The 288,358-nt window shown below is 44.2% G+C and overlaps 2 protein-coding genes and 1 long non-coding RNA gene across 7 annotated transcripts; 1 reads left to right on the forward strand and 2 right to left on the reverse strand.

Annotated features, from left to right (window-relative positions):
- Positions 1 to 47,463: 47,463 nt before the first annotated feature.
- Positions 47,464 to 51,230, reverse strand: NKX3-2 (NK3 homeobox 2). The gene is made up of 2 exons (XM_047799317.1): positions 50,638 to 51,230; positions 47,464 to 49,180 (listed from the first exon to the last, which is right to left on the reverse strand). Exons 1-2 carry the CDS (start codon positions 51,101 to 51,103, stop codon positions 48,636 to 48,638), a joined length of 1,011 nt encoding a protein of 336 aa, XP_047655273.1. The 5' UTR covers positions 51,104 to 51,230; the 3' UTR covers positions 47,464 to 48,635.
- A 14,373-nt stretch (positions 51,231 to 65,603) lies between these two features.
- BOD1L1 (biorientation of chromosomes in cell division 1 like 1) lies at positions 65,604 to 122,837 on the reverse strand. Of its 5 annotated transcripts, XR_007137408.1 has the most exons (27): positions 122,470 to 122,831; positions 116,449 to 116,573; positions 110,499 to 110,689; positions 109,427 to 110,041; positions 108,418 to 108,567; positions 105,624 to 105,790; positions 104,145 to 104,253; positions 103,371 to 103,509; positions 102,054 to 102,126; positions 93,423 to 99,378; positions 91,276 to 91,343; positions 90,094 to 90,178; positions 87,523 to 87,566; positions 86,063 to 86,120; positions 84,353 to 84,417; positions 83,684 to 83,756; positions 82,396 to 82,481; positions 80,244 to 80,328; positions 79,805 to 79,878; positions 78,410 to 78,485; positions 78,297 to 78,331; positions 76,566 to 76,611; positions 74,459 to 74,508; positions 74,277 to 74,361; positions 73,711 to 73,864; positions 70,241 to 70,606; positions 66,753 to 66,876 (listed from the first exon to the last, which is right to left on the reverse strand). XR_007137408.1 is itself a non-coding variant. In XM_047798046.1 (26 exons), exons 1-26 carry the CDS (start codon positions 122,710 to 122,712, stop codon positions 66,759 to 66,761), a joined length of 8,970 nt encoding a protein of 2,989 aa, XP_047654002.1. In that variant the 5' UTR covers positions 122,713 to 122,837; the 3' UTR covers positions 65,604 to 66,758. The 5 variants fall into 5 exon arrangements, 4 of the variants coding, with proteins under 4 accessions (XP_047654002.1, XP_047654003.1, XP_047654005.1 ...); XM_047798046.1 differs by lacking the exon at positions 70,241 to 70,606 and having other exon boundaries at positions 65,604 to 66,876; positions 122,470 to 122,837; XM_047798047.1 differs by lacking the exon at positions 70,241 to 70,606 and having other exon boundaries at positions 65,604 to 66,876; positions 91,276 to 91,340.
- A 1,612-nt stretch (positions 122,838 to 124,449) lies between these two features.
- On the forward strand, positions 124,450 to 229,960 carry LOC125138256 (uncharacterized). The gene is made up of 5 exons (XR_007137612.1): positions 124,450 to 124,906; positions 156,220 to 156,772; positions 157,504 to 157,624; positions 173,572 to 173,709; positions 229,674 to 229,960. It is a non-coding gene; the product is annotated as an uncharacterized LOC125138256 (long non-coding RNA).
- The last annotated feature ends 58,398 nt before the right edge of the window (positions 229,961 to 288,358 follow it).

The raw sequence follows: 288,358 nt of genomic DNA on the forward strand, positions 1-288,358 counted from the left end.
CCAGAAGCACTAATTAGAAAAGATATATGCACCCTTATGTTCATCACAACATTAGTTATAATAGTCAAGATGTGGAAACAAACCAAGTGTCCATCACTGGATTAACCAATTAAATGTGAGATATGAATATATCATCACACATGGAATATTAGTCATAAAAAAGCATGAAACCTCTCCATTTGTGACAACATGGATAGACCTTGAGGGTATTATGCTAAGTGAAATAAGTCAGATGAAGAAAAATACTGTATGATTTCACTCATATATGAAATAAAAGAAACAAAAAAAATAAGTGAACAAACTAAATAAAAACAAACATGTAGATACAGAGAACAGAATGGCGATTGCTAAATGGGAAGGGTTGAGGTGGGGGAAGTGAAATGGGTAAAGGGGATCAATAGTATGGTGAGGGATGGAAACTAAATTTTTGGTGGTGAGCACGATACAGTGTGTACAGAAGAGGAAGAGGTCAGAGGCTGCCATGACATTAAAGCTTGAAGAGGAAGGCCTGAGGAGGTGAGATCCAGACTTTTGCTTCACTGCTACTGTTCTTCAGAAATGCAGAGGAAGGATCCAAGAAACTAAGGGTCAAACAGACAGACATGGAGAACAGATTCATGGCTGCCAAGGGGGAGGGAGAGGCAGTGGGATGAACTGGGAGTTTGGGATTAGTAGATCCAAACTATGACATTGAGAATGGATGGGCAATGAGGTCCTACTGTGCAGCACAGGGAACTATATCCAATCACTTGGAATGGAACATGATGGAAGACAGTATGAGAAAAAGTAATAAGTGTGTGTGTGTGTGTGTGTGTGTGTGAGAGAGAGAGAGAGAGAGACTGGGTCACTGTGCTATGTGGAAAAAACTGGTACAACATTGTAAAGTAGCTATACTTTAATAAAAAAAAATACAAAACAAACACACAAAGAGTCAAAAGTCTGAGGAGGGAGATCCACTACCTGCTACTGGCTATGCTTTTGAAAATGAGTAGAGGTGTCCTGTAGAGCTGGAACTCATTTCTGAGGAGAGAAAACTGTCCCACTGTTTCTGGTGCCTCTAAGTGAGCACAGTGAGGCTGGTTACAGGAGTGTGGAAAGAAGCTGGAAACTGGAAATAACCATCACTGTTACCAGCTTCTGCTGCTGAGGTGACATGCCATTGTTGGAAGACCATTGATGGGATAGTATCACATGAACAGGAAAGAAAACCCCTTCTGCCTCTTCCTACCTTCCAAACTCCCTCTAGGGCTGCTTGCCATTGGCAGAAACTAAAAGGAAGCAAGCTAGAGAAAGAGCAATGGAGTTTGCAGAGTCCTCATCAGACAATACAGAAGGTGGATTTGGAGCTTAAAGACAAAACGTTTTCAACCAACACAACACCAACTGTTGAGGAGGATGTGGATTGACGGGAGCCCGCACGTTTCTTATGGATAGTGCCTGGAACCATTTTAGAAAACAATTTGTCATTATTTTGTAAAGTTAAAGATCTACATCCCTTGTGAACCAGCAGTTCTATCCTGGATATATGCTCTGAAAAATCCCATACATAAATACACCAGGAGTGACCGTCCTGGCTCAGTTGTTAACGAACCTGCCGAGTATCCATGAGGACGCAGGTTCGATGCCTGGACTTGCTCAGTGGGTTAAGGATCTGGCATTGCCTTGAGCTGTGGTGTAGGTCATAGACACGGCTGGGATCCTGTGTTGCTGTGGCTGTGGTGTAGGCCAGAGGCTATAGCGCCCATTCAAACTATAGCCTGGTAACTTCTGTATGCCATGGGTGCGGCCCTAAAAAGACAAAAAAAAAGACCCAAAAAATTTATTTAAATAATAAATACACCAAGAGAAATGTGCAAGAATTTTTATAAGCTCATTTCATTTGAGAAATAATCCAGAGTTCTTTCAATAGAGAAATAAATAGATTTTGGAATATTTACATACGGAGATATTACGTAGCAGGGGAAAATGAACTACAGCTATCTGGATTAAACTTAGAAACATAATATGGAGTAAAAAAAGCTAATCCCAAAAGATTACATACAACAGAGTACCATATTTATAAAGCTCTAAAATGAGAGCTCAAAACTAAACATATGTACATCTGTTTATGAACATATAAGAGGAAAATCATCCAAAAAGATAATAATAAACATAAAATTCCAGTTAGTAGTAACCTCAAGATGGGAATAAGAAGGTGGATGAGACAGGAGAGGAACAGTCACAGCAGGGATTAGATCGTCAGTGTATGAACTGTGTCTCCCTCCCCCAAATTCATTTGTTGAAGAGCTTAGCCCCAACGTGAATATATTTAGAGATAGGCCTTTTAAGAGGCAATTAGGAGTTCCCATCATGGCTCAGTGGTAACATATCTGACTAGTATCCATCAGGATGCAAGTTCCATCCCTGATCGCATTCAGTGGGTTAAGCATAGTGCCCTGAGCTATGGTGTAAGTCGCAGATACGGCTCAGATCCCATGTTGTTGTGGCTGTGGTGTAGGCTAGCAGCTGCCACTCTGATTCAGTCCCTAGCCTGGGAACTTCTATATGCCTCAGGGTGTGGCCCTAAAACGACAAAAAAAAATTCAAACTTTAAAATTAAAAAAAAACTGAGAATGTCTTAATGAAAAAAAAAAAAAGAGGTGCTTAAGTTAAATGGAATCATAAGGGTGGACTCCTAATCCCACAGAATTGGTGGCCTTACAAGAAGAAGAGAGATCTCACATTATATCCACACGTACGGAGGAAAGGCCATGTGTAAACACAGCAGGAAGGCAGCCATCTGCAAGCCAGGAAGAGAGCCCTCACCGGAAACTGACCCTGCTGAAACTTGATTTAGAACTTCTAGCCTCCAAAATGGTGAGAGATGGGATTTTCCATCGTGGCACAGCAGAAATGAATCCAACTAGGAACCATGAGGTTGCGGGTTCGATCCCTGGCCTTGCTCAGTCAGTAGCTGCTCAGATCTGACGTTGTTTTGGCTGTAGTGTAGGCCAGCAGCTACAGCTCTGATTTGATCCCTTGCCTGGGAGCCTCCATATGCCAGGGTGCAGCCCTAAAAAAAGACAAAATGGTGAGAGAATAAATTTCTATTATTTAAGCCACTCAGTCCACAGTATTTTGTTATAGCAGCCAGCCCAAGCTGACTAAAACAGATTTGGGACACAATAACATCTACAGCAATATCCAAAAGAAAAACAAGTGGTAACTGCCTAACTTTTAGGTATTAGAAAGAGAGGAGAACTTCTAGATTTTTAAAATATCATTAAACTAGCATGATGAAAATTATGTGGAATAGGCACTGGAATAAATTCCTTCAACAGAGAAGTTTAGAAAGTTTCCAATACATCAGAAGTTAAATGGATAGTAGGGGGTGGTATTTCCAACCAGTGCGGAAAACATGACATTACTCGTGGTATTAATTTCTAAGAGTGAGGAGCTCCCACTGTGGCTCGGCAGGTTAAGAACCCAACTAGTATCCATGAGGATGTGAGTTCAATCCTTGGTCTTGCTCAGTGGGTTAAAGATCCAGCATTGCCACAAGCTGCAGCATAGGTCGCAGATGCAGCTCATATCTGGTATTGCCGTAGCTGTGGTGTAGGATGGCAGCTGCAGCTGCGATTTGACCCCTAGCTTGGGAACTTCCATATGCCACAGGTGTGGCCCTAAAAAGAGAAAAAAAAAATTTTTTTAAGTGAAAGTCTACCTTATTCCTTACTCTAAAGTGAATTCCAGAAAGACAAAGACAAATACCATATGATATCACTTATAACTGGAATCAAATATACAGCACAAATGAACATTTCCACAGAAAAGAAAATCGTGGACTTGGAGAATAGACTTGCGGCTGCCCGGGGGGGGAGGGAGGGAGTGGGAGGGATTGGGAGCTTGGGGTTATCGGATACAACTTGGAATGGATTTACAATGAGATCCTGCTGAGTAGCATTGAGAAGAACTATGTCTTGATACTTATATTGCAACAGAACAAAGGGTGGAAAAAAAATGTATACATTTTTTTGTATACATTAGTCCCCATGCTGTATAGTGGGAAAAAAATAAATAAAAAATAAAGTGAATTCCACGTGAAATTAAAGCATATTTTTATGAGGCTATAACAGACAAGAAAAAAATAGTAAATATTTGTAACCTGGCGTGGAAATACAAGCATGGCCTGAAATTCAGTCAAAAAATTAAATATTTATAATTTGCATATATAAAATTTTAACCATTCATGTGGCAAAAAAGTGAATGAATTAGGATCCTATAAGTGTGCATAAAAGATAGATTAGATACTCACTGAGGAAAAAGACTAGAAAAGCTATACATAATAGTTTAATCTCTTTGAAATTATCAGAGAATTGCCAAATTATGGCATGAATAATTATGAGAAAGGAAGCCCCAAGAGTAGAACTCCCCAGTGGAAGAAGGTATCTTCAATATACGTAATTTCAAAGGGACTTGTATCTCAACATGAAAAGGTCCACCTAGTTCAATCAGAAGCAGACACAAAGAGCCCAACAGAATATTGGACATGACACTTGGATAGACAGTTCACAAAATAGCTAAAACATTAAACATTTCTTAACTTCATTAATAATCAGGTAAGTGCAAAGGAAAACCACAATGAGCTACCACTACACCCTCACCAGAATGGCTATAAAATTGGGAAGACTAACACTCCCCAGTGTTAGAGATGTGGAGCCATTAAATGGTCTGTGCACTGCTGGTTGGAGGATAAATTTCGGTAGTCACTTCAGGAGCCTGTTTAGCATCATCTACGAAGGCAGGATATACGTGCCCTAGAGTCCAGTAATTTCATTTCTTAGTATCTATCCAACTAAGATGCATCCAAAGACAGGCACGAGAATGGTGATAGCAGCACCATTCATAGTACCCCTCAACTGGCACATATCCAAGGGTCCATCAACAAGTGAACTGTGGTATATTCACGTAATGGGACATCATGCCGCAAAGAAAATGAATAAATTGCTACATGTTACAATATGGAAGAATCTCACCAATACAATATGGAATGAAAGAATCCAAACATCAATGACTACTTTCTCTATGATTCCATTTAAATAAAGTTGAAAAAAAAAACCCCACAAACCTGTGGTGTGGGAAAGCAAAATAATGGTTACCTCTGGGGAAGAGGAAGTGGGTAATGATGATCAGGGCGCAAAACAAGTTTCGGAGTTCTAGTATTGCTCTATTTTTTTTAACTTGGTTGTGGTCACGTGGCTTTGTTCACTTTCTTATACTTCATTAAAGTATATTCTTAAAATTAGTGCAATGTTCTGTATGTTATTCTTCAAATTATAAATATACATATATATGGTTGACAGTAAATGCATGGTAAAATTAAATCTAGCAGAATATAAGTCAAGTTACTTATAGCCGTTAATAGTAGCAAGATTATAGAGAACTATTCCTTTCCATGTTATATATTTCTGTATTTTTATAAATTTTTTTACAATGAGCATGATGGGTGATAATAAAAAAATGAAAAAAATATACCAATAACAATAAAGATGAAATAGTTACCTACAGTCCTTTGACAGTGTGCAGATGAGAACTTTATTGTGTGATAAGAGGATTCCACTAATAGAGAAAACCTGTTAGTTTCATCATCATCTAAGAATCTTTGTTTGAAAAGAAAAAAAAAAAACTGTATTTGTAACAGAACCCTGGGCTGGTGTGTGCGCTGCAGTTTCCCAGCTGTCCACAGTTCTGCCTCATTGCTTGGGGATGTGCTTCACTGATTCCTAAAGCATAGCTCCAGACAAAACCAAAAATTTGTAAAGTAGGAGAATTCTCAAATCACCTCCACAGCTGTGAAAACCAGACCTATCACAACTTCCCAGGGAGTCTGGCATGGTTAAATAAGATAATACATGTGGAAATGTTTTGAAAAATAGAAGGTATAGGATAAATGCAAAGTATTACTTGCAATTTGCTTGCGGGAGCTTCTGGACGTGACTCTCCCTGACCATCACGAGCTAGCATAGAGAACTCAGTGATTCTAAGGAAACTCTGTATTTCCAGATTTCATGGACTGGCAGTGGTACAAATGTTCTCCAAAGCATAATATTCCTTTATTTTGATCCCTTCTGAACCCTTGTTTTACCTTTGTGTGTGTGTGTGTGTGTGTGTGTCTTTTCAGGGCCACACCAGAGGTATAGGGAGGTTCCCAGGCTAGGGGTCTAATTGGAGCTGTAGCCGCCGGCCTACACCACAGCAACACAGGATCTGAGCCGGGTCTGTGACCTACACCACAGTTCACCACAAAGCCAGATCCTTAACCCACTGAGCAAGGCCAGGGATCAAACCTGCAACCTCATGGATCCTAGTCGGATTCGTTTCCGCTGTACCATGAAGGGAACTCCTGAACCATTGTTTTAGACAGCTCTTCTCTATAGTGTCACTGCTTAACCTGTGATGGCTCTTAGCTGGATCATCTGGGTTTCCAGTTTATTAATTTTTCTTTTTTTTGTCTTTTTAGGGCCGCACCTGTGGCATATGGGGATTCCCAGGCTAGGGGTCTGATCGGAGCTGTAGCCACCGGCCTACACCACAGCCACAGCAACACCAGATTCAAGCTGCGTCTATGACCTACACCACAGCTCACGGTAACGCCAGATCCTTAACCCACTGAGCAAGGCCACGGATCGAACCTGCATCCTCAAGGATACTAGTCGGATTCTTTATTGCTGAGCCACAACCGGAATGTCTCCAGCTTATCTATGTTTTTGAAATTAGATTTAAGACATTCAAACAAGTAAGACAGTACTATAAAGTATTAGCTTAAACTTAAAAGCAAGTTCTTTGGGACACTAGTCCCATGAATTGCCATTCACATAAAGTTTGGAAACAGCTATAGCTACCCCACTTTTGGAAAATGACAATGCACTTAAAAGCATAACATCCTCTGGGAAATACTCTGATAAACTATCCCTTTGGAATTTTTAACTCCAAATTTCCTGCACTTATTTGACTAAAGTAATATTTTACTGATATCGTATAGAACTAATGTTGCATAAAATATTATTTCGGAAACCCTACCTTAAAACAGAAAAACTCAAGGAGAAAAAGAAATCTTAAAAGCAGTTAAGAAACTGATTTTCAATGCTTAAATCTTCATTATACCAGTTCATATGGAAAAGACATCAATTTCTCCTTATATATATGTGGGGAGTTCAACCTATTGATATACAAATGTTTTTTTTGTTTTGTTTTGGTTTGTTTGTTTGTTTGTTTGTTTTTGTCTTTTTGCTATTTCTTGGGCCGCTCCCGCAGCATATGGAGGTTCCCGGGCTAGGGGTCCAATCGGAGCTGTAGCCACCAGCCTATGCCAGAGCCACAGCAACGCAGGATCCAAGCCGCGTCTGCAACCTACACCACAGCTCACGGCAACGCCGGATCATTAACCCACTGAGCAAGGGCAGGGACTGAACCCGCAACCTCATGGTTCCTAGTCGGATTCGTTAACCACTGCGCCACGACGGGAACTCCTATACAAATGTTTTGATTCAAAATGCTTTTAAAGTTTCCTCAGTGTCTTTGTCATTGTAACTAGAATCAATTAGTATCATAAGAATATTAAGAGTGGAGTTCCCATTGTGGCGCAGCAGAAATGAATCCGACTAGGAACCATGAGGTTGCGGGTTCAATCCCTGGCCTCGCTCATTGGGTTAAGGATCCGGTGTTGCCGTGAGCTGTGGTGTAGGTCGCAGACATGGCTCAGATCTGGCGTTGCTGTGGCTGTGGTGTAGGCCTGCAGCTGTAGCTCAGATTCGACCCCTAGCCTGGGAACCTCCCTATGCCAAGGGTGCGGCTCTAAAAGACAGAAAGCCAAAAAAAAAAAAAAAAGAATATTAAGAGCTACTCAAACATAGTGGTTAAAGCACTGGTCTAGATTCAAATAGATCTGATTTTCATTTGTAGTCATGTTTATGACCTTGAACAAGTAATTTATATTCTATGAATTTCCTTTTCCTCATTCTAGATTACAGTAATATACTTTCTTTGTAGGCTTTTTATGAAGCTTAATAGTATATGTATGAATACAACGCTTAGTACAACACCAAATCTATATTAAAGCCTGTTATTAAAGTGTCTCATTTTGATATGCAATAAGCACATTAGCATATAAGTATTCAAATCAATTTTGCCTATAAAGCAAAGTCACCATGGCAAGCTACTCAGTTAAGCCAGTGATGCTGGTTTTTTTTTTTTCTTTCTTGGCTATCTCACGGCATATTCATTTTCTGGGCCAGGGATCAGATCTGAGCCACGGTTGTAAACTACACAGCAGTTGCTGCTGCAGCAACAGATCCTCTAACCCACTGTGCTTGGGTGGGGGCTGGGGGATCAAACCTGCATCCTTGTCACTGCAGAGATGCCGCTGATCCCATTATGCCACAGAAGGAACTCCCCAGTGATGCTATTTTTAAAATATCTTTTTTGGAAGGTGAATAAACAGAGAAAGTATTCTTTCTGACTATATATGGATAACTAAAGTTTGGTGTAATATGAGAGAAATTTTTCCTAAAAAATAATTTAATCAAATAGAAACATTTGATATAGGCCCTACATGTACAAAGCCATGGATTAATACTGCATGCTGTGTGATGAGTAATGTTGAAAACTTGAGGTTTCCTGGAGAAGAATCGGTTCTACTTTAAGACTGCAATATAGAAATCCTGCCTAAGTCTAGCCTGCCTTAAAAATTTCAGACTTGCCAATCTCCCAGTCACATGAACCATTTCTATAAAGTCAATCTCTGTCTCTCTCTCTCTACACACACACACACACACACACACACACACACACACTTTAATGGTTCTGTTTCTATGCAGAACCCTCATTTATACACATTGCAAGGAATACAAAGTGGAATTATGACTGCACTGGATTAGCATTTATGCTACTTTTTCATATAAAAGAACTCCTCTGGAGTTCGGCATGGCGCAGTGGTTAACAAATCCAACTAGGAACCATGAGGTTTCGGGTTCAATCCTGGCCTTGCTCAGTGGGTTGAGGATCTGGCGTTGCCGTGAGCTGTGGTGTAGGTTGCAGACATGACTTGGATCCTACGTTGCTGTGGTTCTGGCATAAGCTAGAGGCTATGACTCCGATTAGACCCCTAGCCTGGGAATCTCCATATGCCCACAGGAGCAGCCCTAGAAAAGGCAAAAACACACACACAAAAAATTAAAAATTAAAATTTAAAAATTTTAAAAATAAAAATAAACATATAAAAGGACTCCTCTTGGAGTTCCCTATTGCGGCTCAGTGGTAAAGAGCCAACTAATATGCATGAGGGCATGGGTTCGACCCCTGACTTTGTTCAGAGGCTTAAGGATCTGGAGTTGCTGTGGCTGTGGTGTAGCCTGGTAGCTAAAGCTCAGATTCAACCCCTAGCCTGGGAACTTCCATATGCCATTGGTGCAGCCCTAAAAATGCAAAAAAAAAAAAAAGTATTCCTCTTTTTTTCGAGCGCTCATTATGAATCAGACATTTTATGAGGAACTTGAATACACATTAACTAATTTCATCCTCATAAGGATCCAACAAACTAAAATGCAGTAGATTTTAAATTATTGTAAATTGTAGTTTATAACTTGCTTTATAGAAGGTACGACCCTAAAAAGTTGGGGGGGTAGAAATATAGAAACAACAAAGCTGGAAGTAAGGAAATGTGGAAATGAAAAAAATTAATTTGGTAAAAAATTACTCTGAAAATCCATTGTCATTTACTCAGGAAACATTCTGAGTTATTTGGGGCTGAGCCTAAGCTTTTTCCAAAGAAAGTTTGATTCCAGTATAGTGGAATAAAGCACACCTTTCCCTAATTACTCCACATTCTATTACCCTGTGGCATAAACATAAACATTATTTAAGGATATATACTGGAAAACATATGGAATAAAGTGAGTCACAAAACATGAGTTTAATTTCAGCTTTACTTATTACTAGCTTGGAAGCCTTAGGTGAGTCTCTTAGCCTCAGTTTTAATACCCATAAAATAGAAATAAGAGTTAACACCTCACAAGAGTACATTTAAGATGAAGATCAAATTAAATGCCAATAATTTGGGCATTCCTATCATGACTCAGCAGTAACAAACTCAACTAGTATGCATGAGGATACAGGTTCAATCCCTGGCCTTGTTCAGTGGGTTAAGGATGGGTGTTGCTGTGAGCTGTGGTGTAGGTCACAGACAAGGCTCAGATCCCATGTTGCTGTGGTATAGGCTGGCAGCTATAGCTCGGATTTGACTCCTAGCCTGGGAACTTCCACGTGACATGGGTGCGGCCCTAAAAAAAACAGAAAGAAAGAAAAATTGCCAATAATTTAAAGAACTCTGTAGACTGTACAAGGAGGTGCAACTACTTGTTTTTGTTAATTTTAGCTTCTAGCTATTATATCTTCATTTGTCCTACAATTCACTTAATACAGAAGAGATAGACTTGAAAAGAGGCTACATTTCTGCTTCCAGCAGTTTTGCAAACTAAAGTCTTGCCAACATAAAACTAAAGACTTTCAAAAAATTATACTGTTGCTTTTCAAAAGGAATTTTAAGAAATGAAAATTACAGTCACTAAAATGAAAAACTTAGTGAATGGATTAAATAGCACAATTGAAACAGCTTAGTAACCGGAAGAGTTTTATATATATATAATGAAATTACCCAGAATGTAATACAGATATATCAGGAGGTTGTTTTTTTTTTAATGAAAGAGGGATTAAGAAACATGGAAAATAGGATAAGAGGTCGTGACCCAATCAGAGTTGGAGAAAGAGGAGAGAGAAAATGTAGAAGAAGCAATATTCTACAAGATCAAGCCTGAGGGTTTTCCAAAATTAATAAAAGTCATTAGAATGCAGATACAGAAAACATAATACACTAAGTGGAATGCTCGAATGTGACACTTAGACATACAGTAATAATACTTCACAACCTGACAAAGACCAAAAAAATTTTTCATGTGATATTTTATATACTAATCACAGGCTCAAATGAGTTTATTTTCTCGTAATCAGGAAAGTACACAGTAAAAATGTGTTACGATGGTACATGTATCTGCTGCTTTTAAGGCGTTTGGACTTTTTCTTGTGTTTTGTTTCCTTCCTCTCTCCCTTTCCACATCAGTCCAATTCATTCCTTGCTGGAACTCAGACCCCAGAGCATTTTTGCCAACTATTTATGTTCTTTCCTGATTTAGGTAAAGTAAATCCCATACCTTCTCAGTGGGGTTAAGGTCAAGACTCAGAGGGGAGCCACTCCTTCCTAATTAGTTCCCCAGACTCCCTCTTTTTTTCCCCCCTTTTAAATGGCCACAACACTTGAGAACAATGTTTGGAGTCATAATGCTCCTGATAAATGAATCCCTGATCAAGCAGCTGGTTTCCAGAAGGGACTCCTTGCTGGGCTACAGTTATGTTGAAGCCGAACTCCAGTAGTTCAGGTCAAGCTGAAGTGCTTGAAGGGACCATCCCTGGCTCCCAGTTCTATGATGTACTACACTGAGCAAAGGACTCCACCTTCTCCTCTCCAAAGCCCTCATCCAAAATATCAATTTTCTTAGTCAATGAGAAAAATACTGATGAGAGTTCATGTGCAAGTCCTCCACTGGTGACACTAGGTGAGGAAGATTCATGCTCTCAGAGCGTAATGGCAACTTAATACCCTCCTAGAAGTCTTGAAAATCATTTTCTATTTATAAAGTGCTTTTAATGTCAGAGCTACTGAATAGTCATCCATTCATAGTGACATCATATTATCTGTCTGAGATTCTGCAGGTTTAAGTCATTCTAAAGGGAGATATTTGTAATAAAGTTTTATTTATTTGTTTGTTTTGCTTTTTAAGGCCACTCGTGTGACACATGGAAGTTCCCAGCCTAAGGGTTAAATCAGAGCTGCTGCTGCAGTGCAGGATGGAAGCCATGTCTGTGACTTATACAACAGCTCATGGCAACGCCAGATCCTTAACCCACTGAGCAAGGCCAGGGATCGAACCTGCATCCTAATGGATACTAATCGGGTTTGATACTGCTAAGCCACGACAGGAGCTTCAGTTATGTTTTAGACTAAGAAAAATAACTTACAGAAAACTACAAGACTATTGCATCTTAAATACTGTAACCAGTGGCACTTTAAAACATACACACAGGGAGTTCCTGTCATGGCTCAAAGGGTTAGAACCTGACTACTATCCATGAAGATGTGGGTTCGATTTTTAGCCTCACTCAGTGGGTTAAAGGATACAGCATTGCCATGTAGGTTGCAGACACGGCTTGGACCTGACATTGCTGTGGCTGCAGTGTAGGCTGGCAGCTGCAGCTCTGGCCCCAAGGCGAGGAACTTCCATATGCAGCAGATGTGGCCCTAAAAATAAAATAAAATAAATAAAATAAAATAAAACACACAAGTGCATGTGGAATTTTAAAAAGGGTAAAAATAGAATTCATTAAGGTTGCTGCATACAAAATTATCATACAAAAAATGACACTTCTGAACACCAGGTAAATCGGCTAGAAAGTATGAAGAAAAAAAGACACTACTCACAAACAAACAAAAACTGTAAGGTAATGAGACACAAAAGATGTTCAGTATTTTTGTTGAGAAAACCATAATACATCATTGAAGAATTAAATAAAGGTATATATGTATATTATACTCGTAGATGAAATACAGTATTTTAAAGCTATTATAGTAAAATAGCCCCAAATCTACACAAATACTACCCAATTTCAATTAATTTTCAAACAGGCTTTAATTTAGTACTTGACTGAGATGATCCTAAATTTCCAAGTAATTTGAAAAAGAAGAACAAGGCATGCAGGTACTGAGGAGGTAAAAGCAGTACTGGAATAGAATGGAGAGTCCAGAAATGACTCACACATTCATGAAAACGTGGTTTTTCAGATCAGCGAGGAAAGGATGAACTATTCAGTAAATGGAACTTGGGCTACTAGATATTCATTTGTTAAAAAAATAAATTTTCTATCTTAATTATAAATAAAAATAGTCTACAGTTTATAAAAATCAGTATGTTTAATATTTTAGATGAAAATGTAGAACATACGACTTGGAATAGGAAATGAGGCCTTAAAGAATGAAGACAAAATTACAAAAAATGTAATACTCCCCTTAAGATTAAAAAAAAAAAAAAGGCTTTAGTTCAATTAAAAAAAAAAACTGTAAACAAAGTTAAAAGGCAAAGTATGAAGGAAAACATGAAACTGATAAAAATCTAAACTACAAATTTAGCTTATATAACTGATAAAATCCAACCTATGAATTTAACTAAACAAGAAACTCCAATCTTAGTGTTCCTGGGCACATGGAAGAAACAAAAACAAATCATTCCTGGAGAAAGCCACTTTACCCTATGCTATAAAGCATCCCCACAATTAATTTTCCATGAAAAGTGGGCAGTTTACAAAAATACAAGGAAATAAGCCCCTGGAAATGACAATCAGCTGAATTATCAGTCAGCCCAAACAGACTTGAAAATGCTAATAAAATGGAATTATTAATACAGATTATGAAGAAAATATGCTTAATATATTTAAAGAAATAAAAGATGGGCCTTAAAACTTGAATATTTCATAGGGAAAAGAAATGTATTACAAATAACACAGCAGGCATAAAAAAATCAAGTAGTATTTTTAATATAAAAATTAAAATAATTGAGATTAAAAACACAAGTATATTTGACACAGGCAAGAAAAGAATTTGTGAATTAGAAAATAGTCCAAGTGAGAGTATCCAGAATGCAATACAGCAAGAAAAAATATGAAGGAATTCCAGTTGTGGCTCAGCAGGTTAAGAACTCGACTAGTATCCATGAGGATGCAGGTTTGATCCCTGGCCTCAGTCAGTTAAGGATTCAGCATTGCTGCAAGCTGTGTCATAGGTCAAAGACGCGGCTCAGATCCTGTGTTGTGACTGTGGTGTAGGCCTGCAGCCGAAGCTCAGATTCAACCCCTAGCCCAGAAACTTCCATATGTCACAGGTGCAGCCCTAAAAACGAAAGAGATAAAGAAAGAAAAAAAGGTGAAAAATGAACTAAACATCGAGAAATATATTGGATAAAGTGAAAAGGTTTATCAGTTATCTAATTTGAGTTCCAGAACGCAACGAAAGAGAAAATAATACAGGCACAATATTTGTGGTGATCAGGTGTAAGAGTTTTAAAAAAAAAATTCATGAAAGACATTCATTCACTGATTGAAGAATTGCAACAAATTTCAAAGAAGTTAACTAAAAATAAATCCACACTCAGAGAACCCTTGTAGAAATGCAGAAATTTAAGGACAAAGAGAGTGTCTTAAAATTAGGTTTTCATTAAAAAAGGGGCATATTAACCCCTGACTTCTCAACAGCTATAGCTGAAGACAAAAAGACTAGTAAATGGGTTCTTCAATGTTCTACAAGAAAATAACTGCCAATGCTAGACTTCTGGACTTTTTTCCTTCTTTTTTTTTTTTTTTCCTACTAGATTTCTATATACAGAAAAAAATATTTACAAGGAAGGAGATAAATTAAGCTAACAAAATGATTTATCACCACTAGACCCCTTCTAAAGAAAATTTCAATGGATGTACTTTAGATAGGAAAAATGTTTCCATATGAACAAATATGTAAAAAGAGCAAAGAAGGTGATAAATATGTGGCTAAAGAAAGGAACGCTGAGTATATAAACTAATAATGATACTACTATCCTATAATGCTTTTAAAAAATAGAATTAAAATACATGACAATAGAAAATAAGTCCAAGAAGGAAAGGCATAAATGGAGCAAAACTGTCTAAAATCATGGTGAAGTAGAGCTTATGTGAGGAATGCAAGGTTGGTTTGACACATAAAATTAAATAATGTAATATAATGCATTTAAAGATTAAGGGATAAAAATTATGACCATCTCAGTAGACAGAGGAAAAGATAATTCAATAGAATCCCACATCCTTTCATTTTTAAAAATCATTGTAACAAACTAGAAATAGAAAGGAACTCCCTGATTTTGATAAAGAAAGATACAGAAAGCCAATAGCAAATATTATACTTTGTGTTAAATAATTCAAAGTTTCCATTTGAGCTTGGGAATAAATATCACTAATTTTATTTATTAAGGTACTGGCAATCCTAGCTAGTACCATAACTTAAGAAAAAGAAGTAATTATAACGATCAGAAATGAGGAAACAACACTGTCATTATCTGGCATTGACGTAATTGTGTTAAAAATGAAAACCCAAAAGAATCACAGAGAAGTTGTTTGTTCCAAGAGACCATCTGGATTCCTTCTTGTCTGACTCCCTCCACTCCAAAGCCAGCAACCAAGAAGCTCCCTTGCATTGACTCTCTCTTGCCTTGAATTTCTTGCTTTAGGAAAAACCCTTTTAAAAGTTTGCCTGATTAAGTCAGGTCTACCAGAATAACCTCCTGCTCTTTAAGTTACCTGTGCCACATGACCTAACACAGTCATGGGAGTGACACTCTCAGCATAGCACACACAGGGTGTACCCATCAGGGCATAAGGACCTTGAGGGCCATCTTAGAATTCTTCCTACCATACTATCTTTCCTCAATTATTTGGAACGAAGCTAGACTATTGAGTTTTTGACTTCCTATTTATCTATTTGTGCTTGTTGATGGTCTAGACCCTTTGCTAGGTGATGCACATTAACTTATGCAATTTCTTAACAACGCTGTGAAGTAGGTACTATTATAATCTTCATTTTATAGACAAAAATAACCTTCATTGTATAGACATGATGTGAATTTTAGAGTTATGATATAATTTTTCTAGTGTTACTTAGATATAAATAGTAGACCACAGATTCCAAACCCAGTCCACTTTCAGAGCCCTTTTTTTTTTTTTTTTGTCTTTTTAGGACCACACCCATGGCATATGGAAGTTCCCAGGCTAGGGGTCGAATCGGAGCTGAAGCTACCAGCCTACACCACAGCCACAGCAACACGGGATCCAAGCCTCATCTGCAACCTACTGAACAGCTCATGGAAACTCTGGATCCCTGAACCACTGAGTGAGCCCAGGGATCGAACCCAAATCCTCATGGATACTAGTTGGTTCTTTTCCACTGTGCCACAGTGGAAACTCCCAGAGTCCTTTTTAACAGTTTTGCTAAACTGTCTCTTTTTGCTAATGTTCATATTTGTAGCCTAGCAGGAAATCATTCCTCTTATCCTCTAACTGGCCATGCCAACTGGAGTTATGGGTTTTTTCCCATAACAGACATTTATTTTTCTTTCCCTTTCTTCCACTGTCAAAAGTTTTCTTTCATACATTTATCCTCGAGTTTGTGGACTTCCCCAAACATCTTTCCTGCTGGCTATTACATCTGAATAACTGTATCTTTTGAACACAGACTTCCAAACTTCAGTGACAAAATGCAATCACTTTTCATGGAAACTTTATGTTGTTTATATTTTTAGATAAGAATCTCAAGATATAAAATATAAAATTTTAATGTTTAGTTTACTTTTGAGTATCCCACTAAATTCCTCTTACAACATATTAATGAGTTGGGACCATCCATCCCAATTACTGCCACAGTGTAACAAAGCACCACGAATGAGTGGCAGAAAACAACTATCGTTTTATTATGATTGGGATTCTGATGGTCAGGAATTTGGCCAGAGCACAGCAGGAATGGCTTGTCTGTATTTTGCAATGTCTGGGGCTACAGCCGGGAAGACTCAGATGACTGGGAATGACACACATGCCTTGGGTCTGAAGCATTCTTCATTTAATGTCTGGATCTTGTGCTAGGAGGACTTGAAAACTTGGCTCAGCTGGGACTGTCAATGGGAGTATCTACATGTGGCCTCTCAATGTATCTTGGGCTTCCAACAGGATAGTGGCTGTGTTCCCAGGGAAAGCATCCTGAGAAGGTGTGACCAGAAAGCATGCATTCCCAGGACCTGGGCAGAAGCTACAAATTTTTTTATGAGAAAGCCTCAGAAGTCCTGTGATGACAGTTCTTACAGCAAGTCACCAGGACTAGCTGGATTCCAGGGGAGAGGGAGTACACACCATCTCTCAACGGTAGAGGAGTAAAGAACACTGCAGAGGGGAACCTAGGATGGGAGATGTTGCGGCAGCCCTCTTTCTCAAGACATGACCTATAATAACCCCAATTTGAAAAACATGTGTCCACTGAATAAGTAAACCTGTATTTATCCACAATCTGCCTTGGGTTGAATTGTCTCCTTCCAAAAAGATGTTTTGGAGTCCTAACCCCCTATGAATGTGATCTTCTTTGGAAATAGGATCTTTGCAGATGTGATTGGGGAAGATGAAGTCACTGTCCTGAGCCTTTAATCCCGCAGAACTGGTGTCCGTATAAGAAGAGGAAAGAACCACAGACAGGAACACATGTGGAGACCTAGAGACATACAGAGGGAAGAAGGCCATGCAGAGATGGAGGTGGAGATTGCAGTGATGCAGCCGCAAGCCAAGGGATGCCTGGAGCCACCAAAAGCTGGAGGGGCGAGGAAGATTGTCCTTTGGAGACTTTAGAGGGAGTCATGACCCCGGGGACACTTTGATTTTGGATTTTTCACTTTCAGAGTCATGAGAGAACTTTCTGTTCTCTTAAACCACTCAATCTGTGGACCTTGTTCCTGCAGCCCTAGGAAACCAAGACACTATCCCTCCATTTTTTATACACACGTTATATATACCACGCTACATTTTGCCTTTTTCATTTACAAGTGCTTGTATTTGATCACATTTAAATGTAAAATTGGCTTTACTTCTTCCTAACATTTTCTTCATCTGAAGACATAAAGATTGTTGTCAATGCACATCCTGAACAGTTTTACCTGAGAAACACTGGCTATTCCTTTCCATTCCCAGTTCTTTTCTCTACTGATCGCTGCTGGGGATAAATACCTATTCGTCAAATGGCTTTCCCTTGGCATTTTTATTCTTCTCACTCTAATCATGATTAGTCATATTTGTATGACTGAAAGTAACAAAACCAGAGTTCCTATCCTGGCGCAGTGGAAATGAATCCCACTAGGAACCATGAGGTTGCGGGCTCAATCCCTGGCCTCGCTCAGTGGGTTAAGGATCCGGCATTGCCGTGAGCTGTGCTGTAGGTCGCAGACGCAGCTCGGATCTGGTGTTGCTGTGGCAATGGTGTAGGCCGTCAGCAACAGCTCTGATTAGTCCCCTAGCCTGTGAACCTCCATGTGCTGCTGGTGTGGCCCTGCAAAGACAAAAGACAAAAAAAAGAAAAAAGAAAAAAAGAAAGTAACAAAACCAAGCTGCATTCCTGTCCTGCTGTGGAGAAGTCTTCATTATTCACCTACTTTCTATCACTTCAGCTGAGTGGATTCTCTATGTTCTCTTCTGCAAAGGGCTATTGTTCAAAATCCAACTTCTAACACCAATGTTCTTAGTTAAGACTTTTTCTTTTCTTTTCTCTCTCTCTTTTTTTTTTAGGGCCACATCCATGGCGGATGGAGTTTGCCAGGCTAGGGGTCAGCTTGGAGCTGCAGCTACCAGTGTAGGCCACCGCCACAGCAACTCCGGATCTGAGCTGCATCTGAGACCCACAGCTAATGGTAATGCCAGGTCCTTAACCCACTGAGCAAGGCCAGGAATGGAACCCTGGTCCTCATGGACACTAGTCAGGTTTGTTAACCACTGAGCCATGACGGGGACTTTTAATTGAGATACAATTGATATATAACATTATCATAGTTTCAGGTGTACAACACGGTGATTTGAAAATCGTATATATTATGAAACAGTCACCAAAATAAGTCTAGTTTACATCCATCACCATAAAGAGTTATAATTTTGGGGAGTTTCCATTGCGACACAGTGGAAACGAATCTGACTATTATCCATGAGGATGCGGATTCCATCCCTGCCTTCGGCCACTGGGTCAGGGATCTGGCGTTGCCGTGAGCTGTGGCGTAGGTTGCAGACATGGCTTGGATCCCACATCGCTGTGGCTGTGGCATAGGCTGGCAGGTACAGCTGTGATTTGACCCCTAGCCTGGGAACTTCCATAAGCCATGGGTGTGGCCCTAAAAAGCAAAAAAAAAAAAAGAAAAAAAAAGTTACAATTTTTTTCTTGTGATGAGAACTTTTAAGATTTACTGTCTTAGCAACTTGCAAAAATACAGTATTAACCATAGTCACCATGCTGTAGATTTCATCTCCAGGATTTACTTATCACTCTAAGTGTGTACCTTTGGGCCCCCTTTACGATTTCATCCACCCACCCACCAGCTTTGGCAACCACCATCTGTATGAGCACCCTTCTTTTGGATTTCTTTCTTTCTTTCTTTCTTTTTTTTTTTGGATTCTACATTTAAGGGAGATCGTACAGTATTTGTCTCACTCAGCATAATTCCTTCAAGGTCCATCCGTGGTGTCACAAGTGGCAAGATTTCCTTCTTTATCATGACTGAATAATATTTCATTATATATCTATGGAATGGAATACTATTATATGTTATAATATCATGTATTAAATATGTATTTTACAATATTGTGATATTGTTTAATTATAATATAAAATAAGTATAAAGTATATAATTAATAAATGATACTATATATCTCACATTATATTTTTTATCCACTCATCCTTTTATAGATGCTTAGGTTGGGTCCATGTCTTGGCTGTGTTAAGTAATGCTGCGATGAACATGAGGGTGTATATCTCTTTTCAATTTAGTGTTTTTGTTTTCTTTGGATAAATCCCCAGGCATGGAAAACTCTTTTGATTAAAGTAGTAGACTGTAACTTGAACTAGGCTTAGTAATTTGTTACTGGGATACAGGAATGTCCTATAAGACCAAAGGACAAGATTGGAACTAAGCTGCACAGAGGGCTTTAAGCAAGATCTCGAAATCCATAAGGGAGAGAGAAAATCTAACTCTTGTATTTATTTCTCCCTTTGCATATGATTTATTCCACTCTATTTGGTCTGGTATTCTCTGCTTTCTTGCCCCATCCTGAAAGACAGCCATGCCTCGGCCCTCAGGCTTGTACTTCTAATTGCATCCAAAGATGAATTCTCTGTCTCTGAATCCAGTTGTGCCTTACTGGAGAGAATGTGGTTCAGCTGGGTTGGGTTTGGCGGTCCATTCCAGATCTAACCAGCTGGAGCAGGGGGACAGGGCCACAGACAGGGTTGCATAAGTTCACAGGGAACAACATGACAGATCTCACTTTAGACTTTCTTGTCCTTCAAAAGTTATGTTTCAGTCTCCTTTCGACCTAGGTTTCCACTTTTGTCGCTTTCTCCTAGGCAGCATCCAGCTACCCTGGCTTCTTTTTCCTTCTTCCTGATTTCCCTTCGAACTCTATCTAGATTTCTCCTTCCTTACCCTCTATGCTCTTGGTGCCAGCCTACATCTGCATATTGGGCTTGAGTGCCGGGGAAAGTTGGGAATGGCAGCATTACAGGAATCATTGTATTTCTATCCCTAAAAACTCCAGGGAACAAAATTTCTCCATCCTAATTCATTTATTTATTGATACTTATCCTCTCTCATCTCAGAAATGATTGTAAGCAGCTCTTCTCATCTCGTCATCTTCCCCTCCGTTCCTTCTTCCATTTCAGCACCTTTCCTTCTAGTACTGATTGCATGCAATGAGCCTGTAAAAATCCGTGAGCCTGTTGACAATTCTGAATGAGATCATCTCAGAATTAAATCCCCATTACTTTTTTTTTTTTTTTTGGTTTTTAGGGCCGCACCTGTGGCATATGGAGGTCCCCAGGCTAGGGGTCGAATTGAAGCTGCTGGCTTACCGCCACAGCCACAGCAACATTATATCTGAGCCGTGTCTGTGACCTACACCACAGCTCACCACAACACCGGATCTTGAACCCACTGAGTGAGGCCAGGGATTGAACCTGTGTCCTCGTGGGTGCTAGTCAGATTCTTTTCCATTGAGCCATGACAAGAACTCCAGCCCTGATAGGAACTCCTGAATCCCCATTTCTGAATCATTTCTTGTTCTGCCTCTGAGCTTCCAAGTTCACATTTGGGGAAGATATAGATGAAGCCACATGGAAACAGATTTTGAACCAGATACGTGCATGCAGAAGGTGCATTTGCGAGTGCCCTGGTGGGATACTTCTCTAATGAAGTCCAGATGGGACAGACTGAGAAGGCGACCTGAATGCAGTTGCACCTGAGGCCTCAGGTCTTTCTCCAAAGTGTTCTGGAGCTGGGTTGGCTCTTCAGAGCTGCCTCAAATTGAAACAAGGGAGCCGGAGTTCCCGTCGTGGCGCAGTGGTTAATGAATCCGACTAGGAACCATGAGGTTGCGGGTTCGGTCCCTGCCTTTGCTCAGTGGGTTAATGATCCGGTGTTACCGTGAGCTGTGGTGTAGGTTGCAGACATGACTCAGATCCCGCCTTGCTGTGGCTGTGGCGAAGGCTGGTGGCTACAGCTCCAATTCGACCCCTAGCCTGGGAACCTCCATATGCCCCAGGTGCAACCCTAAAAAGACCAAAAAAAAAAAAAAGGGAGAGAGAGAGAATTGCAGCACAGTTCATAGGTATTTACTCTAGAGCAATAATGCCCCATGTGGATAAAGACAGGCAGAGGACTTGATTATAATAACGAAATATTCAACATTTGGAGGGCGTTTCATAGCATGGATTTACAAGCCCCAATTTAAAAGTACAAGGTATACCTGCATGTACTAACATGGAAAGGTCCTTAAATAATATTAGAAGGTGAAAGAAAGCATATTGTATAAGAGGCATGGTGTGATTCCATTTATGGTTTGAAATAAATCACACAGAATAAAATTATGGACTAAAATACATTTGTGTTTGGAAGGAACAGACGAAAGTAATATTAATATTTACCACTGAGAAGGCTCTAGGATTGAGGGGGAGCAGGATAAGGGAAGAGAGAGAGAGTATATTCTTTTACTTTATATAATTTATGTGTTTTAATAGTTACATATTATGTATGTAATTTAAAAGAAAAAGAAAAAAAAACATGAAGTAGACTAAAATCAATTGACTAAATGTGAGCACCAAAATTCCAACCCTGAAATTCCATGATTTTAAGGCCACTCCTCTATTTTTATTACAACTTCCTTCTTTAGACGGCTATCTACCCACCAAAATGTTGCTAATTCTAGCAAGAGAGGGAGTTGACCTTGGCAGCAAATCCAACCACAAGTGAGAAAAGTTGAGGGAGTTCCCATCGTGGCACAGCATAAACGAATCCAAGTAGGAACCATGAGGTTTCAGGTTCGATCCCTGGCCTCGCTCAGTGGGTTACGTATCCGGCGTTGCCGTGAGCTGTGGTGTAGGTCGCAGACGTGGCTCAGATCTGGTGTTCCTGTGGCTGTGGTGTAGGCAGGCAGCTGCAGCTCTGATTCAACTCCTAGCCTGGAAATCTCCATATGCTGCAAGTGCAGTCCTAAAAAGCAAAAAAAAGAAAAAAAAAAGAAAAGAAAGTGAGAAAAGGTGAGAAACCACAAATAGAAATATTCTCAGAAGTGACTGCCTCTCAAATTTAAACATATTAGCTAAGGAAATCTTAAGAACTATTTGACTGATATGTCCTCCATACTTTTTTTTTTTTTTTGGTCTTTTTAGGGCTGCACCTGGGGCATATAAAAGTTCCCAGGCTAGGGGTCAAATTGGAGCTGCAGCTGCCAGCCTACACAACAGCCACAGCAACGCCAGATCCAGCTGTGTCTGCAGCCTATACCAGAAGACCTCACAGCCACGCCAGATCCTTAACCTACCGAGCGAGGCCAGGGATCAAACCTGCATCCTTATGGATACTAGTTGGGTTCTTAACCCATTAAGCCACAACAGGAACTCCATGTTCTCTATACTTAAGCCTAGTTTTGAATCAGTAAATAAAGCAAAAGCAAGAGCTATTAAAATGAAAACAGCTTTAAAGACATGTTAGCTGATCCACATAGGTCTTTGAGAAAGGACTTTGACTTTTAATATGGAAGGGACATTTAGCCCCCCAAAATGTGCCTACTATCATGGTAATCATAATTTTTTAACATGCGTAAATTACGATGAAGCATTCTTGATGTCTACCATTTAAAAACTAAGCTGTTGAAACTCTGAAGTTACCATAACTGCTTTACACCATGCCTTAAACTACCCCCAAAGTAAAATCTTTTAAAGAAAGCTTCTATGCGACAGCAAATAATATTTATACTTTATAAATGCTAAAACCCTCTAATGCTTATACACGCGCAGTGTTGAAATTCACCTTTAACTACTTGATAATGTACAGAACATTACAATACGCTTCAGAAATTCAGCCCAAGAAAGGATGATTGTCTCCTCTCTTTCTGCCAGAATAGAAATGTTAAGGGGGAAGGTTTCTTAAAGTGAAGAAAAGGGTCAGACCCAATTAAAACTGCAAAGGAAACTTCGAAAGGACGTATGCCATTAGCCCAAACTGGAATGTGGCCAAAATGCAGGGTAATACTTCAGCTCTTACAAAAAGTGCCAGGGGGATATTTAACAACCACAGGTGGCCAAACGCTCTCTCCTTAGTCTCATCAGAAAAGTCATTTATAGCAACAATAGTCACCAAGGTGAAGTAGTATCACTTGCCAAACTGCATATTCAATTACTATGTTTAAACACTGATATTTAGCAGGTATCCACTGAGACGGCTTCTCTTTAGGACAATAAATAGAGAAATGAAATGCTCCTGATATTAAGTAAGATTAGAACACAGGGAACAATTGTTATTTAAATCTATCATGGGGCTTTTCTTAAATGAAACACCAATTATCATTTTATCATTTTGTCCAATAAACTGAGCCTTGAAATATGCATTTTTTAAATTTTCCTTCTATGTCTTAGAAATCTTTAGGAAATCTTAACCAGGGTTCTATTCCCCATAATATGTTCTCACTATAGGCTTTTTTACATGACTTCAATCCAGTTTATAGTTTCCGTTATCTTCATGGGAAGGAACTTGACCAGTTTTTAAAAAGCATCAATTCATATCACTTTCTTATTTTTCTTAATTTATTTTTCTTTTTATCTCTGTAATCTATTTCTTTTTTTGTTATTTTTTTTTTGTTTAGTGATTTTTATTGTTTTCCATTATATCTGGTTTATAGTGTTCTGTCAATTTTCTACTATACAGCAAGGCGACCCAGTCACACATATACCTTCCTTTTTCTCACATTATCATGCTCTATCATAAGTGACTAGATATAGTTCCCAGTGTATTTTTTTTTTAATAAATCTCTCTCTCCCTCCCCACCCCCCACCCCCCACACCACCTCTTCCTCCTTGGGTTGTAAGAGAAACATTTTGTGCACTGTGAGATAAAGGCAATGGAAAATGCAGGCAGGCCTGTGAAGTGACATAACACATCCATTCTTGATTCCTGCAAAGGATATTTTGTGAGCAAACGCACACAGTGAAACCTTAAAAAGGTTCCAGTTTAACATGTTGAATGCTTGAGAGCTCTGCTTTTACCTGCTGTGATTTAAAAGGCAAGAGGCCTCATTTTGAGCCACTAAAATTCAAAGTGACAGAAACCTACAAATTTTTATTGCTGTGCATTTAATAAAATTTACATTTACAAGCTGTCAGTCTGAAATGTTGAATACCTGGTGTTTTGCACTGAGACGAGCAGACTTGGTTGTGTTGGGGGTTCATTACTACCTACTTACACGTTTCTTAAATAGTCAGAATAATCCTTCAATCTATGACTTTTGATATCTCGTACTTCAACACTGCACAAAAACACCATTGAGTGAGCAGTAAGGTCAACAAAAGGAATTTATTGTGCTCCCATAAAGCAAGGTGTAATTAAGAGCCCCCTTTCTGCTTGTTTTAATGTGCTAATACGAGAACATTAGAACCAAGGAACAGCCAATTGCTAGGTGTCTGCAGCAGCTGCCTAGGTTTTTGGTAATTTACTTACTCAATTATGTCGACTCTCTTAAATCCACAACACTGGTGGGTGGTGAGGTAGAGGGATAATAAAAAAACATAGAGTAGGAAACGCCTTTAATGCATGTTTTATGTGCATCTTGGGTAACATTTTTTGTTTGTTTGTTTGCTCTTGAGAACAAAAATTAAAGATTGTAACTTCAGGAAACTCAGCACAGGAATAAATGTGCATGGGTTTAAAACACCTCTAAAAATTATGAGATGGTTAATAATCCTATGATTATGTGGTCTGCTCTGAAAAAAAAAAAGAGAGAATATTAAACCAAATGTTTGAGTCAGTATTATAAAAACAGATTATCTAATGGCTTCCAAGGGAGAAATATGAGAAAGGCCATTCATAAAGTTCCTTAATAGTAATAAATTATACACACTTCCTTACTCTCCACGTAAAAAGGGAAACTCAGAGAGAGAAAGACAACACTTGAATAAAATCTCTTCAAATGTGCTTGCTGTCAATATTCTTTTCAAATGAGCACCAGAAAAATGCTCGTTACACTTGTAAAAATATCTTTTTCTTAATATTCAAAGAAGCTTTGAAAGCCAACTTCATTCAGCATCTTAATTTTTAGAATGCATTTGTTCTGTAGCCAAGTCAAAATATGAACTGGGGGGGAAAGGCCCAAGGTGGGAAATTCATCATTATTCAAATATGAAAAATTATATTATCAAACAAAATGCAAATTACTGCCTAACTTTGAACATTTAATCACCTATTTTCTCTTTCATTTAACTTATCTTTATAATTGTGGCATTCATATAAAAGTGTATATTGTAACATGTGGATATAAAAGGAGACTTGGAGAAGAAAGAAGTTAGGTAATTTTCTTCAAATGACAAAATTTATGTAGCATTCATCATCCATTTTCTTTCCAATTTAAGTCCCACAAAATGTCTTTGATAAATCAAATGATCTCCATTTTACAGCTCAAAAATTGCAAAACTGCAAAAGAATTTATAAATATCAACCTACCAGTTTTGATTGCAAATGAGTTATCCTAAACCTTCCTCCTTGGAAACTGTCATTCTCTCTTAAACAAGGGCACGTAATTGAAAAATAAGAGAGAACAAAAAATACTTTATTTTTGTAATTACCTTTTAGTCATTGTATTTGAAATCATTTTTATCTTTTGCCCCTAAGAGAAAATTTTTTCATTTTGGTCTCAAGGAAATTGAAGACATAAAATATTATACCCTATTAAGTCCTATGCAATATTATATTCAGTAATCTAGGTACCTTTCTAAGTTTTCAAAAGCAATTTATGGCTCAGTTTTCTTTTAAGTTGCCAGAAGTGAACTAAACACTTTGAAAGAGAGCCTATGAAATTTTGTCTTTAAAATGAAAAGTGAAACCTGAAAACGGCTGAGAGGCTACAAAGTGACTGAAGGATGTGTACAAGTCATCTTTTCTCCTTTTTATTCTCCTAATAATGAAGTCACTCTCCTATAGGGACCCTAATGCATTATCACAGTGCAAAGACCAGCCTGAATTCTGCATGTTCCTGACATCCAAATCAAGCTGATGCCGCACTAATCAGTCCATTCTGAAAGAGCACAGCATGCTCAGGAAATGCAGACAAAAATAATATTTAAAGCAGAGTAAAATAATTTCATCTCTCGAAAACACTGACAATAAGATAATTTTGTGGTAAGCACAGAGGTGACATATCTAAGATAACACATGCCAATGACTCATCTACCACCATTCAGAATTTTAAAAGAGTATATTTTGCCTTTATTCATCAGCTCAGAGCGAGCTCAGGCTGAACGTAAATACTGACCACTCACAATTTCTTAGACACTGAGTTTCAACGTCTGTTTAAATGAGAGGCTTATTAGTGTAACGGATGCATTGACTGTATCAGGTCTGTATTAATTGAACAGTTGCCTTCAAATAACCGAACTCTAAGTAACTAAAATAAGACCAGTATTAATATAATTGTATTGACTAACCTCCCACTACACCCTCCTGCCTGGCATAAGTTTTGGAATTACAAGTCAGACAGGGCTGAGCAGCAATCTTCAAGAAAATTGCTTTAAATTGGCCTTCATTAGCACTCAGCACTGAAAAACAATTCCAAGTGCATGCCTTATGGAAGGGAAGCCAGTAGCAATAGCTCCCTATTAAAAAGGCAGCACATTAACCTGCTCAAGCAGCATTCACCACATCCTATAAATACTATTAAATAAAGAATCTTCGACCACAAAATAATTCTGCTATTTCTAAGTCTTGAGAAGACCCTATTAAGACCAAATTTAGAATTCCAAACTTCAGTGGCATACATGTTCATTCTAGTTCACTTTTTTGTTCAATTTTAGAGACTTGGAGATTGTAAATGAACTTTTAATTTTCTTTCCATAATGTTGCTCCTGAGTGATTAAAAAAAAAAATCAGTACTGCACAGTAACAAAGAATAAAGAAACTAAAACTTTCATAGAAAACTCAAGCTTATGTAGATACTGACACCAAGGAGAAAATATATTTCAGAGTGAAGAAAAAAATTCTTCTGTTTCATAACTTTGCTTTGAAGAGCATGCTCTTTCTTGACATCTGCATAGTAAAAGGGAGTTTAATTTCCTTGGTCAACTATCCTTTCTGAAAATCCTGCATTGGCAGACTTGGAAATGGAAGGAATTTTTCCTGGGGATTAATTCGCAGCTCTTCTCAACACTCAAAACGCTGAATATCTTCAGTACACAAGCCAGGGAATTTGGCCCTTGGAGTTAACACTTTTTAGCAGACAAATGTTAAAGAAAAATGTTTTCAACAGAGAGAAGCCACATGAAATCTATCAGACATAGCAAAATTGTCTGATATGAAAATTGATATACATATTAACTTACCCCCCCCCCATTCAGCTCCCTCTGGTTTATGGCTTGAAGAAGTTCCAGCATTTCATCCTTTATATTGGCATCTCTGTTTCTGAACCTTACCACTGGTTTTGTTCCAAAACATAACATTTCAAAACAGAACAGTAAAGTAAAACATTTTAGGCCTAGCAAATAAGACCACCTTCTTCTGGAAAGCCAGGTAATTTTTCTCAAAGTCTAAGTTCATAGCCAATTCTACCATTTCAACTTGAACCATTTAATTTAGTAAACATTTTTTTTTAATGCAAGTTCCTGTGAATTCAAGACTGTTCAGTGAAACATGGTTATTCACGTCAATGGAGGGACGCAGCTCAGAGTAGTGACTAAAATTTGGATCCTACAGTCAATTGATCCCAGTTCCACCATTTATCATCTTTATGACTATAAAGAAGTTCCTTGTACTCTCTAAGGCTCAATCTTCTCATCTGCGAAGTGGGGATAATATAGGTTTTCATAAGGAGGAAATGGAATAATTTTACAAGACATTTCTCAGGGTGCCTAACACATGTGAAGCCCTCATATGGGTAGCTGTTATCGCCATGTTTAATTTGATCTTTAAAAAAAAAAAATTAAATGGAACAGTTTTAGGCCAAAATGAAAAGTCACATGTTTTAAAACTTTATCTGTATCCAGTTCAGACTTCAATCATTCATCATAAACTGTCTACACCAGGAGATAGAATGGGAAAACCCAGAGCATTTATAAAACACTTTCTCACACACACACACACACACACAAATGCCATATTTCCCCCTCCAGAATACCTGGCTCTCTGTTCCCATAAGTAGGACATAAAAATGATAAATGACATTTTTCACTTTTCTTCAAAGTCTTTTGCCCCTTAAAAACAACTGCGGTATTTTCCTTCTTGTGACAACAGCATGTAAACTGCATTGTAAATAATTTCAAGACATCTTGAAGCTGACTTTAAACTTCCTTTACATAGATGATGGTCAAGTAGAATTCTCTGTCGATTAGGATTCTAAAAGTCCTGCTCTTTATTCTAATTCCAGATTCAAACAAGCTACATTTTTGCTAGGTTCTTATTTTAAAAAGCAAAAAAGAAGAAGAAAATATATATAAATGGAAGGTAGGGGTACTACTGTTTTTACCCCAGTTGTCTGGAATACATAGGCAATGGTTTTCAATAGAGATAATACAAATTAATTTCATTCATTACAACACTTATCAGAACCCAAGATTATTTCTATGCCAATCTACCTGTGCTTTACTGAGTAACCCATTTCCAGGAACATAATTTTTCAAATTTACCATTGAGAATAAAGGACTATAGAAATCCGAGGTGAAAGCCACAAGCAGCTCCTTGTGTGGGCGGAAAGGGTGAGAATTATTTCAAACTCACTTGCACTAAGAAAGAAAACTGGATACTCTTATGGGAGGAAGGCAGCTTGAATTTAGCTTTCTTATTTATCAGGTAAAGTTGGAAGGACAGCCCAGGTAAACCAATGGCAGAAAGAACACCTCCGACATAGTGATGGACTTGCCACGTGCTCTCTGAGAAGACAACTGGTGGAAGAAAGGCACCCAGATCCAGTTTCATTAGAAGTCAAGGGCTTCCTTCAGTCCTGGGGCATGCCAACGGTGGGATGCAGTTAATGCAGGCACACAGATTTGGCCAGTTTACTAACGGCCATTTATGCCATTTTCTGCTTGTCTCCCTCCACCTTTGAAGGTGGGACTCTAGAAGTCAATGTGAGTTCAGGGTGTGTGAGCATGTGCAAAGCAAGCCCATACAGCCCAACCAGGCCCATAAAAGCCAGGAAATGAACAAGTTCAAGTTCTCATAGCGTGTTAATGTGCCCACAAATGTACCTACTTTATACATTTAACAGCTCGTGTAGTAATGAAAAACGCCATGTAGAACATATAGGTGCATGCGCAACGTGGGGTAATTAATATGCTTGTGTGTGCGCCTTAATTGTTTCATTCCCTGTATTTTTGGTTAATGTAACATTCTGCAAACTTTTATATAGTTTATATTTTATATGGAATGCCACGTAAAAGAAACCAAGGGGGAATGATGAAGAAGGGAAAATTCTAATGGTATTCTTGCTGAATGTGATTAGCTCGATAGTCGTCCTTTTTTATATTCTATAAACTGCCAATATATTGACCCCAAACTTTCAGTTTTAGCATGGTCACTCAGCAAGCTGATAGCTGGCTTTCAAAGGAAAATGGAGAGTTCCAAATCTGTCTGTCGGAATTAACATTTTACATTTTCAGTCATTTCTCAGCCAAAACCATCTTTGTAAAAGAGCCAGATATCAAGTTTGACATTTGGAAGTCCAAACATGTTTGAGTTTGTCCATTTGAAAACTGAGGAAGCCTGGGATAAAGGGCTGAATTTTTAAGTTTTCACTATTACTATTGAGGTCTGGGTTTGGGTTGTTTTTCTAGGAGAACCCAAAGGCCACTGAAGATGTTTTTCCATCAATTTTTCATAAGCATTTAAGCTTAAGGGGGGGGGGGGGGCAAGTGGAAAGGTGGGAGGACATGGTTTTCTTTGGGGGAAGGAAATTAGAAGTCACCGCAAATAATTCACCTGGATAGGTAAAAGCGAGCAAACACTGTTTGCTTGTAAATCCCTGACAACTTCATTGCCTTCTACGCAAGGGAAGGGCAGAGCCTCTCGCTTCATTTCAGACAGGCAAGGAAAGGGCTTGGAGAAGGGAACTGGGGAGGGGTACGTTCCAGGTGTGGGCTCAACTCAACTCGCGCCCGCGGCCTCCGCAGGTGGCTCTCCTTGGCAGCAAGGCCGGGCGCAAACCCGCCTGCTCGGAAAGCCTGACGTGACCCCCGCCGAGGCAGGCAGGAGGCGACGCCTCTCTTCTCCGCGAGTCGCTCCTGTTCCTCGGGGCAAACCGCCGCCGGAACCAAGTTAGGGAGAACCCGACCCCCGCTCCCCTGCGGCTTGACCGCCTCCCACCCACTCTCGGAGCTGACTGAGGCTTGGCCGCTGGATGGGGTCTGCAAAAGCGATCGCCGAGGACCTCAGAGCCCCAGCGAAGCCGCCGCGATGTCCCCCAGACCCGCACGGCGTGCGCCACGAGACTCGACCGCTCGAAGTCCGCCTGGAGGCGGAGAGGGATCTGGGAAACCCGCGCGCGCAAGAAGGCGCATCGGCGCTGGACGAAGCGGCTCAAATACAGAGATCTGGTCCCGGGCCTGACTCTCCACTGCTAAACTGTCACTTTCTCCAGGGCAGGTCTTTGACCTTCCCTGCGTCCCCAGTGCCCCTAGCACAGTGAGTGCCAGGACAAGTTGATCGAGTCAAGGCCAGACTCCTTTCCCCTCCCCTTTCCGGCCCCGCAGCGCTTGGAGTTTCCCTGTGAGGTCCCTGAACTACGCGCGCCAGTACCACCCAAGGGATAAAAATGCAGATCCTCAGCCCCAACCTCACTCCCTGAAACCAAGCACACGCTCCACTGAATTTTTAAGCATACTGAAGTTGGAGGCTGGTTGGGCCTTGACATCCACCGCAGCTTTTCAGTTTGGAAGCGCCTATGTTCCTCCTCACCTTCCCAACGAGGGAGACATCGTCAGCCTTGTCTTCAAGCAGGACTTGCAGCACTAAGAGGGTTGCTGGTACCCAAAGCCCCACGCCGGGAGCGGCCCTGCGCGCCTGGGGCCCTTCCAGAATCAGCGCAGAATCAGCGCAGAATCAGGCAGGGCTCTGCGCGGCTAGGATTTGGGAGATTCACCTGTTTGACTCCTTCGTCCTTGAACCGACGCCCCCTCCACATCCGCCCTCCCCAACCCCCCCGCCTTGACTGCAAGCCACAGCAATGGGAAGGAGCACCCAACTTAGAGGGCAGAGGCCAGTACAGCCAGCTTCACCTGCGGAGACTCTTACAGGGGGAGAAGGGGCACCAGCCAAGCTGGTGACCTCCTCAAGGTCTGGGTCACCCCTCAACTCTACCCATCTGAATCATGCGGAACCTGTGGCCCCTACTCCATCCCATCCCACCTGAGCGGGGGCTTCGTCCCCTGCCCAGTTCTACTCCACTCATGCCTGGCCTGAGCCACTCATCCACCCACCGCTGTAATCCTTTCTGATCGCTGTGCTAGGTGAAGGGAGGGCACGATGGGACCCCTGCCGCTACTGGCTACTGGGCACCCCACCCCCTTAAGCGTGACGGGACTAGCTCAGGGTTTGGAGGCTCAGGGCTGGGGAAACTGTGAGTTAGATGTAAGTACTGGGGTAGCCTTCTGATGGCAGTGCTCATTAAATAAAACTAAATCAACATCTTCTGTCCCCCAGGCCCAGAGACGTAATTCACAAACCCTCACACTCTCTTTGGGATGAAAGACCTGGTGTTGAAGGCAAGGTAGTGGCCCTTTTACCATCCCAGAGTCCACCTGGAACGCAGAGGAGAGGACCATGCCAAAGCGACCTCTGCCCCCTTCCTGGCCAGAGTTGACCCTGCAACTCTGACCATTTGCACCGTCATTGGTAACAAGATGGTAACAATGCCTCCTCTTTCCACAAATATTCAAAGAAATCTATCCGATGTCAGGCACCGGTCTGGCCCCCCAGGAACGAAGCAAAAAGCATAGAGGTATGGTTAGGGACATGAGCTCTCAAGGTTTAAATTGGGGTACCATTGCTTGGTTAACTGACCACAGAGAAATTCAGTTCTGTGTGCCCCAGTCCTCCTCACTGTACAGTGGGGATAACATCCCCCATGAGCTATCCTCATAGAAGGGATGTGACAACTGTTTTAATGGGCAGAGATGGCTTGTCATGGTGGTCGGCCCGTATGGAAAGCTCAACAAACCTTGAGCCATCACTCTTACCATCCTGTTTCAGAGTGCAGCATGATGTCCACCCATCTTGCCAACAACCTTTCTGTAAGGATCAGAGAGAAGGGATGCAGACTAAAGAATGCATGAAGAAGCCCACAAGCTGGGCACTTGGCCAAATGCCAAGAATGGTGGCCCTTGCCTCCAGGACCAGAAAGCCGAAAGCACAGAGATCCTGCTTACTCTTCAGGCCTCAAGAGTCCTAGGCAATTCAGCAGCACCGGGGGCACTCCAGCACAGACAGAGAGCGCCCGAGAAAACTGCAGGTGCAACCACCACACTGGTGTCCCCAGCCTTCCCCAGCAACTGGCACTGGGCACTGGGGAGCCAGGGAGCAAGTGCCATGGGACTGAGGCCGCACCGCTTCCTTCCAAAGTGAACCCCAATGATAGCTTCCTATCTGAGGGAGATTCCAGTGGGAAAGCTCTCTCAGCCTCAAGATGTCCGTCGGAGAAATGGACAGAAGTAGCACCGTGAAAAGCCCACAGGCCCTTCAAAGCCTCTTTCAGGAAGGCTTAAAACTGCACTTGTGTGCCTTCCTGTGAATATATCCCAGAAGGTCTTGCTTAGACCATTTTATTTCAGGCATTTATGATCTGACTTAATAATAGGGGTTCCCATTTTTCCAGTACTACGTGCTAGGCACATTGCCAAGCATTTTACATGCTCTAATTCTGAATCTACAAAATAGGTGCTGAAGCCTGTGGGCCTTTTAGTACTTTGCAGGCATATTGTAAGTGGTTCATAAGATCTTGTAAGTTAATCAGGATTTCTGATCAAGAGTCTTTTCCAGACGAGTTTGTGAACTCCAGCTGAATTCTGCCCCTCTGCTGGCATTTTATGAAGGACTAAGCAACAAGTGCCCTGCTTGCTTAGACTTTAAGCTACCCTTTCTGCTCCACCCGCAGACCTGAGGAATCAACACCAGAGCATTAGGATAGCATTTTGTTTTCTTTGAATGGGCTGAGCAGCAAAGGGCAGCAGAGGCAGCAGTTTCTCTTCCAATGGATGATTAGCACACATCCAGTCTATGTCAAAAGCCTGCTTATTCTGCCAGAACAACTTGAAGGCAATTTTCCAAAGCCCCCAGACCCCAGAATCCCTCCTGTTAAGAAATTCTGGAGTTGCTGCTGCTAAGTGGGGAAATTGTTATCCTTCCTGCAGAGGTGACAGCTGGCTCAAAAAGAGTGTGACAGGGGTAGGGCCATCCAACAATGAGTGGTCACGTCAGTCTTGAATTCAGATCATCCCTAAAGTCCTTGGCCCTGAGGGATCTCACCCAGTTACCAGAGCATTAACCAATTATGTCATCTCCCTGTATACTGTGTCTGTAAGGGGGGGGGGGGGTTATAAACCAACAGGGAAAAAGAGCTAACAATATGGAACACTTACTGAGCATCACACAATGAGGCAAATGTTTTACATCTACCTTTTAAAGCTCATTTTACAAAAAAGAAATCAAGGCACAAACAGATTAAGTATCTATTAGTTTTGGGTCACTGGCTGTTAAGTAGCAGAGCTGAAATTGGCATGAGAGACCACCATCTAAACCACCATTCCAGGCAATGCTTAAAGCATCACTTTGCAAATCTCTTTAGGCTCCATAGTTCTGTGGTGGCTTCTATATTTGTTGGTTTAAACCAGGCAAAGACCTGAGATTCCTTCCCACATGATTCCTAGTGTCTTTGAACAGCTAACATGTATTGGTTGCTTACCATATGCCAGCCACCAGTAATCCAGCCCTTATTATATACCAGGCACTATTCTAAGCCATTTACGAGTTAATGCTTATTTAATGCTCAGCAAAACCCTACAAAGTAGGTTCTATTGTCACTCCCAGTTTACAGTTGAGCATACTGAGTCAATGCTGTACAAAGAGTAAAATGTTTGACTCTCGGGTACTCTGGCCTGTAACTGACTCTGCACTGGATTTGAAAATGGAAGATCCCTTTGCTCAGAGGCCTCTGCACTACTATCTACAATCTCTTTTCTCCCCATTTAGAAGGCTGTCCTCTCTGATGGGGTTTCTCTGCTGAGCTAAAGCTTCAAGCTTCTTGAGGAAGAGCCACTCCCTTCAGGCTTGAAGTCTCCGTGTTGGTGAAGCGAGCAGGATAGGCAACTCTTGTGGGTTTGAGCCTTGTGTTTGAGCCTTGAGTCAGTTTGTGTCTAGAGCCTGAAAGACAGTGTGGGGGTGGGGTTCTCGACAGCCTCTGGAGAGCCCCCATTGGTAAACTAATCCTCCGGCTATTTGTATACCCTTCTGATTACAAAGGACTCTCACCCTCCATTGAAGAAGGTTGCGGGGGAATCCTTTGTTCTTTTAGGAAACCCTGAGTCTTAACGGATGTGACCCACTTTGGCTTCAAGCCAGCCAAGGACCTGAGTCAGGCTCCTAGTTTATCCGGATAGCTAATTGTCTTCGGTCTCCCTCGTGGAAGCCTCCAAATTAATTGTATCTGAAAACCGTATTCCCAAGACATTGCTTTTTAAACAACAAAGGTGGACTTTGAGGGCGGGGTGGGGTGGGTGTTACAAAGAAGCCAGCTGCTTCGTCATTCACACCCCACGCCCTCCATGGGGCATATCCGAAGACGCTGAGTTGGACACAGCAATTGAGGATGCGTCGTGAGATCACTGGGGACCGTGAGGCAGAAGCCCGGGACAGGCAGCGAGGAGCCTAGTGGCTCGGGAGGGCCGGCGCTTGGATGAGGATGGGACACGGTGGAGGCGGAGACTCGCTCGCAGCTTTCAGACCTTGGCGTGTGATTTCTCTTCCCCAGCTCTCAGTTCTCAGGGTGGAAGCCTGTTCCTCTTGACCCGGCCGGGTCATCGCTGCTTCTGCGCAAAGAGGAGCGTGCTTAGATACAAGCGGCGTCTACAAACGCACATGGTTCCTGGCAGAGGAGACTTCGCAGAGAGAGCCCTGGACTCCCCTGGGACCTTCCTCTCCGCACTCAGACCACCCTCGCTCAGGCGCCCAGGCGAACAGCAGATAACCTTCAGGGATTCACTGCACCTTCTAGGGAAGTTCGCAGCTTCCTTTTGCACCGCAGCGCTCTCCTCCCACCCCCACCCCACCACCGTGGGATTGGCACTGGGGCTTCTCAGGATTGAGCAGGACGGAGCTCCAGCGAAGGTTCCAGTGCCTAGACACGAGGCCTCTACTAACCTCGAAACCATTTTCGGAGATGGGCATTTTCACCCTCGTGTTACAGAGGCTGAATCTGAGGTTCTGTGACATAGTCCCAAGACAGGATTAGCTAATTCTGAGCAGACGCTCCTCCCGCCCCAGGGACCTTTGTGCTTCCTGAGAACAAAGTGTGTTGGTCATTATTAGGCTCTCTCTTGAGCACTGGTCAAGAGAGACAATCCCTCAGCCAAGGTTTAACCTCTTCACTTTATCCTCAGAGCCTCGCTCAGATCTTGCGCAGGAGTGGGAGTTGCGGAAGGCGTGCAGAGGAAGTGACTCCTGAAGCAGACTGGAGAACGTTAGCCAAAAGTGGGGTTCACTGAGACTCCGGGTCTCTAAAGTGAGCCAGCCCTGGGCATGGACACGGGCATCTTGGTTTCCACTTTCTGCCCAGTGGCCTCGATTTCCTCACACCTATGAACCGCATCACCCAGGACAGAAGTTAAGAGCAGGGTCGCTAGGCCCGACCCCATCTCTACCAGCACTGTAATCTTGGGCAATTTACTAAAACTCTCCGTGACTGAACTCTTCCCTATGCACGAGCTCTTAGCAATTCTCTCTAGAAAACACTGTCTCACTGGTGGTTTTGAGGCTTGATTGAATAAAGGAACAAGCCTGGTCTCCCTTGCCAGAGCTGAGGGACACTCACTGCTGGAGAATTCCAGGAACGGCTCTGAGAAAAAGTTACCCTCTCCTGGCCAGCCCAGAGATCCTGGATGAGCTGCACTCCCCTCTCTGGCCTTCTGCGTCCGCACCTGTACAGTGGGTCTCTGAAAATGCATCAGTCTCTGAAGCCCCTTCCAAGTGCCGATTTTTGTGGTGGTGGCTGGATCTGTCACGTGGAAGGGCGAGCCGGAAGGCCGAGGAGACGGCGAGGACCGGCCCATCCCTTGGGCCGCTCCAGCTCCACCCCTTTGGGTGCGGCTGAGGGGGCGGGTAGACGCACCGCAAAGGCAAGATCTCTGCCACGGCCCGGGAGGGAGACCGGGAGGCCCAGGGTTCCCACTGCCACATATGGTCTGTGGATTTAGGTGTCAAAAACCGGAGAATTAGAAATGGTAATTTTCCGTCATTATGGCTGAAACGCGATCTGTCACAACAACTGGAACATGTCTCCGCGCTAGCGAAAATAATGTTCGTGATTAGGAATCATTACGCACGTCAAGCCGAGTCCATTAAGTTGTAGGGAGAAATTAGCCTTGACGGGCGGAATCAAACTACAAATATACAGGCCTCGCCTTCAGGAGGCCGAACAGCGGGCCCCCTGGAAGAAGCAGGCCAGTGCAGAGGTGTTTTCTTAATAGGAAACTGCCCAGAGAATTATTAGCCCTTTCCCCCTCCCCATGGGATTCCTCCTCCTCTCCCCACCGGCCAAGACCCCGCCCGGGAGTGGGAGTGGGGCGCAGAGGTGTGCAGGCAGTAGCTGGAAGCTTTGAAGTCCTATAGGCCCCCTGGGCGAGTTCCCTGCTCAACGCTTGCAAGCTGTGTGACCCTGCCCTAGTCACTTGACCCTCCTGAACTTTGCTCCCTCATCTGTAAAGGAGATATAATCCCACCCACTTTATGGGATTCCCCCGAGGAATAAATGAGATCAAATATGGTCAGAGGAGAGCAGTAGAGGCCCTTTGGACCTGCGACACCCCATTTCCCTTCCAGGAGCTCCCCTTCTCTGCTGCCGGGGACCCTGGTGATGGAGATGCAGCCTGTATTGGGAGGGGTTGGAGATGGGGGTTGAGTAAACAGAACTGAGAAGCTCTTGCCAATCCGGCCCTCAGAAAGGAAACCAAAATCTGAAAAATGGGGAGCGGTAAACCCACAGAAAGTGATGTCAGTAGACCTGTTACATAATACAATACCTAGAAAAGGCATGCTGAGGCCCTCCAGCTTGCCACCCCCGGTCTGCACCAGCCCCCAGCCCACAAGTATCCATGATGTCTCCAGGAACCACAGTGTTAGCAAGGAGAAGTACATAGTAAATGAAACCTAGACTAAGAAGCCTTCCTCGGCAGGCTGTGTTTCAGAGTGCCCCCACCACCACCATGACAACGAGGCAATTTACCAACCCCTGATACTTCCATAATAAAGAGGAGTTTGGGGGAAATTCTCCTCCTTTGCACATGGAAAAGATGGGGAAAGCCCAGGGTGGGTCTAGGAAGGCTGCTTCCTGCTCAGCCTGGTACGCTTATCACCGCTGAGAATCTGCTGTGTGCCAGCACCAACTCCAAGGGCATCGCCCACATTTTCTCCTCTATCTCCCAGCAAATTCATGTCTCTATTGTTCCGATGGGGAAACTGAGGGCTAGAGGTTAGGGAGCTCTTCCAAAGGCCATGAAGCTGGGAAGAAGCAGAAGCCCCGGAGCCAAGGCTAGCCCTGCCCCCACAGCCTTAACACTGCACTGCCATTTGGACCTTCACAGTCAAGACCAACCAACCCGCCTCTCATCTGCTTCTCTTTCCTCCTTTGCTACCAGTGCTCCAATACCGCCTCTCCGATTCGTAGTGAAAATGAAATGAGCTAAGGAACGTCAGCCATTTAGCTCCGTGCCTGACAGAGCTTACTCTCTCCGGGCCTCATTTTCCTCCTCCGTAAATGGGATCCTCATCGCCGCGGCTCTGCGGTGGGGAACAGAACGGAAATGTGGCCAGCGCTGAGTAGCTTGGAGCCAGACAGTCTAGTTCGAACCCCAGCTCCGCCAGCAAGAGCCGCAGCTTTGGGTCGATCCCCAATGTCGGTAACAGTAATCAAGCAGCCGGAAGGAATAAATAAAATAATTCACATAAAGCGCTCAAGGAAACAGATTAAGCTCTAATTAAAGCGCCGGTTACCAGGATGGTGATTGGCCCGCGCAGGCTTGGAAGTCTGCTGTTGAAGAAGAGGAAAAAGAGGTTGCCCCCGGCTTCTCCCGAAAATTCTCGGCGTTTCCAGCGGCTCTGGCTCTAGGGGTCCCGACCTCAAGCATCGATTCACGAGGGCGCCTAGATCCTGGGGCTGCGCCTCCCAGATCTTCCCGCAGGCCGCCGGGGGCTGGAGCGATAGTTTAAAAGAGCTGCCAGCCTGGTCTCCACCCCCACGCACTCTCAGAGCAGGAAGGTCCCGGAGAGGGACTGAAAAGAAGGGCCAGAGATTTGCCCCAATAGAGACCCTCTGATGGATTCAGAGAGGCAGCGCCTCGGCGGGCCGTGGAGATCGGGCGCGCGCACAGTAAGCGCTCCAGCGAATATTTGACATTCCACTGACCTTCATCAACTAACCTCTCAAATAATACCCTGCGCGAACCCACAGCCTGTTTTATTTTCCTTTTGGTACTTCTACCCTGTCTCCCACTAGACGGTAAACTCCACCAGGGCTGGGGGAGGAGGGGGCTTTCTCCTCTGTATTCCTGCACAGAGTAGGCACCTAACAAATACTGCTGAATATTTCAACAAGTGAAAAAACGAAGGCAGAGAGAAGGAAAAAGTCAGACAGACGCTCCCCAACAAAGATTTTTCTCTTAACTAACCCCCACTAAACCTCTATTTAGGATAACCCTTGGAGCTTTCTTTTGATGTCCTCTGGCCTAGCACCTGTGCAAGGTAGGACCCCACCTTGGCCTTCCTATGAATCCAGTGACTGTCTTCCCTGGCTGCTTTGGGGATGCATTCTCTGTAGGACTGAACCCCCGAAGGTGGGAAGACAGGGCACCAGCCTTCCACCAATTTGAGTACCAGCATGACATGGAAAACAATTATTGGAAGTCAAATAAATAATGCACATCTTAGGAAATAATTATTTTAAAGACTTTTTTCTGCAGAAGGAATCCACTGGAAAGTAGATTAATGTATTTCTTTTCTAAACCTTAAAAGTCTATGTATTGCATTTATTTTAAAACCATTACGGCAGTTGCAAAGGATGCACAGAATTTGCTGCCTCAAAAGTTTCCAGTGGGAGTTGACCATTCTCAATCATTTGGTGGTTTTTATAATCTCCCAACACTCCCTGTCCACCCCTTACCATATATATATATATGTGTGTGTGTGTGTGTGTGTGTATAAAAATGGTAAATGTCCTTGTTTAACTTTGCAAAGCTTATTACTATTTAGGTTATTAGCATTTCGTTGTCCTACTGCCCAGGAAGCGAGTTCTTAGATGACACTATCTTTGTCTGGGATGGAGTCGGGGGGGTTATAATTATCCATAATTTCAGGTGTGCAGCTTGAGTTAGATCTTCATAAGGGTCTGGTTCCAAATCTGCCCTCTGTTCCTATAGGGTTTTTCAGGAGGAAGCTCTTACTGCCTTCCTTCCTGGAGAATCAAAAAGATCCGCAGGCTGGAATGCCTGGATTGGGCCTTTGCAGCTGAGTGCTCCTGGACTCACCTTCTCCCACTCCTGTGCCTTCTCTTGGAATCAGAACTATCTGCCTTGGGATTCAACAGAAGTGGCTCGGAGAATCGGTTCTTGAAACAGAAGGCGCAATACAGTAGGAATCTAAGAACTTTTGAGCACTTGCTATGTGCCAGGTCCTGAGCTTCGAGTGCCAAGAACTAGGGCGGTCGCTGGAAAGGCGCTATTCCAACTAGGGGCCGCTGCGCTCCAGGGCCTGAACCCGGACTCATCCATAAGCGTCAGGTGAAGCCTCTATCGAGGGCCAAGGGCTCAGTCAGTCGGGCCACTGGATCTACTCCCCATACCTCTCCAAGTGTATCTCTACCTCCCCGCCCGCGGCCTCTGCGCCCTGCGGGTCGGCTGGGCCTCTCCGAGCACAGTGTCGGCCCAATTTCGAAACTGGACCATTCCCCACAACCCAGAGAAACCAGAAACGGAACGCTTACTCGGGGGCTATGGTTTTTTACCTCTTAGCTGGTCAGGTTTTATGCGCATATTAATACCATCATATCTGAGGTTGGGACCCTTTGTGGAGTTTGCTCCCAGCTAAGTGGGCTGGCTCCCGGAAGGATCTTAGAGCCCGAGGCGGGATAACTTAAACCCAAGGCGCACGCACCTGGCTCTCGAGCTCGGCCTTGCCCCAGGGCCCGCGCCCAGCTGGCCCGGAGAAAAGAATTTGGCGGAGTTCGGGAAAGCTCCGCAGGCCCTCTTGTCTTCCGCTAGCTTCCAGCGCGCGCCCGTGGCCGCGCACTTAGAGCCCGAGGTGCGGGACGGGCGCGGCGGGAACAGACAAGGACATAGCTGAGGATCTTGGCCCTTATTCATCAGTATTGAACGTCAGACAGGCTCGGCGCTAGGCGCTTAGGGCCACCGCGGGCGCAAGCCCTCCCACCCCCACCCCGGCCCCCTCTTCCCAGGGTTCGCTAGGCCAGGCCAGAGGACCGCGGAGCATCACACCGAGCCCAGTATCACTTACCACTCCGGCAAGTCATACGGAGAGCAACGCCGAGACGGACTCGGAAAGGATTTTTAATAGAAATTTGGGGGGAGGGGTGCCTCGGGGAAGGCCTGCGGTGTGTAAGTTGGGACCTGAAATACACTGAGCGCTTCGCAGGGCGAGGTCATCCCTTGAGCCCGATTTTTCTCTCACCTGCCCTGTGTCCACGATCATCTCTTCTCTACTGTTTCTCACCACATTGTCTGTGTGTGTCTCTAGCTTCGTTTCCCACAATCCCAGGGGTGGCCTCCTTAAGGAAGGAGGGATTCCCCGAAGTCAGTCACCCAGGTGGCTCCCCTACACCGAGTCCAGGCTGTGCAGGACCAAGACCGGATGCTGGCCAGCCCCAGGACACCTGCACAGGAAGGAATGTCAGTTCCGTCAGCACCCTTTACAAAAAGACAGCAAAAATGTGATAAAGCAGGACAAAGCCTCGGACTCTCCGGGCCTTCGCAGCTGTGGGGACAATTCGGGGTCACATCTAGGATCACTTAACCTCCCTCGCGACCTCTGACCCCAGGCAGCCCTGTATCCTCTGATGGCCGCCATCTTGCTAAGGGTGTGGACCAGCCGGGGGATGCCTAGGTCCAGAGTTGGCACTTTGGGCACGGCCTGGCCACCCCCACCTCTCCAGGCCCCCTGCGCAGGAGCTCGCGTGCAGGGTGTGCTTGCCCGTGCGTAAAAATCCCAGCCGCGCAACTCGGTCATGCCACCGAGGGAGGCCTCGGAGCCGCACAAGGGAAGCCATTCAAAAATGTTAATAAGCTTATTAAAACAAGCAGCTTTACTGGCTCTTGTTTTACAGCGTGCTGCCCACCCTTGCTTTCTGGTGGACTAAAGGAGAGAAAACACTTGTGGCATTAATTTTTTTTTTTCTTTTCTTAACGCACTGCGTTTTCCATCCAAGGATGGAGTCTCTCTGGAGTCTCTGCGGAGCCACAGAAGCAGAATAGCCTCAGGTCTCCTCCCTCCCAAGCTCGGTGGGTGGGGAGAAGTCCTCGAAGAGAAAAAACGGGACTTTTCAAATCAGCTGACCACCCAGGCCGGGAAAGCAGATAAAGGAGCCCAGAGATAATGACCTCAGGGAGGCCTCCTTTTAAAATACTCACGAAGGGCATGACATTATTTAAAGTAAAAAAAAAAAAAGAGAGAGAAAAGTTTTGTCCTTCCCCTCTAAAAGGGATGTGTAGACCTCCCCCCCCCCTGCCCAACACTACCCAGAAGCCTTAAAAAGCATCTCACAACTTTTTTTTTTTCCTTTCTTTCTTCTGGTTTATTTGCTTTTTTAAAATAAAGATTCTGAGAAGTTAATTGCCTAAAATTCAAATGAGTAGCAGAGCTGTCTCTGGCCTGTGGCCTCCAAATCCCAAGCAGAATCACTTTATGAATCTATGGCGCCATTGAGCCCGATTCCACCCCTTTCCCCCCCTCGAGTGTGCAGGCTAGAGGGAGAAGCTCTCACCTTGTGCAGCCCAGATTTCCAGGACCGGGATTTCCCTAAGAGCCGGGTGCACGTCCGATTCCCAGGAAGCGCTGCCTGGAGGCCTGATTCTGGCGCAGAGAGGGCACAGGCCGATATGGAAAGGACTGACCAAGAAGCTCCGAGGCCTGAGCAACCCCTATGCTGAATCCTCACGCCGGAAGCTAAAGTTGCTTTGAACAAACAGCACGGAGGGATGCAGGGGCTCGCTGGAGACAGTGAGGCCTGAGCAGAGACCACTCGCTCTTGGCTAGTGGAGAACTAACCGCAGGGCTGCGGGCCGCACCCAGAATGGGCGGCGGGTGGGGGGCGGAGGACAGAGAAAACCTTTGCGCTCATAGGAGGCAGAGTGGAGGAGAGCGCGGGCCTTGCGCAGGGGAGTGTATCACGCACACTCACGCAAGCATAGAGGGACCGGGTGAGCCCAGGAGCGAGCTTACCTCGCCAGAGGCTCAGGGGTGAGGCCCACACTCCCCGCAGCTACGGAATATTCCCTTTGAACTTGACATTTCAACAGGAACAGAGAGGTGCTGTTCACCGGTGCCACGGTTCCGGGTCAGCTCCTGGTCCAGCCGAAGCTACGTTCCTGCTTTTCCCTCAAAGCAAAAAACTGCCAACAGTTAACAACAGCGTTTCGGGAGAGGTGCGGGGCTGCAGGGCCGTTTGCTTAGATTTCACATTCATGAACTGCCCTAAATTTGGACTTTTTGATGCTTCCCTCATAGGAGGCACAGCCTCAGATGCCCCAACAGGTTTGAAAGAAATTCAAATGTTTAACTTAACCTGGACCCCACACCAGACCACCCCTGTTTGTAGGGCCTTGGAAAGCAATAATTTTTTTTAATTTAATAAGTGGTTTAATGATTTGAACAACCCAGTTTATCTTGAATAACGTCTATGTGTGGTTACAGAAAAAAAACTTAATTTATTACATGATGTAACCATTTACAATATAACACACACTTTGCAACCCTGTTTTGGCATTTCTTCATTTAAAAAACATATTTATCAGGAGACTCAAAAACTGGAAGAGGCCCAGTGTCTCTGCCTCTCTGAGGGCCCCTTCACTGAACACACCACAGAGCACTTGGAAACCTCTGAAGGATGCAGGAGTTCAAGGAAGATTGTTTCAGATCAGGCGACTCAGAACTTCCCAGAAGGTCATCATCATCAGAATAATAACAATAGCCCCAATCCTAAATCCATTCCGGCTGCACAGTGCTTAATAGTTTTCGAAGCACACCCACTTATTTGTAATCCAACCACCTTAAAGCCAAACCTGAGGGATGCTAGCTCTGGAACTGAAGGACAATTCACCCTGACATTTCAAATTCTCAAATATACTTCTGAGCTTTGAATGATTTTGACTTGGCCTCTTAATGGTCTGTGACTTCGGACAAGTCACCTCGCTTTTTTGAGTCTCTTTCCCCACCTGCAAACTGGAGGTCATGTCTACCTGGCTAGGGCTGGACAGGATGCAGAAAGCACTTTTTCACTCATGATGCCCCAGACAAAGGAATGAAGTTATAGTTATTATTATCATTGGTGGTGGTGGTTTGTATTGTTTGGCTGTTCCTGGGCCTCTGTGTGTGCTTCCTTTGAGGCTCAAGGCGTGGACTTCACCTCTTCACCAGCAGCCTGGCTTCTAACAGCAGCACCCAACACTGCCATCCAGCCTGCCCTCAGGGCTTTCAAGCATTTGCTGTGTCCAGCAGGCCCCACACAGCTCACTGTGGTTGTCCAGGAAGACTGTTAGCAAGGGGAGGTTGGTGGCCTGCAAGACCTTGCAGCCCCCTCAAAAGTGCCCTGAGCCCCAGCACGGGTCTCCCTAGATCCCCTCCTCATCCTTTCAGCACAGGAGCTGCCCAACCAGTGTTGTGGTTTCAGGAAATATGTGATTCTCCCCACTGCTCAGGCTCCAAAGGCAGCTTTCTATGAGGCAGACATCTTTCTGTGAAGCAAGTTTTACTCCCCGGATTGAGGGAGGCTGAATTCTGTCTTTTTCCCAGTGATGAAACATTAGCAGGGTATTGGCCTGGCTGGACCGAGCTGCGGTGGCTGGTTGGGGACCACACCCCCACCCCAGGGATGTCTGCAGGCATTGGATAAGGTCCTGCCTCTGTAGGATGCTCCCTGTGGCTCTGTCACGCTCTGCCAGTTTCAGGCTTCTTCCAATGCCACCCCTCCACCCACTCTCTTGGGGTCTTAGACAAGGCTACCACTAAACTGCCTCTTAAAGGCACAGAGATGTCACGTTCAAGCTCACCTCTGACCTTCGTGAATGAAGTCAGATTCGCTGGCACTCTCTTTCTTTTGCTAGAGTGGAGGAGTGGGATTCGTTATGGCCAGAAGTCATTTATTTTCTGAAATGGAATCTATCCCCAAACTCCTCCTGCTTGGCCCAGATCTTTCCAGAAACTCTCCTGGATTCTGTAAGCCCCTCATATCAAGTCTCTTTGAGTGAGATGCAACTTAGGATCACCATGGTCAACAGGTCCAGGAGTTAGAGTCACATGCGCGCGCACACACACACACACACACACACACACACACACACACACACCAACTGGTAGCCAAACATCCCAAATTTACCACTCAGAGCAAGATTTGTAGGCTGAGCTTGATTCCTTGGGACTGATTTCAGCACTGGTCACAGCGTGTTCTACCCCTTTCCTGGCCATTGCTCCCATCTAAGTGAGTAAGTTGGACTCAGTGATCTTTAAGGCCAGCTCTGAGGTTCACAAAGTCCTGAAAGGGGTTGAGAAGGATAAAGCCAAAAGTCTACCAGACTCAGGTGACAGTTGCTCCTGGCGACCAGGCCCTGAGAAAGTGGAGAGGGCTCAGTGTGGCCCAGGGTGGCAGGGAGTGGGTGAAGAAACATCCCTCTGGACGGGAAGAAGGGCCGGCAGAAAGCACGACAGACTCTGTGATCTTTAAAGAAAGGGCCGGGTGGAAGTAGAGAAGGAAAAGGAAATGAAGAAACTAATAACGAAAATTTCCAACAGGAGCCAAGTCTGCCGCCTGAGGCCCAGGTAATGACATCTATGTTGGGTCGTGAAATGCGGTGGGAAATCCTCGGAGAACAGGCCGGACCCCGAGTCTGCTTCCAGCTCCTGAAATCAGATCTAAAGGCGTGCTCGCGCCAACCCCAGCCGCTGGGCAGCTCAGAGTGAAACTGCAACAATCCGGGTCAAACTGAATTCGTTTGAGTCATTTTTCCCTGGTGCCTTGAACCTGCCTAGCAGAACTGGTCCAGGCACGGAGCCGGGGAGCGGGTGAGGAAGGGAAGGGGCGCTGCCCGGCCTCCGGAAGAAACTCCCCAGTCCTCTCGATTCCAAATCCTCAAGGATGGAGAACAAACTACTGTCTCAGGACGCAGCCACAATCAATTGACATTTTCAGAAGGGGAAAAAACCCAACCCTTCCCCCCGAGAAAAACCCCTCATTAGTGGCGATTTCTGGAGAGAAGAGAGGAGATTCTAGCACTGTCGGAAATGTTCCAGTTTTCTATAAGGGAAATGCATTAGTGATTAATGATGAAATTAGGATGGAATTTTTAAACACGTCAAAAAAGAAACAAAAATGATTTCAGGAACCCTTTGGAAGGTAGTTGGACTGGGATGCCAGGGTGTGCGTGGCCTGAGGGCGTTTGTTTTCGCCTTAGCGTCTCACTTCACTGTTTCCAGAAGCGGGAATCTTTTTTTTTTTTTTTTTTTTTCTGGGTAAAGCGTTTGTTGCTATTCTCCACTCCTCGCGGGGCCTGAGGGGTTGCAGGAGCCCGGCTAAAGCCTTGGAGGTGGCGAAGCCCCAGGGTATGAGTCTGGGAAAGATCGCCAGCGGAGGAGGAGGGCGAAGCGGCCTATTCGCTACGGGTGAAATTGAAAGTAGCAGGGCCTGGGCTTCAGTGTTTTCCCGGCTCAGGCCGAGGACTGGAAGCCTCGGCTCCTGCAAAGTGGCATTAACTTCCTTGCTTGCCATGGACCCGGCGTTAGGGGCGTGTAGCGGCTAGCGCCTCGCTCCGGTGAATCCTTGGCATCTTGAGAGTCATTCTGGGGAACGCCGGCGGGGCACGTTCCTCTCTAAAATGGGGTAATAAGTAACCATCGCCTTGCCCATCCTCTGCTCCCACCTTGGGCTTCCGCGGGGATCAAATGACGACATGCATTGAGGGAGTGAACGAATAGAAGCGCTTTGGGACAAGGAGGAGTGTCATCCCCCCCACCGCCCCAGGGATCAAAGTGCTGCTGACTCTCCCCAGGAGACACTGTGTTAGCTCCTCATTTGCCCCTAATCGTTTCAGAATTCCAGAGAGAGTTTTTGCGAGCCTATTCTGGAAACGAAATAATGACAGGATCGCTCAGAGAAAACGCTCAGAAGATCGAAAGCAGAGGATGCCAGCAGGTGGAGGAGTGAACAGGTTAGGGTAAGCGATGGAACTGGCAGCGGGTTCAGCCATGTCTCCTTCCTTCCTGGACTCTGACGCCCGTGCCCACGGAGGAAAAAGGGGGGCGCGATCCTAGATATTTGCTCTGGAATTCAGTGGGATTCCTCTGTGACTCCTGCAAAGTCCCGGAAATAGAGATTCCCCGAGCTGCACGGGTTTACATCCTTCCTGGGCGTGAGCAGCTGGGCTGCTTCCGGGAGGAGCCAGGCATTCTGTCGGAGACTGAAAAGAAGCAGAGGAAATGAACCCCAGATATTCCCACGTTACCGGTTCCCCCAAAGCCGGAGGGAGAGAGGCTGAGAGAAAACACGGCTTCCAGGAGGGCATGTTAAACTACACGTTTATAAATTAAAGGGGAAAAAAATACAACGAATAGAGCTTCCAAATTTCACAAATCTTTTTAAAGGTAATACTCTAGTTGAGTGCACAGTGCCTTTAAGGAGGCAAAAAGCGGGGACGTTGACACGAGGTTGACAGGATCACCTGTCTTAGGGGCAGGGACAGGGATGGGAGAATCCTGGGTCAGGACACAGGAGTCGCGCGGAGGGTGGACGGTTAAGACAGGATCCGGCGGCCAACTGCAGAGGACGCCGCCGAGGAAAGGCTGATCAAGGATATTCACATTGAATACAAAAATAGCCGTCATTTGAATACAAACAACTGAAAAGTGCTACAAGTTTTAACCTCCTTAAAAAAAGTAAAAAGAAATAAAGGAAAGTTCTGCGAAGGGCTCCTGGGTGTGCTCTCTCCTGGTTTTGGGGGCTCCCAGGAGCTACCCGAGTTGGTCGCAGCCCTGGACCTCCGAGAGGGAAGATGCTGGGGGCCCTCGCCCTGCCCTGTGCTCAGAGGCTCCCTTCCATACATTCAGCGCCCAATCCGGAGCCCCCACCCGAGTCTGACACCGGGGGAGGGGTGGGGCGGAGGGTATGCAAACCTGCAAATCTAACCCTTCACGGTTCAATGAACCCCTGGCCTGGGGCTCCTAGGGACTGCCAGGGTTCCGCACCGCTTTGTTAACAAATGCAACTTTCAAAAATAATAGATATGTAGATACACATAGATTGGTAGCATGGATACCATGAACTAGTGTGGCCTAGCGCACGAAGCTCCCGGCAGGCCTGAAATTCTGGGATTCAGGCTTATGTGGTCTCCAGGAGTTCTCTCTGCTCTGGGGAAACGCCACCCCCGGCAGACACAATCCAAATCCAGCATTGTGGTGGTAATAAATAACGTCCAAAGGCTTCCGGGAAGGTGAGGGGTGGGGGGAACAGGGCCCCTAGATGCCACTGCTCAAGTTAGAAAAAGGCGCCCCCCTCTGGGTAGACCCGGTCCCGCGGCCAGAGCGCGCATCCTGGAAAGCAGAATTAGAGCTGTATATTATCCTTCACCTGCCCCCTCGGCAGGGCGTCCCTGCAGAGGGCACAATCTGCACAGCCATCAGCGCCGGTCCGGAGCTGGGGCCCAAGGATCCTCCGCTGCCTCACTCCAGGCCGGCTCACTGGGTGCCCGCGGTCGCCGCGCAAGTGGAGAGCGCCCAGCCCGGGAGGCAGTAATAAGGGTAATAGTAGGAGGGCTGCAGTGGCAGCAGCGAGGGTGGTCGCAGCACCTCCCCGGGCAAGTACTGTCTCTGGTCGTCGCGCACCAGCACCTTCACCGCCACCTTCTTGGCGGCAGGTGCCGAGGCCAGCAGATCGGCGGCCATCTGCCGGCGCTTGGTCTTGTAGCGACGGTTCTGGAACCAGATCTTCACCTGCGTCTCAGTGAGTTTCAGCGACGCGGCCAGGTCTGCACGCTCGGGCCCGGACAGGTAGCGCTGGTGGTTGAAACGGCGCTCCAGCTCGAAGACCTGCGCATGGGAGAAGGCGGCGCGGGAGCGCTTCTTGCGCGGCTTGGGAGCCGCGGGCTCCTCCTCCTCCTCCGCGCCGCCCGCCGGCCCGCCGCCGCCACCGCCACCGCCGCCGCCGCCGCCTCCGCACAAGGTGGGCACGCGTGCGCCACCGGTGCCAACACCGTCGTCCTCGGCCCTCGGGCTGCGGTCGCCTGCGGACCCGGTGGGAACAGAAACAAGAGACTGTCAGCGCTGCAGAGGAATGAGGTCCGTCCTCAACCGCGGAATGGGGTGGGGGGTGGGGGGCGGAAATACTCTTTGATCCCACCCGAGTGGTAGGAAGAGCCTGGAAGCCGCGGGTCCGGGAGACGAGTCTTAGAGCCCTGTTCCACTCGTTTCTTGTATCTTGTCTTGTTATGAGCGGGCAAAGGACTCAGGCGCTCTATCAACGCTGTGCTGCCAAGATCCAGCTCCCTGCCCTCTCTGGGCTCCAGGCTCCCTTCAGCAACGTGGGTTTTGGGGCCTGAGCATCCTTGCAAGCCTTCTCCGCTCTCAGCGCTGAGACCTGAGGTTCTAGATGGCCTTTCGGAATCCCTTCCTGGGTTCACCCACCTCCCCACACCCGCTCGCACACACTCGTCACCACAGCACACTCGCGTTAGCTGCTCCTAAAGGGAAAATGGGGAGACAGATCCTGGAGACAAGCAGTCAGAGGCTTACGGCCCCACCCACCTGAAACTGTGAGGAGGGGGCTGTGGCAATAGGCTTCTCCCTCTCTCTTCGAAAAGCAATGAAAAGAGAGCTGGGAATTGGGGGTGAAGGGGGGTGTCTCTGCTTGGACCCTAATCTGACGCCAGCTCCTTGGCGTCTTCCCCGCTGTCCCCGCAGCGCCCTAGCAGAGAGGTCCAGCACTCTGGCCTGCAGCAGATACTAGTTGTTTGGGGCCAGCACGAGGCCTACAGCACTGTCCAACGGAGGGGCAGGCTCGAAGGTCTGAGGTTTTTCTGACCAAGTGACTGTGCCTGCTCGTGGCTGAGGAGGTGCCTCTCCCCGCTGAGTATGGGATGACCTAAATCAAGCCCCTCTACCAGCAGCTGGCTGCAAGGTTTACCTTCAGCTCTCGGGTCCTCAGCCCAGCGCAGCTCTCTCGGCCGTGGGGTCTGTGAAGCTAAATAAACCCTTCTCCCAAAGCTCTGGCTCGGTTGGCCTTGGGCCTGCTTAGATACCCCTCCTACCTATCTCTGAGCAGTGGGGCCTGGCTCTGGGATTTCCAGCTGGGAACACCTCTGATCTCTGGGCCAGGGCCAGGGCACTGGCCACCCGAGATCTCTGGGCTCCCTGGCTCTTCCCTTTCATTGATTTTGGAGATTTGGGGACAGACTAAGCTGAAGGCACTAACAATGGACTCAAAGCCAGGGTGCAGTGCCCAGTTCTGAAACATCCTGTCTCAGTTCGCAGGACTCTGAGAAGTTGCTTGGTCCTCTCTCGGGCTCAGTTTCGGAAGCGGCGGGTTTTAAGAGCAGCCGGCGCCGGCATGCAGAACTTAGGTCTTGGACACTTTGGGGCCCCAGGGCGCAGGGTGCTTACAGCGGCCCACCCTACTCGGCGTGGTTGCCCTCCTTTCCCAAGCCCTCAGCCCAGCCCCCTTCCCGGTGAAGCCTCAGCTGACCTGAGACGCTAGCCGACATCTCGCTGTCGCTCCGGCCCGCGGCTTCCTCGTCCAGATCCTTGGCGGTGGGCAGCTCGCAGACCGTCTGGCCGAGGCCCAGGGTCCCTCCTGCACGGCAGGCCCCGCTGGCCCCCGGCGCGTCCTTGCAGCGTCGCCCGCCCTCGTTTTCTTCGCTCAGCGCGGAGTCCGAGTCCCAGCCTCCCGGGCTCTCCGCGGTCCGCCCCGCAGCCGTTCTGGTCCTGGCAGGCGACGCCAGCAGAGAGTCCTCGGCGCCCCCCAGAGCGCCCGCGTCTGTTTCCCCAAAGAGCCGCCAGCAGCAGACAGCGGGCGCCGAAGCCACTGCCACCGCTGTGCCCCCCGGTACGGGGCGCCCCTCCGGCGCGGGCAGACCGCCGCGCTCCTCTTTCTTGTTGAGGATCGCCTGGATGGAGAAGGGCGTCAAGGTGTTGGCGCCGCGCACAGCCATTTGCGCCGCGGGCCGGAGCGGCCAGCCAGGCAGGCGGCTGGGGCTCGCGGCAGCTCCGAGCTGGATGGAGCGCGCGGGCCGCCGCTGCGCGAGTGAGCCCCGCGCGCGAGGCCCCTGCAGCCCACTCCTGCGCTGCCCAGCAGCCTCCGCCCCCCTCTGGCCCGGCCGGGATCAGCGCCGACCCTCACCCCCACTTCCGAGGCCCACCCCACCCGGAGACCCCCCTCCCCCCCAATCCAGCTCCAGACGCTCTCCTTTCGTAGCTCAGCTGGATTATCTCATCGCCTCGCGCCCTTAGGGGCGGGCCGGGGTCTGCCCCTCGGAGAACGTGGGGGGAGGATCAGCGAGGCCCCTCTGCGGCTGCAATCCCCTCCTGAGCGCCTCTGGGGCGCACGGCCCGAGTCACTTTTTCTTTGCGCCTCTGTCTCTTCCCTGTCTGCAGGATTGCACTCCTGGATCGTCGTCTCCTTTCCCTGTTGGGCTGGCTCTTCCGGAGCCCACCCCTGGTGGCTGTGGCTGCGGTGGGGGCGACGGCGGCCGTTGAATTCCAAGAGACACGGGGCACCTTTTTACCCCCTGTCCTGGTTTTATCTGTTTCTTCTCTCTTTCCTTCCCCAGAGTTCCACCGTACCCCACCCCCTCCCGCCCGGGTGTCATTCCTCACTGCTGAGTGACAGCCTCAGGCCACGCCCCTTCACTGGGCGGTACCGGACTCTCTCGGCCGCCCATTGGTTGGCTCCTGCTGGGCGACGTTGACTTGAACAGACAAAACTGGGCACGTTGCGAGCAGAAAGTCAGGGTCTGCCTTAACCCCTTTCCTCCCAAGCCTGGTGCTCGAAGCCTCCTCCAGCAATCGAGAGGCTCGTCCACCTAGATTCGCTGTCTGAGAAACCGCGTTTCTTACCTCTATAGACATACCCACCTGTTCTAGCACTTTCGTGGAACAGGCTATTTAGTTGAGTCAGATCTGGGAGGGAAACCCAAGATAATGCTGTTCTATAAATCGCCCGCGTAGTTTCTGTTCTCTAGGAAGATTTATAGGTTTGAAGAACAAAATGTTTCTTTTCCCCTGACAGTTTCACTCTCTCCTCACTGCTAATTCTTTTTCTCTGAAATAATCAGTAAATTAAAACCACCTTAGAAATAGTTTCCTTTCCTCACCGAATTTTATTTGATTCAATTTCTATAGAGGAATTAAAAAGAAAAAATGGTAAAAATACAACTAAAATCAGGCGAGACATTGGAAGGTATCTTTGGGAGAGTTTCTGGAAATTGCGCTGTCATTTCTCTGGGTAGTCAATATTGAATATACTTGGAGTTTGCTAAATTTTACACGAGGAAGAAAATCAAAACTTTTTATTTGTTCTTTAAACATTCGGTTACATGTGAATTGACTAAAATTAGAAAAAGGTATGTTTGTTTAAAAGATTATCTGGGAATTACTATAGTAAAGGTCCTAAACTGCAATATTAATTAATGCCCTTTTTAAAAATGAGCAATGCATTGTTTTACATAGCAGCAGCCAAGCAGAAAAACCCACAAATGTTGTGAGCATATCCAAATATTTGTTACTTTTTATATTATTTATCTGTAAATTAGAATTTTTGCTCAAGTACCATACTTTACCAGAGGTTTAAGTTAAAACTAAACACACAATTTGAATTATTAAATAAATTTAAAGAACTGTGATTTTAATTTAATAAATTCCTGGGATTGGTGTTTTTTGGTGCCACTAAAACAAATAATATTCACCCTTGTAGTTTTCTTTTTGGTGTCTGTTACTCTGCACTGAAGGATGAAATACACATGGAAGTCATAGGATCAGGATCAGTGGAGGCAGGTAGGCTTTGCAACATCTATACTTTCCAGCATTTCAGCCACGTGATGCTCTTTTGCATCTCAAATACACTACAGCGCAGCTCCAGTAGAGCACGTAGGGAAAAAACTCACCCTTGAAGGGGTCATTGCCCTCTTATAGCTCTTTACCACTACGTTAGTTTTCAGGAAAAGGTGTTTAAATTTTGTGTTAGTGAACTGCAGGTATAAGCAAAGACATGCTCTTCAGACCCAGAGGGGGAGCAGAACAGAATGCTTAAGGAGGTTTCCAAAGAAAGCTGTCTTTCCATCCTTCTGCCAACCTTCAATTATTCTTTGTTACCCTCCTCTCCCATCACCCAGGACAATTGGTTGTTACTTGCTGGGGGAGAGTTGAGAAGGAGACGGATCCACACAGATCACCCAACTGAGGAAGGGACAGGTGTGAAGTGTGTGTTCAAGACAGTCATCCTTTTGTAGGGTTGGGACTTGGTGTGGACAAGCATAGGATGAGTTCAGACACACAGACATGCAGAGAGATGTTTGAGGGTTGGATGACCCAATATTAGAGTAAGTTTGGGGGGCTATGCAAAGCTTCCTTAAAAATACAACCACCACTTAGCCACCCCCCTCATTTTTTAAAGAACCCCAAATCAAAGTAGAATATACCCCTTGCCACAGGCTTGGGCAGAGAGTTTCAAAGCTTAGAAGGATGCGGTTCGGTGATTGCGAGTTGTCTGGTTTTGTGTGTTTGCCCGGGACGGGTAAGAAAGTGGCCGCATTCCGAGTCTTCAGGAGGCGCCCAGCGAGGGGGGTGCGTGTCATCTCGGGCAACTGCGGCGGAGGTCTGGGGAAGGACTGCAGGCAGGGCCGGGAGTTGGTTGTTGGCGGAGAGTAAACACACCGGTCGGAACTACAACTACAAGCTGCATCTAATAAGGGGTTGGGTGGGAACGAGAAGGCTTTGGGGGCCGGTGAGCCGAAGTGGTCTGATACACAAGATATTTCCCCCCCGGTACCTGCAGAGTCGAGGCCGGCGAGTGGGGATGTTTGGCAAGGGCTCAGCAGGTCAGCGCGTGTCGCGGCGCTGGAGATCAGCAGGGACCCGGGCGCGTCCCCGCGGGCGCTCCGAGACCTCGCTTCCAGCCCATCGAGGGCGATTTGCTCCTGGCGTGACCGCGAGCTCCAGGAACCCGGGGCGGCTCGACCGCACCTAAGGTTCGGTAGGCGCCGAGGTCCAGCCAGGGCGGGCCCCGGGAATCTGCGGAGCCCGCGAGCACCCGCGACCTGCCAGGCTTCGAGGAGGCTCTCGGCTCTGTCTACTTGGTGCCTTCCTCCCCAGTCTCTCGCCCACTTCAGTCCTAGTCTTCTCCCTCTCCTTTCCATCTTCCACTCTCCACCTCCCCTTCCTCTTTTGCAGTTTAGTTCCTGCGCGCCCCCTACGTGCCGCACCCTCAAGCCCCGAGAACAGCCTGGAGTCGAACTGCGCTGCCCGGGTTGGCGAGGTTTCCGCTGGCGGCACCGCGTGGGATGAGGGTGCAAGAGCCGAGGGGGCGGGAGGGGGGAACCCCAGCCCTCGGGAGCGCGCTACAAGCTGCTGCGCGCTCTCCCGCCCTCCCCCGGACCCGAGTCTGCGGAGTTTTTCCCGTGGGGCCACGGCGCGCCGCCCTCCACCTGCGCCCTGGGCAGGATTGAGGGAGACCGGGGAGGAGACAGCCTTCTGTGCTCAGAGCGGCGGGAGTGCGAGCTCCAGAGGCTCTTTGCAATGGGAGGCCGCGCGGGTCTCTCAGACGACAATGGCTTGGACCGAAATCACGTGCCGTCTGTGGGCCACGGTTTCCAGTCCTTTAAAACGAGGGTTTGTACCTGGCGCCCTCCGAGGCGTTGCTACATTGCTAACGGCCGGGGGGAGGGCGCCGATGGAGGCTCTCTTCGCCGAAGCCAGATCCAAACAGGCCGCACCTGAAACACCCTCCGACCCCATCCGTAGGTTCCCGAGGACGCTCCAAGCATCCTGAGCATCAAGCGACCCGCCACTTTCCCGCCAAGAGACACTGGCTCCTGGGGCCCTAAATCATTCGCTTCCGGACCCTGGCAGGATTTTTTAAATGCACGTGGTCCTTTACTATCATACCATTACTATGGGCCAATGTAGTTTTATATTTAAATAAATGTTCCTCATCAGCAATGTGCCAGGAACCACAGCTTATTGTTTTATTTAATCTACATAAGCCTGAGGGTAGAATGAGCAGAAAACATTATTATTTCTATTTTACAGATGAGAAAACTGAGATTCGAGGAGTTTAAATGACTGCACCATCAGTAAGCAGCTAAATCAGGATTCAAATCTGACTTCGTGTCATGCCAACCCAGTTGGGTTTTCTACTTTAACCGTTTATTTTTCTCATAAACCTTCACGTTTATTCTCAATAAATCTTTCCCATCATCTTCCTTATTTATTTCTAGGATATTCATTTATCAGAAAAGGAACTTCGTACTTAAGGAAATCAAAGAAAAAATTCAGGCAGGCAAAGCTAACGATTTTTGCTGTTTCATACTTTGGAAAATAAAGAAGGCTAAGGTCAGCGGCTCGGAACCTAAACCTTGTTATGTAGAAAGAAAGAAATACGCCATTATTATTATAATCAATAAACTAAACCTCGTGTAGAGGGAGACAGCCACGTGATGGAAGTTCGTTGAGTTCAGAAATATGGGGACCTAGGTTTTACTTGAGATTCTGAGATACTGCGATGCGTCCTCACCGAAGACATTTTTCCTTTGGAGCCTCGTCTTACCTGTAAAAAGCCAGAGTTGGAAATCACCTCTCAGATTTAAGAAGAAAGGTACGGACGCCAGAACCCGCCTAGGTACAGTGGAGGACGAGCGCCACCTAGCGGGCACCTGAGAGGGATGTGTGGGTACCAATGTAGAGAAGCAGTGTGGTACTTAAAGCCAAAAAAAAAAAAAAAAGTTGATTTCCTAAAACGGAATGTTTTTTCTCCTAGTTATATGTTTCCACAGCCTCATGTTGTCAAGGATATAATAGACTAGTGATTACATCTAGCGGAGTTTTTTTTTTTTTTTTTTAAGTCACTCACAGTGCAGACTCCCACTGAAGACTCAATCACTCTGGGGCAGGGGGTAAAATTGGACGGCTGCCCTGGAATCCCAAGACCCCCTGGCCTAACACTTCCTCGATTCCTCCCTGCTGGCTCATCTCTTTGAAATGGACGAGATGGTGGTTAAGGGCACCTGACGGCAGGCTCTTCAGTTTCTGCAGAAACTAATTTCTTTACGGAACGAATTGATACATTTCACCCAACACATCAACAAGTTCAGGCCTTGCAAAGAAATCTGTCTTGTCTCTCAGAATTTGTTTTTTTCATTCATATTGTCAGTTGGACAGTGTGTGGATGATGTTGCTCCAGGGCAGGGGGAGGGGGTTGGAGGGGAAGCAGGTTTGAGTGGATAACGAGGAAGATCCAGCAACATTCCAACAATATTGCTCAGGAAACACACACGAGGGTGCGCGTGTGCACACACACACAGCCCCAGCATAGAGTGGGTAGACAGTTGGGGCGTTTCTGAGCCATTAACAAAAATGGCCAAGGATTTAAGGCTGTTTGTTTAGAATCATGGAACCATGGAACCTAAGACGGATTAGGGCAAAAATGACATGAGGGAAGTGATAGATTTAGGATCAATGGATTGAAAGTCCTGGAGGAGTGAAACCCTTGCTGGGGTCTGAGTATTAAGGGTATGAGTTGGAAAGAGGAGTGGGTCATAGATTTGGAGTCTAGCCAAGATTCAGAGATCCTCAGGTTGTCAGTGACACCAAGGTCAAGGGTGATGGTGAGGGGTGAGGCATCGCCCTACACCACCTTCTCCCAGCACATCCGGATGACCCCCTGGGGTTCCTCTGAACCCCCGTAAATCTTCCCTCCTGTTCTTCCCATTGATGTGCCTTCTGTCTTATTCCTCCTTGTGGAGACCCCACTGACCCACCAGGTCCAGCAAAGAACACGGAAACAGGAACATGGACTATTTTTAAAAGATGCTCTTTGACACCTGCCAGGCTCAACTCACATATTACTTTAGGCCTAAGTTCTTCTGGGAATTTCCTACCCCTACCAGTTTTAACCTTTTCCTTCTGGAAGCAAGGAAACCCACTACTTTAGAATGATTTGTCAGTGCCCCAACCCAAGTACTTGCCTTTATTTTTCATTTGTTTATTTTTTTTTGTCTTTTTAAGGCCGCACCAGAGGCATACGGAGGTTCCCCGGCTAGCGGTGGAATCGGAGCTATAGCTGCTGCCCTACACCACAGCCACAGCAATGTGAGATCTGAGCCTTCTCTGCAACCTACACCACAGTTCATGGCAACACCAGATCCTTAACCCACTGAATGCGGCCAGGGATTGAACCCGAATCCTCATGGATACTAGTTGGGTTTGTTAACCACTGAGCCACAACGGCAACTCCAACTTTTTTTTCCCCAAGCGCTTGTCTTTAATTAAACCTATTCAAGTTCCCTGGTGGCCTAGCTGTTAAGGTTTTGGTGATGTCATGTCTGTGGCTTGGGTTCATTTTCTAGCCTGGGACTTCCACATGCCATGGGTGTAGCCAAAGAAAAAAAACCCAAACAAACAAATAACAGACTCATCTGTGCCACCCAGTGATGATAAGCATAGATGTGCAGTTCAAAAGAGTGGCTTTTTAAGAGTAACATTTCCTAAATTACCACCCTTTGCACACACCTCTTTTCATGTTTTTTCCCTCTGTGTGTATCTATCTATAATCTCTATTTATGTAATACCTTTATCTCTACCTATTTATTGATTTAGGCCTCACCCACGGCATGAAAGAGTTCCTGGGCCACCAGGGATCAAACTTGTGCCACAGCAGCGACGCTAACAGCTTCTGTGACAACACTGGATACTTAAAGCACTGGGCCGCAAGAAAACTCCATTAATATCTTTATTTAAATGGCTATGTTTTAAATTTGAAAAACAACCCTCCTTAAAAGTTTTTAATTAATTTTTTTTCATTTTTTGCTTTATAGGGCCACACCTGTGGCATATGGAGATTCCCAGGCTGAGTTGGATTGGAGCTATAGCTGCTGGCCTACACCACAGCCACAGCAACACAGTATCTGAGCCCCTGTCTGCCACCTACACCACAGCTCATGGCAATGCTGGATCCTTAACCCACTGAGCGAGGCCAGAGATTGAACCTGAGTCCTCATGGGTACTAGTCAGATTCGTTAACCGCTGAGCCATGACGGGAACTCCTAAAAAAATTTTTAAGGAGTTCCCGTCATGGCACAGTGGAAACAAATCTGACTAGGAACCATGAGGTTGCAGGTTCGATCCTTGGCCTTGCTTAGTGGGTTAAGGATCCAGCGTTGCTGTGAGCTGTGGTGTAGGTGGCAGATGTGACTTGGATCTGATATTGCTGTGGCTGTGGCTTAGGCTTCCAGCTGTAGCTCCAATTGGACCCCTAGCCTGGGAACCTCCATATACCATGGGTGCGGCCCTAAAAAAAAAAAGCAAAAAAAAAAATTGAAGTACAGCTGATTTATGATGTTGTGACTATATCTTTCTTTCTTTTTTCTTTTTAGAGCTGCACCTGTGGCATATGAAAATTCTCAGGCTAGGTGTCCAATCGGAGCTGCAGCTGCCAGCCTACGCCACAGCCATAGCAACACCAGCTCTGAGCTGCATATGTGACCAACGCCACAGCTTCTGGCAATGCTGGATCCCTAACCCACTGAGTGAGGCCAGGGATAGAACCTGCATCCTCACAGAGACATCAGGTCCTTAACCCCTTGAGCCACAACAGAAACTCCTGTCATGCCAATTTCTGCTGTACAGCAAATTGACTCAGTTATACATATATATTTTTTTAAATATTCTTTTCCATCATGGTCTATCTCAGGAGACTGGATATAGTTCCCTATGCTATACAGGGGGACCTTGTTGTTCATCCATTCGGAATGTAGTAGTTTGCATTTTGCATCTACTAACCCCAGCTCCCAGTCCATCCCACTCCTTTCCAAGTCCCCCTCCCACTCCCACTTGGCAAGCATAAGTCTCTATGTCTGTGAGACTATTTTTGTTCTGTAGATAGATTCATTTGTGCCATATTTTTGATTCTACATATGTGATATTGTTGGTATTTGTCTTTCTCTTTCTGACTTACTTGACTTAGTATGAGAATCTCTAGTTGCATCCATATTGCTACAAAGGGCATTATTTTGTTCTTTTTTGTGGCTGAGTAGTATTCCATTGTGTATATATACCACATCTTCTTAATCCATTCATCTACCAATGGACAGTGCTTAGTGAATAGTGTTTCTATGAACATAGGGGTACTTATATCTTTTTGAATTATAGTTTGGTCCAGGTATATCCCCAGGAGTGGGATTGCTGGATCATATGGTAGTTCTATTTTTAGTTTTCTGAGGATCTTCCAACTGTTTTCCAGAGCAGTTGTACAAATTTACATTCCTACCAACAGTGTAGGAGGGTTCCCTTTTCTCCACACCCTCTTCAGCATTTGTTATTTGTAGACTTATTAATGATGACCATTCTGACTGGTGTAAGGTGGTACCTTATTATAGTTTTGATTCTCTAATAATTAGCAGTGTTGAGCATCTTTTCATGTGCCTACTGGCCATCCATATGTTTTCTTTGGAAAAGTGTCTATTTAGGTCTTCTGCCTATTTTTCTTTCTTTATTTCTTATGGCCATGTCTACAGCATGTGGCAGTTCCTGGGCCAGGGACTGACCCTGCACCACAGCAGTGACCTAAGCCACTGCAGTGACAATGCTGGATCCTTAGCCTGCTGTGCACAAGAGAACTCCTGCCCATTTTTCAACTGGGTTGTTTGTTTGGAAAAAAAACTTTTTTTAAAAGAATTTCTGGGTGTTCCCATCATGGCTCAGTGGAACCGAATCTGACTAGTACCTATAATGTTGCAGGTTCGATCCCTGGCCTCGTTCAGTGGGTTAAGGAGCAGGCGTTGCTGTCATGTACGTTGCAGACATGGCTCGAATCTGGTCTGGCTGTGGCTGTAGCCTAGGCTGGCAGCTGAAGCTCTGATTCGACCCCTAGCCTGGGAACTTAATTATGCTGCAGGTGTGCCCCCCCAAAAGGGAACTGACCCCACAGAAATATGTAGGAAGTTCCCCCAAAGACACATGCCAGAATGCCCAGAGCCTCATTTTTCCATTTGCAGAAACCTGGAAACTACTCCAATGCTCCTCAAGGGGAAGTCAATTGTGGTACCTTCACAGCAAAGGATGCCAGTCAGCCATGCGGAGGGACTGCTGGAGACTGAAGGCAGCTGAGTAGATGAACCTCATGAACTCTCACCCTAGCATCCCCAGGGCCTAAAGGGGGCCTGGCTCCTAGTAGGATCGTAGCATATATTTATTGAATGAATGGTCTCCTTTTATCCTCACACAACCCGAGATCAGAGGGACGGGTATGGGAATTTCTATTTACAGATGAGGACTCGGAGAAGCAGGGGCCAAGCGCCCTCCCTGTTCATGGTCACACACAGCACGGCCTCCGCATCAGGAGCCCCGCTAGAATGGAAAAGACTCCCCATCCACCCCTGTTACATGGCTCTTCTCTCAGCCTTTGAGCACAAATCACATATTTCAGTTTCTTTTGTTGTTGTTAAATCATCTTCTGAGGCCTAACTTGGAGATGTTTATTTCCATTATGGGATGTTTTGGACTGGGTTCGGAAAAGGAAAGGGCCAGAAGAGCGAGCTTTCAGAGAAAGGGGGTCAGGATCGGGGGAGAAAGCTTACTGGAGAGATTTATGTCAAGGAATTACAGCAAACTCTGTCATTCTGTCTGAGTAAGTGTGGCTAGAAACAGGAAGGGGAGAGCAGGATATCGTGGCAGCACACAGGCTTAATGGAACTTTGGATGAACAGATGGGCTCGAGCTGTCCTGGCAACTGTCAAAGGAAGAAGCTTGAGGAGCAATCCCTACACAAACGCAGGTGACCTGGGGCTGGGGACACAGGCTCCCTGAACACTCAAGATGGGCTCTTAGTGAAGCAGCAGAAACTCTCTCTAAAGTCCATCCAGATTTAGTTTAGAAGGAAGCAGAGGTCCTGTGGGTGGAAGGTGGGCAAATTTATTGAGACTTGAGTTTCAATTAAAGGTTGGATTTTCTTTTTAATTTTAAGAATATGGATGGAAATTCCCATCGTGGCTCAGCAGTAATGACCCCAACTAGTAACCATGAGGACATAGGTTTGATCCCTGGCCTCGATCAGTGGGTTAAGGATCTGGTGTTGCCGTGAGCTGTGGTGTAGTTTGCAGACGTGGCTTGGATTCCGAGTTGCTGTAGCTGTGGCTGTGGCGTAGGCTGGCGGCTACAGCTCTGATTCAATTCCTAGCCTGGAAACTTCCATATTCTGTGGGTATGGCCCTAAGAAAAAGAAAGAGAAAAAGACCAAAAAAAAAAAAAAAAAGAGAGAGAGAGAGAGAAAGAATATGAAATGACCAATTATCTATCCTTTTTTTTAAAATTTTTTATTAAATTTTTAAAAATTCTTTTGCTTTTTATGGCTGCATCTATGCCATATGGAAGTTTCCAGGCTAGGGGTTGAATCAGAGCTGCAGCTGCCAGCCTATATACCACAGCCACAGCAATGTGGGACCTGAGCCACATCTGTGACTTACACCACAGCTCACGGCAACTCTGGATCCTTAACCCACTGAGTGAGGCCAGGATCGAACCTGCATTCTCATGGATACTAGTCAGGTTCATAACCCACTGAGCCATAATGGGAACTCATTATTTAAAAAAATTTTTTTTTATGAGTTCCCATCGTGGCTCAGTGGAAATGAATCTGACTAGCATCCATGAGGATGCAGGTTCGATCCCTGGCCTTGCTCAGTGGGATAGGATCCGGTGTTGCCGTGAGCTGTGGTGTAAGTCGCAGACAGGGGCTTGGGTCTGGCATGGCTGTGGCTGTGGTGTAGGCTGGTAGCTATAGCTCGGATTCAACACCTATCCGGGGAACTTCCATATGCCACGGGTGCGGCCCTAAAACAACAGAAAAAAAAATTTTTTTTTCTTTTAAATCTATCCTTTTAAACTCCAAGAATGTGTACGGGGGAAGGAATCTTTCTGAAGGATCAGAGGACCCCAACATGACAGGGATGAAATGAACAACAGTGTTTGAAGGTAAACAGGGCTAAATTCTGGTTGAATACTTCTCTGGGGATGAAAAAAAAAAAAAAAAAAAAAAGGTGGGCTTGATTCTTTCAAGGAAGACTTGCTGAAGACTGACAAATTGGTTCTGCAGATAAAAACAACTTTGGCCTTTGATGATACACTTGCTTTGAAAAGATACATTTGAAAAAAAGTCACGGAACAGATTCTGCCAGCGGTTACAGGGGAGCACATTTATTCAAAGCTAATGGAGAGACTGACCCTTCAGAAGATCTACACTGAGTGAATGAGGGCATGAATGATTTCTGCAGAGAATTTGGAAAAAGCGTATTTGGCATTTAGAAAGCACGGCACATGACGGACGTGTTGGTTAAGGCCTCACTGTTGCAAAACACCCAGCTGCTAGACTAATTACGAACTTGAACTGCATCCTTAAAGTCCTTCCTGAGCTAGCTGGAGAATAAGGGAAAGCCACAAGCCGGCTGTTCTTGTTGAGAAATTTAAGTTCATGTAAAGGGGTGGGATGGAGGTGAGGCTTCAAGGGTGTGGCTTGTGCTGATGATTAGGGTCTTCTCTTTTTTTAACTTTAATTTTATTATAGTTGATTTACATTCTTGTATTAGATTCAGGCATACAGCAAAGTGAATCAGTTATACGTATAAATACATCCATTTTCCCCATATAGGTTATTATAAATTATTGAGTAGATTTCCGAGCTATATAGTAGGTTACAGTTAATCATCTGTTTTACAGAGTGGTGTATATGTGTTATTCCCAAGTCTCTGAACTCCAAATCCACCTTTTATGTTCCGCATTGTGATGGCTGGGTTGGGGCTCTGCAAACCCCATTTCTCTTTAGTCAGCTGGCTCTCCAGATTCTTTGTTTTTTTTGGTTTTTAGGGCTGCACCTGCGGCATATGCAGGTTCCCAGGCTAGGGGTTGAATCAGAGCTATAGCTGGAGGCCTACACCACAGCCATAGCAATGCAGGACCCGAACTGCATCTGTGACCTACACCAGAGCTCACGGCAATGCTGGATCCTTAACCCACTGAGTGAGGCCAGGGTTGGAACCTGCGTCCTCATGGATGCTAGGCAGATTCATTTCCACTGCACTGCGACGGGAACTCCAATCCAAAGTGGTTATTTTAAAAGGTGCCCCAGAAAAACCAAAGTGGGAATTTAGGCGGGATTCCTAAGCTTATGTTCTTATGTAAATGTCCAGATACTGCGTGTGAGCTGTTTGGTCAAATGAATGCTAAACTGGTGTGTGTGTGTGTGTGTGTGTGTGTGTGTGTGTGTGTGCGCGCGCGCGCGCGCGCGCGGGCCTGCTCACACTGTGGGGAGGAAGCAGGGGTTCTAGATTGATAATCTTGGAAAATTCTGGATTAAGTGAGGTTAACCAGATTTCTTGGAAATTCATGGGTGCTAATGTGCTCAGTTACTTTTCAAGGGCTGCAGCGTGAGGAAGCATCTCTTGGAGTGAATGTGTTTTGTGTGGTTACAGGTAAGTAGTTATTATCTGTGTGCTTCTCCTCCAGGACGTTTCTGGAAGGTTGAGTTGGTGGTGAGAATGGGATGCCAGCCTGCTCCTCAGCTTTCAAATTTCTCTCTTCTTTAGGTCCCAACCTTGCTGCCAACACCACTTTAAACAATTTATACTCAACTCTGCCAGGAGTTAGTCCTTCAGCCGGCTCTCTCAGGAGGGCCACTTTCTTCTCGGCCACTGCGTCCTGCAGCTGGATAGCAGCCCGGGTGCAGCACAGCTGCTTGCTGCACGTGTCGTTACCCCTGGGACTGGGGCTCACACAGGCCTGGGTCCCTGGTGTTGGGCTAGGACCTCAGCAAATTGCCTTTCTCAGCACAGCAGCTTCAGTGGGAAGATGCTGACTATACGACCACTTTCTTCCCCTGAGAAAAGTGTCTCTGTGTGTATCATGAACAGCTTCTTGTTTTTGATTAATTACACAGAGGGAGCTGAGCACTAATTTTGGGAAAAGTAAGGTGCTCTCGCACGTAGGATGAACAATTAAAAAAACAAACGAAAGTCAACATGGAACAATGAGCTTGAGTCAACTCTCTTCCCCCAGTATTGTAACAGTTCGGTTTCATTGGTTACAGAGCTGTTGGGGGAACCTCCACTGTATTTATGGTCCTACCTGCAGTAAGGCTGCTGCAGAGGCAGGAGACCCACTTCCGCCCTCCCCTCCCCATCCCCGCCGGCCTTGGCAGAAAGGACCTGGCCCTGGGGTTCAGTCCCCACTGAGATCACCTGATGGCCATTCCTAACCAGGTGGCGTTGGCAGGCCAGGTTGTCAGGTGCTAGTCTCAAAGACGTCTAAGTGATGGGGGTCCCGCAGCATCACCCTGGGACGGAACCTGAAGCAGGGATGTAAGAGCCAGTGTCAGCTGCAGAGGAACAGACTGGCCATATCGCTCTGCCCCTTCAGGACCGCCGGCTGGACCGGCCCAGCCCTCCTCAGCTCCCAGATGCGAGACGGTTCAGGTTGCTTCTGGGGGAGGAGTGGGGTGTGGCAGCAGTAACTAAGCCGAGACCAGGGAAAGGGCGAGCACGAGGTGGTGTGCAAGGGCTTTCAGGGGGTCCTGGGGCAAGCCCCGGGCGCTGTGGCTCAGCACTGCCATGGAGCCGGGCCTGTCCCGTGCACTGAGCACGCTCGCGTTGCCGACCTCCTCCCTCCTACTAAGTGCCGACCAGCAGCACCAAACCACAGTGGCAGCCAAGAACGGCTTGCACCTACTTTTGGTGCCCCACGGGGCGGCCGCGCCTCCCCACACGGGCTCCGGAAGCACCGGAGCGCAAAGGACCTGGCTGAGGTCCCAGAGGCCGCTCTGCACACAGCGCCCACGTTTACTTCCTACTTGATGAAGAGGCAGCATTTCCTCACAGCCCAACCCCTCAGGCCCTGCAAGGTGACGCCCAGAGCAGCTGTCACTAAACGGAGTGGTACTGGCCTCATGCTGAGAATACATTTTCGGGTACAGATCCTGGTGAACCAATCTAAACTGCCAGTGCAAAGCGAACGCGTCCGGGGCCTTGACACCTCCTCTGGCTTCTTACACTTCACTGACTTGAAGACAAGCCGCTTGAGATTTCTGAGCTTTGGTTGAACTCAACGGTATAAACGAAACAAGCTCTCACATTCTTGTCTCCCAACCTCCCTCCAGATCTACCACTCAATTCTACCGAGAAAGGCCAGCAGTGACTCAAATCTGAATGTGAAAATAGGACAATATATCTAGCTAAGACCAGTTATTTAGAGAGAAGAAAGTTTTCACAGGGAGAAATTTTCAAACAGGGGAAAAAAAAATTCTTACCACTCAAGTTTTGGGAAACATTTTATAATTTATATATAAAATCTCAGTAAGAAACAATGTAAAATGACAGAAATATCCACCTTACATTAAGAGCCAAAAAAAAAAAAAAAAACCAAAAAAACACAACTTCATACACACTGGATGTAAATTTTAATTATAAAACAAGAATATGAACAAAACATTTTAAAATAATCTCAATTATTTGGCAACTCATCACATCACTGCTAGAGACATTTGATCTTAAGAAAAGTTGAATCTTATGAAAAAACTCAAGTTGGACAGTTTGCTCATATGGGAGTTAAAACATGTTAAAAAAGAATCTGGCAATAAAGCCAGTTTCTATCTTGAAATACCTGTGTACAAAACAACATACAATCCTGAAGCGGGACAGACAGGAGTGACCTAAGCTTCAATGCACTTCTCTTCACCAGAAGAGACACTGTGGGAGGGACATGGGACAGCCTGAGGCACTGACACCAAGGGAGACATTTCTGCTGCAGGTGATGGATGTGACTTGACTTGAACCAGCACCTCCTTCGCCTGGCGGGGGGGGGGGGGGGGGGGGGCTGGTAGTAAAGTCAGACGTGAGTATAATCTAAAAACAAGTTACATTCTTAAAAAAAGGAGCCATTACTGTGAACCATTACTGTGAAAAGCAACAGAGACCCTTTCTTGAGCTAAACTACTTTACCTGGATACATGCGAGAAGAGCCTGCATCTCCTGGAGGATCAGACGCAGGAGCTACCAGGCAGGCGGAATCCTACTATGTCTCTACTAATGACTGCATAGCATTTAAAACCCCCTTTTCATAAAAAAAAAATAATAAAATAAAATAAACAGATATATAGTAAAGTTCACAGATAAGTTTCCTCTGTAAAATAAATAAAGTGTTCATTGATTAGCATCATACACAGAGTAAAATACAACCTATCTGTACATGTTTCTATACTGTACACAGATTACCAGTAGGCAGCCTGGTGTCCGATGGGCTGAGGGGCCGCATGAGTGATGTGTCACATCGGGAAATCCCAATTTCGAATGTTAAAATATACAACTACTTTGTTTTAAGTTCAGATACAAAGTAAACTTATTTTCCTTTATCTGAAATAAATGTACATAATACCTTCTATGAACAGTCGTTTATAAAGCTGTTGAAAACAGAACAAGAGAAAGCTTGCACCCAGGACCTTGGAGCACATGCATGGCCTTTCCCTGGCTGGAAGCAGCAGCCTGGGCCCCTCAGGCCGACCCTCTCTTCTCCACTGCGGGCCCCAGTCGAGCAGCTGGGAGCTCGAGGGCACGATTACCGCTTGGCCTTCTTCGCCGGGGCCTCCTCCACCCTCTGCTGGCCTCTGGTGCGTGCTCCAGGAGGGCTGACCTCTCTCTTGCGCTTGGCAGAAGGGGAGAGCTGTGCCTTTGATCTGCAGTGAACAGAAGTCAAGACTTAACAACAGGAGCTGCTTCAAGTACTTTGGGAGTTCTTAAATTAAAAACAAAAAAAATAAAAAAAGAAGGAAGATGTTTGAACTTGAGCTTCAGAGCCAAGAAGAGAAAACCGGCTAAGGTCTACGTAGGAAAAGGAGCCTCCAGGAGAGCCTGGGCCAACGGGTGGTTTGCAGCAGCCTCGCATACTGACGAGGCAGTGGTGCAGGAGTTTGGAAGCCTGTGCTCTACTTCCAGCTCTGTCCTGCTCACTCTAGGTGTGGACCTTGGCCAAACCCACCTTCTTCTCTAGGCCCCAGTTCTTCTACCTGTACGATAAAGAAGTCAACAGCCAGCAGCCTAGCCCCGCTCTCCATTCTGCCATTACAATGATTTGTTGGAGACTAAGTTCATCGAGTCAATGTCACCATCTCGTCTGTCTCTATCGCTTGGATCACTGATGCCGTCGGGACAGATCACCAGGACACAGTACGCAGAGCCCTTCTCCACCTGCCCTGGACCTCTCCCCGTCCTGCACTACAGTCTTGCCGAGGCAGCCCCTTCCCCAAACGTGTTCTCCACACCATCACACCTCGGCAAGTAACTGTTTTTTGGAATCCCCACACCTCCCATTGGCAGACCTCATTGTCAAGCCCCAGTTCAAAAGCAACCCCTTCTGGAAGCCTTTCTCATCACGGAATAAGCTGCTCTTCAGAAATGCCACCGTACTTTGTGTCTTCACCACAGTCCTTCCCCTTGTTAATTTATCCACTGGTGTTTTTCAAACTTCAGGTTACGGCTACTATTTTCAAACAATGTATAAATAGTACACAATAGAAAATACCACTGGTATCATATCTATTAAGTTTGGCTCATGAAAACTTTGTTTCCAAGACGGTGGCAGTATCACAAATGCATTCTTATTGGGGGTTGCTGTCCAAGTCTGAAAGGCAGGTACACATACGTCCCCTTAGCGGACAGGCTGCTTCTCCAGCGCAGCTGCTGAGTTGATTCATTTTCCTCTCTCCAGTGCCCAGTACAGCGCCCACCATGTGTAAGCAGGCAGTAAATGCTACCAATGAATGAAGACACTGGAAAACCAACACTGCAGGATAGGGAGAAATGGGACTTTACTGATGGGAGGACATATTTTGCTTATTGTTCCTTTAACGGCAAGAAGTAAAGAAATCAAGTATTATTGTATATTTTGTAGTTTTGGCGTATCATCTATGTAAGTCTTAAGAATGGCTAAAAAGCGGCTGCTAATATTCCACTTGAAACCATGTCCAGGCAGAGTCATAATAAACAAGCAGCTATGTGCTGAGGAGTAGGGGGTGTGTGGCGCTGTGCCAGACGCCACGCAGCAGAGAATAGCTTAGTGCAGGGTGCTTCTAGCTAGGTGAGCCTGCTAGGTCACCCAGACAAGCTCTTTCTTTCCACCCAGAGGGTGGCCTGTGACCAGAGGCACGGACGCCATCTGGGGGCTTGTTAGAAATGCACTCTCCAGTTCACCCCGACCTACAGAAGCAAAGCCTGCATCTTAGCAAGAGCCTCTGTGATTGGTCTGCACAATTAATTTTGACAAATAATGAACCAGGCCTTTCTGAGATTCTTCTCCTCACATATAAAGAGAAGCACTGCATTTTACTTAATGAGGATGAATGGAACGATCCCTATGAAAGGTGCCTGGCCTTTCAGGCTGCTTCCCTCGTACAGCATGGGGATAAGAACGCATACATACAAGTGTGCTCTGAGGTCCAATGTGATAAGAGACATCAAAATAGCATCCATATACTGTGAAGAGGCTTTTTTTTTTTTTCTTTTTGCTGCTATAATGTGCAGAAGGTAAGAAAAGTCCCTGAGGTCAAGGAAAGAAGGAAACTCAGAGACGGAAACGAAACTAACACATCCAAAGCAATGGCGTAAGTCAACTGCACAGCCCTGACCGGAAGAGCAGCAGGATGGTGCTGAGGATGGACTGAGCAGGTGGGGCAATCCTGAATGGGTGGGTGTGCAGGAGGGAAGGACCTGGCTGATTGGGAGTAGGTGGTGAGGGTGCTCCTTAACAAAGAACTAGCATGGAGCTCCTGTTGTGGTGCAATGGGATTGGCAGCATCTTGGGAACGCTGCGATGCGGGTTCAATCCCTGGCCCGGCACAGTGTGCTAAAGATCAGGTGTTGCCACAGCTGCAGCTTGGATAGGAACTGGGGCTTGGACCTGATCTCTGGCCCAGGAGCTCCGTAAGTCGCCAGGCAGCCAAAAAAGTTTAAAAAAAAAAAAAAAAAAGGGAGTTCCCGTTGTGGCGCAGCAAAAGGAATCCAACTAGTATCCATGAGGACGCAGGATCAATCCCTGGCCTCAGTCAGTGGGTCGGGGATCGGGCGTTGCTGTGAGCTGCAGACTCGACTTGGATCCCACGTTGCTGTGGCTGTGGCGATGACAAGGCCTGTAGCTGTACCTCTCTGATTCGACCCCTAGCCTGGGAACTTCCATGTGCCACAAGTGCGGCCCTGAAAAAACAGAAAAGGAAAAAAAAAAAAAAAAAGAACTAGCACAAGCAAAGGCAAGGAGCAGGACTAGGTACAACCTGTGGAAGAAGAGGGAGAGGAACCAGGGGTGCTGAAGGGGCAAGCGGGCCAGTGGCCAGGCCTCCAGCGGGTGCTTTCCTGCTACCTCATCGTCTTCTCTCCAACGCTCTGAGCAAACCACAAACAATTCTGTGCTGTTACCTGCTTGACTGGGCTGCACTGAGTTAACCGAGCAGTCAGATCTGTGACCCCTCGGGGTGGAAGCAGGCCCCGCCTTTGGTCCTGGCAGGCAGATGCTGGCAGGTAAGGCTCACAAGTGTCAGGGTGAAGCCTGTGCAGGAGCACTGTGAGGCGGGGCAGACAGGCAAGGCCCCTTTCTCAGCTGTTCCCACTGTGTCTATAGCAGGCTTCCCTCTGGGAAACCAAGCGATTCCCAAAGACAGTTATTTGGTAAGACAAAAATCTTAAAGAAACTTAGATTTAAGTAATGTTGCACCAAAAAGAGTCTCAGGAGTTAAAAGCAACGTCAAGTGGAGTTCCTATCGTGGCGCAGTGGTTAATGAATCCGACTAGGAACCATGAGGTTGTGGGTTCGGTCCCTGGCCTTGCTCAGTGGGTTAAGGATCCGGGGTTGCCGTGAGCTGTGGTGTAGGTCACAGACGCGGCTCGGATCCCGTGTTGCTGTGGCTCTGGTGTAGGCCAGCGGCTATAGCTCTGATTCGACCCCTAGCCTGGGAACCTCCATATGCTGCGGGAGCAGCTCAAGAAAAGGCAAAAAAGGCAAAAAAAAAATAAATAAATAAAAAGCAACGTGAAGTGTAAGCAGGGACTTACCTTCTTAATGGGGGAGATTTTACTAACTTCCTCACAAGTAGATCATTTCTCTTCTGCTAATTTTTGGCAATTTCTAGGAGAAACTGTTTCTGGGCTGCCAAGTTTGAATGCTGCACATGTAGATGGCTTACGATGCTTTCCAAAACAGACAGTAGAAACACAGGGCACTCTAGTCCTGGGACTCTAGAAAGGCCGAGGCCCCTGGCAGCCAGGTCAGAGAATGGGGACTCAAAGTAGGAAGCTGCTTGCTTTTCTGGACCATTACTGGTAAGGAGATCTTCAGGTCACCCAGCCTAACTCGGCTCGCATGATTCTAGCTTTGCTTTCTCTGAGGGACGGTATCTCGTGACTTAGAGGAAGATGAATCTGTGATAAACAGAAAATATATTGGCTCACCAGAGCAGAATAAGGGGCCAAGACTGATGAAAGTACAATTTCCAAAGCTGAATGCCAAGGCTCCGTAACTGGTCCCAACAGTCAACTGCACAAGTATCAGGTGAGAGGAGACCTGACTCAGGAGGAAAAGGAGGTGCTGAGCTGGTGTGCAGGGCACAATCCCTAGAAAGCAAGGGGACAGTCCTCTTCGGGATTCGTGAGCGCACCTGCTTCCTAAAGAGAGTGTAGATACACTGAGCAGAGACAGGATGATGAGGGGGCTCAGCACAGGAAGAGAAGCCCCAGAACTGCCCTCCAGTGTTAAAGGGCAAGTTGCTCGGAGGGTGGAAGCAGGGAGGCCAGCGCCCACTGAACACAGAAGGGAGGCAAGGAGGGGCAGCCTTCCCCTCCCCGAGGCAGCAGCAGAAGCAGACAGAGCCGCTGGCGCTGTGACAGAAGCACTGATGGGTCACAGTGGCACTGACCCACTGAGACACCACCTGACCCTGAGAATCTGTGAGATTGTAGACACCCAGAGCCCTGCAACCAGTCGCCCAAGGCCAAGGAGTCTAAATGAAGGAAAAAGAACCCATTCGTAAATCACAAGCTCCTAAACTGTGTTAAGGAGCAGCACTGATAATCCAGGTAATTATGGAACCAAAAGTCAAATGCGATTTATTTTAGAAGAACGATCTTTTTTTTTCTCTTACGGCTGCACCTGAGGCATGTGGAAGTTCCCAGGCTAGGGGTCGAATCAGAGCTACAGCTGCTGGCCTACACCACAGCCAGACTAACACAGGGTCTGAGCTGCATCAGGGACCTACATGGCAGCTCATAGTAACACCAGGTCCTTAACCCACTGAGAGAGGCCAGGGATCAGACCTGCATCCTCATGAATACTAGTTGGTTTCTTAACCTACTGAGCCACAACTGGAACTCCTGAAGAATGAATTTTAAAAGGCAAATCTGTCGGCTACTTTTAGACATTCACTTGGAGATGCCTAGAAAGCCTATGGAACTGAGTTGGGCTCCACTGTTCTGGGTGATCTGCCCACGACTTACAGAGGGAGGCAGTGGTGCTGGTGGGGTGTCCGTATCCAAATGCACTCCACCCTCCTCTATCAGCAGACATCCTGATTCTGGGACTTCTATTTATCTGAGCTGCCCCACTTAACTTAACTGTGAGGCCACCACCTTACCTGTAGCCCTGTTGCCTCCTAAGGTCTTTTGGCTCTAAAATCTGATTCTTGGAGAAACTAAACCATGGCACAAATGGCTAATATTGTACAAGTTTAGAGGACTTAGAAAGACTTGAGTTTTTTTTTGGCTGGGCCTGCAGCATGTGGAAATCACTGGACCAGGTATCAAACCCAAACCACAACAGTGACAACACAGTCCTTAACTGCTAGGCCACCAGCAAACTCTAGAGGAATTAGAAAAAGGCTAATTTTAAGTCTTTATGCAAATATAGCAATTATTATTATACTATAGTGGCAGGTGTTAATAAGTGATATTCTTTTTCTTTCTTTTTTTTAACGGCTAAACCTGTGGCATATGGACATCCCCAGGCTAGGGGTCCAATTGGAGCTATAGCTGCTGGCCTACACCACAGCCGCAGCAACACCAGATCCGAGCTGTGTCTATGACCTACACCACAGCTCTCGGGAATGCTGAATCCTTAACCCACTGAGTGAGGCCAAGGATTGAACCTGCCTCTTCAGGGATACTAGTTGGGTTCTTAACCTGCTGAGCTATAATGGGAATTCCGGAAAGTGATACTCTTGCAATAAATATTCTTGGACATTTTAATTAATCTTGGATAATGGAATTACAGAAGATGATACCAAGATTAATACTCTGTGAATCACATTAAAAATGGAAAATAGGAGTTCCCATCATGGCGCAGTGGAAACGAATCCAACTGGGAACCATGAGGTTGTGGGTTCGATCCCTGGCCTTGTTCAGTGGGTTAAGGATCTGGCGTTGCCATGAGCTGTGGCAAAGGCCAGTGGCTACTGCTCCGATTAGACCCCTAGCCTGGGAACCTCCATATGCTGCAAGTGTGGCCCTAAAAAGACAAAAAAAAAATTCATGCTGCAGAAGCCATAAAACTGTAAAGGGATGCACCATTTCTCCAAGTGTGCTGTGGGGCAAGGAACACTGATGTCAACAATCAGCGACATGATGACAGGCAGGGAGGGACAGAGTATTGCGTGATAAAGTTAAGTGGGTTTCTTTCCTTTAGGACTAGGACAAGCTTTTGATATTATAACGTACACTGTGGCCTAAGAAGGGCAGAGAACCCACCTGTGTCCCCCAAACTCATATGACCATGGCCCTCTTTTCTCTAGAGGCTTCTGGCTATACTAGGGTCTGGGAGAACACACTTTGGGAAACCTAAGAAATTATCAGCATGTCAGTCAAAGATGGCGGCAGGCAGGCGATTTCCCGTGAGGGACCATTTACAATAGAGGTGGGCCTGCTGCTTCCTCTCACCACAGCCAAGAACGCTGCATGCAGGGATTGTGCTGAGTGTATCTGCGTTTCCACCCACGGTGCTCAGCACAGCATCCAAGACCTCTATTCATGTCTAATAAAAAAGGAACTGAACAGGTTCCACCAAACAGGTGTCTCAAACCTGGCAAAGATTCCAAAGTGGGGGTGGCTCAGGGGTAATGAACCTGACTAGGATCCACAGGGACACGGGTTCAATCCCTAGTCCAGCTTAATGGGTTAAAGATCGGCACTGTCACAAGGTGTGGTGTAGGTCACAGATGTGGCTTGGATCTGGTTACCATGGCTGTGGTGTAGGCCAGCAGCTATAGCTCCAATTGGACCCCTAGCCTGGGAACTTCCATATGCTGTGGGTGTGGCCCTCAAAAGACAAAAAAAGATTCCAAAGTGATCCTCGGAAACAGTTTAAGAAGGAAATTGGGCTCTCCAAGAGGAACTGAAATGTCAGGGGGCTGGGAGCATGTGCTCTCTGCTGAGGAGAAAATGAAAGGGTGAGTAGAACTGGGGATCCCGTGAAACCAGAAGCTGTTTCCTGATGGAAGAGCTGGTGAGGGTTCTGGAACCCTTTGCTGCCCTGTTACCTCTGAGCCTCTGATCTGGCGCTGGACCTCGTGGTGGCTCCGGAGGGCTCATCCTCTTCCTCTTCATCCTCTTCCTCATCTGACTCCTGGTCTCTCTTGTCCTCAGTTGCTTCAGAAACCGATTTCTGGCGTTTTCTCTCTGGCTCTGAGGATTCTGTGCAGATAGGAGGGTAACACCTGGATTGTACAATTCCCAAAGACACTTCCAAAGGACAGTGCCACGGGGTCCAGAGCAGCGGCTATCAGAGACCTGGAGGCAGCAGAAGCGGTTTTCCACTTCCTTTTAGTTTTAGCACTTACGATTCTCAACTGTTTAACTTAATCTCAAACACATTTGGGAGAGTTTACGTAGCAGTTCACAGCCAGCATTTGTGGAAAATTCGCATGTACTCAGAAAAGCATCTGGGACATACCATTTCTGACACAGGATTAGAGCCATTTCACAAGTATTTACGTAATATCAATACTAGCTGCACCCCACTGGATTGTTCCCCGTCCAAAGGAAAACTTACAAAGTGATTCTGAAATGGTAAGACTCCGTAATTAAGAAGCTACCACAAGCGTACCAGCATCCTCAGACAGAGTGAGCGACCGCTTTGGCTTTCTTCCTCTCCGACGCACACTTGCTATAGATTTTTCTTCACCGTCATCCTAGACACAATAAAATGAAAGTCGAAAGGGTGGTCATTTGAGCATTTACTAAGTTTATTTCCAAAGGACACGTCTTGATAGGAAAATGAACACTTACATTGCTTCCAGTTCGCTCGTGTAGGCTGGGTGGTTCTCTACTGGACTCATCTTTAAGAAAAGGAAAACCTCTGTCTGCATCAGCACTTTCTTGGTGTCAAATTAAATTTCAACAGTCTGCGTTGCAGACTGAGTTGCACTCTGACTGTACCAGTGCTAATCAAAGTAGAGTTACAGGACCTCCCGTCGTGGCTCAGAGGAGATGAATCTGACTAGCATCCATGAGGACGCAGGTTTGATCCCTGGCCTTGCTCAGTGGGTTAAGGATCTGGCGTTGCTGTGAGCTGTGGTGTAGGTCACAGATGCGGCTCAGATCCCACGTTGCTGTGGCTGTGGTGTAGGCCAGCGGCTGCAGCCGATTGACTCCTAGCCTGGGAACTTTCACATGCAGCGGGCGCAGCCTTAAAAAGACAAGAAGAAAAAAGCAGTGTTACATAATTTATCACTATTTTTTGCATCTGCCAAGCAGAGGTTGAGGTGGAATACCTCAGTAGAGAGCAATCAGAATGAAGATCAGGACACCGAAGTCTGCATTTCAGATTCGTCCGTCATGAATAAGCTATGGGACCTAGATAAATTACTTAAATTCCCTGGGCCCCAGTTTTCTCATCTGCGACCACCTTCAGAGTCTCTTGGCTCAGATGCTCTGAATTTGGAAAGGGTAGAGGGAGGTATTCAGGAGCTTTCAGGAGCGCCCTAGGCCCAGCAGAAACTGGAGGTCAGGACTCAGACTTCACTGAAATCACACTGAATTGAAAGGTAGGAAAAATGTCATCAGGTAACTTGATTTAGGCAATTTGTTCAGAGTCACATAACTAGCAGGTTGGGTGGGAGCTGGGATTCTTTCGACTCCACATACTTATACCATGGTACGTATTTGCTTCCTGTAGATGTTATCATTTTCTGGGAATGAATCTTGTTTAAAAAAAAATGAAGTGCAATTCAAGGCACTCTTTGAAGCTAAAATTATAAGGATGCTGATTAGATAGTCAACAAGCCCAAGGTGGACCTTTTAATGACGAAATGACTATGTAGCTGCCTTTCCTGAAAATTCACTACACTAACGTAGATGGAGGCACTAAAAACCAAATAAAAAAGAAAAAAAAAGCCACTGAGGCGAATCCAACATTAAACTGGTCATAATTACACAGATTCAGAAAACGACTGCACAACAAAAACCTGGAAACATAATTGTATAGCCTAAAATAGTCCTTAAAGAGCATTCAAGTAGATTTTTCATATGGATTTAAAATATTATATAATTATGAATAAAAAGTGGTTAAAACAAAAACCTAAGCAGAATCTCCTTTCATTAAAATAACAAAACCTTAATTTTCAAAGAGGCAAGAAAAAGTAAAATATGATCACAAAATCACACACAGAGTTAAATGTGGAAAAAATTTTAACTTACATATTTCCTTTACCTTGCTGATCAGAATGTATACTATTTAATCTGACCATGCTATTTGTTTGATCAAAAATAGCTGTCTTGTTCATCTTTTTTTGCTTATGTTAACACTTTAAAACACACCAACAGTGGTTCCTTTTGCTTTTATGTAAAAAAATATAAACCACAAAATTTATATATACACTTTGTAAAAATTCTGAAAAATGCAAGCCACAGCAAAAACATGAAATGTTCCTATTGTCTCGCTGTTCAAAAGTAATCATTATCAACTTTTTGGAATATTTTTTTCTCCTTGGAGTGAGAACATAAATACTTCATTGAAACAATTTTATCTTTTTCATCCTAGCTCTGGAAGCTGTGCAGGCTGCTTTCAACAATAGACTCTTGGGCTGAATTGCTGTCTTCCTGGTCAGTGCCTAGTCCCCAGGCTGATCTATTTCTCCTTTTTCATGTCTGGTACAGTGTGGTTTGGACACAGCACTGCCTTCCCTCTTCTTTTTGTTGCCTTCACCCTCCTCTCTGAAGGCTTCCCAGACTAACAAAACCGAGAGTGACTCTTCTGGCTACAAGAAGAGCTGCTTTTATCAAGGAAGCCACCCATTTTTGCTGAGAAAGAATAACATTCTAAAACCCTCCCCCACAGCCAGGCTCCCCACCTCTTCCTTAGATCATACACAGAGCAATGCTTCTACGTCTATACCTGATTGCATCGCTTTCAGTTTGCTGCCAGGTGGAGACTGTTCTACCTAAATTTAAACAAACAGAAAATTCGAGTCAACATTTTGTCATCATCACGCAGAAGCTCAATCAGTAATGTAAAGGTTTAGGACCCCTGCCTATTATGTGGACAGAATATTTGAATCCTACTTTCCTTTCTGTAGCTGATTAAGTATACCAAGCCAATATGGATGCCTATGGTTCTGACCACAAGACCTTTCCACAAGGAGAACTGGGGCTGCCACAGCCTCTTCCCAGCCACTCTGCTGCCACACTGGGGAATGAGCACTGGGGGTGACACGGGGTTCCCCCACTCTGGTGAACCACCTTACATGTTGGTAACTGTAATCACACACTTACATGTGGCTCTTTGGTTTTGTTGTCTTACAAGAATTCCAGTGAGATAATTAATGCAGGCATTGTTACAGAACTTTATATCCAAGGGAATGGAGTCTCGAGACGGCCACATGATTAGCCCAGTATCACAGATCTGAGAGTAAGTGGTAGAGCTTAGGCTTGAATCCCATTTGCTTTTGTTAGGACTGCAGACATATGTTTGTTCTCTTTTTTTCTTTTTTGGCTGCCCCTTGGCATATAGAGTTCCTGGGCCAGCGATCAGATCTAAGCCACAGCTACGACCTACACTGCAGCTGCAGCAATGCGAGATCCTTAACCCACTGTGCCAGAGATCAAAACCGGCATCTCAATGCTCCAGAGATGCCGCTGATCCCACTATGTCACAGTGGGAACTCCTGTTTGTCCTCTTAATAATGCTATCATTGAAACTCAGGCAACAAAATCTTGATGCAATGATTCTGTTGGGTACGCATTTCAGAATCGAAGATAAAAGGTGTTAAAATGATAAAGTAAGAATTTCCCTTGTGGTACCGCAGGTTAAGGATCCAGCATTGCCACAGCTGTAGTACAGGTTGCAATTGCTACATTGGTGTGATCCCTGGCCACGTGTTGTGGGTGTGGCCAAAAAAACAAAACCAAAAACCAAAAAAAAAAAAAACACAGAGAGATGAAATTTTACTGCTGATTTTCTTGCATTGAAATTAGGGTATATTCTATGATAAAAGGAACTCCACAGAAAGGAGGAGATTGGCGAGACACTCTGGAGGTTTCCATAAAATAGCTGCTATCTAAAACTTATACAGGAGTTCCTGCTGTGGCTCAGTGGTAACAAACCCAACTAAGATCCATGAGGATGTGGTTTTCAATCCCTGGCTTTGCTCACTGGGTCTGGGATCTGCCATTGCTATGAGATTGGTGTAGATCTCAGACGCAGCTCAGATCCTGTGTTGCTGTGGCTGTTGGGTAGGCCCGAAGCTATAGCTCTGATTTGACGCCTAGTCTGGGAACTTCCATATGCTGCAGGTGAGGCCCTAAAAAGCAAAAATAAAAAAAAAATCATATAAAACATCTATTTTCTATATTTTAATCAAGAGTGACAAGAATATAAGTGTTTAGATAACTTTTATACACTAAAACTCACAGGTGAGGATGGAATCAGGTGGAATTACAGCTGATATGTTTATATGAAACTAACAGTAATGAAAGTATTATTTGAATGGTTAGTCGATGTTTGAAAGTCTTTTAAAGCTTTTCAAACACTTAAAAAAAATGACAGCTGAGAATACTAACATGGCAGAATACGCTTCTCAGGCCAAGAGCACACACGTGAAGAGTTCTCATTGTTGCAATTACTTACTGTGATAATGCCAGCATCTGTTCTGCAGTCATCTTCTAAAAAATAAAGATCTCACTTAGAAAATCGGTTTGAAAATTTCTTGCAAGGGATCTGAAAACACACCAAATACCTACTTGTTTTTAATGCTGTTTCTACTGGGTATTTACGAGGCCTTCCTCTTTTTCTTTTAATAATTATTGGCTGATCTTCCTAAGGGGGAAAGGAAAAAAAAAAAAAGCAACAGAAAAGTTTTACCCTCTTTACATAAATAGTTTGTTTTCTCAAAATGGGATTTAGAGGAGTTTCCATCGTGGCTCAGCGGTTAATGAAACCAACTAGCATCCATGAGGATGTGGGTTTGATCCCTGGCCTTGCTCAGTGGGTTAAGGGTCTGGGGTTGCCATGAGCTATGGTGTAGGTCACAGATAAGGCTGGGATCCCGAGTTGCTGCGGCTGTTGTGTAGGCCAGCGGCTGCAGCTCCGATTTGACCCCAAGCCTGGGAACCTTCATATGCAGCGGGTGCAGCCCCAAAAATACAAAAAAAAAAAAAAATAGGATTTAGAGTTTTCCTAAGAGATCTCAAATCTCAGCTTTGTCTCTTAAAAATATGTGACCTTGGGCTTAGGGCTTCATTTCTGTCAGCACAGTTCCCTCACCTGATAAACAATGCTAACTCGGGTATGAATACACGGAGCCTGGAGAACATGAGATAATGGGTAACAGAAGTAACCCCTCAGTGTCTGCTTTTACTTCCGTAATAAATATGTATGCCCACTTAAATGTTGATTTAGTTTTAGTGACCAAATGCGATCCCTTATAAAAAAAAATAAAGGAGGCTACTGAAAACAAACAGAGCTATTAAAAAGCTGTATCCAGACTGGATATAGTCATATCCAACTTGGCAACAGTTATCGAGAAGATCTGGCCAGTGCACAGGTTGTTTCCCTTGATTTCTGAGCCTCCGTCTCAGGTCACTGCGATTCTGTGCCCTGCCGGGCTCTCTGTGAATCTCAAGGGGCCTGGAGGAGGCAGGCCTGGAGGGCTGCCTGCTTCCGCTTCTGCAGCCTCCCAGGAAGCCCTGACTTACGCCTTGCACACTGGGGCCCCCGTGGCACTTGCGGCAGGCCTTCTGCACACCCTGCTGCTGCTATTGCTCCCATTTTGTACTGCTGGACTCCAGGGTTCAGCAGATCCCTGTTCTCTGACCTGAATTGGTGCCTGGCCTGGCCATGCTAAGCTGCTGGGTCAGGAATTGACAAGGACACCGAGGTACAGCTCTGGGCTGATCCCAGGTGGCCGACAGAAGTAGGTCTCATACAAATGTTTGTGTAAAATACAGATGCAGAGAACAAAATTAATCACAATGACAGTGATAAAGTGCACTGCATGAAATGCTGTCCCACTCTACTAAAAAAAGAGAGCTACTTCAAAAGCACTTAAGAACTTTGGGTAAGCTCTCTGAATGCATTTTATTTGTTTTTAGTCCCTAAATAAATCTGAACAAATAAGTACGAAATACATTCCTCACCTCTTGAGATCTTATGTTGTCGTCGTCGTTCTGCTCTGTCTTGTCACCGGCAGCTTCACTGCTGCTGTACTCATCTGTAGAAAGAGCAGAGCCCCATTCACTGCTGGGGACCACAGTCGCTTCTTCACCAGGACACCTACCAAGGCGACTTAGGTTGTCCCCATTACACAGGCACACTGACTCCCTTCTCAGGTGGATACCAAGGTTACTAAGCTGGAGCGTGGTTAACCAATAAGAAGCGTGCTTTGGGTAGAACAGGATCCATATTCAAAGTGAGTCCCAAGCCCTATGGAGAGTCAGCACGGCAGTCTGTGTTACAAGGCAAGGCAGATCAGCAAGCCGCAGTTTCAGCTGGCCAAGCCTGGCGAGAGAAATGCTGACTACTTTGAGGAATTAGTTGCCTCACGGAGCAATCCAGCTAAGCAGATGTATCACTCACCTTTTTCTTCCATGGCCCTTGAAGCAGTGTTGTCTGTCTCAGAACTTGTTTTAGATAATTCTTCTAAATCTCCAGGGTTCTCTTCCTATAGAGAAGTTGAACAAGACAAGAAGCTTCTTTTTCATACTCAACCCTGTTTTCCTTTATCCTCCCAACATTTTCCTTTCTATTTCAACAATTTCCTAGTGGTCTTTTAGATGTTTGTTGGAAATTTTTTTTTAAAAAAGTTAACTATTTTGCTGTGTCAGAGACTATTCAAAAAGATACAAATTCTGAAGGCAGCAAAAGAAAAGCATGAGATTTGGTTCATCTATAAAGCAACAAGGTCATTACGTCTTTCCCTGGAACACAGAAATCACTCCTCTCCCTCACCCTGGACTTTTCAGGAGAAGCTCCGAAGAAAGAACTGAAAGGAATTTACAGCAGGTTTTGTTTTCCTTGCTGGGTGGTGGAGGCTGAAAGACTGGGGAAAGGGATAATGCAGAAGGTGTCAAGAAGAATTCTGGGTATCCAGCTGGGCTGATTGATTGATTCTCATTTTTGGCTGCAGCCATGGCATGTGGAAGTTCCAGGACCCAGGATCGAACCTGGGCCACTGCAGGGACCTGAGCCGCAGCAATGACAATGCTGGATACTTAACCCACTGAGCCACCAGGGAACTCCAGCTGGTCTGATTTACAGCAATGATCTCTCAATGGTTAAGTTATTTGCCCTTGGTTGCATGCCCTTGAGCATGAAATACCAAATTGTTTATACTATAATATCAATATAATGTGTAAACAAAAATACACAAATTCAATTTGAAATCCAAGTACTATTTTACAATATTAAGAATATTACCTGTATATGTGATTTTTAAATGAAAACGGTTAAGGCAAAGTATATTTAACCTTAACATTAAAAACCTTATATGGGAGTTCCTGTCGTGGCGCAGTGGTTAACGAATCCGACTAGGAACCATGAGGTTGCGGGTTCGGTCCCTGCCCTTGCTCAGTGGGTTAATGATCTGGCGTTGCCGTGAGCTGTGGTGTAGGTTGCAGACGCGGCTCGGATCCCGCGTTGCTGTGGTTCTGGTGTAGGCCGGTGGCTGCATCTCCGACTGGACCCCTAGCCTGGAACCTCCATATGCCGCAGGAGCGGCCCAAGAAATAGCAAAAAGACCAAAAAAAAAAAAAACAAAACCTTATATGAAGTTGAAGGGAAAATAAAAGGATACTCTCTCTAATCTGTTCCTCTCCAAATTTTGGAGTATTGTTTCAAGGTTTTTGTTGTGGATAGGGCAGAGGGAGTGACGGGCTTTTTAAAACCCAGTTTCTCTCCTTGGCCACGATCAAGTGAAATTCATGACAATATGTGACTTCACTCTTTGGTTGTTAAAATGCTTTTATTACTTTTTATTTAGTTTACCAGTTATGGGGGGAGAAACTATGAACTGGGTTTAGTGAGCTGGCTGTTGGCTGCATATACTTTTACATGCTGATGTAAATACTTTTGGAATAAGCTGGAAAAAAGTATATTAGGGAGAGAACATAGAGAGAGAATGAAAAGAGGGCAGGAGATTGGGGCAGACAATGAGAAGTACCGAGTATCAGAGATGGAAGTGTACCCGAGAAGAGGCATCTACTAGGAAATGGGGAAAATCTGGGCCTAGGACAAAAGAGAGGGCAACAGCAGAAATAAAAATCTGTGAGCCATTTCCTATATCACAAGATGAAAATAAGATTGCAGGAAAAAATGGCAATGACTGAGGGAGCCCAACCTTAGACTATCTATATTTTAGGGGTTGGAGGTGTGGTAAATAGAAGGCCAAATACTAAAATTTTTAAAAAGTATGTATCACTGTATTTCACTGTTCTGCTGCAACGATATCTGTAACAATGCAAACTACTCTCTGGAAGAAAGCACCCAGAAACCTAAAGAAATCAATAATACGACTGAACAAAACCTTATGATTACATCTAAATTGCGATATTAGTACAATCTTGCAGTTTAAGATTATAAAGTGCAACTTTTTTTGAGAGAGCGAGCCTAAAAACTATACACCTTTTATAATGGAGTGATTATTAGTAGTGGGATAGTAGAACTATATAAAGTACACACAATGATGTAATTAGGTTACCCTAAAACTTAAAATTAGCATGTGGGAAAATACCTTTGCATCTTGTGGCTCAGTTTCTGCTTCAGAACACTGCCTCTGTGCTGTTTCTATTTTGGAATCCGGGACATCAGGATTATCATCTGTAAATCAGTTTCGACAGAATCACAAAGGAATAAAAGCCAAATGAAACGCACAGTTCTATTTTAAGACAGTTTGAGACTTCCTTCTTAGGCTTATGGTACCTCGAAGGCAAAGTTCTTCCAAATGTATTTATAACGTCATGTGATTTGAGCACTGAGCAATGGCCTGGGCCCTAGCAAAGCTAAAAAATACAAAATAAAATAAAAAATCTACAAATGCTCAAATGACAACAACAGGGCAGGAAGTTCCGTGGAGAGGGCTTAGGACACAGAGTTTCCAGAGATGCTTTTAACTTCCTGAACAAGTTACCACCTAAGAGGTTCTGTGATTAAGACCATGATCGTGGGAATCTGATTTTCTTGGTGGAGACGAAGTCACAACTCTTCAGAATCTTAACTTCGTTATTTATAAAACGGCAATAATACTGAACTCACAGTCATTGGTAATGTGTATAAAGTACCACAATAGTACCTAGCTATAGTATGAACTTGATAACTATAAAAAATAATGACATGTTCCTAAGGAAAAAAGGAAAACATTTAACTGTGCCTATTCCTCATATATTACTGAAAAGTATTTACTGAGTTTGCAAATTGTGTCAGGTACTAAAGTGTCAAAGTCTGCATGGTCCAATATGGTAGTTACTAGCCACAGGCGGCTGCTGCAATTTAGATTAACTCTGAATACAGTTTAAAACTGTCTTTCATTCACGCTGACCACACTCAAGTGCTCAACAGTCACGTGTGGCCAGCAGCTACCAGCAGACGAAACAAGTAGAGAACATTCCCATCAGTGCAGTGGGCTCCATCAGGGGGCACCGTTACCGATGAAGACGGAGTACGGCAGGGCCATTAATACGGCGTGTTACCACAGTGCTTCGCTGCTTCCGTGGGGCACCCGTTTATGATATAAGATACAGAGCGCAGTGGCACCTGGCCGAGTCCCAGACCCAGCTTACAGAGGGAACCTGGTTTTCTGTGATTTCCAGGGGCTGGGTCTTCCGCAGGAAACAATCCAGTTTCTAGATCAATTCCAGAAAAGACTCTGGAAGTATCAAGCTGGTTTGGAAACACTACACTCAAGAATTGTAAACAATTACTAAGCCTCAAGAATTTTCTACGTTATAGGCCCACTGTTTTGGATGTGAAAATAATATGATTTTCAAAGATGTCTAAAACAGAAACATACATATTGAAAATACCTAGTTCATCTTCTGAAGAGAGGTACTGCTTCTTTCTTTTTCTTTTAGGCATATGCCTTTCTTCCTCTTCAACCTGGAATTAAGAGTGACTATATTAAAAGACAGCAGAATTTGGATCAAGTCTACTTCGGGGGGGGGGGGGGGGGCACAGTGTATTAGTTTCTACCTTTGGAATAAATTTTTTAAAAATCTTAGAATGATACTTTTGGCATCTAGATTTGGATTTGACTCCTTTTGTAAGCTTGGGTCTTTCTTAAAAGATCTTACTATAAATTCAAATAATAAATATCCAAATCTACTTCTGATTACACACTGTATTTGAATAATCCTAAAATACATTTAAAAATTCTCATTTTACCATCTCTGAAATCAAAGTATGTCTTCAAATGGATGGCATGTCTAAATTAATTACAGCATTTTCAACCTCTTTTAGTGGCCCATATTAAAGAGCGGTGTATGAAAAAACCATCTTGACTGTACAGTATGGAGATGTCCACCCAATCCTGGGACCTGCCGATCACCTAAAAAGCATGAATAAGTAACACTGATATGGAGACTCTTACTATATGCGTTTAATTTTTAACATATACAAAGAAGTATATCCTTTGTGTACAGAAGAAAACACAATGCATAAAACATGAAATACTTGAGTTTCTTGTGACAACCCACCTCTGTAGGACTTGCTTCAACACCGTGACCTTTTACTGCGTTGTCTTTCCCACCATTGGCTGTCCCTGAGAAGCAAATATGAAAAAAGAGAAAGAAACAAAACTTCCCCTTAAATATGTGTTCCAATATTTGTTTTAGGGGTATGTCTGGAAGGGGGAAGGAAAGAATACTTTACAGCCGATTATGGTGGGACCCTCACAGCTATGTCAGCTGGGTTCCATGACTTCCATTTCTAGACAGGAGTAAATGGGGCTCCGGGAGGGAAGAGGCTCCCTGGAACACACACAGAAGACTGCAAGGCCACTTCCTCCAGCTCGTGTAGCAGCACGGAATGAACAAGTGTCCAGGGAAAACTACAGACACTGCTTCAGCCTCATCAGGTTAGCAAGCATCCAATACCAAAGTCTAACAAATACCAACATGGGAGAAGGTGTGGGGTGACAAGTGGTGTACGCTTGGGGACAATGCACACACTCAGTGAGGCTGAAGAGGTGCCATCCAATCTGCAGTTCCATACCTAGAGTTATGGGGACGTCGCATGGGTGCTGGGGCAGTGGGACAGTATCCTGCGTGTCAGCTCTCTTTGTAATTGGGACAAGCTGTAAAAACCTAAAAGTCTACTAACAAAAGAAGCAAAACAGTAACCGTGGTGTATTCACAGAATGGAACACTAAAGAGCAACTGAAGTAAAGTAACTAGAGTTACATGTGCCAATGTGACAAAGAGACTGGGATCGGGGAAGGGCCATAATATTGTTTCAACTGTATCTGTAACATTTTTAAAAATAGGTAATGATGCAAACATACTGCATTTTAGGCTATGACAAAACTAGGTGATGGGTACGTGGGTGGTTATAATTACTGCTGTTTCACCCTGGTTTGAAGCATATGGTATAATGCGTAGTAACTACAGGGGGGTTGAGACCTCCTTCCCCATTCTTGGAATAGAGAATCAACAAAAGCACTAGGAATCAACAAAACTCTCTATTTTGTTTTGAGAAGAGAATTATTCCTCTGGAGGTGGCGGTCTCTACAGGTAACATGGAACGTGGTTGGACCCCTGGGTGATGAGCCACATAAAGGTGACAGCCCTGGTCTGCCACCAAATTGAGACTGTCTGTCAGAAGTCAACACAGTCAAGTCTATGAAACAAACCACAGAGAACTACACATTTGTACTTATGTCCTGTAAGTCCATTGTGAGGTTACCAGCAAAGTTCTAGCAGCTACCTAAGGCAAGGCACCACTTATAAGCTATACCTTGAATGGGTCATTGAACCTCTCCAGGCCTCAGCTTACTCAACTATAGATGTAATGCTGTTAACACTCACTTTACTGGATTGTAAAGCGAAAATTTGCTAAGTAACTGTAACTAGCACAGGGCCTGGTATCTAGAAGGCACCCAACAGATAATTAACATTAAAATTACTATTACTGGGAGTTCCTACTGTGGCTCAGTGGGTTATGAACCTAAGTAGCATCCATGAGGATGTGAGTTCAATCCCTACCTCTGCTCAGTGGATTAAGGATCTGGCATTGCTGTGAGTTGTGGCATAGGCTGCAGATGCGGCTCAGATCCTGCATTGCTGTGGCTGTGGTGTAGGCTGGCAGCTGCAGCTCTGATTTGACCCCTACCCTGTAACTTCCATATGCTGCTGTGAAAAACAAAAAAACCAACCAAACAAAAAAAACTACTAAATTCGTTAACTTACCGTCTCTGTTATGAGATTTGCTATGAATTTCATTTGTTTTCGAGCCTGAATTTTCGACCTAAACATACAATAGAAAAGGTTATCTATGGATAATCTCACAAAAATCTTAGAGGCAGAAAAAAAAAAAGAAAGAAAGGTAATTTACATAATCTGGCCATTTGCAGGTATATTAAAAAGGAAGTGGGGTATGTATTCTTTTTAATTTCACCCAAAAGTTCAAGAGCATAGGACATCTTCCTTTTGAAGTTTCTATTTAATAAATAAGCATCCCACTGTGTTATTCTCCTTGTCTTTAAAATGGTTATGGCTAAGAGTAAAAATTGAGAGAAAAAAATTTCAGAATTCTATGATCCCTCATGATTCTTTTTTCTTTACTTAAAAACATTAAGGGATTCTGATATTCTGTCATAAAATTTCTCTTTGGTAAATCTTGTCAACTATATATTTTTTTTTTTTTAACCTGAGGGGAAGTCTCAGAATATTCTACAACATTCTAAACGCTAGATACAGAATTTCATATTTGGAAAGGACAGTCATGCTTAGATGGGAAAGAGGCAGCTGCCTCTGGAGGTTTTGGCCATGTTTAGAATCCTCTTAACTTCTGGAGGGTAAGCCTGAAGGGAATCAAGCGGGGCTTTCCTCTTCCTTTTACTCAGTAGATGGTGTGTGTTTCTAGATGCAAACGGATGTTTCGGAGGGTGACGTAAGCCCTCTGAGCCTGCAGCTGCCTGGCGGTAAGCAAAGCCCTTCTGAGTCCAGGGCACTGACAAGAAAACGGCTGTCTGCTGCTTGCAAGCACCGTACACAATGTTCGCGCCTCTAAGCATTAAGAAAGACAAGAAAATTCTCTCAAACACAAAAGGGATTATGAGAGCCACAGCTGGGAAAAAATATGCATATATGGCGATTATGGTTTATTATATTCACAAAAGCCTTCTAAAGACACAAAGTGAAGTTTGGTGCTTTAAGTCAGTTTGGTCTTCAGGGTAATTTAAGGCATCACAGTCCAATCGGCAATCTCATTCTAGCAATGAAAAACAGAAAGTGCCTAGTTCTTTGAAGGATTTCATTTGGATTACCAGGGGAGTTCTGGTTCTGTACCAGAAGAAAAAAAATTTCGTGTTTTAAAAAAAAGCCTGGAGGGATCTATCTGGGCCTTCTTCTATTTCCTTACCTCTGTTTCATGACACTGGCCTAAAGAGTCATTAGAACACAGTGCTGCTGAATTCAGAGTGACTCTTTCTGAGGCAAACAACTATATTTCATGACATCAGTGGATACAGTTGAACACGGAACTGAATGTGCCAGTAGGCTGAACTTGAATGGACAGCACATTACAAACGGCCTCCTGTCTCCTAAAGAAATGCACAGCAAGCCCCTCCCCTAAATGCAGTTGCTGTTAAAACCCCAAACCAAAAGAACCTGATAATGACAAAACCCAAACCATTATGGCGACTTACGTTCAGTGATTCTGTCACCAACAAAGGCTCCCCATGGAGTTCAGCTGTTCAAACACAAAAATGAGAAATAAGGAAACTAAATATTGCTTTTGAACCACAGAGAAACAAATTTAGAAATTTTTAGTTAAGTAGGACTAGGTTACTAAGTGGTCTAGCAGCTTTTGTGAATTATAAAATCTTAACCAGTTATTTTCCATAATCTGCGTTTTTGTCATATTACCAGAGAAACAACAAAAATAATGTTGCCTGCATTTTTAAAATAATGGCAGGAATCCATGAAACCACTACAGTGATTTAACCATGCTGGTGATCTGAAGCTTAGAAGAAAGGTAGAAAGAAGCCTGTTGCTGTAACTGTTAAGCTGCACTAGTTCATCTGAAAATAATGCCATCAAATGAAAAGTCAGATCCCGTCCCCTCAAAGAGCAATGGTCTATTTATATTCTTTGGAAACCTGAAGTACAAGGTCTACTGTTTCTACTCAACCATGACAGAACACACATTTTTCTTTTAAACAACTTCCTTTTACGTAAGTAGATCTCTTACTGAAGCATACCTAAACACAATAAAGTAATCTGAAATATAGCTGTGGGAACAAAGGACTTCAGAATCCAAAAATGTTACCTTCTTGACAATTAACAAATGGGATGTTAATTATTTGTACTATAACACATACATACAACTTTTAGCTAATGCACTTGTCCAAATTTTACGCAGATTAGTCATCGTTAGGGTTTGAGCATGTCAGCATGAGTGGCCTACGAAGTCTTGGGGTGGTCTTCCAGGAACTGCCTGGTACTTCTGCTTATAAGGCTCTTGAGGGCACATGCTTTCAAGGATGCCCTTTCAGATGGTTTTGCTATGGAAGGTTTCCACCCTGACTATCCCAGATAGTCCTGGGTGGGGAATTAGACACGCTGCTCCTCACACACTGCCTTTCTCTTTGCCTTGTCCACCAAATATATTCCTATTTGTCCTTAATATTTGGCTCCAAATTAGGTGGGAGGGTAGCAAGTGTTGATGAAAATTCCAAACGTTATATATATATACATGATTTGCTTTTTTTTAGGGCTGCACCTGGGGCATATGGAAGTTCCCAGGGTAGGGGTTGAACTGAGGTGCAGCTGCCGGCCTACGCCACAGCCACAGCAACACCAGATTTGAGCCACATCTGTGTCCTACACCACAGCTCATGGCAATGCTGGATCATTAACCCACTGAGCGAGGCCAGGGACTGAACTCGAATCCTCATGGATACTAGTCGAGTTCATAACCTGCTGGGCCACAATGGGAACTCTGAAAACTCATGTATTTTCTGAACTTTCAAGTAACTTTTATGAAAATACTTGGGGAAATACATGGTTATATGCATATGGAAGCTCACTATAGCTTTACTTATAATAGTAAAAACAACAAAAACTGGAGATCACTAAAAGATATAATAACAAGTGGGAAAATTTGTTACAGACTACTATTAAAACAAATGACGTTGATCTGTATACACTGACAATAGAGGATGCCCACAATATACAGCTGAGTTTAAAAAAATTATAGAGCAATAAAACTCAGGTATCCAAACTGCATCTGAATAAGTCTCAGGATTTCCTAGAGGCCAAGAACGGGAAAGTAATTCTTTCTGTTGGGGGCTAAGGATAAGAAATTCAGCCTTTGCAAGATGTGTCTTTGCTCCTGGATCCTGCTTTCCTGAACTTTTCAGTTTTTTGAGTGCTATGGACTGGATGTTTGTGTCCCTCTCAAACTGAATACATTGCTACCCACCCCATGGATTGAAACCCTAACCCTCAATGGAGTCAGGGTCTCTGCCAGGTGATCTGATTTACATGAAGGCATCTGTAAAGTCTAAGGTGGTCCTGAGACCCAAGTGTTTGAGAGCTGCTGTCCTAGTCCTGTCTGATACTAAGGCTCTTCCCTAGAAAATCTTTAGTGGACACTGAAGACTACTATACAGAGAGACTGAGAAGAGGCTACGCAAGCTGGCAGTAACGTTAGTGACCAGGCAGACAGAGTCCAAGGGCCAAGAGTGTGAGGTTGAAAGAAGTGGGTGCACGGGCTGGAGACTAGCTTTTCGGAAATGACCTGTGATAGGACCTGAAAGGACAGGGAGGGCCACGGAGACACGTTTGTGGGCTAGAGCAAGGGTGTGCTTCAAAGCAACTTGTTTTGGCCAGAATTATTTGGAGATACTGGATTTAAACAATTACCTTACGTAACACTGACTGACATAACACTGACTGCCACTTCATGAGAAAAAGGGCATGCAGTCCTGTACAGCACAGGAGACTATATCCAATCACTTGAGATAGAACCTGATAGACAATAATGAGAAAAAGAATGTACACACACACACACACACACACACGACTGGGTCACTTTGCTACAAAGCAGAAACCGACAGCACACTGTAAATCAACTATAATTAAAAAAATGAGAAGTAAATTAATATACCTTGCCAGTGTTTTATTATGAATTAGCTATTAATTTTTACCATCAATAAAAGGTAAAACCACATGCAAGGAAAAAATAACGTGAACAGCTGCTAAGAGGAACTTACCTCTTCCACTCAGCTTTCTCCCACTCGGACTTTCTGGTGGTGCTACAATTTCATGATTTTTCTCTTCCTCTGATGGCACAAACACCTAAAAAGTCCAAACCACCAAAATAAGTTAAATGAGATTTTTAAAATAAGAGAGTAAGACTAACCTCACATGAATTAAACAAAACACCCAGCATACTGTGACAATATAAAAGTCTACTTTCGAGTTCGTGAAATTTAAAATTCATGTACTCATGTCAACTTTTAGAAACAAAAAGATGAAATAAAATTAATCTTCCATTCCACCCATCAACGGCTCTCCTATTGCTTTAAAGTGAAACTGTGAGTATAACGTACACGGCCCTTCCTGACCTGGTCCCACTCCCTCACCAGGCCTCAGTCTCACCACAGCTCACCCTGAGCCACGCAGAGCCCAGAACTCACCAGCGGCTCTTTCCTTTCTGTGTAGAGCACACTCTTGCCTAGAAGATTCTTTCTTTTCTGTCTCTACCCTACCTGAAAAAATCCACTCGAGTGTCCTCCTTGCAAGCCCTTCCTCCTGCCACCCACTGCTCCTGCTGGTCAGTCTAGCCTCCTCTGCACTACGTCCGCAGCCCCGAGTTGATCACTGTCTTGTCACATATACTTAAAAGGGCACCATGAGATCAGGCTGGAAAGGGGGCATAGACTAAACCGAAAAACACACAGGCTGTGATTTTAAGAAACAAAAACACCCCTCCCCCACTCAAACTAAGTATGGCGGGAAGCCACTGGAAACGTCGGGCAGAGCAATAACATGACCTAATTTATGTTTTTTGAGATAAGTCTCGGGGCTGTGTGAAGACTCGGGGAGGGGCTGGAAAGGAAGGAAGGCCAACGGGGATACCACTGCAGTAGGGGCTGAGATTAAGGTGGCCGCTGTACAAACAGAAAGACACGGACTCAAGCTGTGTTTCGGAAAGGGAAACTATGGGAATTGCCAGTGGATTTCTGCTTTGAGTACAGGGACTCGATGGTGGCACTAGCAACTGAGATCATTACACGGGTCTTAGCCTCTTCCCTCACAGGATGTGACAAGAACAACACTCAAATGTCTTAGGTACAAGGAGAACAGGAGCGATACGCCACTCGAGTGTCTACGTGTGGTGAAAAGGCCCTTGCAGCACTGACAGTGCAGCATAACTGAATTGTCAGCCATACCTCAGTTTTCAAGTTGGCTTTCGGTCTCAATCCTCCCAAATCGTTCGATGCAGACTCTTCACTGCCTACTGAAATTCAAGCCATTAAAAATCAGTTTAGGAATTTGCTGGCGAAATACATCCTGAATCAAAAAGTAATAGAATGTTGTTATCATGCCCAGTTCCTCTGCTGTTTTATTTTGCTGCCAATAGAAAACAATAAAAAGGAATCTATGTGAACATTCTACAGGAAAGGCAGGGGGCTGTTTACTTATTTTAGGGGGGTGGGTGGTGTGAAGATGTTTCCTGCTCTCAAGATTTCTACAGTGTTCTACATCAAGTCTGCCCCTCAATGAAAACGTTCTAGGTTACAGAGGTATATTCCCACCAGAGGAGGTGATCAGTGAATAGACTCACTGTACTTGCTTCACAGCTGACACAGCAAAGCTGAACATAAAGTTAAAACACTGTGAAGCAGATAGAAAGAGAATGGAATTTTTCTCCAGAATAGGCTCAAATCTGTCCTTGTCTCAGTCCTTTTGTTCTTGCTTTCCTCTGTCCTGTGACTTGGAGGCTTATGTTTCTCTCACCTGCCCACAGGTAAGCCTCCAAAGAGAAACTTTCCTTTCTTCAAGAGGCTGCCAGCTTTTCCTTACCAAAAGCCCTTCTATTTCTGCTCCCTCAGGAGGAAAAAAGGGAGGGGAAGGAGGAGGAATAGACTGTAGCATAGGGTGAGTCATAAAAACTTCCAGAACATTCAATGTACCTCAAGCTAAAGTCAATGGAAAACTTTCAAGTCACTTATTTTAACTCACAGAACATTTCTTGGTGTCTCCCACCTAAGTCCCTATAATGAACATCTATTGGCCTCAGTCTCCTGAGGCTGCATTTAGAAGATACCTAAGGTCTATTTCAGTCGAAAAGCCCAAGATGCTACAGTTCATACAGTCAGAGTAGAAAGGGAAGTCAACATCTGTGGTCCCTTCAAGTCCAGCCCATATGCTCCCTAAGTTCTCAGAGCATCCTGTGGCTAACCCTAGTCCAAGCACCTGGCACACTGCAGTGTCACTGCCTATGGACAATACATGGCTGCACTCATAAATGTCTTCCCATCCTGACCATTTAGCTTGGAATCCACGATCTGAAATGGGATGGTATGAACGACCAAGCTCAAAGCTTATACCTTTTTAAGTTGCTAACTATTTCTTTCTTTTCTTTTTTTTTCTTTTGCTTTTTAGGGCCATATCTGCAGCACATGGAAGTTCCCAGACTAGGGGTCAAAGTGGAGCCACGGCAGCTGGCCTCTGCCACAGCCACAGCCACACCAGATCCAAGCCCCGAGTCTGTATCCTACACCACAGCTCATGGCAACACCAGATCCTTAATCCACTGAGCAAGGCCAGGGATCAAACCCACATCCTCAGAGATCCTAACTGGGTTTGTTAACTGCTGAGCCATGAAGGGGACTCCCAGTTACCAACTATTTCTAACAAGGCCAGCACTCCCTGAAATCTACCAGGAGGGAACACATTTCTGTTCTTTTTCAAATAAATTATAAACCAGAAACTAACTCATGTACATGAACAATAAACTCTGTTAAAAAAATAATAATGCACTCCCTTGATTAGAAGTAGTCAGCCAGACTGAAATGACACATGGTTCGAATGTGTAAGTCAGATGGGGTTGGAATGTTGCTTGTTTTTGTACCATTATCTTCTTTTTATATAACAGAAAACAGACTCAGAAGTAATTTTTTTTTTTTTTCTAAGAGGCACTCGAGTACTATGCAAGTTACTTAAACTCTCTGAACCTTTTTTCTCATTTTTAAAATGAGGGTGCCAAAAACCCCCACTCCTTTCATATGTGCCTGTAAATCTTCATTTTGACTGCTAAAAAATCTGAAGGTCAAAGAGATTTCATAACCCAAAACAGTCCTGCGATGACACTTGTCCAGCAGAAGTCCTGGCTCTCAGCCTCCTGCCTCTGACCACACGTGAGGAGTAGGTCTGAGGCTCTAAGTTTGTGAACATAATTTTAGAGAAGCTTGACCTTTAAGGTGGATGAAGGCTGTTTTGTGACTTTCTAGAACCAAACCATCTTTTGGAAATTGCCTTAAATGTCCTCTACATCTCTGCAAAATGCGGAAAATTTGCAACTAGAGATTCTCACCTGTGTCATGCAAATATTTCTCAGAAGAAACAATGACTTCGAGGCCTCTTTCTTCCTGGGAAGACTTTATCACGATGTCACCATCTTCTGCTTTCTCAGTGGACACCGCAACAGTCCTCTTGCCACTGTGGTCACTCTTAACAGTCAGGTCCTGCTCACCTTTATGAGCCGAGAACACTCCACTGCAGATAGTGGGAAGGACTGCTGTGTGAGAAGGAGCGATTTCGGATTCTTGGCCATTAGTACATTCAGCAGGGGTGGTTTGCAAGTTGCCCTCAGGAGGAAGAGAGGACAAGGCATCAGTTTTTTTAGCACCAGTATTTACTGCTGTCAAACAGCACAGGCTGCCAGAGGAGTCCTGGGCTGTCTGCTCTGGTTTTCTTGGGTTCACGGGGGAGTCCGAGGTCATCTCTGAGCTCCTCGTTGCTGAACAACTTGCTGGAGCACTGTCCCTGGATGTCGCGGCCTCAGGGCTTTTGTCTGCTCTCTGAGCACTGCCCAGACAGTCCTTGCCAGGCCTCCCTTCCTCTGGTGCACACACGGCACCTGGAGTGAGCATGCTGACTGCCACCCTGTCCTGCCCTTCCCCGCTTCCCAGTGCCACCATGGGGCCCGACCTTCCTCCTGCGCATGGCCCAGGACACTGACGGTTGCTTCCAGCCCTCACGCCGGGCACAGGGAGCTCAGGCTTGCTCGCCTTTCCTCCTGCATTGCCTGCAGTCAGCTGATTGTCCTCGTGCCTGTCGAGGCCACTGGCGGTCAGCACACACTCGGCTGTGCTGGTGGAGATGACGGCAGTGTCACCGAAGTCCTCCGCTCGCGCAAGGGCAGGCCGATCTTCATCCTGTGGGACAGCACCCACCATGACCGCTTCTCGCCCTTCGGAGGTGCTGGTGGAAATCATGGCGGCGTCGCCCGTCTCTTCTGCTGGCCTGGCCGAGGGCCGGACTTCCTCTCGAGGGACGGCACTGGACACTGGGCCCTCGCAATCTTCTACGGAGCTCGTTGAGATGATGGCGTTCCCATCCTTCTCCTCCATGACGAGGACGGACCGCTCACGCTCGCTCTCCGCAGCCACACCGCACACGGAGGCCTCGCATTCCTCCGCGATGCTGGTGGAAATGAGGGCGCACTCGTCTTTCTCCTCCTTGCTGGTCGAAGCCCGGGGGCTCTTGGCTCCCGTGGGCGCGCTGGGCGTGGGGCCCTCGAAGTCCTCGGTGCTGACTGACATCAGGCTCTTCGCGTCGACTGCTGCGACCGCCTGCTGGCTCTCGGCGCGCTGGATGGTGGTGGCACTGGAAACGGGGACCTCGAACTCCTCCCCGAGGCTTGTCGAAATCATGGCGCACTCATCTTTCTCCTCTTTTCCAGCAGCGACGAGCTGGCTCTCGTCCCCTGACGCTGCGCTGGGCATGGGGGCCTCGAACTCTTCCACATTCACTTGGGTGCCTTCCACGCTTCCTTCCGTCCTCAGGGCACTGGGCCCACCTTCTTCCACGTCCACAGTCGCGCTTAACTGTGTGGTGAAGCCATCTGCTGTACTGGTGGAAATCATCAAGCCTTTGCCTTGACCTTTACCCCCCGCCAAACACGCGTGGGTGGTGACCTTGTCCCTGGCCGCAGCGGCCACGGGGCCGTCACAGTCTTCATTTTCCACGGAGGTGATGATGCCTTCGTCCTCCTTTTCGCTCGGTGATGGGGGGCAAGCCCCGCGCCCTGGGACCACGCCAGACACCAGTACCTCGTGACTGCCCCCCACCAGGCCGGCGGAAATAGCGGTCGCGTCCACAGTTTCCTCTCGGGTGAGGCGACCGTCACTTTGATCTGATGCTGCACTGGTCATGGGCGCCTCTCCACCTTCACGCGCTGGAGCCGCTTCGCCCTTTCCCTCAGCGGCGCTGGTCACGCTGCTTTCCACAACGCCTTTGGCGCTGGAGCAGATCTCTGCGTCTTTAACGTCCTTCTCGGCACCGCTCATGCTGTCCACGCTACCCTCGTGTGCGCTGGGGACCTCAGCTTCCACACGCCTGGCCACCGTCCCAACCTGACCGTCCGCTTCCTCTGCACTTTCACAGATCGACAGCCCCTCGCTCTCTTCTTCTGGCCCCGTGCACGTGGACGCGTGTCCGACCTCGTTGCCTCTGCCAGTACTGGTCACCACCCCCTCCCCTTCCTCATCCTCCTCCTTGGCGCCTGTGCTGGTCACGATGCCTTCGTCATCACATGGGCCAGCAGCAACAGATGGCACGTTGGCAATGTCCTTGGCTACCGTGCTGTCCATCGCACTCTCTCCGTTTTCCTCGGATTCAGAAATCAGAGCAAAGCCTTCACCGCTCTCTTCCGAACCTGTGCAGCTCGCTGGGCCCTCCCCGTCTTCCTCCGTTATCCCTGTGCTGGTGACGGCGCTCTCCCCTTCTGGGCTGTCGCTCGCAGAACCTCCTGCCTCCTGGGTGGCGCTGGCTCCTTCTGGCGCGTCATTATCGACTGGGGCCCCCTGAGCACCCATGACCCTGCGCTCTTCCTGTGGCCCTGCACCTGTCACTAAGCACATGACGAAGCTGTCACTTCTCCGCTCTGCTCCTGTACATGTCACAGTCCCCTCGATTTCTTTCTGGGGGCCCATCCTTGTCATATTTCTCTGGAATCCATCTGTCTCCTCACTGCTGAGGGACCCTGCTCTGATTTCGGTCCCAGCACTTGTGACGGCCCCATCGCTTTCCACCTCACTAATAAAGGCAACCGTTGCTTCCGCGAGTTCTGCGTCTCTGCTTGAAGAACCGTCACATTTCCCTTCGGAACCCGCGCTGGTTACAGCATCGTCCTTCTCTTCGGTGGCCACACTGTTGACCTCGCCTTCGGCTGTCCCCGAGCGAGCCGTCACCGGGTCTGCTGCCCTTTCTTCAGGCTCGGCCACTGCGCACTCCCCACTGTCTCCTTCCTTGGTGCTTGTAAGGAAAGTCTCACTTTCAGCAAATCCTTCGGTGACAACGTCCCCTCCTTCCTCGGCTGCGGCAAAGACGGTGCCTTCGTGGGCTTCGGCCCCGGCATGAAGCGGGTGGCTGCTGGGGTGCATGCCCGCGATGAAGCCTTCATCCGCCTCGATGCTCGTGCAGGGCACGGCCACTTCACCCTCTCCTGTCTCTGAACAAGTGGTGGTGGCATCCCCTGCCTTCACTGGGTTTGAGAGAACACCTTTGTCCTTCCCTTCAGTGCTGGTGGCCACAGAAGTCTTTTCTGCTCGACCAGACCCAGTGGGCACGGTCTCAGCTTTCCCATGCCTTTGCTGTTCAACAGAGGACACAGCGATAAGTCCAGCACTGGTGTCCACCTCACTGTTTTCATTCCTTCTGTTGGCATCAGCTGACATGTTTTCTACTTCACACAGGCCTCTAGGAGGCTTAAGTCCAGCAGTTTCAGCATCGTTTTCTAAACACATGCCTACCGCAGGACCGACAGCCATGCCATCCTTTCTGCCATTTTCTACAGAAGCTCTAACTGTCTGGCTTGATTTCAAGTCACGTTCTTTCCCGGCCATGTCCACCAAGCCGCTCTCTTTATTAACAGGCTCATTTTCCACAGTCGTGCCCATCAACTCACTACTGAGAGGCACGTTTACATTTCCTTGTTTCGTGTGCAGGACAGTGGCCTGGTAACCTTCTGGAATGTGTCCTCTGCTACTCACGCTTGCCATTGCTGGTGTGTCTACCGTGGAAACCATGGCACCTTCTTTGCTGTCACTTATCCTAGGGACCTCTGATTCTGCAATGGTCAAACTTTGGTTAGGGGTCTCGGAGTGGTCCACAAACGAGGTGCTGGCTGGGCCACCTTCTGAAACAGTCCTTTTGTCAACTACAGGAACTACGCCGGAATCGTGAGACTGTTTCTGAGGAACAACGGTCCCGGAACTTAAGGATGGGGAGGGGTCCACATCTGTGGAATGTTCGAGAGCAGCATCTCCTGGAGCAACATCTTCTTCAGAGGGTCTGGTGGTATTTTTCAAATTCTTCTGTGCCCTGTCACTTTCTGATGCGACACGAGGTAACAATCGATGACCAGGGTCAGAGTCTACATTCATGCTGTGAGTCCCTGGTTGAGTGGGCTCCCTCTCCCCGGGGCTCGGTTTGGACACAGCACTTTGGAGATGCACCTTCTTGGGCAGGGTGCTTTTATGGTCGGCGTGCTTCTCAGATGTACCACCAACAGCTCCGGTTCCACGTCCGGATCTGCAGGCTGGGGCTACTTTTTTTGAATCTTCTATGCAAGTTCTTAACTCTTCCTTTAGAACTGCAGTAGTGGTTTTTTGTTTCAAAAGACAGTCTGAGTCAAAGTCTTGCTGAGAACTACTGCTGCTGCCATCTTGTGTTTTAGACACTTCTGGTGCGTTTTCCACGGCTGGCTCGGGATCAATTTCCATCGGCTCCTCTTCGGGCCCCGAGGTGGGATCATTGCTTTTCCTGGGTCTCTGAAGGGAGGAACTACTGAGAGGGCCTGAAGGGCTCGCTGCTGGTTTTTCTTCCCCTCTGGTCATTTCTTGGGATAAGCTTCCTCTTCGATTTTCACACAACCTTCTGCTTAATTTCTTTTCCACGACGGAACTATTTCCTCTGGCCTTTTCGTGACTACCATCGGCTTCCTTACCATCCTTGTCCTCCGACTTATTTTCTTCCCTCTTTCTCACATCCTTACCACTGTGCTTTAGGCCTCTGCTCCTGTGCCCCTCGGATAACTTCCTCTCAAGTCTGGCAGAGCTCGCATCTTTCTCACCCTTGTACTTCTCCTTGGCTGGCAGTAGCCTCGCTCTGTGACTAGACTCTTTCTGTGCACCGTGTGCCAAAGGGGCTGCACTCTCTGATGCAGGCTCCACCCCACTTTCCTCGGGAGATCGGTCTTCAATTTTAGACTTCCGCGGTCTGTCTGGGTCACTTTCTTCTGTGTTCTTTTCCTTATCTGCTTTTGGAGTGGGCGCCTGTTTTGTGACATTTTCTTGTAATTCTGTTTCCAGTGCTTTTGACTGCTTGCCTTGGCCTTTGGATTTAGATTTTAACACAAGTTTCTCTTCTAACAAGCTCTTGGTTCTTCGCTTCTCCTTGTGAACAACCTCATCGGGTTTGGGGTTACTATCTGTATTAGTTGAGTCTGTATCACCCTTATCCTCTGAGTAACTTTCGCTTCTTCTCTGTAAAGTGATTCCATGTTGCTTGGAACTCAAAGAATCTTTCTGAATTTTAGAATCACTTGATCTTCTTGATTTGTGCTCTCCCTTAGTTTTGTCAGCTGACATGTGCCTCTCTTTTTTGTTGTTTTCCTTACGAACATTCTCATCAGTTTTTATGATATATTCAGAAACCGGTTTACCATCTTTGCCCAAAATCGATAATTTCCTTTCATTCCTATGTCTACTTTTTCGTTCAGCTTTATCATCCGAGGAAAGCTTTGCTGGCTGACTTGACTTCTGAGTACTTTCATCAACGGTCAAGCCTTTCTCGGAAGAGTGAAGCTCAGCCTCGTCACCTGCTTTATGGGCACTGTCACCCTTATACTTGTGTTTTATGGACGGTTTGTCTTCTGACAGAGTTTTCTCTTTTTCAGGCTTGTCCTTGGTGGATTTTGCCTCTTTCTTAGGTAGGCTTTTCAAATGTGGTGTTTCAAAATCCTCTTTCTTTAGATGCTTCTCATTTTTAAGTATGCTTTTCTGTTTCTGGGGCTCTTCCGTGCCAGTTTCTGAGCGTTCCACTGGCCTTTTTCCATCTCTCGTGTCGGTCTCTTCCTGTGCCCCTTCCACCACAACAGGGGTCGATGTCCGCCTCTTATGTTCCCTTTCTGTTTTGGATTCGCTTTTGTTTTCATCAGTTGAATGCAAAGACTCTGAAAGTCTCCGAGCAGGTTTACTTGATTCACTCTTTGCATGAATGTGTTTCAAATCCTTTGAAGAAGATGTTTTTTCCTTTTCACAATGCTGTAGGAAAATACAAGTTAAAAGATAAGAAATACTAAAATTAATTTTTTTTTGAATTTAACATTAGAGGGCATTTAAGTATGTTGAGTGCTGTCACGTTACACCTTATTTAATTTTGCCAGCAGCCTGTAGGTATATTTAACTTCTTTTTATGCATCAGAAACCTGCAACTCTGCATGAAATCAATAACTTGACACCCAGCAATGATTTCATTCTAAGTCTAGTATTTGTCCCACTACACTGCATCTTTATGGAGAGTGGTTCTTTCTCCTGACATGTGTGCATGCACTTAGGAGGCTGCCTTAAACTTTCAATTGCTAAAGCCCACTAATGCCCAGTGGACATCAATTAAAAAAGAACTACAGTCCAAAGTTCTTCTTCTTTTTTTTTTTGTCTTTTTGCCTTTTCTTGGGCCACTCCCGTGGCATATGGAGGTTCCCAGGCGAGGGGTCCAATTGGAGCTGTAGCCACTGGCCTATACCAGAGCCACAGCAACATGGGATCCGAGCCACATCTGCGACCTACACCACAGCTCATGGCAATGCCAGATCCTTAACCCACTGAGCAAGGCCAGAGACTGAACCCACAACCTCATGGTTCCTAGTCGGATTCGCTAACCACTGTGCCATTACGGGAACTCCCCAAAGTTCTTTATAGTCCAAAAGCTTAATACCCAATGAAGGCAATTTGAACATTTTATAATGAAATAAAGGTTTCTTATGTTTTCATTAAGAAATCCAAATTATTTCTGGAAACTTCCTGAATTTAGGTTACCCATAAGACAGTCTACTTAGGAAGCTTCAAATGCACACAGTAACTCATAGTAATAGCAATCATATCAGATATAACATACATATTTGTTTCTGCATCCAAAGGAAGGTACTGATAGACCAAAGCCTCCAAACCTCCCTGCCTACTCCACAGTATGGCACTGAGTGGGTGAATATTAATGACTAATCACACTTCTTAATAAAGACTCACAGACTAGCGAGACGTATTCAAATAATGGGCTGAATCCTCAGAAAGAGCTCTGTGTCTCGGGTCAGTTTATTACTGTAACTTTTTCTATATTAACATGAAGATTAATAACACTACTGATAGAGGGACCAGGACAAAGATCTTAAAAAATACTTTAAAATTAAATTCATGAAAGAAAGAACCACTAACATGGATTTCATCAACCTAGTAAGTGCTAACCAATTAATGTGAAAAGAGTTTTGAGATCATTTTCCACAAAAATTTTTCATAAAATAAAATTAAATATTTAAAAATATTGCATTAAGATAGCTGGATATACTTCTAAATATGCATCTAATTTCTGGATAAAGACATCAAGAATATTTACTGGCTATGAACAAATACTTACTAAATCACTAGTGCTTCCCTTATAAGTGTGAAGATAATTCAGATAATTCAGGAGTTCCCGTCATGGCTCAGTGGTTAACAAACCAGACCAGCATCCATGAGGACGTGGGTTTGATCCCTGGCCTCACTCAGTGGGTTAAGGATCTGGCGTTGCCGTGAGCTGTGGTGTAGGGTGAAGACACAATTCGGATCCAGAGTTGCTCTGGCTGTGGTGTAGGCCAGTGGCTACAGCTCCAATTGGACCCCTAGCCTGGGAACCTCCATATGCCGTGGGTGTGGCTCTAAAAAGACAAAAATCAGCTACAGAATTATAAATATGGCAGTTTATATAAACATTTAAACCCAGTGAAAGCAAAAATGTATTTGCAAGAAAATAAGGCAAAAAGGTGAAGATTTTTTGCACATTTTGGGGGTATTTTTATGTACACATTTTTACTATTTAAAAAGGTCACATCTTGGGAGTTCCCGTTGTGGTGTAGTGGTTAACAAATCCGACTAGGAATCATGAGGTTGCAGGTTTGATCCCTGCCCTTGCTCAGTGGGTTAAGGATCTGGCACTGCTGTGAGCTGTGGTGTAGGTCACAGACCCAGCACGGATCCTGAGTTGCTGTGGCTCTGGCACAGGCCAGCGGCTACAGCTCCGATTCGACCCCTAGCCTGGGAACCTTGATATGCTGTGGGAGCGGCCCTAGAAAAGGCAAAAAGACAAAAAGAAAAATAAATAAATAAATAAAAAGATCATATCTTGGAAACAATCCAAGTGCTCAACTATAAGAAAATGCTTAAATTATGATATATCCATTCACTATTCATTATATATAACACTGGAATCATTAAACATAATTAGAAAGTTACCAAGTAACATGAAATGAGTCACAGGGAATGTTAAACTCTGCAAGATTACATCTACTCCACAAAGTTATGTACAGATGTGGACGAGAAGTGGAAGAGAATGAAAAAGAAACAATTTGTCAGGTAAAGAAATTTTAGCTTTCTCCCCCCTTTCTTTTTCATTTTTGTTACTGGAAATTCTGTTACCTCCAATGTAAGAAATGAGGAGTGGGGAGTTTAAGGAAGAGAGAGGAGTAGAAAAGGAGCTACTGCACAGACAAAAGAGCATACAAATCAACTCTCCAAAGTAAGGAACTGGGGTCATAATGGATGGGGAGGCTAGAATGCTGAAGGTGATGGAATTTTTTTTTCAACTTAGAAAAAAATCAGACTGCATTCTAAGTTTTACAACAAAGGACTGAATGGCCTATATCTAACAAAAGAGCATTTTAAATGGGGTTTTACCAATTAAGACACACCTCACTTGTTTTGAGGGTTTCTTTGGAATCGTCTTCAGATTGTTGTTTCTTTTTAGAATTCTCATCAATGTTCCTGGGTGGGGGAAAAAGTGAAATATGAACTTTGAATCAAATTTAAGAATTTCTCAGGAAGGTTAAAAAGAAAAACTTAACTTTTCTTTACTATAAACACTTAATCTGTAATAGAGACTTCTACATTTCAATTTAAATCTTAGTCTTGGTCAACTGTGAAGAACCCAACCCCAAATGTGACACGGACTACTCTTAGCTCTATAGGAAAGTATCCTTGAAACAAAAATTCCTGCTTTGTTGCTTGAAGATAAACATGATGTGGGCTGTAATTTGAGCTTGAAAATCTTATCTTGAAAATCTTATCTTTTGGGAGCTCCTGCTGTGGCTCAGTATCCATGAGGATGCAGGTTTGATCCCTGGCCCTGCTCAGTGGGTTAAGGATCCGGCATTGCCGTGAGCTGTGGTGCAGGGCACAGATGCAGTTCAGATTTGGCATTGCTATGGCTGTGGTGTAGGCTGGCAGTTGCAGCTCTGATTCCACCCCTAGCCTGAGAACTTCCATAGGCCATGAGTGTGGTCCTAGCAAGACAAAAAATAAGAAAGTATTATCTTTTGAATAAACAGGGTAGTTTTATTTTTCAGCTTAATAGGGATGAGGAAAGGAGAAAGAGAAGAAAAAGGAGAGCTAACTCCTCCCACTGAGTTCTGCAAATTAGTGATTCAGCTTGCTTCAAATCCAAGATAAATTTACATAACTGCATCTCGATGGAACAGCAAAATTGTAGCCCATGCCTATACAGCCACTCACAGATTCTCATCAGCTTTGTAATTCTTACAGAATTAATCATGATATTGTGGTGCTAAAAACATTTGGTTTGACCCTCTGGTTTATGGGGAGAAGCATGAGAACTGGTGAAGTGAACTGCCTGGAAAGACTGGAAAATGGATATGGTCACTGGCAGTAACAGAACAAGGACACTCCTCGAGTTCTTCTAAAAAGTCTGTAAACTCTCTGAAACTCCAGGAACAATTGTGTGTTCTGGGCAAAGAATCTGAAGTTTCTATCAGATTATCAGAAAAGTCTGGGACCTCCCCCACAAAAAGACTAGTATACACTACTTTGAAACAGCATAGGTATCAATACAATGAATTATGACCCTCAAGAGGAAACCCTAGGTCCTTTCAGAAACATGGAGTAACATACACATTCAAGGTCTGGCTCTTTACTGTCATTTTCAGCGCCTCTCTTCTGAAAGCATGCTGAGAGAATGTTACAGTGGGAGTACGGCCAGTTAACTTATGTACCTGGAATCCTTTTTTCTTTTTTTGCTTAAGGCTACCTTTTTCTCTAAAACTTTCCGTTCTTTAAGTACTTCTTTAATCCGGGGGACTTTGGGTTCCAAACTCTTTGTGGATGATTCTTCTAAGTCCATACTACCTTTGCCTGTGAAAAAAGCAATCAATAAACTGCATTTTAGAACATGGTTTTATAAATAGCATATTTATTTTTCATTAAGATTTCCTAATCATAGTAATGGCTTTAATATCTCTAAGCTGTGCTGGGATAAAAATAATATTTTAGATGAAGAAGTCCTATATTTATTTATTATTTCAAATGCTCGTATGTGTGGATTTGTATATCACACAAGATAAGTGTCTACAGGAAGTTCAATTTGTTCAATGATATAGTCCAGATAAATGTTTGACATTTCAGTTTACATAAGTATAGATGAATTCCATTAATATCACTGCAAGGCTTGATGACTCACAGGTTAACAGTAAATTTTCCAGTGATAATTCATTCCACAATCACTGGAAAATAAATTGCTGACATGGGAGTTGTATAATCTGGTTCATGCTAGAATGATTAATTTAGATACAGCAATATGATCAAAAAAGAAAAGTGACTGAACACATCAGACTAAAAAGTAAAGTAATAGTCCATATATGAAAATAGAAAAATTTTTTAGTCTAACTGTTTTGACATACAACTTTGATCATTTTGTTTTATATATTTTTATCTAGAAAATAATGGCATATAAGATAGTTTAAAATATTAAAAGTTAGCATATTCTATACCTTGACTCTTAGCTTTCGAAGACTTTGTCTTTTCTTTCTGTTTTCGTTTTTCTTCAAGTTTCTCTCTATTAATTTGCCTTCTTAAAAGCCTCTCTTCTTTTTCTTTAGCCTAAAACCATGAAATATTCATAATTACCTTGACAGATTATCAGGCAAAAGTAAAAGCACTCTGGGAAAAAAAAGTTTGCCCTTCAGATGTCCTCACAAATTAACAGGCTCGGCCCACACACGCACACGCGCACACACAAAGCGCACATACACCGCTATGCACATCAATGTGTGTGAGCATGTGTTTCAATTTGCGAGCTATCAGAAGAATAAAAGAGAGGGAAGTGAAATTTTTCCATTACTCTTTCAGAATGTCATGAATTTAAAGAAGGAGAAAGGTATCATTTTGGGAAATGGTGCTTTAATAAAATGCTCTTTCAACTAAAAGGGTAGCTGTGAAAACACCTATGAGCATAGATACACAGGTAGGTCTCCATAATTTTTCAATTTTCTCAAAGAAGAAGGCTGAAATGCAGATTTAAGTGACAGGCTAGTCCTACAACAAATGTGACCTGCACTTATACTCTTAGGACCCAGGTTTTGGAGGAGGGACTTTCTGCACTGTATTTTAATGTCAGGGAGAATCCTGTTATTGCGTGTTACACCCACCATTTCTTCCCCACCTAGAACTCAAAGTCTCAAAGTGCCAGACATCCTAAGCATAAGCCTAACTCCTGACCGACCAAGCTTTTCAAAAGAGAAGCCACTATTAACAGTTTGATATACTTCCTTCAAATCATTTATTTAATGTAGTATTATTTCCTCATCCTATGATGACAACTTTTCATGTTTTAATGTTACTGAAATTGTATCTTACAACTGCTATATACATACAAAAAGGCAGCATTCTTTTTTCCTTTAAAAAGCTGTTAGTAATTCAATGGCATATGTTAGAAGTATTTTCTTTTTTTTAGCCATTTTAGGGCCGCACCTGTGGCATATGAAGTTCGTATGTCACAGCCACAGCAGCATGGAGTCCAAGTCATAGCTGACGGCTACCCCTGGTCCTTAACCCAGGGATAGAACCTGCGTCCTCAGGGATACTAGTTGGGTTTATTACTGCTGAGCCACAATGGGAACTCCACAAGTATTTTCAAATGCATAAAAAGTGGACTGACTGTGCTTCTATTCTAATTATTATGTTAATGGCTGATGCCATCTCTCTTTATGGCTGAACCCATACTTGAGTCAAACATTCCCAAACGATGGGACGCCTTGGTTGTGACCAGTTTTAACTACTATTAAGCACGATGATGTGAACACCTCCGTCACGTGTTTATGTCTATTCTATCTCATTAAATGACAGGGTTTCTGAAGGCAGAACCTCTATGTCACTGTTTTGAATACTCACCAGTGCCCTGTAAACAGACTAGTCAAGTTTGCCAATCGGACCTAACAGGTTTCAATAAGAAGAGATCAAATCGGACTTACGATACACTGTCGGCGCTGTTCTACGGTAAGTTCGTCATCAGAATCACTGTAATACTTTGAGTAAAGATACGGTTTGTGAACATAAGCATGCCGTACACTTTTTGCTCTTCCTTCACTGGGGTCACCGGTTTGAGTTTTGGTTTTGTTCTGCTTGTTCTTTTCTTCATCTGGAAGAAAGTCAACAGAGAGAGGAGTGCTTCTGTCAATCAGCAATAAAATCAATATTATGCTTGATCAATATCAGGTGGCAAAAGTCACATCAATGTAGTTCAAGTGTATCTGTGGGTCTGACAGGAGAAATACCACTACGCGAAAACCCAGAAATTGACATTTTTCAAAGCTATAATCTATATCTTAATTTATTTAATTTTCTCTTTCTTTCAGCTTCTTACACATCAAAAAGGCAAAGAAAAATCAGACCTTATAGTTATTTGTTTCCTTGACATAGAGTTAATCCTCATTTATATGTCAGTAGCCTTGGTATAGACCCGTGAGCTCTCGTCTATGGAAGGGGAAAAAATTCAGTAACTGGTCCTACACCAAGTATACACTAACCCCCCCAACCTTGGGAAGAAGGATACATTCCCTGTGAAAAAGCAAGAAGTATCCTAAAAACAGAACCTTCTTACTTTTTTGGTCCAGGAAAAGCCTTGAAAAGATCCAGTAAAGCACCTGGAATTTAAATTTCACTTCGGATAGAGAAAGCAGAGTGTTCAAAGGATGAAGAGCACTCTTCCTACTGTGGACTCAGGAATGACCTCCTGAGGATAATATGAAGACTGGGGAGTGCTGCCATTGCATTTCTGGGCTGCTAATTTTTTAAATGGATACTAAGAAAAAAAAAAGGCAAAATCAGAGAGACTGAAAAATACATGTGGCATTAAAATCTACCTTTTCTCTTGTATGATTTTCTCTCTAGATGTTTTATCCAGGAGCCAGCAGTAAATTTACAAGATGGTACCTTCAGGCAATTGCAAATAATGTTCATTATTTTTGACTTCTGAAAAGTCATGAACAATATTTAATCATGTGGTAAAGAGCAACATTAGGTTTCAGGTAGGAGCCCAGAATTGGCGCCTGTGCTAGCTAGCTACATGACCCTGCACGAGACACTTTCTCTGGGTGACTGTTTCCTTACCTGTCCTCCACACTAGTGTAATAGTGGCGCATCACAGTTAGAACACAGTAAGTCCTTAATAAGGGTGGGCTGAAAAACAAACTCTCTAACAGAGAGGGCTGGGCTTTGCCCTTGGTTCTGGGAGGTATCTCTAAGGTTTGTTTGTTTGTTTATTTATTTATTGTCTTTTAGGGCCGCACCAGCAGCCCTGAGGTTCCCAGGCTAGGGGAGGAATCAGAGCTGTAGCTGCCAGCCTACGCCACAGCCACAGCCACGTGGGATCTGAGCCGGGTCTGCGACCTACACCGCAGTTCATGGCAACCGCCAGATCCTTAACCTACTGAGCGAGAGCAGGGATCGAACCTGCATCCTCAGGGATGCCAGTCAGGTTCGTTAACCACTGAGCCACGACGGGAATTCCTCTCTAAGGTTTCTGCCTTACAGGAGTATTTCTGTTTACCTGGGATGTTGCGTCGAGCCAAACTGCCTAACAGTGTGATTTAGGGTGAGGACTCTGGGTCGTGGGCTATCAGTTTGACCTCCAGAGGGGCTAGAGACTGAGGTCAGATACACAAACAGTCAACCAGGTCTACATGATGAAATCCCAATAAAAACTTTGACGTGAGGCTCCAGAGTGTCCCTGGTTGGCAGTAATCTGTATATATTGTCCCAGGAAAGTGATGCTGTCCACAGCTCCACAAGGAAAGGACAACTGGAGGCCCTGGGTTTAAACTTTCCTGGACTCTAGCCTATGTGCCTCCTCCCTTGGCTGATTTTAATTTATTTCCCTTTGGATTTCCCTGGTGGCTCACTGGGTTAAGGACCTGGTGTTGTCACTGCTGTGGCCAGGTTGCTGCTGTGGCACAGGCTCAATCCCTAGCCCAGGAACTTTTGACCCCTCCCCTCCTCAAAATTTGTGTCCCTGGCTGTAATAACCATAACCATGAGTTTAGCAGCTTTCAGTGACTTCTGTGAGCACTTCTAGTGAATAATCAAACCTAAGGGTGGCCTTGGGGACCCTGAATTTGCAACTGGAAGTGAGGGCAGCTGCACTCCTCAAACCCCACATATGAGGTATATTCATACGTGATCTTGTCTAAATCTTACAATAACCCTAAGGAATGGAGTTAAGAGCTGCAGAACCAAGGCTTGTTGAGGTTTAGTGACTTCCCAAGCTTGCTCAGACAGACCACCTCAGAGCTGGGACTCAGAAACACATCTTCCAGGAGTTCCCGTCGTGGCGCAGTGGTTAACGAATCTGACTAGGAACCATGAGGTTGCGGGTTCGGTCCCTGCCCTTGCTCAGTGGGTTAACGATCCGGCGTTGCCGTGAGCTGTGGTGTAGGTTGCAGACGTGGCTCGGATCCCGCGTTGCTGTGGCTCTGGCGTAGCCCAGTGGCTACAGCTCCGATTCAACCCCTAGCCTGGGAACCTCCATATGCAGCGGGAGCGGCCCAAGAAATAGCAACAACAACAACAACAACAACAATAACAACAACAAAAGACAAAAAAAAAAAAAAGAAAAAAAGAAACACATCTTCCAACTTCAGAGTCCCATGTTCCCGACACCAGGGCTAGTCGTTCAACCACACTGTCTTTCACAACACAACCGTCTGAACAATCAAAACATGCTGGACGGGAAGCTTCAGAGAGGCATTATTAAATAAAATACTTTACCGTCTGATGTGATCTCTCCTTCCTCCATGCTGTCAGACACTACAACTTCCTCCTCGGTGTCTTCCTCAAAAGATGAAAGGTCACTGGTGTGGACAGAGCTAACTGTGATGTCTGTGAGTCCATCCACATCAGAATCTATCAAAGAGAAATCTCCAAAAGAAAAATAAAACAGAAAACACATCATCTTGTTTTAAGAACATACTCCGCACCCAATTCCAAGATTGCATTTAAACGTTCCTACTTTAAAAACTGTCAAACGGAGTTCCCATCATGGCTCAGTGGTTAATGGGCCTGACTGGTTAACCATGGGGACTTGGGTTCAATCCCTGGCCTTGCTCAGTGGGTTGGGGATCCAGCATTGCTGTGAGCTGTGGTGTAAGTCAAAGAGGTGGCTTGGATCCTGTGTTGCTGTGGCTATGGCGTAGGCCAGCAGCTGTGGCTCTGATTTGAACCCTAGCCTGGGAACCTCCATATGCCTCAGGTGTGGCCCTAAAAAGACAAAAGGACAAAAAATAAAATAAATAAAAAAAACAAAAACTGTCAAAGAACTTCAACTTCAGAAATAATCTTTCATCATCAGTAACCAATATCAGATAAGGCAGAGTTGTTTCCAGAAAATACAAAAGAAAACCATTATCCTATAAAATTAATGAAACTGATAATTCATGATGTGATATAAAAAGGGAAATTTTAAGTAACTGGAATATTCACTAGCTAATATTTTAAAAACTAGGGTATTCGATCATGAATTAAGTTTCTTCGAATAATGTATGTGGACAAATTATGAGTTAAAGTATAAGGTTTAGAGCCTCTCTGTTCATTTACTTTGTGAACTGCTACATCTGTACAGAAAAGGAATATATATGTGCTCATGGCTCATATTTTAGCAAAGAGAATACGAATGTTCAGGCTCTTAAAACACACTTATTACAACTTCAAGGCAAATTTGATGCACCCCCAGTGGACACTCAGTGTTCTTCAAACTCCTGCGATTTTTCTAAGTTTTTACCTTCTCTTGCTCCTTCACCAGTTTTAGCTTTACTATTGTTTTTTTCTGAAGGAAGTTTTGAACATTCTGCATCTTTATCTTTTGTTTGTCTTTCATCTTTCACTTTTTGTACATCTTCACTCCTTTTTGAGTGATCCAATTTCTTCTCAGTCTTCTCCTTCTTTTCTTTCTTTCTTTCTCCCTTTTCACTGCTGTCTGCTTTCTTTTCACCTTTGTCTGTTGATTTATTTTTTGGGTCACTGCTTTCTTGCTGAACATCTTTATTTAGCAGAACTGAACTATTGCTCTCTTTTGTGTGATTTTTACTTTCTTCAACTGGACCTGGGAGATCATTAAGTTCTTCTGACTTCAGGGCTGTCTCCTGTCCTTCCCCTGCAGAGTCAGGTGTAGGTTTTTCTTTTTCAGTCGCATCCTCTGAAGTTCTCTCCTTCTCGGCACTAGTGTCAGTGCTTGGCTGAGATGGGAGTTTTTTGGATGTTCTCTCACAGGCCTTGGCATTTGACGTTTCTGTTGAAGCCCTGGCAGCGCTAGCTTCTTGGTTAAGAGAGGTGATGGTCTCCAAGATTGACATGGCGTCACTGGCCACGTTTGCACTGGGCCCAGGGGCAGGGACACCTTCAAGGGAAAGACACAGTCTAAAATAAATTTATGCTGAAGGTAAACCCCTCTGCTGAATCAAGGCCACTCACCACTGGCATCCTTATATGACACATATGCCTTTAGACTTTCAGGTGCTGGTATTGGGACCTAACACATTCTCCATTCTCTACTTCTCTAATACAGTATCTTAGGAAAGGCACCATGCAAATGTGAGAATAATTCCCAGAAAAAGAGTGTTTTCTCTAATTATTTTAATTATCCCTTCTACTGAAACACACATACATGTACCCCTACTACATTGCTAAAATGCTTATTATTTAAAATTCCTGCTCAGGAATTTGGGTGATAACTAAAGTAAATACGATTTCACTAGAGTGACCAAGTTGATGATTTAAAGAACTAAACACCCCTAACTTGATACTCAGTTCAAGAAGAAAAGCAATGGAACTGACCAAGAGCAAAAGCAAAGCACCTTGTGTAATGACGGAAGAGTCTGGTTTCTCATCATCAGGTGCTGTGCTGCCACCTGTTTCCTCTTTGTGATTTAACGTGGCCAGAAACTCATGCACTGCTTTCTCCACCTGAGGTCTGAAGGTGTGGTTGATCTTTGGATCCACAACCTGAGAAATAATTCGGTCAATACCAGACTCCAACATTCCTGATCTGAAACACAGGATAATTCACAGAAAGGTAAAAAAGTTATTCTATACTACTTGTATTATTACTTTTAAGTAAAGCTGAATCTATTACACGGATGTTCAACATTAAGTTGCCTCCAATCCATTCATTTGGAAATCCACAAAGAACACGCAATGGAAAGTAAGTTTCAGGAGTTCCTGCTGTGGCTCAGTAAAACCAGACTAGTATCCTGAATGAGGATGCAGGTTTGATCCCTGGCCTTACTCAGAGAGTTAAGGATCTGGCGTTGCTGTGAGCTGTGTGGTGTAGGTCACAGATGCGGCTCGGATCTGGCACTGCTATGGCTGTGGAGTAGGCCAGCGGCTACAGCTCCAGTTTGATCCCTAGCCTGGAAACCTCTGTATGCCATAGGTATGACCCTAAAAAGACAAAAAAAAAAAAAAAGTCATCCTACAGTGGCATTTAATATACCACAGTGCCAAAAAAACATGTAAACTTCCCACCACTATGTCACTAGTGGAAAGACTAAAGCAGACAAAACAAAAACAAAACAGCCTTAGAATTGGACATAGCACACTATCTAAAGGCCAGGCTTATACATGATGCTCCCCTTACCTCAAGTCTGCCCATGGTAGATGGGATTAAAGTCACTAATGCTGACTTCTGAGTATAAAACAAATCTATGGGCTTCCCCCTCCCCACTTTCTTTAAGCAGAAAAATGTAAGCCTTTTATGAGTATTAGGGTCTCCAGGAAAACAGAATACAAAGCTTCCAAAAAAAGAAAAAAAAAAAGAAAACTTCAGAGGAACAAAAATAAAACTTAGGACTTCTGGTGTTCTTTTTATTACCTGCTTGCTATAAAAATAAATGACTTATTCCTCAGCAATTATGTTATGAGTGTCTTCTATACAGCAGGCACCATTCTAGCCTCAGCTGCTGCAAAACAGACCTGGTCCCTGTTCTGGTGGGAAAGACACAATTAAAATGCAAGACGACAGGAACTAGGACACACCATACACTGTAGGAAAAGAGTAGAATAAGGAATTAAAAGCTATGTCTGAAGTAATTTGGAATGCTTCACAAAGGAGAAGACATTTAGCTTGCATCTTGATTTCCAGAGAAAAGAAGGAGAAGAAAGTGCCCAAGGAAATATATTTAAGAGGCAGATGACCAAGTATAAAACGCACAAGAAATCACAAAGGTGTCTGAACAAAATAAGAGGACATGAATTTAAGAAATGCACTTTAACCCTGTTTCTTTCTAGCAAAGAACTTGAGGAGCCACAGATCCCTGGGCAGTGCTGGGAGGGTTGGGTGCTGGTCCTTTTCAGCTTCAAGGCCTCCGGCTCCCTGGAGAATGAGGGAGGTGTCTCTCCTTACACCTCACAATGCTATTTCTGAGAGCAGCTCTGTCTGGAGTGGAGGATGGGTGTGGTTTTTGTTTCCTGAAGCATCTTGCAGCCCTGGGATACTGTAATTCCACTTACGTTATGTGGGCCATAGAGAAAAATGAGTCAACACGGCACAAAGTAGGTAACCTCCTTTCTAAAGTTCTAAGATTAAAAAAAAAAAAAAAAAAAAGCAAATCCTGTAAGCATTGCTACATCTTAGAGGTACCTTTAAAAAGTAGCGGGTGGAAAAGAAGCAAGGACAAGCAATCTGAAAAATGTTCTGAATTAAGGCTTAATTAAGCACAAAGGCACAAAATAAAAAAAAATAAACATCCACCTCCGAATCACTGCTTCGGTCTCTTTTTCTAATGTGTATGTTATGTTCTGGACCCTTGTGTACTTCAGTCCACTCTTAACAGAGGTCAGCTCTGATCTTAAAAACGAAGGCTGTGGTGCAACGGGATCAGTGGCATTTCTGCAACGCCAGGACACAGGTCCGATCCCTGGCCCAGCACAGTGGGTTAAAGGACCTAGTGCTGACATAGCTGCAGCATAGGTCGCAATTGCGGCTCGTATCTGATCCCTGGCTGGTTAGCTCCATGTGCTGTGGGGTGGCCAAAAAAGAAAGGAAAAAAAAAAAAAAACCCTCAGAAAACAGAGGCTTGCAACTAGAGACTATCATACTAAGTGCAGAAAGTCAGAAAGACAAAAACAAGCACCGTACAATATCACATACGTGGGGACTAAAATATGGCACAAATGAACCTACGTACAAAACAGAAACAGACTCACAGACAGACAACAGACTTGTGGTTGCCGGGTGGGGGGGCAGTGGGATGCACTGGGAATTTGGGGTTGGGAAGTACACTATAACATTTAGAATGGGTAAGCAATGAGGTCCTGCTGTACAGCACAGGGAACTATAATCCGATCTCCTGTGATAGACCATGATGGAAAAGAATGTAAAAAAAGAATATACATTTATATGTATAGATGAGTCACTTGCTATACAGCAGAAATTGGCACAACACTGTAAACCAACTATACCCAAATTTAAAAATAAATTAAAAAAATAAAAATATGAACTTACAAAAAAAAAAAAAAAATCAGAAGACCCCCCGCCCCCCCCCCCCCCCAAAAAAAAAACAGAGGCCAGTGCTAAGGACCACAGTGGTCTTCGTGGGCTCACTTCAGTGAGGTGGGGCCAGAGCTTTCCCACCAGAGGGAAGAGAAGCCATAGTTCTAGGTTCAAGGAGAAAGTCAAAATGCTAGCAGCTAGCACTGTCCTGGTGAAAGCTACTTTCCTTGTCTTCCTTTTAAACCCTGTACAGTTAAGGTCATTATTTCTGAGCTTCCTAGCATTTTCATTTATTTATTTATTTAAAATTATTTTTTACTTTTTAGGGCCTTACCCATGGCATATGGAAGTTCGCAGGCTAGGGATCGAATCAGAGCTGCAGCTGCTGGCCTACATCATAGCCACAGCAATTTGGGATCCAAGCTGTGTCTGCGACCTACGCCACAGCTCACAGCAACGCCAGACCCTCAAACCCACTGATGGAGGCCAGGGATCGAACCCGAATCCTCATGGATCCTAGTCGGGTTCGTTAACCACTGAGCTGTGGAGAGAACTCCCCTAGCATTTTTAGATTCTGTTGTACAAATGAATGCATAAATATAATAAAACTTTGTTCCACCTATTGATTTGGCAGATTGGCTATTAAACTGAACCATCCCAAATTGCTGATATTTGACTGTTTTGTCCTACAAAAATGGCAACTGTAGAAGGCTCAATCTAATAAACTGAGTATTTCTCAAAGTATACGTAAGAACAACTGTCTGAAATTGTATTAATAGGGGCTAGTCTATCCCTGTACTGTTAGACACAACCAGTCTTTATTTAAAGAAACTTTATAATGTTATTTAAGAGACATAAGCTTACTAATGGAATTTAAATAAGAGAAAAACTTAATTAAAAATTAACATAGCTAGAAGAAAATTTACAGATGTCCCAAGAAGAGCAATGCCTAAATTCCTCAGGAGCCTGCTGTTTGCCTTGTTTTCAAATGTCTCTAGGGGACAGCCCTCTTCAACCACAAGCAGACGGCTCCAGTGTTAACTGCTGACAGCCACATGAACCCCTTGCCAACGTGTCTGGCAACCCCTCACTGAATAAGATTATGCGAAAATGATGTCTTATATTGGCATAACTTTTTTTGTTGTTTGTTTTTTTGTCTTTTCTAGGGCCATACCCACGGCATATGGAGGTTCCCAGGCTAGGGGTCTAATTAGAGCTGTAGCTGCCCACCTACGCCATAGACACAGCAACGCAGGATCTGAGCCATGTCTGCGACTTACACCACAGTTCATGGCAACGCCGGATCCTTAACCCACTGAGGGAGGCTACAGATGGAACCCGAAACCTCAAGGTTCCTACTCGGATTTGTTAACCATTGCGCCACGACAGGAACTCCTTAACTTTTTTTTTTTTTGTCTTTTTTTGTCTTTTAGGGCCACATCGGTGGCATGAGGAGGTTCCCAGGCTAGGGGTCCAATAGGAGTTGTAGTTGCCAGCCTACGTCAGAGCCACAGCAACTCAGGATCTGAGCCGCACCTGCTACCTACACCACAACTCACGGTAACGCCAGATCCTTAACCCACTGAGCAAAGCCAGGGATCAAATCTGCATCCTCATAGATGCCAGTTGGATTCGCTAACTGCTGAGCTATGATGGGAACTCCCTGACATACCATTTTAAGTGACTGATTTTACATGGGCAAGACTGAGTTTAGTTCCCTTTGTAGAATGAGATACATGACTGCTTCCCTCCTTTATAGGTTTTGTATGCTAAGGAGTAAATTCTGAGAAATTTGCCTTGAACTTGGTCTCTCAACATATGGGGAAAAAAAAAAATCCCAGACTCTCCCTTTTCTCAACGTACTTTTAAAGCACTGTGATCCTCTGTGAAAAGGAAGGCAGCTATGCACTGCTGTGTGACAGTGTCCCGTAGTCCATGGAGCTCTGTGTAAGTGTGGGGGTGCACTAGGTGACAGTGTCAGTAAGCCTCGCTCTCCCACTCCACCCCCCGCCCCCACTATTCTGGTTATTGTTCTACTGAAGGTCTGAAAAGTGAGTAACAACCCCCCAGGCTGCCACCCAACAGGAAAGACTTTGCCTCTAGGTTTTCAGGAAAAGCTTTGACTTTTCCAGAAAAGCTATTATGGCATAGCTCTCTAAGAGCATCTTTTGAGCTCACCTGGACTCTTTTAAAGGTTCTTTAAAATGTAGTCAACAGAGCTATTGTTAAGTTTCCCTCTTCTCTTATTCCCTAGGAGACACAGTCTGAGCCCCCGCCCCTGGCTCCTGGTTTCTAGTATTACCTGTGGCTAAACGGGTCTTTGAGCCAGAGTGTGAAGGTTTACTTGTGGGGCTTCCTGTGTGTGGAACTATCAACGGAGAAACACGTTAGGTAGGTTTGCAACTGTCCTGAGGGATAAGAGGGAATTAGGGAGTAACAGCTCCAAAATAGACTGAACTGTTTAAAAGCCACATTTCATTCCAACAGATGACCTTGAAGGTAAATATTTGTCAAGGCAAGAAGATTAAGGCACTTCTTCGGTAATGCAGTCAACTTTTCTGGGGGTGAAGCAGGGATGGAAAGCCCAAGTCTTGTCTTGGCAAATATTTATATTCAAGAATGAGATCATATTGTAAATCTGCTTTGGGCAAAATAAATACGATTTTTTTGGGTCCCACTAAGCGTCCCAGCTTTCCTCACTCTTATCAAAAAAAAAAAAAAAAAAAGGCCCTGACAGGTTTCAATGCACCTTTCCCCCACCCCTTTTAGTTATACTTTACGAAAAAGCACAGGTAAAATCACAGTAAGCTGCAAAAAAAAAAAAAAAAAAGTAAAGGGTTATATTCGAACACAGAAGACACAGCCCCACATCCTCAAATTAGGGGAAAATGTTTTGATTTCAGCGATCTTTAATTTAGTCTTTATTTGTAAAAAAGAAATAGTAAAGCCTACTCTTTCAGGGTCAAGAAAATAACTGTGAATGTAACTGTATAGGATACACTTACCAATCAGGCATTTATCATCTATTCATAACCTATCTAGAGGGCTTTTTTTTTGAAGTCACACTGTCATTCCCTTCCTTCAATATTTCCAAAGGTCTACAGGAGAAATCAGTCTGTTAAATTTATGGGAGAGATATGAGGTGGTTAGAGCTTACTCTAGACTTATACTGTATCATAATATGAAGTAGCCAAATCAAACTTGACAAAATTATCATGGGGTGAACAAAGTTCTGCATAATGTCCCTGCTTTCAGGCAAAGGACCTCGTGACATCCTCAAGCCCTCTGAGGAACTCTGCAATCCTGAGACTTACTTGAGCACTTGCTGTCGAATACTGTTTCTTAGCTGATTTTTATTGAGGTGGGGACTCCAGGTATGAGTTGCTAAGTGGTTTGCAACAAAGTTGTCAACACGCTGTCTCAGGTTCTGATAGGCAGGCTAGAAAGAAAGAAAAAGACAAGACATGAATGTTAAACATCTCTAATGCTGGGAGTTCCTGCTGTGGCTCAGTGGTATGGAACCTGACTAGAGTCCATGAGGACTCTGGTTTGATCCCCGGCCTCGCTCAGTGGGTTAAAGATCCCACATTGTGGTGGTTGTGGTGTAGGCCAACAGCTGTAACTATGATTCTACTGCTAGCCTGGGAACTTCCATTTGCTGCAGCTCCAGCGGAAAAAGAGCAAAAAAAAAAAAAAAAAAACTCTAATGCCACACAATATCATTATGGATAGTCTCAGGAATTTGAGTGTTTTTAACAGTGTTAATATTTCTTAGATTATGGTACCAATGTGGCAACAAGTTCACAGTTTATGACAATCCTACTTCAGGATAATTGAAGAGAAATTCAATCACCATTTATTTTGTCTTAAGACATGTTGTTAGAGATGAGGAAAACAAAGATATATTTATAGACAAGGGACTAGAGAATCAGATACCAGTTAGGTGTCACGATTAGATGATTTGGAGCAAAGAAAGGGAGAGTAGCAGAGGAAGTAAACCTTCACTGAGAATGTGGCATCTGAGTTGGATCTTCAAAGTTTCATGGTGCAGCTGGGACTAGGAAAGATGGCCTTGCAGCCACAGCAACAATGTAAGAGCAAGTAGATAAGAAAATGTGAGGTAAGGAGCATTAGGGAGCCCCCGCATTAAGTCCAGTTTGGTTGGCAAAGAGGATACAAAATAGCAGGGAAGTGAGGCTGGAGACCTAGCTTGAAGCCAAAGTCTGGAAGGATGAGGTACCAGTGTAGGAGTCTGGAATTATGGGATACAGAATGGGAACCACTGCACATATGAGCAGAGGGATAGGGGATAGCTGAGCTTTCTAATGACTGATTAAAGAGCAAACAGGCAAAATATACTCAGGAAAGCATGTAAATCTGGAATAATGAAGGTCTGTACTGGGCTGGCAAATATGAGCTGAAAGGCATGGATCCAAGAGAAATTGGATCCATGGATCCAGGGACAACTGCTGGAACTAGGCATTAAGTTAGATGCAAGGTACTGGTTCTTAACAGAAAGCAATTTTGCCTCCCTTACCTGGCAGTGTCTGGAGACATTCTTGATTATCACGGCTGAGGAGAGCTGCTACTGGCATCTAGCAGAGAAGATGCCGAATATCCTACAATGCACAGGGCAGTCCGCCCAACAAAGAACTATCCAGGCGAAAACGTCAGCTATGCTAAAGCTGAGGACTAATATTAAGGGAGGCAGGAGTGAGGACACACACTATGCCATCTCTACTTAAAATGACACGGCCTGGAGGCATATATTAAAATGATACGGCCTAGAAGGAATGTTTGACCACTCAATCAGGACTGCATCCTTTGTTCCTAGAAGCTGTCCCCCACCACTCACGGTCCTTATCTCTCTTTTATGGGCTTTTAATGTAGATGGGTTTGAGTGTTCCCCAGTGATTTTAAGCAAAACTGCAAAATCTTCTTGCTATTTGCTCCCTTACCCTTCAAAGCTTATTGCCCAGTGACAAGTTCTCACACCTTTAATCTTATACACCTTCTCCTGGTTCATTTGCTAACTTCTCACCTTCAGAGCTCACCCTCATCTGTGAAGTCATCCTGAAACCCAAGGACGTTTCCTTGGCCCTTCTCCAATGTTCCAACTGTCTCCTAGACAAACTATCATTCAAGTAATTCTTGTGTTTTTTTTTTCTTTTTTCTTTTTCTTAGGGCTGCACCTGCAGCATATAGAGGTTCCCAGGCTAGGGGTGGAATTGGAGCTTTAGCTACTGGCCTATACCACAGGAACACCACCACCAGATGGGAGCTGCGTGTTCGACCAACACCAGAACTCATGGCAACGCCAGATCCTTAACCCACTGAGCAAGGCCAGGGATAAAACCTGCAACCTCATGGTTCCTAGTCAGATTCATTTCCGCTGCGCCACAACGGGAACTCCTCTTGTGTTGTATTACATCTTGGGAAGGGGAGTATTTATCTCCTTATTGAAATGTAAGCCTGCTCCTCCCACTCTTTTAATCACACTGCTAGGCAGATAAGCAATTAAAAAGTAGTTGTCAGATGAGATGACTGGGTGACTAGGTAAGACAAATGATAAAGGATTTAACCCTTTGTGACACCTCTTCTTCCCTTCCAATTTCCAGACTTTTGTTAATACCTATTCTCTATGCTATCAAAAAATGGTCTCTAGGAGGGTAACGAATCTGACTAGGAACCATGAAGCTGCGGGTTCGAACCCTGGCCTTGCTCAGTGGGTTAAGGATCCAGCGTTGCCATGAGCTGTGGTGTAGTTTGCAAGACTCGGCTTGATCCTGCGTTGCTGTGGCTCTGGTGTAGGCCGGCAGCTACAGCTCCGATTGGACCCCGAGCCTGGGAACCTCCATATGCCTTGGTAGCAGCCCAAGAAAATGGCAAAAAAGACAAACAAACAAACAAAACCTCTAGATCATTTCTCATGTTCCTCCCCATTTATCCAAAATCAATGTGAACAAAAATTAATTTTTTCCCCCAAATCCTAAAACATAATTCTTCTTCCCAGTATTCCCCAATCTCAGAAACATTAGGTTCAAACACCACAATGCATTTAGCACTCTAGTTGCCCCATAACCAGCTTCAATTTGAACTATAACAGGTAATTTTCTTGGTTTCTAAGTTCTCCTTTTGGTAAAAATCCTAGTGACTAGAAAGATATATTGGATTTCATCATTCTTCTGGAAGCAGCTATCGCTCTCTTCTTCCTTTTCCAGCGCTCTGGTCCATCACCCATGACTCCCCCCTTTCTCTTCCATCCCTCATCCAAACCATCAGTAAATCCTGTCAGCAGCAGCATCAAAATATAGCCAGAATCCAGACTGTATATATGCATGTTTGCCTGGGTCACTTTGATGTACAGTAGAAAATTGACAGAACACTGTAAACAAACTATAATGGAAAAAATAAAAATCTGACCACTTCTCCCTCACTGCTCCCACCCTGGTCTAGAGCAGACTCATCTCCTGTCCAGTTATTAATTACTGGCCTCCCTGCTTCTAACCTTGTCCATCTAGGTCCATTTTCCACAGTGCTGCTAGTGCCAATCTTCTAAAATTAGGGTAACCATATAATTTATTATCCAAACTTGACCATGACTGAGAGTGAAAGGGACAATGTTAATAATTACATACCGTCAAGCCACTTAAAATGGAAGTCAGGTCATGTCCTGCTCAACACTTGCCAAAGGCTTCGCAGCTCCAGGAAGAGCCAAACTCTTACAAAGGTTTCCAAGGCCTACCCTATCTCCTCCCTTGCCTCCTATCACTTTTTCCCTAGCAGGTTCTGCCCTAGGCCTCTGCCACCTGCTGTGGTCTCTACAGGGAATGCTCAGCCCTGAGAGCTGGACAGCTCCTTCCCTCCCCTCAGGATGGCTCAGCTGTCATCTCATTGAAATCTTACTCCAAACACATCAGCTATCCTTTCCACCCTCATCTTTCTCTCTTTCCTCCATAGAACCTGTCAGAGACAATTTATTGGCTATTTTTCTCTGCTGGGATTCAAGCTCCATATCAGCAGCTCACTGCTGTATCTCTGGCACCTAAAGTAATGCCTGATACATAATAAGTATTTGTTGGGTGAATAAACTTATGTATATTTCTGTCTAACATTCCTTTCAAATCTAAAAAGAAATAAGAGTTCCCACTGTGGCACAGTGGGTTAAGAATCTGACTACAGCATCTTGGGTCACTGCAGAGGCGTGGGTTCAACACACAGCCTGGCACACAGTGGGTTAAAGGATCCAGCATTGCCATAGCTGTCACAGCTATGGCTTGGATTCAACCCCTACCCAGGAACTTCCATATGCCGCAGGTGCAGCCTTAAAAAAATAGTAATAACAAAAAAAAAAAAGGAAACAGACCATAATCATAGGGACCAGGAGCCATTATTTCTCAGTTATAAATATAACTGAGAAAGCATCCAAGAACTGGCCTTTATTACCTGGGGTGAAAGGTGCCAAATTTACATTAGTCAGTGAGCTCCCTGCCTGGGTCTGAATGATGGGACTCTCTTGATTTTCCCTCCTCAGACTCAGTGCAAAGGGGTCAGAATGGCTTTGTAACCTATCAGCTTGCTCCAGGGATCTGGCGTCTGGCGGTCAATAGCAGAGGAGCCTCAGCATTAGCTGGATCTTCCGGCTACATCTCAATGTGAATATGGGCATTTTCCCTAATTTTCATTAGACAGTCAAAGCAACTGTGCTTCCCTCCCACCCCTAAGAAATGTTCTAAGACTCCACTCTCGGAGGATCTGGCAGGGATATTAGAGAGCAGTGACATTCAGCGGGTGTGCTGGAAGAAGAAAGTTGAGCCTTTGATATTGCAGCCCCTCCCCCACCGCTGGTATATTTAAATTTTCAATTTACATACATGATGATAACACATATTTGTAGACTTCTGAGAACAGCAAAGTGAAACCTCTACTAGCTTTATTTAGTTGTACAGCATTTACTTGGCCATTTCCCATGGAAGGAAGGAAAGAAGAAAAGGCAGTAGGTATCACTTTCAAAAAGGTGGCTGTGCATATTTCCTAAAACAAAGTGAGAAAAACTATATACTTCCTATGTAGATAAACAGCCCCAAGTAAATTCTCTGTGGTGCAGAAACTCAGACGCCCCAAAAAAGCAACTGCTACTTCTGGTCTAAGTGATGGGCCGGAGTTCTTAAAAGGGAAGATGTCCCCAGATTGTCAGGAAGGTTTTCCCAGAGGAAATAACAGAACGGTGTGCAGTTCGTCTCAAAGCCCTTTTCTCTTTAGAACTGCCCAACATGCTATGAGAAAACTCTCCATCCCATCAAAACTCTAAACCAATGAGCCAAACCAGAACCAAGTTGAAAAACAAAACAAAACAAAACGATTTCCCAATTCTTTCCAATGGAAGCTCTCTGCTTCACTTGCTTCCAAGCTACTGGGTTTCCATCCATCTCATCCAGCTCCTTCCTGGTGTCCTCTACTCATCCTTTGCAGAACCAACTAGGTTTACCTGTTCCTGCTAACACCCCTTTCACGCGGACATGTAGTACAAAACTCCTTCCCCTTCCTAGCCCCGAACTCCTTTTGTACAGGAACTACTGTGCTGACCTCTCCCCTCTACCCCTCACTCTCCTGGACTCACTCTTTTGTCTGGTCCTCAACTCTCCTCAGTTCTCTCTACTCCTCACCTCTCACCCCACCTCCCTCTCCCTTCTCTCTGACTTGGCCTAAGCTACCGAAATCAGACAGTGGTTGGTAGAAACAAAAGTCCTGATCGCCCGCCCTAACTTTACACTGTCCAGCTACGTCTTACTCTTTATCTCTGCACCCCTCTCGAAGTTCAGAAATCCACGTTGCAAATAATTTGATCCATTACCACTTAGTAATTTCTCCAGAGGACAAAGACATGACCCCTATCAGAAATCTTCAAGGAAGGAAACAAAAATAACTTCGATACAAAGTAAACCAGGGGAAAAACAAAAAGGAGAGATGAAAGCGCCGTTAGCGGGAGTGTTTCCAAATAAGGCTCCGAAAGATCAAAGACTTCATCTTGCTCACTCCTATACTCCCAGCACCTAAGCAGTGCCTGGCACGGAGAAGGTGCTTAATTCTAGTCTGTTAAATGAACGGAAAGATAAGCGAATGAATGAACGCAGCGTGCCCAGCACAGTGCCTCGCAGAGCGCCAGCTGAGAGGAAGCAGCTGCACAGGGAGCTCGCCCCTAGGCGCGCTCCAGAGGGGCCCCAGATGGGGAAGCCGGGGCACCGACAGCTGCTGGGCGGGTGCGGGAGACACAGCGGGGGAAGGCGGCCGCGGGTCCTCCCCTACCCCGCCCGCAGCCCCCGCACGCCCCGAACCTTGGTGTCCACGTCGGCTAAGCAGTCTCTGCGGAACTGGTCGAAAAGCCCCTGGCTCTTGAGGTGATTCACGATCATGGCCACGAGCTGCGGGTCCCCGGCGCCGGCTCCCGCGCCGCCCGCCCCACCCGCGCCCGGGCCGGTCCCGGGGCCGGGCGGCGGCGGCGGCGGCTGCGGCTGCGGCTGCGGCGGGGGAGGTGGCGGCGCGGGAGGCGGCGGCTGCGGCTGCGGATTGGTGGCCATGGCAGCCCGGGCCGGGGAGGGCGCAAACCCAGGCGGGCAGCGCTCCTGGGAGGAGGCGGCTGCACGGGTCCCGCCGCCTGAGGGAAGCCAACGGGATGTTGTTACGGAACCAGCGGATCCAGAGTAACCCCGGAAGTGAAAGGGAATCGGGGGAAGGGAGGAAAAGGCGGTAACGATAGCAACGAAGTTCCGGCGACGGAGGCCGCGAGGGGCCAGTTCCGGCCGCCGCCGAGCGCGGGCGCCCTCGTGAGGCCGGGCTGCGTCGCCAGCGGCAGCGTGAAGCGGGAGGCCCGGTCTGCGCCGGGGCCTGGGCCTGGAGTCCAGTGTGGTCGGGCGTTCGACTCGCGCGACTCCCCGCCCGAGGGCCCACCGGGCTCCGGCTGGAAGCCGCCCAGGGTGGGGCAGCGAAACTTTGGCCCGGTTCCAACCACAGTGGCGTTTAGGCCTGACGCTCTTGCTCCCGTTTCACGGAGCGGTCGAAATCCGTAGACATTTCTAATGCGTTCTACCGGTAGAACTGCTTATTCCAAACGCGCCCAGCCCTCTTCGTCCTCAGCCTCTATTCGAGCTCACTTTTCTCCCAGGCAGGTAGCTCCAGGGGCCTCCTGTCTCTCTCCTCCCCACCCTATCCCGTTTTCCCTTGAGCATCCCCTGCTGCTTGCCAGGTGTGCCTTTAGTGAGAACCCGATCTTTCCAGCACTTTTTTTCCTGCTGGTGAAGACAAACCCACATGCTTTTAGTTTTCAGGGTTTTGTTATCAATCAGTTTCATCCATAGGTAGTGCTTACATAGCACGCGCTACGTGCCAGCCGTGATGTTTAGTGGGTTTATGTGCATTAATTCACCCAGTCTTTGGAACAGCTCTAAACTTAATCTTATTATACTATCACTAATTTGCAAATCAGAAAACTGAGATCTGAGGCAAATTAAGTAAATTGGCTAAAGTTATACAGACAACACACTGCCTGATCATGAACTGAATTATCTTTAAAATTATTATTGGTACACAATCAAAGCAAAGTATCACAAAAGTTCATAATTATTCAATAGAATGTAAAACTTATGGGGAAATGCATCTCGATGAAATGGATATTGTTGCTTTTTAAAATTCATAAATCTGTGAGTGATTATATCTTATTGCTAGGACGGGAAGGATTGAGCATCAATACCACTCTTAATTTCTAGTTTTTATAACTGTATGGCCTTAGAAATGGTGTTCATATAAACAAGTACTATACCTGGTAATCCGAATCCTATTGTAGCAACGTTGTAACTGAGCAGGGTCCTGTGCGGCTCCTGGGCACACAAGCCTTTCTGTGCCCTTCATTTCCTGTTTTTAAGGAATAAGCTTCAGTCTCCATGACCTTCCCTGAGCTCCAAAGGGCAGTTGATAATCAGGGCAGGAAAGGGATAAAGAGATCAGGGAGCAGCAGTCAAGAGACAATAATGCAGCCTTGGGGCAGGCCCTGGTTCCTCCTCAAGGAATATACATAACAATGTCTTGGAGCCTTTTTGCAGAACTAAAATCCCCAACATAGGGAAGAACTACCACATACAACATAGGGAGGACCACCAGAACCAGTCCTGGGCTGCTAATTATTTCTCAGCTTTGATCCTTATCTGCAGCCTTATTTTCCACTCCCCAAAGTATAAAACCACCCCCTAATCTCTCCCAAGGAGGGCATTAGTCTGTCTTTAAGGCATTAGTCTGCAGTGCCCTCCTTTACCTGGCAAAGCAATAAAGCTCTCTTTTTCTCCTTCACCTAAAACTCTGTCTCCAAATTTCCATTCAGCAATGGCAGACAGAAGCTGAGTTTCGGCAGCAAAATTTGAGGGCTCCAGGATCTGCCTGTGGGCAGGCGGCCCCACAGTGCTCTTGGCTGGATCAGACACTTTGAGGTTTCTCTCCACACCAGTCCCCCTTCAGGTGAGCAGAGGATTGGAGGACTCTTTTAGAGGCCAGACTGCTGAGAGTTTCCTGCCATGGGGCCGGCCCCGAGCAGAGCTGACTGGCCATCTTGGAAGTTGGAACTCCAGGGTGGAAAAGTGGTTGGAAGGCAGCTCTCACTGGCCTTGGGGGGACTCCTTCCTTTTCCCTCTGCTCCTGCCAACCAGAACTTCCCACTTCAAGAAGACTTTTTGGGAAGGAGAAAAGTAGCATCTGTGATTTCAAGACACCTCTGCCAGCATCTGGGTAAGTCCCAGGGCCTGCACTCTGAGGCCCCCTTGACCTTGTCCATCTGGGGACCCTTTGGTTCTTGTTTGGGGATTTTCCTTTTGGGAGATCCTATTTGTAATTCTGTGTCTTCCTTTTCCCTGACGAGGATTTGGGTTTTGCTTTCAATTTGGTGCTGGAGTATTTAATTCCACCTGATGGTACTCTACAAAAGATTTTGACTGAGGGTCTAGCCTAGGCCTCAGTTTTGCAAGCTAAGGAAAAACGAAGCCAATATGGCAAACGTCTTTGAAATTCCATCAGGCAGGGTCTGGGGACGATCTCAGGCAACTAGTCGACTTAGAGCTGTGAACCAATGTCTAAGATGTCTTAGCTGGAAGAGACTGAGGGGTTGGGCTGAGTGCTTAGGTAAGATACTTTTCCTCAAATTGGCTGCCTTAATGGAATTTGTCAGGATAAAGGTGAAGGTATTTCAGGAGAGCCTTTGCTCTGAAGAAAGGGACAAGACTTCTCTCTGCAGGTTATGGTTTTCTCAGGTGCCTGAGAAATTCAACAGGGGTGGTGGAGGCTGAGTCCTCCATGCAATGTCCCCGAGGGAAACCCACTCATTAATTAAAACCTGCTCAATTGGGGACAAGAATAAGAACTAGCCATTCGGCCATCTGAGTACCCGTGGTGTCCTAGATGCCACTGGGAGACCAGAGATAGTAAACTTTATCCTTGACAAGGTCAACTGTAAAATGGGACATGGAGGATACAGAACGGCTTGTGGGGCCCAGGAGCCTCACAGAGCCCTGCTCGGTTACTCTATCACACCGTACTTGATCTCAAAACATTAGATTTGAGGATCTTTGAGATGACTTTTCAGTTAGGCCCTCCTCCAGTGTTACTGGAAGTAGAGAATTGAAAACCACCTGAATTGCCAAAGGGTTTGTTTACCTAGTCCTTGTTCTTCTACTTTTTCAGTTTCTGAGAAATACACCAAACAGGTTTTAGCAAGACATCAAATGACTATGATTTAGACTTTTTTTTTTTTTTAATGAAGTGTATCTTGTTTAACCTGATATACTCAAATTTGGGGAAAAACCTAAACATAGTCCTTTTGCACAAATAACTTTCGGGTACATTTTTGTTGTTGTTACATGTAGTTCATTTGTGTGTTTGTCAAAAGTTTGCAGCTAATGAAACAGTTCCTAAAAGTTAAAACTTTCTGGAATAGGAATTGTTTGTTGTCTCACCTAATTAACAGCCCGTTTTCTTATCAAACTGGCCGAAATGGATTTATGAGAAACAGTTTGACTTCATTGTTTCAATTCACATAAAGTGTAGTGCATTTTGAGGACTGGAGTGAAGACTGCAGAGAACAAAAGTCATGTAATGAATCAAAAGCTTTATTACAGGAGTTCCTCTCTTGGTACAGCGGAAACAATCTGGCTAGGAACCATGAGGTTGCAGGTTCCATCCCTGGCCTTGCTCATTGGGTTAAGGATCCGGCGTTGCCATGAGCTGTGGTGTAGGTTGCAGAGGCAGCTCCGATCTGATGTGGCTGTGGCTGTGGCTGTGGTGTAGGCCAGTGGCTGCAGCTCTCAATAGACCCTAGCCTGGGAACCTCCATATGCCTTGGGTGCGGCCCTAAAAAGACAAAAAAAAAAAATATATTACTAAAAGCAATCCAGATTAAAATGGTATAAGGTGTGAACTGAAGTTTGGCACTTGCCATCAGCCTCCCCATGGGTTAAATTATGAACCACTGCAGCTACTGACTCTCAATGCCCTAGAAGGAGCTCAGGTTGAACATGGGAGTGAGGCCCTCTGTGCTCTGGGAAAACTGGAAGAACAGGTCTTGAGAGTCATATATTTTTAGGAGATTTTATGTGCCCAATTCTTGCATCTCCTCATATCTAGAAAAACACTAAAATCCTTCATGGTGATGTTTGCTTCTTATGATGGGTAGTAACCTTTGGGAGATCAGCAACAAACTTTTGTAAAATGTGTGTGTGCTGCATGCACCTCCCCCTCCTCTTTATCATATCCTGATATACCCCTTTTCCTCCTTGGGTGGTATTTCAGCCCGGTCTGTAGTTAACGATAAAACCAAGAATGTCAGAGTCTGTGAATGCAGTCATCTCCAAGGGTGAGAGCAGGTGAGTCCTGCAGACTGAAAACTCAGGATACTGGGACTGATAGTGGAGGTACATATCAAAGGAATGATTTCCGTGAGCCCAGGCGTCTTTTGTTCCTGCTCCCTGCCCTTTGTTGCAAAAACTTCTGTATATCCTAGCTCCTTCAACACCCCTCACAGCCTCGGGAAGTGGTTTTCAGTGGTTTTGTCGGGGCTGTCTGAGATGCTGTCTCCCAGGCTTAAGTCCTAATTTTGCCCCAAATAAAACTTAGCTCTTGACATTCAGGTTGTGCATTTTTTTGAGTCGACAAAGGTATAATTGTTTTATTAGTTATGAAAACATGATTAGAATATGACATGTTATCCTTTACTTAATTACCAAAAATGCAATACAGCATGTTGCTAAATGTGTAAGGTATTTATTGTGTGTAGTATGAGAAAAGGCATGGCATTTGTTTGGTATATATGGATGTGTATATTAAATTTGCTCAGCTGTTTGGGAATAACTAAAGAATCATCCATAAGAAATCAGCAAAACTCCATAGAGCTATTTAGACAAATGATTAAACGTTTAAAAAATGAAACAGTAAGGTATTTGCTACTAAAAGTGAATGGATTCAGCAGCTAATAAATAATTTTATGTTTTGCAAACAGCATATAGAAAATCCTAAATATTTTCTAATATGTAATAAGGTGAGAATTAGCCATAATTTCAATAGATAATTCACAGTTGATTTTTAAAAATGTATGTTAACTGTCATTGAATAACACACAGTGAATCTAAAAGAAAATATTTGTATCCATGGGTTCAAGTTACACTGGGCATACACATCATACTGGATACGGAGTAGCTTGAACAATTTGTTAGCCTTGGAAAACATTCTAGTTACATTGAAAAGAATCAGGGTCACTAATCTGCACTGCGTTAGCTGTTGCTAGGTGCTTTTCTTTCTACTTAAAGACAGATCCTAGGGAGGAGTATGGTGAAAACTGGGAGGAAAATAACATACATTTAAATCTTAAAAGTTGTTTTAAGCAGTCATCATTTCTTACCAATGACTTTGTTGCTTTGTTCTCTCTTCTTAAAGTTTTCTTAGAAACAGTAGCAGTAATGTTTGACAGCAGTGGGAGTATATGACCTCAAGGTGAGGTCTAAGAAAATTTGCCATTGCTCCCCTACCCCACTGAATATATGTCTGAATTCAGAACATCTTTGTGAATCAAATGTTTTCAAGAGTCAAATACTTTCTCCCTGAATATGACTGGACTCTCTTTTGGTTTCCTAAGTCTGATACTCAGGTGATAGGTAAACAAACAGAACCAATACTTTGGGAATGAGGGGAACCATGGTGGGTTATGACGGTGGCATTTGTATCTTTGGGCACCAGATGCCTGACAAGTATCTGGCTCCTGTGATTTCTCTCTTCTGCAGTCCAGCCTGCCTCACTACCCATCCCTACCCAGTCCTCCTAACCCTGTTTCTGAAGGCTAATCCTGGGGAAGTCAAGCATCAGTTTATTTAAAGTTAAATGTATACACGTATGTTATTCTTTATAGAGTACATAACATTGTAAAAGACATTGCTCCCCTACCCCACTGAACTGTGCAGAACTGTAATAGTTAACTCACTAAAAACTGATTCTATAATCACACTAACAAATACAGATAACACTTAGGTGGCTCCATGCTCTGGTGGACAACAGAAAACTGAAATGAAACAAAAAAACGTCCTAAACAACTAAATTCCCATTGTGAACACTTAAAATATAAAATAATTACCACTGAATAATAGAAAGCATCAGTTTATAATGATAGTCTCTTAGCCCCAGGGAGTCAGTCTGCTTATTAGGCAGAGTGGTTTGTTCCCTTTCCCTCATGTCCCCAGGGCATCACCACTCCTGGGCATCCCTGTTCCAAACCAGGTCCCAGACCTCACCTTTCACAGAAGGCTGATGAGTATCTTTTCCTCAGTGACTCTCCATCAACTCAAAGTTCAATTGAAACATTAAAAGTTCATCTTTTCAATGATAACAAAACACATTTTTAGGTGGGGTTCAAAACCCCTGTTAATGATTTTTGTGAGAGGATTGGGAGAGGATAGTGTTGGATTTCAAGGCCCCTTCAAGGAGATTGACCTCAAAGCCTCTAGGTAAGACAAGAACTGCAAGACCCTTACACCACCCCACCCATCTCATTGTAATGCCCCTCCCCCACCTCGAGCAACCTGACCTACTCTTTCCTGCCCCTACTAGGAAAGGTAGGTGGCCCACTCCTCACCCACCCCTACAGGGGCCTTGTGTGACCTGAACCAACCAGCAAGTGTATCATAAGACCCTTGTTTCCCCAGCCAAACAACAGGTCAGCAGGTGTAACACAAGACCTGTCCTCTCTCCCTGGACTATAAAAACAGGCAGAACCATGCACCCAGGGTAGGCTCTTCCTGTTCATCAGGAAATTGTCCTACTGGGCTTGCAGTGTCTCTTGTCTTAAACTTCTTTCTCTCCAGGCCCGGCTCTCCCTGATTATCAGGAAGTCAGCCCACTGTGTTAACAGCACCTCTGGCCTCAATAATCTTGTCTTCACCTTTCTTTGAATCTGGAAAATTCTTCTTTCTGACCCACATGCACAGACTACATCAGATAGGATGTTATTGTTTGTCTTTCCAAAGTAAACTCTGGGGTCACAACTATATGTTTCTGTTGCAATTTATAAGAATTGATGAAGGTGGAGATGGTAGTTGGGCAGAGCATTAGACAATGTTAATGTGAGAAGGGGAATTGCTTTTTCTCCTGAAAGAACCAGAAGGAATTGTCACTTGTTCTGGGGTCAGGATTGGGAGGTGAGGATGGTACGATGAGATCCGGAAGTTGGAGAGGGAGAGGGTCAGTTCTGGGACATTATGTGGCAGAGACTGGAAATCTCATTCCTTGCTAGGCTAGGAGTGCCCAAGAGTAGGGGTGCTCTAGGAGTCATTGTGTAAGCTACCTAGAGGATCTGCAGAGTTAAAGAGGGCAGCTGAATTGGTGGGAATGTAAACGGATCAACAGTATGGAGATTCCTCAAAAAAAAAAAACCTAAAAATCGAACTACTGTATGATCCAGCAATCTCACTCCTGGGCATCTATCTGGGGAAAACCATAATTTGAAAAGATACATGCACCCCCATATTCATTGCAGCACTATTTACAGTAACCAAGATATGGAAGCAACCTAAATGGCCATCAGCAGATGAATGGAAAAGAATATGTAGTACATATATACAGTGGAATATTACTCAGCCATAAAAAGAATGAAATAATGCCATTTGCAGAAATGTAAATGCACCTAGAGATTATCACACTAGGTGAAGTTAGTCAGACAGTGAAAGACAAATATCATATGATATCACGTCTATGTGGAATCTAAAAAAAAGGATGCATATGAACTTATTTGCAGAATAGAGACTGACTCACAGACTTTGAAAAACTTAAGGTTACTAAAAGGGACAGATGGGGTAGGGGGAGAGATGGACTGAGGGTTTGGGACTGACATAATGCACACTGAGGTATATGGAATAATTGGCCAACAGGGACCTGCTGTATACCGCAGAGAACTCTACCCAAGATTCTGTGGTCCTCTGTGTAGAAGAAGAATCTGAAATGTGTGTACACGTATAACTGAATCACTTTGCCGCACAGCAGAAATTATCACAACCTTGTAAATCAACTATGTTTCAATAAAACTTTAAAAAATTGAAAAAGAAATAAAAGAGGGCAGCTGTGCTCCAGCACGTTGTAAGATGGGTCTGGGACCGAAGATAGGAATAATGACAATAGAGATCTAGGATTGGGTTACATAAGCCCCTAGGGAATTGGGGCAGGAACTCCAGAGGAGGAGAAGAATTGTGATTTGAGAAGGAGGGTGGGAATGGACGCAGGGGGAGAGAGGCTTTCTGGTGACGCGGACAAATTAATTCACGCTTAATGTGGAGGAGTCCTGGGTGGGTTGTCAGGAAGGTTAGCAGTGGCTCTCATACTGTAGTGTGCCTTAGACTCTTGGAGGGCTTGTTAAAACACAGTGCCAGGAAGTTCCCTGGTGGTTCAGTGGGTTAAAGATTCAGCGTTGTCACTGCTGTGGTGTAGTTTTGATCCCTGGCCTGGGAGCTTCTGCCTGCAGTGGGTGCAGCCAAAAAAAAAAAAGGGAAAAACAGAAAACAACACAGAATCTCAGTTTTTGTAGGTCTAGCGCAGGTCTTAAGACTGATGGATCATCATTTGAAAAATATAAGAGGAGACTAACTGTGCCCCACAGGCCTAATCTGTTTTTTTATAAATAAAGTTTTATTGGAACATAGCCAAACCCAGTGGATTTGCTTTGTTTCAATTGTCCATGGCTGCTTTTTGCTTCAAGGCCCGAGATGAGACAGAGACTGCTTGGCCTGCAGAACAGAGAAGACTTACCCTCTGGCCCTTCGGAGAAAAAGTTTGCCAACCCCTGGCCTGAAAGGAGGCAGCAAAGATGTGGTTGTGAGACTTCAGAGTTGGGAAGCCTGGTCTCCAGAACGTCTGTCTTTCACTAGATAACAAGTTGCTTCTCTGAACAGTGGAGATAATGCCTCATTCACAGCGTTGTTCCAATGATGTCGGCGCACCTAAATGACCATGTGACATACATCATTTTGTCACATGACAGTGTGTCATATGCTCCCCAGATAAAATCAAGTATTAGGAATGGGTAGAGTTTGGACAGAGAGAGGGGAAGCTTGGCATGCTGAGGAAGAAGGAGGAGGAAGGAAAGGGGTCCAGTTGGCCTCTATTACCGTCTCTAGTCACGTAGTGAATGAGAAGGGAATCAAAGCAGGACACCAGCTCTCTGGACTGGGTCCTGAGTGCAGACACGTTCACTGAACGCTCACTTAGTATCATAGATTTGTATCATATCTAGTAGAAATGTTCTGTGAGGAGTTCCCGTCGTGGCGCAGTGGTTAACGAATCCGACTGGGAACCATGAGGTTTCGGGTTCGGTCCCTGGCCTTGCTCGGTGGGTTAGGGATCCGGTGTTGCCGTGAGCTGTGGTGTAGGTTGCAGACGTGGCTCGGATCCCGCGTTGCTGTGGCTCTGGCGTAGGCCGGTGGCTACAGCTCCGATTGGACCCCTAGCCTGGGAAACTCCATGTGCCGCGAGAGCGGCCCAAGAAATAGCAAAAAGACAAAAAAAAAAAAAAAGAAATGTTCTGTGGTATAGCCCATCCATTAATTAAACTAACTGTCCATTACCACACATACAGATTTACAACTTTGTAAAGAAATTGCTTTTGGCTTTGGAGGAGCATGTGTTGGGCTTCGAGTCCCCTTTAAGGAGATTGAACTCAAGGCCTCCAGCCGAGACAAGAATTACCAGACCCTTATCACCACCCCACCTACCTCATTGTAATGCCCCCTCTCCCACCGTGGGCAAACTGGCTTTCTTCTTCCTGCCCCCTACCAGGAAAGGTGTGTGGCCCACTCCTCATCCCACCAACCAACCAGCAAGTGTATTATAAGACCCCTCTTTCCCCAGGTCAGCAGGTGTATCATGAGCGACCTCTCCTCTCCCTGGGTTATTAAAAGAGAGGTGACCATGCCCTGGGAGTCAGCTCTCCCTGATTGTCAGGAAGGAATCCTGATGTGCTTGCAGCATCTCTTATCTCAGTAAACTCTACTTTCTCTTCACCTCTCCATGCTGGAAATTCTTCTGACCCCAGTGTACAGACCACGACAGTGTGTGAGTATGCTGAGACAGAACTCTAAAAGATGAATTTTCTTATCAATAACTCTGGTGACCATTTGTACTTCCCTTAAGTGATTGTTGGCTCTTTTGTCATATTTTTATTCCATGCTTTCTAGTTTCAATATTATGTTTTGTTTTCAGAAGAGGATATTCCATTTATGCAGGTAACACTTTTTTTTTTCTATTTCTTTGCTTTTCAGATTTAAACTTCTGGTGGTGATAACAATGAGATTTACATAAGTTAGATGTATTATGACATTAAACAGGCAGTGTCTAATGTTACCGATTTGCTGGCCGTTTAGACAGTTGGGGTGGGAATATATCAGAAGGCTTGAAATAAAAGATATTCCTTTATGTGCTTAGAAAGGTGGAAGGGAATTTTTCATTTAGAAGATTTTTCAGGAAGATTGAACAGAAGATTATTTTTAAAATAGCCTTGGATGTGCAGCAGAAAGTGGCACAACATTGTGAATCAACTGTACTTCTAATTTAAAAAGAGGGGGTGGGGAGTTCCCTTCATGGCGCAGTGGTTAACTAATCCGACTAGGAACCATGAGGTTGCGGGTTCGGTCCCTGCCCTTGCTCAGTGGGTTAACGACCCGGCGTTGCCGTGAGCTGTGGTGTAGGTTGCAGACGCGGCTCAGATCCCGCGTTGCTGTGGCTCTGGCGTAGGCCGGTGGCTACAGCTCCGATTGGACCCCTAGCCTGGGAACCTCCATATGCCGCGGGAGCGGCCCAAGAAATAGCAGCAACAACAACAACAACAAAAAGAGGGGGTGGGATAGCCTTGGAGTTCCCTGGTGGCCTAGTGGTTAAGGATCCAGCATTATCACTGCTGCGGCTTGGGTTCAGTTCCTGACCTGGGAACTTCTGCATGCCACAAGCACAGCAGATAATAATAGTAATAACAACAACCAGTGTGTGTGTGTGTGTGTGTGTGTGTGTGTGTGTGTGTGTGTGTATTTTGTGTTTCTTGAATATTCTAGACATAGTGGTACCCTGAAAACTGAAAACTACAGCTCCAAGAATGAAATTAGGAAAAGTAGAAATGAAAGCAGGATCTGTAGAAATGACGCGCTGTCGTCTGAAGCACCCGAATCCAATCCAGCTCTTACGGGTAGAAATTCTTTTTTTTGTTGTTTGTTTGTTTTTTGTCTTTTCTAGGGCTGCTCCCACGGCATATGGAGGTTCCCAGGCTAGGAGTCTAATCAGACCTGAAGCCGCCGGCCTACACCACAGCCACAGCAACACCAGATCCGAGCTGCATCTGCAACCTATACCACAGCTCACGGCAATGCCAGATCCTTAACCGCTCACTGAGGGAAGCCAGGGATCAAATCTGCAACCTCATGGTTCCTAGTCGGATTCGTTAACCACTGAGCCACAACAGGAACTCCTGGGTAGAAATTCTGAGGGATGAGAAAATAGTGGTTGTAACCAGGAAATCTTATACCTAAGTAATGCAAGCATCCTGCCTCTGAATAAAGACGCTTTCAAATGAGAGATGACTGGCATAGCATCTATGAAAGGGAGGGATCCGTGGCCTCTAGAACGGGTATTGTCTCTACGCAAAGCACATGTTCGCTACTAGGTGTCAGCCATTAAGATCATCTAACTCATTCCTCTTCTCTCTGATCATTAGACAACCTTTGGGTCAATATTTGGCTTCACATTTGGTTTTGCCTCTGGGAAGAAAAAGTGCTATTCAGCAAATATAGGAAGCTTTCCACTTGATAGTTATATCTCTCCCCAGGAATGAATTTTACACTTAAGGCTCTAAGAGCTTGGTTAATGGTGAAACCATGTGGGACTCAGATCCATTCTTTGTGTACAGATCCATCCTTTCTGACCTTGCCGGATTGAAGGATGGGCCCTACCCTGTGGTGAACAAATTGAACTACTGCTGTGGGACTATTCTGGATGGCCAGTGGTCTGTCTCAGGTAACACCAAATTTTATTGGCCATGTTTTAAATTTAAATTCCACAAGTGCCTTTTAGAGAATGAAGAAAAATACAGAAGTTTATTGACAACAGCTAATCGTCTAGAGATAAGCCCCAGATACAAGCTGCACCAATTAGAACTATCCTGGGGGTTGTTGAAGGTAATTGGTGTCCCTCTCTGGTGGCCACAGGGTAAGGAGATGTCTGGAGTAGTCCACCACTGATAGTGCTGGAGTCGGATAGTTACCTGAGTGGTTGTAGAAGTCCCACTAGGGGATCATAGATAGAGAGGGAAACCCAGGGCACTTTGGGAGGTCACTGTAAGTTAATGATCACTAGGAAAGCCATCAGAACGTCGTGGAACAAAGTAGGCTTTCTTAACTATAAAACCATAAATGGAAGCATGAGATCTGCTGAAGGTCATTAAGTGAAAGATAAATTGAGGCCTGCGTTCAAGTTCGGCAGGCCTGTGATCTTTGGGACCAAGGACAGGAATTTAAGGGTAAGGTGTCATTCTGAGCAGGAGACCTTCATTATAAGGAAACTTGAGATGATGCAACGTATTTTAGGATCTGTTACCACCCTTCTGCTAATTGGATTAAGAGCCACGATGATCCTAGTTTGACCCCACAGGGTCAAATAAATACTCTCTTAACGGATATGAAAGAGGAACTAGTGATATAAGCCTGGTGTCTACTCCAAGAACTAAAAAGAAGGCGGTCTTTCCCCCCTCCCCACTTTATTTGGATTATAAAAGTGTAGCCCACTTAATCCTTGGGGCAGAGCCTCCTTGACTACTGGCTTGTATCCTCCACAAAAGTCCTATCTTAATAAATCTTTTTTTTTTTTTTTTCCTTCCCTCTTTCTAGAGCCACACCTGTAGCACATGGAAGTTCCCAGGCTAGGGATTGAATCAGAGCTGCAGCTGCCAGCCTATGCCACAGCCATAGCCACACTGGATCTAAGCTGCATCTGCAACCTACACCTCAGCATGCGACAACACCAAATCCTTAATCCACTGAGTGAGGCCGGGGATGGAACCCTTATCCTCATGGATACTAGATGGGTTCCTTAACACTGGGAACTCTGGTAAATCTATGTCTTGCCTATCACTTTGTCTCTTGCTGAATTCCTTCTGTTCTGAGACTCAATAATAAGTCCAGACACCAGGTGAATGATTCTAATTAAAAAAAATGTAGGTTGAAGTTCCAGTCTGGGTTTAAGCTGGGTTTAAGTCAGAGACTTTCACTGCCAGGTCCTCTGCCACATGGATAGAGCCAGACTGTGGAAGAAAAAAAAAGAAAGAAAAAACTGACAACCTGTAGAGAGAAGCACAGATAAGAGATGGAGGGCAAAGACCTGCCAGTTCTCCAGATGTTCCTGAGGCCCAGTTATACATGTTCTCACCCATCATTTGATTATGTGAAACAAATACCGGAAACATTCAAACCAGTGAGTCCTGTTGTTTAAAATAGAACATGCCTTGTTATGGGTCGTCATGATGGATGGGACGACGCAGATGGGAAAGGACTGTGGGAAATCGTAGGTATACGAGAGCCTCACTAATTTGCCTCCTTAGTAAACAACTTGAGCCTTGGCTTGACACCTTCTACTAATCCATGTTGACGTCCACCAAAACGTCAATACAGGGAGTTCCTGTCATGGCTCAGTGGTTAATGAATCTCACTGGCATCCATGAGGACATGGGTTCGATCCCTGGCCCTGCTCATCGGGTTAAGGATCCGGCATTGCTATGAGCTATGGTGTAGGTCATAGATGCGGCTTGGATCTTGAGATGCTGTGGCTCTGGTCTAGGCCAGCAGCTACAGCTCTGATTTGACCCTTAGCCAGGGAACCTCCATATGCCATGGGTGCAGTCCTAAAAGGCAAAAAAAAAAAAAAAAAAACCAAAACAAAAAAACAAACAACAACAACAAAAAATACAAATCTGATCGTCTGCAAGCCAAATGACTTGATTTTTTTCATATTAGTGTCTCTGTTACTCTAGAGAGGTCATGGATTGGATGGGGACAACTCTTTAAAAGTGTTGCCTAACACAAATTCATGTGCCCAATACACAGTGAGGCCAGAAAAACACTAACATCAGAATTTGGAGTTTATTGCAAGGGCCAAGCAAGGAGAACAGGTGGCTCGTGCTCAAAAAGCCTGTTGGTGGTTTTCAGGGAGGAGATTTTTGTTTGTTTTGTTGTTTTTCTTTTTAGGGCCACACCGGTGACATACAGAGGTTACCAGGCTAGGGGTCAAATTGGAGCTACAGCTGCCGGCCTACATCACAGCTTATGGCAACACTGGATCCGAACCCAGTGAGTGAGGCCAGGGATCGAACCTGCCCCAGCACTCTTTGGCTATGAGACGCATAAGAGACCACAATTAACAGGTGAGATTCAGGTCACCATTAAAAACAATAAAAGGCTGAGTAGGAGTTCCTTTTGTGGCTCAGTGGTTAACGAGTCTGACTAGGAACCATGAGGTTGCAGGTTTGATCCCTGGCCTTGCTCAGTGGGTTAAGGATCTGGCATTACCATGAGCTGTGGTGTAGGTCACAGATGCAGCTTGGATCTGGTGTTGCTATGGCTCTGGCATAGGCCAGTGGCTACAGCTCCAATTAGACCGCAGGAGCGGCCCTAGAAAAGGCAAAAAGACAAAAAGACAAAAAAAAAAGGCTGAGTAATAGCTAAGATACTTGTTTGAATTTCTTTGACTTTCTCATATTTTAGATTCTTAGAAATACACACCACAATATGTGGTAAATATATTGAACAAGTTACAACAGTGGTAAACTGTCAACAAGGAACAAAGAGGGAAGAAAGTGCACTTCCATTTACATACCCATGTTTTCTGTTACTAGACAACTATGTGCAGGAAATGTTCTAGGCATGGAAGAGAAAGCAGTTGAGCTAGACAGACAAGCCCTGACCCTCCCACTGCCTCCATTCTTGTGGAATTAGCTGGTCAACAAGCAAAGGCATGAATAAAACACCCAGCAGAGGATTTCCCGACCAGTATCCATGAGGATGCGGGTTTGATCCCTGGCCTCACTCAGTGGATTGGGGATCTGGTGTTGCCGTGAGCTGTGGTGTAGCTTGCAGATGCAGCTCAGATTCCGTGTTGCTGTGGCTGTGTGTAGGCTGGCAGCTGTAGCTCCCATTTGACCCCTAGCCCGGGAACTTTCATATGCCGTGGGTGCAGTCCTTAAGAGCAAAAGAAAAAAAGCCAGTGGAGATAAGTACTGCCTTAAGGTGAAGGAGAGTGATGGAATGGAGTTTGCCTGGATAGCCGCTCCCAGGTTGGGAAAGGTCATTCTCAGATATGAATGTCGTGGTGAAGCCAGCCATCACCACGCCATGAATAGCTGGTGCAGGGAAAACAGCCAGTTCTAAGGTCCAGGGGCAGAGACCAACCTGATGTGTTTGAGGAAGAGAAATGAGGTCATCGCATAGGAAAAGAACCTGAAAAAGAATGGATGCGTGTAGGGAGTTCCCATGATGACTCAGTGGTAATGAAACTGACTAGTACTAGGATTCACGAGGATGCAGGTTCGATCCCTGGCCTCCCTCAGTGGGTTAAGGATCCGGCACTGAGGTGGGCTGTGGTGTAGATCAAAGAAGTGGCTTGGATCCCAAGTTCCCATGGGCTGTGGGATAGGCAGGCAGCTGCAGCTCCCATTCAACCCCTAGCCTGGGAACTTCCATATGCCCCAGATATGTCTCTAAAAAGCAAAAAAAAATTTTTTTAACTAAAAAAAAAGATGTGTGTTTGTGTATAACTGAATCACTTTGCTGTATACCTGAAATTATCACAACATTGTAAATCAACTATACTTCTTAAAAAATGGAAATAAAGAGTTCATTGTAACTGGAAGATATTGGGGTAGAGTGGAAGCAGATAGAATCAGATCACATGGGGCTTTGACAACAAGGATAGAAAATGTGTTTTGTCTTCAGGACAATGAAAATTTTAAACTGGAGAATTTTAAACTGGAGAATGATATGATTTCATAATGGATGTAACGTGTTCGCCACTGGTCCTGGCAGAGGAAGAACACTCAGGGTGTGAGCTGCTGTTGCCATTTCATTTAGTCCTCACACCAGCCCTATGTGCTGGTTACTGTGAAAGGAAATCATTCCAAACCTGATCCGGGGCAGAATATTGTGGGCTGATGTGATTTTCAGCCTCTCTGGGAAGGATCTAGCTTTCCTAATAAAGCTCCAGAGTGTTTTTCTGATGGACTTTAATGCAATTTAGATTCCTTCGGGGAAGTTAGATTGACTCCACCCTGCTCTTGTTGTTTAGCTGTGCCTAGTAACCTTAACCAGATATTTAAAGGTACAACACTCTCTAAGCCGCATGCTTCCCTAATAATCTTCAAACCAGACATTCCTCTCTTAAAACTTTGTTGAGTGGTGTTTGCGTCACTTGTGCTTTTTTCCCCAAAGAACATTCTAGTTTTTTTTTTTTTTGGAAGTCTTTTCCCTTGCCAACAAGTTTGAAATGAACCTTGGGTAAATGTTTATACGCAATTCATGCTAGAAACTGCTTTGACTGTATTGTAAATATCACCATTTTACAGACAAGGAGACTGAGCCTTAAAATGTTATGTAACTTGGTCGATGCCACTGATTTCCAGCCAAAGACCATTTAAGCGTACTCCCCCAGGAAGACCAAACTCAGCTTAAGCCAGTGTTCTAAGAAACAAAGCAATTATGAACCTGAAGGATGGCCCCATCATTATCTGTTTTATTGTAAACAGCCATCTGCCACCTGTGCTGCAGATTATGGCAACATCAGATCCTTAATCCACTGAGTGAGGCCAGGGATCAAACCTACATCCTCACAGAGACAACGTCAGGTCCTTAACTTGCCGAGCCAAGAACTCCTAAGCCCAGAGACTTAAATCATTGGTGACTGTGACCCAAGCCAAACACACAACCAGATGTGTGAGTCTGCCAAGCTGATGTAAACAGTAGCTTTGAGAGAAAATCCTGAATGAAATCATTGAAGGATGCTAAAACTCTGGATGATTTTGGACTGGAACATGGGGGAAGTCCCTACCTCTAACTAACAAGCATCGCTTTCTCAGAATGAACTCGATTCTATGGGTGTCCTAGAACCGTTTTAAATAAGCTCCTGTTGGAGTTCCTGTCATGGCTCAGCGGAAAAGAATCTGGCTGGTATCCCCGGCCTTGCTCAGTGGGTTAAGGATCCCTTATTGCCACGAGCTGTGGTGTAGGTCACCAGCGTGGCTCGGATCTGGTGTTGCTGTGGCTGTGCTGTAGGCCAGCAGCTATAATTCCAGTTTGACCCCTAGCCTGGGAAATTCCATATGCCGCAGGTGCGGCCATAAACACACACACACAGACACACAGACACACATAGACACAGACAGACAGACAGACACACACACACACACACACACACACACACACACACACGCGCTATTACATTTTCGGGAAATTTGTGAAGGAGCTGATGCCAAGCTGGTAGCGTGAAACTGGCCACAGTGGGAGCACCGACACCACAGAAATCTGGCAAGTGCCACAAGTCAGGGCTTTCTTATCCCATAGAGTCCGTTTGTAAATACTCAGCAGGACATCACTGCAAGTGCCCTTTTGGCTCATGTTTTTTCCTGCATGGTTATAGAACAAGAGGATGTGGGGAAACAGTGGGACGGCTTCCAGGACAGGTATTTGGCTGGCATTTGGTTTCCTGCCTGCATTTTCCCCTGTCATAACTCTGCCAAGGATTCTGTAGTCAAACAGGCACCACATTCCTGGCAGAAATGAAGTTCGCTATCATTTCCCCCTCACATTGACTCTCAGACCCATCAGATCCATCACTACTTGTTCTGTGACTTGGGCTGGTCAGTTATCCACACCTCTAGATCTGTGGACCTCCGTCATTATAAATAGGATAATACTACAAACTTATAGTTTGCAAGTATCTATGGGATGGGGAGGGTACCCATGAAAGGCTTGCTGAGAACTTGGTGCAATAAGCGATAGCTCTAATTTTTTTTTTTATCTTTTATTTATATATATATATTTTTTCTACTGCACAGCATGGTGACCAGTTACACTTACATGTATATGATAGCTCTAATTAAAACGATGTTATTATTTGCTCGGTTTTCACAGACACTCAGAGGACTCCTGCCCTTGAGGCACTTGCCAAGTGCTAGTGTCTAGAGGCCTCCCACCTCTGGTCCACAGCTCTGAACCAGACTGGCTTGCACCATTTTCCCCACAAGGTGGCGTATTCTCTCTGTGCTGGATGAGACTGGGTGCCCTGGCACAGGTGTATTTCCCTTGAAATCCAGACCCCACCAGTCACACAATTTATCCCTTTCATTCAGTGCCTGCCTTCCAGTGATACCGCAGGTGCTTAGAGCTTGACAAGCTTTTTGGTTAGAAAGAAGTGTGAGAAAGAAACCTCTCTTGAAATATGTTGATTTAGCCTGGATGGATGGCTTTTCATCGAAAGAGAGGGTTTTGTGTCTTGGTGCAAAATCTTCCTTTAATTCAGTGCAAGGATTATTTTTGGCTGGTAGGAAGCTGAAGTCTTGGCGGGGGTGTGGGGTGGGAGGTCCCCTCTGCTCTCTTTTGTCTGTTTTGGTTACTCTTTCCTCATTCTTCAGAGTCTCAGAACAACATGATGGAGTGAAATCAGTATAGGGTCAGAAATCAGGCAGACCTGGACTTGACATTGGATTCTGCTGCTTATTGGCTAAATGACCTTGGGCTACTTATTTGCATTTCCAACCCTCAGATTCCTAATCAGTAAAGTGTGTGTGAATGTGTGTGTGTGTGTGTGTGTGTGTGTGAGAGAGAGAGAGATACCTGTCTCTCATCTATCTATCTATCTATCTATCTATCTATCTATCTATCTATCTATCTATCTGTCTGTCTATCTCTGTCTGTCTATCTATCTATCTATCTATGTCTGTCTGTCTGTCTGTCTATCTACCTACCTACCTACCTATATCTAACTCTATCACCTGTTGATCGTCTATCTACCTATCTATCATTTTGGGTTAGTTCTCTGCTTCACAACCTCCTACACATAAGATTCACCCGTGGAACTTTTCTTTTTTGTTGTCTTTTTGTCTTTTAGGGCCGCATCATATGGAGGCAGCAAATGGAGGTTCCCAGGCTAGGGGTCCAGTCGGAGCTGTAGCTGCCAGCCTACACCACAGCCACAGCAATGTGGGATCTGAGCCATGTCTGCAACCTAAACCACAGCTCACCGGATCCTTAACCCATTGAGTGAGGCCAGGGATTATGGATACTAGTCGGGTTTGTTAACCACTGAACCATGATGGGAACTCCTAACTTTTCAAAAATAGTTGATGCCTTGGCTCTACTCTCAAAAGACTGATTCATTTGGGCTGGGTTTTAGCCCAGCATTAGTCTGTTTTAGAACTTCCTGGGTAATTCTATGTGTGGCGAGGGTTAAGGACAGCTGAGATCCTATTATTAAGCATCTCTAAGCCTCAGTTGGCTCACATTCTCAGAACCTAGAAGTGCATGGACCTCAGCAGCTCATACATATTTGCTCACAGCCACTTGGGGACTTCAGTCCTTCACCTGTTGGGATCAGCAGGCAGTGCCATCTCTCCCACATCCTCCCCTTGTCTTCAGAGGCCTTTCCTGGGAAGCCCAAGAACCCCCGATGTTGCTCTGCAGGTGAGAAGAACAATACCTGGGATTCTTGTCTCCTGCTGAAACGGGGCAGTCCCTGTGGTCAGAGAAATGTCTGTCCTTGCCATGGATCCACGAAGAACACAGGATGGTCCTCCTTCTCCTGGGTTACACGTGGTCAAGGTCTCTTTTCTCCACTCGGCCTGGGTTGCCAGGGACACGGCCCATCAGAAGTCAGCTTTTTCATCTCACACCAAGGCAACCACGTTTCCTAGGGGGACAGCCCATCACCCAGAGAGCAGCATAATGAGTTAAAAGCACTCACCGTCTGGAACAAACTGCTTCAACAGCCTTTGCCTGGGTTACCCAGTCCACATTCCTCCCTCTTGATGAATTTCCTCTTGGAGATCCTTTTTTTTCTCCCCACCACCTGGCCTCAAGTATTTCCACCCTTGTCAGATGTATTCTAATAAGTACAATAAGAAGATAAATAAAAAACTCACTTCTCCCAGAAGGCTCCTTGGCTCACCACGTAGTTTCACAGATGTAAACAGGATTCATTATCAGTTTACTTATCAGCCTCTTCTAAACCCAGGCCAAAAAAGGCCCTTTCCCCAAATCAGTGAGTAGGAATGCACTTACTTTGCACATATGTAATTCAAAGGGACTGCTGAAATGATATTTCCAAGATAAAGGAACAACTTGCCCCCAAAATAAGTTCAAGTTTTCACCTTGAGCACAGAAACCATGTAAGACAAGATGGTAGCATTCTGGGGTTCCCATCCTGGCGCAGCAGAAACGGATCTGACTCGGAACCATGAGGTTGCAGGTTCAATCCCTGGCCTCGCTCAGAGGGTTAAGGATCTGGCGTTGCTGTGAACTATGGTGTAGGTCACAGATGCAGCTTGGATCTCATGTTGCTGTGGCTGTGGTGTAGGCTAGCAGCTGTAGCTCTGATTTGACCCCTAGCCTGGGAACCTCCATATGTGGTCCTAAAAAGACAAAAAAAAAAGGTAGTGTTCTTAGTGTCAACTAATTCTAGGGTTCAGTCTCCTCTGGACTGTCCATTAGGAGTAGATGGGGTTGACATGTAAGGTCTCGCTCAAACCATGTTCTCCAACAAAATAAACCCAAAGCCCTAGGTATTGGAGCTATTGAGTCCTTCCCTGGCCTTTTAGGAAAGTATTGAATCTTGACTCTTATGTGGTTGCTTGGGTCTGGTCTCTATTTTTTAAGACTCTGGAAGAGAGGAAGCTTGTAATTAGCACCCCTAAACCTACAACAGTTCTCCTGCTTGAAAGGCTAAACGCTGCCACCCTGGGGTTTTAGAGACCACTGATGTTTTAAGAAATGTGTGCACATCTCTCAAAGGAAGGTCAGTTTGGGGGCCCTGCAGTTGCTAACCACGGATGACATAGGTTTAATTACGTAAGGGGCTGGCTTGTCTCTTACGGGCGACCATGAGACATATTTTGGAGGTGATGCTGACTGGGCCCGGTGGTTGACTGGACGAAGCAGGGAGGGAGAGGGAGGTTTGCAGGTGGTCAAGTTTCCTCTAGATCAATTATTGGCCCACCAGAGCCAGCAGGTCAAATCTAGCCTGCTGCCAATTTATGTTTCACTTTATACTTTTGAAAAAAGTAGGACTCATTTGCCATATGTTTTGTAAAGAAAGTTGTTTTTTTGTTTTGTCTTGTTTTGTTTTGTCTTTTTAGGGCTGTACTTGCGGCATACGGAAGTTCCCAGGCTAGGGATCTAGTTGTAGATAATAGCTTCTGGCGTACTACTCCGCAGCCATAGCAACACCAGATCTGAGCCACCTTTGCAACCTATACCACAGCTCACAGCAATGCTGAATCCTTAACCCACTGAGGGAGATTAGGGATTGAACCCAGAACCTCATGGATATTAGTTGGGTTCGTTACCACTCTGCCACAGTGGGAACTCCTGTAAAGAAAGTTTTATTGGAATGTTACCACACTTATGTGTTTACAGATTGCTTATGGCTGCTTTCATGATACAACAGCAAAACTGAGTAATTGTAGTGAACAACATATGACATGCAAAGTCAAAAATTTGTGCCATCTGGCTCTTTACAGAAAAAGTTTGATGATCTCTGTGCTAGGGTCAAAGACATTTCCCCAACTCCCTCTGATTTCCTCCTTGCTGCAACCCAAAGGCTGTTAAGAACCTCATTGAATCAGAGAACCCCAGGATTGGAAGGGGGTGTGAGTGGGCATCCAGTGGAATTTTTCATTTGGGACCAGCTTCTCCCAAGTATGCTTTCTCAAGACATCCCCTGGAGGTGAAGGCATAGCACTGCTTGAAGAGCCAACTCCCCTGCTTTGGGAAGTTCTGGCTTTTGGAAAAATGGTTCTTTATATTGAGCTAAAATTGGATGGAAAGAAAAATTGTTCGACTTTTGTTTATGACGCCATCCCCAACCTCTGGAGGAGGAAGACTCCAGCATCAGCAAGGCAGACTCTCCTGCCTGGAGTGAAGATCTGTGGAAGCTGGGGTGCTCTGCAAGGGAAGAGATGCTGGATGTCTCTAGAGAGAAAAAGCCAGAGAAAGGATGCTGCAGGGGCATGACTAGACAGGGGTGGGGTAGAAGAGGAGCTGCAGGTGAGAAAGGAGACAGAAGTGTGGAAGCTGTCTCAATTTATCCTTCAGTCAGTGTTTCTGGACTAGGATTCGAGTTTGTGGGTATGATTCTAGATGCTTCAACCAGCTGAAATGTCCTTCAAGGGAGAACAAGGCGGCCCAGTGGACCAGGTGTATTGGGTTCTGTCCATTTCCCATGCATCAGTCTTAAATTCACTTTTTTTCCCTTGTAGGGCTGCACCCATGGCATATGGAAGTTCCCAGGCTAGAGGTCAAATCAGAGCTACAGCTGCTGGCCTACCACACAGCCACAGAAACTCGGGATCTGAGCTACGTGTACAACCTACACCACAGCTCATGGCAACTCTGGATCCCTGACCCACTGAGCCAGGCCAGCGATCAAACGCACATCCTAATGGATACTAGTTGGGTTCTTTCCCACTGCACCGCAAAGGGAACTCCTCCATGCATCAGTCTTATATTCTCAGTCCAAAGAGCTTTCAGACCAAGCAGCACCAGAACCATAATGGTCCAAATCCCTGCACTGCCCTCCTTCCTGGCCACAGATTTCCTCTCCCTCACCTCAAAGTTTCCGTCAAGCCAGAAGGTGTGCAAGGAGAAAGAGGTGGAGGGAGGAAGTGTGAGGTCACTTTAGGCCAGATTGGAGGTTTTTCAGGGCACAGAATAGTGCACAGATCTCCAGAGGTCCATCGGAGGTCCTGTGTTCAAGATCCGTTTCTGCAGTAATTTTTCATGCAATCTGTTGTCATCAATTCTTTTCTTTGTGCCTTAGTTGCTTCCTCTTTGCAACAAAAGGCTGGGGCTGGAGTAGTGCTCAAATCCTGCTGCTAAGCTCTGGGTGTTTCACAAGGGGACTTGGGGCAGGGTGAGTGGCAAGGAGTATGCCAAGGCCAGGGTTTCTTGGTATGTAACATATTTTCTTTATCCATTTCTTTATCCATTCCTCCATCGAGGGACACTTAGGTTGTTTCTATGTCTTGGCTATGCTAAATAATGCTGCAGTAGACGTGGAGGTGCATATATCTTTATGAGTTAGTATTTTTTTTGTTTCCTTTGGATAAGTACTCAGTTCCTGGATCATATGTTAGTTCCATTTTTTATTTTTTCAGGAACCTCCATACTGTTTTCTGTAGTGGCTGTACCAATTTACATTCCCACCAACAAAGCATGAGACTTCCTTTTTCCTACTTCCTCGCCAACACTTGTTATTTCTTCCCTTTTTTCTCCCAGTTTTATTGAGATATAATTGACATAAGCACTGTAGAAGTTTAAGGTGCACAGTGATTTGACTTACATGTAATGAAATGATTGCCACGATAGGTTTAGTGAACGTTACCTCATTTAGATACAACATTAAATAGAAAAAAAAATAATTTTCCTTCTGATGATAACTCTTAGGGTTTATTCTCTTAAAAATCTTCATTTATAACATACGGCAGTGATAATTATCTTTATCTTGTTGTGCACTATATCCCTATTACTTATTTATCTTAAACTGGAAATTCGTTCTTTTTCACTACCTTCATCTAATTTCCGCTTCCCCTGACCCCTGCTTCTGGTCACCACAAACCTTTTCTCTTTTGCTATGAGTTTGTTGGTTTGTTTTTGAAGTATACTTGACCTACTGTGTTAGTTCCTGGTATGCAACAAAGATATTCGATATTTCTATACATTTCAGGAAGATCATCATGATAGGCCTAGTCATCATTTGTTACCATTCAAAGACATGGTAAAATTATTGGCTATATTCCCCACCCTGTGCTTTTCATACTGGTGACTTGTGTATTTTTTAACTGAGGATTTATACCTCTTAATCAGTCTTATTTACGTCTCTTACTCTGCCCCCTTCTCCTCTGACAGTCACCTGTTTCTTCTCTGTATCTATGAGGTTGTTTTTGTCTTATCATGTTTGTTCATTTTTGTTTTAGGTTCCACATGTACATACAGTATTTGCCTTTGTCTGACTTATTGTACTTAGCCTAATACCCTCTGGTTCCATCCATGGTGATGCAAATGGCAAGATTTCATTCTTTTGTTTGTTTTTTATAGCCGCATCTTCTGCATTTTCAGCATATGGAGGTTTTCAGGCTAGGGGTCGACTTGGAGCTACAGCTGGTGGCTTATGCCGCAGCAACACAGGATCTGAGCTGCATCTGTGACCTACACCACAGCTCATAGGAATGCTGGATCCTTAACCCACTGAGTGAGGCCAGGGACCAAACCCACTACCTCGTGTTTCCTAGTCAGATTTGTTTCTGCTGTGCCATGATAGGAACTCCTATTCATTCATCTATTGATGGGCATTTAGGTTGTGTCCATATCGTGGCTGTTGTAAATAATGCAGTGAACATAAGGGTGCATGTATCTTTTCGAATCAGTGTTTTCATTTTCTTTGGAGAACTACTGAGAGGTGGAATTGCTGAACTGTATGATAGCTGTATTTTTAATTTTTTGAGGAACCTCCACCCTGTTTTCCACAGTGGCTGCACCGTTTAAACGACATTGCTGCCAACAGTGCACAAAGGTTCCCTTGCTCCACGTCCTTGCCAACACTTGTTATTTGTTTTCTTTTGGATAATAGACATCCTGACAGGTGTGAGGTAATATCTCATTGTGGTTTTGGATGAACGTTTAAAGTTTTCATAGTTACCATGTTTATTTTAATATTTATAAGGAAAATATAACCAGCACATTGAGTGTAAGATTTTTCTTTATTTGGCTGTGCCTGCAGCATTGTAAAACTTCCCAGGGATCAAACCCATGTCATAGCAGTGACCTGAGCCGCTGCAGTGACAATGCCGGATCCTTAACCTGATGCACCATAGCGGGAACTCCAAGCATAAGATTTTATTGATCTATAACATAGGATGAGGCTAAATGTAGTCAAATAAGTGGGTTTATTGAAAGGAATGGCATAAGTAAATAATACTACAGATCATACAGGAATATGGCAAACACGATTGACATTTGGGAAGACAGGTACAATGGCCTCTGCAGGCCCTTTTGGAAGTGACATTCTAGTATTTTCCCCCTCCCAGTCTTTTCTCCTGTTCCCTCTGCCTCCCCGAGAGACAGACATTATCATGTGTATTTTCAGATTCAAAACAGTGGTCCTAACATGCCTGGGGTCTGTGCTCACCGGCTCCTCCTGTTGGTCCTGTACTGCAAAGAGTTCTGTCTTGTCGGGGGTCACCTCTGGTTCCCTCCTCCGGTCTCTGATGAGGTATGTGAAACTGGCCGGAAAGCAGACCAAATGGAGGGAGAAACAGGCAAGGCTGTGTGGAGGGTGCCTAGCCATACTCCACAGGGTTAGCCAAGGCGGTCTCTGCTCCGTTAGCAGAATACCTAATGGGCCTGTGCTTGAAAAAGAGAAGCCACAGAAATAGCAACCAATAAATTGTCTTGCAGACTGTTGATTCTGCCTTGATTCTTTTAAGCCATCAGACCTCACTTATTTTTATTTACTTCTTGGCATGAAATCATTTTCTCTATTCTCTTTTTAACTCACTCCTAATAGTGTAATGCATGTCTCTTTCCTTGTTTTGGATTCAGGATGATTCATCCACAATTGTCTATTTTCTTTCTTTCTTTTTCTTTTTTTTTGTCTTTTTATGGAGGTTACCAGGCTAGGGGTCCAGTTGGAACTGTAGCTGCCAGTGTGCACCATAGCCACAGCAATGATTGATCCGAGCTGCGTCTTCGACCTACACACCACGGCTCATGGCAGCACTGTATCCTTAACCCACTGAGCAAGGCCAGAGATTGAACCTGCATCCTCATGGATACTAGTCAGGTTCATTAACCACTGAACCATGATGGAAATGCCTCTATTTTCTTTTTGCAAACAAATTAATTAATTAATTTTATTTTTAGGGGCTCATCTGCGGAATATGGAAGTTCCCAGACTACAGTTCAAACTGGATCTGTGGCTGCCGGCCTACACCACAGCCACAGCAATGCTAGATCTGAGCCCTATCTGTGACCTACGCCAGAGCTTGTGACAATGCCAGATCCTTAACCCACTGAGCAAGGACAGGCATTGAACCCACATCCTCATGGGTATTAGTTGGGTTCTTAACTCACTGAACCACAGCAGGAGCCCCCACAATTATCTGTTTTCTAATGTTAGACATGCACTCTGTGTCCACAGTTGGATGGAGCTGACGTGCCTGGAGGACACACCTAGGACATTAGACAGACAGACCCGGATCTGAACCTATTTTAGTTGCCTATGATCTGTGGACTGGTCATTCTTACTTAACTAGTTCTTACTTTCTTTGATTACTCAACAAGAATTATGCTTCATAGGATTTTTCTGACAGTGTAAGAGGTACATTAAAAAAAAAAAAAAAAAAAAAAGAGGCGTTCCAGTTGAGGCTCAGCAGGTTAAGAACCCAACTAGTATTCATGAGGATGTGGGTTCGATCCCTGGCCTCACTCAGTGGGTTAAAGATCCAGCATTGCGGTGAGCTGTTGCATAGATGGCAGATACCCTTGGAACTGGTGTTGCTGTGGCTGTGGCGTAGGCTGGCTGCTGCAGCTCCAAGTGAACCCTTAGCTTGGAAACTTCCATATGCCACAGATGCAGCCATACAAAGAAAAAAAAACATAAAATAAAAAGAAAGAAAAGAGAGTGAGAGGGAAAACACCTGGCTTGAGTGTGTTGAGTTTTAGATGCTAAAAATATATCAGTTCTTTTTCCATTTTTCCATACTTGACAAGTCTCTGCAATAGATGGCACAGACAAGGCAAAGATGAATGTGACATAGGTCAGGGTGGCAAGCAGGTTTGCTGTCGTGTGCCAGCTCTCACGGAGTGTGCCGCTTCAGGGAGAACTAAGTGGCGATGGATTTTAAGGGTCACTAGGAAGAGGGTCATAATTGATTAGTGGTGTCCTTGGGCTCAGGAGAGGGCACTGGGAACCCCAAGTTCCTTTGTTTGCCATCACTGACACAAGCCCTGCTTTGGGGAAGCCAGAGCTAATGAGGTGTGAAATTCCTAGAGAAGTGTAAGGACCGTGGTAGCACTTCTACATATGTTATGTCTGGAATCCTCTCAGCCAACCAGAGAGGCATGAATTATTATTCTCATTTTATACATGAGGAAATGGAGGCTCAGACAGTCTTAAGTCATTTTCTCAAGGTCTTACACAATAAAAAGGGGTGGAAATGAGATCACCCAAATCTGTCTGACCTCAGAGGTCTTTTATTTGCAGTTACTAACATTTTAAACTAGGGTGTTCAAATAGATTTTTTTTTTTTTTTAAAGATGAGATAACATTTGAGTATTTTAAGATTTGTCAAAATGCACTAATCTTTTTCCTTTTCTGTCTACATTTTATGGACACACCAGAGGCATATGGAAGTTCCCAGACCAGGGATTGAATCTGAGCTGAAGCTGTGACCTACTCCATAGCTATGGTAATGCCAGATCATTTAACCCACTGCACTGGGCTGGAGAATTGAACCCACACCTCTGCAGAGACCTGTGCTGCTGTAGTCAGATTCTTAATCCACTGTGCCATGGCAGGAACTCAAAGTATACTAATCTTAAATGTCCAGCTCGATGAACTTCTGATTACACGTGGGAAATTTAAATACACCTGTACAACCATCAGTCAGAACTTTTTCATCTTTCTGGAAGGTTCCCTTGCATGCCTGCCTAGTCAATAACCTCTCCACCAAGAAATAAGTACTGTTCTGATTAATTTTGACTGTTTTCCAACTCCATATAAGTGGAATTGGGTAGTAATTTCACTTTTGTGTCTTGTTTCTTTTTTCAAAAAAAATGTACGCAAGATTCATCTATGTCGTGGTAGTTATAGTTTATCTTTTTTTTTTTTTTTAAATTGCTGTGTACTACTCCACTGTATGAATATGTCACAGTTTGTTTTTTCTGTTCTCCTCTTGGGCAACATTTGGGTTGTTTTCAATTTTGGTTGTTATGAATAAAACTGCTGTAAACGTTCTTGTAATGCCATGGGGTGGGCATATGCCCTTGATTCTCCTGAGTTTGTACCTAGTAGTGGAATTATTGGGCCGTAGGTTTAGGTGAATATTTAATTTGGGTAGATATGAGACTTTGCCTTCTTCAGTGAGAGCTTTGCCATGTCAGGGGCTCCGGTCTTTTTGATCTCTGCTGCCTCCCAGAACCCACAGCAATTTTTGGCTCAGAGACAGTGCTAGTGAGTTATTTTTGAGTAAATGAAAGTATATGCATGTTGTGTATCTTGGTTCCTAGCTTTGTACTGGGGGCTGCCATGTTTCAGTAATCAGGGAGATCAGAACCTCTCGCCCTGGGCCCAGAGTGCCCCCTTCAAAACAAATATTTTATAAATGCCTCTTCAAATATCTCAAAGTGAAGCTCACAGGTAGTAAACCAACCAGTCTACACATATATTTTCTTTTCTTTTTTTCTTTTTAGGGCCACACCTGCTGCATATGGAGGTTCCCAGGCTAGGGGTCAAACTGGAGCACTAGCTGCTGGCCTACACCACGGCCACAACAATGCCAGATCCCGAGCGGCATCTGCAACCTATGCTGCATTGCAGCTTATGACAACGCCAGATCCTTAATCCATGGAGTGAGGCCAGGGATGGAACCCGAATCCTAATGGATACCAGTCAGGTTCTTAACCTGCTGAGCCACAGTGGGAGCTCCCTATCTTGTCTTTTTTTTTTTTTTCCTCCTTTTAGAGCCACATCTGCAGTATATGGAGGTTCCCAAGCTAGGGGTCGAATTGGAGTTTCAGCTGCCAGCCTACGTCACAGGCACAGCAATGCAGGATCCGAGCCGCATTTGCAACCTACACCAAAGCTCCCAGCAGCGCTGGATCCTTAAGCCACTGAGCAAGGCCAGGGATCGAACCTGCATCCTCATGGATGCTAGTCAGATTTATTTCTGCTTCACCACAACGGGAACTCCCCTATATTGTCTTTTTAATCAATATGGTGTCCTAACTTTTCTGTGGAGAAAAAATAAGAGAGTAATTTACAGTAAGGTGATGAGTGTTATTTCAATATACAAATGGCCAGAGACTTCTTCATGGAAGACATAATGAAATACACGGATACTTGCAACAGATAATGTACATGTGATCAGTACAAATGCAGAGGGAGAGAGGTGCCAAGTTCTTCTAACTCAAATCATGAGTTGTATTGTTGTCAGTGAGACAATTTGCCAAATGGCGATCAATGCTTGGTAAAATTCTTAATGAAAGAAAGTATACATACACACAAAGCCCCCAAAATATAAAAAAAGTACACTCTTTTCCCAGTTGACTCTGAAATTCATTGTCTATCAAAATGGTATTAGAATACCTTTTTTGGGGAGTTCCTGTTGTGGCTTAGGGGGTTAAGTACCCAACTAGTATCTATGAGGGTGAGGATTCGATCCCTGGCCTTGCTCAGTGGGTTAAGACATAAGACCTTCTCTTGATGTGGCTTTTTGTCAAAAGCAGACCCTGAGATAATGATTTGGGTGCAAATCCCCAAAGGTGTTTGGAAGGTGTTTCCGTTATCAATTTACTGCCTCTCTGCTGGCTGCACCCTTCAGTAGATGGGCTGTGATAAAGGACTTTAATTATTCCTCCTTTAACATGATGCTAAGCTTCCTCAGTAAAGAATGCTGAAGGGATATTGCAGGAGGAGGGTCAGTGCCAGATGGAACTCAGTTACCAGTGTGGGAACAGTCAATGGAACCTGCCCACGGGCCAAAACGTAGTCCTTCTGCAAGTTTGCAGCCTCAGTGTGGAGATAACCTTCACGCAGCCCCCTCAGCATGGAAACCAGAGCCAGCAGCACAATTCACATGCTCTGAAGGACTCCTATCCCCATGGGCTCCCAGATGCCACATCCCCACAATCAGGTGCTGGCTGACTGCTCCCCCACGTGCACCTAGGAGGGTGGCCTCTTGCTTCCATGCCCTGGAGACCAGCTCCAGCCTAACTAAAGAAGCAAAATTCTCTATGATCCAGTGGACTGAGCCATACCTTCTCCAAAGATGTCTGGATCCCAAGGGTGTGCTTCTGTGGGTGCCCAGCCTAAGCCCTAGGGATGCCTTATCGAATCTTCTTATATCCTGGAGTTACTCTTTATCATAGTTAATAGTTCTTTGTATTACACTTCCCTGTTTTTAAGTTGCTGTGTGTTCTGTCTCCTGATAAGACCCAGAGGGTCATAGGAAGTGATCTCAGGAAGAAAGTGAGAGTAGGGAAGGGAGAAAAGCCATTAAGAACTGTGTGGAGTTCCCGTTGTGGCTCAGAGGGTGAAGAACCCAACTAATGTCCACAAAGATGTGAGTTTGATCCCTGGCCTCACTCAGTGGGTCGAGGCTCTGGCTTTGCTTAAGCTGTGGTGTAGGTTGCAGATACAGCTCAGATCCTGCATTGCTGTGGCTGTGGCGTAGGCTTCAGCTATAGCTCTGATTCAACCCCTAGCCTGGAAACTTCCATATGCAGCACATGTGGCCCTAAAAAGAAAAAAAAAAAAAAAAAAGAAATGTGTTAATAAGTGGGTCATTACTATCAGTGCCCAGGACTTAATTGCACTGGTGTCTCTTTGAGAGAGCCACACACCTCAGTTTTGTCCCAGCAAGAGGCAAGAGGGCTGGATATTTTTCTACCAATTCCTGTCCTTCATTGATTGAGGGTTGCTTTGAGGACTTTAACTCCCTGGCACTTTCATCCCTCCTGGCATGCCCAGACTCTCCAAGACATACTTAAGTAGGCAGAAAAAGCCCTCAGGTAGAGAGAAACAGAGATAGTAAGATATCTACATGGGAACTTCCTATGACACTGCCAGTGACTTCTCAGGTGGGTCAAGTGGATGTTGGTTGGCATGATGTGTGGTGGGAAGTTGGGTGTCAGAAGAAAATGGGTCAGCTGGAGGCCAATGGATGGCTCTGTGAACTGGAGCTTGGCATTTGCCATCTCTTCTACATGGATTAAAATCATGCACCACTGCGGCTGCCAACCCATGGTACCCCCTGAGCAGAGCTCAGTGTGGAGACCAGGAATGAGGCACTCTGTGCTCTGGGAACAGGTCTTCAGATAGTTAGATGTTTCTAGGAGACTTTATGAGCCCAATTCCTGCATCTTCTCATATCTAGAAAAACGCTAAAATCCTTCAATGACGACTGGTATCTGTGACTAGCAGTCACCTTCATGATACCGGCAGCAAACTTTAAAATGTGCGTTTGGCTGCATGTCCGTCCCCCTTCACCTTCGTGACTTATATCTTGGTATTCCCCCTTTCCTCTTTGGGGCAGTATTTCCTGGGCTGTGGTTAGTGGGCAAAACAAAAGATGTCACGTCACTGGTGGGAACAGCCACTCCCAAGGGTGGGCCAGTGAGCTCTGAGGGAACTCAGGAAAGCATATCAAAGAAGTGATTCCAGTAAGGCCCCCCCCCCCCCCCCCGTCTTCCCATAGAAATGGTTTTCTGTAAATTTTTTGTAAATCTGGTTTTCTGTAAATCTTTTGTTACTACTACCTTCCTTTGTTGCAAGACCTCATATATCCTAGCTCCTCCCTCCCCTCCTTGGAGTGGTTTCTCAGGGCTACCTGAGATGCTGTTTCCCGGGCTTAAGTCCCAATTTCGCCCCCAATAAAACTTAACTCTCAGCTTTCAGGTTGTGCATTTTTTAAAAAAGCTCAGACTGGTTCAGGATGAATTTTCTGGAAATGCCCAGGTACAGAAGGTCAAATGTTTTCCTGATGGGTATAACTTCATCGTAGGGTCCATAGATGTGATTGACTGTGGATCATTGGGTTTTTCTTTGACCTTGACCATCTCACTGGCTTGCCGTCTGCACTGGAAGACATGATCTTCTAACTGTTTCAAATACAAGAAGCCAAACCTGGCTTCCATCAAGAGCTGGCAGCCCTGCCATTTTCAGAAAGTGCCGGTGGCTGTGGCACCCAACCAGCAAAAAGGCGATGGCGTTTGTCTTTTCCACTTTGCCCTTTAACAAGGACGTTTCAGCTGAAGCAAAAAGGCTTTTTCCTTTGTCCTGGGTGTTTAAATCTTGGTGACGTTAAGCCCTTTTAATTCTGAGCACCAGCTTCTAAAGTTCAGGGATGAAAAAGCTCTGTTCAGCCGTAGAGCAAACACAGTGGGTACCAAGGCGAGACTCTCATCATCAGGCACAGCGGAATGAAAGTACAGCCGGGAGCCAGGTCGATGACAGAGCGCCATGGACAGTGTTTTTCTGTGGGGAGTGTGGGCTGAAGGAGGTTATGTAATCGCATTTGCTTGTATTTATGTGACAATCTCATAAAAGTAACTAGGGACGGTTTAGGAGGGCCGACACAACAGTGAGTTTTTTTCTGTTTGTAACATTTACGTCATTTTGATTTAAAAATCACACCAACCTGGAGTTCCTACTGTGGCTCAGCAGATTAAAAACCTGACATAGCATCCACGAGGATTCCATCCCTGGCCTTGCTCAGTAGGGTAAGAGTCCAGCATTGCTGCAAGCTGTGGCATAGGTCACGGATGCAGCTGGGATTTGCCGTAGCTGTGGATGGCTGTGGCATAGGCTCCAGCTGCAGCTCTGAGTCGACCCCTGGCCTGGAAACTTCCATATACTGCAGGTGCGGCCCTTAAAAAAAAAAAATTTTTTTTTAAATCACATCAACATATTTCCAATTCAGATCAAGAAAAAGAACCGAAGCCCAGAAAAGAACATAATCATTGGAGAACAAGCCTCTGTCCTATGCCCATGTTTACAATCTTAGAAGGTAGCTTCAGATGGGGAAATGCATTCCGCAAAATGCAAATATCTGCACTTCGTGATTCCTTTGCAAACACTGAGGGCGTGAGTGTTTTTTATTTGATCGTGGAAATTTTTTACATCAGGGCTGTTATCTACCACACAGGCAGCAGGGGGAAGCGTTTCTCTGTTTTTCTTTGTGACTTGCCCATCGCCCCAACCTCTTTGGCAAAACCAGCCAAAATTTCTCTAATTCCCATCTATGATCGAATGCACCGCATTTTCTAGATTAGTGTTGTTATGCTCTCATCCCCCCAAAATCTTTTGGGGACGTGAAGCTTCTAACAGGCTGCTTAATGATTATTCAAAAGGGGCTGATTATTGGGTTTGCTGGTGTGAAGGTTTTCTTCCCTCTTCTCTCTCTCCCCCTGTTGTCATTCCACTCAGCTCCCTGACATCAAGTCACAGAAAAAGACCCTGAAATTATGAAAATTCACAGCCCCCTCTCTCTCTCTTTTACTTTGCAGATGAGATTCAGAATTGGGAAGGCAAAGTAATCATACCGATAAAAAGAGGATTTTGGACCTCCAGAAGATACTGAAGTGGGGGTGGGGGCAGGGAGAGAGGGTGTTTATCTGCTTGCCTGGCTGGCACTGTAGCTGTCATCATTTCCTTACATCTTCACCACGACAAGACTGTGTCATTCGAGCCATCTTGAGAAGGAGAAGATGAAAGCTGGGAGGCCGTGAACATCTCGCCCAGATTTATGTTGCTGCAAAAAGAATTGAAATTGGGAGGCAGATTGCATCCAAAGCTGGAATATTTCCATGTGCTCTTCCCTACACCATCCTAAAGACATGGAAGGCAGGGCCTCCCCTCCCTTCCGTGCACCTTCTTGCCCCCGCCCCTGTGGTCTCTGTATCTGCACTAAGATGAATGTACTCTGGCCTCTCCCACCTCACACTGAGCAAGGAGAAAAGGCAACAGCCTCAAATCTGCCCAATATTCCATGGAAGCTGGTCTTTGTTCTACATGGACAGTGATTCCGTTTGAAAAGGCAGCAACATTGAACTGCCCCAGGTCAGAGATTCCTCGAGCTGTGGACTTGGGGAAGTGCCAGGGAGGCACTGTACCTTTTCCAAATTGTTTTGGAGTATTTTGTGCTAGTGTGCATCTCTCTGGTGTGTGTGCATACACACGCCTGTGTGTTTCTGTTGCCGAAACTCGTCCTCTGTCCACTGCTGTGGAATAGAAGCGGGGAGATTTGGGTGAAGGAGAAAAAGGTATTTATTGCTTTGCCAGGCAAAGGGGAGTTTAAAGACTGCACCTCCCTAGGGAGAGATTAGGAGGTGGTTTTTAGTTTGGGGTGTGGAAAGTAGGGCCCTAGATAAGGATCGGGGGAGAGACAAGCTTGCGTTGTCTTTCAAAGCTGGTGTTCAGTGACTCCAGGACTGGTTCTGGTGGTCCTCCTTCTTCCTGGAATGAAGAAGCCTTCATCAAGTTGTTCTTCCACTTACGGGGGTTTTAGTTCTGCGGAAAGGCTCAAAAATGATGTTACGTATATTCCCCGAGGAAGAACCAGGACCCTGCCCCAAGGCTGCACTGTTGTCTCTTGACGGCTCCTCTCTGGTCTCTGCATCCCTTCCCTGCCCTGATGAGCAACGGCCCTTTGGAGCTCAGGAAAGGTCATGGAGACTGAAGCATTTTCCCTAAAGATGAGAAGTGGAGGACGCAGAGAGTCTTGTGTGCCCAGGAGCCTCGCAGGGCCCTGCTTGGTTACATTTCTGAGTGCTCCTGTTTTCTCACCCCAGCTTCCTGGCTATGCCCACCGATGAAGGTGACAATCACGATGCAGAAATGGACAATTGGGAGCGTTGGATGGAATAATTACAATAGTGAACAAAGAACAGCAGTGAAGACATTTTACCCAAAGTAAGTCCTTGGGGGTGATCTCGGGTGTTGTCTAGTCTCTGTATTAAATAACACCAACACCGCTGGAGGGAGAGTTGTGGCCCTTGTCAATGCCCAAAGTCTCCTTGGGGGGCAGCATGCCCCTCCAATGTTTTTTTTTTTGTCTTTTTAGGGCCACACCCGCAGCATATGGAGGTTCCCAGGGGTCAAAGCAGAGTTGTAGCTGCCGGCCTACAGCACAGCCACAGCAATGTGGGATCTGAGCTGAGTCTGCAACCTACACCACAACTCATGGCAATGCCGGATCTCTGAACCACTGAGCAAGGCCAGGGATGGAACCTGCGTCCTCATGGATACTAGTCGGGTTCATTAATTCCTGAGCCACGATGAGAACTACCAACCCTCGAATGTTTTAACACTTACTGTGCTGCTGTTTCTACAGAGAGGGGCAAGCAGCATGCTCTGGTTCTTAGAAATTTTTTAAGGTGTTTTATTTTCCTTTAGTTGTAATTCTATTTAAGTTCCTGTCTTGGCTCAGCAGTTAGCAAACCCGACTAGCATCCATGAGGAAGCAGGTTTGATCCCTGGCCTCACTAGATGGGTTAAGGATCTGGTGTTGCCGTGAGCTGCAGTGTAGGCCACAGATGCGGTTCAGATCCAGCATTGCTGTGGCTCTGGCTTAGGCTGGTGGCTACAGTTCCGACTGGACCCCTAGCCTGGAAACCTCCATATGCCTCGGTTGCGGCCCCAAAAGCCAAAAAAGCCAAAAAAAAAAAAATTCTATTTAAGCAAATGATTATTTTTTTTCTTTTCTCCTATGGTTTATCATAGGATATTGAATATAGTTAGTTCCCTGTGCTATACAGTAGGACATTGTTTATCCATCCTATATATAATAGCTGACACCTGCTAACTGCAGCCTCTCACTGTACTCCTCCCCCAACACCCTCCCCCTTGACAACCACAAATATGTGGTTTTTGTTTTGTTTTTTTTTTTGCTTTGTAGGGCCATACCTGCAGCATATGGAGGTTCCCAGGCTAAGGGTCTAATCAGAGCTACAGCTGCCGGGCTACACCACAGCCACAGCAATGGAGGATCCTTAACCCACTGAACAAGGCCAGGGATCAAACCCGAAACCTCATGGTTCCTAGTCGGATTCCTTTCTGCTGCGCCACGACGGGACCTCGCTACAAGCCTGTTCTTAATGTCTGTGACTCAGTTTCTGTTTTGTAGAGAGGTTCATCTGTGTATGACAAATGATATGACTTTCTATTCATGGTAGTGAAAGGCGGCGTTTTCAGTACATGCATTTTGGTAAAAAAAAAAGTTAACTTAAACTTCATTGAGCAAATATTAGGGTAGGTGGTCTGTAGATGTGGCAAGTGATGAAATGGCTCAGAATTGAAGCATGGAGATGTTGTAGCCGATTATTTCGAGAGTGTCTTCCTTCTCAGACAACCTGGGACATTGACTCCCGCCATTTGAGAATGATGGGAAAATTAGAATTGTGCAATTTCAGAACAGAAAGGGATGATCCAGCCTTACCTCCTTATTTTTATTTATTTATTTATTTAATCTTTTTAGGGCCGCACCTGTGGCATATGGAGGTTCCCAGGCTAGGGGTCCAATCGGAGCTGTAGCTGCCGACCTACACCACAGCCACAGCAATGCGGGATTCTTAACCCACTGAGCAAGGCCAGGGATCAAACCCGTGTCCTCATGGATGCCAGTCAGATTGTTTCCACTGAGCCACGATGGGAACTCTCCAACATCCTTATTTTGTAGTTGATGAAAAGGAGGCTTAGAGGAATAGACTTGCCCAAGGTAGTGGGTCCTGTTGACTGATAATCTGTGTGGGGCTGTGTACGTCCTGGCTGGGGGCTCCTTTAAGTAATTCAGGTTGTCTTGGCACCATCAAGGGAAAGCAGGAAGAGGATTGGGGGGGGGGGTCAATCTCTGAACAAAACGAACATTTCTAGATAACAAGGGTTGGGGGGGAGCCTTAAAATCAAGGTTTCTTCTGCTTGCTGAGGCAGTAGCATCAAGAGCTGGCTGGTTTCCCCTTGTAAATGCAGCGGTAGCTTTTTGTTGCGGAATGTGGCGTTAAATACAATAGATCAGCACTAAGCTTGAACAAAATGTGATGACTGATCAGGAAATGAATAGTAAGTCATGGACGGCGAGTCCTGATTATTGAGATGCTTATCAACACTCCCTGCCTCCACAACCCCCACTGGACCCAACAAAGCTGCACTTGCAGACTGATGAAAATGAACCTAGATGTCCTTGTCCTCCGGACATTTTAATTCTGCCTGTGACAGTCCTCTGTAAAGAAATCAGATGTGGCAGGGAGGAAAAACTCAATCTTGCTGTGGGCGCTTCAGAATCTGCTCTGGGGAGGTGGGGGGTCGTGGGGGGGGGGCCCTCCTCCCTGCCTTCTGCTCACTGTGAGGTGGGCCCTGGGTCTTGCTTTTATGGGAGTGTCTTGGGGTTATAGAAGTGGGATGTAGTCAGGGATTAGAAACAGCACTCCCTTGCGGATGGGGCTGGGGAACGCAGGGCATGGTCCAGAGCAGGACTTTCCAGGAATACTCCCAGACTGAAGGACCAGAAGGCAGCATAAATCAATGGACAGGCTTTGCATGGTGCTAGACGTGCACTGCTCACCCTCATTCCTTTGCAGACAAGTCGCTCAGTTTTTTTCTCTGTCACTATTTCTTCATGTCTAGCATATATATAAGAAATCGTGTCCTACAAATATGTTGTTGGGATATGAAGGATGAGTGTAATGAGTGTGGTGATTGCATTTTCGCTCATTCACTTATTAAATCATTCATTCCGTCAGCTGTTTTTTTTTTTAGTTTACCATTTTTAAAAAATTGAAGTATAGTTAATTTGCAACACTGTTAGTTTTGGATGTACAGCAAGGTGATTCAGTTATATATATATATATATTTATACACATTCATACACTTATGTGTTCTTTTTCAGATTGCTTTCTAGTATAGGTTATGAGAAGATACTGAGTATAGTTCCCTGTGCTACACAGTAGGTCCTTGTTGTTTATTTATTTTATATATAGTAGTGTTTGTGTTAAGCCCAAACCCCTAATTTGTTCCCCCTCCGGTGATATTTATTAAGCACTTAGTGGGGAGATAACCTCGACCTTCCCCTTATAGATTAAGGTCTAGTGGGAAAGTCAGATAACAACTTTGTAAATGAGATTACCAGCATAATGCTTTCTAGAATATCAAACATGCCAGGATGAAATCTTGATTAGATTAAAAAGGTAACAGGAATAGTATTGGTAAAAGCCAACATACATGAAATACTTACTCTGTGTCCCCCCCCCCCCCCCCCGTTGTAAACAAATGTGTGTGATGTGTTTAGTCCTTATCACTGTTATAAAAGGGGTATAATTATCATCTTTCAGTTTATAAAGGGAAGCTGAGACAAAGAGCCAGATAGTAATGGAGGCTAGTTGAGGATGTGGAGGATTCCAGCACAAACAGGAAGGACCTCTTTGGGAGGTGCTGTTTAAGCAGTGGCCAGAAGTGTATATTTCTTGTGTATCTTTAAAATGTACGATTCTCTGGAGTTCCCGTCATGGCTCAGTGCTTAACAAACCTGACTAGTATCCATGAGGATGCGGGTTCAATACCTGGGTTAAGGATCTGGCGTTGCCGTGAGCTGTGGCATAGGCCAGCAGCTACAGCTCAGGTTCGACCCCTACCCTGGGATCGTCCATATGCCTCAGGTGCAGCCCTAAAAAGACCAAAAAAAAAAAAAATCCATATTCTCCTACTCACTCTACTCCCACCCCATCATTGTTTGGTGAGGGCTACCAGGTCATTCACTGTTCTTGCACTGACCTTCTAACTAGGCTGGCCCTCCTTGCAACCAGAGTGTTGTGACTGCAACTGGAGGGGATAGACAGATGGGCTAAATGCATTTGACCTGCTCAGTGGTCTTGATCTGTCTAGGGTGTGGCTTATTGGTGTCGTTCAAATGTGAAGGGTACAAGGCTTAGGCTTTGGAGTGACCTGGCATGGAGCAACAGCTTGCCATTGTGCACTAGGGAGAGCGGGTGTATCTCTCCTCTCCACTTAAACATGAAGTCATGGCCATTTACTGTGGGAATCGGGGTAGAAAATAACCCAGTGGTGGTGCAGGGGGGTGCAATAATCAGAATACAAACATCCACGCGCATAGTTCTACAGTTTCCCTTTCAAGATTCCACCTGGCTCTCCCAACTCTGTGGAACAGAGATGGTCATGCATTCTTGGAAGATTAGAGAAAATGAAGGCCGAGATACTTGAAGTTTAGCCAAGGTCATACAGCTGGCAGGGGACAGAGCTAGTGCGTGAACTTTCAGCTATGTGAAGTCTGTTAATCCATCTGATTACAGGCTATGAGGATAATGTCTTGCTTAGCAACAACCACCATTTATTGTTATAAATCCTTACCTTGTGCTTAATTCTAAACCAAGAGCAGTGTGTACATTAATTCACTGATTCCTGTTGCATACTACTTGGAGATTTGGTTCAGTGTCTGGTGCATGAGTAAGAACTCAATTAGGAGTTCCTGTTGTGGTGCAGTGGAAATGAATCTGACTAGTAACCATGAGGACTGGGGTTTGATCCCTTGCCTTGCTCAGTGGGTTAAGGATCTGGTGGTGTTGTGAGCTGTGGTGTAGGTCACAGACTCAGCCCGGGTCTGGCATTGCTTTGGTGGTGGCATAGGCTGGCAGGTGCAGCAGCTCTAATTCGACCCCAGCCTGGGAACCTCCATATGCTGCCTTTCGGCCCTAAAAAACCAAAATAAATAAATAAATTAATTAAATAACTCAATAATGTCTGCTTCTTTGATCATAGTGCTGAATAAGGGGAAGTTGAGGTCTGGAAAGTTTAAGTGAGTTGTCCCAAAGCACCTGTCAGTAAACAATGGGGCTGAGATTTAAATGCAGACCATGTGGTTACAGGGTTTATCTCTCATCAGATGAGGCAGGTTGCCCGCCTGCCTCACAGTCAGGTCCCCAGTGCCTCAAGGTCTGGTATGGGCAGTGCACTCTGAATTTCACACTTCTGCAACCTGTGTCGGACAACCCTTACAGTTTATTCCATTTTTCATTTGAATTGCTGGTCAAAGCCATTTCAGCCTTGGGTCTGCAGCCCTGCAGAGAGGCATGAGTCTGGGGCCCCTCTGTGGTTCCCCTCGAGAACCCATTTACCCCTCTCTTCACTCAGGAGGGGCTGAGAGTCAGGGCTGCTGGAGGAGGCGGTGTTTTCCTCACTGTGCCTGAGGGATGATGTTTCTTGCAGCCGGTGATGGAATCCCATCCCTGTGAATGCAGTTGGATTTGGAACTCAAGTTGTAAGGGTTTCTGTTTTGTATTTTGCCAAATTTTCAGACATAAAGCTGTTTCCTAAGTAGACAACATATCAGCACTCTCCAGTTTCCACTCTAGGCTGCAGCTCTATGTTCACTTTGCTTCATTCCAAAAAGAATTTGTCTGTGAGGCCCTGTGCTCAGCAACACAGAGAAGGCAAATTGAGGGGGATTCGAACTCTCTGAGGTCACTGAGATGTGGCAGAGAAGAAGGACAGATGATTCTCAGTGGAAGCTTCCATCAAGGAGGTAGAATTTTAGATTTTGATCAATGGAAGAGGAAGGCGAGCACAGCAGAGAGTTTATCTTTTTTTTTTTTTTTTGGTCTTTTTAGTGCCACACCCATGGCATATGGAAATTCACAGGCTTGGGGTCAAATTGGAACTGCAGCTGCCAGCCTACACCACAGCCACAACAAAGAGGGTTCCGAGCTGCGTCTACAACCTACACCACAGCTCACGGCAACATCAGATCCTTTACCCACTGAGCAAGGCCAGGGATCAAACTCAAGTCCTCATGGATACTAGTTGGGTTCATTACCACTGAGCCTCAATGGGAACTCCAGCAAAGCATATATCTGAGAAGAGGTTAATATCCAAAATATAAAAGGAACTCAAAGAAGCAAACACCCATTCAAAAATGCCTTCTCACTGTGTTCTCACGGGTCTTTTCTCCGTGTACCCACATCCTTTGTGTGTCTCTGCTTTTCCATGTGTCCTCTGCTTAGAAGGACACCAGTCAGATTGGATGAGGGTCCCCCTGACAGTCTTGTTCTAATGTAATCACCGCTTTAACGGCCCTCTGTCCAAACACAGCCACAGACGGAGGGTCTGGAGGGCGTGTTCGTGCTTCAACGCAGGAATTTTTGAAAGACATGATTCAGTCTATCCCAGACATCAAGCTAAACATTTTACATAATGTTTTTTTTTTTTCCTCGTTATGGCTGCACCTGAGGCATGCAGACCCAGGCTAGGGGTCAAATCAGAATCACATCTGCAGCCTACACTGCAGCTTGCAGCAACGCTGGCTCCTTAATCCACTGAGTGAGGCCAGAAATCAAACCCACTTCCTCAAAGAGACTATGTTGGGTTCTTAACCTACTGAGCCACAAGAGGAACTCCCATAACCATTTGTAATATTTGTAATAATCCCATGACTAGTACTGTTAGAAATTTTGTTTTTCTGAGGCAAACAGAGGTAACATAACGTGTTTACAGTCACACAGATGGTAAGTGGCGAAGGCAGGATTTATCTGTGGCCGGGTCTGTCTGGGAAGTGTCTTCCGTCTTATCTCCCAGTCCGGCCCCAGGAAGCAGGGCCGTCCTCACGATGGGTATATTTGGGTGTGACCAAATGGCTGCTGCACCTTATCATCAGCTCCTCGTGGTCATGTGTGGAAGAACAGGACCGCCAGGGAAAAGTCCCCAGAAAGATGGAGAGCTTAAGAGCACAAGCAAGGTTTCACTGCTTCCATTTTGATCCTGGAATGGAGCAGCAGATCTGGGGTGGGGGGCACGTTGACCCTATAGATTGGGTTGAATCCTGGGATTCTCATTCTGGGCTAAGGTGGAGATGCTGATGGCCTCTTAAATAACAGGTTATTTGTTCTCAAGTGCAGCGAACTGAGATGCAGGGGTATGGAGTGAACATGCATAGTGTGGGTTGAATTGTGTCTCCTTGAAAAGGTATGTTGACATCTTAATCCTGCTACCCATGAATGTGGCTTTATTTAGAAATAGGATGGCGGCACAGGTAATGTAGAGGAGGCCGTCTTGCATTAGGGGAGCTCGAGAATGACTGCCATCCTTGTAAGAAGGCCATATGAGGACACAGAGAGGCACAGAAGGAAGAGATGGCTGTGTGCAGGCGGAGGCAGAGATGGGAGTGATGCTTCTGCAAGCCAGGAACACCGGGGATTGCCGGCAACAGAGGTGAGGAGAAGGGCAGTGGATAGGCTCCTTCAGAGCCTTTGGAAAGAACCAACATCACAGACATCCTGATTTTGTCCTTCTTGCCTCCAGAACTGTGAGACCATACATTTCTGTCCTTTAAAGCCATCGGGTTTGTGGCATTCCTTTAAGGCAGGCCCTAGGAAACTCATATTGATGGGAAGAGAGAAACATTCTTGAAAACAATTGCTTTGAGTGATAATAATTATGAATCAGAGAGAAGAATGGAGGCACAGAGTGTGTCTGGGGACTCATACGGAAGAGTAATTTTAAAGGAGCTTGAGAATTATGCTCTCAGGGTCTCCATACAAATGGGCAGATTATGAGAAATAAAAGAAACTAATGACAAAGGTGGTAGATGTGATATTTTAGAGTCACCAAGACTTGGGATGGGATTCAATATGGGTACATGCTAAAATGAAGGGTATAACCTATTATGTCGGGACATAATTTGTGTTAAAAAAAAAGACAGGAGTTCTCTTGTGGAACAGTGGGTTAAGGATCTGGTGTCATCACTACAATGGTCTGAGTCACTGCTATGGCACAGGTTCAGTCCCTGGCCATAAGGCAGGAACTAAGGCAAAAAAAAAAAAAAAAAAAAAGACAGGAGTTCCTTCATGGCTCAGTGGAAACAAGTCTGACTAGGATCCATGAGGACGCAGGTTTGATCCCTGGCCTTGCTCAGTGGGTTAAGGATCCAACATTGCTGAGCTGATGTGGCTCAGATCTGGCGTCGCTGTGGCTGTGCCCTAGGCCAGCAGCTACAGCTCTGATTCGACCCCTAGCCTGGGAACTTCCATTCCCCCGGGGTGTGGCCCTAAAAAGACACACACAAAAGACAGACATACTCTTGAAAATCAGAAGACCTGAGCAGGAAAACAGGCCAGCAGCACATAAAGATAAGGATATAAATAAAGGAAGTTATGTCTTTAAAAGTGTAATCGAAGTTCCTGTTGTGGTGCATTGGAAATGAACCTGACTAGTATCTGTGAGGATGAGGTTTGAGGGTTTGATCCCTGGCTTTGCTCAGTGTGTCAGGGATCCAGCATTGCTGTGAGCTGTGGTGTAGGCAGGCAACTGTAGCTCCGACTCAACCCTTAGCCTGGGAACCCCCATGTGCCACAGGTGCAGACCTTAAAAAAAAAAAAAGTGTAATAAAAGCCATGTGAATCTTTTTTTTTTTTGGTCTTTTTAGGGCCGCACCTGTGGCATATCGGGGTTCCCAGGCTAGGGGTCTAATCGGAGCTGTAGCTGCCAGCCTACACCAGAGCCACAGCAATGCCAGATCCGGGCCATGTCTGTGATCTACACCACAGCTCACGGCAATGCAGAATCCTTAACCCACTGAGCGAGGCCAGGGATTGAACCCGCAAACTCATGGTTACTAGTAGGATTCATTTCTGTTGCGCCACGATGGGAACTCCCAGCCATGTGAATCTTGAATAAAGTGGCTGGATGTCTTTCTTGCAGGGTCACAAAGTTGCTCATAGGTAGGATATTGTAGTAATAGGGATTCTTATCAGCTCCCCCAGAAATACCTGCTACAAGTTTTATTTGGCTGAAAATGGGAAAGCTTGACTCTTACTTTACTGATAATTTCATCTCATTGGGGCAGTGACTGAAGCCTTTCCATTCTAGATTTAATAATGAATTGTTACTTGGTTAGTGAAGTAGAAGTGACAAAATCTTAAGATAAAGCCTGATGAAATTTCTCTTTTTGGGGTGACCATGACCTCATAGAGTTTATGAATGCCAGTGAGAAAAACAAAAAACAAACAAAAACCGCTTGATCAGAATGTACCCCAGACTTTAGGAGGAAAGCTTTTTAAGAAATTCGGAGAGGAGTTCCCATCATGGCTTAGTGGAAATGAATCTTTCTAGGAACCATGAGGTTGTGGGTTCAATCCCTGGCCTTGCTCAATGGGTTAAGGATCCGGCGCTGCTGTGAGCTGTGGTTGTTGGTTGCTCGGATCTGGCATTGCTGTGGCTGTGGCTGGCAGCTGTAGCTCTGATTTGACCCCTAGCCTGGGAACGTCCATGTGCCACAGGTGTGGCCCTAAAAAGACAAAAAGAGAAACAAACAAAAAAAAGAAATTCGGAGAATAGGGAGTTTCCGTTGTGGCTCAGCAGGATGAACCAACAGCTAGTATCCATGAGGGTGCAAGTTTGATCCCTTGCTTCATTCAGTGGGTTAAGGATCCGGCGTTACCTTGAGCTGCCGTGTAGGTCACGGATATGGCTCAGATCCCGAGTTGCTGTGGCTGTGGTGTAGGCAGGCAGCTAAAGCTCTGATTTCCTAGCCTGGAAACTTCCATATGCTGTGGGTGTGGCCCTAAAAAGAAAAAAAAGAAAATCAGAGAATACCTTTTCTTCAGTTCTTTTTGGTGGACAGTGCAAAATTCCCTAGGTTTTTCCTCCCTGTTTCCCTTTTTTTCTTTCCACAATTAATGCCACGTTCTTTTATCTTTTTAAGTGAGTCCCTAGGGGTGTTACATTTTAGCCTTTAGAAGTTGAAACTAGCCAGTACCAGAGTTTGTGGAAGGCTGGAACTGATGTTCAGCAAAAAGTCAGGCGACCTCATCACAAAGCTCCCACGCACGGCTGCATCCAGGCTGCCAGCACTCCCGCTGTATTCTGGAAGGACAATTAGTCATTATGTATCACCAGGGCAGTCTGTGGGTTGTGCTTTGCACATGCTGCTACTCGTACTTGTAAAAATAAATGGCACCGTGTATTAGTTCATCATTATTAATTTAGATTGTTGTACATTATTTGATGAACTTCATGGCGTTTTTGTTGGCCCTCTTGTGGGAAGTGAAAATATATGCATCACTTGTATTTTGAAGCTCCATTTCTCTAATGATGATATGTTCAGATGTATATTACTGTGGGTTTTAATGTGAAATAGCAATCTGTTATGGTTAAAGCACGTCATCTTTAGCACCCCAAAATATTATGTGCTATATGGTTTAGTGCTAACAGTAGAATCAGCCTGATTAGTTTGAATCATGCTCTTACCTAAGCTGTTTAAACTTTACTTGCTTAAAAATTTTTTTTTCAGCTTTTAGAGTTTTATTGAAGTATGGTGGCTTCACAAGGTTGTGGTCATTTCTGCTGTACCACAAAGTGATTCAGTTATACATGTACACACATCCATTCTTTTTCAGATTCTTTTCCCATAAAGATCACAGAATATTGGGTAGAGTTCCCTGTGCTATACATACAGCAGGTCCCCATTGGCCAGTCATTCCAAATACCTCAGTGTGCACATGCCAATCCCAAACCCCTAGTCCTTCCCGCCCCGAAACCTTGCCCCTTTGGTAATCCTTCAAGCTTGTTTTCAAAGTCTGTTTCTGTTCTACAAATAAGTTCATTTGTATTTTTTTTTAGATTCTGCATATATATTTGGTATCATATGATGTTTGCCTTTCACTGTCTTTTTTACTTCACTTAGTATGATATCTCCAGTTCCATCCATGTTGCTGCAAATGTCTAAGCTTTACCTTCTTTATCTGTAACATGGGAACAATGGATCTCCCCTAGTGAGGATTAAATGACATCATACATGTACATTATTTAGACAATGCTCAGTAAAATGGAAACTAATGCTTACCAATATTTAACATGTGTGTGTGTCTCTCTCTCTCTCTCTTTTTTTTTTTTTTGCTTTTTGGGCCACATCCACGGCATATGGAGGTTCCCAGGCTAGGGGTCATATCGGAGCTGCAGCTGCCAGCCTATACCACAGCCACAGCAATGCAGGATCTGAGCCATGTCTGTGACCTACACTCACAGCAGCGCTGGATCCTCAACCCACTGAGCGAGGCTAGGGATCGAACCTACAACCTCGTGGTTATTAGTCAAATTTGTTTCTGCTGTGCCACAACAGGAACTCCAATGATTACCAATATTTAAAAAAGACTTACAATGTGCTAGACACCATTTGAATGTTTTGTATGCATTGACTAGTTGACCCTCAGAATGAGGTGGGTAATTACTATTATCCTTGCTTTTCAGATAAGAAAACCCTGAGTCCCAGAGCATTTAGGTCATGTTCAGTGTCACTCAGTTAGTAAGTGGTAAAGTTGGGATTTGAACCCAGGAAGCCTAGTTCTAGATTTATTCCTAGTAACTACCACACTATCTCTGATAATAACAAGGATAATCCATTTATTTTCCAAATGGGTCCTACTGTGAGATCAATGCCAAGTGAATGGTCTCTATTTATTTGCAAGCCATTTCTCTTCTCACTTGCTATGGGGACCTGGAGGGGCAGTGTTTTACTTAACCCTCTAATCTCCAGAATCTAGCTCAGCACTTGCCCTAAGAATGGCAGAGTCAGGCCTTCCTTTCACTGGCCTTTTCAGTTATCCCAGTCTTTGCTGATGATGCTACAAAGTATTGTTCCACTTGGGAACACCACTTGGATAGTAGTCTTTCTAGATTCCAATTGGAATCCAGTGCTGTTTGGTTAAAATTTGAAATTTCGGAGTTCCCGTCATGGTGCAGTGGTTGACGAATCCGACTAGGACCCATGAGGTTGCGGTTTCGATCTCTGGCCTTGCTCAGCGGGTTAAGGATCCGGCTTTGCCGTGAGCTGTAGTGTAGGTTGCAGATGCGGCTCGGATCCCGCGTTGCTGTGGCTCTGGTGTGGGCTGGCGGCTGCAGCTCTGATTGGACCCCTAGCCTGGGAACCTCCATATGCCGCAGGAGCGGCCGTAGAAAAGGCAAAAAGACAGAAAAAAAAAAAAATTGAAATTTCACAAGCTTAGACCTCCTCCAAGATGGAAGCCACCTGGTTGAGCATCTGGAAAATGTCATTTCACACTAGTACTTCTTAAAATTCCTGGAGCTCACTGATGATGGCATTTTTGTCTTGAAAACACTTAGTGATAGCCTACAAGAGAGGAAGCAGGGGTCCAGAGATGTGGCGTTATTTTCTGGAGTTTACTAAGAGAGTTGGGGAAAACCAGGACTCCTGACACTGTCCAGTGTACCTTTCAACTTTTGTATAGAAGGAGAATTTGCAATATTACAGATTTTACAATATGAGCTTTGCTTGTATGTTCTATAAGATTCAGATTCAAGCTGAAGTATTCAAACAAATATTCAGACATCGCTTTTTTAACTAATAGAAACTAGCTTTCAAAGGCTTTTAAAATGATGAACGTTTTAGGACTTACGTAAAGACATTTGTGGAATGCTCATGGACAGTAAAACTAGGGCCCTATTACTTAAAGTACTCCCTGAGATCTTAGTGAGTTTTGTACAATTAATGTTTTGTTTTGCATGCCATAAATCCAGTAAGTGTTCTACAACATAGTAAAGATATCTAAAACAGTCAGAAGTGTATCATATGTGGAATTTCTAAGCATCCATGAAACAAACTAGACAGGTTTTGGACAAACTCAAATGAGTCCTCTAATGGAAAACTTAGATAAAAAGGGTTTGGTTTGAGGAGTTCCTGTCATGGTGCAGCGGAAACGAACCCAGCTAGGAACCACGAGGTTTTGGGTTCGATCCTTGGCTTGGCTCTGTGAGTTAAGGATCTGGTGTTGCCGTGGCTGTGACTTAGGCTGGTGGCTACAGCTCCAATTAGACCCCTAGCCTGGGAACCTCCATATGACATGGGTGCAGCCCTTGAAAAGACGCAAAGACAAAAAAAAAGGGGGGGGATTGAATCAAGATTTGAATCAAGATCCATTAAAATATTACTTTAACAGAGAAACCATTTGTGAAATTGGATTTTCAAACAAATGACTGCTTGATATTTTGCAAGGAGTGGCTTACAGTTTTGCTTGAAAAGGAAGAAATGCACGAATTTAGGGAAAAAGATATTTTCCTAATGGTAAATTAACCTATTAATAGTGGTCAAAGATAACAATGATTATCAATTAGTCAATGCCAGACAATTACTAGATGACTCAGATACAATCTGTCACTTCTTTCTCGGGGCCACTTCTGTCCTTTCCATACATTTCTAGTATAACAGTAATCTCATCCTTAAGGAGTAGGTAGCCTGTGAGCTACTCTGGGCAGGGACCCTGTCTCTCCCTCCCTCCCTCTATCCCTTCCTTCCTTCCCTCCTTTCTTTCTTCTTCTTCTTCTTCTTTTTTTTTTTTTTTTTGGTCACACCCAAGGCCTGTGGAAATTCTTGGGTCAGGGATCAAATTCATGCCACAGTAGTGACGGAGTCAGAGCAGTAACAATGCTGGATCCTTGAGCCACTAGGGAACTCCACCTTTCTTTCTTTATTTTCAATAAAGTGTTTTAAGTTATTCAATGTCATGTATGGAATGAGTGGCCAATTCAGGATTAGGACTCAGCTCTTTGGACTCCAAATTCTGTGGAAATAAGTAAAGATCAAACCAGTGAGAAAGCGAAGGCTATTTTTTTCTGAACTTAACTATAGCAAAGGAGTCAGCCACTGTCACTTGCATTTAGGTAGAAACTAAAAGGCAGGCAGAGGAATAGAACGACTTCATTGTGGAAAAAGGAGGGAAGGCTTGGTCTGTACCCTGACTGGAGGCTGTCAGCATGAGGAATCTATCAGCTGGGTAACTAGACATAGGACAGCCTATGTGATTGGTTGGGATACATATTTAACTTTCTCTGGTTGGTCCTAAGTTGGAAATGGGGGTAAAAGTTAGGAAAGCTGTCAGTTATTGATCAAGACCTGGCTGTTTGGGGTTGATGGTTATAGGAGTTATGGTTTGGCTTCCTGGACCATTTGCTGGAGCTAGTGGAGATAGTGACAGTGATACTTGCAGGTAGGAAGTTGGCTTCCTGAGTTGTTTCTGATTGGTAACGGATTGTTTTGCGGGGCTGGTTGCTCTAGACTGTGGGTCAGAATTCATACGGGTTGTGTGGTCATTTTTATATGCGATTAAGCCAGTGTTTATTTGTATACTCTGTTAGTTCAGTTCTCTACCTCCTAAATCAGGGGTGGCAAACTTTCTACAAAGGACCAGATAGAAAGTATATTCAGTTCTGTGAGCCTTGCAGTCTCTGTTGCAATTACTCAGCTCTGACATTTTAACACAAAAGCAGCCACAGACAATCTGTAAACAAATGGATTTGGCTCTGTTTCAACAAAACTTTATTTACAAAAACAGGCAGCACGCTTGATTTGGCTCTAGGGCTGTAGTTTGTCAATCACTGTTCTACAGTGAAGAGTTTGCACGAAATCAACAAATGTGCAAATAACAGCTGTCTCCTGTGTCGTGACTCATTTCCTGTAGCCCCGTTTTTGTACTATTGAAATTATGATCATTGAGGTCTAGTTTCTGAGTGGTGTCATATTCAGGAAGCATAGTTCAACAGCCCCCCCCCCATTTTTTTTTTTTTTTTTGGCTTTTAAGGGCCACACCCACAACATATGGATGTTCCCAGGCTAGGGTTTCGAATCAGAGCTACAGCTGCCAGCCTACGCCATAGACACAGATCAGAGCTGTGTCTTTGACCTACACCACAGGTCATGGCAACACCAGATTCTTAACTCACTGAGCGAGGCCAGGGATCAGACCTGCAACCTCATGGTTCCTAGTTGGATTTGTTTCCGCTGCAGCACAATGGAAACGCCAAAAAAAATTTTTTTTTTCAATTCCAGTATTTTTTCTTTCTTGACAAAGGAAATTTTATAGTACCCATTTAATAACCAAAATGATCCTTCTTACAATGTTGTTTTCCTTCTGTCCCTTTCTTCCATGGGCCGTACTCCATTTTCAGAACTTCTTATTTGTCAAAACTCCCAAAGAAACTGTCATGCGCAGTGAATCAGGATAGTGAACCATCTTTTTCTGTATATGTCACATGGCAGACAAGAGTAGATGAAAGGAACATTGCTAAATTGGCAAAGACGGCCTGTCCTTAACCTGGTCCCCTCATGTTTGCAATATGGCTGTCACAGTTCCAGGCATCACAGACGAAAAAAAATATATATATATATATATATATCCAGAGGAAGCAGAGGCTATTTCTTTCTCATCCCCTTGTGAATAAACACTCTCTCCTAAAAGCTTCCTAGCAAACTCATCCTCATGTCTCATTTACCCAGTCTGCCACTTCTTTCTTTCTTTGTTTTTGGTTTTTAGGGCCATACCTGGGGCATATGGAAGTTCTCAGGCTAGGGGGTGAATCGGAGCTGCAGCTCCCGGCCTACACCACAGCCACAGCAACTTGGGATCTGAGCTGAGTCTGTGACCTACACCACAGCTCAGGGCAATGATGGATATGTAGCCCACTGAGCTACAGGGATTGAACTGAGACCACAGATCGAACTTGCCTCTTCAGGGGTACTAGTCTCATTCATAACACACAGAGGCACCATGGAAACTCTGCTGTGCCACTTCTTATTCTGTGATCTCAGGTGAGTTACAGAGGAATATCAGTTACACTGCCTGTAAGGTAGTAAGATGTCCTCCTTCCTAACTCATGCAAGCGTTGTGAGGAATAAATGAAATTATTTTCAGTGCCTACAGCATGCAGGGGCTAAATAAATGTTTTGCCTTTTCTTTTTCTCATTGTTCCCTAAAGCCACATATTTGTTTTATGATTTTCCACCTTCACATGCCATTTCTTCTTATTCTCCCCAGATGCCTCATTGCTTTGTCTCTCCCTTTTTTCTCCAGCATCTTGCTTGCTGTTGGAAGTCTGACTTGACCCAATGTGAAGCCCTCTTCTCCATTCCAGATCCAGGACACCATCCCCTGAAGGAGTCATCAGGGACCTGTGGGATAGGGGCCATTGCCGGGGATGCCCTAATAGAGGTAAGTGAAGCCCCAGAAGATCAGTTTTGTCCAGGGGGCCAGGGGTCTTCAGGATTATAACAGCAGTGGACCCAGGATGCTTCCCGTCTGGGATCAGGAACTATGGAAAACAATGGAGTAGGACTCCAGGGACCAACAGAGAGAAACATTCTGCTGGGAAACATGAGCGGCAGTCCTGGGCCTTTCACATGTCATTTTTTTTTCCCACGGATGAGTCACATATGTTATTGAAGCATCAGTTTTCTCATTTTCAAAATGGAGTCCGTACTTACCTTTTTGTCTCTCTTACCCTCCACAACACCACAGACTTCAACAGGCAGGGACTATATTTTATTTTCAGCGTCCCAGTTACATCCAGCTCATGGTATATTACCTGGCACTTTGTAGCCACGATACCTACTTGTTGAAAACTAAAGTGAGTGTAGGAGTTCCTGTCATGGCTCAGTGGTTAATGAACCTTACTAGTATCTATGAGGATGTGGGTTCGATCTCTGGCCTCATTCAGTGGGTTAAGGATCTGGCGTTGCTATGAGCTGTGGGGTAGGTCATAAATGCAACTCAGATCCCCCGTTGTCGTGGCTGTGGTGTAGGCTGGCAGTGTAGCTGTTTCGACCCCTAGCCTGGAAACCTCTATATGATGTGGGTGCAGCCCCAAAAAGACCAAAAAAAATTAAAGTGAGTGTAACATAAGAAAGCATAGATATAAATGTTTGTAAACTTCAGGTATAATAACAATGTTCTCACCACCTCCAAGATTAGCATCCGTTTCTATGCTTAGCAGGTATACAGTTTGTGTTGGCTGATAGCCTCCACATCCTCTGTGCAATGTAGAGCATATTGTGAGGTTGTTTTCATCAAAGATATGGAATATTTTCAAGCAGGAGAGCACCTGTCCTGTGTCAGACCATACCTATAAATCTCCAGGTTGTCTAAGGTCTGATGGCAGGTAGGTAACATGCACGTCTCTACCTGCTCCCTCTGTACTCTGAGAACATATTGCTTAAGACGCTTTCCTGCTGAGCCTGAACGTGGCTTCCACATTCTTCTCTCCTGCTGTAAAAATAGGGCTGTCCTTATTCTTCAACCCAAACAAATATCTCAAAGAATTATGATTTGGTTTTGCTGCTAGGAAATAAGAGAAATAGCAAAGAGGGAATGAATCAATCCATCCAAGGGAGATTACTGTTAAATTGATTAGAAACAAGCCCCACCCCCACCCCTGCATAGAGAGGCCACACCCAGAACACCAGATTCAACTGCTCTGTCTCGGTGACGGGCTGCATTTTTTTTTTTTATAATATTTTAAAGCACTTTACAAACATTTCTAAATTGATATAATGCCTTGGAACCAGTTTAGAACACAGCAACAAGTGATTAAAAGGCCAGAAGAACTGATCTATAATGAAAGATAAAGAATGGAATATGACCTGAAGTTTCCATCTTGGCTCAATGGTTAATGAACCCGATTAGTATCCATGAGGACGCCGGTTTGATCCTTGGCCTTGGTCAGTGGGTTAAGGATCTGGCATTGCCATGAGCTGAGGTGTAAGTCACAGATACCTCTTGGATCCCACGTTGCTGTGGCTGTGGTGTAGGCCGGTGGCTGTAGCTCTGATTTGACCCCTAGCCTGGGAACCTCTGTATGCTGTGGGTGTGGCCCTAAAAAGCAAGAAAAAAAAAAAAAGAATAGAATATGACCTGAAATTTGACCAAAGATGCATTGACAGTTATCTCAGCCACCTGTAATTACCTGGCAGTGTGTGAACTCCAAAGTGAGAGATGGATTATTGCATTCTGCCATTAGGGGTTTTAAAAGAGAAAGTTCATTTTTTTTTTTTTTTTTAAGGAGAAAAGTTTAGCCAGGCAGATCGATTCTCTAAGGGCTCAGAAAGCTGTAGACTCAAGGTTGCTGTAGGACCAAGGTCACGAGCAGAGAATGACTCTCTTTTACCATCAGGCGTAAAACCAAAGCCTTCTTCCATCCACCTCCCTTCCCATCCTCCCCTCTCTCACGGTCCATTGGCATTAGTTTATGATTTGGAGGGACTTTACTGTCTTTGTATCTCTGGGAATAAACTGAGGATCTGCAGAATCAACTTAAGGAAAATTAAAGGCATGAATTACAAGGAGCTAATTTGGAGACTAAATAGGGACGGAGTCCCATACTCTTCCTGTGTACCTACTAAAGGACTGAATTCTTCTCATTGGTACCTGGGGCCTGGGACCCTGGCCACAGGGAAGTTTCGGGAGTTGGGTTGTGTGGGGAATGGTGGTGCCTATTTTGATTGGCTGTGGCCCAGTGGAAATCAATGATACTGACCCATGCAAAGCTGAACTTAAGAACTACTGGAAAAATGAACACTTTCAAATCCCAAAGCATAGGGTCTGCAAAAGAGGTTAATTTGGTGGAATAAATAGGTTCACAAGAATAGGTGGATCCAGAAGACAAGCTGATGACTTATAGGCAGAGGAGTGAGTCTTTGAAAAAGAGCTGTGGTCGTAGTGACAAGTGGATGTTTGCTATGGGGCTTCAAGGAGAGTGGGAGACACACACACCGGTAGACGATTGATTGAGCAGCTAAGGCTCAGTGCCGCTATCTTGCACAATGGCAGCAAGTCCCTTCTTATAGTGTTTGATGTGTGATTGGCGTCCCTGGACTTAGGAGAGGCAGAAACACTTAAGGGGCTCTGACAGAGGGTTACAGGGGTGCAGAGGAGGAGCCATGATCTATTCAGAAGCATTTGGGAAGAGTTTCAGATGACATGACATTTATGCTAATTCATGATGATGCAGAATTTACTAGGAAAAGAGAGAGGGAAATGAATTCCAGACAGAGGACAAAACTACAAATGTAAGGGGGTCTGGGGGAGCTGAGTTGCCCTGAGCACTGTCTGCAAGATGGCAGGGGGAGGCAGGGGGCAGATCTTGGAACAGCATGTTGCTGGGAGGGCACCATTCCCTGGACACGAGGAAGTCATGGAAGAGTTACGCAGGAAGCTATTTGACGAGAGAAAGGTTAGGAAAGCTGACATTGTCAATGGTAGAGAGGGTGGAGGTGAGGTGAGGCTGGTGGCAGGGCACCAACTGGGAGGCTGCTGAAATAGCCCAGGCAAGAAGGGTCTGACCAATGTCACTGGGGTGGGAGGAAGGATCGGCAGGGATGACCTCATGGGTCTTTCCCTCACACCTTTGCCCACGTCTGCTTCCCTTCTGATGAATCAGGCCGGACGGCTCTTACATTTGTGCGGTCGAGGTCACTGCTGGCTAGGGCATGGAAATACCTGGAAATGTTTTATTTTTAACTTGCCTGGGCACAGAGACTGACAAATATCTCCAACAACGGAACTTGGCATGTCCTTCATCATCTGGCAAAATGACTCTGCCTTATTAATAGCGGGAGCCGGCTCATAACTCTTAGCCGCATTTCTAACAAACCCTTTCCCTTTCTCTGGGGTTGATAAATTTGATAAAAATTTGGAGTGGTGCGGAAAGGTTATGTGGAGCACATTCCATATCCCACAGGTTGAGAACCAGATGGATTTTCAGTCATAGACTCTAATAATGTGTGATATTATAGGGAGCAGAGTACACAAAATATTACAGCAAGTCCCAAGCACTATACTTACCACAATCTCCTGAGTTTACAGCCCTCCCACCAGATACCTAATATATAAGATTGTGGTCCAGTGCTATAAACGGGCTTAACACAGTCTATTCTGAAAAACTGGTACTTCAATAAATAAGATAAGTGGAGGAACCAGGATATAAGAAAACATATAAAAAACCTTTTGAAGGTCACCCAAGCCTGGGGAGATAAAACTCAATAGTTCAGGGACAGAAGCGAAATGGAGTTTTCTTTGTTTTAGATAGAAAATTACAAGGCGCTGTTTGAGGTTATAGCTGGAGCTGGAGTAGTCCCTTGCAAGAGTGCAATTTAACAAGCCAGCTAGGAATCTGACCCCATGTGCCTAAAGGAAACAGATAACTTTTGGTTGGCTCCTTACCGTGATGAGAAATGCCCCACTAGGAAGGGAAACTTCAGAGGGGATGAAAAATGTCCTGTGCCTTGTTTCGAGTGGTAAACACATCGGCAGAGTCCAACTGACAAAACTCATCAAATTGAACACCAAAGATGGGGGCATTTTACTGATACCCACCCATCGAGAAACATAATATAAACAATTTAAAAAAAAGCAAAAGAGGAGGAAGAAAAAGCACTCTGCTATCGTCCCATTGGCAAATTAACAGGAACCAGGTAGTGGAGTAGATCACACTTGGGGTGGTTAGGATGTCGGGATCCCAAACCTACCCCCACCAGACTTATGGCTTGGAGGAAAGGACAAGTTTATTTAATACATTTGGGAGGCCCAGACTGCCCCTGATAACTTGACTGGAGAAGAGGATCCATCTCTGCCTTTGGCTTCTCTGTCCAAGTATAAAACTAATTAAGTCTCTCTGTGAACTTAGAACCCAGTGTAGGGATAACAAATAGATTTCATTTCCTCTCATTCATGAATCACACATGGAGGACTCAGCTAAAAAAGGTTTCAAGACCTCATCGATGCCAGAAGAGGAAAATCAGCATTGATTAGTGATGTCTGTTGAGGGTGTAGTAGGGTGGTCTGGAGTGAGTACGCTGAATATCTGCTCACTGCGGCTGCCCTAATTTTTTGAAGGAAGATGGAGGATGGGATCTGGCTTCTCAAGGCCACCAGGAAGTTTCCCTAGTGGTGAAAGCAGTGACTGTAGTGCTGCTGGGAATGTTAAGGCACATTGGGTCTGGAGATAAGTTCTGTTTCTTCCTGAAGTTTTCAGAGGTGAGGCTGGCTTAAGAGAACCAAGCAAAGAGTATGACCAAAGGAGCTGGGCAGAGGTAGAAACCAGGTCCATGAAAAGGTGACCAAAGCCAGAGAGAAAGAAGGCAGAGAAAGTGAGTATTGACTGGTTTAGGAAGGGTTTTGGATTCTCTGATTGGATGGGGTATAGCCCCAGTGGCTTGGAGGATGGGGTGCTGTTGTCAGTTTGCACTGCTGAATTCTGGCTCCTTTAACCTCCTCTCCTTGAGGACAGACGTAATACCAGGGCCTGGGGGAAGGGGATCAAATGTGAGGGAAGGCAGAGAAGGGAGCAGATGAAGGAATCCATAGGGAGCCTCGGAGGGAAATACCCAATGTGGGATGCTGTCTCCTGCACTGCTGGCCATCTCCCCTCTTTGGCTGCTCACCCTTTCTAGTCCAGATCTTTTTTTTTTTAAATGACAGAGAATGTATGTGTACTGTAAAGCATATCAAGTGCTTTTTAAAAGACTTTAGTTTTTACTTTTCTTCCTTTTTATAGCTGCACCTGTGTCGTATGGAAGTTCCTGGGCCAGGGGTATATTTGAAGCTGCAGCTGCAGGCCTTAGACCACAGCTGCGGCAGTGCCAGATCAGAGCCACCTCTTCGACCTACGCTGCAGCTTGTGGCAATGCTGGATCTTTAACCCAGCAAGGTGAGGAATCAAACGTGCATCTTCATGGACACCCTGTCGGGTTCTTAACCTGCCGAACCACAATGGGAATTCCCCAGGTGCTTTCATCTTTGGTGCTGGGTGTGATGATTTCCACACGCATACATGTAACTTCCTCTCTAGTCAAGGTTTCCATTTCCAGTCTCCCAGAAGTGGCCCTGTGATGCGTCCTAGTCTGTTACCTCCTATTCTGGGGTGATCACCAGAGTGACCAATTGTCCCCCTTTGCCTGGAACTGAGGGGTTTCCTGGGATGTGGAACTTTCAGGGTCAGAACTGGGAATGTCTTGGGAAAACCAGGATGGTTGGTCACCCTGGTTCCCAGGATTCTGCCATTGGTCTTCACTGATTAATTTCTCCTGGTTTCTAACTCCATTCAGCAGAGTCATAGGTACTTGTTTGCATCTGGCTTCCTTCATGAAACACTGTATCTGCGTGAGATCACTCTGATTATTGCATATAGCAGTTCCTTTTAAAAATTTGATTGCTGGGAAGTTCTCCCCCGGCACAGTGGGTTAAGAATCTGACTGCAGGAGTTCCCGTCATGGCTCAGTGGAAATGAATCCAACTAGGAACCGTGAGGTTGCGGGTTTGCTCCCTAGCCTCGCTCAGTGGGTTAAGGATCTGGCGAGGCCGTAAGCTGTGGTGTTGGTCACACGAACAGCTTGGATCTGGCGCTGCTGTGGCTGTGGTGTAGGCCAGTAGCTGTAGCTCTAATTCGACCCCTAGCCTGGGAACCTCCATATGCTGCAGGTGTGGCCCTAAAAAAAAAAAAAAAAAAAAAAAAAGAATCTGACTGCAGTGGCTTGGGTTGCTGTGGAGGTGTAGGTTTGATCCCCAGCCCTAGTGCCGTAGGTTAATGGATCTGGTGTTGTTCAACTGTGGCCTGAATTCAATCCCTGGCTGAGGAACTTCCAGATGAGGCAGGATATGGCCATAAAATTAAAAAAAAGAATTTTATTCCTTGTTAGTGTCTATGGTATGACTACACCACAGTTTGTCCATTTTCCTGTTGAAGGGCGTTTGGGTTCAGGTACTTTCCGATGTTGATAATAAACACACTGACTAGCCTGCAAGATGTACCTGTTTTTTATTGTGAGTTTCCTCAAATGTGTAGGAATTAAGAGGAGGGATAAATTGTAAGGACATCAATAATCAAATAGGGGTTGGTGATTACTCCGTTTCCTTAAAACAATTCCAGGGACTGTGCCAGGGACTGGGTAAATAAAGAGAGTAATTATGTGATTTTCATGATGACCCTATCTGGTACCATAATTGCCCCCCCCCCATTTAACATTTGAGAAAACTGATGTACAAAGCAGTTAAATGCCTTGTGCCAAAGTTAGAATTTGAACCCAAGCCACCTGGCCCCTGCACCTGCTTTCTCAACCACTTCACTCAATGCCCCTTGCAAAAATGAGACAAATCTTAATTAAGAGGGTATTCTCCCTGAGTATAATACTGAAATCTGCATGGCCTCTGTAAATTTGGAAAATTGATGCTTTCCTGCCTACTCCAGGGTTGTGAAGGATAGTAGTCTCCAAGGTGCTGAGAAATTTCTTCCAAGTACAATGGTCCAGCCATTCCATGACTTCTAATTAAAGATCTGCCACACCTTTTCTGTTTTCATGGCTCTGTGAATTGAAGTTTGGCACTTGTCATCAGCCTGTACATGGAGTAAAACATGAGCCATTGCATTTGCCAACCTGCAGCACCCCCTGAGTGGAGCTCAGGGAAGAGACGAGAAGTGAGGCACTCTGTGCTCTGGAAAAACTGGAAGAACAGGCCTTCAGAGAGTCAGATATTTTTAGAAGACTTTATGAGCCCAGTTCTCGCATCTCCTCAGATCTAGAAAACACTAAAATCCTTCAACGGTGACTGATGTCTGTGACTAGTAGTCACTTTTATTAAACCAGCAGCGAACTTCTATAAAATGTGTGCTTGGCTGCATGCCCGTCCCCCTTCACCTTCCTGACTTGTATCTTGATATTCCCCCTTTCCTCTTTGGGGCAGTGTTACCTGGGCTGTGGTTAGTGGGCAAAACAAAAGATGTCCCGAGGACAGCTACTCCCAAGGGTGGCAGTGAGCCCTGAGGGAACCAGGGAAGAAATGGGGACTGGCCCGCAGTTGAGGTGCACATCGAAGGGGTGATTCCAGTAAGCCCAGACCTTTAGTTCTTCCCTGGAAATAGGTTTTCTGTAAATCTTCTGCTGTAAATTTGGTTTTCTGTAAATCTTTTGTTCCTACTACCTTCCCTTTGTTGCAAAACTCATATATCCTAACTGCCCCCCCCCCCCCCCCCCGCCACCTCCTCAGAGCCATTTCTCTAGGCTACCTGAGATGCTGTCTCCTGGGCTTGAGTCCTAATTTCACCACGAATAAAACACTCAACTTTCAGGTTGTATTTTTTGTCTTTTGTCTTTTTAGGGCCGCACCTGGGGCATCTGGAGGTTCCCAGGCTAGGGGTCAAATCAGAGCTATAACCACCGGCCTACACCACAGCCACAGCAATGCCAGATCCTTAACCCACTGAGTAAGGCCAGGGATCGAGCCTGCAACCTCATGGTTCCTAGATCCGTTAACCACTGAGCCATGACGGGAACTCCCAGGTAGTATTTTTTTTTTTGGTCAACAGCTTTCTGATCCATGAAGTTCTCTGCACTTGGAACATTATGATTGTCCTAGAGGTAAGGCATTTATAGAGTGTGTTCTGTGTTTCAAGGAGCTGGATGCTCTGAAGTGCATGTCAGAGATGGAAAGCGTAGATTCCAATTTTATTAGCAGAGTGAAATTGGCTGTCCCCCCCTATTGTGCTCCTGAGAATACCAAGGATCTGGTAAGCCTTCAGACAGGAGGAAATTTTTTCCCCAGGTCAGTAGTGCCTGGGGGTCTGGAGAGAAAGGACCCGTGAGTGTTTTGGTGGAATGGAGTTAATCAGTACCATCTTTAACTGAATTGTTTCTGCAGAAGCCAAGGGTGAAGTGGGCAGATAGATAACGGAAATAATTGCTTTGTTTCCAGGGTGAGTCATTTCTAGCCTGAGGCACTAGAGTCCGATTTCAGTTGATTGCATCACATTCTGCTTTAGCATAGAGATTAATTTATATCTTGGTGGGCTTGTGTGATGAAATTGTTCTCTGAAATGTTTTGAGATTTAATAAAGCAGATGAAGATCTGTGAGTAGGCAAAGTTTCAAAGGCCTGTGACTTTTAAACAAAGACCTAATGAACAAACAGTAGGTTGTGACTTTAAATCATCACTCATGGAGTTCCCATCGTGGCTCAGCAATAGCAAACCCAACTAGTATCCTCCATGAGGACTCAAGTTCCATCTCTGGCCTTGCTCAGCTGTGAGCTGTGGTGTGGGCCTGGGAACTTCAATATGCCATGGGTGCGGCCCTAAAAAGATGAACAAATAAAATAAAATAAAAAATAAAATCATCACTCATTTCAAAAATCTGAGTTCACACCTGCTTTTGCTGTTTCCCTCTTAGCTTTCTCTTTCTTCTCGGATTCCTCTGTATCTCTGATTCCCTTCACTTTCATCCATACTTCTCCGGCTCCTCCCGGCCTTTACAAATTGGCCACAATGTCTAATGGAAGCATGGATCCCAGGATATTGAAGGCAACCTCTGAGTTTTATTTTAAGGATACTGGGGCTTAGGGCTGGGGAAGGGATTAGAAGTAGAGGCAGAATGGAAACTTGGCTTCAGTGATCCACTGTTGCTGAAATTTGGCCTCTGCCTGCCAATGCTGAATTGAAACAGAGACAGAGTTTTGGGTAAAGGAGAAAAAGATAGCGTTGTTGCTTTGCCAGGCAGAGGGGGGCACAGCAGGCTAACACCTTAAAGACTGTGCCCACCTTGGAAGGGGTTAGGCGGTTGTTTTATGGTTTGAGGAGTATAATAAGGATCATGGCCATAGATAAGAAACAGGGGAGAGGCAAGCTTGCATTGTCTTTCAAAACTGGTGTTTAGTGGCACCAGGACTGGTTCTGGTGGTCCTCCTTCTTCCCAGAATGAAAAGGGCTTCATCAAGTAGTTCTTCCATTTGTTGGCATTTTAGTTCTGCAGAAAAGCTCAAAGATTTGTTATCTATATTCCTTGGGGAGGAACCAGGACCCTGCCCCAAGGCTGCACTATTGTCCTGGTTCCTCCCCAAGACGGCTCCTCCCTGGTCTCTGCATCCCCTCCCTGCCCTGATTAGCAGCTGCCCTTTGGAGCTCAGGGAAGGTCTTGGAGGCTGAGGCTTATTCCCTAAAAACAAGAAATGAAGGACACAGAGAGTCTTGTTTGCCCGGGATCTTCACAGGGCACTAGCTCGGTTACATGCTTAATATTGTTATTTAGTGCTTGTCAAAAGTATTTAAAATATTGATTATCCTGTTATAAGATAGTATATGGCTCCTGTAAAATGTGTTTTAATTATTTTCACAGAAAACTGAAGAAAAAAATTAAAAATCAATTACTATGTCTTCACCCAGAGATAACCACCAGTAACAACTGGGGTTTATTTCCTTCCAGTCTTTTTTCCACTCAAGTCAACAGGAATGACATATATTTTAAAGAGACAGGATTCTATCATAGAAGCACATCCGAATCCTGACTTTTATGCTTAATATTCTCTTTGTTAGCATTTCTCATGACACTCAATAGTCTTTAAGATACAAGTTCATTTTTATCACATTTTAAACTCCACATATAAGTGATATCATGACATTTGTCTTTATCTGACTTATTTCACTTACTAGGATGATCTCTAAGTCCTTCCATGTTGCTGCAAATAGCATTATCTTTTTATGGCTAATATCCCATTTTTTGTGTGTGTATGTGTATATGTACATACATATATATTACGTTCTTATTCATTCATCTGTTGATGGACATTTAGGTTGCTTCCATGTTTTGATGATTGTAAATAATGTTGCAGTGGACATAGGGGTCCATGTATCTTTTTGAATTAGAGCGTTCTCTGGATATATGCCCAGGAGTGGGATTGCTGGATCATAAGGTAGCTTTATTTTTAGTTTTTTAAGGGACTTCCATACTGGTCTCCACAGTGGCTACATCAACTTACATTTACACCAGCAGTGTAAGAGGGCTCCTTGTTTCCACACCTTTCCAGCATGTATTATTTGTAGACTTTGTGATAATGGCCATTCTGACTGGTGTGAGGTAAAACTTCATTATAATTTTGATTTTGAAGTTTAAATATGACTTTTAATGAGTGCATGGTGCTCTAGTCTGTGCTGTATCATAGTTTGTTTAACCGCTTGTGGAACTTATTGCATGAAACTCCCTGTTTTTGATTTAAAAGCAGATGAGTGAGACATTTTGTACCTCCCAAAGGGGAGGGGGGAGATCAACAATTCTAAATGAGTTGCTTTTGTTCAAAGCTCTCAATTGCTTTCTCCTTCTGTGGGTCAGAGACTCTCACAGGGAGAAAAGCATGGCTGTGTACCCTGATCATGTTGATTTAATTACCATCTTTGTCTAGAGATTTCCTTTGTTCTCCTGTATCCACACCAGTGGAGAATCCACTTAATTCTGTGCCTTCCCCCCCTGCCACCAATGTCGTCTTAAAATCCAATTGCTTGCTCCTGTTGCCTGCCTTGTGGGGACCCAACCCCCACCCCTCCCTGCACTGGCTTTGCTCAAAATCCTCCCGAAGCAGAAAAAGTACCTGCTGGGCACTTGCTCAGCATTGCCAGAGAGGACAAAGAAAACCTTGTTCATTGTTTGAAGCTGGCACTTTACAGTTTACCAATCCTTATCTGCCCTGGGAAAGGTAGAGAGAAAATGTTTCTGAGTTCCTAGGTGACTGACTCACAGTGTTGGAATCACAAATCAGACCTGGTGCTGGGAATTGTTTTCAGTTGCAAGGATGAGATGGTACATGTACCACAGACTTTGATGGCAAAGAGACCTCTGCCGGAATCTCACCTTTGCCCTAACTTGTGGAATGCTAGGTAGATAATTCATGGAAACCACCTGTGCCTCAATTTCCTCTTCTGTATCTCCGGAATAATCCTAGGTCCTGACTCATAGGCTTGGGCAAGGATTTAAAAAGACATAATGCAGAGTTCCTGTTGTGGCTCAGGGGAAACGAATCCAACTAGTAAGCACGAGGTGGCGGGTTTGATGCCTGGCCTCGCTCAGTGGGTTAAGGATCTGGCGTTGCCATCAGCTGTGGTGTAGGTGGAAGATGTGGCTTGCATCCTGTGTTGCTATGGCTGTGGTGTAGGCTGTTAGGTACAGCTCTGATTTGATCTCTAGCCTGGGAACCTCCATGTGCCTCGGTTGCAGCCCTAGAAAGCAAAAAAAAAAAAAAAAAAAAAACATAATGCTGCTGAAGAGTTGAGAGCAGTGTCTGGAAGATTAAGGGGGTAACAAACGGTGGCAAAGACCATCACTTACCCTACCCACCAGGCTCTGTTGTTTCCACGTTCAAGGTCAACATTTATCTTCTCCGTGAATAATAGAAAATGAAAATTAACGTGATAGCCCTGAGATGATCTCTTGCATATATATACATAAAATAAAGCATACTTGGGTTTAAATTGAGCAATGAGCCTTCGTTGTTCAGAACGTGATGAGAAGCTGGAGGTCAATTTTGCGAGCATCTTACTAACTGTATCGAGGACAAGGCACTTAAGTTTTCCTTTCCTAGATGCTTATACGTCTACAAAGCTCTACGGTTCCTGACCTTGAGTCCTGCGTCCCGCAGACTGAACAACCTGGACAAAGGCCCATTTCTGGGAAGCTGCATGACCGAGCTTCCTGGTCCCAGGTGGGCAGATCAGCTGCCCTTTGGCTTTGAAACCCGTTGGAGCTGTCATGTCCACTTTGGGCGAGCGACATGACCTTCACACCACAGATGTGGGTGTTCTCTGTGAGCCAAGTATGGATGTACCCAGGGCGGAAAAGATGTTCTGTGCCGCGGAGAACAATTTAGTGTAATATCTGCTCGTAAACACAGCCGTTTCCTCCGAAAGTGATGCATTAGCCTGCCGGCTGGCCGCCCTGCTGCTCCTTCAGGCTGAACAGTAGCGACGTCTGAATCACCTTCCAGAAGCACCTTGTGGCAATTTGCTAATTATTTTTATGATGACAGGTCAGCAATAAAGGTGGCCTTCCTGCTCTGCTCTTTCTCTTCAGACGTATGACAGGAGAGCCCATTTTTCAAAGGAGTTTAAGGACTCAGGCGGCCGGGCACTGGAGGCCCTGAGCACTGGCTGAGTTTCTCCTTGTTTCTTTCTCTTTGCATTTTCTTGTCCAGGGCCAGGTTTTTTTTCCTCCTTGGCATTAGAAGGTGTTTTCGAGGTTTCTGTGGCTGTCGTAACAAAGCACCACAAACTAGGTGACTTAAAACAGCAGAAATTAATTCCCTCATAGTTCTGGAGACAAGAAGTTCAAGATCAGGGTGTCAGCAGGGCTGTCCCAGGCCTGCCTCTTCCTTTTTGAGGTTGTCGGCAATCCTCGATGTTTGACGGCTTGTGAATGCATGAGCCCATTCTCTGCCTCCACTGTCACAGGGCGTTTTCCCTGTGTGTGTCTGTGTCTCTTCTTGTTAGGACACTATTTCCAAATGAGGTTACATTAGAAAGTCCTGGGGGAAGAATTCCAACACACAGTTTTTTTGGCCGTGCCCAGGGCATGCCGAAGTTCCCAGGCCAGGGATCAAACCTGAGCCACATCAGTGACCCAAACCACTTCAGTAACAACTCAGGATCCTTAACCCACTGAGCCACTAGGGAACTCCAACCACTTTTTTTTTTCTTTTTTCTTTTTGCCATTTCTTGGGCTGCTCCTGTGGCATATGGAGGTTTCCAGGCTAGGGGTCGAATCGGACCTGCAGCCGCCAGCCTACACCAGAGCCACAGCAACGTAGGCTCCGAGCCTCGTCTGCAACCTACACCACAGCTCATGGCAACGCCAGATCCTTAACCCACTGAGCAAGGCCAGGGATCGAACCGGAAACCTCATGGTTCCTAGTCAGATTCGTTAACCACTGAGCCACGACGGGAACTCCATTTTTTCTTTTTTTTTTTTAATGGCAGCACCTGTGGCATATTGGCAGTTCCTAGGCCAGGGGTCAAATCAGAGTTGCAGGAGTTCCTATCATGGCTCAGCGGTTAGCAAACCCAACCAGCATCCGTGAGGACGTGGGTTTGATACTTGTCCTCCATCAGTGGGTTAAGTATCTGGTGTTGCTGTGAGCTGTGTGGTATAGGTCAAAGACATGGCTGAGATCCAGCGTTGCTATGGTTCTGGTGTAGGCCAGCGGCTGTAGTTCTGATTGAACCCCTAGCCTGGGAAACTCCATGTGCCGGGAAAAGATAGCAAAGGGTACTTCATTTATGAAAACTTGGGGCCTTATTTCTAACAATTCACCAGGCCTAAGACTGGTGAGGAGGTGCTTTAATTGCTTGCTTTGCAGGTAGGAAGAAGGGGCTCAGCTCCAAGCTTATATTTGTTGTGATTACACATGTGTTAAAGGCCATATGCCCTCTTTGAAATGCCTTTGTTTGTTTGGGTGAATACAACCTTCTTTGAATTCTAACAGGATTACAGCATTCCAAGTAATAAAGAAATAGTCACAAGACCCATAGCCCAGGGGCTCCCTTGTTCTGGTGGCACCTCTTCTATGATAAATCCCTGTTTCCAGCCTAAAGGGAAACATTTATAGAGTCATATTAAAATGACCACAGAAAAGTTAAAATTCTGAAGTTAGTCATCGCAACAAAGCCCAAACTCTTTTAACTAAACAGGGCAGCTTTGAAATGTAATGGAAAACCTTATAAGGCTATATAATATAATGTGAAATGCTTTATTCCTTTTAGTAATTTCATGAAAAGTTGGGCAGTTCTGTGGTGACTTTCATCCGAAGTGCCTCAGATGCGAGGCTAATTTTATAAATTAGGCTGTCTGTGGGGCTTCCATATCCTGCCTGTGTTTCTTCTGGATTTCCAAAACCTATGGAGGGTCAACCCACCTCCCCCAGGATCCAGGTTAAAGGGCTCTGTGTGATGATGACTCCACTTCAGTGAGGTGTTTGGGGATCTTGAGAATTTCTTTTTCCTAATTTACATCCCAAGGAAATACTTGACACAGTGGAAAGAAATACAGATTTGAAACGAGCTGTGTGAATCGGGGTCTCAGTTTCCTCCACTGGAAAATGAACCATTTGGACTTAAGACTTCGGAGGTTGTCTTCTGAGTCGTAGCTTCCTGGAGTCATTGGTTTGTGATGACTTTTTCTAAATTGCTCTGAAAGGTTGATCAGGAAGCTAACTATACTTTCAGGGAACCGTCTGTGACTCGGCAGTCTGCTCAGCTCTGCTGACAAAAATCTTCTGTTGCATGAAGGATTTGCCTAGTATTCGACCCCCGTTTTCTTCAGGCTTGTCAATGCCTGCAGCACAGCAGTGACCTTGCAAAAGGAAACAGCCACTCTGCATTCTTTCTGCCAGCATTTGTGCTCCCTAAAGGCTGTCCTGGAGATTATTGATGAGGGCTATGGCCAGAAGTGAGCCCTAATATTTGGATAGGTCTTTATACTTTTCACAATGAATTCATGAGCATTCATTTATTTAATCCCTCAAATAGTCTGGAAGTAAGCTAGAATGGCATTATTCTTCTCATTTGAGGACTGAGGAAACCAAAGAGCATTGAACCTGTATCACCTTAACAAGGTCACAGAGGAAAGGAATGGCAGAGGGAAGGCTGGAATACAGATTTTCTGGCTTCTAGTTCAGGTGTTCTTCCATTCCGATACATTTGTACTGAACTGTCCAGGTGGGGAAGAGAAAGACCTTAACATCTACACCTACTATATGCTAGAAACTATATTAGAAAATATTTCAAGCCACCGTCTGTGATTTCAAAGACTGAATTCTTTCCATCACCTAATATTTCTTCCTTGGTGACTAGAAACCAAATTTAAGTACCAAGGGCCTTTGGATGAAGCAGATCGAATTAGTTTGGTTTTGCAGGCTGCTCTAACTCTCCAGATTGTGATGGGCTAGTGTGCCCTGGGCTGGGTTCAGTCTCCTTGGTTTCCTCCAGGGAGATTTCTGTGGGGGGGTGAGTGGGGAGCAAGGGAAGCTGCCTAGGGAATGTGTCGTTTCTACCTGGGGGAGAGCACTGGAAGATGTGAGAACCTGGGAATGTCACTGCCCTCTCCTGAATGGCTGGCATGATGTTCAGAGGTACAGTTGTCCTTCCATATCTGGGGTGGTGGGGATTAGGTTTCAGGACCCCTGTGGATATCAAAATCTGCCCACATTTAAGTCCCTTATAAAAAATTGCATAGCATTTGCATATAACCTACATACATCCTCCTGTATACTTGAAATCATCTCTTGATTATTTATAATACCTAATACCATGCAAATGCTATGTAAATTGTTGTAGTTACACTATGAATAGTGCCTGTCACGTGGCAAATTCAAATTTTGCTTTTTTGGATTTCTCTGGAATTTTTTTCCCTGCTGTTTTCCAACCTCAGGGGGTAGGAATGTGCAGATGTGGAGGGCCAATTGTACCAGGAATTTTTCATGGATGCTGTTAAGTCCTCCTCACCTGATGCATGGACCTGCAATTTTATCTCTAGGGAATGACCTCAAGGAGGTATTACCAAATACTTATTTTCCTCACTGGATGCTGTGAAGATGAAATGAGATGATATATGTAATCGTGTGGCAGAAATACAGCCAGCTGGTCACGATTAGAAAACAACATAGTGTTTTCATGAGAGGATGGACTCCGTGTGCAAGGGCTGGTCTGCCACCTGCTAGTTTCAAGTTCTGGGCCAGGTGCCTTGTAATTGGGCCCTAGTTCTCTCATTTCGCCTGATGGTGGTTCTGAGGCTTCAATGATGTGGTCTTTCTGAATCACCAGACCTAGGCCTTTGGTCTTTTCTACAGTCAGTCCTCAGCAAGAAGCTCCCCTTTCTTCTCACCTCTCTTTTGCGTTAATGGCTTGATTCTTGTTAAAGTATTATTAAAAAGAAATATTTTTTTCTTTGAAAAAGATTTTTTTTTTTTTTTCCTGAAGTGCTTATACTCTTCAAGAAAACAGGATCTGCAAACACAGTAGCTTGCATGAGGATATGGGTTCGATCCCTGGCCTTGCTTGGTGGGTCAGAGATCCATTGTTGCCATGAGCTGTGGTGTAGGTTGAAGACACAGCTCAGATGCTGTTGCTGTGGTGTAGGATGGCAACTGTAGTTCTGATTTGACCCCTAGCCTGGGAACTTCCATATGCTGCTGGTGCGGCCCTAAAGGGCAAAAAAAAAAAAAAAAAAAGTTTCATGCACCCTTATGTTCATCACAGCACTATTCACAATAGCCAAGACATGGAAAAGGCCTAAATGTCCATTGACAGATGAATGGATTAAGAAGATGTGGTGCATATATATATAATGGAATACTACACAGACATAAAAAAGAATGAAATAGAGCCATTTGCAGCAACATGAATGCAACTAGAGATTCTCATACCAAAGGAAGTCAGAAAGAGAAAGACAAATACCACATGATATCACACATGTAGAATCTAAACTATAGTGCTAAAGAACCTATTTATAGAACAGATTTACAGACATGGAGAAAAGACTTGTGTTGCCAAAGGGGAGGGGGAGGGGGAATGGACTGAGAATTTGGGGTTAGTAGATGCAAACTATTGCATTTAGAGTGGTTAAGCAATGAAGTCCTACTGTATAGCACTGGGAGCTACATCCATCCAATCTCTCTCTCTTTTTCTTTTTTTTTGTCTTTTTGCCATTTCTTGGGCTGCTCCCTTGGCACATGGAGGTTCCCAGGCTAGGGGTCCAATCGGAGCTGTAGCCACCAGCCTACGCCAGAGCCACAGCAACTTGGGATCCAAGCTGTGTCTGCAACCTACACCACAGCTCATGGCAACGCCAGATCCTTAACCCACTGAGCAAGGCTAGGGATCGAACCCGCAACCTCATGGTTCCTAGTTGGATTCGTTAACCACTGAGCCGCGACAGGAACTCCCCATCCAATCTCTTGTGACAGAACATAATGGAAGATAATATGAGAAAAAGAATTCTTTTATGAGCCAGCTTTTCTTTTTCACCTCTTCATTGTTGCAGTGAGTGAATAAAGGCTTGATTGTTACTTTCGGTTTGGCTCATCGTGCTAATTGACCACCTGGACACCTGGAAGCCTAGCAGCTTTAAATTCATTTCTCTGGATTCTTTTAAACATGATGATGCATAATTACACAGATTGGCCAGGAACATAGAAGCATGATAAGAGTAGATCTCAAACTTCAGTGCAGAATTTTCATCCCCAGCTGTCCATTTTAAAATAGTGATGCTCTGGTCTGATCCCAAACTAGTCATATCAGAATGTTTGTGGATGGAGCCCAAGCATGGTATTTTTAAAGCTCCAAATGATTCTACTATTAGCCGAGGTTGTAAACACTACTTTGATGGGCATCCAAATCACTAATCTGGGAAATTAATAGCGCAGGCTCATGAGCTCTCCTTAACCTGCCATGAGAGAATCATATAAGGGTGCATTCTGGGAATCTGAGTCCAGGAGATTCTGATGCAGGTGTTTACTAATTTGAGGATGGTTGAAAAATATTGGTCCAGCCTATGAGTGTGTGTGAATGTGTGTGTGTGCATGTATCTGTGTGTATGTAGATATGGTACTTGTGGAGAGAGAGTGACCAGGAAAAAAGAAAATAAAGAACCATAAATCCAAAGAATAATGTAAAAAAAAAATGGTATATTCATTCACCCATCCATCTGTCCAGGTTGGGTGGCAACATAATGCCACAGGCAAGAGCATAGACTCCTATCAAAAACATCTGAATGCTGGCTGTGCTAATCATTAGTTCTGTTTCCTTGGGCAAAGTATAGAAACTCTCACAGCCTCGTTTTATTCATCTGAGAAATGGGCACACATATAATACCTTCTTTTGGAGTTTCTGTTGTGGCTTACCAGGTTAAGAACAAGACATAGTGTTATGAGGATGCAGGTTCCATCCCTGGTCTCGCTCAGTGAGATAAGGATCTGGCATTGCCATGAGCTGTGGTGTAGGTCACAGATGTGCTGCTATGGCTTTGTGTAGGTCAGCAGGTGCAGTTCCAATGTGACTCCTAGCCTTGGGAACTACCACAGGTGTAGCCCTGAAAAGAAAAAGAAAATCTTCTTTGTTTTTTATTTTGTCATGACATTTGTATAAATAATGTTTGTAAAGTATTTAGCACAGTGCCTAGAACTTCCCTGTCTGATACGGTAGCCACCACCCCACGTTTGGCTACTGAGCTTTTAAATGTGGCTAGTTGGAATTGAGATCGAAAGCACACTCTGGATTTTGAGGACTTAGAATGAAAAAAAGGGGAGAGAATGTAAAATGTCTCATTAAGAATTTTAAAATGTTGCAGTGTTTTGGTTATGTTGGGTTGCAGCAATAATATTTTAGACATGCTGGTTTCAATAAAGTATACTTTTGAAATTAGTTTTACCTGTTTCTTTTAACTTTCGCTCATGGCAGGTGTTAGTTCCTGGGCCAGCGATCAAATCCGAGCAACAGCAGTGACTCGAGTCACAGCAGTGACAATGCCAGATCCTTGATCCTAACCAACCACCAGGGAACTCCTCTGTTTACTTAGAATTTAGCTACGAAAATGTTTAAAAAAAACGTGTGGCTTACATTATATTTCTGTTGAACAGTGTTGGCCTAGAATGCAGTAAACTCTCAGTGAATGTTAAGCGTATTATTATTTTTGTTGTTTTATGTATTTAATTCAAAAGAAGCTAGTGAACCCTTGCTGTGAGAGATATAACCATCAATTATTGATCAGAAGGAGCGCTTGGTATCTAGTTAAGGCAAACAAAGGAATCAAGGAAGTGTGGGACTTGATTCATCCTGGAATTCTGGGGTGTGTGAGAAGTAGTCCAAACAAATTCAACATGGGATTCAGAATCATTCCTAGGACCTTACAGATTGTGATCATTGCCTCGGGTATTCCAAAGCATAAGCAGTCATGACAAGAAGATATATTATCACTTGCAGCAAGTAAGGAGAACACTGGGGACACTTCCCAGAGCAGTGTCTCCTGGAACAACAAAATTGGGGAATTGTTTTTTTTCCTTTTTGTCTTTTTAAGGCCACACCCGTGGCATATGGAGGTTCCCAGGCTAGGGGTCGAATTGGAGCTGTAGCTGCTGGTCTACGCCATGACAGCAGTGCAGGATCTGAGTAGCATCTGCGACCTACACCACAGCTCACAGCATCCTTAACCCCCCCGAGCAAGGTCAGGGATCAAACCTGCATCCTCTTTAATACTAGTCAGATTGGTTTGCCCTGAGCCATGACGGGAATTCCAAAATTGGGGAAGTTTTAAGTTAAGGGGTCATGCATATTCATAAAGAGACTTAAGCAGAGGTGAATCCAGCATAGACTTGGGGCAAAGATGGACAGAGCCCAGGCTTTATTTGACTCACGTCTGAGGGTCAGTATCACTGTGTCCTCCACCTTGGTGTGGCCTTAGTTCCTGCAGAACTCAGAGATGTTTTGTTACATACATCCCGGGGGAAGAAGTAGGACTCTGCTTTATCACTGCTCCATTGTTGACTGCCTTTGCTCTGTTCCTGTATTCCTGTGTTCTCTTAACGTCATTGCCACTGAGACCTGTACAAGGGCAAGCACTGTGGCCTGGCTTAGATCACAAAGTGGCTTAGGCTAAAATGCGTTCTCTAATGTCAAAGTGGCTTAGGCTAAAATGCGTTCTCTTTCTCTGGGGACCCTCAACCTATCTGTTTATATACCAAGTCTTCACAGTATAGGCCCACATCTAACATTTGTTAACTCTTTTGTAATAGACAACTCTGAAAAAAAAATGAGCCTTTTTTTTTTTTTTTTTGCAGGAATTTTAAACTGCTTTGCCACATGCTTTTACAAATAAAAGTGAAAAGCATATATAGGGAGACTATATATATATATATGTATATTTAAATATATATATTGACTGCACCCATGACACATGGAAGTTCCTGGGCCAGGGATTGGGACTGAATCCAAGTTGTGGCTGCAAACTATGCCACAGCTGCAACAACACCAGATCCTCAAGCCATTATGCCATGCTGGCGATTGAACCTGCACCTCCGTAGAGACAAGCTGGATCAGTAACCCACTGCACCACAGCAGGAGGGATAGGGAGGTACACAGAGTAAGGAATGCTTGAAGATTCTCAAACTTGCTAATCTCTCACTGGGCACATTAAACCAAGTGCTAATCCACAACTTTTACCGTTATCTGCACAAGTCTTTCCAAGGAAGATATACTTGGTGTTGAAATGACCTGAAAGTACAACCGACTGTCTTTTGTTGAGTCCTCTGGTTGCAAGTCAGTGTCTGTCTAAATATTTTTCTGCTACAAACCCATGTTCATATTTGTCTTCTTTTAGTTAATTATGTGAAGATGTGTGCAATTTTAACTTTGGACCTTCAAGGGGAGATGGCCTTTTTTTTTTAAGTCTATTTCCTGTGCAGAACTGGAGCTACTGCTTGTTCTTGATATGATATTGAGAAAGGGAAGACATCTGTGGTAGAACCTGAGAGTCATCCTAGACTCTTTCCTCTTCGTCCTAACATCCATCAACTACCAGGTCCTGAAATCTACTCCTGCAGACCTCAAATTCATCCACTTCTCTTCAAGCTAAGAGTGGAGTCTGGAGTTCCCGTCGTGGTGCAGCAGAAACGAATCCAACTAGGAACCATGAGGTTGTGGGTTCAGTCCCTGGCCTTGCTCAGAGGATTAAGAATCCAGCTTTGCTGTGAGCTGTGTAGGTCACAGATGCATCTTGGATCTGGCGTTGCTGTGGCTGTGGCATAGGCTGGCAGCTGTAGCTAGGATTAGACCCGTAGACTGGGAACCTCCATATGCTGCAGGTGTGGCCCTAAAAAGACAAAAAAAAAAAAAGTGGAGTCTAATCCTCATGGGACTAGGAGAAGGGATGGGGAGAAGATTCTGGAATTAACACATAGGTGAAAATTAGTTATAATGAAAGTGATCTTGGGGAGTTCCCATTGTGGCTCAGCATGGTAAGAACCTGACTGGTATCATGGGGATGTGGGTTCAGTCGCTGGCCTCGCTCAGTAGGTTAAGGATCCGGTGTTGCCGCAAGCTGTGGCATGCGTCGCATGTGGCTCGGACTTGGTGTTGCTGTGGCTGTGGTGTAGCCCTCAGCTGCATTTCTGATTTGACCCCTAGCCTGGGAACTTCATATGCTGCAGGTGTGGCCTAAAAAGAAAATAAAAAGTAACCTTGGGAGAAAAACCATGGGGGAGAAATGCCTGAAATTTTGCTTAACTCATCTCACCCAGGTCCATTATAACACAAAACCATAGAATAAAACTGTTATTTCTCTTCCTTTTCCAACTGAGGCCATTCTTCATCTGGACCAAAGTCTGTTTTTGACATAAGGAAAGGATGATAAGGTAAATAAGGAAATCTCTCTTTTTAAAGTTTCATTTTCTTTCTGCTGAACACGATTGTGAATCAAAGGAGGAGATGGCCCTCCCTTATGTTGGCAGACCTCTCATCAGTTTTTCTGGAAGCCCGTGCTAACCCAGTCCACCTAGATAAGGGCATTAACCAAATAGGATTATAGGGGCTGACTTCAGTTATGCCATAAAGCGTTATTTGGGCTTGAGATGTAAGAAAAGCCAGTGTGAGACTCAGCTGGCCAGAATCCCAACAAACCAGAATGGGGTGTTTTTTTTTGGGAGGTGTTGAAGGGGATTATTGATAAAGGACATTTTGGCCTTCTCTGCTGGCTTCAAGGACTAAGTCTGGATTTTCCCTTACAAAGTGGCCAACTGTGGGAAGTTTTCCTACCGACCTCATTTCTACTGCCTGGTGGGTGGTCCTCACCGTCCAGACAGGCCTTCTGAACAGAACCCGTTAAGGTATGGAAAGAGTTCAAAGTGCCGTGGCTAGAGCATCCTTTGGGGTGGACAGACCCGAGTTCACATCCTGGTCTTGCACAGAGCTGGACATCTGTGGGATGGTTACCGAACGCGTCAGCTCCTTCTTCTTCTTGTCTGTTAAGGCTGGAGGTCCCTGCCAACCTCATAAGGTTGCTGGGAGGACTACATATGCAGTTCCCAGAAAGTTTTAAAATGGAGCTTCTTCCTTTTCTTTGACTAGTAACTGTGGAGGCAGGATCCAGAAGAAATCCATTACCTATACACCCTGTGTATTGCACCCATAGAAGTCACATGAGGGCAAAAAGGACTTTGAAAGTGGCTTTATGTGAGCACGCTTTGGAGTTCCTGATGTGGCTCAGCAATAACGAACCTGACTAGGATCCATGAGAACCTGGGTTCAATCCCTGGCCTCACTCAGTGGGTTAAAGATCCGGCGTTGCTGTGAGCTGTGGTGTAGGTCACAGAAGCGGCTTGGATCTGCCATTGCTGTGGCTGTGGTGTAGGCTGGCAGCTGCAGCTCCAATTCAACCCCCTAGCCTGGGAACCTCCATATTCCATGGGTGCAGCCCTAAAAAAGACAAAAACAAAACAAAACAAAACAAAAAACCCAAAAAACTTGTGAGCACTCTTTCATCAAAAGATCATTTTTCCTGTCTTCTCACACACATAACCACCCTCAGATGACTGCAGCTTTATAAGCTGTTAGGTCTTGGGCTCAATTCATGGTGGAAGGTCACTGTCAGTGGCCACAGTGTTATTATACACTGACAGTGCCTGGCTGTCCTGCCTGGGCCAGAGAAAAGACATTTGTTTTTTCTAACTCCTGATTGAAATAGCATTTTCAAGTACTTTCTAATTCAGGGTCATCTTTAATAATACCAGGATAATCTGAAGAGTGGAAACGTGGCTTCTTTCTCCTTCAATTATATCCACTTTTACTGTAACCATTCATCCCACACACCAAGTTCTAGCCCTCTTGGGGGGACAAAGAGTTTCAACGTGGAAGCTAAGCTGATTCCTTGGAAATGGGTAGCCATGATGCTTTGAGGAGGTGCTGAGCTCACCTTTGCACTCTGCAGAAATAGCCATGATTCATTGATGCTGTGTTCTGTGGGCATGGATACAGCTTGCTTCCTATATCTTATACATCCTTCAACTGTTACCATGGCATCTGGTTCCTCTCTCCACCTCTTACCTTCTTGTGGGATATTGGCAGAAACACAGGAAAGGAAGTATCCCTCAATATGGATATTTAAGTGAACTCTCAAATGTTGAAAGAGCACACATTTTTTTTTTTTTGTCTTTTTGCTATTTTTTAGGCCGCTCCCGCGTCATATGGAGATTCCCAGGCTAGGGGTCGAATCGGAGCCGCAGCCACCAGCCTACGCCAGAGCCACAGCAACACGGAATCCGAGCCGCATCTGCAACCCACACCGCAGCTCATGGCATCGCCGGATCGTCAACCCACTGAGCAAGGCCAGGGACCGAACCGCAACCTCATGGTTCCTAGTTGGATTCGTTAACCACTGCGCCACAAGGGGACTCCTTTTTTTTTTTTTTTTTCTTTACATTCCTTGGGTTGGCTTCTTTAGGATCTTCTTTCTTTCGCAGTTGGATTCAAAAGAGAAGCAACTTATTCAAGTGTTGTTAAATGTGTGGTTAGGATTCTTGGGATCTGTGTGCAAATATCTGATGGCTTCTGGGAAATTAACCAGCTTTCAGATATTTATCTGTCCAAGTGATGTTGTGAAAAGAAACGGGCTTTTTAGCTAGACATAAATTGGGTTCAAATCCAAGCTCTACCTTTATTAGCCAGGTAGATAGGAAAGACCATTTGTGAAAAGTTACGGGTAATCCTTGAAAAATAGAAATTGCCAAGGAACTCTACTCAATATACTGTGATAACATATATGGGAGAAGAATCTGAAAAAAAAATACGTGTGTATAAGTGTAATTGTGCATATGTATATGTATAAGTTGTTGTATTGCAGAAATTAACACAACATGGTAGATCAACTGTACTTCAATAAAACTTTTCTTTTCTTTTTTTTTTTTTAGGGCTGTATCAGTGGCATATGGAGGTCCCCAGGCTAGGGGTTGAGTCGGAACTGTAGCTGCCATCTTACACCACAGCCATAACCACATCAGATCCAAGCCTCATCTGCCACCTACACCACAGCTCACGGCAACGCCAGATCCTTAACACACTGAATGAGGCCAGGGATCGAACCCAAGTCCTCATGGATGCTAGTCGGGTTTGCTAACTGCTGAGCCACAACAGGAACTCCAAGAGCTTTCTTACCATAGTTATAAATATACATATTTGGTTAGGTGTTAAAAGCAAAAACAAAACAACTCCCCCCCCCCAGCAATAAAAACTGCCTCGTCAATTTAGCACCACATAAAGAAAATTCTCTTTCACCTATGAAATTCTCCCAGGAATTTTTACTCTGTCTGTATTGTTCTTGGCTGCTCTAATCTGAATGTGATTGATAAGAATGTAGGCATCGGATTGCTTTAAAGTTTCTGTCCCCTCTGAGTGCTCTGTGGCCAAGGAATGGCCCGAGTTTTCTCTTAGTTGATTTCTTGATCTATACTTGGCCTTCCTACCATGCAGCTACTTGGACTTCCTCTTAATGTATAGACATATAGTGTTTCATTTTACTGTACAAATATCTGTTGTTTAATTGACACTTTGAAAAGCTCCAAAACTTTCATCTCCTCCTCAGTTACATGGAGCATCCTATAAGTTCAGCTCCACCGTGGGTTCTGAGATTTTGTCTTTTTTTTTTTTTTGCCATTTCTTGGGCCGCTCCTACGGCATATGAAGGTTCCCAGGCTAGGGGTCCAGTCGGAGCTGTAGCCACCGGCCTACGCCAGAGCCACAGCAACTAAGGATCCGAGCCACATCTGCGACCTACACCACAGCTCACGGCAATGCTGGATCCCCAACCCACTGAGCAAGGCCAGGGACTGAACCTGCAACCTCATGATTCCTAGTCGGATTCACTAACCACTGAGCCACAACGGGAACTCTGAGATTTTTGTCTCAATTCTGGCGATATTCCAATATTGCAGAGAAGGTGACCATACCAACAAAATCCCCTTTATCTGCCTTTCTTTATGTTTCACTTACACCCTTTGTGATCCAGTACCTCTGATCTAGTCCCTCACATACTCACCCAGAAGCTGCTGGTATATGTTGACCAGGTCCTGCAGCCCTTTCCTCCCTTAGCAGATCAAGCATTTCTCTGGCTGGGTGATATTGTGATTTGACCCTAATTACTGGTCTGGTAATGGGTGGGGTTGAATAGACTTTGGATTGGGGAATGGGTGCATGTTATCTTGCAAGGGAAAGGCCACTACACCATACTTAAGCAACTGGAGGAGAACTAAGCTTTCATCTGGAGGAACGGGCTGCGTCTCCAAGTCCACAGGGGCTGGGAGAACCTGCAAATTAAAGATTTCTAAGGGTACTGATATCAAGGTCTCCATCCTGCATGTTGGATCCCACTCCTTTCTAATCAGATCTCTGTCCAAAGCAAAGCAGATTTGATAGGGTTGAGAATTCAATCTTTTCTGAGCTCCATTTCCCCAGTACTTACATCCTGGGTCTGATCCTTAGTTTTTTCCTGTCCTTTGGCCGTGGAAGACAAGGAATCTGTATGCTGCCAAGGAGACCCTCTGGGTTTTGTGCTTTACCTTAAATTTGTGATTGAGCATCTTTAGTCCATCACTGTGTTTCTCTAATGCATCTAATGCACCAGCAAACATCATTCACTTCCATTGTCCTTGTAATGATTGCTTCTCCTAAACAATTAAGATGCTTAAGATGTTGCCCCTGCTAGTTCTTTTCCATCTGCCAACATTCTGGCTCTGTTCTCCATGAGTGAAAATTTTAAAGACTGCCTAGGGCTGTGAGTACATCACCTACCATGTGTGATGGAGTCCTTGTTGTCAAGCAGCCTGCAGTGATCTAGCTCCAAAGTCCTACTTTAAAATGTGCCTTTTAGACCACTCCTAGCACTGTCTCAGTTCATATTCCCTGAGAAACCCTCTGAGATTAAGGTAGAGGGAGTTTATTGAGGGAGTTTATTGAGGCGTACTTTTACAACAGCAATGGAGAGGGAGAGAGGTCAGTGGGAAAAAGTAGTGCATTTGCAATGGAGATCTCAGATGATTTCACGAGGAATTTTGGAGCTGGCATGACTCTTCAGAATTGTTCCAAATCTAGGAAGCAGGTGGGTTTTGTATCCTCATATCTCCTAGACATTGGATGTGGGCTGTCCCAGAGGAAGTAATATAACATGGGGTGAAAAAACTCTCCTCTGCCAAAGGTCATGGGGAAGAACTCAGCTGTGAATCATCAGCAGCTAGTGCTCCCAGCAGCTGGAGAGTGTTGAGTATCAGATGAGATACTGCATAGGAAAGTGTTTATGAACAGTGTCATTTCACAGAAGCCAAATTGCTAGTAGCAAGATATTTCATAGAGAGAAAGGTTTTTTTTTCTTCTTCTTTTTCTGTTTTTGTGTTTTTGGGCCACACCTGCAGCATATGGAGGTTCTCAGACTAGGGGTCTAATCGTAGCTGTAGCTGCTGGCCTATGCCATAGCCACAGCAATGCCAGATCCAAACTGCATCTGCAAACTACACTGCAGCTTACGGCAATGCCAGATCCTTAACCCACTGACTGAGGCCAGGGACTGAACCCACAACCTCATGGTTCCTATTGGATTTGTTTCCACTGCACCATGACGGGAACTCCAGAAAAGGTTTTAACATTAGACCCACTCTGTTATCTTCAGTTTGTTCCTGATTCTTTCTGAGGCTTGGTTTAGCCTTCTGTAAAATGAGAATACATACGATATTTCTTGAAAGAGTGCTTTCAAAGAAATTGAGTCAGTGTTAATGACAGTGTTTTATATATTGGGCAGCCCTGTTCCAAGGTAAGGAACTATACTCTTATTCAGTCCAGATTTGCTCACTTAGTTCTTGGCTTCATTGAATTTGGGTGTAACTACGTAGATGACTTATAATAACAGTGGTGAGCTTGAGGGGAGTTCCCCTTGTGGCACAGCAGAAGTAAATCTGATTAGGAACCATGAAGTTGTGGGTTCAATCTCTGGGCTCGCTCAGTGGGTTAAGGATCTGGTGTTGCTGTGAGCTGTGGTGTACGTCATAGATATGGCTTGCATCCTGCGTTGCTCTGGCTGTGGTGTAGGCCAGCAGCTGTAGCTCAGATTTGACCCCTGGCCTGGGAATCTCCATATACTGCAGGTATGGCCCTAAAAAGCAAAACAAAACAAAACAAAACAAAACAAAAAAAACAATCATGAGCTTGAAAAGGACACAGATTTTATTTGACTTGAAAGGTTATGTAGTTTAATATTCCTTTGCATTTTGGAAGTGACATGAAAGCCCATCCAAAAAGACGGCGAGAGTTGGCTCTGCTGGTGTAAACATTTCCGCTCACTGGGCTGGTCACGCTTGAATACTGAGTCTTGATTGTCCCCAAAGCATCCATGGTCAGGATCTGTCTCTCCAAGTAGAAGTCAGTGACAGTCTCCTGCAAGGGGAAGATTCGATTGCATCTCCAGAATGAAGATCGATACAATCACTGCAAGTAAACTGGCTCTGACCTTATCCTTTGTACGAAGGGAAAAAAAAATCAACAGGGCATGAAAAGTGTCAGCATTTTTGGTTTTGAGAGGTAAGAAGGGGGAACAGCTCATGCTGAACCAATCTTACTGAACTCCATCATTGGAGTTCAGCAAGATCATGAAGTTTCAAATTAGAGATAAATAGGTGGCAATGTATTTAGGTCTGCTGTTGGAAATCTTAGCACCAATTCAGCTCAGTTCAATTGGAATCAGTTCAGTAAGCATTAAGTATCAACATTGTGTATGACTTTATGCTAGCTTTTTAAAAAATGGCTGCTCACTTTGTTATTTTATGCCAGAATCTTCTAGGTGCTGGGAATAGGTATGTAGAGAGAGAAAGCTGTGAATATATAGTAAGTCTATTGTCATAGATGCTAAAGGATATGAATAAAAAACTGTAGAGGAAGAGACAAGCTATGTGTTCATAGCAAAAGTAGGTGCTTTTTGAGTTGGGAATTGCAGGACAGGGGAAAGTGTTTGGTTCATTTTGATAATTATTTGTTAATGCCTATACTATATGCTGGCTCCTAGAATGGGCTCTGGTACTGGGGAGACAAGTAAAGAATCCTAGCTGCTCTCAGGGAACTCATAAGCATGATACAGCAAATGCAGGGAACAGTCTGAAAGAGCTGGTAACGTGGTAGAAGAGAGAAGTGAGTTTATGAGGGAAGGTCTCATTTGTATACTTGTTCAACCTGTTTTCCAAGACAATCTTTGGTCTGGCTCCACTTGTCATATTTGCCCTCATAATGGCAGCGACTTCCTCAGAAAAATGCCAGGGAACTGGAATTAAATAAGAACATGTGCAAAGATAGGGTGACGAATTTTCCAGCACATTTATGGATGAGGGTGCATGTATACAGTGGAATACAACACAATTGTTTAAAATGGTGCAAAGAAATACAACATGGGAAGTTCTTTATGACACACAGTTGAGTTAAAAATGTAGGTAATAGGCAGTTTCCCCTGAGATGCAGAAGGTTAAGTACCCAGCATTATCTTTGCAGTGGCCCAGGTCACAGCTGCAGCTGGAATTCGATCCCAGGCCGGGGAACTTCCATATGCTGCAGGCGTGGCCATAAAAAAGAAAAGTAAGGAATATTATAGTATTACAATGAGATCTCACTTCTGTAAATTTTTATTGTACATTCACAGGAAAGAATTTAAGAAGATGCTCTAAAAAGTTAACAATTGTTCTCTTTGAATGAAGTAATTATGAAGGGGTCTATGAATGGTTCCGTTCTCTTCTCTCCTCTCCTGCCCCTTCTCTTTTCTCTCTATCTCCATCCCTCTTTCCCTTTCCCCTCCCCTCCCCCTTTTATTGTCTTCCCCCTCCCGCTCCTCTTCCTTCTTCTCCTTCTTCTTCGTCTTCTTCTGTTTTCCTCATGTGCATTCTTGTTCTTTTTCTGCAACTCATCTAAGTTACTTCCAGAGTTAAAAAAGAAAAAAAGCCAAGACAAAGTTAATTTTAAAAAGCCCCTCCAAGCCAAGTAAACCCTTCTATAGTTCTGACAATCCTCCTTTTTATGGTATTTGTTCCTTGGGAGAAGCCAGTACTGTTGGAAGGATAGGTATTGTTACTATTGTTGTTCTTGTTAACTTCCTTGGACTGGTAATATTTTGAGGTTTTAACTGTTGCGCTTTCTTTACTCCCAGATCATAAGACACAAATGCTCTGCATAACTAGAGACGAGGGGTATAAATGCTTGCTGCAGAAAGATGTGGAGGTGTATTTTGCAGAACAAATTTTCCTATTGGCAGACATTGTGGGGGAGGGGGAAAGTGGTCACAGGCTGGGAAAGAGACAGGAAGGCACAAGAGAGAGAAATGGAGGGCGTCAGACCCCTGGGGCTGCAAGGACGGACCACCAGGTGACAGCCATTTGGTTTCATTCATCAATCTTCTAGTTTGGAGTGATGCTCGTCTAAGCCTGGGAGTCTGCTCAACTTCCCTGCCTCTGGATGGACACTGCCCGCCTTTTATCCTGAGCAACCCACTGTCAAATTCCCATTTTATTGATGGAGGAGCAAAAAGATTTTACGAGGCTGAGCACTGCTTACAAGTTACCAGCAGGGCTGAAGCTAGAAATTAAGTCTTATGATTCCCTGTTGAGAACTCCTTCCACTACCCCATAATACTGCCTACAATTTGATTTGTGGATTATAGGTATTAAAAACCAACATTTCTGCCCCTCATTGCTCCTTGGGCAATTACTCCTTCTTGTGATGAGAAATAAACAAGAGGGTGACAAGCTCCTAAAGTTGTTGTGTCATTTCTAACCTGATCCTCCACTCCTGCAGCTAGAGACAGGGTTATTTCTGGTGAAATCCTTGCTGTAAAGTACACCAATCACTTTTACTTACAAATGATTTCTAATAGGTAATTATGTAATCAAGCCCTCTCATAAACAAGCCAGGCCTTGACATAGAGTGATGGGGTGCAGAAATATTTTAAATAAAAGAATAGCACACAGCCATTTATTTTGTAACCCAATTTTCAGGGTTGGGAACTGTACATTAATGGCAGTTTCAAGATTAGCAGCAAGCTAAATGTGAAACTCTCTGAGCCAATGCCTTTGACATAAACAAATGTGCAAAAATAGCATCCTGCAGTAGTTTGCAAAGTCTGACGGAGTTTCAGGGCTTTCTGCAAAGCAGAGGGTGCAAAGAAGACCAGATTCATCAAATTCTGGCAGGGATCTGTTCAAAAGTAATGGTTTTGTCTACAAATGGAAACTGCTAACAGCTTTCTCCGTCCATGGCGATCGTCTTTCCATCTGTTTGGGTTTCATAATCAGGTCGCCTTTGGAAAATTACAACACAGAGCATATTCTCTCGGAGCTCTGTTGTTGAGCGGAATATTCTGGGCCATGAAATGGTGACAACAGTGGAGAGTTTTCCTGCAAAAGCGTTACAACCCTTGAATCCCAAAAAGCTGCCCTGGTGCTGCAAGGCTCTGGTAGGAGGGGGGGCAACACATTACGTTGAGAAGAGTGCAATTTAGAAAACTGTCACATACACTTGAATGGGCACAGTCTAACACTTGCTGTGGCTTTGGAAGAACAGCTGCTTCTTTCTCTCTTCTTCCTTCGTTTTTCCTCATTGTTCTTTATTTCTCCCATCTCCCTACCAAAAAATATTATTATCTAATATATGCGAAGTCATAAGTGATCTGGAGAGCTCCTCAAGTCTAGGATCTGCTCAAGAATGAACATTATTCCTTTGTATCCTTTGCCCAGAGCCCTGCTCATGGGGGGTGTTCAGTACCTAACTGATGAATAAATGAATGAAAGGTGGTCTGTTTTTTGTATGATGCTTCGTACCTTATAAAACCTTACATGCTTTGTAAAACATTTTCACTGATACCATCCTCACATCCACAAATAAGCATGTCATTGTCTCAATGTGTTATCTCAAGTCCTTCAGGCAGATGCTAAGGTGGCATTAAATATACTAGAGAGAGGAATTATGGTGATTGGCTTGGAGGAAAATGGTGAAGCCACAGTGGAAAATGGGTGAACCATCAGACCATGGTGCAGGTTTTATTCCCATGGAGGAGAGCGGAAGGGATTTTGAGTAGCAAAAGTTTTTGTCTGATGTGAAAGAAAGAACGTTTCAAGAAGGCTGATGGAGGGCCTTTAGGCCAAAGCCACTGGTTGGAGGAGTCCCACATCTCCCAGCAGTGTACCTGCCTCTCCCAGAAGTGACTGTGCCTCATTCAGACTTTGGCTGGTTGCACCAGTATGGTGATGGATTGCGGACAGCATGGCTGGCGCCCTCGGCCAATGACATTCCATGCAGTGGGAGATCTGAGAGGTCCATTATTATGGCCACCACCTTCTATTTTAGAGATAAGGAAACTGAGATGCAGAGAAATTCTAAGTCCCATGAGAGGCAGAGTAGGGATTAATGTCAGGCTCCTGAACACTTACCCATTTTTTTTTTTTCTCACAGACATAACTGTGGCTTCCTTTTTACCACTGACTCATCTGATTGGGAGTGTTTGGTGGGGAAGGAAGAGAACAAGGCAGTTGAAACACTGGGTGGGCCACACAACTGGCAGGGACGTGAGAAGAGGTGGGGTGGGGTTTCGTTTACTTGTGGTCGAAAGCAGAGCATAAAGCTGGAAGGTGACGACTAGATGTCTCATCCTAGAGTGGAAGTATGTAAGACATTTATTCTGCCTTAATTAAAATATGCCACGCATAAAATCAAAAGTTTTGATAATTAAATAGCAGGTTAGGCTCTAGAGAATCACTTAAGCTTCCTGAAGGTAGAGATGTTCTTGGCTCCTTTTTTCCAAGACTGTTTTTTGAGCACCTTGGCAGTGCTTGGCACAGATGCCTGATGCAATTACCTGTCTTTGTTGAATGAGTAAGTGTAATTCTAGCCTTGGGAGGACCTTAGGGAACATCCAATGTACTTGCGAAGATAATGAGCCATTGAGTAATTGGTAGGTCAATTCTCAGAGGGAAGGAGACCCTGAAACTCCTGACTCCCTGCACAGGGGTCTGTCCCCCTCCCATCTGGGGCCACTCTGAGATGAGGGCTCTGCTTTGCTTACCCAGCAGAAAGTAGATACGTATTGGAGCCTCTCAGCATCTTTGACCAAAAGGAACACTTAGTTCATCCATTTTTTGAATTTAAACATCACTGTGGTGAGTAAATTAGAACCAAATTCTCAAACAAGACTGGGTGGGTAGAACAATGAATCATTTAGAGAAAAGCAATGCATGAAACCTAATAGGATGAGACCAGTCTTTTGGGACGATCATGAAAAACCCCAGATGCCAGGTCGTAGACAGCAGAGACCTGGAGGGGAACCGACAAACATGTTAATTGCCATTTGGTAGTTTTTGGAAAATACCAGCCTTGAGGGGTTACACTGCAGAACGCAATGTTGATTCACTTCTCTCCACTTGGCGAATATTTACTGAGCACCAACTCTGCACCAGGCAGTAGGCTAGGCTCTGAAGGATATCAGCAAATAAGACTCTAGTCCTTCCTTTAGACATTAGAGCATCTAGTGAGAGACAGGAAGTAAATGCACTAACACAATAGTTGGAAATGTTATCGGAGAAATACCCAGGTTATGGGAAGTGGGACAGATATGTGGTGATGGGGGGACTATGAGGCAGTGAAATTAACCTGAGACCTGAATGAGAAGAAGGAATTACCTCTGTGAAGATTGGAAGCCAAGAGGTCCAGGAAGGAGGAAGTGCAGATGCAGATGTGCACCCAACAAGACCCTGAGTGTTTGAGAAGAAAGGCCACTGTGGCTGGAGCATGGTCTGGGGACATAACCAGATGTGGGATGAGAAGTAGGGAGGTTCCAGATTCTTTGGGACTTGGCAGACAGAGCAAGGAGTTTTGGTCTTATTTGAGTGCCAGGAAGCCATTGGAGGCTTTTAAGTGGGAAGGTTTCAACCTGGTCGATAGTAAAAAAAAATTAAATTGATCATCAGGAAAGCTGGTGTGGAAGCAGGGAGACCAGTTTAGTCTGTTGCCAGAGTCCAGGTGAAAGCTAGAGGGGACTTGGGCTGAGTCAGATGGACAAGCTGGAAAGAGCCAGGTGGACCCTATGGCAAGAGGGATTTCTAGCTGAGGCTGGTAGCATGCACAAGGCAGAGAGGAGAGGATGTGGGTTTTTGGGGCTCATACGTGGTTGGCAGAGGCTGCAATATTGGGTAGCAGGCAGGAAAAGATAGAAAACAGGGAGGGTGACCTCTACTTCCCAGAGCTATTGAGAGTACAAGACACTTCTGCGCCCTTGGTTTTCAGTAACATGGAAAGTGGTGTCACAGTGCAATCGCTACAGTATCTTCTACTCTGTGGTTCCCATGCAACCTGGGATGTGAAACCTGTTTGAAATGTCTTGTGCCTGTGGCACGGGCAAAGCTGGGGTTTTACCACATGGATGTTCATGGCCCTGGGTGCTGGGAGTATGCTTTTCAAAGGCAGAATTATAAGTGAATAATGGAAAGAGGTATTGGGTAGCGCCAAGTGTTGAAAACTCTTTTCCTGAGCAACAGACAACAGGTTACAAGAGACCCCTGTCTCAGGCTCTTTACTTCTATTTTCTTTTTTTTTTAAATTATAGTTTATTCACAATTATATATATACACAAACACACACATTCTTTTTCTCATATTATCTTCTGTCATGTTCCATCACTAGTGATTGAATATACTTCCCTGGGTTGCACAGTAGGACCTCATTGCTTATCCATTCTAAATGGAGTGGTGCACATCTACTAAACCCCAAATCCCAGTCCATCCCATTCCTTCCCCATCCCACTTGGCAACCACAAGTCTGTTTTCTATGTCTGTGAGACTGTTTCTGTTCTGTAGATAGGTTCCTCTGTGCCATATTTTAGATTCTCCATAGAAGTGATATCATATGGTATTTGTCTTTCTCTTTCTGACTTACATCACTGAGTATAAGAATCTCTAGTTGCCTCCCTGGTGCTGCAAATGGCATTAGTTTGTTCTTTTTTATGGCTGAGTAGTATTCTGTTGTGTGTATGCATCACATCTTCTTAATCCATTCATCTGTCAATGGACATTTGGGTTGTTTCCATGTCTTGGCTATTATGAATAGTGCTGCAGTGAACACAGGGGTGCATGTATCTTTTTGAATTGTAGTTTTGTTCAGATGTATGCCCAGGAGTGGGATTGCTGGATCATATGGTAGTTCTATATTTAGTTTTTTGAGGAATTGCCTCCCTACTGTTTTCCATAATGGGTTGTACCTAGGCCATTTACTTGTTTCCCTGTCCTTGTCAGAGCTGAATCTCGCTGTCCTGAACACAGAAAGCCCTCCTACAGAAAACATCAGAGGCCAAGACATAATGATTACCAATTTTTTTTTAAAGAGGCTCCTTGATAAGAACAATGGCTACTACATGCCAGATGTGGGTCCAAGAAGTTCATTTGTATCTGCTCATGTATTTGCGCCAGTCTATTAGGTTGATGACATTATCCTCCTCATTTTAGAGGCAGGAGAAGGGAAGACACAAATGGCAAGTCATTGCTTGAAGCCTCATAGCCTTCCCACAGCTGCTATCACCTGTGAAGTTGTAGAAAGCACCCTAGACTCAGCCTTTAAGAGCTGGGTTCTGCCATTGGGCATGGTACGACCTTGGCTTTCAAACCACCTCACAGTCATTCTTGCTTGATTTCCTCAGGGAGCTGTTTGTGAGCATTGAGATAAATTGTGAAAAGAACCTGGTGCAATTTAAATGTTAGTCTTCTTCACACATCAAGATGCTTTGAAAAGCACAGTTTTAAGAAAAAATTAATATCACCCCCTGAGTATTTTTAGGCAATTGATTTGGTTTTGTACAAAAATAGCATGTGATGTGAAAATATTTGTAGCATGAAAGAATTCTTAGGATTTTGGTTTTCTGTACATATGTAGAGGGAGGTGTTGAAGTAAATGTTTTCTCTGGAGCTTAGAAAACAGTGACTCAGGAATCTGAACATGTTGACATTAATTTCGGGCAATATTCCCTTCACTTTATGACGTCAACACTGAAGAAGGAAACCAAATATTTATTAAATGTTCGGCCATGTTCGAGGCACTTTGGCAGAAAGCGAAGGGAATGGGGATGCACCACATGATTGATTCTTTCTAGGAGCTTGCTGTCCACCATCCAGTGCATTGACAAAACAGGTGATCACTTGCTGGAAAAAAGAGGAGATCTCGCAATCTGGTGTGTGTGTGTGTGTGTGTGTGAGAGAGAGAGAGAGAGAGGGAGAAAAATTATTTTCATGTTAGTAAGATTAAAAATGTCAAGATGGAGTTCCCGTCGTGGCGCGGTTAACGAATCTGACTAGGAACCATGAGGTTGCGGGTTCGGTCCCTGCCCTTGCTCAGTGGATTGACGATCCGGCGTTGCCGTGAGCTGTGGTGTAGGTTGCAGACGCGGCTCAGATCCCACGTTGCTGTGGCTCTGGCATAGGCCAGTGGCTACAGCTCCGATTCGACCCCTAGCCTGGGAACCTCCATATGCCGCAGGAGCAGCCCAAAGAAATAGCAAAAAAAAGACCAAAAAAAAAAAAGTCAAGAAACCCTGGTCTAGGGTCTCATGGAAAGATCCATGAAAGAAAAAAATTAATCAGAAGTTTGTGGGAATTATAACTTTTATAGATAAAGAACGTGTAACCAAACACAAGTCAAGGGGCTCCTGGGTCTGTGTTAAGCCGCCCAGGCAGTGATTTACTATTTTATGCCTCCTTTTTTATAACAAATATTTATTAACACATTTTTCATTTTATCAAAAAGATAATATAACCCAGCTACAATATAATTTGAAAAGCAAATCAGTATACTCCTCCAATACAGCAAAAGGAGAAATTAAAGGAAAGCAATGTAAGATAAAGTAGAATTGATGCTTGGACAATGTGGGAGTTGGGCACTGACCCTCTACATGGTGGAAAATCCACGTATGACTTTACAGTTGGCCTTCCATACCTGGAATTCCACACCTGTGGATCCATCTCAACCTCTGATCGTGTAGTACCACGGTATTCATTTAGCGAAAAAAATCTGTGCATAAGTGGACCCCTGCAGTATAAACCCATGTTATTCAAGGGTCTACTATAGTATGCATAACATTTTAGTATGTAAATATTCAGAGTATTCTAGAGAAATGGTGGACTCATCAAATGCTTGTGCCTAAGATGACCTCATGGACACACCGGGTGACTTGGTGCTGGCTGTTTGTGGGGTTACCTCAGGTTTCCTCTGTGTGGCTTTGCTCTGCAGGTGGCATTTCACTGGTCAGTAGTTTAGCCCAAGCTCCTTCACAAGGCAGCTGGCTTCCAAGAGAGGGAAAAAGAAGCCCAAGGCTTTCAAGCTGTAGGGTTTGAAGTCACACAGCATCGCCTTTTGCTGCATTCTAGCCATCACAAAATGTCACAGGGCTATCCCCGGAATATTCCAGGATGGGAATAGGTGGGAAATAGGCTCCACCTCTTTCTGGAAGGAGTGATAAAGTCATATTGCAAATAAGCATGTTGGATGAAAGGTCATTGCTGTCATTTGTGGAAACACCCATCATAGAATAAGAGCCCTGAAAAGTAAAAATGAAAAGGAGTAATTAATTAATTAATTTAATTTATTTATTTATTTTTGCCTTTTCTAGGGCTGCTCCCTTGGCATATGGAGGTTCCCAGGCGAGGGGTCTAATCAGAACTGTAGCTGCTGGCCTACGCCACAGCCACAGCAACGCGGGATCTGCGCCACGTCTGCGACCTACACCACAGCTCACGGCAATGCCAGATCCTTAACCCACTGAGCAAGGGCAGGGATCGAACCCGCAACCTCATGGTTCCTAGTCGGATTTGTTAACTACTGAGCTACGGGAACTCCATCAATGTATTGAATTATTTCTGTGTACCTGGAAGGAACAAGTGGAAGCTATCTCCTGATGTCTGTCCTGTCTCAGTTAAATAAGATGCCAGATCGTTAGCTAAGAGCAAGCAAGTGGAGGTAGATGACAGAACTTTAGGGAGACATCAGAAGGCGAGAAACAGCCCAGGAAGTGGGCAAGATGGTTGACTAGGGAGATGCAGTCTAGTTCATGATCAGCAGTGGGGACTCTTTGGGAGTTAGTGCTCTTGAATTCAAAGTGGAACTGCCCATGTCCTTTCGTGTTTTCCTTCAGCCATTTTTCAAGCACAGAACGAGTGGAAAATGAATTATCTTTAAACATTGTTTAAGGTGTGTTCGTTTCTTTTTTTCCAAGAGTGAGGGAAAGAAAAGTTGAGTGTATAAGTAGGGTAGTGTTTATAAAGATGGGCTATGGATGTTAATTTTGAATAAGAGCGAAGGAATAAGGGATGGTGAAAATGTGGAATAAATTTTAATCTGAATGGGTTTGAGGGATGGTTGGAATGAGCATCGCAGGAAAAAGTTGGATATGGAGCTGGTAGTACATGTGGGATTTTTAAACACGGTATTTTAGAGGGATAGCAGTAGAATGTCACGGTCTGGGAAGTGACAGTGCAGTGAGTGACTCAAGCATGATGAAAGACATAATTGTAGGAGAAGAAGTCAAAGAATTGAGAAGCTAGGGTGTTGGATGGATCGTCTATATTGGTAATGAAATCACCAACCTGAAATTCTGTCTATTGCTATTTACCAGGAACTTCTTAGTTCCTGGAACACTGAATTCTCAGGGGATATTTGTTGAATGAAGACTTGTTCCATAGTAACAATCAAATTACAATCTGAAGCTAGTTTCACATGTGCACAGGTGAGGCAGAAAAAGAAATGGATCCTATTCCACAGCGAGCCAAAATGTGGATATTGACCTCTAAAAATGGAGTGTAGCAAATTAGCTCTTTGGGGGAATTTCTTGGTAAATTCTCTCTCCCTGGACCCTGCAAGCACTGAGCTGCCCGAAGCCCCAACAATATGAATTTGAATGCCATTGATAATCACTTTTCTCTTAAAATTTTTTTTTTTCTATTTTTATCTAATTAGGTCTTTGGAAAGAAGACAAACATAAGAAAAGGGTATTTTGTACAGAGGTGTTGAAAGGGAAAGGAGTCAGTGGAATTTGGATTTTTCCTCATTGTTATTATGGTCCCTGGAGCTTATTTTTTTTTTTTTTTGTTTCCAATTAAAAATGAGAGCTGACCCTCTCTTAAGAAATAGTGAGTACTGTGAGACTACAGGGCTAAATTTGTACTTATAAATGAATTGAGTCCTCAACCTTTGGGACTTGGTTTGTTTGGAAGGTGGCATAAATTTTCCCACAGAAACAATGTTATATCTGAAAGTTAAGTTCCCAGGCAAGCCAATTTAATCATAAAGTCTCCAAAGTAAAGGGTATTATTTTGGGAGTTCCCTGGTGGCCCAGTGAGTTAAGGACCTGGTGTTGTCATTGCTGTGGCTGGGGTGGCTGATGTGGCATGAGTTTTATCCCTGGCCTGGAACTTCCACGTGCTGTGGGTATGGCCAAAAGAGAGTATTGTTGTGTTTTATCTTAATAAATAGGACTGTAACATCTTATAATATTGTATTAATATAATTGGGGGGGGATAGTCTCTCCTTTCCTTTGAAGAACATTTACCTTGTATAATAGGCTATTTTACCAAGATTCCTTCCATTTTAAGGAGGAAGTAGGGTCTGGGTTGAAGTGTTGGAAGCTTTTGTTTGGCCCTCATCTTATATTTCTCTAGCAATAGAATGTCTGGGGGAGTGCTGGGGGGAGAATAGGAGGTCAGTCATTCCAGAAGCTCATTTGGCCATGAGTCCGAGTATCATTCCACAAACCAGCTTTATCAGCAGTAATGCAGATGCTGTATTTTAATTCCTGTCTATCTAGGTCTGCTTACCTACTGGACCAGAATCCTTAGGTGAAAGGGGCCTGACATATTGTTATCCTCAAACCTCAACAATATTATACAGCATTCCACCAAGATGCACTTGGGTGATGTACTTCATGGATGGAAGGGAAGGTAGATTTTCCCACTAAACTCATCTGATGCTTCCGCCTCTCCTCACTGTTTGAGTTTTTCCCTGCAGGTGACACTGTGGCCCCTCTCCTATGTCCTTCTTCTGCCACGACTGTCATGTCCTTGGAGGAGAGATATGGGGTAGTTTTTCTTCTTTTAAAAAACACCTTTTATTATAGTTGATTTAAAATGTTCTGCCATTTTTTGCTATACAGCAAAGTGACCCAGTCATACATTTGTATATCTGTTTTCTCATATTCTATCATGTTCTTTCACTAGTGGTTGAATACACTTCCCTGTGCTGTACAATAGGACCTCATTGCTTATCCATTCTAAATGGAGTACTTTGCATCTATTAACCCCCAAATCCCAGTCCGTCCCATTCCCTCTCCCTTGGCAACCACAAGTCTGTGCTCTATATCTGTGAGACTGCTTCTGTTCTGTGGATAGGTTCATCTGCGCCATATTTTAGATTCCACATGTAAGCGATATCATATGGTATTTGTCTTCCTCTTTCTGACTTACTTCACTGAGTATGAGAATCTCTGGTTGCCTCCCTGTTGCTGCAAATGGCATTAGTGTGTTCTTTTTTATGGCCGAGTAGTATTCTGTTATGTATATGTACCACATCTTCTTAATCCATTCCATGGGTGTTGATCTTCTTAATCTATTTGTCAATGGACATTTGGGTTGTTTCCATATCCTGGATATTATGAATAGTGCTGCAGTGAGACATGGTATAATTTAATAAGTTCTGGAAAAAAGCTTCCCCTCTTGTCACCATTCAGCCTATCTGCTCTTCATCCATCCATTCTTTGTTGGGAGGCAGTGTGGTTTGTGGAAAAAAGAATAACTTTGGGGCAGACAGTTTGATTAGGCTTGGGTTGACTACTGGTTTGGGAGCCTTGGGAACTTAATTGGCTACCTGAGACTCAGTTTCCTTATATGGAAAATAAAAGATGCCAGCTTGAAGAACTCCTATATGGATTAAGTGTGCTCACTATGCATATATGGCACTATTAGGTATATTAGCATGGATATTGCTAACTTTAGGGGATAGCAATGATCTACATTTTGTAAAATGAGATAGCCAAGGCTCTGAGAAGTTAAGTAAATTGCAGAGCTAGGATTGACACCCAGGCTGGTCTGAGTTCCATCACACTGTTCTCATGGAGGGCCCGTCTTGTCATTTGCAACAATGGGCTTGTTAATTGAGGTTGCCACTGGTGCCATGAACAAAGCCTTGTCTGACAGAAAGAAGGTGCCTATTAAAGGTATGTTGAGCCTTTTCCAGGCTCTACCCAAGAATAATTTTGACTTAGGGTGGTAAAGTTTTGCATAAGAAACAATGTCATTTTTTTCCTTTCTGAGATACCAGTAAGCCCCATTTAAAATGACTATTTTTGAGGAGTTCCATTGTGGATCAGCAGTTTAAGAACCATACGCAGTGTCGGGGAGGATGAGGGTTTGACCCCTGGTCTCTCTCGGTGGGTTAAGGATCCAGAGTCACCATAAGCTGCGGCTAGGTCACAGATGCAGCTTGGATCCCGAGTTGTTGTGGCTGTGGTGTAGGCTGGTGGCTGCAGCTCCGATTTGACTCCTGGCCCAGGAAATTCCATGTGCTGCATGTGTGGCCATAAAAAGAAAAAAAAAAATCACTACTTTTAAGACCATGACTGGAAAAAGATATAATGGGTGGAATGCTAAATCTGGGAATCTCAACCAGATTAGAAATGGATGTCAAAACCAAAATAATGTAGTATAATAGTAAGCAAGTGGAGAGAGACGTGCAAGACATCATTTTGGTTTTTTAATAATTGGAAATGAGATAGAATTTTGTTCAAGATAAAAATATGGCTGATTGTGGTTTCTTGTACCACACGGTGACTCTCCTGAGGTCCACTGATCTGAGCAAAAGTAACTTTATCATCACACAGCACACTACTTTCAATCACTGAACAAAATAAATAGGAGGAGTTAACTAGGGCTTTAGAGGGTTTTAGGTTACAGGTAACTTCTTGATGAGAATGTCAGTAGTGGGAATATTTTTCTGTGTAAAGTTCAAAAAGTTGACCCAATCTCTCTCTCAAAGGATTCAACTGTCTTTCAGGAATTTATTTTACTTATAGAAGGGAGAGATGGGGAGGCAAAATCATAAAAAAGGGAGAATGAAACCTGCTGAAGGAGATTGTGAGATGGAAAGATGCACAAAAGGAGAAGAGGAATTGACAGCCATAGAACAAATAGGTGCTATCTATGATAGAGAAGAAAAAAAAAACACAAAAAACGTTATGGCTTGGGGTGGCTTCCAGCCAACTGGATGAACTGTATTTGCTTTTTTCATTGAAGCTCCTGGGAAAGATGAAATCATTTCTCGATTGGAATTTGATTCCTTGTTAGCTGTGTAGGTGGGAAATAACTTTGGATGGCTCTGCTGGTCATAAGTGCTCCAGGTACGTTCGTGTCTCGCTCCTATATTGCAGCCATCTGTTGGTAATAAATCTCTGTGTGATTGGCGTCTGTGGGCGGGGAGGGACAACAGCTCATTGGATTCAGGGAACTGTGCATATATTTTTTTTTGTTCAAAAAAGATCCCTGGTCCTAGGGATGCCAATTCCCTCTAGGAACTGTGAGTCTCAGAGAAATAGTTATTTTTACACAGGATGGCTGTGGAGTTAGAAGCTTCTAGCACCACCAGTCAAGATTGTGTGAGTTTAGACAAAAACTTAATAACTCCGTGTCTCAATTTTGCAAAACAAAAGGAAAAAAAAAAAAAGAGGACAATATCCCCCCCTCCAAGGTTTTGGTAAAGGGCAAATATAATTACATTAAAACAAGGCTTAGTATAGTATCTGGTACTACATGGTAAGTTGAATCCATCAGAGTTCATTCAGGAAAGCAGGAATTTTAACTAGTAATTTTAACAGAGATAATTTAATATGGAAGACTGATTAAATAGGAATAGGAAGATGAAATAGGAGGGAAAAAAAACCCCCAAACCCACTGAGACACCAAGGATACGTAACTGGAGAAATAAAGGAAAGAGGTTATCAGAACTTGAAGGAGAGGATTGGGACCAAGGCGTCTGGGGAGGGGACACTGGTCAGCCTGCACCAGTGTTTCTGATGGAGCACAAGGAGGCTAATCCTGAGAGTATGGAAGAACTCTACATCCATCCATCCACCCATCTACCCATCAATCCATTCATCACCCACCCATCCACACATCCATGCACCCATCCACACATCCATCCATTTTATTCATTCTCCCTTAACTCTTTCCGTTCCTGCCATCTGTCCAGCCCACAGATCTCTAGAGCGATGTGCCTCCCTACAATACAGCAGACCCAGTACTCAGGGCTGGAACTATTACAGATGTTTTCTGTATAGTTCCTGCACTCAAGGTGCTCACAAACTAATAGAGGAGACAGGTAGATTAAAAACCAAACTAAAAACAGTAATGTTTTTATAGAAGTATAAACCAAGTACCAGGTTTTTGGTCTGATGGATATTATTAAATATAAACCTAAAGCCGCAGAAAAAGCAGTTCCTGGGATGTTCAGTGTAGCACCTTAACCAGGTAGTGAAGAGCAGGTTTCAGAGCCTGGATCTTGCCATTACTGAATGTTATTTAGCAAGTTCCTTAAACTTCTTCTGTGCTTTTATTTCTTTAAATTTGAAAATGTGACTACTGGAGCTCCCGTTGTGGCTCAGCAGAAATGAATCCGACTAGCATCCATGAGGACTCAGGGTTGATCCCTTGCCTTGCTCAGTAGGCTCTGATCCCACGTTGCTGGGAGCTGTGGTGTAGGCTGGCAGCTATAGCTCCAGTTCAGCCCCTAGCCTGGCATCCTCCATGTGCTTCAGGTATAGTCCTAAAAGGCAGGAAAAAAAATGTGACTATGGTACTTAGCTCATAAGATTACCGGTAGGATTAAATAAGTCAATGTCTATAAAGAGAATCATGTTTAGCCTCAATACCTAGCATTTAAAAATGTTGGCTAATATATATATTTGTATAGTACCTTAGAGTTTAAATTTAGCATTGCATTTAATTATTAAAACCTCTTCCTGCCCTGGGGCAATAGACAGGGTAGTTGTTGCTTTCCAAATGGGACAGTGAGGTCCAGGGAGGTTATTTTTTTTGGGGGGGGGGGGCGAATTGCAGAGCGTTGGAGCTAGAAATCTATCTTAGTGCTTTTTCTATAATGTTCTTTCTCTTATGCTATGAAGCATCATATAATGACTTGGAAAAGCAACTGTTCCCAAGAGTCATAGCTACTGACTGGCTGCAGTTGTGCTGACTGCAAACATAGCTGAGTGACACAGGCTGCAGACTAACCAAGTCACTGCTGCTTTGCCCACATCTGCCACTCAACACAAGGTCCCTGGTGATCAGGGGACAAAAGGCGTGGGTCAAGGAGCTGCCAAACACCAAATATACATCTTAATTGGTTGCAGGCAGTTACCTCCAACCAAGTCCTTGATGGGAAAATGGCTCCACAGGGGTCCATAGAATTAGGAATCCAATGTCCTTTAAAATCAAAACTAGCTTTAGAATTTGAAATCACTCAGGAGTGAGATATTTTTGATTGATATTCCATTCAAAATGTGGTTAGCTTTCCTTGATCATTTCATTTGTCTTTGGGATCTGGTCCTGTGGAAATGCATCAGAACTCTGAATGCTGAGACGTGCAAAGTTGGGAGAGAAGCAGGCAAGGGTGTCAGAGCAGAGTGGTTCCCAGGAAGGGAAGCACAGATCACATTTCTAGACGTACGTCATTATTCAGTTAGCCGTAGATAAATTAACAAGTCTTCATGGAACTTCATGTAGTGCACATTAGCATCTTTGCATATAACTTGATGAGCATTACCTGGAAAATGATACAGAGCCTTTTGACAACAATGTCCCTGCTCCCACCACTTGGAGGGATGAAGAAAACAGCCAAATAGTGAAGGGATTTTGGGGACCTGGGATCTTAGCCCACAAGCAATTAGAAGCTATCAAATACCTTTCAGCAGGGGAATGACATACTTTGATTTACCTTTTAATATGGTTCTTTAGCTGTTGGATAACAGGTAGGTTGTGAGAGGGCAAACTTGAATGGCAGATACCAGTTAGTTAGCTCATACGGTGCTCCAGATGTAAGGCAGTGTCACCTGGACCTCAGAGATTTCAGTGGAGTTGGACGTAAGTAAATGGATTTGAAATAATATATATCTATGTATGAATTTATTTTTTAGGTTTTTTTTTTTTTTTTTTAAGACTGCGCCTGCAGCATATGGAAGTTACAAGCTAGGGGTGGAATTGGAGCTCCAGCTTCTGGCCTACACCACAGCTATGGCAACGCCAGATCCAAGCCACCTCTGCGACCTATACCGCAGCTCACGGCAACGCTGGATCCTCAACCTACTGAGAAAGGCCAGGAGTCAAACCTGCATTTTCATGGATATTAGTTGGGTTCATAACTCGCTGAGCCACAACAGGAACTCCCTGAAATAAATTTAACAGATAAATACATCAGAACCTGCTGTTCAACTAGATTTAATTGGAGGCCAAAAGAAAGGGACACATCAAAGACGACATGTAGATTGAGTAGCTGAGTGGTGGTGCCTGTTGATATAGGGAAGCCTAGATTATAACCAGGGGAGTCAGGGGAACAGATCACATTGGCAATTCCTATGAAACATGCAAACAGATGTTGGCAGGCACTTGGATACACGCATTTGGAGCTGGAGTGGAGAGGTGGTCTGGTCTGCAGATATGCACTTGGACTAATTTCTGACTTCCACTGGAAGATCTCCACAGGGGTGGTGTTATAAGGACTCCTGATTTTATAGAGTTAAAAAAGCAAATGCAAAGTGGTGCTGGAGACAGGAAGTGCAGACACATTTTCAAGAAGCTCAACTCTGAAGGAAATAAGATCAAAGACAGAAGATACAGACGAGGGAGTTCCCGTCGTGGCACAGTGGTTAACGAATCCGACTAGGAACCATGAGGTTGTGGGTTCGATCCCTGGCCTTGCTCAGTGGGTTAAGGATCCGGCATTGCCATGAGCTGTGGTGTAGGTTGCAGACGCAGCTCGGATCCCGTGTTGCTGTGGCTCTGGCGTAGGCTGGTGGCTACAGCTCCCATTAGACCCCTAGCCTGGGAACCTCCATGTGCCTCAGGAGCGGCCCAAGAAATGCAAAAAGACAAAAAAAAAAAAAGAAGAAGAAGATACAGACGAATCCAGAGGTAGATGGAGGGTTGAACAACTTTTTTTTTTTTTTTTAAATGGGAGAGATCCATACTTAGTGGACGGAATTAATAGAGAAGTAGTGGTAGAAAACATAGGAAAGAGGAGGGAAAACTAAAACAAACAAACAAACAAAAAAACCAGATCTAAAGGAGGAGGTGGGGAGGATGAGGACCAGGGGTGCACGGGGTGCTCTTTGCTGGGACGGTGGAGAAGCCATATGCCATTTCCTGAGTGATGGAAGAAGGGGACACTGTAATGCGCCAGGCTTCAGAGTCAGGTCCGAGTTTGCCTTAGGTGCGGCTGTTTACAAGGGATGGAATCCTTTCCATCTTGGTTTCTTCACTGATCCCATGAGATCGGTGATACCAGGACCCAGGTGTAGGAGTGTTATAAGGGCCAGATGGTATACGGAGAACACTCATCACAGAGCTCAATAAACATGAGGCCAGACTGTATTAATACATATAGACCTGCGTCTATGGGTGGGGAGTCAAGGATAAGCACCTTGAGTTCCTCAGTTTTCTTTGGTGTGGTGATGTGGGGATGGGTTATGAAGACACTCGGTTTGAAAAAGCTATTCTGGATAATGGGGGATGGAAATGATCACCAGAACTTCCTTCCTGTAAACAAATGTTTTTAATTAAAATATAGTCAATTTACAATTTACGGTGTTGTTTTAGTTTCAGCAGAGTGATTCAGTTATACATACGTATTCTTTTCCATTATAGGTTATTACAAGATATTGAGTATAATTCCCTGTGCTTTACAGAAGGTCCCCGTTGGTTTTCCCTTTTACATAGGTGGTGTGTATATGTTAACCTCACACTCCTAATTTATCCCCACCCCTCCTTCCCCTTTGATAACCATAATTTTTTATGTCTGTGAGTTTATTTCTGTTTTGTAAATAAGTTTATCTGTATCACTTGTTAAGATTTACCTCCTTCTACTGCCATTAATATAGCAGATGAAATAGGTTTAAAGTGAGAATGAAGGGTAAATAGTTCAAACTGTTCTTTTTCTGGTTAATACAAATGAGCACGGCACTAGGATTCTTGGAACTGACCACAAAACATTACAGAGGCTTTTACTAAACTAGAAACTAGAGCACATTTTCCCTGCTGCCAGATCTGTGCACAGAGCCTCTCATTTGGCAGATTGCTTTTTTTGCAACATGGTGCACTGTGTGTTGTTTTACACAGAACTTGTTTGCAGTTCAACTGGCTTTTTATTTTTATTTTTTTTCAGGCTGGCTGCAGTTGTGGAAGGGCATATTTCAGCTTCTCAAGATTATGTAGACATTTAGTCAAATGTAGGTCTTTTTTAAAAATTCATTGAAAATCTTTATTTTACTTTTAGTAGGGTATCGTTGATTTACAATGTTGAGCCAATTTCTGCTATGCAGCATAGTGATCCAGTCATACATATATACACCTTCTTTTTCTCATACTGTCTTCCATCATGTTCTGTCTCAAGAGATTGGACATAGTTCCCTGTGTGTAGCATAAGACTGCATTGCTGATTCATTCTACCTGAAATAGTTTGCGTTTACCAATTCCAAGCTTCCCGTCCTTCCCGCTTTCTCCCCCTTTCCCTTGGCAACCACAAGTCTCAAATGTAGTTCTAAAGACATATCACAAAAGGAGTTCCAGTGGGAATTGGAATATCTGGGGTTGATCCTGGCTCCTTTACCAACTAACTATGTGGTTTTTTTTTTTTTTTTTCAGCATCTAGAGAAGGAAGGGTTTGAATTATGTAGATAATGGTTCCCATCTCGTGCTTCACCACTTGCAACACACAAATCTCTGTAAGCAACTCTTGCCTGAGAGACGATTCTTTCTTGTGTCTTGAAGGTGTGTGGAAGGAGATTTTCTCTGCGGGAGAATATCTTCCAATACATTAAAGTAACCACAGATATACTATGTTAATTACTCACCATTCTTTCCGATATTCCAACAGATTTGCTCCAGAAAGCATCTGTTGCAGTTCCTCTCTGCCAGTTGTTGAAACTATGATAACCCCCAGAAGAGTATGTTTTGAGACTACACTTAATATTTTGATCTCACCTGAATTCCATTCATCAAATATCATATACTTCGAAGATTATTTTTGGGTCACATTTTTATGTCCGCTGTCCAGCATAATTTTGGGCATGCACAGGGTGTACAGTAATACCTGAAAGAAACAATTGTTGGTAATTTGTGAAGGTGTGGCCCTTTTTGATAGGTCATAATTACAATAATGTAATTTCTGTTTGGGTGCATTATGGAGAAAAGAGCGTTAAGTGTTAAGAAATTAACGTTTGTTTAGCATTTATCATGCAGCATTGTGGGGGTACTTTAAATACACATGCTAATATGATGCTTGTCGATTGCTTGCTTTTTGATTTCACTTTAATGAAGTGCAGATGATTTACAATGTCATATTAATTTAGGCTGTACAGCAAAGTGATTGAGTAATTCACATGCACAAATCCATTTCCTAGAGGTTGTCACAAAACACTGAGTAGATTTCTCTGTGCTGTGCCGCAGGTCCCCATTGACCATCCATTCCATAGACAGTAGTGTGTTCAATTGCCTGGTTTTTTTTTTTTTTTTTGGCCTTTTTAGGGCTGTACCTGCAGCATATGGAGGTTCCCAGGCTATGGGTCAAATCTGAGCTATAGCTGCTGGCCTACACCACAGCCACAGCCACACAGGATCCTTAACCCACTGAGTAAGGCCAGGGATTGAACCTGCGTCCTCATGGGTGCTAGTCAGATTCGTTTTCCGCTGAGCCACGACGGGAACTCCAATTGCCTGTTTTTTAAGATGAGAAAACTGAGGTCCAGAAAGTATATGTAACCAGCCATATTACTTGGCTATTATGTAGCAGAGACATACTTTATGTTTTTATTTTTATTTTGTATTTTTTGTCTTTTGTCTTTTTAGGGCCTGCTGCATATGGAGGTTCCCATTGATCACAGCAATGCCAGATCCAAGCCCCATCTGCGACCTACACCATAGCTCAAGGCAATGCCGGATCCTTAACCCACTGAGCGAGGCCAGGGATCAAACCTGCAACCTCATGGTTCCTAGTTGGATTCATTTCCACTGTGCTACAATGGGAACTCCAAGGGACATACTTTATTTATTTATTTATTTATTTATTTATTTATTTATTTGTCTTTTTGTCTTTTGTTGTTGTTGTTGTTGCTATTTCTTGGGCCGCTCCCGCTGCATATGGAGGTTCCCAGGCTAGGGGTCGAATCGGAGCTGTAGCCACTGGGCTACGCCAGAGCCACAGCAACGCGGGATCCGAGCCGCGTCTGCAACCTACACCACAGCTCACGGCAACGCCGGATCGTTAACCCACTGAGCAAGGGCAGGGACGGAACCTGCCACCTCATGGTTCCTAGTCGGATTCGTTAACCACTGCTCCACGACGGGAACTCGGGACATACTTTAAATTATGATTTGACTCCAAAGATTACGCTCCTTCTGTTTCCTTATGCTTTTCTATTGTAGGAAGGGTTGTCATCAGATACAAAAGCCCCAGCCTGTGCTATTACATAAGTTAAAGTCTTCATGATAATTTGGACACCTCCGGGTCCTGTCTGCCTGTGTCAGACTTTCTTTAGTTTCACTGTCACTGACCTCAGAGGTATCAGAGGCTGCAGGCCATGACAGACTCCAGCCATATGATGGCACAAAGTTTCAAAATAGAGATAAAATAAGTGCTACTTCTTTCAAACCATGGTGATAATAATGGCTTACAATGATATGATGGTTTATGGATTATAAAACACTTGTCCCTGTGTCCACACTCCTAGGAAGTAGCCAGGGTAGGTATCAGCAAGCTTACACCCCTCACCCGAGTGTATTCTGCTGGTTCGCAGCTTGGCTGAACCTGGTCTTTCTGCTTCTTGTCCAGTAATAGGCAGAATGATGAAAGATGCTCCCATTTTAGATTGGCTATGTGTATGCCCAGCTCTAAGCTAACCCAGGAGATACACAGATTTATAGCTAGGCTTAAAATAGTAACAACATTACTTCATAATGGCACACCATTTATTTTCCCTTTTGGAAAGAAAAGATATTCCTTCTTTCTTCCTTCTTGCTTTGTAAGAAAACCCAGTTGTAGGCTGCCGTCGGGAGTGGAGAATGGGGTCCTCTTATTTTGTTCAATTTTCAGACCATCACAAAGGAAGGAAAAGCTTTTTAGTCATTTGTAAATGATAATCAACAAGACTCTAGGTCAGGTAATTTGCAAGAGACCTGAGCAGTTGGGATACGTTTTCCTATTCTTAAAGCAGCTCCTCACCTGAGATCTTCTTTGTCGGTCTCCTAATGTATCCTGTCTGAAGCTGCAGGCAGCAGGGCCACTGGGAAGCACCTTTTGCTTTTCTTATCCAAAGGGGCTAAGAGACAGCTTACTTCTGAGCTGGCTCTCCCCCAAGAATCACATGCTGGTGCTTCTGTGGTTTCCAGTGGTGGTGTTCGCTTTTCTGTCCCTTTTACTTCTCTGAGTTATGCTCTATACTCAGAGCATCTCCGTTCCTCTGGAGACAGGCGATTTTGTTTTCAAGATGCGCCCTGTGGTGTTAGGATATATAGCACCTGGGGTTCGCTGCCAGCTCCACCATTTAGGGGGGGGAGAATCATTTCATAAGCCTCACTTTCTTCATCTGTGAAAAGGGACTAAGGCCTGCCTCACAGAGTTGTTGAGTGAATGACATGTAAAACTTGTATGTGAAAAATACTTTACGCACAAAATTGTCTCTACTGTCCTAATTATTAGGTCTTTTCACATTTCCGTCTCTCTCTTATTTTTTGAAACTTACCCTCCCTTTCCAACAAGGTGTTTGTTCCCCAAACTCATTTCAACTTGTTCATTCTCATTTGTTTTTGACAGGCCTGGGGCTCTTGGATGGTTAATTTTATATGTCACCTTGTTTGGGCCATGGTGCCCAGGTGTTTGGTCACATATTATACCGGATGTTTCTATAAAGGTGTTTTGGGATGAGATTACTATTTTAATCTGTGGACGTTGAGGAAAGCAGATTGCCCTTCATATGGGGGTGAGTCGCCCCTAAACACCTGAAGTTCTGAATAGAACAAAAGAGTACCTTCCCTGAGCACTAGGGAATTCCGCAGCAGAGGCCCTCAGACTTGAACTTCAGCCTTGTCTCTTTCCTGGGTCTCTAGCCTCCTGGACCACACTGCACATTTTGGACCTACCAGCCCCATAATCACGTGAGCTGATTCCTCAGAAAAGATCTCTCTCTCTCTACCTATACACACAAGGTATTGGTTCTGTTTCTCTAGAGAATCCTTACTAATAGGATGTGGTTTTGTGACAGCGTCCTTCTGAGGTTGCCACTGAAATGAGGAGTAATGGCCCCTGGTCAGAGCCTTTTTGCTGGGCTGGGAAGCTGGTCCTTGCTGTCAACATAGGCCAGCATGGAAACTAGACCAGTATAGTACAGATCTCTCCTGCAGGAAGCTCTGGGGGCTCACTCCTTTTCCATGAACTTCCTTCCCCAGCCATCAGAGGCAAGGCTCAAATCTATTGAAGGTGTATTCTTCCTCTGGGTATAGGGAGAGTTTTGGACTTTGTGTTCATTGGCCTTGCTTATACATCCATCACACTAAGTCACTCCCCTCCTCAGACACCCCCAGGAGCTCCCTATTCCCACCACATCCAGGGCAAATGCCCTTGCCTGGCTCCAAGCACATCCTATCCATCTTCTTCCTGTCCCTTGAACATGACATGCTCATTCCTGTCTCCACGTTTTTTACTCAATCTCATTCTCTTTTTACATGGTTTCCTGCGATCCACTTAGGGATGTACCATCTTCAAGACTCCTCAAGTCCCACCTCCTTCAGCAAGCCCTCCCTGATGGCTCCTGTCTCATGCTGGCTCCTCTACTCTGAACTTCAACACCCCTGACAAGTCTGCACCACAGGGTTCAGCAATGCCGGCGTGTGGTCTTTGGTAAAAAGTTTCTAACTCAATTGAGGGATTTCAAACTCAATCCTGTGAGACATGGTTAATTGAGCAACTACGATTTACTCTATTGATTCCCTGAGATAAATGTGTAAGGCATAGCTTGCATTCTTAAATGGCCCATATCTAATGGGACAGAGAGACCAGAACCCAGAAAATTAGGATGTAGTGTTATATGTGTGTTACAACAGAGATGTTGTCCGAAGGCTTACGGGGAGGGGGAAAGTGAATGTGGGAAGGTGGCTGTGGAGGAGGGATCTATTTTTGAACACCTATCATGTTCCCAACTGTGTGCTAGGGATCTCTATGCATCATCCTATTTAGGAGTGAAAAAGCCCTGCAAAGAAGATGTGGAACAAGGTCCCAGCCTCCCCAGTGAGGTTAAGAAAGAAGTGACTTGCCAACATCAGAGAATTTGGTGGAGTTCATGGGTCTGCTGGCCCCAAAGTCCACGCACTTTTCCATTATCCTGTCTACTAGGAGGGTTGCTTGGTAACGGCTAGCAAGTCCTGTTCTGCCACGGACCTCTCAGATGTTTGCCTTCTTTTAGTAATGTTTAGGCTATTGGCACCGTTTCTTTTTTCTTTATATATATATAAATATATATATATATTTTAACTGCCACACTTGTAGCATATGGAAGTTCACAGGCCAGGGATAGAAATGGAGCCACAGCTGTAGCCAACACCACAGTTGCAGCAACACTGGATCCTTAATCCACTGCACCGGGCTGGGGATTGAACCTGTACCTCAGCTGTGACCTGAGGTGACACAGAGACAATACTGGATCCTTAATCTACTGAGCCACAGTAGGAGCTCCTGCACCCTTTCTTCATGAGAACTTTCATTCTTCAATAGAACTTCCATTTTGCTGGAAATTACCAAAGCAAGACAACAAATAATAAAAGTAAGCATAAACGAACCCAAAAGCTCTTCCTTCTGTAATATGAAGAAGTCTCATTAATTTGCCGTTAAAACCTGAGTTTGAAGGAACACATTTTAACTTCTAAATTAATTTGTTTGTTTAGTAGCCAGGCAATCATCAAAAATCCAACATCTGTTAAGATAGCCCATCAAATTTAGTTCTGAAGCAATTTTTTTTTTCCTGAGGTAGTTATAAAAATCTCTATTATTCAGCTGGATTTGTTTTTCTTAAACAATAGGCTTAAATATGTTTTTGAAGGGGGGAAGGGAAAAGGAACAGAGGAAAGAAAGAAGGACAGAAGGAAGGAAAGAAGAAGAGAAAGGGGATTGGGCTGAGATGCTGGACCCACTGCAAGGCATTCTGGAAGTGAAAGTCTGCCAGTAGCTCTGGGTCTGCTGATAGAAAAGAACACACTCTCTCTCCCTGGACATGTATAAGATTCTCTGTTCACCCTTTCAGGTCAGAGACTGCCTCTCATTATAGGGCTGTTTAGTCCACTGAGGCTGCTATAAAAAATGGCCATAGCCTGGGTGACTGAAAGAACAGACATTTATGTTTTGCAGTTCTGGAGGTGAAGCAGAGATGGATGCCTTCTTGCTCCATTCTTAATGTGGCAGAAAGAGGGAGCAGGTGGAGCAAGAGAACGCTCTGGTGCCTTCTAAGAGCACCAATCCCATCACAGGAGCTCTACATCCATGATCTCATTCAAATCCAGTTATTTTCCAAAGTCACACCTGCAAATACCATCACCTTGAGGTTTAGGGCATCACCATATGGATCTTGGCTGGACACACATATTCAGTGCACAGCCAGGGCTTCATTGCCCAGACATTGTGTCTTCTCTGATGACACTTAAAATGTCCAATGCCACGTGCACTTAATGATCCTGCTGGTGTGTTGGGGTGGGGGGCAGTGAGGTAGCTCGCACTTGACTGATGGGTCTTTCCATCTATAACCTTTCTTTCCAACCTTATCTTGCAAAACACTTCCTCCCAGTCCCTACATCACAACATTCCAGCCCCTCAATGCTGACTTTGCCTCATTTGTTCCCTGATTCTGGGTCTACCTCCTTTCATTTCTGCCCTGTTTTTCAAAACCCACATCGTCAAAACCCTTTCTGTTCTCTTCAATTGGAATCTCTCCCTCTTCTGTTATTAGCTTTTACAGGTGGAAGGAACTAAGATCCAGATCCAGAATTCTACTTCTGTCACTCACCAGCTGTGTGCTTTTGGGCCCGTTCCATAACCTCCCCCAGCTTCACCTCGGCTTCCTCTCTTATTGAACCAGGATCACAAACCCCCACTTTGCCTTTGGGACTTTGCACATGTTATTTTCTCTGCCAAGAACATGCTCTTCCTCTAACTTGCTTGGCTGACTCATCTTCAGGATTCTGCTCAGATGTCACTTCTTCCTGGAAGCCTTCTTTGATTCTCCAAGTTGGTATTAGGTGGCCTCTACTTCCCCTGTCGCCACTTCCTGGTACATTGCGATTATGTCTTCTCTCGTTTGTGTCCCTCTACCATATCACCAGAGCTGGAGTCTAGGGCAACAATCAGTAAATATTGTAAAAGACACTTTACTAATTATGTGAGTAAAGCACAAGGTACATAGTAAATAGTGCTCAGTAAGTTATAGTTCTCTCTCCTCCGCCTCTGTACCTGACTGTGCCTTGCACTCTATTAGTATTAGTATTGCTTCTGTCTCTCCACTTGACTTTATACATTTTAAGACTTGGATTCACTTGGTTCTCTACCTCTAAGGGCCTGGATCCATGACTTAATTATCTTTGTATTCCTGATAGGGTCTAACATTCAGCATAAAATAGGTATTGGACCAAGGCCAAGGTCAACCATGCTACACAGCAGTCTGATATCCTTTTTTTTTTTTTTGGTCTTTTTAGGGCCGCACCCACAGCATATGGAGTGGCCTATGCCAGAGCCACAGCAATGTCAGATCCAAGCTGCATCTGCAACCTACACCACAGCTCATGGTAACACCAGATCCTTAACCCACTGAGCAAGGCAAGGAATCAAACCTGCATCTTCATGGATACTAGTCAGATTCACATACACTGAGCCACAATGGGAACTCCCTAAAATTCTTTATATTCAGGCCTTCCTATTAGGAATGCACTTTGCCTGCCTACACTGATATCATACTTGAGAGTCCAATTTACTTAAAAAAAAGTTTCTTTTTCATAAGAGGAGCTCAGTAAGTGTCGATGGAATGAATGGAGGATGAACACATCAATTCTTCTTTTTTTTTTTTTTGTTGGGCTGTACCCTCAGCATGTGGAAGTTGCCAGGCTAAGGGTCAAATCAGAACTGTAGCTGCTGGCCTGTGCCACAACCGCAGCAATGCCAGATGCAAGCCTTGTCTGTGACCTACACAACAGCTCACAGCAATGCCAGATCCTTAACCAACTAACCAAGGCCGGGGGTGTACCCGAGTCCTCATGGATACTAGTCAGTTTTGTTACTGCCGAGCTACAAAGGGAACTCCAATACATCGATTCTTGTTTGTGCTTGTGCTGAATTGAATGGGGAGCTTGAGCTCACCATTCTTCTTTTTGTTTTTTTGGCCTTGCCTGTGGCATGAAGAAATTCCCAGGCCAGGAATTGAAGCCAAGCCAAAGCAATGACAATGCTGGATCCTTAACCCACTGAGCCACCAGGGAACTCCCTATCCATTCTTCATCTTTTATCTCATTATGCCTTACACATGACGTTGGTGTTTGAGAAATCTTCCTGAATTGAGCTAGGGAATAAGCCTGGTGATTCTGCTTTTGCCTGGCTTTTTGGAATCTTCTTAGAGAACTGCCCAAAATGTTACTCTGCCTCTCATAATGGCAGACTGCATCTGGGCAAATGAAGGGAAAGGAGCAAAGAGACGAGGCATGGGGGAATTTTTAAGAGAAAGAAGATCATGTTGGAAGCCAGGTGTGGAAACCCACTCACTCTCATTCTCTCTCTCTCTCTTTTTTATTTTTATTTTTTTAAAATTTTTTGCCTTCTTAGGGCTGCACCCATGGCATACAGAGGTTCCCAGGCTAGGGGTCGAATCTGAGCTGTAGCCACCAGCTCTCAGCAAAGCTGGATCCTTAACCCACTGAGCGAGGCCAGGGATAGAATCCACGTCCTCATGGATGCTACTTGGGTTCATTAACCACTGAACCATGACGGGAACTCCCTCTCTTTTTTTCAAGGTCCTTCAAGAAATAACAAGTAAGAGGCTGCAGTTTCTGCAACCAGAGATGATGGGGCTGAAACGTCAGCAGGACAGACCAGGATGGAAGATCAGTCACGGAGCGGTAGGCTTTCCCCCTCTGTCTTCAGCCCTGCCAGGTAGACCTTGGCTTGCCCTGGAGTTCCCTGGCTGTGGGCTTCTCCCTTCTCCTCTTGGCCCAGCGGAACTGCCGGGACTGCTGAGAGACAAGCTTGAGCAGGACAGACAGGCAAGGCAGATGCAGGGGGCAGGCGCTGCAGCAGTGGTGCCAGGGGCGCTCATGTATGTCACACTTAGATTTACAAGTATACTGAGGCTTCATCTGTTGACTGCCAGCCCACCATCCATCAACCCTGTTCCACCAGAGGCAGAGCCCAGGTCCTGTTGGGCCTCCAGAACACTGCTTTGTTCTCTTCTCCTGCCTTGTGGGGCTGGTAAACAAAGGGGATGGGGCTACAGATGGAAGTTGTTTGCTGCATGTGTGTGTCTGGAGGCAGGCAAGGCTGTGGCTGGAGTCCCTGCCAGGAAACACACCAGCTGGTGATGTTTTTACGTCTGCTGTTCCCAGCTCCAACTCCAACCCGGAGCTAGTAGGAGTACTGATATGCTAAGCCTGACTTCCTTCTCCTTCCAGCTTCCATTTTGGATTTACACACTCTTGGCCGGAGGGCAGCCCAGCTGTAGGCCCTCCTTCCCAGTCCTCTTGGCAGCGAGGCTGTGATGATTGGCCCTCTGGGATGCTGGCAGGAGGTGGATGACTTCCTGCACCTGCTCTGGCTCGCTTTAGGGATTTTTCCCCTCTTACCCATTAGGTTGAGACAATTTGGTGCAAATGGGCTGTTTCTAGCTCGTTGCAGGGAGAGTTGGACTGCATTTTCTCTTCAGAAGGGAAGCCTTATGGATACTGTTTGTGCTGTATCTTGCGAGGAGGCACCCTTGGTCTTGTCACACTGGATTCCTCAAAGCTAGAGGCTTTACAAAGTCTTTGGAATACATGATTCTTTTTTTTTTTTTTGTCTTTTCAGGGCTGCACCTGCGGCATATGGAGGTTCCCAGGCTATGGGTTGAATCGGAGCTACAGCTGCTGGCCTATGCCAGACCCACAGTAACGCGGGATCCGAGCTGTGTCTGTGACCTACACCACAGCTCACGGCAACGCCAGATCCTTAACCCACTGAGCAAGGCCAGGGATTGAACCCGAAACCTTGTGGTTCCTAGTCGGATTCGTTCCCACTGCTCCACAGTAGGAGCTCCAGAGTACATGATTCTGAATTCATAGATTTCCTAGACGAGTGACTTTGAGATGTTACTTATTTAACCTCCCTAACTCTTAGTGTCCTCATTTAGTAAATGAAGAATGAATGAATAAATGTCTATCATCTATATATTGAGAATGTTAATTCCAATTTCCTTATGGTCTTCTACCCTATGAGTGGGGCTGAATTGTGGAAAAGTCTCACAGGCTTCTAAATTCTATCTCATAAGGAGATGTTTGTAACTTGGGTTTGCTAGTGTTCCTCTCTCCAAGGTCATCTGTGTATGTGAAATGTGTGTGTGAATAGTTGCATGTTTGTTTGTGTGCTGGTCCTTAATACTCAGTCTTGAGAGGTGTGTGGCATCGTGATGGTACTCTGAGGTCCAAATGCCCAGGTTGGATCTTGGCTTTGCTACTCACTTCTGATTTCACCTTGGACAGGGGTCTAACCTTTCTGTACGTCAGTTTTCTCTTTTATAAGATAATGGTAATAACGGCGATGCCTATCTCTTGATGTTGTTGTGAGATTCAGCAGGTTTTTTTGTTTGTTTGTTTGTCTTTTTGCCTTTTTAGGGCCACTCCCGTGGCACATGGAGGTTCCCAGGCTAGGGGTCGAATCGGAGCTACAGCTGCTGGCCTATGCCAGGGCCAACGCAGGATCTGAGCCATGTCTGCGACCTACACCACAGCTCGCAGCAGCACTGGATCCTTAACCCACCGAGCAAGGCTAGGGATTGAACCTGCAACCTCATGGTTCCTAGTCGCATTTGTTAACCACTGAGCCACGATGGGAACTCTCGAGATTCAGTACTTTTCTGTAGTGATTACTTAGAACAATGCTTACCACGTGGAGTGTTCTCTAAGTTTTGGAAACATCACAAGGAGTGATGGCTGCAATATATTGAAATACATTAAATATATTAGAAATCTGTGAGCTCATAATGATGCTTATTTATTTATTTTTTCCTTTTTTTTGGTTAAAGTGTAGTTGATTTACACTGTTGTGCCAATTTCTGTTGTATAGTATAGGGACCCAGTCATACCTGTGTGTGTGTGTGTGTGTGTGTGTGTATACACACACACACATTCTTTTTCTTGTACTATCCCAAGAGATTGGATAGAGTTCCCTCTGCTGAGCAGCAGGACCTCATTGCTTATCCATTCTAAATGTAACAGTTCGCATCTACCAACCCCAAACTCCCAGTCCATCCCACTCCCTTTCTCTCTCCCTTGGCAACCACAGGTCTCTTTTCTGTGTCTTTGAGTATATTTCAGCTTTGTAGATAGGCTTGTTTTTGCCCTGGACCTCTCAGACGCTTGCCTCCTTTTAGTAACGTTTAGGCTATTTGCACCTTTTCTTAGTGATTACTTAGAACAATGCTTAACACCTGGAATGCTCTGTAAGTTTGGTGTAATTGTGGCAGGGGGTCAAGAGATGTGATTTCACAGTGTCTTACTCTTAAGGAGCTGTCCGCTGTTGTATAAACATCTTTGCCTTTGGCATAGGACCTTGCAATTTTGTCTTCAGGGAATATTCTCTTTTTTTTTTTTTTTTTTAAGGTTTATTTATTTATTTATTTATTTATTTTGTCTTTTTGCCTTTTTCTTGGGCCGCTCCTGCGGCATATGGAGGTTCCCAGGCTAGGGGTTGAATCGCAGCTATAGCCACTGGCCTACACCAGAGCCACAGCAGCACAGGATCCGAGCCGCGTCTGCAACCTACACCACAGCTCACGGCAACGCTGGATCGTTAACCCACTGAGCAAGGGCAGGAAACGAACCTGCAACCTCATGGTTCCCAGTCAGATTTGTTAACCACTGCGCCACCACGGGAACTCCCTTCAGGGAATATTCTCTATAAGGGCTCCCTCACTCCTTAATGCTCTTTCTTTCCTCCATCTTTCTTTGTCCTCTTCTAAGCAGCTCAACTTTAAGTGTGTCCCCTGCTGGGATTCCAGTGCCCTCCCTCTGTCATGAGAATGGAGACCCTGTTCAGGTCCCTTCTTTGTCATATAAAGATTTAGACACACACGCACATACACATTATAATTCCAATGTCATTAGGAATTAAAAGTCTCCTCACTAAGAGAGAAAAGATACAAGGAAAATGTATCCTGATATATTTTCTCTAAGGTCACTTGTTGTACAGCAGAACTTGGTAGAACCTTGTAAATCAACTGTAATGAAAACAAAGTTTTAAAAAATAAAAAATAAAAAAAAACTTAGATGTGAGCACTGAAAAAGCCTAGAAAGAATGATCAGCCTGGTAGCAGTGAGGACCCTTGACATGGGCTTGTGATCTCCCAACATTTCTTGCCAAAGGATGGGGATTCCTTGGAGAAATGGATGATTACAGGTTTAGGACAGCAAATGCATCAGATGAATCTGGAGCATCTTGTCTTGCCAGGAAGCAAGGACACTATCAAAGGCCCTTAGGGCCATGTTAAAATAGTTTTCGAGAAATGTGAAGTCACTCCTAAGTTGTTTGAATGGCTAAAGATGGAAAGTTTAAACATCACAAGGAGTAATAACTACAATATATGAGCTAAATTAACATACTTAAATACATAAAATGTTAGAAATCTGCGAGCTCATAGTGATATTTAATTTCTTTTATTTATTTATTTTCAATATAAAATAAATATATAGTTGATTTACGGTGTTGTGTCAATTTCTGTTGCATAGTATAATGACCAAGTCATATATATACACACATTCTTTTTCTTGTACTGTCTTATATCATGTTCTATCCCAAGAGATTGGATATAGTTCCCTGTGCTGTACAGTAGGGCATGATTGCTTATCCATTCTATTTTGTGTGTGTGTGTCTTTTTGTCTTTTCTTGAGCTGCTCCCGTGGCATATTGGAAGTTCCCAGGCTAGGGGTCTAATTGGAACTGTAGCCACCAGCCTACCCCAGAGCCACAGCAACACGGGATCCAAGCTGCGTCTGTGAACCACACCACAGCTCACGGCAACGCCGGATCCTCAACCCACTGAGCAAGGCCGGGGATTGAACCCGCAACCTCATGGTTCCTAGTCAGATTTGTTAACCACTGCGCCACAATAGGAACTCCCTGCTTATCCATTCTAAATGTAATAATTTGCATCTACCAACCCCAAACTCCCAGTCCATCCAGCTCCCTCTCCTCTGCCCCTTGGCAACCACAGGTCTGTTCTCCATGTCTATGAGTCTGTTTCTGCTTTGTAGATAGGCTCGTTTATGCCATATTTTAGATGCCACATGTAAGTGATATCATATGGTATTTTGTCTTTTTCTGACTTAACTTCATGTCGTATGAGAATCTCTAGTTGTATCCATGTTGCTGCAAATACCCTTCTTTTTTATGGCTGAGTAGTATTCTACTGTATTTATGTACCGCATCTTCTTAATTCATCATAATGATATTTTAAACAAAGAAAAAACAGCCACTAGTTACTTTTGCAGGATTCTAAGGACCCAAGTAATTATTGAGAAAATTGGTAAATAAAGGAAAATATTTAGAATTAATTCTGTATTTCCTTTACCTTAATGTAACTAAATAGTTGGTGTGGAAGAGATTATTCTTTATAAAAGTTAATAATATTCTTGTTAATAATTTAGGAAGGAAGATTATAATTAGAACATCACTATTTTGCAACCTCTAATCATATAATAAATACAGACAATGATTATTAATGGCTGCTAAAGACATTAGGTGATATGCTAGTGGGAAACATAGAAGATGGATCAGGAAGATGACATTGAAACACACTGATCAATATTAGCATCACATGAGCAGAGGTACGCAGATGGCAGACACCTTCTGATGGAGCCTCAAAATGCCATAAAAAGTGACAAAAATTGAACCTGAATGTGATTTAAAAAAAAACAAACTTTAAACCTAACTAATAGTTTTCAGGAAAATCAGGGGATAGAGAAACGAAGTAAACACCACCACAGGCATGCACTTGGCAAATTCTAGACTATGAGACACTCTATTGGCATAATTATACATTAATTCCACATATAAATTATAAGGAAAACCAAAGGAGATAGACAGAGCCTGTAGATAAGAAGAAATTAAAAGAAACATTAACTCATGTAATAAGGAAATGGAGGAACTGTGAGCCAACTGGATATTTGATGCTACTATGGCATCAGTGTTAATTTTTCAGACATGATAATGGGATTGCAAATATGCCTTGAAAAAGAGGTCTTGTTTTTTATTTGAGAGATCTATACTAAAATATTTATAGATGAAATAACACAATATCTGAAAAATGCTTTGAAATAATCAGGTGTTAAAGAGTGGGGAATATATACATGAAATAAGGTTTACCATGAATTGAAAATTGTTGAAAGCTAGAAATAGGTAGATGAAGTTTCATTATTTTCTTCTCTCTACTCTTGTATACTTTGGTAATTTTTAAAAAATTTTTTTTATTTTAAGGCCGCACCCACGGCATATGGAGGTTCCCAGGCTAGGGGTCAAATGAGAGATGAGAGCTATAGCCGCCGGCCTACACCACAGCCACAGCAATGCCAGGTCCAAGCTGCGATCTGCAACCTACACCACAGCTCACGGCAATGCTGGATCCTTAATCCACTGAGTGAGGCCGGGGATGGAAATTGCATCCTCATGGATCCTAGTCAGGTTTGTTTCCACTGCACTGCAATGGGAACTTCTGTTTGTAATTTTTTTCTTAAAAAATATTTTAAAACCAGACAACAAGCAGTGGTGGCTACACTCTCTCTCTATGGAAGTTTTCCACAGTCTGCTTCCCAAGCTCCTCAAATCCTTTGACTCTTTCTTCCCAATCTTGGCTCCACTTGCTGGTCATGTCCTCTCCATTCATGCCCTACGGGTTGATGACTTAGTTGGACTTAATTTCCTTTTTGTCACTGAAAGCTGTCTCTGTCTTTTTTGGGAAGCCAGACTCCACCCTCATCCCAGGTCTTTCCCTGCCTCAAAATACATTCACACACATAGATCACAAGCCAGATGTCCACTCAACTGTGTCTAGAAATGATTCATCCCCTTTCCTTCCTTCCATGTGGCCAGTGAAATGGAGCTGTGCAGGTATGACATGCTTGGGTAGGCAAGTAAGACTTTTAAGAACAGTGATGAGCATGAGGTGCTAGAAACGAAACATGCGGGGGAATAAACTGAGTCTCCACCTTGCCCCATCCCCAACTCTCTGTCCCCTCTTCTATCAAAAGAGAAATATGGGGGTTGGGAAAGAGGTATTCTGGAATGATGTCATCTTTTCTAGAAGGGTTGACCAGAACCATTTTCAGCGGATAAAGAGGGCTTAACAAAGAAAGCCAACCCAGTGAAAAGGTGAATGAATCCTTTGTCTGCTAGGGTGACCAGCTGTTCCAGTTTGCTCAAGACTTGAGGGGTCACCCAGGACACTGAATTTCTAGTTAAAACTGGAAAATATCAGACAAATCAAGGCACATTGGTAACCTGACAGTAAGATCAAGTTTACAGTTCTTAAAAGAAGTACAGGCCAAGTCATGTGGATGATTTTTTTTTTTAATCGTTGGAGATGTCTTGATTTTCTTTGGGAGAGAATTAATAATTGCTATAATACCATATGTTTGCCAGAACCAGAGATGGTGGGAAGATTGGCCTTGGTTCCGAATACCTACTGTCTTTCTGCAACTCATGAGAACACCTGTCATGATTTTCTACTTTAAAGCTAGTAGAAACCCAGGCAAAGAAAATCTCCAATAACTTGGCTTAGGTCTAATGGTGTCAAAACAACAATATCAATATCACCAGTAACAGTATAATTATTGAAAAGAGTTTAATATTTCTTTATAGTTGTTTTTGTTTTTAGATGGGTATACCGTCAAATTACTATATTCTAAAAGTCAGTTAAATTTTTTGAGTGGTTAAGCCACTAATTCCAAACACAATTAGCTTTACCTGCTTTTTACTTTTTAGTATTTCTCATTTTTTAAATTTAGAAACTTTTAGTTATGCTAACAATGGTTGGGAAAACTTTTAGGTTGGCCAGAAGGGAACTTTGACTTCTTTTCCCTTACATCTGAACGCTCCACCATTTAGTGGGAATCAGAAATTGGTGCACCTACTATGGAAAAGAGTATGGAGGTACCTCAAAAAATTGAAAAAAGAACTAGTACATGATCCAGAAATTCCACTTCCGGAGGTATTTATATATCTGTATCTATATCTTAGGATCTATATATCTAGATGTATATATTTCAATTCTCCAAAAGAATGGAAGTCAGAATCTTTAAGAGATAACTACACTGCATGTTCATTGCAGCATTATTTGCAGTAGCCAAGATACGGAAACACCACTATCAATGGATAAATGGATAAAGAAAATGTGGTATATACGTACAATATAACATTATTAGCCTTCGAAAAGACAGAAATCCTGCCATTTGTGACAACGTGGATGAAACTTCAGGGTATAGTGAGCAGTGAAATGTCCAAAAGAGAAATATTGTCTGATTCCACTTCAATGAAGTTGATAAAATAGTCAAAGTACATGGAGAACAGTCAGTGGTTTCCAAGGGGGAGAGGGAGGGAGTGGGATGGACTTGGAGTTAGGGGTTAGTAGTTGCAAACTAGAATGGATGGTCAATGAGACCCTACAGTATAGCACAGGGAACTGTGTCCAGTCTCTTGGGATAGACCATGCTAGGGGCTGATATGAGAAAAAGAATGTATGTATAAATGTAGGACGGGGTCACTTTGCTGTACAGCAGAAATTGACACAACACTGTAATCAACTATACTTTAATAGAAAATACAAAAAAATGTACAATAAAATAGTCAAGATAATAGAAGCAAAGAACAGAATAGTGGTTAGTAGGGACTAGGGCGAGAGGGAAATGAAGAGTTGCTAACTAACAGGGGTAACTATTTAGTTATGCTGGATGAATAAGCGTACAATATTGTATTTATAGATAATAATACCATATTGTACACTTAAAGTTTATTAAGAGGGCAGATCTCATGGTAAATATTCTCATCACAAAAACAAAAACGGAATTCGTTTAGTGGCTCAGAGGTTAACAAACCCGACTAGAATCCCTGAGGATATGGGTTTAATCCCTAGCTTTGCTCAGTGGGTAAAAGATCTGGTGTTGCTATGAGCTGTGGTGTAGGTTGCAGACACAGCTTGGATCCTGCGTTGCTGTGGCTCTGGTGTAGGCCGGCAGCTGTATCTCCAATTTGACCCCTAGCCTGGGAACCTTTATATGCCGCAGGCACAGCCCTAGTAAGCAAAAAACAAAAACAAAAACAAAAACCCCAAAAGGACATGAATAAACTTTTGAAGGTGATGGATGGATGATGGTTTCATGAATATTTGCATATTATCTACATGCATCAAATTATATACATTAATTATGTTGTGTTTTTTGTGTATTGGTTATGGCTCAGAAGCTAATTCTGTGTTAGCAGATCCCTTGTTCCTTTCCATAGGGATATTTGAGCTCCATTTGGGATTAGTAGATGTAAACTATTAAATTTAGAATGCATGAGCAATGAGGTCCCACTGTATAGCACAGGGAACTATATCCAGCCTCTTGGCATAGACCATGATGGAAGATAATACAAGAAAGGGAATATATATATATATATATATCATATATGTATATGACTGGGTCACCATGCTATACAGCAGAAATTGGCACAACATTGTAAATTAATTATATTTAAATATAAAAAAATAAAAATGTAGAGAATAAAGGAAATAGTTGAGCTCCAGAAATGCGAGTTATTATTAACATATAATGTAGAGTAAAACATATGGTTTCCATAGAATGACTTCAGGGGACCATCAAACTGTATCCCGAAGTGTGCTAGTGCATATGAACATTATTGGAACTAGAATTTCTGTAACTTCCCAGAAAGGAGATTTTAATCTGAAAAAAAAATGTATTAGAACTTGGTATCTTAGAAAGTATAGTGCTGAGGGACAAAAGGAAAAATCAATAGACCTGTCTACTACCAAAATTCAGAAAAACAAACATTTCTCTTGAGAATTGATTCTGAGGTCCAGAATTTTTAACATCTGAAATTCGGATGCATCTGGCAACTGAAGGCATCATCTTGAATGAGAAACAGTAGTCCTTTGTGATTTGTTTTTTGGTTTTATTTGCTATTTCTGCATTTCTAAGAAAGTCTAGTTGTCATAAATAAAGCATCAAAATATTCAAACAAAATTCAAAAGAGCTTTAAATTCAAAGCCAGGAGACCCAGAGTTCCTGGTTCTGCCACTTTCGAGGTGAGTGAGCTTTAGCAAATCATTTCCTCTTTCTGAGTCTCTATTCCACAAATTCAGAATATCAATGTGGGACCAGCTGACTCAGAATTCCTTTAAGAGCACCTAGAGTGGGTGGGGAAGGGGTGACATATGGGTGTGTCTCGTGAGATCTTCCCACTTCCTCTAGTCTAGAACAGTTCTGTGTTTTATCCTCTATGAAACAGACTTTTTTTTAAAAAAAAAAATTGAAATAGAGTCAATTTACAATATTTTGTTAGTTTCAGGTGTACAGCATAGTGATTCAGAAGTTTTGCAGATTGTATTCCATTACAGGTTATCACAAGATAATTGGTATATTTCCCCGTGCTATACAGTATATCCTTGTTGCTTATCTACTTTATACAGATTAGCTTGTGTCTGTTAGTCCCATGCTTCTAATTTGTCCCTTCCCCCTTCCCTCTCCCCTTTGATAACCACACATTGGTTTCCTGCATCCGGGAATCAAAGTGGGCTTGTTTCTGTTTTCTTTTGAAGAATGGTTTCTGCTGTTAGGGAAACAAAAAGATTGAAAAACCATTTATAATGACCATTGCTGGTCAAAACATTTACAAATTTGTCCCCAGAGTTTTGCACTCTCCTTTGGATGATGTCAGTGGCATTACTGTTTGAGCTTCAGTAAATAGAGCGATGAGAAGTGCAAACACTGGGTCAGCCAGACCTACCTGGGAGTCAGTCACCTTACCGTGTGATATTGGTCAAGTAATTATAAATAGGAATAATTTTGACATCTTTTTCATGAGAACTATTAGGAAGACAGTTCACAGAAGAGGCTCATACAGTGACCACAAGCAATGACTACTATTTCTGTCCCTTGGATGTGAAGCGGGGGGAGCGTCTTTATTCAACCTCATTCTCCCTTGTCTACATGGGAGCTCTCCCCTCTTTACAGCCAATTACATCTCATAGAAAGTCTTGCAAACCCCTGGACCCATGGTCAGCTCCCAAGAGACAGTCCCCACTGGAGATGACCTTAGTGTGTTGTAGGGGTCATCATTCACACAGCAAAATAGTGAGTGATAAGCACTCTCAGGCTAGTCAGGGGCATGAGAAATGCCAACGACTGTGATGAAGGCAGATTGCGGTTCAATTTAAAGATTTACTGTAGAGAAATGCCAAAGACTGTGATGAAGGCAGATTGCGGTTCAATTTAAAGATTTACTGTAGCCCTAGCCAGGGTGCAGAGGGTGGCAGGATGAGTTCCCTGCCATTTAGGAACTGGCAGACCAGGAGGTAATCAGCATGGAGAGAGGAGTAAATGACATGCCAGGGAGCTCAGAGCAAGGACTGATTGATCCCTAGTGCAGGTCTGAGAAGTTTTCCGAGAGGAGACAGTGTCTGAACTCAACTTTGAGGAGGAACAAGAGTATTCACAGGTGGGATAGTGGAAGCACGAAAGGCTTCTCACCTGGTGGCATGGCAAAAACATAGTGTCCTCAAGAATACCAATAAGTATGCAGTTCCCATCATGGCTCAGCAGAAACACATCTGAGTAGTATCCATAAGGGCACAGGTTCAATCCCTCCCTCCCTCAGTGGGTTAAGGATCCGGTGTTGCTGTGAACTGTGGTGTAGGTCGCATATGCTGCCCAAATCTGACATCGTTGTGGCTGTGGCTGTGGCTGTGGAGCAGGGTGGCGGCCTCAGCTCTGATTCAACCCCTACCCTGGAACCTTCATATGCCCCAGGTGCAGCCCTGAAAAAAAGATACGGAAAAAAAAAAAAAGGGAAGTAGTAAATAAACATCATAGTTAACACTGCTTCTCTCTCTCTCTCTCTCTCTTTTCTTTCTACAATAGCATGTGTGGCACATGGAAATTCCCAGGCTAGGGGTCAAATCAAAGCTGCAGCTGAAGCCTATGCCGCAGCCATAGCAATGCCAGATCTGGGCCGAATCTGCAACCCACACCATAGCTTGTGGCCAGTACAGTATCCTTAACCCACTGAGCGAGGCCAGGGATCAAACCCACATACCTGACCCAGGGACAACGTCGAGTCCTTAACCTGCTGAGCTATGACAGGAATTCCAACACTCCTTCTTAAGTGTTAGGTACTTAATGAAGCACTTTACATGAATTATTTCATGTAGTTTACATGTAGTCTTTAAACAACCCTGTGAGGCAGATTTTATATAAATCCCTATTATATAGGCAAGGAAACAGAAACACCGAGTGAAGTATCTTACTCACGCTGATACCTAGGATAGCATGAGTTCGAAGTCAAATGTTTATGCTGCTCTTAACCAATGGCCATCACCAATAGTGAGCTGTTAAAGTAGACTGGGGTCTGATTATGGCACAGTGCTCTGCGAAAGCCCTGGAAATAACCCTGGCCTTCCCTTAAAGGACAGGGTTTCCCACCTGGGAGGCACTATTGCTATTTCAGCCTGGATAATTCTTCATCGTTAAGGATACTCTGTGCACTGGGGGAGGTTCGGCAGCAGCCCTGGCCTCTGCGGTGCTAGATGCTAGTAATATTCTCTTCCCCCAGTTGTGACAACAAAGATGCCTCCTGACATTTCTAAATGTTCCAGGAGGCAATGTCTCCTCTAGCTGGGGACCACTGTCATAGGCAAGCTCACCCAAAGCACTAGTTTGCTGATCAGAAACAAGCAGGGCTGGAATTCCCATCGTGGCTCAGTGGTTAATGAATTTGACTAGGAACCATGAGGTTGTGCGTTCGATCCCTGGCCTTGCTCAGTGGGTTAAGGATCTGGCATTGCTGTGAGCTGTGGTGTAGGTTGCAGATGTGGCTTGGATCCCGCGTTGCTGTGGCTATGGCATAGACCAGCAGCTGCAGCTCTGATTGGACCCCTCGCCTGGGAATCTCCATGTGCCACAAGTGTGGCCATAGTAAAGACAAAAAAAAAAAGAAGAAGAAGAAAGAAGCAGGGCAGAAGCTAGCAGAAATTCTGCTGTGCACAGATTTATCTCCAGCAAACTCTCAGCTTTGAATTTGCTCATCTCTGCGGCTGGGGGCTTGATTTTCCAGAGGTGACTCAACCAGCCTCCTGTCTGCAGGAGTGGGCTGGTTATCTTTTCTGACAGATAACCAGCCCTTCGTGTGTTTGAAGGAGGCGTGGCACCTCGCTCATCAAAGCCTGCAGGATGCCCACTCACATCTTTGCATTGTGCTTGCCAAAGCATGACAATTGGGACACTTTGATCCAAGGCCTGTTTTGCTCTGACCAGCACCACATGTTCCGAACCTTAGATTGAGTGGTGAAATTGATTACACATTCCATTTGCTGCAAGCCTGCCAGCATACACACCTATTCATCTTTTCATTGCCTGGGACCACCTCCGTAGACATTATGCAACCTTCTTGAAGGCATTTTCCATGGTGACGAGGGCTTTCCTGAGCAGATTTGGGTGGTTTATCTACTCTATCATTATCTTTCTCTTAGAAGTTTTGAAGCAGGACCCTGGGTCTGCCCAGTGGGAGGAGTTTCGAGGTTGGATCCAGGCTGTAGGAGAAGGCAGACCATCAGGAGGAGGAAGCAGAGAGGAATACAGTGGAAGACCAAAAGTCAACATCGAAAGACCAGGCCAGGGAGTTCCCGTTATTGCTCAGCAGTAATGAACCCAACTTAGTATCCATGAGCACTCCGGTTTGATCCCTGTCCTGGCTCAGAGGGTTAAGGATCTGGCATTGCTGTGAGCTACGGTGTGGTTCAAAGATACAACTCAGATCCTGGGTTGCTGTGGCTGTGGTGTAGCCTGGCAGCTGCAGCTGCTATTCCCTAGCCTGGGAACCTCCGTATGTCACTGGTACAGCCCTGAAAAAGACAAAAGAAAACAAAAAAAGAACCGGCCAGGAATTCTCATTGTGGCTCAGCATGTTAAGAACCTGACCTAATGTTCATGGAGATGTGGATTTGATCCTTGGCCTTGCCCAGTGGGTTAGAGATCCAGCATTGCCACAAGCTGTGGCATAGGTCACAGATGCAGCTCGGACCTGGAGTGACTATGGCTGTGGCTGTGGCTGCGGCTGGCAGCTGCAGTTCTGATTCCACCCCTCACCTGGGAACGTCCACATGTTGCAGGTACAGCTGTTTTTAAAAAAAAGGAAGAACAGGGCAAAGGTTTTTTTCAAAAACTGAGATTTTGAGCCACACTCTTGGATGGGAGAGGAATGTGGGGTGATGGTGTGTAACAGTGGCTGTCCTCTAAGGCATTTGTTAAGTAAACATTTAATGGGCACTAGCTGTATACCAGACACTCGACTTGTGTGCTTCTCAGAACAACCCCATGTGGCAGTCCAAGGGGCTAGATTCCAGGGTCCTGGGGGAGGAGGGACTGGGGGCTGGATTCCTGGGTCCTGGAAATGGAGGCAGAGAGTGGTTGGGGTACTTGTTCAACATGACACAGCTGGAATGTGCAAGGGCAAGGGTGGGAACTCAGGCTGTTGGACCCCAGAGCTCAGATGTGAACTGTTGAGGTTGGTACAACTCTTGGAGCAGAACATACTTCTGGCCTGGGATCTGGAAGGGCTGGCTTAAGTTAAATGACCAGGACAAGGTGAATCAGAAAATTACTTCTTCTTCCAGGGGTGAAGCCGAGAAGGCGAGAGGGAGGCCTCTGTTTACAAAGGTTGAAGCTGAGCAAGAGGGTTTTGGATTACATACCTCCTGAGGAAGACATGGAGAGGTCCTTGTCCCATTGCCTATGGCAGGGAACGTATTAGTTTGCTAGGGCTGCTGTAAAAAAAGTTCCATACACTGGGTGGCAGCAGAAATGTATTGTTTCATAGTTCTAGAGACTGGAAGTTCAAGATCAAAGTGTCAGCAGCGTTGGTTCCTTCTGAGGCTGCAAGAGAGAGTCTGTTCCCTGCTTCCTCCCAGAACTCCTGGGGCTTGGCTGGCAGTCCTGGGTGTTCTTTGGCTTTGGGCTTACGCACGGCCCTAATTTCTGCCTTCATTTTCACATGATGGTCTCCCTTTGGGCGGCTCTGTTCAAGTCCCTCCGCCCCTTTTTGTCTTTTAGGGCTGCACCCTTGGCATATGGAGGTTCCCACGCTAGGGTTTGAATTGGAGCTACAGCTGCTGGCCTACACAACAGCCACAGCAACTCCAGATCTTTGTCCTACTGAGCAAGGCCAGGGATTGAACCTGCGTCCTCAAGGGTACTAGTCAGAGCCACGATAGGAACTCCTTTTTTTTTTTTTTTTTTTTTTAAATAAGGCCACCAGGCACATTGGATTAGGGCCCAAACTAATGACCTCATTTTTAACTTTATCATCCTTAAAAACCCTATTTCCAAATAAGATCAGTTCTCAAGGGGCATTCCAGCAAAAGACACAATGCTTATTAGCTGGGGCTTTGGTCCCAAACTCCTCTGTGTGTTGGGCTGGATTACCTGAGATCAGTGAGGCAGCTGTACGCCTTGAATGTACGACTTTGAAGGCTAGCTCCAAGTTCCCTTTGTCCCTTCCTGTCCCTACCTTCCCATGACCTTTTGGGTATTAGTGAGCGGAGAAAACGTAAGACATTAGGGTCAGGCAGTATTGGGAGAAAACACAGCAAAGAGATCAGTGACAGTTTTATGAATAATTCCTCTATCTTCCTATCTTTTATTCCTCATATTAGTAATCTGAATCTCCTTCCTTTCTCTCTTTGTCGATCTAACTAAAGCTTTGTCATTTTTGTGGGTCTTTTTAAAAACAATTTTTGCATTTGTTGAATTTCTCTGTTGTTTTCCTATACTCTATTTCCTTTATTTTCTCTATAGTTTTTATTATTTCCTTCCCCTGCTTGCTTTGGTTTCAGCTTACTCTTGTTTTTTTTTTTTTGTTTCTTAAGAATTTCCTTCTTTCCCGGTATACTTATTTGAAATATGTACATATAAATGTAGGCATTTACAGCTATCTTTCTCTAAGCATTGCTTCAGAAAAATTAATTTTGGTATGTTGTATTTTGGTTTACTGTCATCTCAAAGTATTTTCTAATATCCTTTGTTATTTCTTCTTTGACTCATTTGTTATTTGGAATCTGATGACAAATCTCCACATATTAGTGAGTTTATGAGGTTCGTATTTATGAATGATTTCTAGTTTCATTCCATTGTGGTCAGGGATCATATTTTGTATAATTTCAATCCTTTTAACTTTATTCAGGCTTGGTTTATAGATTGGCTCATGGTCTGTTCTGGAGGTCGTATGCTGGATTAGAGTGTATATTCTGATGTTGCAGTGTGGAGCAATCTACAGATGTCTGTTAGATGTAGTTAGAGTTGTTCAGGTTTTCTGTTTCCCTGTTGATCTTCTGCATATTTGTTCTATCCATTCTTGAAAGTGAAGTATTAGGAGTTCCTGTCGTGGTGCAGCAGAAACGAATCCAAGTAGGAACCATGAGGTTGCAGGTTCAATCCCTGGCCTCGCCCAGTGGATTAAAGATCCGGTGCTGCCCTGAGCTGTGGTGTAGGTTGCAGACATGGCTTGGATCTGGCTGTGGTTGTGGCCAGCAGCTGTAGCTCTGATTAGACCCCTAGCCTGGGAATCTCCATATGCCATGGGTGCTGCCCTAAAAAGAAAAAAAAAAAAAGTGAAGTATTAAAGCCCTGACCTGTTATTTTTTTCTCTGTAAATTGAAATGTTCCTCTTTATCACTGGTAACAGTCTTAGTCCTAAAGTCTACTTTTTCTGATAGTATTAATCACCTAGTTTTCTTATTATCAGTGTTTGCACTGTATCCTTTAATTTTACAATGTAAGGCTCTTACAGAGTCTACTTCTGTTCTTCCCAGGCACTACGCTTTTGTTATTAATTTACTTGTACGTGTTTTAAATTCTATGATGCATTGTTTTTACTTTTTTCTTTAAACAATTTCCTTTTAAATAATTAAAACATAAGGAAACTTTTTTTCCTTTATACAGATAGTTATTATTTAAACTGTTTTGAATTCTTTTGACTAGATTCAAGTTTCTATGTGGTATGCTTTTCTTTTTTTCCAAAAATTTCTTTAACATCACTTGTGCTGGAGATATCCTCACTAAATTCTTCTAGTTTTTGCTTATCCAAAAATATTTAAAGTCACTCTTCACTTTTGAAAGATGTTTCACTGGATTTAGAATGACATTTTTTCCCTTTCAGCACTTTTAAAGATGTTTTATTGTTTTTTTGTCTTGAATTGTTTGTGATAAGTCTTTCTTATCTTTCTCTGAATATAATGTGTCATTTTTACTTATGGCTTCTTTGAAGAGTTTTCTTTTTATCGTAGATGTGTAGGAATTTGATTATGACTAGCCTTGCTGTGGATTTCTTTGTTTCTCTTTTGCTTAGAGTTTGTTGAATGTTTTGATTGTGTGTTTATAGTTTTAATCAAATTCGAATAAAATTCTAGCCATTATTTCTGTAAATATTCTTTTCTGCCTTCATCCTTTTTTTCAGACTATAGGTGCATTTATATTAGACTTATATATATATTGTCCCTAATTATTATTAGGGCTTGTTAATTTTTAGTTTTTTTTTCTTTTTATGCTTAAGTTTGAATCGTTCCTCTTGCTATGTTTTCAGACCATATTGACCTTTTCCCCCCCCTCTGTTGATGTCTAATCTGTTATTAATACCATGTAGTGAGTTTTTCATTTCAGATGTTGTATATTTCAGGCCTAAAAGGACCCGTTGGTTCTTTTTTATTTCTCTGATTTCTCACCCCATGGTTTTCATATATATGAAATATACATATATATATGTATACTTTAAAATGCTTTAATTATCTATGTCATTTCTGGATCTAATTACATTAGCAAAGAGATTTTTATGCATGGAAATATCTCTGCAATTTGCTCTCTGTATCAGTTGGTAATGCAGCTTAGCTTCAAGTAACTGAATAATGTACTAAAGGTAACTTAAATAAATAGAGGTTTATTTATCTCATAAAATATCTGGTACTCACCCAACAGCTGAATAATGTATGGATTATTGTTATTTTTAGTCACTTTTCTCATGTTGATAACCTTGTTGTTTCAAGAAAACTGAAAACATCCAAGTATCACAATTGTATTCCAAGTAGGAAACATCATGTCTCAAATCTAAATTTTTTTTCCCCCTGAAAGTGGTGGTTTTCACATCATTTTGGCCATTTTTGTTCTGTTTGACATCCTCTAGACTAACCACTCATGAAATCAAGCAAAATTACCACAACTGGTTTAGACCAATGGTAAATCTTCACCTGGGCTCCCAAGCTAACTGAGACTCTGGTGGCAGGGAGATGAATGGTAGGGAGGAGACTGGCAGTGTTGCCCACGTTCTCTAGTGGCAGATGTCAAGTTCATTATCAGAATGGCATTTGATCTCAACTGGTAGGACATTTGGTAGGAGAAAAGAGAGGCCAGAGAAATGTGTGTAATCTCTAATGTTATCCAGATTCAAACAAGTGCAAATTCAGAAGCAAATTATGACTTTTTGGAACTGTTTAGGTTCTGTGGCCTTTTATGGACATAGAGGCAATTGAATTGCAGGATTTTGTGCCAGCTGAAGTGTCTGATGGCGCACAGGTAGGGAGAGTTACAGTAAACTGAAAAAAAAAAAAAATGAGATTGGTGAAGTCCTGTTTCTTGAAAGTTTTTATTGTGAGCCCTATGAACTTGAATGGCTTAACCTCTCTAAGCTTCAACTTCTTCATCAAAAAACTAGAAATAACAATACAGCTTTTGTGAGAGATTAGGAGGGCTATTGTATCTAGCTAAAAGCAACGGTTTTCAAAGATTTAGGTGTCAGGGCCATTTTACACCCTTAATAACTATTGAGGACTCCAGAGAGCTTTTGCTTATGTTTGTTATAGCTATTGATATTTACCATATTAAAAATTAAAACAATTTAAATTAAAAATTTTATTTATTAATTCATTAAACTTAATAATAAAATGCATTGATGTTAAAATAAATAGTATTTTAAATTTAAAACCCCTGTATTTTCCACAACCCTCCAAAAAGTGAGAAGGCTGGCATTGTGTTCCATTTTTGCAATTCTCTTCTGGTTTAGTAGAAGACAACAGGAGTTTCCTTTTTGTTTCTTTATTCAATTTGTTGTGATAACACATGACATGTAAGGTCTGGAAGATGCCATTGCACACTTGTGAGAGAAAGAGAGTGAAAAGGTCAAATATCGTGTTAGTATTATTAGGAAAATAGTTTTGATCTCACAGACTCCCTGGAAATTGTCTCTAGGGGTTCTTGGACCAAAATACAACATTGTTGGTCAAGAAAATAGGCTCTGGGAGTTCCCATTGTGGTGCAGCGGAAACGAATCCCACTTGGAACCACGAGGTTGCAGATTTGATTCCTGACCTTGCTCAGTGGGTTAAGGATCCGGCATTGCCGTGAGCTGTGGTGTAGGTTGCAGACGCAGCTTGGATCTGGCATTGCTGGCTGTGGCTGTGGCTGGCAGCTGTCCCTCTGATTAGACCCCTAGCCTGGGAACTTCCATATGCCACGGGTGCAGCCCTAAAAAGCGAAAGGAAAAAAAAAAGAAAGAAAGAAAGAAAGAAAATAGCTTCTTCCTTTCCTAAGCAAACATGGGCAAAATATTAAATGTGTTTGTGTGTTTCAGTTATATCATCTGTAAAATGGAGCTGATAACATTGCAGATTTCGTAGGACTGCTCTGAGTTTATACATGTTCTCTTAGTGTATCGTGTGGAATTTAGTTAAGTGCTGAGCACCAGTTAACATCACTCCTAGTGAATATACAACAAAAAGTTTTCCTTCCCCTTTTTCTTTGGTGTAGAAGAGATCTTTGAACATTTTGTTTGAGAAGTGAAAGAGGCAAATCTTTAGCTTTATTCAGAGATGCCCAAGATTTGGATAAAATGACCCCTTTGAGAAGTGATGATGAATGCATACCATCTACACATCATTTCCATAGTCATCATCTCATTTATTTCTTGCAAGAAACTGTGATATGGGTGAGGCATATATATATTACCCCTATTTTTACATACCAGGCAACCGAGACTCTGAGGTTAAATGACTTGCCCAAAGTCAGAAATCTCTAGAGAACCCTTATCTTCCTGCTCCACATCCCATGCCTTTGAAGTCTCCGCCCTGCCTCCCAGTTCTGATTTATGCACATTAATATGCATGAAGTGCACCTGCTCCCTGGGAGGTGGGTTCGCCTGCATCAGTGTTTGAAGTCGGTGCCTGAAACTTGTTTTTATTAAGATGGAAAATTCACTGAATAGCAGATGGACTTGAAGCCCTTTACCTCTCTTTGGAGATAAAAATGCTGGGTGAGTGTTATTATCCATGTGGTAGTAATTGGATCAAAAAAGCAATAACTATGCAGAACTGACCCTAAGAAAAGGAGATCTGAAAAGGGGGCAGTGGCCATCAACTTTGGGCCAGAAGACCTCAGTCTTATTCAAATTTTGATTCAGGAAGTTGCAGTGGTTTGAGGAACTTCTGCCTGAGACATTAATGGATTCTTCAACTGACCACAGTGTGGTAGGAGGCTGGGAAGGATGTGTAAATTCAGTATCATTAGCAGAGACGAGATGCACACACAGTGATTCCTGGGAGAATCCTGCAGGAATCTGCAAGAAACTGGGGGAGAAAGGTAAAGCTGCTAATTAAACATTAAAGGCTCTGCAGAAAATCTGCTGCCTGGCACTATTAATAGTTATAGATGCAATATTGCTAATAATGATCCCACCTGATCGACTGAATGTTTGTTCAGACTCAGTACCAAGGATTTTACATGCTCCAAATCTTTCAATTCTCACAAGAACCTTTGAAGGATATTTTTTCTTTTTTATTATCTCTATTTTATAGATTAGAAAACCTAGTCTCAGGGACATCGAATAATTTTCACATGGTCACAGAGTAGTGCATGATGGAGGAAAGATTCAAACCAGCTCTAATACTTGAGTCCAGACCACTTGACTTACTGCCTCCCTAAGACTTTGTCATCTCAGTGGGAGATAAAACAGTGACTCTTAGGACAAAAATTGATTGCTGGAGATATGACCATTTGGGAACTAAAGCAACTCTGAGTTTCCTTAGGCTAAGTTTAATATTCTGGGTATTTACTCGTTAGGATTCCAAACATGAATGTTTTTCTATCATTCTGATGCCTACTTTTGCTCCTGGAATAATATTCAAGGCCCTTACATAAAGTCTAAATTCAGTGTTCTCTCAGGGAAGGCCCTGGAAGCCAGCAGAGGGAGGCAGCCCTTGGACCCTTACTGTTGTTCAAGTTCATTAACAAAAACCTATTATGTGCAAAACATGTGGGCAATGCAGGTAGTTCCCACATGGGCCCCCCTCAGGGAGCTCATAGTCCAGGATAGAAGATAACCTGTATTCATAAATAACACATTAGAAAGTGGTTGATGTCTTAAACAGACTAGCTTAAGTGTGACAAGTTCAGAGGCAGGGGAGAGGCAAACATCACTGAGAAATGATGTCCTATGAAGGTCAACCAGTGAAGTCCAGGAGGGCTAGCTGGAGGAAAGAGAGACTAGAGGAGGGGCCAAGTCCAGCCCACCATCTGTTTTTGTAAATAAAATGTTACTGGAACACAGTCATGACCTTTTTCTTACTTATTGTCCCTGGCTACTTTCTCACTAGGATGACAGAATTAAATAGTTGACTCCAAGACCATATAGCCCATAAAGCCTAAAATATTTACCATCTGGCACTCTCCAGAAAAGACTGTCTAAGTCCTAGACTGAAACCCTGGACCCCAGGACTCCTGGACCATTAGCATTCCCTTTTGCCTAAGGGGGAAATGGAGAAATGAGAGGTTACATGACTTACCCAAGGTGGTCCATCTAGGCCTAATATTATTAATAGGTCCTGTGTATGCTTTTTGGATGCTGGACACTACAGTAAACATTCTCCTATGTGTGTTGTCTCATTTAATACAACACCTGGTAAGGGAGGTGCCTAGAAGTTTGTTTTTGTTTGTTTGTTTGTTTGTTTGTTTTGGTCTTTTTGCCATTTCTTGGGCCACTCCTGTGGCATATGGAGGTTCCCAGGCTAGGGGTCGAATCGGAGCTGCAGCTGCCGGCCTACGCCAGAGCCACAGCTACGAGGGATCTGAGCTGCATCTGCAACCTACACCACAGCTCACGGCGACACTGGATCCTTAACCCACTGAGCAAGGCCAGGGACCAAACCCGCAACCTCATGGTTCCTAGTCGGATTCGTTAACCACTGAGCCACGACGGGAACTCCGAGTTGTTTTTACTTTACAGATAAGGTGACTGTAGTGGGCTGAATAAGCACCCCCCCCCCCATTCATGTCCTTCCAGAACCTCAGAATGTGACATTATTTGGAAATAAGTGTTTTTGCAGATGTATTTAGTCAAGGGTATGGGAATGAAATCATACTGGATTTCAGGAACTCCCTAAGCCAATAACTTGTATCCTTATGAAAAGAGGGGACTTAGAGAAACACGCTGTGTGAAAGTATGGAGGTAAAGATTCCAGTTACACAGTCAGAAGTTGGAAGAGGCATGTGTGGATTCATTACTGTCTATGGAGGGAAGGCTGACAACTTGATTTCAAACCTCTAGCTTCCAGAACTCTGAGTGAATACATTTTTTGTTGGCTTAAGTCACCCGGTTTATGTTCATTTGTGGGGGCCCTAGGAACTGATACAGGGACAGAAGCACAAGGAACATAAAACACATTGCCTAGACTCAAGTTGAGATCATGGCAGAGTATTTCTCCAGAGCCCATGCCCATCACCAGGTCCTGCCTTTCAGGTTTGGTGGCTCCAGCCATCCAAGCATTCAGCTGGGGAGCCTATGCAGACCACACTCCCGCAGAGCACAAGCCGCTTGGAATTGGGCAGAGGGTACTGGACCAACCTCATGTGCAGGTGTGGGAATCACAGCATCGTGTTATTTTATAAGTGGCCAAGTGTGTCTAGCACAGGGAGGTGAACTTACTACCTGATGTACACGCTAGAAAGGATGCCTGCTCTATTTATTGATTCAGACAGTTCATGGGGCTTGGAGATTGCTAGGATGGGTGTGGTGTTGCTTGGAGAGCAGCGTTTCCTAGTCCCATGTCTCATCTGAAAACTGGGGAAAGACCTCTAGGATCTGGAAAAAATAAAGCTCCCAGCCATTACATCTTCCTGACTGACCTCAGATCCGGGAAAGATTGGGCGGCTGGCTGGCTTTGCCTTGAGTATGCTATATTGACATAGCATGCCTTCAATCACCAAGAAGAACCACATGCATCATTAACCCCCTACAAAAACCCTATGGTTTTTACAGATTAGGAAACTGAGGCTTACAGAATTGGTTAAGGACTCTTGTCCAAGGTCACATGGCTACCAAGTGTCAGGTCCAGAATTTAGAGTTACATTTTCTGAACCTAAGGACAGCTCTCTTCCCCTACCACAGGGCTGCCTTTTGTGGCAGTTTTCTCCTTCTTTGGGGTTTTTGTCCCTGATGTGGGGGACTCCATTCCTAAGACTTCTAAAGTATCCTCATCATAGTAACTCCTCTAGACTTTTTTGTCTCCTCCTTGTCCTTCCTAGGCAGAAATCCAGCCAAGGCAAGGCCCCCAGCTGAGACCCAGGGCTGGAGGTCCGCCTAGTTGTATGAGCACAACTCCTGCCACACTGCCACTCTGAGCCTAGAATAGGGATCATCCTTCACATGGAAGCAGTCTGGATTCCTGCCCTTTTCCTCTTTCATTTTGGTCTACGAGCCCGACCCCATCTCCTGTTAGCCCAGCTCGTCCCTTGTCTTGGGCCCAGTGTAGATTGAGGTGGGTCCGCTCATCTCTCTAAGATGGGGTTGGAAATGCCCTAAGTCTTATGGTCTCTTTGTGACTTGAGTGCTTGCACTGTGTTTTTCACAGAAATATTCTTTAGTTTGATTGAAGAGGGTATGTTCTGTGGGAATTTTTAGCACCTCAGCAAGCTCAATAAAAGAGGTATTTTTAGGTGGAAGAAAACATGATTTTGGCTCCCTTTGGGCTCATACCTAATATGCACTTAATCTTCCAATAGAGCTTCTTGGAACTTCAGAAAGGGGTTCAAGTGAGCTCTGGACAGGAATGAGGAATTGCTTATGTCCCAGGGGATCTGCAGAAGATCCTCTGCCCCCAGACAGCTTTTAGCAACATCCAATGACATAAGTTTACATGACAGATACTTACTGGATGTCTGTATACCACTTAGAGTGCTGATGGCTCTAATAACAGAAACTCCAACTCAACATGGCTTAAATGACAACAAAATGTCTCATTTGTGTAGGAAGGTCCCAGGGTGGGTAAGAGTGGGTCCTGGGCATGGAATGGGAGGCATCTGTCTCTTCTCTGTGATTCTCCTAGATTTTCCCTCCTCGTGTGTGATGTTTTTTATTTGTTTGTTTTTTTCATAGCTGGTTCCCTTTAAGGTTGTCACATCCTGTATGATCATGTCCAGTGAAATAGACACAGAGAGGGAAAGAGAAGGAGGGAGAGGGAAAAGAGGAGGAGGAGGAGAAGGAGAAGAGGTAGAGAAGATGAAAAGAGAAGCAAAGAAGGAAAGGCAGAGAGGAAACAGAGTTGCCTTCAGCAGACTTATGGGACCTATGTAAGTTACACACCCACCCACATCGTGTACTATTTGATTTAGACTCATTAGGACATGAGGTTGGTACTGGGGTGGGTACCTTAATAAAACCAGAACTCTGTGTGTGTAGGTATTGGGTAAGCAGCACCCAGTGTCTGCCATAGTCTACTTTATGCCTGGTGCTGGGCAAGGAATCTGTAGGTCCTTGGGGACTGCTGGGGGTTCATTGTCTAGCACCAGTGTGGTGGGAGGTTGGTGGGAGTGGTGGAGTGGGTGGATTTGGGGGAATAGCGTAAACTTTCTTTGGAGTCTTAGATTTTTATATTCAGCATTCACACAAGCTTTATTGTCTAGTCCACTCCTTAGTAAATTCCTGTATGGTTTCATACACAAATAAGATTTTCCCACAAACTATGAGTAAAACAGATAGTTCAGGAAGACACACTCTGCTTATGCTGTGTGGTTTAATAGCGCCCCAGCACATGGAAGAGGTCCCTTGGTAGATTCCTCATATTTGTGTCCTTCTAGAACCAACACCACTGGTTTTTCCATGGATGTGCAACCCTTGTAATTTTCATTTTTACTCAATATCTCTAGAATCGACAATTTTAAACCTGGACACATCTTTTAGCCTCATTCTAAGCTCTAATATTTATAAAATGATGAGTTCCAATCCGTGTTTTCTGTGTTCATTAAAATTAGTACAAATCCTTGAAGCTGGAGGCTCACACGGGGACCTGTGTTCTTTTGTAGGAAACACTGCATTGCCTAATTTGAGAAGCACAGACTCCATGTGGTGATTCTCAAACTCTATTAGACATAGGAATTACTGAGGGAGCTTATATAAATGCATAATTCTGGGCCTTGACCTCAGAGAGTCTGATTCAGTAGCCTTAATTAGGCGCAGAAATCTGCTTTTTTAAATTAATTAATTAATTTTTTTGTCTTTTTGCCTTTTTTCTTGGGCCACTCCTGTGGCATATGGAGGTTCCCAGGCTAGGGGTCCAATCGGAGCTGAAGCCACTGGCCTACGCCAGAGCTACAGCAACGCAGGGTCCGAGCCGTGTCTGCAACCTACACCACAGTTCATGGCAACGCCGTAACCCACTGAGCAAGGCCAGGGATCGAACCCGCAACCTCATGGTTCCTAGTCGGATTCGTTAACCACTGCGCCACGATGGGAACTCCAGAAATTTGCATTTTTTTAAACAGCTCTTCCAGATGATTCTGATCAAGTAAATTCTGGGTAAAATATGAAGTACACCGAACTGGGGGCGGGAGGGTGGGAAGTGATGGACAGCTTTTCTTTTAAATGACCTCCCGTAAACTCCTCTTTTTTTTCAGCCAGGTTTTCAATAGGAGCTAAATAGTAGACACCTTAACAAAAACAAAAAAAATCAGGAGTTCCCATCGTGGCTCAGCAGAAACGAATCCGACTAGGAACCATGAGGTTGAGGGTTTGATCCCTGGCCTTGCTCAGTGGGTTAAGGATCCAGTGTTGCCGTGAGCTGTGGTGTAGGTTGCAGACTTGGCTCGGATCTGGCATTGCTGTGGCTCTGGCGTAGGATGGCAGCTGTAGCCCTGATTTGACCCCTAACCTTGGACCTCCATATGCCATGAGTGAGGCCCTAAAATGCAAACAAACAAAAAACCCCCCAAAATCATAATTAACATTTCTCAAACAAATGCCATCCTAATGTGGTCAGGTTACTTCATATTCTACCTCTTTTCCTCATCACAATAGCCTTCATGGTAAATACTATTATTTTACCTGTTGCACAGATGAGAAAACAGGTTCAGAAAGGTACCCAATGTCACAGAGTAATGAAAAGCGATGTGGAACTCAAGCCCAGATACGTTCACCTGTGAAGCTAGGTTCTTAGGATGGCTTTCCATTTCATGGTTGAGAAAGACTATACACTTTAGCGATCTGATGGTCTGGTAACAAAGTTTACATGTGATCATTGAAACTGTGGATCAAAAGCAGAAGTGAGCCAACTTTTCTTTTTTGTAAAGGGTCAGATCGTAGGCATTTTCAGCTTTGCTGGCCATCCAGGCTCTGTTGGAACTGCCACAGACAATCCAGAAATGGATGGACATGGCTCTGTCAACAAAACTTCTTTTACAGAAACAGTTTTCCAGTCCCGAATCTAAACAAAGCAGGACTCTCCAGGCATTCAGGATTCTGGGAAAAGGGAAGCTTGTGGCAAATGCTCCATCCCTGAGTCCTTCACTTCTCTGAGTTCATGACCATGGTCATCCTCTGGCTGCCGTCCTTCTGGGACGTTCTGTGTGAACTCCCCACTCTGCCTTTGGTGGCGTCCTCTCAGTCACCTTCATCAGTCCATATGCCCGCCTCTCACAGCTTAGTACGTATCTCACTTACTCCCCAGTGGGCGTCTCTGCTGTAAGACGCCACCCTCCATACACAGCAACCTAAGACCGGTTCCAAAAGCAAGTCCGACATGGCTTTCCCTGATTGACACCCCCCAACAGCTTCCCATTATCTGCAGGGTAACATCTGAGCCCCTCATCTAGCCGGGAAAGGCCTGCAAGCTCTGACTGCCCTCTTTGATTCTCCCCAAATTGGACCTGCTGTTCCAGTAACACCAGTGGGCTTTTGGCATACACCACATTCATGCTGCAGGTTCTAATTCACCTGAATGAGTCTAAAGGGGTTGATTTCAACTTGTGCCACTCAAATGGACTAGGATGCAACTCTCCTCCTTTCTCTATGTTCTTATTTTATTTTACTTTATTTTATTTTATTTTATTTTATTTTATTTTATTTTAATCTTTTGTCTTTTTAGGGCCATACCCAGGCTAGAGGTCGAATCAGAGCTACAGCTGCCAGCCTTCACCACAGCCACGCAGGTCTGAGCCACATATGTGACCTATACCACAGCTCACAACAATGCTGGATCCTTAACCCACTGAGTGAGGCCAGGGATCAAACCCGTGTCATCATGGATCCTCCTCGGGTTTGTTTGCCATAACGGGAACTCCCTCTATTTCTGCTCATGGTGCAACTTTCCCAGCCACTTTATAGCCACTCAGTCACTGCTGGATATCAACTCAAAATGTCAATGTGGTCCATTTAAGATTCTGCTTCCTACTCTGTCCTTCAGGATGGATGAAGTTGCCAATGAGATGATATATTGAGGGAGGCTTCTGCTGGACCCTGTGCCTCATTTCTTTTTAATGGGCTGCTTCCTTCTTTTGCGGCTGCATCTACTGCTATCTGGGATCCTGCTCTTGAGTCCAGGGTCTCCTCTCCCCCAGTTGGTTGGACTTTTATCTTCTTTGAGGTGGGAAAGCCGGTCTGTCATCATTCATGCTTTCCTACTCTCTGGACGATGGTATAAAATCTGCTTTGCCTCATTCAGTTTTTCTCTAGAAATGAAAGGGCACTTTTTTTTTTTCTTGGTCTTTTTTGCCATTTCTTGGGCCACTGCCGCGGCATATGGAAGTTCCCAAGCTAGGGGTCCAATCGCCGGCCTATGCCAGAGCCCCAGCAACTCGGGATCCGAGCCTCGTCTGCAGGCTACACCACAGCTCACGGCAATGCTAGATCCTTAAGCCACTGAGCAAGGCCAGGGATCAAACCTGCAACCTCATGGTTCTTAGTCGGATTCGTTAACCTCTGAGCCATGATGGGAACTCTGAAAAGGCATATTTTTGATCCCTGCAAACACAATCAGCCAACCCACTCCATTTTCTCCTTGCAAGTGTGGCTTTTCAAATCTATAAATTTGTCTCTGTGTTTTCAATGCTGTGTCTTCCCCAGGAAGCTCATGCCTATAGAAAGGCTCAACTTTATTTTTCTTTTAGTCTCCTACAATACCCCATACAGAACTAGTTAGACATAAATAGCGGTTTTGTGGTTTATTGAAATGATTATCCCCCCCCCCTTTTTTTTAGAAGGAAACAAGTACATGCAAGTTACAGTAACTTTCTAATTTGATTCTTCAAGTAGGTCGTGTTGAGTTTGTCCTATATCCTCATTGGTATTTCAGTGATAACGGTATTTCTCAGATTTCCCAGACCTAAGTCTCTGTGTATTTTAAGCCCCTCTCTTCAGCAACACCAGCCATGGCTCTTGCTAGAGGGAAATTTAATAAGCATTGACTGATCATCACACATTGCCTGTTTTCCATCAAAGGAGCTTTCTAACCATTCCCTGTCTGTCCCGGAGAACTTGCTGAAATTGAAGAGAACTTGTTATGCATTCCTCACGTCCCCCTCACCTTGGATTTGGTTGGGGACATAGAGTGTTAAGAAATGATGCTAATTAGTTGAGGGACATTGAGCTCGTTACTTCCTTTAGTGAGAGACTGGTTTGCTCATCTGTGAAGAAAGGAGGGAAGATGATGTGACCTCTGAGGTCTCTCCATGCTGTGTAAGACTCTTCCTGTAGATGTAGGTGCTTGGAGAAGGGAATGGGGAACCCTCAAAGGGTTGGCGATGGGCCAGCTGCTTCACTCTGAAAGCCAGTTAGGAGTCCAGCATTGATGGAGCAGCAACATAGGGGTGCAGAGAATCTAAGTGTTTCAGAATATTACAACTAGGGTATTCTGGGGGCCGGACACCATGCTGGCCACTTTCATGTAAGTAATGCTTACAACAAACAGAAGAGAGAGTTTTAAATTATTTTTACCATCCTTATTTATAAAACAAGGAAACAGGAATCCCCTGAGGTCAGATCATATGCACAGAAATCACACGGCTAGAATATGGCAGATCCAGGATTGGAACCTGCATCTAACTCTAAATTCCTGCACGCCCTTTCCATCCTGGAGTGTGATCCCCAGCACTGGTAATAGCCCTCTATCTTTATTTAAAAAACAGTGTGATTTTAATGCATGTCATTAGAGGCAGCTGGAAGCATCATTAACACTTTGGGCCACAAGAGTACCATTTAGTGCAGTGAAGCAGATATCTTTTCATACAAATAATTTATTTGTACCTGAGTTTTCCACTTGAGCCCCCTAAGTGAAATGGGCTAATGTATTATTTTATACTAATGAGGTGGTTGGAACTCAGTGCGTTTAGGGTTTATGAAATTTCAGACTAGCTTCCAGACGTTTTATTTATTTTCGGGCGGGCTTCAAGGAAAATATAACCCATACAATTCTTATTCATTTACACATTTGCTCTCATGAAAGCTATCTGGATGAATTATTTAATGTCCACTGCTTATGTTCTTTTTTAAAAGCCCTTTGAAGTGCCTTTTAAAAGAAACAGAATGTGTTGATTTTGATGCCAAGTGTAAATGAATTTGAACCATAAACAAGTTTGGAATTTAGGATGAAGCATTGAACTCCGGAGGCTTCAGCCTCCCCTAACTGTTCTGTGTTGCTCCTCTGATCATAGGCAGCCTTGGCAAATGCATTCTTTAACCTCTAAAGCAGTTATATTGGAGCAATCCTGAGGGATAACAGGGCTCTAATGAAAGTTGTCAAGAAAAAGAGAATGTATTTTAAAAATTCCAGCACTTGAGAGGTCCCTAACTCTAAACATTGAGGCATAAAGCTCAAGAAGGCTTCAAACAGCTTTAACTGCTGGTGAATCTGTCCTTTGATAGCGTGTAAAGTCCAGGCTGAGAATAGTGCGCCTACGTGTTTCAGTGCACTAATTCCAAGAGTAATTTTGCTAAAGGAATGGACCTTTAGCAAAAGAAGGATAGTAAGGCAAGAGAGAGAATGAAAGTGGAGGGGGGAGAGGAGGAGGGATGAGAAGTGGGGGGAGAGAGAAAGTCAGAAGGACAGAAATAGAGGTACAAAGAAGGAATGGAGGGAAAGAAGGGGAGAGGGAGAGAGAGAGATGGAGGGAGAAAAGGAAGGGAGATGGGGAGGGGAAGGGGGGAGCTGTGTTCAAAGATTAAAGACTTGGATTGGAATTTTGGTTCTGCCGATAACAAGATTTCAAGGAGTTCCCTGGTGGCTCAACAGGTTAAGGGTCTGGTATTGTCCCTGCAATGGCTTGGGTCACTGCTGTGGCGTTGGATGGATTCCTGGCCTGTGAACGTCCATATGGTGTGGGCGTGGCCAAAGGGGAAAAAAAAAAGATTTTAAGTGGATCACTTGAACCAGTCTGAACCTCAGTTTCCTCACATGTATAATGAGAATAAAGATTCCAGACCTCGCACTGTAGGAGTCATTGAGTGGTGAATGTGAGCAATTCCGAAGATGTACATGTAGAGATGAGGCAAATGTTGACTGTGAACACTTACTCCCTTACGGTCAACCCGCAGTCCTCAACCCGCAGTCCTCGTCTCCCTGTGATCCCTCCCCTCCTTTAATTCTTCGGTGTTGCTCCTCTGATCCTGGGCAAGTCTTTCCATCTTTCCAGGAAATCCCGCCTGGATTTCCTCTCCTTCTGCTGGTCTTCCCTCGATAGTATATTTCTGCCTTTCTCTCGTCCATGAACTGGTTGTCCTTTTTTTTTTTTTTTTTTCCTGAGATCCTTCAAATAGCCCTTGACCTTCTCTGGGCGCCATTCCCTATTCAAGATTCTCGAATGTGCATAGGCTGCCTTCACCACGCAGTCACCTTTAAATCTCTTCTCAACTCATTCTAGTGGTAGAAGTGGCTTCTACCATTTCCCACTTCCCGGAAAATCGCCTTTCAAAATTCATCAAATGGTCTCCATGGGTCAGAGTCCAACAGAGTTTTTGGTCTCATCTAATGTGACTTTTTTGCCTTCCACACTACTGGTCACGCCTTCCTTCTTGAAATACTCTTTGGTTGGGACTTTTGTGACTTCACACTCTCCAGGTATTCTTACTATCTCTCTAGAAGCCCACCCCTCCCCACTTTTTGATGGTTTGTTCTCGTCTTCCTAATCTTTGTATGTTGGAATACTTTAGGTAACAATCCTGGGATTTTTCTCCTTATCTACACTCCCCTCCAGGCATCAGAAACCTTCTACATACCAAACACTCCCCAATTCTTCCCTCGTTCAGCCTCTTTCTTGTCTAGGCTCACTTTTCAATCCCGTCTCAGCCATTCTACCTGAATATCCCCCAGACATCTTAAACTGAACATGTCCAAATGGAAGCTGTCGTTTTCCTCCAGATATACTTCTCTCTTAGGCTTCGCAGCTCAATGAATGACGAGTTGGTCACGTCTGAGACCTGGAGGGTCTTCTGGACCCTCTTCTCCTTCATGACTCATCCAACTTGATACCTAGACCCTTTAAGTCACTCGAGTTAGCCTCCTTCTGTTTTGACCCATGATGTCACTCTAGTTCAAATCACCGTCATTCCTCACCCACATTAAGGTACTGATTTCCATGTTCATTTTCCCACTTCTCCCCGTGTCTTTGATTCTATTTGTCACACAGCAATGAGAGGAGATATTCCATAAAAGGAAAGTGTTTATGCCATTCCACAGTGAAGATCCTTTAATTGGGCTCCCAATAGTGCTTCCTGTAATATCCAATATCCCTTCCTTTCTTCCTTCCTTCCCTTCCTTTCTTTTCCAACTTTCCTCCCTCCCTCCTTTATTTCTTGCTTGCTCCCTTGCTTGCTTTTTTTCTTTCTTTCTTTCTGTCACACTCTAGGCATGTGGAAGTTCCTGGGCCAGGGATCCAACCCAAGCCACAGCAGTGACAATGCCAGATCCTTTACCTGCTGAGCCACCAGGAAACTCCCAATATCCAACATTTCTGTGACAATCTGCAGGATCTTACAGGATCTGATCTTTGCCTGCCTGTGTCTAATCTCATCTCATCACTGATCATCTTATTCACTGACAATCATTTTTGCCTCAGAAGTCTGGAGTTTAATATTTTCCTGAATTTCAAAGACCAAAACAGTATAAAGAATTCAGAGTTGTGATGCCAGAAAGTCAGAAATACTTTTGCTTAGAATTTTTGTAGAAAGTATTTGTATATATGGATCCAGAGGGAATTTGGGGAGAAAGTATTACGTTTAACAAATATTGACAAATAAGATTTTCAAGGGCTTCTTTTCATTTGTGATAAAATAGTAGGGCTGAGAGGGAACCTAGCAATCATTGAGTTCAACTTCCTGCTTTGAAAGATGAAGAGGCAGAATGACTTCATGAGATCCCAGAGTTTGTTAATTTTTGTGTAATATAAGTGGCTTTTGTTTAGTTGTAACCGTGAGTGGATGAAATTGTCCTTTCCTATGTATGGTAAGGTCATCTTTTGGTCCTCGAATGCTTCATTGCTCTTATCATGGGAAAACCCCTGTCATTTGTGTGTTCCTATGAATGAGTTTCAGTAAGGGTTTTGTAAAAAACGCCACTTACAGTTTAATCCCCGTTCTTCAGGGAAAAGAAAGGAACCTTTCTTTCTTCAAGAAGATTTAGGCGTAGTTTAGGCATACATTTTCCAGGTAGAGGTATTCAGAAGCCTTTTCCTCTTACACCTAAAATTCTATCATTCAGAGGACAGCTAAGTGTCCTGCTGGTGGTGAATGCGGGAAAATCAGGATGACTTTTCCTGAAGCCTTGGTTTCCCCATAGGTGGAAGAGAGATGATGGTTATCTTTTAAATGTGTTTATGTTGCAAATCTTGGCTCCAAAAACACGTTGAACATTGCATTTCGCCTGTTTTGCTTTCTTCTTTCCTTGGTCAGATCACACAGCCAATGACTTCTCTTCCCTGTAACTGAGAGACCTGAGGAATAGGTACGTATGCGTGTATAGACACACACATGCACACACACAGACATGGAAACACATGCCTTATCTTAATCTCTTCGGGCTCCTATAACAAGTACCAGAGACTGAGTGGCTTATCAACAGCACAAGTTTATTGCTAACAGTTCTGGAGGCTGGTTAGGCCAAGATCAAGGCACCATCAGATTCAATGTCTGGGGAGTCCCACTTCCTCGTGGATGGCCATCTTCTCATAGTAACCTCACATGGCAGAAAGGTGAGGGAGCACTCTGAAATCTTTCCTAAGGGCACTAATTCTATTCCTGAGGGCTCCGCCTTCATGTCCTAATCACCCCCCAAAGGCCTCCACCTCCTAATAAACTTAGGTTTTTTTTTTTTTTGGCTTCGTCCACATGTGGAAGTTCTTGGGCCAGGGATCGAACCTGCATCACAGCAGCAACCTGAGCCACTGCAGTGGCTGGATTTTTAACCTGCTGCACCACCAGGAGACTCTGGGGGTTAGGTTTTGACCTTTGAGTTTGAGGGGAAAACAAATGTTCAGTCTATAGCATACATGTTCTTAGATGCTCACCTTTGAGACACTGAATCACAATTGTCATGATAATAATTTATTTAAATACATCTCATGCCTGACTTTCTATTTGAACTCTAAGCTTTATATAAGAGCCATTCTTGCTCTGTTCTCTGTTGTATGTGATCACCTACAAATATGTGTCTATTCATGTTATAAGTACTTTGAGAATGTCAATTTAAGTGCTGGACACTTTTCTAAGCTGTGTCAGGTCATGTAACTTTTTTTTTTTTTTTGGTCTTTTTAGGCCACACCCCCGGCATATGGAAAATCCCAGGCTAGGGGTCGAATTGGAGCTGCAACTGCCAACCTAAACCACAGCCACAGCAACGCAGGATTTGAGCCAAATCTGTGACCTACACCGCAGTTCATGGCAGCAACGGATCCTTAACCCACCAAGCCAGGCTAGGGATCAAACCTGCATCCTCCTGGGTCCTAGTCAGGTTTGTTACCACTGAGCCATAATGGGAATTCCTCCTCAACTGTTAACATAGAGTCATAGCCCTGTCACACACAATTTTGAGAATTAAATTGTATGATGTATAAGCCAGAAAAAAGAAGGAAATATTGCCATTTGCAGCAACATGGATGGACCTAGAGATTCTCTAAGTGAAGTAAGTTAGACAGGACAGCCCCACTTCCTCTGGCCTGAATTTCTTTAAGTCCCGCAGTGCTCTGTGCTGCACCTTCTCCCTGTCTTCTTTGGCACGAGCTCTTTTCTCAGCTGTGAATATTTTCTCCAACCTTGCATTCACCTGGCTTATATTTGGTCCTCTTGTAACATTCATTTTGGGTGCTGACTCCTCTTCAAGGTCCTTTCTGAGCCCCGAAAGGGCTGGAGTCCCCTTTTGTTCCTTCACTGTGTTCCATGCCCAGCTAATGTTTAGCTGACTTCATCATTCACTCATTTAATGGTAAAATCCTTGTGGACAAGATCATGTCATTTTTCTCTGCATCTCCAGAACATAGCATGGTTCCTGGCATAAAGGGATGCCAGATAAACATACTTGGGCCAAGTGAGGGCTCTTGAATGAGGGTCCCGAAATGGTACATGAGCTTTCTAAGCATCACCCAAGGGGGGTTCCCCTCATCCCTCCTCCTGCCTGAGAACCACCTCGGAGAGTTTCAAGAATATAGTGCTTGGGTCTCAGACCCAGAAAGTCTGTTGAAGCTAATCTGCTGTGAACCCAGCATGCTGGCACTTTTTAGACTCTTTAGACAGGTTTGCTCTGCTGCCTGGGCTGAGAAACACAACCTTAGGGATGATGTCACAGAGTTTTGAGTTTATTTGCTCCTTATCTGGCTAGAGGTGCAGGGCTGCCCTTTCCCCTCTAATCTGAAAGCAGCTCGCTCCCTTGGGCAGCTCTGTACCTGGAATTCTCTCTCCTGTCTGAGCGCTACTCGGAGTTAATGATGCACCTGTGTTTATGGCCTTGAGAAGCCCAGCCGAGAAAGAATTTACATTTTTACTGCATTTCACCTTTTATTGAAAAGGATGTATTATGTGATCATGGGCACATGCTTCCAAGATAATAAACATGATCCAGAATTTGTCATTCGAGCTCTCACTGTTCTTCAGGAGTGAGAAGGAGGTCGTGGGTTGTGGTGGGCCGGGAAGGGTTTGAGTGAGATCAGCTTATCAGGGCACTGAGTTTCTTCCTTTTTAACTACCTTTACCACCACATGGTGGTAAGCAGAGAAGGCTCTGTGGTCAAACACCCAAGTTTAAGCCCCAGCTGAGACATTTACTAACTTAGCAACCTCGGAACATCTTTGTGATAAACTTTCCTCAACTGTTCACACAGCGCCATTGTCCTTCACACACAATTTGGAGAATTAAAGTATGTGATGTATAAGTCAGAAAAAAAGAAAGAAATGTTGCCATTTGCAGCACCATGGATAGACTGAGAGATGATCAGACTAAGTGAAGTAAGACAGAGAGAGACAAATATTGTATAACATTTATATGTGGAATCTAAAAAGTAATTCAAATGAAGTTATTTGTATACAAAACAGCAACAGAGACGTAGAAAACGAATATGTGGTTAGCAAAGTGGAAAGAGTCGGGAGGGATAAATTAGGAGTTTGGGGTTAACAGAGACACACTACTGTATACCAAAAAGATAAGCAACAAGGATTTGCAGTATAGCACAGGGAAGAATAGTCAGTATGTTGTAATAGCCTATAACGGAAAACAATCTGAAAAAATATGTACATAACTGAATCATTTTGCTATACATCTGAAATTAATCAACTATACTTTAGTTAGAAATACTTGAAATAAAAGCTACAAAAGTTTTTCCCTGTTCGATTTTATTGAAGCATAGTTGATTTACAAAGGTGTGATCATTTCCGTTCTACAAGTGATTCAGTTATACATATACACATGTCCATTCTCTTTCAGATTCTTTTCCCACATAGATCATCACAGAATACTGGTTAGAGTTCTCTCTGCTCTACAGCAGGTCCCTGTTGGCCAGTCATTCATTCCACATGGCTCAGTATACGTATGCCAATCCCAAAGCCCTGGTGAGGAGTTCCCACTGTGGCTCACTGGGCTAAGAACCTGACACCCATGAGGATGTGGGTTTGATACCTGGCCTCGCTCAGTAAGTAGGTTAAGGATCCAGCTTTGCTGCAAGCTCCGGTGTAGGTTGCAGATGTGGCTTGGTTCCCACATTGCTGTGGCTGTGGTGTAGGCTGGCAGCTGTAGCTCCAATTCGACCCTTAGCCTGGGAATTCCCTTATGCTGCAGGTTTGGCCATTAAAAAAAAAAAAAAAAAAACCCAAAATGAAAAAAAAAAACAAAAAACTTAAGCCCTGGTGAAAGTTTTCTTATCTTAACAAATTGTGGGATGTATATGAATCACCTGGCACAAAGCAGGTGCCCCCAAAACAAAAGCTGTTATCACCGTCACCTCCCTGTGCCTTTCTCTTCATCCCTGCACCTCTGCCTCAGGTAAAGCCCACACTGTCGCTCACCTCAACTTTTGTAATAGCCTCTTTGCCAGGTTCTTTGCCCCAAATGCGTCTGGCCCAGGGCCTGTCCTGTGTCCTCTGGGTGCACTGCTTTTATCAAGTTGTTCACTTATCCAGTCATCTTTAATGACCCTCTTGGTCTGTTGCACTAGCCCCATCTTCTCTGCCCTCTTTCCCAACCTCCTAAGACTTAGAGCTGCCCAGACCTTAGCTGGCTGTGGATGCTTCTCACTATTCACTCCCATCCACTCCACCTTCACCATCTCCACAACGGCTCCATTTGATGGAACCATTCCCTGCCTGGCCCCCTGTGTGCTTTAAGCTTTCCAGTACCATCAGCCCTGAGCGCAGGATCCTGTCTTCTCCCGTGTGATTATGTCTATCCAGCTCCACGTGCTGCTCTCACGGCAGCTCTAGTTAATGTCATCCTTTGACTTCAGCTGATACTGTTGACTCTTGTATGAACTGACCACCTGTTTAGGGTAGAGGCTCATTTGTTTAGCTCTCATCGGTTCTTACCTCACTGCTGTCATAACCCAGTGTAGGTTTCTTATCTATGAGTGTGGGGTCCCTGGACCCCAGCAGTTCCTGAGGGCCCAGCTTCTTCCTTAGAGTACATCCACCATTTCCCGGAGCCTCCTGTCCTCTGCTGAATTCTCCGTGCTCATCCGAGAAGGAAAGAACATAGAAGATTACCTGGGGACCAGGCTTGCATGAAGCCTACATTCACATCCACCCATATTCCTTTGTCCAAAGTCAGCGTCGTAGACTCACCTAAGTGTGATGGAGTTCGGGGAAGTGTTGCCTGCCTTTATGTGCCGGTGGCAAAGGACATGGAGATGGCAAATATGCTTGACTTCTGATGGCAAACATGTAACCTGCCCTCTGCAGCAAAGGCATGACTACGCTACGGTCACTACAGTACCGTTTCCCATTGATGTTTTCAGTTGCTCTGCAAATGGACTTTTGTTCCCCTATGTTGTGGTTACCTGGGCTGCTTCTCTGGTCTGGAAGGTGTCCCCTCAAAATTCATAGGTTGGAATTTGAATTCCCAAAGTGATCGAATTAGGAGGTGGGGCCTTTGGAATGGGCTTGGAATGTGAGGGTGGAGCCTGCATGGTTGGTGTTAGTATTCTCTAAAACGAGATTCCCCCGGAGCTTTTATTATTTATTTACTTTTGTTAGAGTTGATTTACAATGTTCCGTTGATTTCTGCTGTACAGCAAAGTGTCCCAGTCATTCAGTTTTCTTTTGCCTTGGATTCCACAGTGACCTTGGTCGGCATTCTCTGAGGCCAGAGTGCTGCCATCTGGTCACAACAAAATGTACATCTGAGGTAAGAGAGGCTGTCGAGAGGGAAGTAAGAAGATAGATAGGATTAATTAAGAACTTCACATTTTATCAAGATACAAGTGTTGGAATTTTTCAAAATATCTCCCTTGCAAAATATCACAGGCCATTTCTGGATACTTCTTTCTCTTCTGTAGTTGGTGAATGCCTCGTGGAGAGTGTTATGGGCTAAATTATGCCCCCCTCCCCACAACCCCTAGTACCTGTGGATGTAACCCTATTTGGAAAAGGGATCTTTGTAGATGTCATTGAGTTGAAATGAGGTCATATTGGAGTAGGGTGGGCGGTATATACCCACATACATAAGGACTGGTGTCCTTAGGAAAAGAGAGAAATTTGGATACAGACAGAGAGTCGAACTCAATGTGAAGACAGAGACACAGACACTGAGGGAATATGGCCATGTGAAGATGGGGGCTGAGACTGGAGTGAGCCACAAGCCCAGGAATGCCAAGGTTGGTCAGCAACAGCCGAGGGAGGAAGAAGCAAGAAGGCTCCTTCTCCAGAGACTTCAGAGGAAGTGTGGCTATCAGTCCCTGTCCACTGATGCTGAATAGAAATGTGGAGACAAGGGTTTTGGGTGAAGGAGAAAAAAAAAAGCTTTATTGCTTTGCCAGGCAAAGGAGGCCATGGCAGACTAATGCCCTAAAGACTGTGCCCGCTTTTGGGAGAGATTAGGAAGTGGTTTTACAGTTTTAGAGTAGAAAATAGGGCCACAGATAAGGATCAGGATCGATTCAAACTTCTTTTCTTCTTCAAGGTTGGGTGTTTAGTGACCTCAGGACTATCAAGTCCTCCTCTCTGGTTTTCATTTGTTGGGGGTTTTAGTCCTGCTGAAGAGCTCAAAGATACTGTTGTGTGTATTCCTTGAAGAGGAACCAGGACCCCACCCCAAGGCTGCAGTATTGTTTCTTGACTGTTCCTCCCTGGTCTCAGCATCCCCTCGCTTCCCCAATTAGCAACTGTTTGAACCTGGCCTCTGGAGCTCAGGGAAGGCCATGAAGGCTGAAACTTATTCCCTAAAAGTAAGAAATGGGGGACACAAAAAGGCTTGTGTGCCCAGGAGTCCCACAGGGTCCTGCTCCGTTTCAGAAGCATGTCCCTACCAACACCTTGATTTCAGATGTCTAGCCTCCAGTACTGAGAGGATAAACTTTTGTAAAGGCCCCCAATTTGTGCTGCTTTATTATGGTAGCCCTAAGAAACTAACACAGAAAGTCTGTGTCCATTTCACTCTATTTATCCCCCTAGCCTTGCATAGCCCCTGGTTCATGGTCCTCTGGAGATATGGAACAAACAGCGAAGGGACTGTCCCTAGGGGCAGGGATTTATCTTTCTCTCTCCCAGATCCCACTTGCAAAGCACCAGGGAGCACTTGGTTCACTGAACTGGTTCAATCGTCAGAAGTTTTCCTTGGCTGCAGATTGAGATGAGCTGGGAATTGGAAGAGACAAGTTCCCCAGCACTTAGGGATGCCCAACAATCAGCTTCCTCCCTCAGGGTGCCTGCACACCTGAGACCAGCCCTTCCAGGATGCCTGAGAGTGCGGGGTGTATGAGTCATGTCTTTTTGCTCTGTATTTTTTTCCAACTTGATGGAAAAGTAATTGACAGATGCAATTGTATAGATTTATTTTATTTATTATTTTTATGTTTTGACATTCCCAGGGTTCCACCAACGCTGGAGGGACTGCCCCTTCCAGAGACAGCTAATTTCCTGTCTAGATAACTAGCCTGTGAGTGTGTCTTCCATATGCAAACCAACCAATCCATAGCCCAGACGCCCAGCTGCTCCCTTTATCGGGGCTTTAACATTCGGGGCATTTTCCCTGACCTAATCACACCAGGTCAGGGGCCGATGACTAGGGACAGCTCTCAAGCTCCAGAACCCACTGAAATTATTCAAACTAGCCAATCCTAAACCTGCCTACTCTGCCTCACTGGCTCCTTCTTGAGGAAACCACACTAAAGGCGCTAGCCCGCAGTCTTCCTCTCCCCTCTGTCTGCGCACTGGCTGTGGTACTTCCCTCTGTGGTCCTGTGGGGGTGCAGGAGGATGGTGAGTAAATGTCCACCTTTAACCATTATTTCTACGCCGTGTGTTTTACCATATCTGAGCAAAACGAATCCTGGGTACCCATTAAGAAAGGGGTTCAGGGATGCTTGGAATTCAGAAAGGATGCGATCTGAGGACACAGGGGATTTGATGAGAGGGGACCCTGCAGGGATGATCAGGGGTGAGGTCCCCAGGACCAGACAGGGATGAGAGATGATAACCAGAGGCCACTGAGCCATCAGACAGCTCCTAAGACAGAGGCTGGTGTGATGAGCCAAGGAGTGAGGCTGTGAGTCAGCCCCGTGGAGCCACCAGTGCTGTATGTAGATGTCTGGGTTTCTCCACAGGAAGCATGGAGGGACCTTGTGCACATCTTTTATGATAGCAATAAGGGGTTGGTGGGTTGGGCCTGAGGAGTTAGAGTCCCTCCCCACAATCAGGTTTTTAGGGCAAAAATTCAGAGTGGATGTTGAGGCTGACAGTGTGATTCTGGAGAGGAAAGCAGGCCAAGTCTCTGAAGAAAAAGAGGAAGCCAGTTCAGGCCTCCTAAGAAGCTCGGGCTGTTTTATGTCAAAAGAAGACTTCTTCAGGGGACCCTTTGCAACTAGAATGGCAACTTTCCTTCCCCGGGGCTCTGAGACCCTCCAGGCTCTGATAAAATGACAGGGCTGACACCTGCAATCAATTTCCCTTTATCTCTTCTCTTCCTGAGGGAAGATAATCCTCTGTTTTGCAGTCTCTCCTCATCCAGGTGCAGCATCCATTGATTTTTGGAGTTGTTTATGCTGGTCTGAAGTCCTGAATTTGAGAGAGGAGATCAGACTCCTGAGGGTGACAACTTGTCAGTTTTTAAAGGGACAGGATTGATAGGATACAGTGCACAGGTGTTCTTCGAAGGGTGGATAGTTATTCTATGTTAATTCTTCTGTGCCTTTTATATCACCCCCCAAAGCCCTCTTCCTGATTATTTATTTGTCAGACTACATGGTGGCACAATAGTCCATCAGACACCATGGCTTATTTATGGGCTATTATGAGAAGAAAGGCCTGGACATATCAGCAACTAAAGGTCAAATCATAGCATCTCAGGTTTGGAATAACCATTATATAGGTCTTTGTGGCTTATAGAACAATTTCTCCTTTATTATCTAGTTCAGTTTTTATAGTGAATCAGAGTTTTATGCATGAGAAACTTGAGCCTCAGAGAGGATATTATTCAGGCAGTATCCACTGAAAATCCCCTCTGGGACCAGTGCTAGTCTAGGTGCTGGGGATTCAGTGTAACTGAAAGAGATGAGCTGTCAACCTTCCTGGCACAGTTAAAAATGGACTAAAATCCAAGCCTACAGCAAGAGGAGGTTCCAAGGCTGTGTGGAGTGGAACTTTGCAACTTGTAAGTTGTGTGATTCTGGGCAAATTCCTGAACTTCTTTGAGGATCCCTGTATTCATTTGTAAAATAAAGGTAATTGTACCTGCATCAGGAATTGCTGAGAAGTTTAGAGATTATGGAGGTTAAATATCTGGCCCAATAAAGGTTCCATACAGGACTGTTATCATGACTGTTTGCTAACAGCTATGATGGCCTGGAACTGGCACATTCACTTCCTACTTGGGGATGGAAGCAGAGAAAAGTTCCTAGAAGGGGTTGCCTTGGTCTGGGCATTGAAAGAGAAGTTCCTATTCTTGAAAAACTATTTTTCCTATCAGCTGAAACGTACTTGATGAATTAAGCCTGATAAATCTTATATAATGAACTTGCTTCCTCACTAGAATTTCTTCCAAATCTTGTGAGTTTAAGTTAACATGTTGAAAGTCTCAGCTCTGGCACTGGGCATAGGCTAGTCCATCGCCATGCTGGGTTTCCATTTTCTCCTCTGCAATGCAAATGTTGGCACCAAGCCTGGGTTCTTGGACTTTTCCCGTAGCCCAGAGGTGATCCTGGAAGCTGCTTCAGGTATTCTTAACACTCCAGGAAGCCTGCTGGATACCTTCTAGGTAGGCTAAATAGAAGTACTGAGACGAGGGGAAATGGTAGTTTTCCTATCATATTGCTACTTGGTTTGAAACCTTCCAAAGCTCCCTACTTCTGGGAGTGAAAGCATTGTCTTTCCAATGTTGGATGCAGCTCTTCATCACCTCTTCCTTAGTCGTCACTCTGGACCATCTACAACTCTGTCCTTGGATTCTGCCAGGTCTAGCTGTGCCCTTGACACTAGGCATGTCTTGTTGTTCCTGGCTTTGCTTAGAATACTCACCCACCAATATACGTTTGGCTCACTTTTACCTCCTTTAACTGGTACTTTTTCTATGACTCCAGTGCTGACCACTCTATTTTACTTTGACTAGTTGAGTGAGTCAAGTTGGGTGTTTCTCTTTTGCAATACCACTGATTTTTTTTTTTTTTTCTTTTCGGCCACGCCTATGGCATGCAGAAGTTATTGGGCCAGGGATCAAACTTGAGCCATAGCAGTGACAATGCCAGATCCTTAACCTGTTGTGTCTCCCAGTAACTCACTCTATTTTAAATTACAGCCTTACTGACCCCATATTCCCTATGCCCCCTTCCACATAGCTCCATGGACATGCCTCTTACTTTCCTTTTTCAAATAACACTTATGATCTTATAGTACACAATATAATTTATTACTTATTATTTTTATTACTTTTATTACTTTATTATTATTATGTTCCACCATAATTTATGCCACTCTAGGACCTAGGATTTTTTTTTTTTTAATTTTTTTGGAGGCAATAACTTGATAAGCGTGTAAAGTATGAAATGAGTTAATTTATGAAAACTGTGCCCTTTATTTTGAAAAAAATTCCACAGCCATCTCATGTTTTAAGAAGCATATCACAGATACAGATTTAGTTTTATATCATTGAATACAAGCATTAAGGCTTTTTTTTTTGGCCACTCCCTTGGCATGTGGAAGTTCCCAGATCAGGGGTTGAAACCCTGCCACAGCAGTGACAACACTGGATCTTTAACAAGCTGACCACGGAGGAACTCCCGAAATTTTTTTTTAACATTTTATTCACTGTCTTATTCCAAGTACCCCAAATAATATCTGGCACATAGCAGGCCCTCACTGTATACATGAGGTTGAATGAATGTTTACATTTTGGCTGGGATTCCATCAATAGATTTCAAGTAGGTCCCTTGGAAAAAAAACCCCAAAAACCTCTTATTGGAACATTTGAATACAAAATAGGGAATCCGGAGTTCTCATTGTGGCGCAGCGGAAAGAAACCCGACTAGTTTCCGTGAGGACATGGGTTCGATCCCTGGCCTTGTTTGGGGGAGTCAATGATCTGGCTTTGCAGTGACTTATGGTGTAGGTTGCAGATGTGGCTCAGATCCCGCATTGCAGTGGCTGTGGAGTAGGCTGGCAGCTAGCCTGGAAACTTCCATATGCCGAGAGTGGCCCTGAAAAAAAAAAAAAAGCAAAATAGAGAAACAAACTAATTACTACTAAATAAATATAGTTTGTTTGATAGACACAATATTTCAAAAAGAACATGGGTGAATATCAGTGAAATCATAGACTTCTGGGGGTAAATTTTGTAAATGAATGCTGAAATGGTGCAAAATGAAATTTGAGATCTAAAAATTTCATAAATGCGGTTGAAAGCGTGTTATGAGAAGTATCTGGGGGAGTCAGGACTGGTGCTTTCTGGGGGGATCCTCACACTGAGATCCTATCATATCGAAGCCCCAGCCTTGAACTCAGTGTCATTGGAGTTGGCTAAGTCAATCTCTGTGGATTTATTGGGGGGTCAAGTATAAAATAAAAAAACATTGTCTCAAAAACTTGTTTTAACCAGAACTGAGTAGTGAAGGGGAAATATTTTTATTATTTCACTAGGTAAGAGAAGCCACGGAGGCATAGTATTTATGCCCTGATTATCTCTACCCACCAACTTGCTATTTATCTCCACGGGGAAACTGGAGGCAGTGATTAGAGAATTAAACCTCCTTTACTCACTCATGCAGTGCATACGATCACTTGCCATTTGGTATTTATTTTCTGGATGAAGGAGTTTAATTTATTTTCCTTTCTTCCCCTGGGACCCCAACTGCCTGACCTAGTGCAGCCTCCAGGTTTGGCTGAAAGAAGCCTCCATTTTCATTCTCTTGTGGGCTTCGTTCACTTTGGGGCAGGTAAAGAAATGTGTCCAAGCCTTTAATGAAATTGAATCCTCCTCCACCTTGGACAACAATGGATGGGGAAGCTCCCCTTAGAAGGGGAGGTCGCCTTCTCATTCCACAGGCACATCCATCCTTTGGACTCATTGCTGCTGCCAACAAAGCTATTTTCAGAGACTGTGGATCTTACTTGGATGTATCCAAGGTGGATCTAAGTCCATTCCTTCATTTTCCATGACGCCATGGAGTCAGACAACAGTGGCTAGCAAGAGTCTGAGATCACAGAAGAGAATTAACTTCAGAAAGCAGGGCACCATTGATAATTTGGTTCATAAAGTACTTGATACCTAGGGTCAGCCTTGGCTCCCCACCTGCTGACTCCCAGCTTTGCCCTCATTCTCACACTTTTTTGAGGCAAGTGCCAATTTCTCCTGCCTTCCTTCAAGCAGGTTTAGATCCATCAGAAATCTTAGCTGAAGAGAGTGAGCTCAAAAGAAAATGAGCATCCTGTTTCTTGGCCATCTTACCTAACAAGGCTTGGTTTTCTGGACCAGAACCTGTCCCTTCATTGAGATCTAAAACTGAGAAAGATTGACCACTTTAGTGGTGACGGTGTTTTTCTTTCCTCGTGGATATGAACTCATTATCTAGCTTCCACTAGCAAACTCTCCTAAACACAGCATGACAAGCCCAACTTTCATACACCCGCTACCTTTCTGTGCCTCAATTTCTCATAAGTACAATGTAAAAGAAAAGTGTCAGGCACATAGTTAATGCCTCTTTTTTTTTGGTGGGGGGGTGGCGCACCAGTGGCATATAGAGGTTCCCAGGCTCGGGGTTGAATTAGAGCTACAGCTGCTGGCCTACACCACAGCCACAGCCACAGCAACATGGGATCCAAGCTGCCAAGCTGCGTCTGTGACCTATACCACAGCTCACAGCAACACCAGATCCTTACCCCACTGAGCGAGGCCAGGGATTGAACCTGTGTCCTCATGGATTCTAGTAGGGTTTGTTAACTGCTGAGCCATGATGGGAACTCCTCAATAATACTTTCTTTAGACTTCTAAAACACATGCTAACTATGTGCTCCCTCTTCCTGGTTCCGACTCCTGCACAGACTCTCACATTTTCCTCCTTGCTTTTGTCTTATGAATCTAGGAGTCAGAAGTTGCCTTTGTTGCTCAAACGCAACCTTTCTTGGAGCTGCTCTTCCTCTCCATCCCAGCTGATGCCCTTCTCGGCTTTGGCAGGTGTCTGAGCCTCTCGTTCTCCCTGTGCGGGGAGGCTGAGCATTGCTCTCTAAATTATGCACCAGCCCCATGATGTTTGGGGAGCCTGTAGACCTATTGCGTCTGTGCGGAGGTAAATTATTCAGCGAAGGCAGTGTAAATGATTCAGAGGTGGTGGTGTGAAGCCTGGCTTTGGAACAGCCTATCTTGGGAAGTATGATCGACTCTGGCATGTGGTGAGCCCCGCTCCCAGGCAGAGCTGCACACATTTTCCCTTTTCCTTCAATGCCACATACTGGCTCATCTTCAGATAGCATCCCGAATTCATAATCACTATAGTTGAAAATCTGTCACCTCGTTTGTTGCTCACCTCGCCTCTGCAGCCGGGAGGTTTAAAATAATCTAGTATAGTAGGTCTGGACAGATTTGGGTATGAGTCCTGCTTTTTAAGTTGTTCTGGACCTCAGTTTTCTTTTAGAAATTAGGGGTAAGTGAAACAATTTTGATTGGTTAATATCTCCATTCGAATATATATATATTTAGTCTTTTTAGGGCCACACTCGTGGCATAAGGAGGTTCCCAGGCTAGGTGTCGAATCAGAGCTGCAGGCCTACACCACAGCCACAGCAACAGTGGATCCAGGCTGCGTCTGCAACCTACACCATAGCTCGTGGCAACACCGGATCCTTAACCCACTGAGTGAGGCCAGGGAGCGAACCTGCGTACTTATGAGTGCTAGTTAGGTTCGTTTCTGCTGAGCCACAGTGGGAACTCCCCCATTTGAATATTTAATAGAAGGTACTTGGCCAATGCAGACTCCTTAATGTCCTTCCCTACCCCACCCACCAGAGTCTTGGGAAATGAGAGCCCCTTTGCTCACTGCTCAGGACTAAGTCCTAGAAGTCATACTTGATCCTCTTCTTCCCTGCATCCCCCATTGCTAATCTATTTACTGGCCCCTTCGGTTCTTCCTCCAGAATGGATGCCCCACGGGATCATCTTCACCGGCAGCTCTGGTGTTCCCTAGTCAAAACCTCCATCAGTTCAGCTGCGTTAGCGAAAGGCCTCCTCATTCTTTCTCTGGCTGCTGCTTTTACCCCTCTAGCTCTATATCATCCCCACCCAGCAGTCAGCAAGTACTTTTAAAACTGAAAGGAGGGGAGTTTCCATCGTGGCTCAGTGGAGGTGAATCTGACTAGCATCCATGAGGACGCAGGTTTGATCCCTAGCCTCGCTCAGTGGGTTAAGGATCCCACCTTGCCATGAGCTGTGGTGTAGGTTGCAGACGCAGCTCAGACCCCACGTTGCTGTGGCTGTGGCGAAGGCTGGCAGCTGTAGCTCCAATTCGGTCCCTAGCCTGGGAAGTTCCATATGCCATGGGTGTGGCCCTAAATAGACCAAAAAAAAAAAAAGCAAAACTGAAAGGAGGACATCTTGGAATTTGTGACAACATGGATAAAGCAACAATCCAGTCACAGAAGGTCAAACACTGCATGTTTCCACTTTTAGGAGGTATTTAAAATAACAAACTCATAGAGGTGAAGAATAGAAAGGGGGAGTGTGGCTTCCAGGGGCAGGGGAGGTGTAAAGTTTCACTTGTGAAAAAGGAACGAGCCCTAGAGATCTGCTGTACATTCTGCCTTTCGATAACAATACTGTACTGTACACAAAAATCTATTCAGAAGGCAGGTCTTATGTTAAATGTTCTTACCACAATTAAAAAAAAACTCTATAAAAATAAATAAATTGGATCTTATAATTTCTCTGCTAATAACCCCCTAATGACTGTGAATGAATTACTCTTAAAATCCATCACCTTTCTATCACCTACAGACTCGACATGACTTGATTGGGGTCTACCTTTTCCTCTTTGAGACTGACCACACTGGCCTTGGGATTCAGAACATTCCAAAACGTCCCACCTGAGAGCTTTTGCTTTTCCTGGCTCCTCTGCCTGGACTTGGTCTCCTCTGGCTTGGTTGGATCCATGTCAACATGCAGATATTTGGAAGATCAGCCTCTCCTATTTCCTGTAGCTGCTTTATTTCTTCCTATTGCTCATCCCTGCCTTCAGTGATGATGCTGAGCTGCCTGAGGATTTCCCCCCTGCCCCCTCCACCAGAAGGGAGCTCTTTTAAGACTAAATCTTTCCTTTTCTTTTTTTTTGCTTTCTAGGACCGCACCTGCGGCATATGGAAGTTCCCAGGCTAGGGGTTGAATCAGAGCTATAGCTGCCAGCCTATGCCACCACCACAGCAACACGGGATCCAAGACGTCTATGTCACAGCTCATGGCAACACCAGATCCTTAACCCCTTGAGTGAGGCCAGGTATCAAACCTGCATCCTCATGGATAATAGTTGGGTCGATAACCCGCTGAACCACAATGGGAACTCCTCAAATCTTTTCTTTTTAAGTAAATTTTATTGGAGTATTGTTGACTTAAAAATTGTGTTACTTTCAGGTATACAGCAAAGTGAATCAGTTATACGTATGCATCTATCCATTCCTTTTCAGATTTTTTTCTGATATAGGTTATTACAGAGTATTTAGTAGATTTCCCTGTGCTGTACAATAGGTCCTTATTACCTATTTTATGTTTAGTAGTGTGTATATGTTAATCCCAACACCCTAATTTGTCCCCCCCCCACTTTTTCCCTTTGGCAACCATAAATTTGGTTGCAAAATCTTTGAGTCTGTTTCTGTTTTATAAGTTCTTTTGTATCATTTTTAGTTAGATTCAACATACTGGTGCTCTCATATGATATTTGTCTTTCTCTGCCTGATTTATGAATACCAAATCTTTAGTCTTAGTCACCATGGTAGCCCAAGGGAGGGCTGTCAGATAAAATTACAAGGTGATTTGAATTTCAATTTGAATTTCAGATAAACAACACATACCCTTTTATTATAAAAATAATTGCACGGGGCATACTTATACAGGAAATTATTTGCTGTCTTTGTATTTTTATTTACTGTCCTACTCCCAGGGCTTGTCCCAGGGCTGGTACTTCTGCTAATACTCAATAAGTTTTTGCTGAAAGAAAGAAGGAGTGAAAGAGAGAAAGGAAGAAAGAGCCAGAGAAAGATGTGAAGAATGGTCATAAAACAAAACACAGACTGAATTCTTTGTATCTTTAACATTGTATCACCCAACATCTTGTAGTGCTTGAGCAAGACAGGTGCTAAGTCAAAGTGTGCAGAGTGAATAGGAAGAGTGGAGTATCCAGCGGTTTTGTTTTTTGTTTTTTCCCGTCCGTATCACATTGTTAGTCTCATTTTGCGGCTGGATGGAGAGACAGGGTCAGAGAGTAAGAGTTTTTTCCAAGGTCAAGCAGGTTAATGGAGGCTTATTTGCTTCTCTCATAAAAGAAACCAGTGTCTAGAGGTAGTCTAGGCCTGGTATGGTGGCTGTGAGACCAGGCTTTAATTTTTCTCCTCCGCAATCCTCCAGACCTTGCTTCTGCTTTCAAGTTTATTGCATGATCCCAAGACAGCTGCTGGAGAAGCCAGTGGATGGACAGCCAGTTACCACATTCACATTCCAGGAAAGCAACAGGCCTCAGGAGGTGAGGACAAAAGATCACTCACCCCCATCCCTTTAAGAAACCTTCCTGGAGTTCCCGTTGTGGCGCAGTGCTTAACGAATCCGACTAGGGACGATGAGGTTGCGGGTTCGATCCCTGGCCTTGCTCAGTGGGTTAAGGATCTGGCATTGCTGTGAGCTGTGGTGTAGGTCACAGATGGATCCTGCATTGCTGTGGCTCTGGCGTAGGCTGGCAACTACAGCTCCAATTGGACCCCTGGCCTGGGAACCTCCATATGCTGCGGGAACAGCCCAAGAAATGGCAAAAAGACAAAAAACAAAAAACAAAACAAAACAAAAAACTTCCTGAAGGTTCTGCATGACACAACCTCTTGCATCTCATTGACCAGAACTTTGTCTAATGACCACTCCCAGTTATAAAGGACCTGGGAATGTTGTCTTGATTCCAGGTGGTGTTATGTGCTTTGCTAAAAATATAGGGGTCTGACTTCCCCGGCGACTCAGTGGGTTGAGGATCCAGTGTTGTCCCTGCTGTGGCTCGGGTCACTGCCATGGTGCCAGTTCAAAATCTGGCCTAGGAACTTCAGGCTTGGCCAAAAAAGTGGGGGGCCATCCTTGAGAGAAGAAGAGAATGATGTTGGAGAGCAAAGAACAACCTCTGCCACAGGTGGAGAGGGGCAGGAAGATTCCTGTCTTATCCTCAGTGTGCTGTACCATATGCTGCCCTGTGATAACCTCCTGAGCGAGGACCTCAGCCTTCTGGCTATGTGATTCAGATACCTCCCATATCCTTTTGCAGCTGGACCTTCTGTTCCATGATTCAGAGCCTGAGTGGAGTGGGTCAGATCGTGGGGTTAATCTGAGACTTTTTCTGTGTTGAAGAGGTTGCAGCATATTCACAGTCTAGAGGACATTACAGAGACCCAGAAGCGGTTTATGCCTCTCGAACTAAAATAGAGACAAAGGTAAGGACAGAATTGTGCTAGGGATTTAGACTGAAGTGAAAGAAAGAGAGGTATCATGTGTCTGATCCATGGTCCCAGGATCCCAGTAGATCTCAACAGGTTGAGGCAACAGCCGGACCACAATGAGACAGAAATGAACAAGAATCAAATAGCCTGCACTTGAGTCCAAAAGGAAATCCACGAGATAGAATGAAGTGACTACTACCAGCAGAATGTAAAATCATGGAGGTCTTTGAGGTACTTTGATTGGCAGCAACTTGAGCCACGATGGACTAGGGAGATATTTTGTTCTTTGCCATGGTCAAAGAATTGGCACAGCATTGGTGATGTGGGTGAGGGTGGTGCTGAGGTATGCACAGATTAGACCACTCCTGTAATGCTGCTTTTAGTTCTGGGCTCTATACTTCAAGGGAAAAGGATAGACTAGTCTTTAAAAGTAGAGTAACCAGGGAGTTCCTGTCGTGGCGCAGTTGTTAACGAATCCGACTAGGAACCATGAGGTTGCGGGTTCGGTCCCTGCCCTTGCTCAGTGGGTTAACGATCTGGCGTTGCCGTGAGCTGTGGTGTAGGTTGCAGACGTGGCTCAGATCCCGCATTGCTGTGGCTCTGGTGTAGGCCGGCGGCTACAGCTCCGATTCGACCCCTAGCCTGGGAACCTCCATATGCCGCGGGAGCGGCCCAAGAAATGGCAAAAAGACAAAAAAAAAAAGGTAGAGTAACCAGCATGGGATTGAAGAGTTCCTCTGCCTGTCTGTTAGCATTTTAATCAATCACTTGGGTCACACCTGCTTATCAAATTTGTGGATTAGTCTGACAGAGGCAGCAGATACTGTGACTGAATCAGTCAAGAAGAACATTGAACCAAAGTCAGCCTATGAACTTGAAAACAGACTAAGGTGAAGTCCTGGATTTTGGTCAAGCCATCAACTGGTCATGAGAGGATAGGGGAGACAGTGGTATGGAGGTACCATTGTGTCTGTGTGTGTGTGTCCAGGGGCCACTGAGTGGTGGCTGCCAAAAGTGGCCAGTATTGATGGTTGTGACTTCTCCCCAGCCCAGGAGTTTGACGTTGGCTTTGGGGAATCACATACTCCAAGGGTTCCAGAGCCTATAGTTTTCGGGAGATGGATCCACGCTAACAATATTTTCAGAAGACTGAGGAATAATAGTAACTGATGCCAAATGTATTGATTTTCGACGTGAAGTATTCTTGTCTGCTACTCTGTATCTGAGATATATATATAATTTTCCCCTTTTGCAGGAAAACAATATGGGAGGCAAATAATACTCCTAAGTTTTTTTTTGAGGGAGATGGAATCCAAAAGAGGAATGTGAGTAGTGTGATTTGAATACCTGCTGACATTGCATTTAAAGAACTTGATGAATTCTTCTTTCTAAGGTAGATGTTCCCACACTAGAAACATCTTACAGAGAGCCTGTGGATATGCCAGGTTGCAGGCGACTTTTATAGGCTTTGGAAATCATTTCGTGTCATTCAGATGAGTTGGCAGACTTGTGTTTTGTCCTCTGACTGTTGATATATACTGCAGGTTCTTAGGACACAACCTTATCTCCCTTTTCCTCTAGACCATGAGGTGCATCAACTTGGCCTTTCCTTTGCTCTGAGGTCCCAGAATGACCTGGGAAGAAGGATTGACCTTGAAAAGTCAAGTTCATTAATTCATCCTTGCTGTCTAAATTTTTCTGCCCTCCAAATCTGCTTCCCTTTAGGGGTAGAGTCACAGATACCCTCAATCAGTGCCCTGTGCTGTTTCAGCCTCCTGGGCTCAAATGCAAACAAGGCCAAGGCATTGGCTTTGACTTTTCACTATTGCCTCCTTCCCCAGTGGGTGGCCATCCATATTCATTTCTTTGTCCAAAGAGATTCCTCCTTCCCTCTTCTGTTTATTGATATTCTTGTCACATCTCCCTAAGGAAAGCCCAGTGAGAAACAGTGAACACGCCCATAATAGGGTAATCTGGAAAGAATTTAATAAAGGGGTACTTACAAAGCTGGGAGTATGGTTTATGGAAACCATGAAAAACAGTTCACACTACAGGGGTGTGGAATCTAGTTGCCATCACAGGTCTGAAGGAGTGGAGAGAGGAGAACGAGAATCAGGAGACAGAGGAGGCTGTGAGAAATGGACCTTTCCAAAGGATCCCTGGCCTTGGACAAAAACAGCCACGGCAATTCCACAACAATGGTAGTAAATGACACACTTTGTTTTTGTTTTTGTTTTTAATGGCCAGATCTACTGCATATGGAAGTTCCCAGGCTAAAAGCCAAAGCCAAGCCACATCTGTGATCTATGCCACGACCATAGCAACACTGGATCCTTAACCCATGGAATGAGGCCAGGAATCCAACCTGTGTCCTCACAGAGGCTACATTGGGTCCTTAACCCGCTGAATCACAGTGGGAACTCCAGTGCCACACTCTTGATTGCTTCTCTCTTTTCCTTTTCCTGCTGGTGAGCAACATTGGCCAAACCCAGCTGTAAGTTAGTGGGCCAGGGAACTCCTGGGTGTATTCCGAGGACTCAGCCTCCCAGGGTATAGCGGAGCGGATAAAAGTGGAGAGTGGACATAGAGGGGCAAATGAAATAATCCAGCAAACTACCGAAGGCCAGGCTTTGTTATCAGCATCCTTATGGTTTTTTTTTTCTTTTTATTTATTTATTTTTTTCCACTGTACAGCATGGGGACCAAGTTACACATACATGTACACATACTTTTTCCTCCCATTGTTGTGTTGAGATGTCAGGATCTAGACATAGTGCACATAGTAGGTTTACTGTAGTTTACTCGACTATGAGTTTCTCTTGGGTGAGAGCCTGAATTTTAACTCCTTTATTCTGGGGTTCAATCACAGCCCTAAAGATGCTCCATAAGTGTTTGTGGGATGAGTGGTCAGTGAGTGAATGAATGAGTGAATGAATGATGTGAGCTCAGTGGGGACTTGCCTTTATTTTTAGCTTACTACCATGGGCACTGGAGGCAGGGTCTCCCCTTCCTTATTTGTAGGTTCCTTGGACCAATTCCTGTTGCCGAATTTCTGTATCAATCTTTACCTGGGGCTGGTCCTTTAATGTGGTTTGAGGATTCTTTGCTTCATCACTGGAGTGCCAACAGGCAGCTCTTGCCTTGGACACATACTCTGCTCTCTCTCTTTACAGGAGGCAGGTTTCTGTGACAGAGGCTTAGCTCCTGTCCTCTTATCAGGAAAGTGCTTTGAGGAAACTTTCTTTACTCACTCCAGGTAGATGAAACTGCTCTCTCCCTGACACACTCCCATTTATACAAACAGTTAAGCAAACATCGGTTTCCTCCTCTGTCATGTTCTAGGCACTGTCATGGTTGTTCATAAGGGACAAAGAGCTGCCTCCTTAGAGGGGGAGAAGACAAGAAATATATCTCTGTTATGCAGTGTGATGGATAATGTTGCAGGGAAACAGAACACAGATGAGAAGCATCTCATCCAACCTGGCCATTCCAGGAAGTCTTCCTGGAGAAGTTGGCACCTGATCTTGGAGGATGGGAAAGAGTTGGGCAATGGAAAGTGAGAAATGTGTTACAAGCTAAGAGAAGAGTGTGATCAAATGCCAGATGCCTGACACAGCATGGTGCATGCAGGAAACTTGAACAAATTTGGGTTATTGGTGATAAGGCTGGAGCAGGGTGAACTGAGATGCCGATGGTTAGAAGGGCAGGTAGGAGTGAGGATGTGGAAGACTTGGTGTGCTAAGCTTAGGTGTTATGAGGACAGCGACTAGGGTCAGGTTAGGGAGACATGTGCTTCAAATGCCACATTGAAGGAGGCTCCAGAACCTTAGCAATCAAGACAAAAATATCAAAATCTTAAATAAAGATGAATCAGTACCACTGATTTCTTTCTTTTGCCTCAGGATCCAGTATGGCTCAGCATGACGCTATTAACTGATCTCATCTTTATTGCATTAAAATGTATTTATCTCTTCAACAAATGTTACTTTCTATATCCACATGCAAAAGAATGAGGTCAGACTCTCACCCCGTATCATACACAAAAATTAACTGAAAGTACATCAGAGTCCTTAAAGTAAGACTTAAAACTATAAAACTCCCAGAAGCAAACACCAGACATAAACCTTCATAATCTTGGGTTAAGCAATCATTTCTTAGATGTGACACCAAAACCACAAGTCATAAAATGAAAGACCGATAAGCTGGACTTCGTCACACTTAAAAACTCTTGTGCTCCTAAGGATACATCCAGAAAGTGAAAAGACAGCTCCAAAGCAGGGACAAAACATGTGCAAATCATGTATTTGTTAAAGGACTTGTTTACCCAGAATATATAAGGAACACTTAAAACTCAATAATAAAATGACGTGAGTTCCCTTGTGGCACAGTGGGTTAAGGATCTGGCATTGTCACTCAGGTTGCTGCTGTGGCATGGGTTCGATCCCTAGCCTAAGAACTTTCACATGCCACCAGAGTGGCTAAAAAAACTAATAATAAAAGGACAGATACCCATTTAAAAACTGGGCAAAGGAGGAGTTCCCATTGTGGCACAGTGGAAACAAATCCGACTAGTATCCATGAGGATGTGGGTTTGATCTCAGCCCTTACTCAGTGGGCCAGTGATTCAGTGCTGCGGTGAGCTGTGGTGTAGGCCAGCAGCTATAGCTCAGATTTGACCCCTAGCCTTAGAACATCCATACGCTGTGGGTGCAGCCCTAAAAAGCAAATAAATAAATAAAATAAAAACTGGACAAAGGATTTGAAAAGACATTTTTGAATGGTTGATAAGCACAGGAAAAGATGCTCAGCATACTTAATTAGGAAAATGGGGATCAAAGCCATATCAGAGGGAGGTAGTGTTCCACATTCAACAGAATGACTGTAACAGGATTTCCCATCATGGCGCAGCAGAAGCAAATCTGACTAGGAACCATGAGGTTGCAGGTTCGATCTGTGTACTTGCTCAGTGGGTTAAGGATCCGGCATTGCTGTGAGCTGTGGTGTAGGTCACAGACATGGCTTGGATCTGGTGTTACTGTGACTCTGGTGTAGGCTGGCAGCTACAGCTCTGATTCAACCCCTAGCCTGGGAACCTCCATATGCCACAGTCACGGCCCTAAAAGGACAAAATAAAAAAAAAAGAATGACTATAATAAAGAGAGCATGATAAGTATTGATAGGGATATGGAAAAATTGGAACTCTCCTACATGGCTCATGGTAATGTAAAAAAATAGTGTGCAGCTTTGGAAAATAGTTTAGTGGTTCCTCAAAGAGTTAGAGTGTGATGTCCTATGACCTAGCAATTCCATTTCTAGGTATTCTCCCAATAGAAATGAAAATATATGTCCACACAAAACTTGTACATGAATGTTGATAGCAGCATTATTTATAGCAGCCAAAAACAGAAACAACCCAAATATCCATCCAGTTTGTTGAATGGATCAACAAGTGTGGCGTATCTATACAATGGAATAATATTTGGCCATGAAAAATGAATGAAGTACTGATACAAGTTGAAACATAGATAACTCTTGAATGCATATGCTAAGTGGAAGAAGCCAGTCACAGCAGACTACAGATGATATGATTCCATTCCTATGAAATGTCCAAGCAGGGAGATATAGAGAGATAGCGTGTACTAATTGAAGGGCTAGAGGGAGTGGCAAGAGGGCCAGATAAAGAGAAAGCATGTACTAAGATAGAGATATAATATAGACAGATTATATTATAGGTATGTTATAATATAGAGAGATATACTATAATATAAAGAGACAGCATGTAGATTACTAATTGCTTAGGACTAGAGGGAGTGGCAAGAGGGCCAGAGAATAATGGTTAATAGGTACAAGGCTATTTTCAGGGTGATAAAACTGTTATAAAATTAGAATATGGTAATGGTTGCATAATTTTGTAAATATCCCAAACCGTTGAATTATATATTATATTTGAAACAGACAAATGCTTTGGTATGTAAATTATATTGCAATAAAGGTTTTATTCATCCTGATCACTGGTTGGGCATCACCTTAAATTTTGACCCTGGGGGAATTGCCTCACTTGTCTCACCCTAGTTCAGGCCCTGGGAGTTAGACTTCATTGGTTTTTTTTTTGCAGGAAACTCTTGAAGGGTTTAAAGCAGAAGAGGGTCAGGTTTGCTGGTTGGACATTGCAGGTTTGCTGCAGCGTGGAGGATGGTTAGAGATGGGCAATGCTGGAGGCAGGGACCCAGCTGGGAGGCAGTTGTGAGAGCTTCTGTCCTGATGCATGAACATGGCCCAGGGAATGTGTATGAAGGAGAAATTGATGCCCTTGGATTGGGAGGGAGAGGATGCCTGGTAGGGTGAATTGGTCAATCTCAGGACTAATGGCTAGTTTTGAGCTTGACTGAGTCTGGGCTGCTTGTGAAGAACCCAGGAGATTATAAACCACGAGCTCATTATTATATTGTAGCATCTCCTGGCTTAATCCATTATGGTAGTCTACTGTGCTTAGCGTAAACCCCAGCCCCTGGATGGGACCTGTGCCCACCTCTCCAGCTCCATCACATTCCTCACCCCCCCTGCACCCCTCCCCCACCTCTTTTCTGTTCCTGGAAGATGTCAAGGTGTGTCCTTCTGGGACGCGGCATTTGGTTCTTCTGTCTGGAATCTTCCCCAAACTCTTTTTTTATGGATGATTCTTATTTTTTAGTGATTCCCGGGATGGTCATATTTCCATAAGGCCTCTCAAAGGGCCTTCTCTACTTACCTTTTATATTGTTACTCAGTGTATTAATTTCCTATGGCTGCTGTCACAAATCTTTACAAACTTGCTGAAAACAGCAGGCGCTTACGGTCTTGCAGTTCTGTCACGAATCCAGCGTGGGTCTCCTCGGGGACAGTCAAGGGTTGGTGGGGCTATAATCCTTTTTCTAAGGAAAAATCCATTTCCTTGCAGTTTCCTCCAGCCGCTTTTGGAGCCCATGCTTGACTCCTTTCTTCCATCTTCAAAACCAGCAAGCTCGCATCTCTGGCTTTCGTGCGTAATCACACCATTCTCAGACTCTCCTCCTCTGCCTCCCTCCTCCACTGGCCCCTCAGACACCTCAGGTTAATCTGTCTTAAGGTCTGCTGATTAGCAACCTTAATTCCATCTTCAACCTTATTTCTCCTTTGCCATGTGGTCTACCATCCTCGCAGGCTTCGAGATTAGCGTGTGGACATAAGCCCACGGGCATCTTTAGTCTGTGACATAGGTAAAATCTCGAGTGTGGATGGGAGTGTGGAAAAGAATTGTTCTCAGGTTCATCTGTCCATCAGAAGTTGTTCATTTGTTCACATACTCAGCAATGTTTATTGAATTACCTCCTTAGTACCAGACGCTGTTCCTTTGGAATAGATTGGTTCCTTTGGGACATATTAGGCAGATTAAAGATGTTACCCTCCCAGTGATATGGCAGCTGCGTATCAGCTCTAGCGACAGCCCTGTGGCTGTAGTGTACCAGCTCCAGCAGCTCTGTGGCTGCAGTGGATCAGGTCTTTTACCCGGCGAGAAACCAAGGGAGCACTCGGAGGATTGGAGAACTCAGGCTTATTATGCCGGTGGGCTCGGTGGAGATCCATCTCCGGAGTCTGAGCCCCGAAGAAGGGTTTCACAAGGATTTTATGGGCTACCTCTTCCAGGCGCATGCTTGGCTGGTTGGACTAGAGTGAGGTCAGGCAAGGTAGTAGATGTGGAAACAAGTTTACAGAAGCAGATGTGTGGGGAGGGGTGGTTAGGGGCCGTTGGCTGGACTTTGCTTAGTCATCATGGCCGGGGTCTCTCCTTTCTACCTTTTTATCCAGACATTTTCTCCTACACCAGATCATAGAGCTTTTTTTTTTTTTTTTCCTCTTTTTGCCTTTCCTAAGGGCCGCTTCCGCGGCATATGGAGGTTCCTAGGCTAGGGGTTGAGTCGGAGCTGTAGCCACTGGCCTACACCAGAGCCACAGCAGTGAGGGATCCAAGCTGTGTCTGCAACCTACACCACAGCTCATGGCAACACCGGATCCTTAACCCACTGAGCAAGACTGGGGATTGAACACACAACCTCATGGTTCCTAGTCAGATTTGTTAACCACTGCGCCACGACGGGAACTCCCTTAGAACTTTTATTCAATATAGAAAACTGGTCCCCATCAGCCACTCTGGAAGCCTGACCACTTTGATGAAGATGACTAATCATTAAATGGCAAGTTAGAATTATTTTAATCTATTTTTTTTCCCTACATTTTGACCATCGTGCCAGAGGAAAAGTTTTTTAGGAACTGTTTTTCTACAACCATCTGTGGTGAAGGACAAATTGTTTTTACATTTCCAACCTATTTGTAGTACTTTGGGAAAATGCAAGTAAAAATAAATTGCTAGTGAAATGAAAGTTTGCTTGTTTATCATGGTGGTGTCAAGTGCCTGTAAAATTTCCTAAACACTCTCAATTTCTTTCTTTCTTTTTTTTTTAGAGCTGCACCTGTGGCATATGGAGGTTCCCAGGCTAGAAGTCCAATTGGAGCTACAGCTGCCAGCCTGCACCACAGCCACAGCAACGCAGGATCTGAGCCGTGTCTGCTACCTATACCACAGCTCAGGGCAATGCCAGATCCTTAACCCACTGAGCGAGGCCAGGGATCGAACCTACAACCTCATGGTTCCTAGTCAGATTCGTTTCTGCTGCACCGTGACGGGAACTCCTCTTTCTTTCTTTTTGTTTTTAAATTAATAATACAACATAATCAACCATGATTTCAGGAATGCTAGATCAGCTCAATAGGAAAAATTAATTAATATAATTTTTTATTAATTATTTTATTTTTAATTTTATTGGAGTATAGTTGATTTACAATGTTGTATTATTTGCAGGTGTACAGCAAAGTGACTCTGTTGTACTTATAAATATACCCCTTCTTTTTTTCCCTATTAGGTTATTACAAACTACTGAGTAGATTTTCCTCTACAGTATATGCTCATTAATCATCTATTTTATACAATAGTGTGTATGTGTTATTCCTACCCTCCTAGTTCTTCACTTCCTGAAATGCTTTTACCTCTAAACACTCTCAACCTCAATTTCTTTCTTTTTTTTTTTT

The sequence above is a fragment of the Phacochoerus africanus genome, chromosome 10 (assembly GCF_016906955.1).
Source record: "Phacochoerus africanus isolate WHEZ1 chromosome 10, ROS_Pafr_v1, whole genome shotgun sequence".
Lineage (NCBI taxonomy): Eukaryota > Metazoa > Chordata > Mammalia > Artiodactyla > Suidae > Phacochoerus > Phacochoerus africanus.

What these genes read in the sequence shown, in the direction of transcription:
- NKX3-2 (XM_047799317.1), bottom strand. Translation starts at nt 51,103, where the DNA reads ATGGCTGTGCGCGGCGCCAACACCTTGACGCCCTTCTCCATCCAGGCG. An exon ending in GATGTCGGCTAGCGTCTCAG is followed by an intron (nt 49,181 to 50,637) that starts GTCAGCTGAGGC and finishes CCGGGTCCGCAG; the next exon opens with GCGACCGCAGCCCGAGGGCC.
- BOD1L1 (XM_047798046.1), bottom strand. Translation starts at nt 122,712, where the DNA reads ATGGCCACCAATCCGCAGCCGCAGCCGCCGCCTCCCGCGCCGCCACCT. An exon ending in ATTCGACAGCAAGTGCTCAA is followed by an intron (nt 110,690 to 116,448) that starts GTAAGTCTCAGG and finishes CCTGTGTTTCAG; the next exon opens with ATCAGGAATGTTGGAGTCTG. An exon ending in AGGAGAGATCACATCAGACG is followed by an intron (nt 105,791 to 108,417) that starts GTAAAGTATTTT and finishes ACTTTCTTCCAG; the next exon opens with ATGAAGAAAAGAACAAGCAG.